Below are 288,358 nucleotides of genomic sequence, written 5' to 3'. Positions count from 1 at the left end.
GCAGGACAAGTACTGCAATTAAGCAGTGATACATACTTGTGCAAATGTTTTTCTTTTCTAAATGTTCGTTTTACTTCTGACATTATTCATTATTCTCTTTCCTAAAAGGTGTCCTAGCAATGCCACTAAAGGAGAGATTTGGCGCCAGGACTGTGGTGACAGTTTGTGGATTAGTTGCCGGTATCTCCATGATAACTGCGTCATTCCTATCTAGTTTATACGTCATCACCTTTATCTTAACTGTATTTACAGGTAAGTAAAATAATGGGGGATCACAAAGACTATTAGTTTCTTGAATAAGAATACAAACAAACCAATCCAACATGTAAACATTTGGCAAAGATCATCTTGTGTTTTGTTACTCATTATTTATGTTCGACACGGGGCATTGTAAATGAAGTTATGTTTGCAGGTTATATGTTAGTGTTGCCTGCACGCATAAATTTCTACTCTGACCGTTCAACTCATGGAGGACGGGCCAAGTATCAAAATATTCAACCGCGTGTCCACATTGAACAATCTGATGTACATTTTAAATACAAATAATAAAACAAAATAGTACAAATAGTTATACTGCCTACATTGCGTTATTAGTTTCCCTCCTCGTTCGAACCTTAATATATGTTGTATATATAGTCTCTTGCTCATTGGGCCAATACCATCCCTTTAATCTTTTTCAGCTCCCATTAGAGAGTATACAGCCCCGAGCTGCCGTGGCGCTCCGAAGGCTTTTCATTCACAATATCAACCTCTACCCTCGCATGTGCCCATTTTTACCCATGGGTGAAGTGAAGCAATTATAGTAAAGTATCTTGCTCAAGGACACAAGTGTCACGACCGGGATTCGAACCCACACTCCGGTGTTATATCACCCCTTAAAATATTCTACCGTTTCTTTGGTTTAGAGCGCGTCACATGCCCTAGACGGCGGCCGTGTGGTAGTGCATCGGTTTTCCGTGTGCTAGTCCGAAGACTATCACACGGCGTGCAGTACCCAGACGTCTATTTACCTACATCGAACCCAATTGGTTGTGTATATGTGTATATGATACGCGCGTACGAACGTTACGTGTACGAGAGTGATAAATAGTCTGTTGGGTCCGGTGTTATATCACACAAATGTACTGCTTTTACTCTTGCTTTGGTTAAAACTCTGATTTCCCGAACCGGTCCATTTTTCCCTCGGCTGCGCCTTGGGAAAATAGAACGCTCAGGGGATCACCGCGGGAGTGGTATATTTAACCATTATCACTCTAAGCAGTCAGTATTTGTATATTATATGGTTGTTTAAATTTGGGTGTTTTGCTTTTCAGGATCAGCTGTTGGCATCTCGTTTGTGATAACCAAGCAGCTAATTGGATGTTATTTTAATAAGTCTGTCACAACAGCTTACGGTTTTGCCGGTCTGGGTAACTCGATCGCGTTCGTGGCGTTTGTGCCCTTGATAAAGCTATTCCTAGATACCTACGGCTGGAGGGGAACAATGCTACTACTTGGGGTATTGTTACTTCATCTCGCTGTCATTGGAGCTCTGATGAAACCACCTGCAGCTAGTGGGAGTCAAGATGGTTATGAGGCAGCTCTCACAGACGAGGAGCAAGAGACCGGGGACGATGATGTAGTACCAAGCAACCGCTTTTGCTGTTCTTGTTTTACCAAAGTCTTCTCATTTGCTAGAGATATATTCCAGCTTGAATTGTTCTCATCTCTATCATTCTGGCTGGTTTTGTTTGTGTTCATTATGATGGATATTACACATTCTGCTTGGATAATATACTATGTTCAGTACACTACTGTGTCGAAAAGATTCACACTTGAAGACGCGTCACATTTTGTTGTCGCCTTTGGATTCGGGAGAACAATATCTTCCATTGTAATCGGTCCATTGTTTCAAGCTGTGCAGGTTGTCAGCGCTTACGTATGGCTTGCGGGAGCTTTACTTATGGCCGCCATGTATTACGGTGTCGATCCATGGTTGACGTCTTATTGGCCGATTATGGCGAGTACTTTCTTGTACGGAATCGCTACATCATCGGCTTCCATACTAATAGATGTTGTCAATAAGGAGATATTCGGTAAAGAACGGATGGGCCATGCGGTAGGATTGTTTGGACTGTTGTCAAGTGTGACGTCACTCCTTCTGTTATATTTTCCAGGTGAGTTTTTGTTCGCGTCTTCAGTGAAAACACTATCAGAATGCAACTTCAATAATTCAAAACAAGGGCGGAGAAATTTGGAAGTGTTAATACTACTTGTTATAGGCAGTGGACACTATTGGTAAATACTCAAAATATTTATTAGCCTAAAACCTTACTTGTTTACGAGACATTAATGGGGAGAGGTCGGTATTATAAAACATTGTAAGAAACGGCTCCCTCTGAAGTAATTTAGTCTTCGAGAAAGAAGTAATTTTCCATCAACTTGATTATCTCGAAATCAAGCATCTGATAGCACACCTCTTCGGGTGTCCATTATCGTTACAAGAAGATGCTTGTTCTTTTATTAACCTATGAATATTATAAGTTATCACACAAGCGCGAGTGGAATACGGAAAAATATAGCGCTTCTGTGTCCCATATCCATTGAGGTCGCAGGCCGAGTTGGATATGGGACGCAGACGCGCTATATTTTCCGTATTTCACTCGCGCGCGTGTGATAACGTATTTATCTTCAAGCAAACATGGCGCGTGACATAGAACACACAAGACGCATGGTAGTGATATTAGCCGTGCAATATTATACAAATATTGACTGCTTCGAGTGCTATGGTTAAAACTATGACTCCCGAGGTGATCCCCGGAGCGTTCTATTTTCCCAAGGCGAAGCCGGGGGAAAATAGAACGCTACGGGGATCACCGAGGGAGTCATAGTTTTTAACCATTGCACGCATAAAAGCAGTCAATATGTGTTTTATAACACCCCGAACATTTCTAATGACTGTACTGTTCTTATTACGTTACAGACCTGAATGCTACAATCCACGGACGACGCGAATACAGATTGCAAACACTTTTACTTACTGTGTTGCATTTAGTGTCGTGCAATCCGAAGTGGTTACAGACTATTAATTTATCATCCCAGTACACGCAACGGACGTCTTGGTATTGCACGCCATGTGCTAGTCTGTTGGACTAGCGCATGGCAAACCGACGCTCTACCACACGGCCGTCGTCTGGCAAAACTAAGACGTGTCATGTGACGCGCTCTAAACCAATGAGCAGGCAGAATACTTGCAAGGGGTGTTATAAAGGTTTTTATCACCACTCCATTCTGCCAATCTGATTGGAGGATTAGCGCATATTTGAAGATAATAACCGTTGGCATACAATGTTTGCATGATAACTTGTTAATAGAGGGCGCTTTACTGATGCTACAGCAACGTCTTTTGCAAACGACGCACAGTTAGTGTGAGACGCATCTTTGGAATGAATATCTTCGGTTCCTGTTAAACAACGAAAAAGCAGACCATTTAAACTTGTTGCAGACTGTTAAATGTTTTTGATAAATGAATTATGGTGACATTAGTTTTGGGTGACTAATTTCTCATGCTGACTTGACGTTTTACGTTGTGATTCTTTGTTTTGTGTTTACCCTCCAGGCTTGATATACGACTTAACTGGAGACTACACCGTGGTCTTCAGTCTAATGGCTGCTGTACAATCACTGACTGGTGTTGCGGCACTGGGTTTAGGCTGGAGACAGACACGCCACCCCTGTTCACCCCACTTAACCCAATAAAGCGTTTTGAGGCATTGCGGACGTGGTAGTGGAGCAATGTTTGGTTTGGGTGTACACGCACAAATCAGAGTCGTATACCATTGGACTGAGAGTTACACCAATTTGATATTCGGAGCCAAAAAACGCAAAGGCAAACTTGGGGACCAGACTAGTCTGCCCATTGGGTTGTGCAGCATTTGAAGAGTGGCGTCCAACAACCATGTGACAACAACAAAACTGGCCCTCCATGTCGCGACTCTCTCAAAACACAGCTCTGACACAAATTCACCCAAACCTTATAGTGTTGTAGCGTTGTGTCCGCAATATCTCAAAAAGGCTGAAAAGGATGATCTTTTCAACACCAGTATTATCAGAACCGGAGAATAAACAGTTCTCGCTTCTTTATTTGGGAGGCTCTATTAAATAAACAGTAATTCATAAATACCTCAGACAGCTTCGCTAGTCCTATTGGTGGAGAGCGCGTCACGAAGAGGGTGGGGGGGTAACGTTTAATATTGACCAGTGTTTATAACCGGTTGTGGGCGGATTCTCTGCGCTAGTCTTGGTGGAAGACGTTTCTTGTTACGGGCGATGCGGGAACTGTCGGTGAGCTGGCCGCGCTGTGTGTGAAAGGAAAACGAGAACGTTTGCACCAAAACTGTATGGCACGAACGGAACCTGAAACTGCCGGAAATAGGCGTCTCAGTCTTAACAATGCAACACGCGGACTTCGCACATGTACATACAGAGCTCAAGCACGTCGGAAACGGATAAGTTTTAAAGAGTTTCTAACTTTGATGCGCCTTTTAACCAAAAAGGCATTTATGAATGGGAATAAAAGAGTAGTAACTCGTTCTTTCACGGCCGATTAAAACCTTGCAGGGTCGTCGCCATGTGATAAATGCCCTCGCCTTCGGCTCGGGCCCTTATCACACAGCAACGACCCTGCCTGTTTTAAACGGCCGTGAAAGAACTCGTCGCTACACATTTATTCCCTTACTTATGAATATAATTTAAAACGCTATTTACTCGACAGCAAGTTATCAGGGTCCCTTGCTGAGTCTAGGCATGGTTGTACAATGCAACATTGTTTGACAAGATTTTCATGAGAACTTGACAGTAATGTTTGTTTTCCTTTTACACGAGGTACATTTCGAAAAATTATACAACCATGCTACAAAACAGTTGTGCCACATCACACGATATGCGCGACGCGCACAGCAATTCCTTATAAAGAGTTGATTACCCGATGGCCTAACCATTTTATAGGCGGAGGAGTGTTGTGTTGAAAGAAACCTTTGAACAATTATAACTGTTGCATTAATTTTACTTTTCGAACAAAAATGGTTGATGTTTTTGACCGAAAAGGTAAATATGGCTGGGAATGAAAGTATGTTGAATCGGTTTTCAACTACATGTAGTGGTTTGAACCCGCCGAGGCCTGGCTCTTGATAATTTTTACCTCGACTTCGTCTCGGTAAAATTATCAAGTCCAGGCCTCGGCGCGGGTTTAAACCACAAGTTGAAAACCTCTTCACCACACATTGATTCCCTTGTTCAAATCCCAAAACAATTTTTTTAGGGAACAAAACTATAATTGGAGGGGGAAAAAACTAAATATTTTGAAGGAACTAAATACTATTTCGAAAAGGAGAAAACACTATGACAACATATATTATCATATAGTCCTGGTTGTACAAAGTGTAGTTTCAAGGTATTGCTCGCTAGCCCAACGGACTCTTAAAGGCAGTGGACACTATTGGTAATTAATCAAAATAATTATTAGCGTGAAACCTTTTTTGGTGGCGAGTAATGGGAAGAGGTTGATGGTATAAAACATTGTGAGAAACGGCTCCCTCTGAAGTGCCATAGTTTTCGAGAAAAAGGTAATTTTCCACGAATTTGATTTCGAGACTTCAAGTTTAGAACTTGAGATCTCGAAATCAACTATCTAAACGCACACAACTTCGTGTGACAGGGTATTTTTTCTTTCACTATCATCTCGCAAGTTCGATAACCGATTGAGCTCAAATTTTCACAGGTTTGTTATTTTATGCATATGTTGAGATACACCAACTGTGAAAGCTATTCTTTGACAATTACCAATAGTGTCCACTTCCTTTAATTAAAAACTTAGATATGTTTTTCACATTATTATAGTTTATAACTTTTATATCGTCGTAAGTTTTATTGATTATGTTCGCTTACTTTTTAGTAATATGTTAATTTGTTTTTTTTTTTCTTAAAAAATTAATGCAGGGCCCAAATGGAAACCAATTATTTTCACAGATTTGGCTCACCCTATAGGTAAAGAGAGTAAATAAATAAACAACTTGTATCCACGTTATATAGGATAATTATTAGCCAATCATAATCAAACTTATCATGTCTTTTGTCAAATATCAATGTTTAACATAGCGGACCATGTTAGTTCACAACATTTCGAGGTACACTTGGGTGGATCATTGTTAAAAAGAAATGCCTGTATAACCAAAAGAGCGCCCAAATTTGAAAAGGCAGGGTTTCCCTTTAAAGACAGTGGACACTATTGGTAATTGTCAAAGACCAGTCTTCTCACTTGGTGTATCACAACGTACGCAGAAAATAACCAACCTGTGAAAATTTGAGCTCGATTGGTCGTCGGAGTTGCGAGATAATTATGAAAGAAAACCCTTGTAACACGAAGTTGTGTGCTTTCAGATGGTTGATTTAGAGACCTCAAATTCTAAACTTGAGGTCTCGAAATCAAATTCGTGGAAAATTACGTCACTTCAGAGGGAGCCGTTTCTCACAATGTTTTATACTATCAACCTCTCCCCATTACTCGTTATCAAGTGTGGTTTTATGCTAATAATTATTTTTAATAATTACCAATAGTGTCCACTGCCTTTAAATTCCCTGACGAAAACAGTGGCATGATTTATACCTGCGATATGAAAAAAAAAATAATAATCGGCTCGCAATGTATTTACAAAAATATCCTGAAAAGATCACTCAAATGCTTTTGGCCTATTTCAGATAATACTATTATTAACAAGTTTTTATATAGTGCTTGTCACAGTTGAAAGGTTGTCTGAACGCGCTTCCAACATTATTTCACTTGGCCTTCATTCATTCATTCCGTAAAGCAGTCTCAGCTCCCAGTGTGGATTATACAGATTTTGTCTACTCTTTCAAAAAGAGATAATAAATTCTTTAACGAAAACGATGGCAACATTTATACCTGCGATATTGTTTATAAGTAAAATTGCTCGATTTTATTTACACAATTAGAAAAAAAGTCTACTTGCACTTGTGTGTAGACAAATGCCCAGTCTGTAATCAAAGGATATACATAGTCTCGATGCTGAAGTTTTTAAATAGTGCTTTTCAGCATTTAAAACATTATTACCCCTGGGGTCGATTTCACGAAGCGCTACGAGGCGTCGTACCTCAAGTTACGATGTATACGCGTCGTAAACTTACGACGTGCTCCCCCATCGATTTCACGAAACTTACGATGCATTCTAGACGTCGCAAATACCTTGACAACGAGCTAAGGTACATCGTAACTTACGATCACCCAAAGGGTCGTCTTAACTCACGTTGCTCTAGTCTCAAAATGGCGTTAATGCTGCTTCTAGACATTACGCCGAGAAAGGTTGTTTCGTGACCGAAGATGCCCACTTGATACATTTACGAAATGGAATTGTTGGTTTATTGGGTTGAATTAGGGTTGAAAGGGTTGAATTAGAACACGACACAAAAGGTAAATTTAAATTAATAAGCATCGATAAAATGTTTAATTTGTTACTTATTACATGAACAATTTTAATTTATTTCTGTAAACTTACACAAGTACATGTACTCGACAAAACGCCAATGATTAAATATATAGAAGAGTTTGCGGTAACACCATGTAATAACAATCTCTAAATGCGTTGGGGTGGTTCTGAAAAGAACCGTTGGGTTAACTCGACGTTTCGATCAGTATGCTCTGATCGTCTTCTGGAGAATGCTGGACTCTGATGCTGCATGCTGCTTAAGTACTAGGCGGTGGATCAGCGGTGATGCACGAAGTCGGGAAATGATTAAAATCCCTTCAGCAGTAAAAGCAAACTGTCTAGCGCCACCATTCGTTTGCTCAAAAAACACGAAAAAACATAAACAAACATGGCGACGTTCACGCAGTGTCTTGTACATTTTGCGCGTCTGCGCCATTTCTTTCTCCTCTCTTCGTCTCTTGTTAAACGGCTGTTTCGTTATTACACCGCGTATTTGACATAAAACAGCCGTAGTGCGAAAAGGTCATCCTCGTTCTAAAACTTCGTTTTATATAAAGGGCATTTTCAATGCGTTGCGATGCGTCGTCGGTACGACGCGTTTCGTGAAATCGTTTATGCAGTACGTCGGAGCTACGATGCATCGCAGAGCCGCGATGCATCGTAAACCATACGATGCATCGGGCCTTAATTCATTCCGTAAAACCATCTCAACTTCCTGGGGAGTAAACAGTTTTTGTCGCCTGTTTCTAAAAACAGAAAATTATGTCATTATTCATGACGAAAAAGGTCATGAACGGTGGCAAGATTTACACCCACAATAATTATTGTTTATACAATGTATGATTTTATTTACATAATATTACAAGAAAACAAATCTGCTAGCACTTGTGTCAGGAAAAATGCTCTTGTCACTCAATCTGTTATCAGAAGTTGTACAGTCCTATAATGCTTTTGGCCTATTTCAGATAATAATAATACACTGTGGCGTGTCATGGCCGAGCGGTTAAGAGCACCGGATTCAAACTCAGGGCCAAATTTCATAGAGCTGCTTAAGCACAAAGTTTCGCTTAAGCGAAAAAATCCTTGCTTAGTAAAATCAGATTACCGGCCAAGACTCCGCTCAATTGTTATGCAAAGTAAACAACAGCTAAATACCAGTCACAGGGAATGTATGTGTCATGAAATTGTGGCCAGTAACATGTGTAAAACAGGCAAGCCATTTTCGTGCTTAAGCAAATATTTTGCTGAAGCAGCTCTATGAAATTGGCCCCTGGTGTTTGATCAGCAGAGTGTAGGTTCGAGTCCCGGTCGTGACACTTGCTACGTAAATTGGTGAGGTTGTTATTTCTGCTGTACCGGCCAGCCTTCGGACTGATGATACCCAAGCCTACATCCATATGGACTGTAAAAGGGATAACCCTGTTTCAGCACTAGGAGTAGGTGGCAACGGCCTCTGGAATAACAATAATTGTAGCCCACACATTGAAGTGGCCTTCCGGCTTTGTGGGTCTGGCGACTAGAAAACAGAAACAATACTTTTTTCGCACAAATCGCTTCCGAAAGCGCCTCCAGCATTATAACTACATGTCACTTAGACTGGGCCCCTGTCTTTATCCACAGTCAGATGTTCAGGCTACATGTCACCGGGCCTTAATAGAAGGCTTTGGAACACTAGGTGGCAGCAGACTTACCAGGTAAATTTCTATTGTTTATGTTGTTCTGAGAATGTGCAAACTACCAAGAACAATAGATTAGTTTACCCGGTATGTCTGCTACCACCAAGCGTCTCAGAAAGTCTCCTATTCATTCCTTAAAGCCAGTGTACACTATTGGTTGTTTAGTTAAATTGTTGCTTTCTCTTATATAAATTTGTTTATTTGTTTGTTTTGTAATACGCATTGAGAGTACTTGCAGTACTGAATTGCGCTATATAAGCATTTCTTCTTCTTCTTCTTCAATGTTTATACTATCAATCTCTCCCCGTTACTCGTAATCAAGAAAGGTTTTATGCTAATAATTATTTGGAGTAATTACCGATAGTGTCCACTGCCTTTAAACCATCTCAGCTCCCTGAGGAGTATAGATTTCATCAACTCGTTTAAAATAAAAAATGGCAACACATTCTATGTCTAAAACGTTGGCAATGCGAACATAGATCCCTAAGCCGATGAAAATGGCTAGTCAGACATGACGAGCAGCCTGAGATTTGAGTGTTGTTAGCGTCTCCAGTCTGGATTGCGAGCCTGCATAGTGAATAAATAGTAAAATAACAATGAAATCAGTAATATCCAAAAGCGCGTTTTCAATGCAGTGGGTATTTTGGCCGTGTACATCGTGCGTTTCCGATACTGTTGTGTAGTTTTGAAGTTTGTTTTGGCTGGTCAGGTGCTCGTTTACTATCATCAATCAAATTTTAGGAGGGCGGCCCGCGCCCTCAAAATGCGTGTTACAATTAAACAGACAACATCAGACACTTCATCGTTCATAGTGATTTTTTACAGCACTCGAAAATGCTATTTCAGCTTCGTATAGAGGGTTAATCTCGTTAATTATGCATTCAAGTATAAAAAAAAAAGAAAAAAAGGCAGCAACAATTAAGTTTTTATTTTATTTTATGTTATGCCTAATGTGTCATGCAGTGGAGGTAGCTTTTCACACATTATATCAGAACTGTAATTTTGTCTAGAGGTCAACCCTCTTAAGTATTATTCCACCTTCTTAGGTACTATTTTTGAGTAAGGTGGCCCTTGTTGTTGAAAGTTTGATCTTGCCGTATCAAGGTTTGTTGATGATCAAGCGTAATTGTTCAAAAAATGAAGCCCGGCTGCTTTGAACGCGTTATGCACTTTTCAATTGAGACTTTACAAGATGGTGGTCTTCATGGTTGGATTGCTGTGTTGGGTTTGTTTACATCCAAGATAACGTGGGGCGTTTTAGTCAAAGGGCCTGGGTAGTATGTTACTTACACTTCAAGGACAGTTCGCGGCAATTCAACCGTTAAGTGGCTGGTTTGTTATTTTATGCATATGTAGAGATATACCAACTGTCAGGGTTGTCTTTGACAATAACCAATTATAGTTGTCCACTGCCTTTAAATGACCAAACCATCTGAACTGTTATTAAGCGACGCCTTCGGGCTACTTCATTGAAGGCCATTCTATAACTACCGATGCATTAGTTTGTGTGTACAATTCGTTGTTAAACAAAACCACAAAAGCTAAGGGACCATGGATAAACTAAGAACGCGGCTGCCCGCGCGCAGACTCGTTCCAGAACGAGTCCGTCCCAAAATTGTCACGCGGCCGTCCCAAGACGGATTAAGCGCTCCAGTGATTTTTAAGGCCCCTCATTATCGAACTCTATTGTTGGTGCCTTTTGTTATTCAGTTTATGTGAACAAGGCGGCTCATAAGTAGCCAACAAAGGGGTGAAGGATTAGTGTTTGCCGTCTAGGAGGTCGTTCACACGCCGTACTAAAGTTGGTCTAAGTCCACTTAGACCGGTTCGGGTTCAACTTTTGTGCGTGTGAACGCAAATAAAGTTAGACCGGATCGGGTTTAAACCCCAAAACTTAAACCGTCCAGCGAGGCGGTCTAAGTCTAAACCGGTTCGGGTTTATCTTTTAACACTGCGTGTGGACAGAATGACATCCGGTTTTAACTCACAACGGACGACCCATTGTGTGGTTCAATGCACACGCCCGGGACCCGGAGTGCTTGAATACGGTTTCTGTTGCCTCTGATGCTGAAAAGCACCGAGTATTTATATTACTTTCTTGCCGCTTACCGAGTTGGCGAAACCCTCTCGATCGGTGTATGCAGTTTAACACAGGCCCACGCCAATGATTTATTAAATTCTGAAACAAAATTATATTTTCCAAGCTTTTTTTGTTGAGTGTCCTATAATAAATTGAAACTGTTTTCCATGCGTATACTACGAGCGCAGAGAAGAAGCATATTTTGTAATGCTTCTCACATGTACAGCGCTGCCATCCCATAGTGATCACTCTCTGATATCCCATAGTTACCATCACCGATCCCGTGGATGTGCCTTTCTATTGCCGTCACCGTTACTAGCGTGCTGTACTTTCAATCTAGGAGAATGAACTGCAGTGGGCGCGAGGCTGTGTGTAGGGGAAATTCCCTACGCCAGCAATATCACCACGTTGTTGGGAAGTTGGGAAAATACTGCAAAGTACATGTATTTACGTAACTTGCACGTGTGTAGTTGTGTTTATGAACGAATCGGAATAAAAATCGCGGCACCAGCTTTTGAGAGATCGCAACTTCCAATCGATTGAAGTACAAACTAATAGTATTTATTAAATTGGAAACAGTGGTATAAAACAAAACACAAAAATGAAACGTATTCTGTTTCATGGAATATGGACAATATTTGGGTGAGTTTTCTCGGCGGTTTGTATCAGTATTTTGTTTGTTTAAAAAAGTAATTTCGAGTCGTGTTCATGTTTGTTTTAAGTGCCCATATCCTCCCAACGGTAAAACTGTTACCGCGTTCGATTGAGCCATTTGTATCCAATAATTATGCCCTGTCTGATCATCCAGGGCATGGGGATCTCGGCATACTCGGTGCGTGAATCTGATGAATAAAACCGGATGTTAGAGCAACGGGGTCGCGTCTACTTTGACCTCTTAAAACCGAAGATAAACCGGATCGGGTTTAACTCTGTGCTGTCTGAACGCAATGGGTTTTTATTTTTACGACCACCCCCCGCTGCTCGTAAAAGTTAGACCGGTTCGGGTCTAAGTTAGTACGCTGTCTGAACATACCCTTACTCCGGTAGATACCAGACAACCGGGTTCGACAGATGAACATGTACGGCCAACCCTAGAGTTTTCCCAAAGCTATGCTAGTACCATGAAACATTAGTTGAACCGGCAGTATTTTTATCACATGTGCGGAGTTTGCATTCCCATCGTTGTATATCTGACGCATCAAAATCCCAGTAGTAAAATAATAATAGTCTACAGAACGAAGTCCGACTCGAGGAGTTACCGGCACAAATGAACAAGATCTTTGTTTTGCATGCTGTGGTAACAAGAAATAATACTTGTAGCAATAATAATAAGAACAGTGGGCTAGTTTGCTTAGGTCCGTCAGAAGAAAGAAAGATAAATCGGTAGCGGATAGGAATTATTTCAAGACATGTACACGAGAAGTTTACTTGTAACACCACATCTTTTTATTTTTACATTTCTTTTCTTTGTCACGGGAATTATTATAAAAACATGTACATTATTACAATTTCAGCTAATGTTTTGATCAAAGCCTACCAGTAGTTTTTAATATCGATAGTCTCACAAATACTTTAAATATTCTTCATTAACTTTACACAAAAAAAAATCCTTCAAATTTACAACTCTGTACACAACCAACTATATAATTTTGTATTGTAAAAAAATTAAAAATGTACAATAATATTTAATGTCTACGTCGGTTTATAATTTCCGACTACCATTAGGCTTGTTATGGTACCTAATTTACAGCAAGTAGGTTAATTCTAAACAAACAGATTACTATCTTTATACATTACTTCTTTACAAATGAACACTGGGCTGGTTTGTGGTAGCACCACATGTGTGAGTATTTATACATTATAATAGATTTTAAACTTGCATCGGGGATAAAGAATATTAATTTTGGTTTTTACCCATACACCGATGTGTGTTAGCACTGTATACTCAGTACTTTTCCCGAGTCCCGTGAAAAAATATCACAGGCTCACCCGAGTAACATGCCTGTGATATTTGTTCACGGGACTCGGGAAAGTACTGAGTATATAGTGCTAACACACATCGGTGTATGGGTAAAAACCAAAATTAATATTTATACATTACTATTTAAAAATTACAATTTTAATTCTTTTAAACTCAAGTGGGTGATGGCAATCAGCAGAGCCAAGGTTTTTTTTTCCTCCATGCACCATGTAGTGTGCAGTGAGCACTTCAAGAAGGGTGACTACATGTACTTATTACATGGCCATTCCGATAGGCCTAGTCTAAACTCTTTGCTCGATTAGCTCTTGTCAGGGGCTCACCCGAGTAGGCACCGCGGGCTCGACCCAGGGAAGCCAATCGATCGCACCCAGATATACGTAGTCAAATTCTACACCAACATTACATGCAAGTTCATACACGTGCATGCACCGTATACAATGATGAGTTCGATTAGCTTCCCTGGGTCAACCCCGGTCTGCCCCCGGAACGTTCGACAAGTTTGACGTCACTCCAGGGGGCTCACCTGGATCAGTCCCAAATGCCCCCTGCTTGTGGAGTGGGTCACTTGGGGCTGGCCCGAGGTAGGTGCATGACGTCATCACAAGAGGGCGAGTGTGATCGTTCCATTAGCTCTTGTCATGGGCACATCCGAGTGAGCACCGCAGGCTCGACGTACCCAGGAAAGCTATCGAACGCAAACACTACACACGTACGTGGACACAGCATGCAGACGACCGAAAGTAAGCTTTCCAAAAATGTGTTTTTAATGGTCGTCCGAGGTGACCTCAGACCAATCGAAACAAACCCAGCTACGGTAGCTTTAAGTCACAGCATTCATCCAATTAGTATCATTGTGCAGACCTTTCTTTTGCAAAGTTATAGCCCAAGTTTGTTGCCTAACCAGATTGGTCAATATGGAAAGCCATGGGTGCAAATCAAGAAAAGATCGCTAATTTTGGAAACAAGATAACAAAATTCACTGGAAAAAAAAAAATATCTTACTATGAGAGGTATTTTATTTAATAGGAGACTTTGGGACGCTTGGTGGCAGCAGACTTACCAGGTAAAATCCATTGTTCTCGGTAATGTGCGCAGTCTCAGAACTACGTAAACAATGGTAATTTACCTGGTAAGTCTGCTGCCACCTAGTGTTCCAAAGTCCCTTATTGAAAGTTTATAGAAAATGTGTAATTGTGGTAAAACAGCTGTTTGTACGATTGAGTGTTTGCTAACATTCGGCCGACCATGCCAACCAAGGCGGTCTGTTTGTCAATAAAAGTAAGGTATATCCTTGGGGATAACGACTGGAGCCTAGTCTACTCATTCCTATCGCATGCATTGGAATGGACAAGCCGATTATTTTTAGGCTTCGTCACAGTACCAAATACCGCTACCAAACAGTTAAGGGCACGGCAAATTGAATTGAATCAACTAGGTGCAATGAAAGGGAAAACGGGCTATTGTTACCCAATACCACATCACCACAAGGCCGAATGGGTCAATTCACAATGGTGAATAACGCTACGTAGTGATAATGGCAGAGGAAACCAAATTTCTTTGACCTCAGTTTGTGTTCATCCTGCAGCTTCCCTGTCATTGCAAATGATGCATAAAGCTGGCTTTTTAAGATGTCGTAAGGCAATTATAATAATAATACCAAAACTCCTATAGTGCTCTCTAATCATGTTGAAATGCTCTAGGGCGCTGAACATTTCAATATGGACAATCTAAAAAATAAAAATAAAATAAAAAACAGAATTATATTAACGGGAGTATACATTCTTGAAAACATTAAACCAGTTAGTAAACGAACTCAACAAATACAATTCCTGAAGTATTAAAAATACAATTTCTGTAATGGAAGTCAAGCCCACGCCATGCCCGCATCAATGAGACAAATAAAGTCCAGCAGAAGCATTGCGGGTCCTGGGTTGGGTTCAATTAATTCTGGCTGTGACATTTTTTTTTTCTTCTCATTTTAAGCTCGTGAAAGTATACGAGTGTACAGTGCTAAATAGTTGAATCCAACACTTGAATGAGTTTGTTGAGTGACTAGCACTTTGGAAATGTTTGATCCAGTCGTTTTATTTTTGCGTGTGTGTTAAATCTAGCATTTTAAATTTCTGATCCAACGCAAAAAGGGGTTAATTCATTAATTGAGGTGTTATTTCAACATTTCTAAAGAAAATCTTTTTAATTGTTGGATCAGCTTTTTAAACGTATAACTGGCACTTCTAAGCACACAACTTAAAATGCTGGATTCAACACTTTCAAGTGTAGTGACTAACCGATGTCAGAGAGATCAGAGAGAAGTTTGAGAGAGATCAGCCAACTAGGTCGCGAGAAAATAGTGAAGAAATAAAAAACGATTACACATAAATTATTGCATGACATTGATGACAAAAAAGGAAGAATAAAACGCCCACTGAGCGATAACTCTATAGTTATTTCTCATCAAATATGACATTTCAGAGACAAACATTTGAAGGGATGTTTTCAACTATCATCATCATTAGGCCGTGTAGTTTGATGTAAATCTGTGATCTTCACGATTTTGTTTCTTACCAATTCTGTAACATTCCTTAAATTATAACTGTTTGGTTAATATTTGGCTCACGAGCAAAACTGTGTCTGTATCTAAAGCGCATGTAATGCCACTTTAAAGGCAGTGGACACTATTGGTAGTATCTCAAAATAAATAAATATCAGCATAAAACCATAATTGGAAACAAGTAATGGGGAGCTGTTATATTACATTATGAGAAACGGCTCCACCTGAAGTAATGAAGGTTTCGATAAAGAAGTAATTTTCCACGAATTTGATTTCGAGACCTCAGATTTAGAATTAAAGGTCTCGATATCAACCATCTAAACGCACACAACTTCGTGTGACAGGTGTGTTTTTTCTTTCATTATTATCTCGCAACTGCGACGACCGATTGAGCTCAAACTTCCACATGTTTGTTAGTTATTCTATGCATATGTTGAGATACACCAAGTGAAAAGATTGGTTTTAGACAATTACCAATAGTGTCCAATGAATTCAATGTGTCATAGTTGCACGAGCTTTGAAAACGTTCATTGTAAAATTCAACGAACCAGTTAACAATTTCGTCGTATGATACAAGTACATGGCACTGTTGTCGTACAACGAAGTTTAATTGTTAACTAGGGATCAAGTTATTTGTTGACCATATGATGGGTTAGTAAACAATTTGTATTATATACCTGATACATAGATTATCAATGTCTGAAAAGCCTTGCGCACGGCAGTCGAACTATTCACTCCGAAAAAAGACCGCCGCTGTATAAAAACCCACCCGTATTCACTGTGCGTTACATCGCACGACACGATGCCCCCGTACACATGCGGTTAGTGGTACGAGTGCGGATGACTAAGTGTGCACAGTAGTCGTACGATGTGACAGTGTCTATACTGGTGGGTCATCCGGTGTGATTGCACGCACCACGCACAGGGTATACGGGTGGGTTTACAGCGGCGTCTTTTCGGAGCGAATATTGCGACTGCCTTGAGCAAGGCTAATGTCTGAATGGTTGAAAATGGAGTCATTGAAAGAGCCGGGGCCTCTTCTATACTAAGTGCTCCCATCCTCTTCCCGCCCAGAATTTTGCCACCAACGGTTGTCGTGGCCGAGCGGACAGGAGCACCGAACTCAAGCTCTGATGCTTCTGTTCAGCAGAGTGTGGGTTCGAATCCCGGTCGCGACACTTATGTCCCTGAGCAAAATACTTTACTATAATTGCTTCTCTCCAACCAGGGGTAAATGGGTACCTGTGAGGACAGAGATGGTTCATGTGGATGGTTTAGCTTAGTGTGATACATATTTGATGGCACAGGCTAAATACTCCCAAGGGAGCTGAGATGGTTTAAGGAATGGAATGGCCCAGTGATCAGGGTAATAATGTTTGAAGCGCTTGAAGGTACACGTTTGGTAATTACTCAAAACAATCGTAAACTTAAAACTGACTTGGTAATGAGCATTGGAGAGTTGTTGGTAGTATAAAACATTGTGAGAAACGGCTCCCTCTGAAGTAACATACATTTTAAGGAAAGGTAATTTCTCACTAAAATAATAAAAGACTTCTAGCCAGAAGTCTTTTAATCATATCTGAAAGCACACAAATTCAGAGGTGTTTTGGTTTCTCTCATAATTTTCTCGCAACTCCGGCGACCAATTTAGCTCAAATTTTCACAGGCTTGTTGTTTGCTGGGACACAACAAGTGACAAAACTGGTCTTTGACAATATTACCAAACGTGTACCCTCCCTTTAATACATAATGTTTAAGGCGCCATAGAAAAACCAAATAATATTGATATTATTACTATTATTATTATTTACACCTGCTCCCGATATGGTAATGCAGATAAACTTCTTCAAATGGATGAATCGGATGACCTTCGAGCGTGTTTCTGCCTCCAGTATAACCACAGTACAGCAACAACAGTCATTGATTGTACACCAGCCATTACACTGAAAGCCACGGTGTGGTCTCCAGTTAAGTCGTAAATCAATCCTGGAGGGTATACAAAACAGCAATTACCATTATATTAAAAACAATGCATAGATCACAGGCAAGTACAATAACATGTACACTGTAATCTAGGCCGTTTTCACACAAGTGCACTTTAGCAAGGGTCCCTTGCTAAATTGTAGCATGGTTGTAAACATGTTCCTCGAGTGAAATACCAACTTTTATTTAGTTTGAATAAATGTTGAATCGGGGATAACAAATATTAATTATGTTTTCCACCCTGTATTTTTGCACTGTATACTCAGTACTTAACCGAGTTCTTTGAAAAAGAATGCTTGTGTGTGATTGTTTTAAGAACTCGGGTAAAGACTGAGTAAACAGTGCTAACACACATCAGTGATGGGTAAACAACCAACATGAATGGACAACTGAAGTTGTTTCTAATGTCCGAGTTTTCTTGCAAAAAACTTCAGATTTGGATGTCGAGGTCTCAAAATCAAGCATCTGAAAGCACACAACTTCGTGTGACCGGGGTGTTTTTTCTTCCACTATTATCTCGCAACTACGACGACCAATTGATTTCAAATTGTCACATGTATGTTATTTTGGGCACCACGACAATTGGTGGTGCCTTGGGTTTATTTTCAGGCCTGCACAGCTCAACAAACAAACTATCAAATCACAATACGTTTTTAAAGGAACAGAAGCCCTTTATATAATCCTACATAGACTGACAAACCTGTTGAAGTTTGAGGACGATCAGCCATCCGGGTCATGAGAAAATAGTGAAAACACAATTATACATTTTTTTTTTTTTTTTTTTTTTTTTTTTTTTTTTTTTTTTTATAAGAAAGACATAAAGTCTAACTGCCCTATATATACCTCGCGGTATATGAAACGTTAAAAACACATACCGTTGAGAGAAAGAGTATCACTGTTCTTAGTGTGCATAGAATGAGTGTGACGACTAGTTATATGAGATCTAGACATTGTACATACTCGGCACGAAGGGAAGAAAAAATAAAAAATTAGTAAGATCTTGATAGGAGAGGTTGGGTCTTGATAGAAGAGGTTGGGTCTTGATAAAAGAGGGTGAAGACTGGTCCTTGACATTAACCAATTGTGTCCGATGTAATTGTCAAAGACCAGTCTTCTCACTTGGTGTATATCAACATATGCATAAAAAAAAAAAACATGTGACAATTTAAGCTCGATTGGTCGTCGGAGTTGCGAGATAACTATACGAAAGACACAAACACCATTGTCACATGAAGTTGTGTGCTTTTAGATGCTTGATTTCGAGACCTCAAATTCTAAACTTGAGGTCTCGAAATCAAATTCGTGAAAAATTACTTCTTTCTCGAAAATTATGTCACTTTAGAGGGAACCGTTTCTCGCAGTATTTTATACTATCAACCTCTCCCCATTACTTGTACCAAGTAAGGTTTTATGCTGATAATTATTTTGAGTAATTACCAATAGTGTCCACTGCCTTTAACTTGGCAAAATAATTGTACATGTTAGTGTTCTCGCTTTAGACATTGATTCAGAACTCACCTGGCAAATACAAGAGCAGAAGTGATGCCGAACCTGACACGACTCCCAACCATCCAAATACGTGGCCCATCTGTTCTTTATCGAATGTCTCTTTAACTACTACATCTGAAAGTGTAGAAACCGTTGATACGGCGTTCCCAAACACGAAAGCATTAACAATAATCGACAAATAAGACGTCAACCATGGATCGACAGCATAGTAAACTGCAACCAAAAGCAGAGCACCAGCAAGCCAAATGTGCGTGCTGACAACCTGCACAGATTGGACTAACGGACCAATCGCAAAGCAAGCTGTTAGTCTCCCGATTCCAAAAGCGAAAAGGAATTGTGATGCGTCTTCCAGCGTGAATTGTTTAGACATTGTGGTATACTGTACATAGTATATTACCCATCCAGAGTAAATCATATGCCAACCAGAATATAAGGCCACAACCAACCAGAATGATACGGAGGAGAATAAACCAATCTGGAATGTATCTCTAGCAAATGAGTACAGGGGGTTAAAACAAGAACAACCACATCGGTTTCTCGGTGCCAATTTGTCTTTTCCGGTCTCTTGCTCCTCGTCTGTGTGAGCTGCCTCATAACCATCTTGACTCCTACTAGCTGCAGGTGGTTTCATCAGAGCTCCAATGACAGTGAGATGTAATAATAATGCTCCAAGTAGTAGCATTGTTCCCCTCCAGCCGTAGGTATCTAGGAAGAGCTGTATCGATGGCACAACGGTCAGGAAGGCGACAGGGTCCCCTAGACCCGCCACGCCATAGGCTGTTGTGACAGATTTACTAAAATAGCTTCCAATCAGATGCTTCGTTACCACGAATGATATGCCTAACGCTGATCCTGAAAAGTAAAAAAAAAAAAAAAACATTTTAGCCACCACAAACGAGTGATACACGAGGTGAAAACACAGTCAAATCACCAATACGTATCAGTCAAAAATCAAACATGGCATTTTATTTTATTACATGAACGCATTTGGTGAGTTTATTCTTTGAGTTGTTTTTTGCCAAACAGCATGTACATGGGAAATGTTATTGTGATGGTAACGATAAGAGTTTCATTTACCTGTAAATACGGTAAGGATGAAGGTCATGACGTAAACACTGGATAGGAATGACGCAGTTATCATGGAGATACCAGCAACTAATCCACTCACTGTCACCACAGTCCTGGCGCCAAATCTCTCCTTAAGTGGCGTAGCTAGTATACCTGTTCGAAAGGAGCAAATGTTAAAGAAAGCAGGGTAAGGGTGAATGTGGTTGCATATAAACTGGATTGAAATGACGCAGTTATCATGGAGATACCAGCAACTAATCCACTCACTGTCAACACAGTCCTGGCGCCAAATCTCTCCTTAAGTGGCGTAGCTAGTATACCTGTTCGAAAGGAGCAAATGTTAAAGAAAGCAGGGTAAGGGTGAATGTGGTTGCATATAAACTGGATTGAAATGACGCAGTTATCATGGAGATACCAGCAACTAATCCACTCACTGTCAACACAGTCCTGGCGCCAAATCTCTCCTTAAGTGGCGTAGCTAGTATACCTGTTCGAAAGGAGCAAATGTTAAAGAAAGCAGGGTAAGGGTGAATGTGGTTGCATATAAACTGGATTGAAATGACGCAGTTATCATGGAGATACCAGCAACTAATCCACTCACTGTCAACACAGTCCTGGCGCCAAATCTCTCCTTAAGTGGCGTAGCTAGTATACCTGTTCGAAAGGAGCAAATGTTAAAGAAAGCAGGGTAAGGGTGAATGTGGTTGCATATAAACTGGATTGAAATGACGCAGTTATCATGGAGATACCAGCAACTAATCCACTCACTGTCAACACAGTCCTGGCGCCAAATCTCTCCTTAAGTGGCGTAGCTAGTATACCTGTTCGAAAGGAGCAAATGTTAAAGAAAGCAGGGTAAGGGTGAATGTGGTTGCATATAAACTGGATAGGAATGACGCCGTTATCATGGAGATACCAGCAACTAATCCACTCACTGTCACCACAGTCCTGGCGCCAAATCTCTCCTTAAGTGGCGTAGCTAGTATACCTGTTCGAAAGGAGCAAATGTTAAAGAAAGCAGGGTAAGGGTGAATGTGGTTGCATATAAACTGGATTGAAATGACGCAGTTATCATGGAGATACCAGCAACTAATCCACTCACTGTCAACACAGTCCTGGCGCCAAATCTCTCCTTAAGTGGCGTAGCTAGTATACCTGTTCGAAAGGAGCAAATGTTAAAGAAAGCAGGGTAAGGGTGAATGTGGTTGCATATAAACTGGATAGGAATGACGCAGTTATCATGGAGATACCAGCAACTAATCCACTCACTGTCACCACAGTCCTGGCGCCAAATCTCTCCTTTAGTGGCGTTGCTAGGATGCCTTTTGTTTAACAAGAACAAAAAGCGTCAATAATAAATAACTTAAATGGTCACGTTATAATACAAATAACAATGTCGAAATATTTTAAAGCGCACGTCTCTACCAAAAAATATACTCAAGGCGCTGAGTATATACAAGCTTTCAGAAATATAGGTTATTGCAGTGATGAATTCTGAGACCCAATTATTTAGCATCTAAGGGTTTTCAATGTGCTATCGGTGAGACCTGGACTCTGAGAGCCGATCTAGAGAAGAGAATACAGGCCACAGAAATGAGATGCTACAGGAAGATTCTTTGCATTTCCTACAAAGACCATACCACCAACGAGGAGGTACGGACCAGAATCAGGCAAGTCATTGGACCCTACGAAGATCTCCTGACCACTGTGAAAAAGCGTAAACTAAAGTGGTATGGGCACATTTCACGATCATCGGGACTTGCTAAGACTATCCTGCAAGGCACTGTGCCAGGAGGAAGAAAGAGAGGCAGACAGAGAAAAAAGTGGGAGGACAACATCATCGAGTGGACGGGTCTGACGCTGAATGACTCCCTGAGAAAGTCTGAAGATCGAAAAGGGTGGAGGAAACTAACTGACAAATCTTCAAGGGGTGCCCCCACGGTCAGAAGACTACGGGATAGATGAGATGATGAGATGATGATCGGCACATACAGCAGCCACAGCCATGAACATCGAGCGAACCCCTATTCTTTTCGATAGTGCACTGGGACGAAAGCCTTTGGTCCTCTGTGTTGTGTAACGCATGTAAAAGACACCAGTGCACTTTAATCGAAAATATAAGGAGCTCGTCCAGGTGTTCCTGGCTGTGGTTGTTGTATGCGCCTTAGCACCTTGTAAACCCTTGTAAGTTGCTACTTGGGTCTCAGAATCCATCACTTCCATAAAAACCTTTACAAAAGCCTCGGTCACAACCCACCGTGCGTGTATTTTGTCCGTACGTGTTTTGGGGAGGCCACGGCCGCCACGTTTTTCTGCAAACGTGGGGAGGGAGTGGCAAGAGCAGGGAGGAAGTACGTCAACGCACGTCACTGGCACGGTCTGCGCAAGGTGTAAGTACGTGGCCCGCACGCCACGCCATGGCCGTGAGCGGTTGCGTGCATCGTACGTTGCTCACGTGGTAAGTGAGTTGTACTTGCTTACAGCGTGCTTACAACGTACGCTCATCTTGCGATTGCCACGTTGTCGTACGGAGGCCGTACTTTTCACGTGCTGGTCACGTACGGTGTCCATACTCACTCGCATGTTGTAAGTGTGTGCAAGTGCGACGAACGTGAGTTTTTCGCCCGATAACAGGGTTTACAGAAGGTAGTGGTGAAAGACTTCTCTTGAAATATTATTCCATGAAATGCTTTACTTTTTGAGAAAACAGTAAAACAATATAAATTCTCGTTAGCGAGAATTACGGATTTATTAAACACATGTCATGACACGGCGAAACGCGCGGATACAAGGGTGGGTTTTCCCGTTATTTTCTCCCGACTCCGATGACCGATTGAGCCTAAATTTTCACAGGTTTGTTATTTGATATAGAAGTTGTGATACACGAAGTGTGGGCCCTGGACAATACTGTTTACCGAAAGGGTCCAATGGCTTTAAATAAAATAAACAAATACCTTCTATACATTCCTAGAAACATACCTTCCATTTTGCAAGTGATAATGTATGATACAAAGATATGAAAGCAACGGATGAATACGCGTCAAAACTTCAAAGTGGATTCACTCAGAATGCACTTTTTCCTGATTCGTCACTATGAGAAAAACGCGACGATATCTCGTACCGCACATGCCGTGTCCATAGATATAGAATAGAATAACTAGATCGGCTGCGTGTACATACGCGGGTTCTGGCCTGGGGGCTGCCATTGCCTATCTCCCGTGTACATTTTCTGTGCGTTGCCGTCAGCACGTGACTTGTTGCCGTCAGCACGTGACATTTAGCGCGTCAAAGGCCTATCTCCCGTGTTCATTTTCGCGCGTCACCTTATGAACGTGACATTTTTACCGCGTCCATGGAGAACATTTTTTTTTTCTACACAGGCAATGGCGGGTATGTACGCGCGGCCGATCTAGTTATTTTAATTCTATATCTATGGCCGTGTCTCGTGGGTGGGCTGGTGCAACCCCAGGCGCTATGAACTCTCAGCTTGCGGGTCTCGCCGTGAGCTTGGGAGGGGTCGGGAGATGATCAATGCTTGTCATCGCGGGTTTGTCTGTCGGTACACCTCGTGTCGATTCCATTTTTTCTTATGATCGCAACGTTCCAATATAATGTTCTGTTTTGTTTCATGGCTCCTAATTTCTTTTTGTTAGGAGTTTTCAGGTAATTAAAAAAGATTGATGATGTCAAAACTTAGGAATACCGCATTTTGTTACATTGACAGTGTTATTGTGTGAGTAGCTTTAAAAAAAAACGTTCCATACGCAGCTACATTTATGTTCCACAATACCCAGCACGCTTACGTTCCAAAATATGCTAACGTTCTAAAACAAATGGTTACGTTCCAAAAGATATGGTTTTCAATCCTGAGTCAAGTTAAGCTTACGTTCCATACGCAGCTACATTTACGTTCCACAATACCCAGCTACGCTTACGTTCCAAAATATGCTAACGTTCCAAAACAAATGGTTACGTTCCAGAAGATATGGCTTTCAGTCCTGAGTCAAGTTAAGCTTACGTTCCATACGCAGCTACATTTACGTTAAAATTTAATTTGAATTTGGCTGGTAATTAGTTTCTTCTATGCAATACTGTTTTGTGGTAAGCAATTGTTTGCACCACTATACAGGCATTATGAAATTGGGTCCTGCCACGTCGGGGGCACGTAACGCCACGATCGCAATCCAAACTGCCTCATAACTATGCGGTAGTAGTAGGCCTAGTTTATTGGGGCCAGGATTGCTTTATTGACATGTCACTGTCCCTTCATATTCTGGGTTAATTTATTTGTGTTCTTCGTGACGGTCTGTTGATGTACGTCGAAGCACGAAGGTCTACCTCCATCCATCGTCGAAGGATTTGCCTGCTCCGTATATGGTATATTTATGTTGGTTTTCCGTTTATAACACATGGATAGACTGGATCCTTATGCTGCGTCATAGTAAAACGTTGCTATAAACAAAGCACCAGTCTACTTGCAATATTGTGCGACAATGTCACGAAGGTTTGACAGTTGCAACGGCTGGAAACACGTATACGCTGGCCTTTTACCGCTTTGGTTTGTTTTGGTATTTTTCGCTAATTACGTGACATTTTGAAGATTTTTTTTACAGCAACCATCTATAAAAACATTATTTATGATTATACACCCCTAAATTACGTAAACGATGAGCCGGTGTGTCCCTTTAAAGGATTCGGGTACTTTTTCAAAATGTCCACAGATTTACATTTAACTTACAGGGTTTGAAGATAATGGTAGTGGAAAGCTTGTCTGTAAATATTACAAAATAAGGTTGTGTAGTTTTTGAGAAACGAGTAAAACAAGTCGCAAAATAGTTTCGGTCTCATGAGACCAAAATTATTTTAGCATGTAAAATCCCCTTAACCAGTTATGATATTATACCAAAACCATAGCTTAACTGGTTAATACGTTTTTACATGCTAAAACTGAGACGAAAATTATTACTTTTACTCATTTCTCAAAAACTACAGCACCTCAGTAAGTAAAATTTCAAGGGAAGCTTTCTACTATCATAATCTTTAAACTGTGTAAGTTTTATGTATGTCTGTTGACATTGCGTTTTTCGTTAGGAAAAAGTACATATACCCTTTACGTGCTAACGGTGGACTGTACTCACCAACATAAGAACATGAAGAACCAAAGAAATTAGTGTGTAACCCAAGAAGGACCAACCTCCATGCCGTAGCCCCAATATTAAACCCAACTTACCTAATATCTCAAAACCCGCGCTTACAAAAGCAACCATCCAGCCAATTAACCAAGTCGAAGTGTCGAACTGTTCTTGTAGTGTAGGTAACATCATACCCATACCTTTTACTAAGACAGCCCAGGCTATCTTGGCCGTAAATAAACCCAACACAGCAATCCAACCATGAAGACCGCCCTCTCGAAAAATAGCAATTGATGAGTTTAAAACTCGCTCTAAACATACACGAACCATCATAGAATGACCCAACAGTATAATATGATCGACTTATGGTTCAATATTGTGGACGACATCAACTCAGTTCCAATGTGTATTAAGTGCACCCACTGATAACAACCATAGGGGATAGTCACACCAGGCGTTTATTAACATACACATACTGCCGATGCCGAGCACAACAACACTTAACGGTGCATTGAACATCAAGCACGGTTGGGTTTCTGCAAATTTAACAAGTCTTTTTGTAATGACTGTGTAACTATGAAGCTTATTGAATGGGAGAGACAGGCACACTTGACTAGTGCCCTTTAGATTCGTCTGATTGCGGCCTTACCTCCCGTAATAAACGTTAAGTTGAAACCAACGGTTCTACTTCAGAACCACCCCGAATCTAAGAGATATGGTGTTTTTACGGTGTTCCATAATATGTGCATTTTTTTTTTCTTGGCGCATTATTTTTCCCGTCGCATTTTTTTCTGGCGCAATTTTTTTAATTGGAACACCATATTTTACCGCACACCTTTTCATATTGAAATAATTATATCGTTACCCGGGTGTGATCCCTGGCTACACGGCAGTTTGTGGTTTAATGGCTTCTGACAGGCACCCCCCGAACAAAGATATTGACAAAATTGGGAGACCACCAACATAGGGCTAGATAGCTCAGTTGGTAGAGCGCCGGCACGTTAAACCGGAGGTCGTTGGTTCAAATCCCGCTCTAGTCATTTTTTCTTTGTTCAATCCTAAATCATTTAAAAATGTACCCAGTCAGTTTCCCTTGTGGTTTATTATTTGATATCTGATATAAAAAGTCGCATCCCCTTAAGGTGATCCCCCGTCTGCCGCTTCCCAGGTTGTATCGTTACCCGGTGTGATCCCTGGCTACACGGCAGTTTGTGGTTTAATGGCTTCTGACAGGCACCCCCGAACAAAGATATTGACACAATTGGGAGACCACCAACATAGGGCTAGATAGCTCAGTTGGTAGAGCGCCGGCGCGTTAAACCGGAGGTCGTTGGTTCAAATCCCGCTCTCGTCAGTTTTTCTTTGTTCAATCCTAAATCATTTAAAAATGTACCCAGTCAGTTTCCCTTGTGGTTTATTATTTGATATATGAAATAATTATAGTTCGTTTGCGGCAACACCATGTATTGTAGAGTTGTTTTCTTACAGCACTGTCTCTTTATTCTTCTACCGCGGAGAAGATTTATCGGTTCGGGGGACTTCTAAACTCTGAAAAGAACTATACTGGTTTTTAAAGGCAGTGGACAAAAATGGTAACTACTCGAAATAATTATTATCATAAAACCTTACTTGATAAAGAGTAATAGTCATGAGAGGTTGATAGTATCAAGCATTGTGAGAAACGGCTCCCTCTGAAGCGACGTAGTATTCGAGAAAGAAGTAATTTTCCACGCATTATATTTTGATTTCGAGACCTCAGATTTATAATTTGAGGTCATGAAATCAAGCAACTGAAAGTACACAACTTCGTGTGACCAGGTAGGTTTTTCTTTCACTCGGGACCTTTAGGTTTGAGTGAACGTGGACCTCGTTCACGTCGACCACGGTTGTGTTTTTTTCCAAGTGATGTCATAACCATAGTTTTGGGGTCGCGACTCTATGGGGCGCCAAATGTAAAAAATATATCAAACGCAATTATTTACATATAATTCATTATATAACACATAATTCATTATTCATCCATTATTTTACCTTTATTTACAAATAATAAATTTCAAACCACACAATATTATACATAAGTTTCGCAAGAGTATGACACACACCGCAAACATAGAGAATCACACCGGATTCACCAACTCAACTTAGACAGTCCAACCCTTTAAACCAAACATAAACTCTGGTGTTGAATAGCTTACCATTACCCTCCATTTCACTATAGCTGGAAAATTTATTTTTTGTATATTTATTATCTGTAAATAAAGTGTATAGTTCGAAATTTGTTCGGTCAATAAGTGTTGTTTGTCTACATTTGCAGTGGTATGTTGTAACCGTTTTCTCTACAGCCGCCCACCCCCCTCCTCCTCCCAATACCTCTTTTGAAAACACCCTACCTTTGATCTTGTTGTTCTTTAAATTGTCCATTAGTTGCATCATGCAAATTGCTCTCTAATCCAACCCTTTCACGTTTCCCTGCATTGCTATACATACAATGCATTACACCCCACTTTTGTGGTCTAGTAATCCATTCTTTCATACGACCATCCTTTGTCCTCATACTCCTATTGGGGTTCGTAGCATTGTGCCTGCCCCTACTACAACCACGATCTTTGGTTCATAGCCAGCTGGGCCAAAGTTCATAGAGCTGCTCAGCACAAAAGTTTTACTTGGCAAAACAAGTCTTCCTTGATAAAAGAGGATTAGGCCTACCAACAAAATTTCCCCGTGGTTTTCAGTGTAGGCAAGCAACAGCTGACTACGTAACAAGCACTTAGCAACTGTGGCTGGTAAGCCTGTTTTTATCAAGGCGGAAATGTAATGATAAGCAAATTTTGTGCCTAGAAGCTCTATGAAATTGGGCCCAGTGGTTTTTCAAATAGAAATTTGTTTGGCTATAATGTTCCCGTTTTTATGGATCCTTCCCTTAATCCATTTCCTCCTTTGTCTATAAAAGGAAATGTATTTTTTTCGTACTTATTTATGCCTCTGAAGGTCCAGTTTAGATCGAAAGCTAAATATAAGGCCATCTACTCACTCATTGTTTTACGAAGCTTTTATATATAATTCTACACGCCATTTCATTTTTTTTTTTTTACAAACAATGATGATTTATTTTATATGTAAATTGTTATTTTTGCTCATGCAGTTATTTTGATATACATATTGGACAACTTTCATTATATAGGGTAACGAAAGCGTTCTTTCATTTATACACATATATTTGTGTGTTGTACCATTTAAATAGTGGGTGAAGTTATTTTTGGCGCCTCATACGACACTACGTGCAGACAACATGCAGCTTTAGATTTTGCATCCAAGACGTCGACTGACATGTGCCTACATCTTGCTGAGGCTTTGCGCATGCGTCAAGTCGTCACCAATGTTGTCTGCACGAGTTGAGGACCCCAAAACTATGGTTTGGACATACGTTCAGAAAAATCAAAGCCGTGCTCGACGTGAACGTAGCCTGTAGAAAGGCGCACGCGGCACCATTATGTCACTCATGCCACTCAAGTAAAGAGACCAGCGAGAGTACCGACGCAGCGAAGCGCCTTAAATAAAGGCTAACTATACAACGTGAACGAAGTCCGCGTTCACCCAAATCTAAAGGTCCCTAATATGTCTGAAATCAAACACAGTCTGCTTTGCTTTTGGAGGAATACACTATGAATAGTTTTCATTACACCACTCGCTAAAGTTCTGCATTGCTTTCATTTATCCCCCTCCCCCGATGGTTGTTTATAACTCCAATAATTATTGCGTCCTCGGCACAAATGACACAACCCTGGGGTGAGCCAGTGTTACAAAGTAAAAGGTCTGATAAAATTTGGTTGACTTTAACTTGTTGAACTCTTGCTCAGAGAAAGTTCCTTATCCAGATAATTAAAGATGGTTTTATACGTGTTTGAGTTTCTATAGTAACAAAGTTGGTTGTATCATGCTGGAAGCCGATGCGAAGTCAATAAACAGAGTCCTTGCATAGCACTGCTGTTTGTCCAAATGTTCGTATATTTCGTGTGTAAAATGGATGTCAAGTTTCTTCTAAATAGGCTGGATGAGGTTATGTAGAATAATCTTCTCCAAGCATTTCATCACCACAGATGTAATTGCTACAGGGCGGTAGTCGCTGTTTTCATTTCCAAGCACTTCCATGCTCCTTCCCTTTTGGGGTTATTGTTGCCAGTGATAACGTGTGTACCAATATTTCTATCTGCTGTTTTAAGTCCTCTATAGCCCTGGCATAGTCCTCCAGCCTCAACTCCTGTCAAGTTAACAGTTTGAAATATAAAATGTTAAAGCCATTGGACCCTTTCGGTAAACAGTGTTGTCCAAGGCCCTCACTTTGTGTACCACAACTTCTATCTCAAATAACAAACCTGTGAAAATTTAGGCTCAATCAGTCATCGGAGTCGGGAAAAAACAACGGGAAATCCACCCTTGTTTCCGCGCGTTTCGCCGTGTCATGACATGTGTTTATATGAATCCGTCATTCTCGTTAACGACAATTTATATTGTTTTGCTGTTTTCTCAAAAAGTAAAGCATTTCATGGAATAATATTTCAAGAGAAGTCTTTCATCATTGCCTTCTGTAAACCCTGTAAGTTATTTGTAAATCTGTGAATTTTTTTTTTTTTTTCTGAACCGAAAGGGTCCAATGGCTTTAAATACGACGTGGGAAAACAATCCAAGGGTACTGTTTGAGTATGTAAAAAAGGGGGTTTACGGTTAAACCATGTGGATTATTATTAAATATATATTTTTTAGCAGTGTTGGTTATAAAAAGAACCGGCGGTTAACGACTAAACACTTCGATCAATATACTCGTATCGTCTTCTGGAAAATTCTGGACTCTGTCATGTATGTTGTTGTTAAACTCATTGTGGCTGGATGATGCCTTAGCCCTGGCGGCCTTACACTTTCGTATTGTACTACAGAGAAAGAGTCCTATATAGGGCTAGATGATGCCTAAACACTTGGCTCAGCGGTGCGCAAAAGTGCACAACAATGATGAGGTATTAAAAGTATGTTTATATATATGCACACAATTTGTTTAAAGATGGTCATGGAGGAAAAACTTTTTTATCGAGAATCTGATTGTTAAAGGCAGTGGACACTATACAGTGGTAATTGTCAAATACTAGCCTTATCAGTTGGTGTATCTCAACATATGCATAAAATAACAAACCTGTAAAAAATTGAGCTCAATCGGTCATCGAAGTTGCGAGATAATAATGAAAGAAAAAAACACCCTTGTCACACGAAGTTGTGTTCGTTTAGATGGTTGATTTCGAGACCTCAAGTTCTAAATCTGAGGTCTCGATATCAACTTCGTGGAAAATTACTTCTTTGTCGAAAACTATGGCACTTCAGAGGGAGCCGTTTCTCACAATGTTTTATACCATCAACCTCTCCCCATTACTCGTCACCAAGAAAGGTTTTATGCTAATAATTATTTTGAGTAATTACCATTAGTGTCCACGGCCTTTAAAAACAGTGACATTTTTTCCCATCACAATGTTTGTGTATATCCGATGACCGGTCGCACTTAAAGCCATTGGACCTTTTCGGTAAACAGTATTGTCCAAGGCCCACACTTCGTGTATCACAACTTCTATATCAAAAAACAAACCTGTGAAAATTTAGGCTCAATCGGTCATCGGAGTCGGGAGAAAATAACGGGAAAACCCACCCTTGTATCCGCGCGTTTCGCCGTGTCATGACATGTGTTTAAAATAAATCCGTAATTCTCGCTATCGAGAATTTATATTGTTTTACTGTTTTCTCAAAAAGTAAAGCATTTCATTGAATAATATTTCAAGAGAAGTCTTTCACCACTACCTTCTGTAAACCCTGTAAGTTATTTGTAAATCTTTGAACTTTTTTTGTGTTTCCGTACCGAAAGGGTCCAATGGCTTTAAAGGCAGTATTACTCAAAACAATTGTTATCATTTAATATAATTAATAAATTGTTATCATAAAACACTTCTTTGGTAATGAGCAATGGAGAGATGTTGATAATTTAGACACATTGTGAGAAACGGCTCCCTCTGAAGTAACGTAGTTTTGGAGAAAAAATTAATTTCTCACTTACATTATTTTAATTGAATAAGATACATCATCTGAGGTCTCAAATTCAAGCACAACTTGTGCGTCAAGGGTGTTTTTTTTTCTTCCAGTATTATCTCGCAACTTCGACGACCAATATTGAGTTCAACTGTTCACAGGTTTGTTATTTATGCATATGTTGAGATACACCAAGTGGGAAGAGTGGTCTTTGACAATTACTAATAGTGTCTAGTGTCTTCAATCTTATTGCATCGAGCAAGGATAGCAAACAAATAATATGAATATAAATAGTTAAGGTATTTAAAGACAGTTGACACTATTGGTAATTACTCAAAATACTTATTAGCATAACACCTTACTTGGTGACGAGTAATGGGGAGCTGTTGATTATACAAAATTGTGAGAAGCGGCTCCCTCTGAATTAATTTTCCACGAGTTTGATTTCGAGACGTCAGAATTAGATTTTGAGGTCTAGAAATCAACATCTATAGAGCATACAATTTCGTGTAACAATGCTGTTTTTCCAGCATTATTATCTCGCAACTTCGACGACCATTTTGAGCTCAAAGTTTCACAGGTTTGTTATTTTGTGCGTAATGTTAAAGATACACAAAGTGAGAAGACTGGTCTATGACAATTACCAAGAAAGGTGTCCAGTGCCTGTATGTTACAGATTTGTTAATTAAAGTATATGCTGGGTTGCATAAAGTGCATGTATCCTTGTCTTTGACCATTATATGTCATACGGTGTGAATATAGGATGCATTGGAAATGAGTTTCGTTCCGACCCCCCCCCCCCCACCCCGCCCTGATATAAAAGAACTCTGCATTGTTGAACGAAGTAATTGCTGCAGATGACGATTCCGAATAAGTATTTTCGGAATTCCAACTGCGCATGTCTGTTACTGCTGACAACGCAATTTCTTGCTCTCTAGTGACCTTTTGACAATACCCACTGGTATTGTAAACTATTCACGGGAGAGCTACACATTGCGTTATCAGCAGTAACATACATGCGCAGCTGGAACTCCAAATAGGCTTACCACATGGGCAAGTTCGAAGTAGCGTTCTGATAGATCTCAACAAGTGTTACTTTTGCCGTATAACAATTTGGGAAGAATTTCGAAAAAAAAGGTCTGCTCACGAAATGTAGGCTCAGAATTTCATATGAAAAGGCTTTATCACGTTCGTTTCCGCACATTGTCGCAATGAATTATATATATCGAACTGCTTGATTAAAAACTGCAGAGTTATCTTAAAGCCTTTGCACACTACGAAAAGTATCCGTGTTTGGACACGAGTCCGACACATGGTAGCTAATGAACCCTTTTCACACTGCAACATTTCAACACGGCATTGAACCATGTAGAGCGCAATACCCCAATTAGAAACTAACCCTGCTCGCTAGTAGGGTTGAGAGTTCCCACTTCGTGTTCTGAAGTCTGACACCTTTCGAAAGCTTTAGTGTGAAACGCTTCTGGTTTAACTCCGATCCACGTTAAAGGAACAAGTTACCTTGGATCGGTCGAGTTGGTCTTTGAAAAGCGTTTGTTACCGTTTTTTATAAAATGCATATGGATAGAAAGATGTTGTAAAAGTAGGATACAATGATGCCTCGAAATTGCACGGTTTTCCTCTTACCTCATCGACTAACACGGTTGGCCATTTTTGGGAGCCAAATTTTTGACTCCCATAAATGGCCGACCGTGTTAGTTCGCACAGTAAAAAGAAAACCACGCAATTTCGAGGCAAACTTGTGTGGATCATTGTATTCTACTTTTAAAACATCTTTCCAACCATATGCACTTTATAAAAAACGGTTACAAACGCTTTTTATAGACCAACTCGTCCGATCCAAGGCAACGTGTTCCTTTAAGCTACTCGCTGGTACCACCGCAGTGCGTGCGCTGTAGTTGTTAAGCAACGAACAAACAAAATAAAGCTGGCAAAGCTTGGAATTAGGTGCATTGTGGTCTAGCTGGTGTCCAAATTTGATCCATATCTATTCCACAATGCACCTCATTCAACAGTCTGCGCTTGCGCAATGGTATTTGCGAAAAGGTGTTTAGTCAAATTGCGCGAAAGTGATGGCGCCCTCTATTGCTCATTCACGTTAAGGAAATGAGACGTTCAACTCCATGTTACCCGTGTAAGATCCAAACGTTTGTCGCGCTCAACACGGATTGAAACACTACACGTATTGCAAAAAGGCGGGTGTCGCGTTGTGTAGTGTAAACAGGGAAACGACTTTAAACCGTGTCGACAGGGAGTGGATCCGTGTTGGTTTCGACACGGATCAGACGTTCACGGTGTGAAAAAGCTAGATAGACCCACGGGGTCGGAGGGATGAGAAGGTACAGTTTAGCCGTATGGCCTATTTACTTACAGAGTCTAAAACACAGGGGGGGGGGGGGGGAGAAAAGCAAAAAGACTTGTGAACACACACCTCCACACATTTGTTTTCATATTCCTTCATGGCTGTTATAACCAGGTGTCTTGTGTTGATGTTAGATGTAACTCCACTTCTAATATCTGTGTCTGTACTTATCACCGGCTGTAATCAAAGAACGGGCACATCAATTCAATCAGTATCAAATAAAAAAGCTCAAAGTCTCAACATTGTTAATTCGGTGTAAAATCACAGTGACCAAACGCTCAATCTCACATGTTTACTTTATATTTCGGTTAACTACTCATGTAAGAAACGTATATTTTAAGTGTTCAAGAGTACAAGTTGTTTTAGAGGTTATGGGTTGTTAAACTTTTGATGTAACGTTTATAACTACCTTACCTCCGCTTAAAAAAAAATGACAGTTTTTACATTATAATTTAGACATTAAAATCTATTATTGTTGATTATGTTTTTACTGAAGATAAAAAAGAGGACACTTTGAATTATAAACAGGACATCCAGCCAACTAAACCTTTAGCTTTTGACACTTAATGCATGACATTTTTTTTCTTCAAAACTGCGGCCAAATAATGTATCAGTACAGAATGGGATCTCATGAGATTGGCGAATAGAGGAGAGATAGTTTGACATGGCAAGGCCAAAAGTTATCCATGGAAATAGTCTCCAACCCTTCTATGATGCACACAGACCAGCCTTTTCACTTGGTGTATCCCAATGTATGCATAAAAACACAAGTGAATTTAGTGAAAGTTTGGGCTCAATTGGTCATCGAATTTGCAAGATAATAATAAACACACCTGTGTCATTACTGTGTGTGCTTTCAGGTGCATAATACAAGTCTTTAGCTGAAGTAATTTGTTATTTTAATGAGATATTTGTTTTACTTCACAGGGAAGTCCGTTTTTCACAACATTTTGTACTATCAACATCTCTCCAACGCTCGTTACCAAGTAAGGTTTTATGCTAACAATTATTTTGAGTTGATACTCACTTTGAATTTGACCGTGGTACCACTTTGAACTTTATCAACAAACGATCGTGATGAGGCTCCAACACTAAACAGGCTACTTGCTCCTTTGTATGTCTTGCCAGATGGTGCTGTGGCTGCAGCAGTCTGGCCAAACAGACCTGTAGAGGGCGCTGCTCCAAACGCTGAAATAACAACAATCATAATAACAACCATCAACACTAATACATCACGTGGGCTACGAAGGGAATTAGAGGCAACATAGTCGATTGCCCCAATGCCACCTGGTCATTGCAAGCCTTGGTGCCCTTGAAATGCTCTAGTAGAAATATACAAATTCTTCATAGAGTGCCCTTTACCAAGGAGAACATGCCTTGGTGCCCTTGCCCTTGCCCTTTCACAAACGAAGCATACATGCCCGAATGATAATGAAGATGTGGTATGGTATGAAAATATTGACTGCTATGAGAGGCATAGTTAAGGCCCAAGGTGATGTCAAAACCATGACTATGTCCGAAGCGAAGCTGAGGGCATAGCGATGGTTTTGGCATCACTAAATGGCCTTTAATTTTAACTGGGCCCCAATTATTCAGCAGTCAATACTTATTTTATATTTTGAATAAAGATTCTTCTAATCATAAACAACACTGACTACGACGAAAGGTCGTCTGCGAAGAAAGGTCGCGTCGTGATACGGAACGCTAGTCGTATAGTTGCGTTATTTTCAGGGCGGGCATAATCAATTGACTGTGCCCCGGGCATAGTCGCTATGACGTCATCTTGATAGAAAAGGAGGCATAGCTATTTTCATGACTCCATTTTTGACCAATCAGATTAAAAGATTCTATAAAACATGAGGTATATATTAGTGTTTATATAACTCGCAAACATGGACAGCCTACAATAAAGAAAGAACAAGTATTAATAGATGTTTGCATACGAACCATTTTAGAGTGTCTGAACATTTAAGAAAAAAAACTAAAGTTACATGCACAGCCATTTTTGCCAAAGGAACATAAGACTTTTGCACTATTTCTACCCACTACTGTCAGACAACTCTCATATTAGAGCTTGTGCACATAGAGCCGTTTGAATGGCAAAATATCATTGATTAAACAACAACACATTTCAAGAGAGTCTCTCATCAATTTCATATTATTATAAAGGAGAAATAGAAGACAGCAAATTTTTAAAGGAAATAAATAATCCAAAATAACGCAAAGAATTAAAGGAACACGTTCCGTTGGATCGGTCGAGTTGGTCTTTGAAAAGCGTTTGTAACCGTTTGTTATAAAATGCATATGATTAGAAAGATATTTTAAAAGTAGAATATAATGATCCATGATCGAAATTGAGTGTTTTTCCTTTACCTCGACGACAAACACGGTCGGCCATTTACGGGAGTCAAAATTTTGACTCCCATAAATGGCCGACCGTGTTAGTTCGCAAAGTAAAAGGAAAACCACGCAATTTTGAGGCAAATGTGTGTGGATCATTGTATTCTACTTTTAAAATATCTGTCTAACCATATGCAAGTTTTAACAAACGGTTACAACAAACGCTTTTTAAAGACCAACTCGAGCGATCCAGGGCAACGTATTCCTTTAAGACAGGGTGTGATTACTTGTGATATCATGATCAATGAGTCAATCAAAAGGAATCTATTCCAACGAAGGTGTTGGCCATACAAATCTCTCACAAGCTCAGCTCTACTGCCCATGGGGCATCGGTCATGGACTAGTTCTTAGGAGTAAAAACGTGACGCTAGTCCTAAGTTTATAGGTTGAGTAACTCGTCCTTACTCGAGATACGGCTACATGTAGTCTTTACTCCGATTGTGAAATTCACAGGTTTGTTATTTTATGCATATGTTGAGATTCACTAACTGTGAAGGCTAGTCTTCGACAATTACCAATAGTGCCCTCTGCCTTCAAGCACAAATATTGCCTAACATTTTTTTCTGCTTAGCACAACTCTGCAGGATACCAAATACATTTTGTACTGGTAACCTTTTTTAATAAGGATAAATTTGTTGTCCTTAGCAGCTCGTGAAAGCATTAAGCAGCTCCATGAAATTGGGCCCAGTTTTGTACAAATAATTTGTATGTACATTGCTCATGCAATGGGAGACTTTTTGAAAGCTCTGCCACTAGAGGGCAGCAGACCTACCAGGTAAGGGTGCACAACTCCTATAGCAAACAATGGTAAATGCTAAAAATTCAAAAATACTCAAAAAATATTTAGAAGTCTCTCAGCCTCTTGAAAATTACATCAGGTACATTGTCATACAACTAAACTTCAGATTTCTTCTTAATTTTTGGTAGGTCAGCATTTTGGAATTTTTGCTAATTACCCTAGAAGAAACACTCCCCAAAACACATGCACACCGCTTGTTATCCTTGGGGAACTCGTGTTCCAGTACGTCCTGTTTCAGAACAGTTTGGTTTATGCTGGCATTGTGTTATAAAAACAAAATACAGTTTGGCTAAATCTAAATACAAAATCAAAAACACGCAAAACACAAGGTATTTGCTGTCAGTGACCGTCACTCATGCTTCTCCTATTCCTAAGTTGTTGACTTTACCTGGTAAAGAGCGCCCTCTCTTGGTGATTGGCAGATAGTCTAAAGTTTCCCATTGTATCAGGTGTTTTTGTGTATTTCTAATGATGTAATCAGTAGGGGTAAAGCAAACTAATTGCTGTGGTCCTTGAAATCAAAGTGCATTTCTTTTTTACATTTGAGTGTGTGCAACTTCTTGCCAATTTTACAAGATGTTTTGGTAGATGTCTGAGATTTTCAAGAAAATAATTTGCGATTATTTATACATGTGATTTTTTTGCCTCCATCCTGAAAATGTAAAACTCAGGAATGTCGATAATAATAATATGTTCTAGATTATAGGTAACATATATGTTACCTTTAATCTAGAACAAATAAGTTTTCATTATTGGGCAAAAGCGTCGGTTTTTGTATTTGTAGACCAAATGTCAAAATGATTATTCATTAAATATAAAACCTTCTTAACAGATCCCTCTTGCTGTGTGATTACATGCAGGTATTAAAAAAAAAAAAAAAAAAAAAAAAAAAACCTGTATCTGTCAAGTACAATACAGCTTTCACATCTGTTTTATACAATTATAATCAGTAATGCTAAAAACTGTATTGATCCTTAAAAGTGCAATTCTTCGATGCTAACTGCGTTTTATTGATAGTTTAGACTTTCCATTGACTACTTTTGTTTCTGAGTTGTATCATTGTATATTGTTTAAAACATGAATGATTTATTCTAGATTTATATTTTGAAGCAACAATAGGGTCATTCCGTGTCAATACAACACGCTTTTGGACCTGACCTTCACGGATTTAAATGAAATTCGGTGTGCTGATTGGACTCCCTGAGAAATGCCTAAATCCCAAATTTTATGTAATTCGGATCATTATTTTGGGAGATACGGGTTAACGAACTTTTGACTAATTAGCATGACCTGCTATGTTTGGACAATCATATCTCCAAAAGTAAAATACCTACAAAGATAATATTTATATCATTTTGAAGCTCTTGACATGGCCCACATTTGATAACATAAAATCAAAAAATTTCCACGCACCACCGAAAAAGTACGCAAAAATTTGACCTTTGACCTTGATTTGCAAAAATGCGTATTTTTCAAAATGCGCAATTTTTTTTTTAATGCAAGTTTAAGATGTAAGCAACATTATTCTGAAAAATTGTGATGGGCACTTGTACAATTTTTTTGTTATGATTTTTTGAACATTGGCTAACAAGGCCAAAACCATGAAAACGCATTGTACAACATACACAATGTACAGTGTACACAGTATTGTGTGGTAGTGTGTACAGAGTATTGTGTGGTAGTGTGTACACACACATTAAAAACCATGTCACCCTGGTAATAATATGGAGTCCAAAAGTATATTTCATGACATGACTTAATGAGCTAATTCATTTCATCCCCTTAATTTAATATAGGAGACACTGTGTATCCGACATACTGTATACATGTTATACAATGTACAGTGTACAGAGTATTCACATTTAGTGCTTTAAAAGCTTTATTTAGTCCTTTAAAAGTCAAGTCATGATCATAGACACTGTGACCCATTTAAATCACAAAGCAAGAAAAAAAGCAGGCTTAAGGCAGGTATCATTTAGGTTTATACTGGAGCATCCAAGTCTTTATTTCACTCGAGCATACAGCACCGGCTGTCGCAAGTAGATATCTCAACTGTCGCCTGAGAAAATACTCTCAACAACTGAAAGATTTAGCAGTGATCCAGAAGTTCAGGGACCATCAATGTCATCTGCACATCAGGATGTTTTTGTGCAGCCAAATACCGACATTAACATTATCAATGAGGCTATGACAATTATTGGTGTATCTCCAATCATAAGTAAGAAGAAAGCTCATGGAAGTTACATGGAAAACAAGGTTGAGAAACTAAAGACAACAATTTTAAAGCAGAAACTGGAAACTGCTACAGGAAAATAGTTCGGTGACGATGAAAGTGAGATGATAACTCAGTGAAAACGAAAGTTTCATTCCTTGACCAAGAAAAGTGAAAAAGTTCATGTCTTTGAGTGTCTTAGCAGTGAGTTGGAGGGTGAAAAGAATAGCAGATGAATTTGGAGCATCAAACTACATGCCAAGAAAATCAAAGAAACTGGTGAATTAGCAGGGAATGCTTTTCATTCCAAATCCTTTAGGCTGGAAAATTTCTTTCATTAAAAATGGTGCAAACTGTGAGAGACTTTTACTTGTTCAAGTCTGTCAGCAGACAAATGCCAGGGATGAAAGACTTTGTGTCGGTTACTGTTGATAATGAGAAGAAACATCTCCAGAAACATTTTGATCTTTGTATCTGAAAGAAGTGTTTGAACTTTTCAAGGAACATCCTCCTGAAACTTTTGCTGAAAATTTGCTGAACTTGGGCTGAAGCATTGCATCCTTGCCGGATCTAGTGAAATGCATTTAGTTTGTGTTTGTACTATACATCAAAATGTGAAACTCGAAAGTTGAATGATTATCTTTGAATTTCTAGTGTACATGTATCATGTACACATTACTACACATTACACTGTATACATGTATGTACATGTATGTATAATGTACATGTACAATGCGTTTTTATGGTTTTTGCCTTGTTGAAAAAATCATAACAAAAAAGCTGTAAGAGTGCCCATCACAATTTTTCAGAATATTGTTGCTTACATTTTAAACTTGCATTTAAAAAAAAAAATTCGCATTTTGAAAATTACGCATTTTCGCAGGTCAAGGTCAAAGGTCAAATTTTTGCGTATTTTTTCGGTGGTGCGTTGAAATTTTTTGATTTTATGTTATCAATAGTGGGCCATGTCAAGAGCTTCAAAATGATGTAAATATTATCTCTGTAGGTGTTTTACTTTTGGAGATATGATTGTCCAAACGTAGCAGGTCATGCTAATTAGTCAAAAGTTCGTTAAGCCGTATCTCCCAAAATAATGATCCGAATTACATAAAATTTGGGATTTGGGCATTTCTCAGGCAGTCCAATCAGCACACCGAATTTGATTTAAATCCGTGAAGGTCAGGTCCAAAAGCGTGTTGAATTGACACGGAATGACCCAATATCAGAAGTTACAAGCACAAATCTTCTTGTCTTCACTTGTGTTGCGTAAATTTACTTTTTTTTAACAGATTTATTGTTGAATGTATTTAAATCCAGGTACTGGTGCTGAGTTACACCAGACTTATTGCCCGGTACGCACACCACACTGGATTAAATTTACTCCCTGTCTCGGTGTCAAAATGTACACCCTAATTGGTGTTAAAGAATTAAAATCCAAAGTTGGTTCTGTTTAACATCAACATTATAGCCCGATGTAAATACCCTTTGGATTTAATTTAGTCCCTGTCCTGGTGTTGGAATTGGTGTTGAAAATGGAACATAGCCGCATTTTTATGACAGCAACGACAGGGTCATGATTGCTAAAGCCAGCAATGATCGCTGCCCCTTGAGCACCCCAATTACCTTTCCCTTTTGTACCAAACTCCATCTTCACCTCCCACTCCTTCAGTATTTCACCGATATCTGCATCAGTGACGACATCATGACCTTTGAACCTGACGAATGGCTTGCCACGCTGCACTGTTTGAAACCGAAGCTCTTTGAGGAATGTCAAGTTGTGCATAACCTTTGGCTTGAGGTCCAGCAGCTCAAAGTCATCAGCTTGCTGCATCAAGTCATTGACTGAAGCTACGATCTGCTCTGCACGGCTCACTTTATCGTGATTGCTGATCCGTTTGCGTTCAAATTCCTCACCCCTTCCTTTACTGATTTGAGTGACTCTTTCTTGAAGGAGGCGAGATGCTTTTCTGATTTTCTCGACTTCCTTTTCCTCCTTAGCCACAATATCTCGAAGAGCCTGGTCGACCATGACCTGAAATCTATGTTGTGAGTGTTTGATGGAGTCATCAACTTTTTTGAATTCCTTGCGACATTCATCAAACTTCATCAATGCTTCTTCAACAGCTTGACGATAAGATCGAATGGAGTCTTTGATTGCAGAGACATCGTGTTCTGACGCTCTGTGATCGAACACCGCACATTTAGGACACACGGGTGAATCACACGTGTCGCAATAAAAACACAGTTCCTGGTCAGTGTGTTTCCGGCATTTTGAAGACCCGGGTTTGTCCGTGACCCTGAGTCGCTCATTAGACGAACCTATGGCATTAACAATTTTATGGTGCCTATGATTTTTTAATTTGGCGTGGTTTTCTAGACATGTTTTGCAAAAGTTCGCATCACAGTCGACACACCGTGAAACGGCTTCAAGACCTTCGTCACATCCTTCACAAGATGAAATAGGAGGGTTAATGTCCTCCTCGGAACCATCCGGATTGATTACGTCATCAATAAGTGACCTCAAGAGAAAGCAGTTGAGAAGAGCCGATGGTCCCTCATCTGGGATTGAAGTTTCCTTGCTACACACTGGGCAAATGATGAAATCCGTCTTTGGATCCTGTTTGTCCACAAGTTCCTGAAGACATTTTAAGCAGAAGCTGTGCTGGCAGTCCAGGATTTTCGGATCGATGAACCGAGTCAGGCAGATTGGGCATTCGATGTGTACATGTCTAATATTGCAAGTGGTCTCACTGGGTAGTGCAGCTTTTGCCATCTTGGTGAGATTGGAATGTTCTAATAAAGTAAAACGACAGTTATACTCGTTAGTTCAAACAATCATTGACACTAGGTGGCAGCAGACTTATCGCATACTAGGTAGCAGCAGACTTACCGCATACAGAGCCGTTTGTTGAGAGAGTTGCGACAACTTGCGATTAGAAACGGTTCTTGGTAGGCCTACAATGCAAATAGCGATAACAAAGTGTGCTAGACCATTATTGCACGTTCGGTTGTTTTGCATTTGGGCCAACATATTATGCGTCGAGCAGGTAAATGAAAACTTGTCCCACCATGTATTTACTCTCTCCATCCAATCTCTCAAAAAAGATATATGGACTTACTAATTCTAGTACGAGAAATTGGCTATTTTGTTAGTCAAATATTATTGCCCCTTTGAATGGATTTGATACGTTTGGTAAATGAAAGTTATTGTTTGTTTCACTCCTATAGTTTGAAGGCGCTGGACACCTTTGTTAATTTTCAAATATCAGCCTTCTTACTTGGTGTATCTCAATACAACATAATGCAAAAATTCACAAACATGTGAAAGTTCTAACTCAATTGGTCGTCGAAGTTGCGAGATAATAGTGAAAGAACCAAAAACACCCTTGTCACATCGAAGTTGTGTGCTCTAGGATGCTTGATTTCAGGACCTATAAATCTAATTATGAGGTCCCGAAATCAAATTCAAATATTATTTCAGTAAAAAAATACTTCTTTCTCCCAAACTACGTTACTTCAGGGTGAACCGTTTTTCGTCATGTGTTATACTCTCAACAGCTCTCCATTAAATTGCTTGTTACAAGGTAAGTTGTTATGCTAACAATTACTTGGAGTAACAACCAATAGTGTCCACTGCCATTTAATAACACCATAAAACTAACATGTGAACATTTCATTTCGAATGATGGTATATCTGTACATATTTGAGTTTCCTAAAAGCAGCTCAAACTGATTCAAGACAAAATCTATAATTTTCATTTTCCCATAGCCCACATACAACTTGTCAGAACGGGTTTACCACTATATTCGTCATTACAAAAAAAAATTGGTTCGTAACACTGTCCCATCTGTCAATTAGGATATGAGAGACGATAGAAAAAAAAGTCTCACCTGAATCTGTAGATGTAATTTCACTTGACACACTTTGTGCAGTTGATCCTCTTTGCCGAACTCTATGATAACCGGCAAACAAGAGAGACAAATGACGTTAAAATGAAAAAGGCAGTTCCCGTCTCTAGCAAACCCTACTTCTACATATAAAGTACAGTGCATGTATCGGGTAAACGCCCATGCACAATGGTAGTTTCACACAACTGGAAAAACCCCAAATGCTAACCTTATTTGCATATGAAAGTACAGTACGTAGGCTAACACGTTTTGATAAACAAGCGCAACTGGAAAAACCAACTTTATTTATAGCGTTCAAGGGTACAAAGGTTAGGGGTAGTATATAATGTTCATGATAGTGTTTTCAATTGCAACCTTTGCTATCTATAGTATCGCGCTGTATGGTGATTTCCAGGATGTTAGTCATTAAAAGCTGATCTCAACATAACCCCCTACATGCAAAATGATGCAAATTGTAAACTAAACACAGTGTACGTCTGCATTTTATATTGAACAGTAGTATATAACGCGTATTTGAACCCGTTTTCTGAAGGAGGGTCATGACCCTCAGACATGAGGGTCATTGTGGGTCTTCGACGGTAAGGGGAAAGGGGGCGTTTACCCAAAGCGTATAGGTTGAAAAAAATGTAGGAGTCCACCGATGGTGTAGTATCGTCTGCAGCGTTTCAAGCGTGTCCAAACATGTTCAAGCGGGTCGGATATAGGATGAATCAACAATATAATCACAAACTGCGCATCCGTTGCGCTAAGACTACTGGTTGTTATTTAAATGACCAGAATTTCAGGGGGGAAAAAAATTAGTTGTCGTGATAAAATTAGCAAGAAGGCTATAGCATTATATGATTTGGTGTATTCTAACTTTTGTCGCGCCGTATTGGGTTTTGTTTATACACTGATTAGTGAGTTGATAATTCTTGAACGAAGTTTGTTAACATTGTTGTTCGTTTTATAGCCTATATGAAACAATTGATAATTATAACATGTTGGGGGTACAATATCTTGTTATTATTACTAAAAACATATATATGATACATTTTTTTTTATATAAGTAAGTTAATATTAATGTGTAAAAACAGTTACCCGTTGTATTGTTTCTTTCTTAAATAAGTTATTAGGGGGTCAAGTTTGAAGAAAAAAAAAAAAAAAAAAAAAAAACACAAGCAATTTGATGAGGTGGTAGAATTAATTAAGATAAGAATACATAATAGTAACAGGCCTACTGAGTATTCCGTACCATTTAATCGACTTAAAACAACGGGTGCTTCACGGCCGTACGGAAAAAAACATGTATAATGTCATGTGTTGTGATCTTCTCTGTACCATCAGCGTTGAAAAGAGGGTTCAAACGAAATAGTGCAAGCATGACCACCCCATTCAACAGCCCCTAACTGTAAACACAGAGTTTGATGGATGCACAGTAATGCAGTTTGTAAACACGACTTGGCTCGTTTGGATCGTTGTAAGTAGGAGGTTGCCTGATGGGGGTGTGACGAAGACTCCCCCTCCCCCCTCCCCACCCCCTCTTTTTGTTTTTATTTTTTTACCAGCACAGACAGCAAGCGGGTAGGTCAAAGTGTAAGACATCACAGTTAGACAATAAATTGTTGAGTATTAAGAACTATTTTTTAATTAAGATCATTATAATCGAATTATATATTTTCAGACCCAAAGAACTAGTGTAAATAACACCCCTCAGTAGTCAAAGTGTACAAGTCCAGTAGTTAGGTTGTCGTCTGCTGCGTTTTCTGATCATGTTCGAACTTGCTCTCAGTTTGCGGACCAGACACTACAAAGACCCCGAGCGGAAGGCCCAATAATACCATACGTAGAGTACGTTTCTGTACGGACTAATATACTTACGGTGCATATCCAGGATAAAGGTCTCTGCAAACGGTCATATTCCATCGTTCTCTACAAAGATTAAACGTTAAATAGAGCTATGGTGTCATAAAATAATCTAATAATTACTATCCTAATCTGTAATTGCCAGTGGCCTTCACTTCGTGTACAAACAAAAAGACCGGTGCATGGTTTACGTGAAAACCTCAATGACCCTTGATCACGGAGCCTTTTCTGGTAGTTAATAGATGACGTCACAACTGATTGGTCTACCAGCCAAACGTGTCAGTTCTTGTTCCCCATGTTTTCTATAACTCCAAGCCCACATCATGTACCACAATCACTCGGACACGGTATTATGTTTGTGTTTACCTTTCGTTTCATATTGTCGCTACGCGAAAAGCTCTTCCCACAAATCGGACACGAGACCTTTACCTGTACGGGTCTAAGCAAAGTGTTTAGACGCTTCGACTCCATTTTTATATCAGTGAGACGATCCAAGACGAATGATATAGGCTTCAAAGTGTACACCGACCACCAGAAAACTTTAAATAAGTCGAACCTGTGTGGGTCTTTCCAACCTAGATTAAAAGGTAGAATGGGGCCCAGGTCGTTGTCAAGCTGATTCACTGTACCAGATGTCCACAATTGGAACAATCGTCAAACGAACTTGACAACGACCTTGGCCCCATTCTACCTTATAATCTTAAGCAGTTCGCTCCGTCCCCTGAGTCGCCCCAATGCATCGCCATCAAAACGGATCCGTTGAAGAATTACAGTCTTTCTGTCGAGTATTTTTGTCAGAAGTTAGATCCAAATAAGTAAATAAATTACGCTAACGCATGTAGTGACAATTTGTTGTCATCTTTACTTGGAAAATGTAATGTGAGACTTTCGAGACGCTTGGTGGCAGCAGACTCACCAGGTAAATTCCATCGTTCTCGGTAATGTGCGCATGCTCAAAACTACGTAGACAATGGAAATTTACCTGCTAAGTCTGCTGCCACCTAGCACCTCAAAGTCTCACATTGATGAAAAAAAAGGGTTGTTTACTTTACCTGACTTTACTTCCCCAAAATGCAGCTTTAAGTTTTGTACTAAATGGATCCATTTTGATGTCAAGGCTTCGGGAGCAACTTGGTAGGACGAGCGAACTGCTTCTTCGTTGTGCCAATTAAGCATTTCCTTTTCGTGTGTGGCTTAAAGACACTGGACACTATTGGTAATTGTCAAAGGTCAGTCTTCTCACTCTGTGTATCTCAACATATATGCATAAAATAACATATCTGTGAACGTTTGAACTCAATTGGTCGTCGAAGTTGCAAGGTAATAGTGGAAGAAATAACATCATTGCCGCCCAAGTTGTGTGCTTTCAGTTGAGGTCTCGAATTCAATTCAATAGAGTGAGAAATTACTCCTTTATCAAAAACTACGTCTAAACTTCAGAGGGAGCCTTTTCTAACAGTTCCCAAGTAAGTTTGTTATACAAAGAATCATGTTAAGTAATTACGGTATAAAAAAAACCAATAGTGTCCAGTGCCTTTGAAGCTAATTCTTGAGTCAAACTTGAGTCAAAATAATTTTCGTCTCATGAGACGAACATTATTTTCATGACATTGTTTTACTCATTACCCAAAAACTACAGCACCTCAGCACGTAATCTTTTCAGTGAAGCTTTCTACTTTCATTATCTTCAAACTGCATGTGTAAGTTTAGTGTAAATCTGTGGACATTGTGTTTTTTTTGTCCTACAAAAATATGTACATACACCCTTTGTAGGCAGTGGACACTATTGGTAATTGTCAAAGACTAGCCTTCACAGTTGGTGTATCTCAACATATTCATAAAATAACTAACCTGTGAAAATTTGAGCTCAATCGGTCGTCAAAGTTGCGAGATAATAATGAAAGAAAAAAACACCCTTGTCACACGAAGTTGTGTGCGTTTAGATGGTCGATTTCGAGACCTCAAGTTCTTAATCTGAGGTCTCGAAATCAAATTCGTTGAAAATTACTTCTTTCTCGAAAACTATGGCGCTTCAGAGGGAGCCGTTTCTCACAATGTTTTATACCGTCAACCTCTCTCCATTGCTCGTCACCAAGAAAAGTGTTATGCTAATAACTATTTTGAGTAATTACCAATAGTGTCCACTGCCTTTAACTTACAAAACCCTAACGTTTCAGCAGTTGTAGAATGATCGACTCTTTGCAACTCACTGATACATTGGTAAAATTTAAGAACAAGGCCAATCACAAATCAATTTAAAGGGTCCAATAGTTAATCCAAGAAAATAAGATTAAAGATTACTAAAAACATGCCGTTAAAGAAGGCTTTCCAAATAAAGTATCCATGAATTATTTTCGGGGTATTTTTTACCTAAACAAGATTATGTTTCTTCTCGGTCAATGATATTACGGCTGAGGTTTCTGCAGGTCTTCCTGTCCCCAATGCATGTGGACACTTCCCCCGCTGTCTCAAATCCATTGTCCTTTTTTCAGCAGATCGACATAAGTCAGATGGCCTCGACCTCTTTGGGCTTGACTTTGCTTGGGCTCCCAGAGCACAAGCTTGCTGGCTGGAAGCTCAGGGTGGCGTTAGCAGTGCCCTGCAAACCTCAGTCTTCTAGCGCAGATTTAGGCGCTAAGCTTGGGGAACCCTAGATAGAGGTCTGTGTTTGATGTTCTTCGCTCCCGACACCAAGCACCTGGTGTAGCATTCTGGTGTAGCAGCCGTCAAGTTGTTTAGAACAGATGTTAATGTCCATGCTACGCACCCATAAAGTAGCACTGTTTCAACAGTGGCCACGAAGAGCTGTACTATCAGGTGTTTACTCATCTGTGTACACCATACATTTTTCATGCTGTGGAGTGCTTTCCAGGCCAGAGCTTTCCTAACTTTGATATCCCTGCTTGTGCTGTCAATCCATGACCCTAGATATTTGAAGTCAGCTTGTCTTACAAGTTTGGGGGCTGACTCCGCCTACCCCTTTTGTGACGTCAATCGAGGCAGACTTTGCCTGCAATGCGTATAGTAAAAACACGTGCAAAGTACATGTACGTCCAAGTCGTGAGTTGGTATATTTCAAAAAGTGTTTTTCTGCATTCAGCAGCAATACACCTGGTCGGCATTGCCCGATTTTTTTTTTTTTTTTTTTTTTTTTTAACGTACAAACTCACGACTTGGTCCGTACATCTACGTCACGAACAGCGCCCTCTCGGGTTGGGGTCTACTCTTAAATTTGTAAATAACATAAGAACTGATTTTGTAAAACCTTAGTTAACTGTTTATTCACATTCCACTCATCAAAACACATATATTAGTGACAAAAGCTTTATTTTGAAAAAATACCACTTCCAGGTGACTTTAACTGCAGACCCACTTGTTGACATTCAGTCTCCACCCTGTCAAGAAGCTCTTGTGCTTGACTGATTTGCTCTGTAAGTATAGGGCAATGATATCTGCAAAGTCCTGTCTATCTGTAAGTAAAGTAGGTCCTTACTCCCCTGCTCTGTCTGGGGTTGATTATAAATCCAAGATTCTACTTTGACTCAATTCGTATGGTTCGGAGTCAGAATAATTAGGGTTAAGGAGTCAGTTTTGTGTTTTGTTGGGGTTTTTGTAAGTTTGTTTATTGTTTTTTTTTTAGACTATAGCATGTTTATGTTTATAAAAGGAAAGTAGCTAGGGGTATGCTTGAAGGCATCGGACACTGTTGGTAATTACTAAATTAATTGTTAGCATAAATCTTACTTGGAAACGAGGAATGGGGAGCTGTTGATAGTATAAAACAGTGTGAGAAACGGCTCCCTCTGAAGTAACGTATTTTTTTTTTAAAGAAGTAATTTCTCACTAAAATATTTCAATTGAGTTTGAGACGTCAGTTTAGTCGAATTCGTTAATGTAAATGCACACAACTTGTGCGACAAGGGTGCTTTGTCTGACATTACTCTCTCGCAACTTGGACGACCAATTTTTTAGCTCAAATTTTCACTGGTTTGCTATTTTAGGATGTTGTGATACCCCGATTTTCAAAGGCGTCCACTGCTGCAAAGGCACTGTAAAAAGAAGAAAAGAGTTCACGCCAAAAGCTGGCTAACTGCCGCCAACTTGCCTGCAAACACAAGCGTAAGACGTCAATAATCATGCAAGTGTTAATGATTTTATTTAGTTCAAAGGTTCTTTTCCAAGTTCACAGCGTAATCTATGAAAAAAATGCCAGGTTAACGCATCCCCCAGTGAGATGTAATACGTTTTACTTTTCTAATTTACTTTTGAAAAACTTACTTTCATAAAAGGTATCTTAGCCACGCCACTAAAGGAGTGATTTGGCGCCAGGACTGTGGTGACAGTGAGTGGATTAGTTGCTGGTATCTCCATGATAACTGCGTCATTCCAATCCTGTTTATACGTCATTACCTTCATCCTTACCGTAATTACAGGTTAGTAAAGGAATGAGTGGTCACGAAAACAATTAGATATAGTAGCGAAGTTTGGAGAAATTTCTTAAATACGAATACAAACAAACCAATACCTGTAGACCTTTGGCAAAGTGCACCCTATGTTTGTTACGCATCTTCTTGGTTGACACGGTGTGGCGGTTTCAGTCTTCCGCCGTGTTCAGTCTTCCGGGTGACGTAGTCGGACATATCATCACGTTGTTCGAACGGTTTTAGCTTTCCGGCGTGTTCAGTTTTCCGGGTGACCTGTCAGATACCGCCGCGAGTACCCTGGCGAGTACTGTAGTTCTCTCAGCAGTGACCCCAAATTGTTTATATTACGATTCTTTTATGTGTAGTCACATAATCTCTTGCCCCACTCTTTACATATATTCATGGGTACAACTTTAGGCAGGTCACACTCTGTTTGCATATAAAACAACTCATACGATCACTCATACGATCCACGCGTTTGCCGCTAGTTGCACTCGACTCGTGGACGCCGCCATGACAGCTACCGGAGGGTAACGGACGACTCAATACGGCACTAAAAATGGACTACTTTCGCTTGCTGTGCGCAGGCATCGCATGACGTAATGCTACCGTATTTGGTCATTCGGAAAACTGGACACAGCGGAAAGTTGAAACCGCCACAACGGCACAATGTGTATGACGTCATCCACAATAGTATTGAAGTCTTATACAGCGCATGTACCAAGGTACGGCGCTGAGTTTTAATAAGGGAATCAATGTGTGTTGAATCGGTTTTCAATTAGTGGTTTAAACCCGCCGAAGCCTGATTCTTGATCATTTTTACCGAGACGACAGTCGAGGTAAATTATCAAGAACCAGGCCTCGGCGGGTTTAAACCACTAGTTGAAAACCGATTCAACACACTTTGATTCCCATTCATAAATACCTTTTCGGTCAAAAAATATCAACACTTTGTGGTCAAAAAGTAAACTAAATGCAAAAATTATAATTGTTAAATGATTTCTTTCAACACGACACCCCTCCAGCTATGAGATGGTAATGCCCTCGGGTAAACAACTCCTTATAAGGGAATGTTGTGCGCGTCGCGCGTATCGCGTGATGTGGCACAACTGTTTCAGCCGTCGCTCTCGACCAATATGAATGAAAAACTGTCTTATAAGCACAGGTGCAAGCTCGCGTGTCACGCCCATGTCAACACTTTTGACTGGTCATAAACAAAGGTTTATACACACCCATGTGACGCGCTGTCCACCAATGTACCGTTCCGGCTTTCCACTAAGCTCCGCCCACCGCACACGTGAGCAAGACACGTGTACGAACACTCCAAATGTCATTCTGCACGATTCTGCCGCGCGTGCCAAATATACGCGCACGCATGGCCGAGTTTGTCCGACCACAATAATTGCTGTTTGATTGATAGGCCGGATCGATCCATAGGAACAGCGCAACTGTCTGAGGTATTTATATATCAATCTTTCAATAGGTATTGAAGGTATACATTTTGAAACCCTAGAATGTAGTAACTTTTAAGGGTCTGCAAGGTGTTACGGCACATTCAGAACACCGGGGCGAACCCCTTCTCTGTTCAATAAGTTATTTTACATGCGTTACACCGCACATGGGACCAACGGCTTTACGGCCCATCCCAAGGACGCCACAAGTGTCACGACTGTGGGATTCGAACCCACACTCTGCTGATCAGAAACAGCGGAGTTTAAATTCGGTGCTCTTAACCGCTCGGCCACGACACTTCCACGATATATGGGGCATAATTGTCATCATCTTTATTTCTCTATTCAAATCACTAGTTGTTTGTTAAAAATTGTGTGCTCTACTTTTGCAGGATCAGCTGTTGGCATCTCCTACGTGATAACGAAGCATCTGATTGGAAGCTATTTTAATAAATCTATTACAACAGCCTACGCTATGTCTTCCAAGGGCAACTCCTTCGTATTCGTGGCTGTTGTGCCCTTGATACAGCTTTTCCTAGACATATACGGCTGGAGGGGAACAATGCTACTACTTGGAGCATTATTATTACATCTCGCTGTCGTTGGAGCTCTGGTGAAACCACCTGCAGCTAGTAGGAGTCAAGATGGTTATGAGGCAGCTCTCACAGACGAGGAGCAAGAGACCAGGGACGATGATGTAGTACCAAGCAACCGCTTTGGCTGTTCTTGTTTTACCAAAGTCTTCTCATTAACTAGAGAAACATTCCAGCTTGGATTATTCTCATCCATATCATTCTGGCTGGTTTTGTTTGTGTTAACTGTGTTTGAAATGACATATTCTGCATGGTTAATATACTATGTGCAGTACACTACCGTGTATAAAGGATTCACACTGGAAGACGCGTCACATTTTATTGTCGCCTTTGGAATAGGGAGATCAATAGCTTCCATTGTGATTGGTCCATTGTTTCAAGCTGTGCAGGTTGTCAGCGCATACGTGTGGCTTGCTGCATCTCTACTTTTATGCGCCATTTATTATGCTGTTGATCCATGGTTGACGTCTTATTGGCCGATTGTGGCGAACACTTTCTTTTATGGAAACGCTCTATCAATAGCTTTTATACTCATAGATGTTGTCAGTAAGAAGATATTCGGTAAAGAACGGTTGGGGCATGCTGTGGGGTTAATGGGACTTTCGTCAAGTGTGACGTCACTCCTTCTATTATTCTTTCCAGGTGAGTTTTTGATCCCGTCGGTAGCAAAAAACACTAACAGACTACAACCAAAATTCAAAATGAAGCACAGTTATGTTTAGACACCTCAATTACTATATCTCTCTAAAATGTAAAATATAGGAAAACCATTCGTTTTGTCCGCAATACCACTCTTGCAAAGAACTTTTTGAAGTGAAAGACGGGTACTTTCAACTCGAGTTAGAGTGAAGTTTGTTTCAAGTTCACCCATAAACAGTGCCACAGATTTATTTTCACCTCAACAGAACGAAACTGACACCACCCGGACCAGAGAGTGAAATATATTCAGTCTTTTACATTAAAAGATACATTTGATTCAGTTCTAGATCGTTGACCAAATACGAAGCATTCAAACCTGTAAAAGACAGTGGACACTATTGGTAATTGTCAAAGACCAGTCTTCTCACTTGGTGTATCTCAGCATATGCATAAAATAACAATTCTGTGAAAATTTGAGCTCAATTGGTCGTCGGAGTTGCGAGATAACTATGAAATAAAAAAACTTCCTTATCACACGAAGTTGTGTGCTCTCAGATGCTTGATTTCGAGACCTCAAATTTTAAACTTGAGGTCTCGAAATCAAATTCATGGAAAATTACTTATTTCTCGAAAACTACTCCACTTCAGAGGGAGCCGTTTCTCACAATGTTTAATAATAGTAATAATAATAATAATAATAATAATAATAATAATAATAATAATAATAATAATAATAATAATAATAATAATAATAATAATAATAATAATAATAATAATAATAATAATAATAATAATAATAATAATAATAATAATAATAATAATAATAATAATAATAATAATAATAATAATAATAATAATAATAATAATAATAATAATAATAATAATAATAATAATAATAATAATAATAATAATAATAATAATAATAATAATAATAATAATAATAATAATAATAATAATAATAATAATAATAATAATAATAATAATAATAATAATAATAATAATAATAATAATAATAATAATAATAATAATAATAATAATAATAATAATAATAATAATAATAATAATAATAATAATAATAATAATAATAATAATAATAATAATAATAATAATAATAATAATAATAATAATAATAATAATAATAATAATAGTAATAGTAATAGTAATAGTAATAGTAATAGTAATAGTAATAGTAATAGTAATAGTAATAGTAATAGTAATAGTAATAGTAATAGTAATAGTAATAGTAATAGTAATAGTAATAGTAATAGTAATAGTAATAGTAATAGTAATAGTAATAGTAATAGTAATAGTAATAGTAATAGTAATAGTAATAGTAATAGTAATAGTAATAGTAATAGTAATAGTAATAGTAATAGTAATAGTAATAGTAATAGTAATAGTAATAGTAATAGTAATAGTAATAGTAATAGTAATAGTAATAGTAATAGTAATAGTAATAGTAATAGTAATAGTAATAGTAATAGTAATAGTAATAGTAATAGTAATAGTAATAGTAATAGTAATAGTAATAGTAATAGTAATAGTAATAGTAATAGTAATAGTAATAGTAATAGTAATAGTAATAGTAATAGTAATAGTAATAGTAATAGTAATAGTAATAGTAATAGTAATAGTAATAGTAATAGTAATAGTAATAGTAATAGTAATAGTAATAGTAATAGTAATAATAATAATAAGGTTTAACAAAATCAGTTCTTAGGTTATTTACAAATTTAAGAGTAGACCCCGACCCGAGAGGGCGCTGTTCGTGACGTCAATCGAGGCAGACTTTGCCTGTTATGCGTAGAGTAAACACAATTGCAAAGTACATGTACGGACCAAGTCGTGAGTTTGTACGTTTCAACAACAACAAATAATGTTTTTTTCTGGCAATGCCGACCAGGTGTATTGCTGCTGAATGCAGAAAAACAATTTTTTAAATGTACCAACTCACGACTTGGACTTACATGTACTTTGCATGTGTGTGTTTACTATACGCATTGCAGGCAAAGTCTGCCTCGATTGACGTCACAAAAAGGGTAGGCGGAGTCAGCCCCCCAAACAACTTTATTTATTTGTTAAACATATAAATCGTGACAAACAATTACTAAAAAAATTGTTTTATTGTTCGTAAGCATATACTCTTATGTTTGAAAGAAAAACAATTTTATTTCCAGGTGACTTTAAATCACTCCTTAAACCATCTCAGCTCCCTGGTGGGGAGTATACAGCCTTGTGCAACATTAATATGCGCTACTCGGCTAAATCAATCACAAGAACCATATCTGCCCTCGCAGGTACCCATTTACCCCTGGGTGGAGAGAAGCAATTATAGTTAAGTGTCTTGCTCAGGGACACAAGTTTCACGACCGGGATTCGAACCCACACTCTGCTGAACAGAAGCACCAGAGCTTGAGTTCGGTGCTCTTATCCACTCGGCCACGACACCCTTCTATCAACCTTTCCCCATTACTCGTTACCAAGTGAGGTTTTATGCTGATAATTATGTTGAGTAATTACCAATAGTGTCCACCGTATTGTATGACATTGTTTTACTCATTTCTCAAATACTACAGCACCTCAGCAATTAATATTTTAAGTTAAGCTTTCTACCATCATTATCTTCAAACTGTATAATTTTGTTTAATGTAAAACCCAAATCCTATAAAGACATTGGACGAGATAACTGTGAAAGAACCTCTCCCCATTACTCGTTACCAAGTGAGGTTTTATGCTGATAATTATGTTGAGTAATTACCAATAGTGTCCACTGCATGCCTTTAAAGACATGTATCTGTTTTTGATGGCAGCACTATTCTTATAGTGATGCTAATCACAGTGCTTATCGTAACAGTCTTACAGAGTGTTCATGTTTTGTGTTATCAACCATATAATATACGTAAACAGACAAACCTGTAAAAGTTCGCGCTGAATTGGTCATCAAAGTCACGATAAAACAACGAAAAACCACCTTATTTGTTTTCTGTTTTTCAAACATCGAGTTTATTATCACGCCTGATAACAACTATTGTTTTACTCGTTTCTCAAAAACGACAGCAATTTAGGCGGAAATATTATATGTGAATCTTTGAACACTTGTGTTTTTCGATCATACGAAGGGTCTATGTGCGTTTTGTAGGACAAAGAACACCATGTCCACAGGTTTTCATTATACTTACAAAGTTTGAAGATAAATATAGTAGAAAGCTTCCCTGAAAATGTTACTTATATTTTAAGGTACGCTTTCTACCATCATTATCTTCAAACGGTGTAAGTTTAATGAAAATCTGTGGACATTGTGTTTTGTGTTACAGAAAGTACCCAAATCCTTTAACACATTCGCTTTGACCTTTTTTTTTTTTTTTTTTTTTTTTACTGCTAATTCACAATGAATTGTTTCAATTATTTAGTGTATTTTGTTTCTGTGTTTCTTACATTGTGATATTTTGTTTTGTGTATACCCTCCAGGATTGATTTATGACCTTACCGGAGACTACACCGTGGCTTTCAGTCTAATGGCTGGTGTACAATTACTGACTGTTGTTGCTGCACTTGGTTTGCGCTGGAGGCAGAAACACCAACCCAGTTCATCTGAATCATCCCAATAATGAACTATCGTTTCTAACACCTATATCAAACCATACATCGAGTTATCAAATCTGCTGCCTCTGAAATATTACACATTCCTAACAATAAATTGTTTCTTTCTTTTGTCTTTTTCTGTGTTTTAATTGCCTAGATTTCAGCCAAGAAGCTGAAATTAAATTGACCTTGAATGATGGTAAAAGACTTCTCTTGAAATATTATTCCATGAAATGCTTTACTTTTTGAGAAAACATTAAAACAATTATCAATTCTCGATAGCGAGAATTACGGATTTACTGTAAACACATGTCATGACACGGCGAAACGTGCGGAAACAAGGGTGGGTTTTCCCGTTATTTTCTCCCGACTCCGATGACCGATTGAGCCTAAATTTTCACAGGTTTGTTATTTTACATATAAATTGTGATACACGAAGTGTGGACCTTTGGAAAATACTGTTTACCGAAAGTGTCGAATGGCATTAATAATATGTTATACAGTGGAGGTAGCCTTGGACCTAGCCCTATATAGGACCCTTCCTCTACTGTGTTATGTTTAAAGGAACACGTTGCCTTGGATCGGACGAGTTGGTCTATAAAAAGCGTTTTGTAACCGTTTTCTATAAAATGCATATGGTTAGAAAGATGATGTAAAAGTAGAATACAATGATCCACACAAATTTGCCTCGAAATTGCGTGGTTTTCCTTTTACTGTGCGAACTAATACGGTCGGCCATTTATGGGAGTCATAAATTTGACTCCCATAAATGGCCGACCGTGTTAGTCGACGAGGTAAAAGGAAAACCATGCAATTTCGAGGCATGTTTGTGTGGATCATTGTATTCTACTTTTACAACATCTGTCTACCCATGTGCATTTTATAACAAACGCTTTTCAAAGACCAACTCGACCGATCCAAGGCAACGTGTTCCCTTAACGAGTGGACGAGAAAGTGTTGAATCGTGAATAGAGGGAACGAGCCGAAGGCGAGGTCATTGTATTCACGAATCTACACTTTTGAGTCAATTAATTGACTTCAACTATTTCCCTCATTGATGTGGTAATTTCAGTGAAACGGGTTCCCCAATAACGAGGAACGACACCCTCTCACTTCGTATGACGTTTGTAAACGACGGTTGGCCACCATTATAATTATTCTACAAAATATATAGGCATACTGTAGTGCTTGCAACATTGTCGAGTATAACGTCAGTTTGCTCGGCTAACAAAACAATGTGATGCTGAAGTGATTTAATTAAGCTGGAAATGTTATTATAAAAGGAAAGCTAAGCTATTTTCAGCTGTGTTTTGTTGCACTTCATGCTATTTTCTGGTTTGACAAGACGGTAATTTGAAGTTGAACTATATACATAATTTGGAAATGAATATACACTCAGCTAAAGATTGTGTAGATTTGTAGCGGAAGTGTAGATGCGTAAACATAATGTACACTTTCAACAATGGAGTGACGTCACAGAAATAGCTTAAGTAGGCCTAAGCGTTTCAATGAATTGTATCTATCAATACAAAACAGCACCAGTTGGCTATCTTAAGTGTAGGCCGCCATGGCTACATAAGACACTCCGTCCCCCACGAGCGGTACACTCGTCGGAGAGGTGGCTCGTTGGGGCCAGCGGCGCTCCGTCACCCACGAGAGTTACGTGAAGACCCGGTCCGTTATTAAAGTACGGCCGAGGAGGGCTGCGGGGCTCTCGCCCGGCTGCAGTGGGGGTACATTGGACAGAAATGTCATGTTAATAGTGCCCTTGGTTAAACGTATGTTATCTCAGTACAATACACAAACAGTGAGTTGTATTCTGCTGTATTCAGGATTTTTGATTACATGCATCAAGTCGTTTATAGAATCAACGGCCTTGGACACTATTGGTATTGTCAAAGACTAGCCTTCACAGTTGGTGTATCTCAACATATGCACAAAATTACAAACCTGTGAAAATTTGAGCTCACTCGGTCATCGAACTTCCGAGATAATAATGAAAGAAAAAATACCCTTGTCATACGAAGTTGTGTGCGTTTAGATGGTTGATTTCGAGACCTCAAGTTCTAAATCTGAGGTCTTGAAATCAAACTCGTGGAAAATTACTTCTCTCTCGAAAACTATGGCACTTCAGAGGGAGCAATTTCTCAAACCGTTTTATACCATCAACCTCTCCCCAGTACTGGTCACCAAGAAAAGTATTATGCTAATATTTATTTTGAGTGATTACCTATAGTGCCCAACGCCTTCAAAGGGTGTTCACAAATGAAGCCCGGCTACTTTAAACGCGTTTTGCCTTTTTAAATTGAAACTTTACAAGCTGGTGGTCTTCATGGTTGGATTTCTATGTTGGGTTGATTCTGATAGAGGAAGACATGCTCTATAAAGTGATTTTTAATTTGTTGATTTTTGAAATGATGCATTGTTTCAAACATTGGGTCAAAGGTCACGATAACAGATTAAAGATCACAGTGAATTGTACAAAAATAGTCATAAAGTTGTAAATTTTGAAGAGCCCAACTGTTTCTTAGTGGATCCTAATAGAGGACGACATGCTCTATCAAGTGATTTTTATTTCGTTGATATTTGGAATGATAAATTATTTCAAAAATTGGGTCAAAAGTAACGATAACATATTAAAGATTTCAGAAAATTTATTTGTGACAAAAGAATTTATTTGAGCATACAAAATAATACAAAATGTGCATATATATGTGATGAGAATTGACATGGTTATGACATATTTTTACCAAAAAGGTGAAATTTTACCCGAAAAATGTCGGATTTCAGTGGTTTCTGCCCTGATCACACGTAAGTCCGATCGGGCTAAAAATTGGTGTGCATTCATTGCTCATAAGGACCTACAAGCACAGCAATTTTTATCAATATCGGAAGACATGAGGTAAAAAAGTGTTTTGGTCTGACATGGAATGACCCATATTAAAGAAAACCATTGTGCTGCCTGCCTTCAAACTCGATAGCTTTAATGTTTTATGTTGCCTCCAGGTTAACCTCTGAGTCTTTAATAGTACATGTCAAGTGAATAAATAAAAAGAAATTGACTTATTTTAAAGGCAGTGGACACTATTGGTAATTACTCAAAATAATTATTAGCGTAAAACCTTACTTGGTAACAAGTAATGAAGAGCTGTTGATAGTATAAAACATTGTGAGAAACCGCTACCTCTGAGGTAACATAGTTCTTGAGAAAGAAATAATTTTTCATGCGTTTGATTTCACCTCAGATTTAGAATTGAGGTCTCGAAGTCAAGCACCTGAAAAAAAGCTTCTGTCACTAACAAATGTGTTTTGATGAGTGGAATATGAATAAACAATTACCTAAGGTTTTAGAAAATTAGTTTCCATGTTATTTACAAAATTTTGAAAATAAGCCCGACCCGAGAGGGCGCTGTTCGTGACGTCAATCGAGGCGCGATGAATCGCATGCAGTGTCAACACAAGATAGTGACGCTTGGCGCAAGCTAAAGTAATGCCCTCAAAGTTGAAACAATACTTGATTTTTGTTCGCGTTAGGCAAAAGCTCCTTTAGGTTCGTTACGTCTTTCAGGTACCTTATTCGACTTCCCTACTAGCTGGAAAAATTGTTGGGACGGCGTCATGTTTTAGAAAAGAACTTTTCTCTTCATGTCAAAATGTGTAGTGTATTCCGGATTCCCGAAGCACGACGGCTCGAAGTGTTTGCTGCACAGCGCTGGAAAAGACGTCGGACCGGACCATTTTGCAAACTGACCCCATCTTTAGTTGTTTTGCTGCATCCAGCAGCAATACACCTGGTCGAAATTGCCGGGGAAATGCAAGAACAAACTTTTTTGAAACGTAAAACTCACGACTAGGACTTGAATGTACTTGCACGTACGTGTGTTTGATGTTCGATCGAGGCAAAGTCTGCCTCGATTGACGTCACAAAAAAGGTAGGCGGAGTCACCCCCACAAAACTTCATTTTTTTTTTTTTTACATATAAGTCGTTAGAAACAATTACTCAAAAAAATAATGTTATTGTTCAGAAACATTTACTCTACTGTTTGAAGAAAAATAATTTATATTTCCAGGTGACTTTAAGAAAAAATACTTTGTATTAAAAAAAAAATGTGAAGTGTGAAAAAGTGTAGTTAATTTATGTGAACCTGTTTAAAGCATTTTTTATTTATTTTTTTGTTTTATTTTTATATTGCTTAAATTTCTGCCAGGCTGCCGTTGTTCAAATTAACCTTGAATCATGCATTGAAAAACTCAGCGAACACATCCGACGTATTGCATGCTTGCCTTTATCCCTTTGTAATGTGTCACAATAGTAACACAAAATAGTGACCTCTATAAAGCACCCAGGTTCCTCAGGCATGACACTGATGGCGACATTACATGTTGACTACCTAAGGTAGAGGTGCAGGTAGAGAGGTGCAGTGCACACAGTTCAATGGAAGTTGAAACAGAATTATGAAGCGAACAGATGGGTTTAGAGTAGTTGTTTGAAAGAACTAGCGGAGGAAGCTTGGCGACGAAGAAGAGGCAGATTGTTCTAGAGAGATCGGCCTGCGTGGGAAAAGCTGTGGTCACCCCAAGAGTAGTGCGATCGGGAAACCTGAAGAAGCACAGAAAATGATGACCGTAGTCTGCGATATGGTTGATACACTCTACAAACTAAAGAGTTGAATCACACACTAACTTGCATGAGTTCGGTGAGTGACTACACTTTGAAAAAGTTGGATCCAGTGTTTTAATGTTAAACGTTATGAAGATACTTCATTGAAAGCCGTTAATCTCAAAAAAGTAACTACCACCGATAACCTTTTTATGTAAGGTGGCCCATGGTGGACACTTTGTTGATCAAGCTAATGCTGTTGACGACACGACAACACACAAGCAAACTCACGTAAGGGGAGTTTTATGCGGACTATGCGCTTTGCCTCAAAGGTCATGTAGTGCATTCATAAAACGTTTAACTTAGTGTCAGACATACAAAGCAGAAATTCTGAGTTGGAGTTATATCTGCTTGCCGTTATGAAGGACTCAAGGACGATTATCAAGTCGTTTATAAATTTGAAGGTTGTTTAAAAATGAAGCCCGGCTGCTTTGAACGCGTTATGCACTTTTCAATTGATACGTTACAAGATGGTGGTCTTCATGGTTGGATTGCTGTGTTGGGTTTGTTTACATCCAAAGTAGTTTGGAATATTTTGGTAAAAGGCCTGGGTATGATGTTACCTACACTACAAGAACAGTTCCACACTTCAACTTGGTTGATTGGCTGGATGGTTGCTTTTGTCAACGCAGGAGGATGTTTCACAGGTAAGCACGACCGAGTTTGTTTTCGGAATACGACATTCAGCTCAAACTATCACGTTTACGTCGTTGATAATGGGTGCGTTCGTTTAGCTTCCCTTTGGTCGACCCTGGTCTGCCCCCGGTGCGTTCAAATAGCTTTGCCGTCGTTCTAGGGGCTCACCCGGACTAGCCCTCAGTGCCCTGCTTGTGGAGTGGGTCACTTGTGGGCCGGCCCCAGGTGCATGACGTCACTACGAGAGCGGTTAGTGGTCGGTCGTTTAGCTCTTGTCAAGGGCTCACCCGAGTGAGCACCGCAGGGTAGACCTAAGCCCGGTTCATACTTCCTGCGAATGCGAATGCGATACGAATGTTGACGTTACAAATTCGCAACGAGTAATTCGCAGCAGTTCAACTTTGTTCAACTCCCTTGCGAATAATCGCTGCGGTAGGAGGGTTGCGGTGACATCAAATTTACGTCAAAATCGCTTCGCATTCGCATTCGCATGAAGTATGAACCGGGCTTTAGTGAAGCTAAACGAACGCACCCTATGATTGGTGGGGTTTCACACTTGCGCAAGCCAATCGTGCGTAAGCCCCCCCCCCCCCCCCCCCAAAAAAAAAAAAAAAAAAAAAAAAGCAAGATTATTAAGTAAACAGAGTTTGCGCCGTAACAACATTACAATTTGCGCAAATTAAAAAAGGGCATCTTCAAAGATTGCACCCCATACATTACATGTATACACAACATGAAGTACTTAAAGGCAGTGGACACTATTGGTATAATTACTCAAAATAATTATTAGCATAAAACCTTACTTGGTAACTAGTAATGGGGAGAGGTTGGCAGTATCAAACATTGTGAGAAACAGCTCCCTCTGAAGTAATGCAGTTTTCGAGAAAGAAGTTTGATTTCGAGTCACATTTAGAATTTGAGGTCTCAAAATAAAACATCTGAAAGCACCCACTTTCGTGCGAAGGGTTTTTTCTTTTTTTTTCTTGCGTTATTATCTCGCAACTTTGGCGACCGATTGAGCTCAAATTTTCACAGTTCTGTTATTTTATGCATATGTTGAGATACATTACCTGTGAAGACTACTCTTTGACAATTACCAATAGTGTCCAGTGTCTTTAAACATCAATGCACGAAAGCAAGTCAGTTCAGAACGTGCTATCAGAATTTCCATTTTCACAAATGTTCACCCCCCCCCTTCCGATTGTTCTGGCTATACCGAATAATTATGTGGGTAAAAGTGTTCAGCTTCCTCTTACAGTCTGTTTTGCTTTTGATTTGTTTTTTTTATAAAAGGCATCCTAGCAACGCCACTAAAGGAGAGATTTGGAGCCAAGACTGTGTTGACAGTTAGTGGATTAGTTGTTGGTATCTCCATGATAACTGCGTTATTCCTATCAAGTTTATACGCAATCACCTTTATCTTTGCCCTGTTTTCTTCAACAAGTTTGCTCTTTTCAAACAGGTGTCTACGCCACTAAAGGAGAGATTTGGAGCCAACACTGTGTTGACAGTGAGTGGATTAGTTGCTGGTATCTCCATGATAACTGCGTCATTTCAATCCAGTTTATATGCAATCACATTCACCCTTACCCTGCTTTCTTTAACATTTGCTCCTTTCGAACAGGTATACTAGCTACGCCACTAAAGGAGAGATTTGGCGCCAGGACTGTGGTGACAGTGAGTGGATTAGTTGCTGGTATCTCCATGATAACGGCGTCATTCCTATCCAGTGTTTACGTCATGACCTTCATCCTTACCGTATTTGCAGGTTAGTATTACAAGACTCTGTTATTACGAAAACCTGTGTCCATATATTGAAGATTGGGGAAAGTTGTTAATTTCAAATAGAAAGCAACCAAACTTGACAAAAAACTACACATGACCCGTCCGGCGGATTGCCGATAATTCTGTGTACGACAAGGGGGCATGGTGTCCGACGCAAAAAAAAAAAATGGCAACGATGTATTGGATATCATATTCCACGAAATCACTACCACCAGAGGCACGTTGCCATCTACTGTTTAAAGGCAGTGGGGACACTATTGGTGATTGTCGAAGACTAGCCTTCACAGTTGGTGTATCTCAACATATGTATGAAACAACAAACTTGTGAAAATTTGAGCTCAATCGGTCATCGAAGTTGCGAGATAATGAAAGAAAAAACACCATTGTCACACGAAGTTGAGTGCGTTTAGATGGTTGATTTCGAGACCTCACGTTCTAAATCTGAGGTCTTGAAATCAAATTCGTGGAAAATTACTTTCTTTTTTTGAAAACTATGGCACTTCAGAGGGAGCCATTTCTCACAATGTTTTGTACCATCAACCTCTCACCCTTACTCGACACCAAGAAAAGTGTTATACTAATAATTATTTTGAGTAACTACTAATAGTGTCCACTGCCTTTAACCAACCCCTTCATGGTATCTACGGACGTTTTAAGCATTGGTACAAACCACTAGGGGCCAGACTGGTAGAGCAGAATGTAATACCTCTCCAACTTTTACGAAGCATTAATGGTTAATTGCTAAATAAAGGGCCACAAGTGGAATGACCGACACTTTGTAAGCCCCTATTTGCTGCTGACAACACCAGACCTTGGGTCAGGTAAATTAAACCGCTCAGCGACCAAGACCTTAAAGATGCTATGTCAGATTTTTGGCCCCAAACATTAAAAAATTGATTTTTTTGTTTGTAGTAAATGGTATTTAAAAGAGTATCATCCGCTTTAAAAAAAAAAAGGTTATCTTTTACTTTTAATGGTCAGGAAACATGACAAAAATATTTTTTTTTATAAAACACATTAGAATTGGTATATTTTCGGGATCCCGACAAAAACAAACTAATTTTAGCACTTTATTTCACTGCTACTAATAATTGGCGGACCTTTTCGAGCAATGGCTCAAATGAAAGCTTGTAACTTTCTCAACCCGCATCAAAATACCTAAGGAATGTTAAATCATAATTGTTGGGTCAAATCAGCCAAAAATCTGACATAACATCTTTAAGTAGGGTCTATTAATTAGATGTCCGTGTATAGTAAGTGTGAACACCTTTTGATTTGTTTCTTGGTTGTTGTTGTTGTTGTTTGTTGTTGTTTTTGGTTGTTGTTGTTGTTGTTGTCGCTGTCGCTGTCGCTGTCGCTGTCGCTGTCCTGTCGCTGTCGCTGTCGCTGTCGCTGTCGCTGTCGCTGTCGCTGTCGTGGTGGTGGTGGTGGTGGTGGTTGTCGTTGTCGTTGTCGTTGTCGTTGTCGTTGTCGTTGTCGTTGTCGTTGTCGTTGTCGTTGTCGTTGTCGTTGTCGTTGTCGTTGTCGTTGTCGTTGTCGTTGTCGTTGTCGTTGTCGTTGTCGTTGTCGTTGTCGTTGTCGTTGTCGTTGTCGTTGTCGTTGTCGTTGTCGTTGTCGTTGTTGTTGTTGTTGTTGTTGTTGTTGTTGTTGTTGTTGTTGTTCTTTATCTTCTTATTCCTGTTCACTGGAACTTATCTCCAGAGCGTAACTAAAGATTGAATTTGATAAGTTAACTTTGAGACTCATCGGACAATTGAACCGTATGATTAAATTGGCACAGTTTTCTTGACGTCGTGATGACTTAATCTCACTAGAGATACAAGGTTATACATTTTGAAAAATTCTAATTTTGTATTCGAGGCATTTCACTTAAATTGAAAGGTATGATGTTCACAGTTTATCTAAAAGTCAACACAGGGGCAACATTTGTAGACGTGATGCCAAAATTGTTTTAAGGTATTGAATAACAAAACAAAATTGAAGATTTGTAACAAATCAGAACTCAGCAATACATTTGTTGATTTGTACAATGTACCTGTTATAGGACTGATAGTTAACACACAAACTTTGATCCATTTGACTTTTACCTTCGGTTTAATTTTTATTTTTATTTTTTTATTTGTACGAAAGTCATATCTTAAAGGCAGTGCACACTATTGGTGTTTCAAATTAAATATAGCATAACACCTTACTTGGTGACGAGTAATGGGGGGGGGGGGGGTGGTAGTATACTAATTTTCCACGAATTTGATTTCGAGACCACAGATTCAGAATTTGGGGTATCGAAACCAAGCTTCTGAAAGCACACAACTTCGTGTGACATGACGAGGGTGTTTTTTTCTTTCATTATTATCTCGCAACTTCGATGACCGATTGAGCTCAAATTTTCACAGGTGTGTTATTTTATGCACAATTATGTTGAGATATAGCAAGTGAGAAGACTGGTCAAGTATCTTTAAAGGCACTGAACAAGTTTGAGCTTAATTTGAAAATTTTAGCTTAATTGGTCATCGAAGTTAAGAGAAAAGGATGACAGAAAAAACACCCTTGTTGGACGAATTTGTGTGCTTTCAGATAGGAATAAAAGACTTGAGAAATTACCTCTTTCTCAAAATCTATGCTACTTTAGAGGGAGCCCTTTCTCACAATGATTATACAATCAACAGCTCTCCAATGTTCGTTACCAAGTAAGTTTTTAAGTTCATATTTGTTTTGAGTAATTACCAAACGTGTACCTTCCCTTTAAACATAACTTATATTTCCAGCATGTGTGTTCTTTGTTGTAGGATCAGCTGTTGGCATATCATTCGTGATAACGAAGCATCTGATTGGAAGCTATTTTAATAAATCTGTCACAACAGCCTATGGCGTGGCGGGCCTAGGCAGCTCTGCTACCTTCCTGGCTGTAGTGCCCGCGATACAGCTTTTCCTGTACATCTACGGCTGGAGGGGAACAATGCTTCTACTTGGAGCATTATCATTACATCTCGCTCTCGTTGGAGCTCTGATGAAACCATCTGCAGATAGTGGGAGTCAAGATGTTTATGAGGCAGCTCTCACAGACGAGGAGCAATTAGACACAGAGGTAGACAAAGTGGCACCAAGCAACCGCTTTGGCTGTTCTTGTTTTGCCAAGGTCTTTTCATTAACTAAAGATACATTCCAGCTTGAATTGTTCTCATCCATATCATTCTGGCTGGTTTTATTTGTGTTCATCGTGATGGAACTGACATATTGTGCATGGTTAATTTACTATGTGCAGTACACTACTGTGTCGAAAGGATTCACACTGGAAGACGCGTCACATTTTGTTGTCGCATATGGAATAGGGAGAACAATAGCTTCCATTGTGATCGGTCCATTGTTTCAAGCTGTGCAGGTTGTCAGCGCATACGTGTGGCTTGCTGCATCTCTACTTTTATGCGCCATTTATTATGCTGTTGATCCATGGTTGACGTCTTATTGGCCGATTGTTGCGAACACTTTCTTTTATGGAAACGCTCTATCAATAGCTTTTATACTCGTAGATGTTGTCAGTAAGAAGATATTCGGTAGAGAACGGTTGGGGCATGCTGTGGGGTTAATGGGACTTTCGTCAAGTGTGGCGTCACTCCTTCTATTATATTTTCCAGGTGAGTTTTCGTGTGCAGCGACAACACCAACACCAACAGACTACAATAATTTTCAAAATGAAGCACAGTAATTCCTAAACATAACTTTCCAATGTCAAACTACAATAAATAGTACAATTTATTCAGTTCCCGTCAACCCTGGAAAGCGCCCACTATAGTTTGCGAACGTGGAATCGTTGCTGTGTGATTGCAGTCCCTTTGGGGTTTTCACATATTTATAATAATTGAGTTCAGAAATATGAAGAAAACAAAATGTTTTAATGCTTTTTCTCATTTCACATATGAGTATTATGCTTACGAACAGTAAAACAATTGTTTTAGTAATTGTTTGTCACGGTTTATATGTTTAAAAAATACATAAAGTTGTGTAGGGGGCTGACTCCGCCTACCCCTTTTGTGACGTCAATCGAGGCAGACTTTGCCTGCAATTCGTATAGTAAACACACGTGCAAAGTACATGTACGTCTAAGTCGTGAGTTGGTACATTTCAAAAAGTGATTTTCTGCATCCAGCAGCAATACACCTGGTCGGCATTGCCCGAAAAAAAGGGAGAAATAGAAATTCACGACTTGGTCCGTACATGTACTTTGCAATTGTGTTTACTCTACGCATGGCGGGCAAAGTCTGCCTCGATTGACGTCACGAACAGCGCCCTCTCGGGTCGAGGTCTACTCTTAAATTTGTATATAACATAAGAACTGATTTTTTAAAACCTTAGTTAACTGTTTATCCACATTCCACTCATCAAAACACTATTGACAAAAGCTTTATTTAAAAAAGTACCACTTCCAGGTGACTTTTTTTTTTATTTTGGGTGTTGAACAAAGAATTGACTAGAGTGGGATTCGAACCAACGACCTCCGAATTAACGTGCCGGGGGTCGTTGGTTCGAATCCCACTCTAGTCAATTCTTTGTTCAACCCCAAAAATCATTTCAAAAATTACCCAGTCAGTTTCCCTTGTGGTTTATATTGACTATTTAATTTTTGAAGATTTGCAATATCCAAAACAGGCACTGATGGACTAATCAGCTTTGTTTTTCCTAACCCCATGCTACACTGGGCGGTAAAGTCTGCGATTCTACTTTGAGGTGTTGACAGATGCCCAAGTACAGACTGACATGAAATAGCAGGTCCAATGGATTTTGTTTTTCCAAATGTGGCAGATGAAAAACCAATTAGTCAGGGAAAAGGTCAAACAAAGCAAAGTTTTGTTGATGATTGCAAAACACTAACAGACTACAACAAATTTCCCAAATGGAGCACGTATCTGATGAAACACGACTTTTGAAATTCAAACTATAGTCAATACAATCTCTTCGTTTCTTTTAAACCAAAGTCAAGCGAAGCATTCAAACTTGTCCACAGATTTACATTAAACTTACTCAGTTTGAAGATAATGATGGTAGAAAGCTTCCCTTAAAATATTATTTGCTGAGGTGCTGTGGTTTGTGTGAAATGAGTAAAACAATGTCAGTATGTCACGCGTAAAAACGTATTTACTGGTTAATAATAAAACGTTTTTTTTTTTTCATGCAAAATAGTTTTCGTCTCACTAAGAGTGAGACGGAAAATATGTTGGTGACTATTTGTTCTCATTTCTCAAAAACTACACCACCTCAGCAAGTTATAGTTTAAGGAAAAATGTCTGCCATCATTATCTTGTTAATCTGTGGACATGTTTTGTGTACCCGATTCCCTTAACACAGTTGCTTTTAAGTCGCGTCATGTAGTTAACAGTTGGTTAATTGGATGTCTGCCTACTATTTTAGTGTCTTTGTTTCTGTGTTTCTCACATTGTGATATTTTGTTTTGTGTATACTATCCAGGATTGATTTACGACTTAACTGGAGACTACACCGTGGCTTTCAGTCTAATGGCTGGTGCACAGTCACTGACTGTGTTTGCTGCACTTGGTTTGGGCTGGAGACAGAAAGACCATCCCAGTTCATCTGAGGCATCCCAATTAGGAACTACATAGTTTTTACACATATATCGTAACCGAAGGGCTGCAAAACAATGTGAGACTTTTTGAACGCTTGGTGGCAGCAGACTTACCAGGTAAAATCCACACGGGGAAGCTAATCGAATGCACCCGATATCACCGTAATAGTCACTACATCAATCACTTCAGCGGTAACAACGAGACAGGACTAATATATATTTAGCGGTAACACCATGTGTGTATCTACATGCCAGGTAGAGTTTGTTCTTTAGAGAACTGTCTTGCTTTATTCTACTACCGTGGAGTAGATTTATCGGATTGTTCGGGAGACTTCTCAGTTCTGAAAAAAAAAACTGTCCTGCTTTTTACATACTACCCGGGCGAAAGGTAGAGAGAATTGGCGGGAACTACTATGCTTAAAGCCATTGGACACTTTCGGTAAACAGTATAGTCCAAGACCCACACTTCGTGTATCACAACTTATAATAAATAACAAACCTGTGAAAATTTAGGCTCAATCGGTCATCGAAGTCGGGAGAAAATAACGAGAAAAACCCACCCTTGTTTCCACACGTTTCGCCGCGTCATGACACGTGTATTGCAATGTGAATCTGTAGACATTGTGTTTTTTGTTAGGAAAAAGTACAGAATAAATACCCTTTAAGATTGGTGGGTTTTATCACATGGTGGAGTGCAGGCTGTGAACCAGTGATAAGAGAAAACTGCAAACTTAAAATGTTGAAACAGACATTGTTAAAATAGCGATTTAATAAGTCATTTTGAGGGTGAAAGTATTATATCACTTGGTGCCGGTTGTGGATTTTTAAAAAAGCTAGCCTTGCTCTAGGCCACCAGTCGCATTATTCACTCAAAAAAGACGCCGTTGTAAACCCACCGTATACTGTGCGTATTATGTGTGATCGCACCGCGCGACCCATATACACTGTCGGATCGCCCAGCACCCGCCGTCCGTACGACTACTAACTGTGCACAAGTCACTCGCACACGTACCACTATATCCGTCAGCGGATACCACTTAGGCCGTACATGCGGATAGCGTATGGGGCGTCGTGTGGTGATAACATCGCATACTAACTGTGCACAAGTCATTCGCACACGTACCACTATATCCGTCAGCGGATACCACTTAGGCCTACGCATGCGGATAGCGTATGGGGCGTCGTGTGGTGATTACATCGCACAGTGATTGGTGGGTTTTTACAGCGGCGGTCTTTTTCGGAGTGAATTATTCGACTGCCTTGAGCAAGGCTATTAAAATGCTAAAACGTTAAGTACTTATAATAAATATACAATGAAATTGAGAATTGTTTACAAAGTGTTAAAATCTGATTGAGTATAAGGACATGTTGATCTGAATTGGCTCTTATAGAGCTATAAAAAGCGTCTGACAACGCTGGTTATGAAATGGATATTGTTAGAAAGGATGTTCTGAAAGTAGAAGGATTCACTCAAAACTCAACTTGAAATTGACTTTGTGAACTTATAATATAAGCCATGCTTCGACACGCGGTATCAAGTACTGTTATGTACCGTGCATGCAGTATAGTATTTATTATTGAGTTCTTGAATTCAGAGCGGGCCCGTGCTTGTGTAAACAACCTTTGTTAGCCATTTTGTAGAGTAGAACCAACTTTTTGACTCCACAAAATGGTGGACCGTGTTATTTCACGAAATGATATCTATACACAATTTCAAGATACAGATCTACAGTTGTGGATTTTAATATCATACGTAAATCAATATGAAACTGTAATCAACTAACTACCTCAAGGTATTGTTTTCTGACAGTAAGTATGTACTAACAATAATGTGAACTAAATTAAATTCAAGCTTTCCTTCATCGAATTATATACAAAAGCTCAGTACAAGTCTTGATGCAAGACGTTTCTCGTTTTCCTTTCACGCACAGCGCGGCCAACTCACCAACAGCGCCCGCATCGACCGTATATACTCACCAAAATAAGCCCACTCAGGCGTCACACTAGAATTACGCCATAAACCTGCCTCCAGACCGGTGTGTATTTTCACCTTTGACCTACATTCAATTTATATAGAGCTAAGCAGTCAAAGTATATTGCGGATTGACAGCAGTGTACTGTTTGGGCATCTATGTAAAGCTCATGTCACTGCACATTTATCGATGATATCACTGTACGAGCAGGGACCTATCTTTGTCAATGTGGATAAATACAGGGGCCCAGTCTAACTCACTACCTCCATGCACTCACCGCTCGCGTGGCGTTGAGTTCGCTCGTCCCCCAACAATTTGCTTTAACCAAAGGCGCTGGGATGGGCAAACGTTTAATAATGCGCAGTCCCATCATGCATCACACTCACACTGCACCATGGGTGCGTTCGTTTAGCTTCCCTGGGTCTACCCCGCGGTGCTCACTCGGGTGAGCTCCTGACAAGAGCTAATCCAACGATCACACTCGCCCTCTTGTGGTGACGGCATGCACATCAGGTCACCTCCAAGTGGCCCACTCCACAAGCAGGGCAGTGGGGCTGACCCGGGCGGGCCCCGTAAAAGCTATTCGAACGTACCGGGGCAGACCGGGTCGACCCAGGGAAGCTAAACGAACGCAGCCCATAACAAGAATCTGTGCAAGCGATTAGCCCATCCCGAGCGCGAAGGCGATGAAGGGGCTAAAGTCAGGTGGGTATTATACGGGCGGTCGATGCGGGCGGTATTGGTGAGTTGGCTGTGCTGTACGTGACTGGAAAACAAGAAACGTCTTGCACCAATACATGTTCGTCATTAAATAATTGTTTTAGATCTGTACATTTAAGAGTGGATCATAAATAAACAAAATTGTTATTTATGTAAACAAAAGATCTATGCTAATTTAGTTGACTATTAAACTCACTGAACACTTTTGTATTGGTAAATTGTCAAATACCAGTCTTTTCACCAGTCTTTGGTGTATCTCAACATAAGCATACAATACAAAGCCTGTGAACATATTGGCTAAATTGGTCATCAAAGTCGCGTGAAAATGATGAAAGAAGAAAACACCTCTGTTGGACGAATTTGTGTTCTTTCAGATAGGAATAAAAGACCTCTGGCTAGAAGTATTTTACTATTTTAGTGAGAAATTACCTCTTTCTAAAAAGTTATGCTACTTCAGAGGGAGCCGTTTCTCACAATGTTTTATACTATCAACAGCTCTACGATGCTCATTACCACGTCAGTTTGTGGGTTAATATTTGTTTTAAGTTATTACCAAACGTGTTCCTTCCCTTTAATTCTTCAGGTTCTTGATCTCCTCCTGGTTGAGGAGGCGATCAAAAACCATGAGATTGCTGTACGCAGCTGAACCACTGTATGTATCAGATTGGTACACCTTATCACATGTATTGGTCATACCCAAGTACAGCCTAGTGCAACCATCAACATTTCCATCACTAAACTTGGAGGTTTTAGCCTCTTCCTTAAATTCTCCATCAACGTAAAGCTTCAACATATTCACCACCCCCTGGTTCATTTCAATCGTTAAAGCCAAGTGAAACCAACTATTTAAAGGGATTTGGGTTTTGTGGTATTTGTTAACAGATGTAGAACTTACTGTGCCGACCATGTAATAGAAAAGGCTTCCCTTGCTTTTGTATAACAGAGCAATACCCCTAGCCTGACTGGTTTGTCCCCCAGAGCTGATGTAGTAACGGTTACCAGTGAAACCTGATGACGTATCTATCTTGAGCCATAAAGACCACGTCATAGATTTACAGAGACCCGGGTCAGAGATACAGGTTTTATTAAAGTCACCAATATCCAGGTATGAGCCTACCTGAGTATAGACAGCACATGCATGCCCAGCAGCTACGTCAGGACCAGGAACCATCTTCAAAAGATCAGGGTTCCCTCTGACGTCATACTCGGTGCTGCTGACCGTAGGAATGTTGCATTGTTCTGGGTTGCCGTCTTGGCGAAGCGATCGATTCAGAATTAAGTGCTTCTCGAGGACATCTGTGGGTTAATAATAATATTAATAATAATAATAATAATAATAATAATAATAATAATAATAATAATAATAATAATAATAATAATAATAATAATAATAATAATAATAATAATAGTAGTAGTAGTATTGGGTTGTTATTATTCCGCGCATATCCGTCTTTCGGTGACGCTAATGCCGCTTTAATGACAGCATTTTCCTGCAATGTATGTGGGACTATATTTCAATTATGAGACCTACACTTCTTTACCATAGTGCCATTCACAAGGCGCTGCGTGACGCAATTGTGCTGCAAATAAAACCAAGAACACACGGGCGAACCCATTCTCTTTTCGATAAGTGTATACTTGGTTATTTGACGTGCATTTCACAACACACGGGACTTTCGGCTCACGTCCTATCCGAAGGACGGAAATCAAAATTAATCACTTTAAATTTAAAGCCAACATACACCTGTCGTTTTAAAAACCGTTTGATTGTTTTCATCCTGTATAAATATCCATGTATTCGAAAAACCTAACACGTGAAAATTTAATTTAAAGCCATTGGACACTGTCGTAACAGAAAAGAAATTAAAAGTTCACAGATTTACAAATAACTTACAGGGTTTACAGAAGGTAATGGTGAACGACTTCTCTTAAAATATTATTCCATGAAATGCTTTACTTTTTGAGAAAACATTAAAGCAATATCAATTCTTGATATCGAGAATTACGGATTCTTTTAAAACACATGTCATGACACGGCGAAACGTGCGGAAACAAGGGTGGGTTTTCCCGTTATTTTCTCCCGACTCCGATGACCAATTGAGCCTAAATTTTCACAGGTTTATTATTTTATATATAAGTTGTGATACACGAAGTGTGTGCCTTGGACAACACAGCTATCAACAGCTCTTCATTGCTTGTTACCAAGTAAGTTGGTATGCTAATAATTATGTTTGAGTAATTACCAATATTGTCCAGTGCCTTTAATGTCTCTAAATTTTCTCACCGTAGGCCTACTTGTTTAATTATATAACGTTTGCTGTAATCCGATCAAGTTTCGTATCAACAACTTTTGAATTGTAAAAAAAATGCATTGCGGGACTCGACAACTAACCTGTACAATTGAGCCATTTTCGGATCTCTTCTGCGTTGTCGCTTTGCATGAAGTTGTCATAGTAGGTAACGTTGAAGTGTCTGCATGGTGTGCGAGTGTTCAGACCACCAACACGAAGCCTGGTGCACTTACAAGGGTCATCAACCGGAATGACCCAGCGGTATCTATTGCCTTCATTGGGGTCTCGCTCATGTCCAATCGAGCAATCGAAACCTGAAACAAAACAATATACAATGAACAAAGAAAACGTAAGTGAAGTTTGAAGTGTTATTTTGTCCAGCGGTTTGGGTACCCTTTTGGGTAGCAAAAGTCGATAGCAAAAGTCGAGAAAAAAATAAAGAAAGACATAAGAAACCGCAAACAAGTTGGGAAAGGCCCTCGCAGCTTCGCCACTCGCGTGTATGGTCTCCCGTTCCAGGCGCTTGAGACCGTGGCGTTCGAAGCTGTCCAAGCCACGAAGGCATTGACAAAAGGCTACCGTAACGGCAAACAATGGGTGCGTTCGTTTAACTTCCCTGGGTCAGCCCCGGTCTGCCCCGATGCATTCGAATAGCTTTTGACGTCATTCCAGGGGCTCACCCAGGTCAGCCCCAGTGCCCTGCTTGTGGAGTAGGTCACTCGGGGGCTGACCCAAGGTAAATGACGTCACTACATGTCAGGGGCTCACCCGAGTGAGCACCGCGGAGAAGACCTAAGGGTGGATTTCACAAAGGTAGTCCTAACTTAGGACTAGTCCTAGGCAATGCTAAGAGATAGGACTGGTCCTAATTTAAGATTAGTAACTCATCCTCACTTAGGACTGGTCCTTTCTCTTAGCATTGCCTAGGACTAGTCCTAAGTTAGGACTACCTTTGTGAAATCCACCCCAGGGAAGCTAAACGAACGCACCCATTGTACAAGTTTCTGTTGAAAGCGCCATGTTTTGAATAATCCTCTCCCAGCCCACGTTTATTTCCATTATGAGGGACAGAATCTCCGCTGGACAGATCTTACTGGGACACCGGCTTACAACCATTAAACTTTCCTCGGCAACTTAGATCAAATTAATGTGTGATTTTAGCGTTTTATGTATGACTTTTGATTGAGTGATTGATTAAAGGCAGTGGACACTTATTTTTATTGGTAATTACTCAAAAATAATTATTAACATAAAACCTTACTTGGTAACGAGTAATGGTGAGAAGTTGATGGTAAACAAAATTGTGAGAAACGGATCCTTCTGAAGTGCCATAGTTTTCGAGAAAGAAGTAGTTTTCCACGAATTTGATTTCGAGACCTCAGATTTAGAACTTGAGGTCTCGAAATCAACCATCTGAACGCACACAACTTCGTGTGACAAGGGTGTATTTTTCTTTCAATATTATCTCGCAACTTTGCTTACCGATTGAGCTCAAATTTTCACAAGTTAGTTATTTTATGCATACACCAACTGTGAAGACTAGTCTTTGACAATCTTTTTTTTTCTTTCATTATTATCTCGCAACTTCGATGACCGACTGAGCTCAGATTTTCACAGGTTAGTTATTTTATGCATATGTTGAGATACATCAACTGTGAAGGCTAGTCTTTGACAATTACCAATAGTGTCCACTGCCTTTAAGGTAATGGTATACAACACCTGTACGTTAAGCATTGACCTCTCTCTCTACCGGTAAAGCACACTACCGATAAAGTAAGGAACCACTACAGTTCCAATACCGTGTGTTGGCATACAAGCAACCACCTTAGACTGGTCCCATGTAAATACAGGCACTGGACCCGATTTCATGGAGCTGCTAAGCACAGAAATATGCTTAGCATGAAAGTTTTTCCTTAATTAAAACAGGATTACATGTTCATTTGTTGCATACTGCTTGTTACTGGTATCCGACCTTTGTTTGCTTCCGAATTCCTGAAAATCACGTGGAAAATTGGTTGGTCATCTTGATTTTATCGAGGAAAACATTTCATGCTAAGCAAATGTTTGTGCTTAGCAGCTCTAAGAAATTGGGCCCTGGTCTAACCGGACCAATGACATCGGTGGATATTTGCAACGACGTAGGCTTTTAGTATCCTTGGTTGGTCTGCTAGCTCCGTAGTGACGTTGTTTGTCGCTTTATTTCCGATCGTCTGCTGACGCATACTAATAATTATGCATAACGTTTGTTTGTATGTAATCAAGTGTAGTGTTTAATTTTACACGTGTAAATTGAAGCAAAAAGGAACAGTACATCTGACATCTGACAGGATCCCGCTAGGTAATCAAGTCTGGCATTATTCACAAGCCTCATAGTGTGACGTCAGAATTTCAGGCTACGGCCACCTACACTTCAAAGACCCCCCCCCCCCATGCCCAAGCTACGGAAGTGTAAAGAGGACATGGTAAAACAAAACAGCTGATTGTTAATTCGGCCGCGGGCCGGATTGCTATTTTGCATGGTATTCCGCCGCCCTCCCCACCCCCCCCCCCCCCCCACCCTCCGCGACAACCCCCATTCCATCAGGTGTGCACGTATTGGTAACTAGTTACTTAAAGACAGTGGACACTATTGGTAATAACTCAAAATAATTATTAGCATAAAACCTTTCTTGGGGACGAGTAATGGGGAGAGGTTGATGATATAAAACATTGTGAGAAACGGCTCCCTCTGAAGTGCCATAGTTTTTGAGAAAGAAGTAAATTTCTACGAATTTGATTTCGAAATCTCAGATTTTGAACTTGAGGTCTCGAAATCAACCATCTAAACGCACACAACTTCGTGTGACAAGGGTGTATTTATATTTCATTATTATCTCGCAACTTTGCTAACCGATTGAGCTCAAATTTTCACAGGTTTGTTATTGTATATGCGTATGTTGAGATACACCAACTGTGAAGGCTAGTCTTTGACAATTACCAGTAGTGTCCACTGCCTTTAATTGACAACCTCGGAATGGTTGGGGTTAATGCCCCCGCGACAGCGCCCTTTCCCCCCAGGTGTGCATAACTCATAATTAGTTACTTAACTGGTTAATTTCGAACACGAACTACTTATCAGGATCCTGATAATTAGTATATCCTTAGCAATAACTTATAAAGTGCAATTTGGTGTTGTGTGTTTTTGTGTTTCCTGTTGCATGCACAGTATCAAAAGCACTCTACATGTTTGGTAATTATCAAAGACCAGTGTTCTCACTTGGTGTATCTCAAGATAACCATAAAATAACAAGCGTGCGAAAATTTGGGCTCAATTGGTCATCAAAGTTGCGAGGTAATAATGAGAGAAAAAACGCCACTTGTCGCGCCAAGTTGTGCGCTTTCAGATGCTTGATTTCGAGACCCCAAATTCTAAAATTGCTTCTTTCTCGAAAACTACATTACTTCAGAGGGAGCCGTTTCTCACAATGTTTCATGCTATCATTCTCTCCCCATCATCCGTTACCAATAAAGGTTTTATGCTCATAATTATTTTAAGCGATTGCCAATAGTGTATATTGCCTTTAGCATTATTTACGTCAAATTTGTTTGAAGATAATTATAATCCCGTAGGGCCTAGTATATAACAATGCGCTCGTGGAGCACATTATAAATAGTGCGCCAGTGGCTTACTTTAGTACTTCCATTAAACATGTATACGCACCCTTGAAGGAACACGTTGCCTTGGATCGGTCGAGTTGGTCTTTGAAAAGCGTTTGTAACCGTTTGTTATAAAATGCATATGGTTGGAAAGATGTTTAAAAAGTAGAATACAACGATCCATGTTTGTGTAGATCATTGTATTCTATATTTACAAAACCTTTCTACCCATATATATTGTGCATTTTATAACAAACGGTTACAGAACGCTTTTTAAAGACCAACTCGTCCGATCCAAGGCAACGTGTTACTTAAAGGAACACGTTGCATTGGATCGGACGAGTTGGTCTATAAAAAGCGTTTGTAGCCGGTTTTTTTTTTAAATGCGTATGTTTGGAAAGATGTTTTAAAAGTAGAATACAATGATCCACACAAGTTTGCCTCGAAATTGCGTGGTTTTCCTTTTACTTTGCAAACTAACACGGTCGGCCATTTATGGGAGTCAGAAATTTGACTCCCATAAATGGCCGACCGTGTAAGTCGACGAGATAAAAGGAAAACCACGCAATTTCGAGGCATGTTTGTGTGGATCATTGTATTCTACTTTTACAGCATCTGTCTATCCATATGCATTTTATAACAAACGCTTTTCAAAGACCAACTCGACCGATCTAAGGCACGTGTTCCCTCAACCAACAGTACCATTGGCTTACCAATGCTTACGAAAATCGACGGCGAATTACCGTCTTCACAACATTCGCTGAAATTTAGGTAGCGCATCGTATCGCTATGGAGGACCAACAGTGGACAACGCAATAATTATCCAATTTGTTGATAGTAGACAATTTGAATTTACTTTCAAGTAAAACCATTTTCTCAAAATCTTCATTTTCTGCTAGCAGAAATTTGGAATTTACTTTTTGCCAGTGACTGGCGGTCGAAAAATAGACAACCCAAATTTTAAAATTTCTAAATATTTCTAAATTTCAACTAGCAGAAATGTGGATTTTACTTTTTGGATTTTACTTCGGTCTACACCTTTTCTCATTGTTTCTGCAAAATGTCTTGCCCAATTTATATTTCGCCATAACCACACAACAATGGTCACTCACAAAATGATGAGGCACGATGGTTAAGAGTCAGTTCAGGTAAATAGTTGACATACTTGCTCACGGTCAAAAAATGATTTTTTTTGTATACTTTGTGGGTGGAAGGGCCTTGGGGTTCAAGTAAACAAAATTGCATTTTCAATTCTATATATAGCCCGTTGCCATGGTTACGGCTCATTTTGTTTTTTGGCCATTTTAGGCCGATTTTGGGGTCTGAAAAACTGGTTTTTAGCTCATATTTACAACTCCACCCAACCAAAATGCAACATTATTTCAAAAAACCTTTTATATCACTACAAAGTATCATCCTTGGCCTTCCTTGAGAAAAAAACTTATTGCTTTAAATAATACCCTTGTGCTATTTTTGCATTATGCATTACAGTATGTTTTTAGAACTTGCAAAATCAACATTTTTTTTCCTATTTTTGGACCCCAAAATGTCAACTTGCCAGGGGTCTCCGAAAATTTCCCTTTCGGCTGTGATTAGGGCCAACAGTGGTCTTTCAATATCTGGTGTCAAAAACTTGGGCAATTGTATCCTGTTGTGACAGTACTGCCTCAAAACTAGACTTAATATCGAAATACGTGTCCACGGTAAAAAAAAAAAAAATAATAATATTTTTTCATTTTTGACGTAAATTATCAAAGACCAGTGTTCTCACTTGGTGTATCTTAACATAACCATAAAATAACAAGCGTGCGAAAATTTGGGCTCAATTGGTCATCAAAGTTGCGAGGTAATAATGAGAGAAAAACACCACTTGTCGCGCCAAGTTGTGCGCGTTCAGATGCTTGATTTCGAGACCCCAAATTCTAAAAATAATTGCTTCTTTCTCGAAAACTACATTACTTCAGAGGGAGCCGTTTCTCACAATGTTTCATGCTATCATTCTCTCCCCATTATCCGTTACCAATAAAGGTTTTATGCTCATAATTATTTTAAGCGATTGCCAATAGTGTATATTGCCTTTAGCATTATTTACGTCAAATTTGTTTGAAGATAATTATAATCCCGTAGGGCATATAGTATATAACAATGCGCTCGTGGAGCACATTATAAATAGTGCGCCAGTGGCTTACTATAGTACTTCCATTATACATGTATACGCACGCTTAAAGGAACACGTTGCCTTGGATCGGACGAGTTGGTCTATAAAAAGCGTTTGTAACCGTTTGTTATAAACTGCATAATATGGTTGGAAAGATGTTTAAAAAGTAGCACACAAGTTTGCGTCGAAATTGCATGGTTTTCCGTTTACTGTGCGAACTAACACGCTCGGCCATTTATGGGAGTCAGAAATTTGACTCCCATAAATGGCCGACCGTGTTAGTCTACGAGGTAAAAGGAAAACCACGCAATTTCGAGGCATGTTTGTGTGGATCTTTGTATTCTACTTTTACAGCATCTGTCTACCCATATGCATTTTATAACAAACGCTTTTCAAAGACCAACTCGACCGATCTAAGGCAACGTGTTCCTTTAACCAACAGTACCATTGGCTTACCAATGCTTACGAAAATCGACGGCGAATTACCGTCTTCACAACATTCGCTGAAATTTAGGTAGCGCATCGTATCGCTATGGAGGACCAACAGTGGACAACGCAATAATTATCCAATTTGTTGATAGTAGACAATTTGAATTTACTTTCAAGTAAAACCATTTTCTCAAAATCTTCATTTTCTGCTAGCAGAAATTTGGAATTTACTTTTTGCCAGTGACTGGCGGTCGAAAAGCAGACAACCCAAATTTCAAAATTTCTAAATATTTCCAAATTTCAACTAGCAGAAATGTGGATTTTACTTTTTGGATTTTACTTCGGTCTACACCTTTTCTCATTGTTTCTGCAAAATGTCTTGCCCAATTTATATTTCGCCATAATCACACAACAATGGTCACACACGAAATGATGAGGCACGATGGTTTAAAGTAACACGTTGCCTTGGATCGGACGAGTTGGTCTTTAAAAAGCGTTCTGTAACCGTTTGTTATAAAATGCATAATATATGGGTAGAAAGGTTTTGTAATTATAGAATACAATGATCTACACAAACATGCCTCGAAATTGCGTGTTTTTTTTTTTTACCTCTTCGACTAACACGGTTGGCCATTTATTGGAGTCAAATTTTTGACTCCCATAAATGGCCGACCGTACTGTTAGGTTGCACAGTAAAAGGAAAACCACGCAATTTCGAGGCAAACTTGTGTGGATCATTGTATTCTACTTTTAAAACATCTTTCCAACCATACGCATTTTAAACAAAACCGGCTACAAACGCTTTTTATAGACCAACTCGTCCGATCCAATGCAACGTGTTCCTTTAATTTCAAGATCACGATTATCTTATCTCCACCAGTCGCGTAGAACAACAACATAAAATTAGAACGCAACTTTTCCTATTTTGGCTTCATCAAACACAAACTTGTTATTTCTGCAGACATGCAGAAAACCATCACAGAACCACTGAACCACATTATACTGGGATGTATATATTACGTGAGACCACGGTGATAATCTTCTTTCTTAAAAACTACGTTACTTCAGAGGGAGCCGTTTTATCAACGGCTCTCCATTGCTCATCGCTACCAAGTAAATTGCCAACATTGTCCGGTGCCTTATGTTTAAATCATTAAAAAAAAAAAAAAAAACCGCCATGAATGTGTAAACGTACTACCTTACCTTTAGCGTTTTGCATCAGTAGAAACATACAGAAAAGGGAGATAACTCCAAATTCATCCATTTCGAATGAAGTTCCAGCAACAAGTGATAGCAGCCACGAGTCTATCCACTGAGTATCACTATTGTTATGCGTGAAGTTCATTTAAAGGCAGTGGACACTATTGGTAACTACTCAACATAATCATTAGCATAACACCTTTCTTGGTAACGAGTAATGGGGAGTTTGTTGATGGTATAAAACATTGTGAAAAACGGCCCCCTCTGAATCAATGTAGTTTTCGAGAAATAAGTAATTTTCCACAAATTGGATTTCGAGACCTCGGATTTAGAATTAGGTCTCGAAATCAAGCATCTGAAAGCACACAACTTCGTGTGACAAGGGTTTGTTTTCTGTCAGTATTTTCTTTCAACTTTGACGACCGATTGAGCTCAAATTTTCACAGGTTTGTTATTTTATGCATTATGTTAATTTACACCAAGTATGAAGACTAGTCTTTGACAATTATTACCAATAGTGTCCGGGTCTTTAAAGGCACCTGACACTAAGGGATACTTTTGGGACGCTTGGTGGCAGCAGACTTACCAGGTCAAATCCATTCTTCTCGGTAATGTGCGCATGCTCAGAACTAAATAAACGACTGAAATTTATCTGGTAAGTCTGCTGCCACCTAGCGTTCCAATGTCACCCATTTGTAATAACTCAAAAAATTTGTTTTCATCACTATAAAAACTTACCTCGCAACAATTAGCAATGGGGAGCTGTTGGTAGTAAAACAAACAAAAAAACATTGTGAGAAACGGCTCCTTCTGAAATAGCGTAGTTTTTGAGAAAAAAATCTACTTTCTCACTAAAATAATATTATTTGATTTTTATTCCGAGACCTCAAAATAAGATTTTGATAGGTCTCCAAATCAAGCATAAAAAAAATAATGTGTGTGACAACGATGAGTGTTTTTTCCTCCATTTTTATCTCGCAACTTCGACTTCTACTTCTACTTTACTACTAGGCAAAGTCCCATGATGGGATATCACGCCAATGTTAGACTACCACTTGGGTTTAAATTAGCACAGGTTTGTTATTTTGTGTGCATAATATTGAGATACACCTAGTGAGAAGACTGGTCTTGTACAAACCAAAGGTCTCCAGTGCGCATGGGTTACATAAACCATGGAGGTGTCTATATACCTCCATTCATAAACAGGCTGTGCTTTTAAAAGCAAAGTAGCTTACTGTCTCTATAGTCTAACTTTTGTAAGTTTCACCAGCACCAACACATATCTTTGGATCTACACCTTTTATTTTGCACATCCATTTAGTTTTTGTTTTCTATTGACACCTTCGAGTTCTTGCTGCACCGACAGATCGGTCACTCATCGGCAACCTCCCAGCTTAGCCTTCGAAGGCTAGTTCCTTATAGGAGCAACCCACACTGAGAACTGAAGCTATGGTGCGTTCGTTTAGCTTCCCTGGGTCGACCCCAGTGTGTGGCGTTTTATTTGTCCAGGACGAACGTGGGTAATTATCTGCACAGTTAGTTCTAGAAGAGAAAAACGCCACACAACGGGGTCGACCAGGGGAAGCTAATCGAACGCACCCAAAAGTGCTTTATTACTATTTTGGATGAACGTTTGAGGGCGCCATATCATCGGCCCAAAAGCGCGCGGCTCCCAGACGTTGACTCAAGAGAAGCTACGAATTGTTATGCTTGGGATCTGTCTATTTACAGTTCGCCATTCGACATGTGGAAAATGGCGCTCGTTTCTAATAAACTCGTCCCTTTTCTTGTAATTATTTCTTGTTTCTATGTGGCTGAGGGGCACAAACTCAATGTACCGAGGATAATGTTGCCCTACTTTGCTACTACACCGATCAATTTTACTCTAGAAGCTAGCGACGGCTGTTACCGGTGGTATGTATCAGTTGTTTTGTTGTCCCATTCCGTCTCCGTGCGTGTGATCATGGATGAAGTTTAGCCCAGGTTGGACTCCTCCGTTGCATGCAACGCGACGGAGTCCAGGGTATAAAGGTCCCGTACCATTGCGAAAAATTTTCAAAAATCTGTTAAAAATATTTCTACCTAAGTTGGGAGTCTGAACTTTTACTCACATGTTCCTTGTACTTGTAGTTGGAACTCCAAGCCCGCGTTATTTAAAATTGTTGAATTGTCTCCTTTGGTGTTAATATTTTGTGAAAAGAAAATTGAAATTTACGTTTTCCATTCCCACGTCGTCCACTAACTTCCATGTAAACACTTTCTTGCACTGATCACTGGCGGCGCCATCAACTTGCGTCAACCACTCACTAAGCAGATGGATAATACTATAGTCAGCGAGCAATTTACACAAAGCGCAGAACATAGTATACCGAGCATTGCCATTAGCCCACCTGGTTGAGCTGTTAATGGCTCCGCTTTTAACATCGGTCTCATCACTGTCACCATTACAGCCCACCTTCGATACATGTCTTAAACGCTAAGTTTTCAAAGGTCGCAAAATGCGAGGTAGTTTGATTGCAAATTTCTCCCACTTAAAAAAGTCCAATACTACTCCAACATACCTCATTTTATTCCTTACATTTGTGAAATTACTATGACACATAACAGGGCTTACTAAATGATGACTTTGTCTAGATGTGATGATTTGAAAATTGGTAAAAAAAAAACGTGTACACAAATTACATTTACCGTGACATACTCTTGGGCGCCGCCATGTTTTAATGATTCTCCTCTTGTTGGACGTGAGAAGTCAGGGCACCAGGCAAATCTTGCAAGTCATGAATATCCAAGAGGTCATGTCACGTGACGCGGTATGGCTACGCTGATTTATCAATTTGCGTGGTGTACAAAGTATAATATGAATATGAATATGTATGAGGTGACGTTGCGCGGTGGTAGTTTCCAGATACAGCGCAGCGCTACGTCACCTTATACATATTCAGTTTTTACTGTACACGCACATAAGCCTAGCGATCATGACGTCACCTTATGGATATTCATGACTTGCCAGATTTGCCGGGCGCCCACGTTATCCTCTAATTCTAATTTAACTCAATTTTTACTCATTGACATTGATTGAGTGAGATATCCCTTTTTGTAAAAATGAGTGAAATCCTATGCTATGTTAAATTGCATTGTTTTTAACCTAACCTAGTTAATAAACTATTTTGTTTAAAAAAATTAAACATCTCTTTTGTCCAGGCGTTCCTCACGGCCAGAAGTTGCCTCAGTCAAACCTATGGAAGGTCCGGACCATCAATGCTCCCATTCTGCCAAAGTGACTGCACTGTCCACACACCCAGTGCAGATGACCAGCGTTATATTCGCAGAGGAAGAAGGTAGGCCTACTGTGTACAAGTTGGTCATTGTTTGTAAACAATATGGTTGTAGCTAGGAAATTTTTAGTGGTGGGCAGCTGAATTTAAATTTGGTCAGAGATTGCGAGCAGTGCGCACGTACTCTGTTATAAGGATTGTTTTCAGGGCAAAATATTAAAGGGACACACCGGCTCACCGTTTACGCAATTTAGGGGTGTAGAATCATAAATAATGTTTTCATAGATGGTTGCTGTAAAAAAAAATCCTTGGAATGTCACGTATTTAGCGAAAAAAACCAAAGCGGCCATATAACAAGCTAATGTAAGATTCACACTCAAAGCGTCCGTTACACGGACCCTTTGAGTGTGAATCTTACGTTAGATTTTTCACCCTTGTTTACATTTTGTAGCGATAATTTGAATACATGATCTTTTTCGTCAATTATTCGTAAATATTTTGTAAAAAAAAGATTTAAATTTGGTTAAGTACGATACTTTTAGACGAGTGAAAGTAAAACTAGCCCGGAAGGTCACGTGATTGTTTGTACCCATTTTTGGTTAGAACAATCACGCGACCTGCGTTTTTGCCTTAAAATGCTCAAAAACGGCTAAATTTGATGATTTTTTTAGGACTGTTCTTCATTCCTAGAAGACCGTTGAAGTCATATCTTAGTCTATTTTGTAGCCCAAATAGCCCAATTCGGCCGGTGTGTCCCTTTAATATTAGAGCAAAATGTATATTATGTAAGATTCAAGAATAACAGTTTTAAAATATGGTACAACTATTACAAAAATGTACCAATACGAAATAATTGTGATGCATTTGTAAACAGACTGTGAAATAGAGCAGATAATAAATTCAGCACTAACTGAAGCTGTACCACCAGAGATACTGCTCTCATCTTCCAATCTTTTCCGTTTTCCAAAAAAATCGTCCAGCTTACGTTGTGAGGCCATCTTAAAATTTACACAGATAAATTTTAAACACAGCCTGCTGTCGGCATAAGCATGACAACAGGTGGACGAAGCGAACATGTTTACATGCCTACATGTACATCCGGGATACGCGAACTGGTACACTAGACTTTACACCATGGCTACAACGCTGGTTATGTTCAGGACTAGGATTGGACGATTAACAACAATAATAAAGACTGGTTATGTGCACATATCCACCCTGCCGAGTGTTTAGGGCGCAGTGAAACCAAAAACAAAACAAATGAAAAACAGAAGCAACAACGTTAGTCCTTGAAAACCTGTGACATAGGATAATAAGTTTTGAGAGGAGATTCAAAATTTGTGGTACAAAGACGAGATCTAAGATTAAGTGGTAGAGAGTTCCAGATGGGTGGTGCTGCTGAAGATAAAGTACTGTTCAACAAGTTGCGTCTCAATATCAGACCCTGTTGTTTTGAACTATGTTGTGCCACAGGGGTCAGTACTGGGCCCACAGTGGTTTAAGCTGTACACTTTAGCGGAATTGTGACATCATCCTGAAACTTAATCTGAATTACAATGTACACATAGACGACACTCAGCTATACATCACGTTTAAATCTTCTCAAGGAAACGCCAATGCATCTATTGCAAGACTTGAGAAAAGCAACCAAGAGATTCAACGTCGGACACATCAAAACTTCCTGAATTGATTACTTTGGACTCTTGACCACTTCCACTTACCATTGATGATTGATTATTCTTTTCTTTTCCCCAGCGAGTGGTCAGATCATTAGATGTGATGTCATCATTGATAAGATTGATCTGATCGACATCGTCACAACGACCAGGGTGCTTTACCTAGGGAATTACATTTGACTCTGGACCGCTCCCATTCACTGTTGAAACTATTATTATTTTTCTTTCCCCAGCGAGTGGTCAGATCATTAGATGTGATGTCATCGTTGATAAGATTGACCTGATCGACATAGTCACAATGACCAGGGTGCTTTAGGGAGCGTCTCAAAAGTCGAGCACGTTCCTAGCGCAAAAGAACGTTCCTGCGGGCATATGCCCGCAGGATCGCAACATCATGACAAAGTATCCGCGGAACATTCCAAAAGACCGGTCCTGTGGAACGGACAAAAGTGGCGGGGATACTCTTGCGATCCAAAAAGAACGTTCCTACCGTTCCGACTTTTGAGATGCTCCCTTACCTAGGGGATTACATTTGACTCTTGACCACTCCCATTCACTGTTGAAATTATTATTATTTTTCTTTCCCCAGCGAGTGGTCAGATCATTAGATGTGATGTCATCGTTGATAAGATTGACCTGATCGACATAGTCACAACGACCAGGGTGCTCTACCTAGGGGATTCACCGGAAGAGTTTGAAGTCAGGGCACTAGACGATGAGGGTAAGTTTGCAGGGCTGTACAGTATGCTTCATTTTTGAAAGGGCAAGGGAAACGAGGCATTTTCTTTTTGGTAAAGGGCACCCTATGATGAAATTGCAAATTTGTACTGTCGAGCATTTCAAGGGCACCAAGGCAATGACCAGGGGACACGGAGGCAATCACCTTCGTTGCCTCCGTGAAGTATCAGGCCTGTGTTTGTAGAACCCTAGCTTCAAGACAAGGTTTTAGTAAGGATTATAGTGTCTTTGTGATTTCAGCCCCATTCAACAGCACAAGCATCGATAACATTGTAAAATACAAAATCATTGACATTTTGTAGTTTCATCTTTTTGGGTGAGGTTAAAGTTACATGCCTGTATGAAAAGAAAACAAATAAGGTTATAACCAATTGCTCTGGGCATTCATATTTTCAAATATGTTTTCATAACTTTAACTTAAAAAGTATTTTTGATTTTATACAATAAGTAAACATTATAATTATCATTTAAGATGTTTTCTTGCTTTTCAATACACAATAGATTAAAGCCATTGGACCCTTTCAGTAAACAGTGTTGTCCAAGGCTCTCACTTTGTGTACCACAATTTCTATATCAATTAACAAACCTGTGAAAATTTAGGCTCAATCGGTCATCGGAGTCAGGAGAAAACAACGGAAAAACCCACCCTTGTTTCCGCGCGTTTCGCCGTGTCATGACATGTGTTTCAAATAAATCCATAATTCTCGTTAACGAGAATTTATATTGTTTTGCTGTTTTCTCAAAAAGTAAAGCATATTCATGGAATAATATTTTAAGAGAAGTCTTTCACCATTGCCTTCTGTAAACCCTGTAAGTTATTTGTTAATCTGTGGACTTTTTTTTTTTCTGAACCGAAAGAGTCCAATGGCTTTAAGACAGTCATTTGAGAGGAACTTGATTTTTTTTTTTTTACAGATAATACCTTCACTAGTCTACAGGGTTTGGAGTTTGAATGGTCCCTACTGTCTGATAATGACGCCGATACTGTCATTGATGCTAAAACCATCTTAAGGTGAGCCTTCTACAAACCAGTGTTACTCATGTCAGGCCTTAAAGACACTGGACACTATTGGTAGTTGTCAAAGACCAGTCTCCTCACTTGGTGTATCTCAACATATATGCATAAAATAACGAACCTGTGAAAAGTTGAGCTCAATTGGTCACAGGAGTTGCGAGATAACTTTGAAAGAAAGAAACACCCTTGTCACACGAAGTTGTGTGCTTTCAGATGCTTGATTTCGAGACCTCAAATTCTGAACTTGAGGTCTCAAAATGAAATTGGTGGAAAATTACTTTTTTTCTCGTAAACTACTTCACTTCAGAGGGAGCCGTTTCTCACAATGTTTTGTGCTGAATTTTATGCTGATAATTATTTGTAGTGATTACCAATAGTGTCCACTGCCTTTAAAGGAAGTGGACACTAATGGTATATGCTCAAAATAATTATTACAGTAAAACATTACTTGAAAACAAGTATTGGAGAGCTGTTGATAGTATTAAACATTGTGAGAAACAACTCCCTCTGAAGTAACGCAGTTTTTGGGAAAGAGGTAATTTCTCACTAAAATAATAAAAGACTTCTAGCTAGAAGTCTTTTATTCCTATCTGAAAGCACACAAAGTCGTCCAACAAGGGTGTTTTTTCTTTCATAGTTTTCTCGCTACTTTGATGACCGATTGAGCCCAAATTTTCACAGGCTTGTTATTTTATGCTTATGATGGGATACACTAAGTGAGAAGACTGGTCTTTGAAAATTCCCAAACGTGTACCCTCCCTTTAAATAACTTTTAATTTTAATGTGATGATCAAATTCATCCTTTCAGATTGGTGACCTATCATGAGATGCCCTATGACCCGCCCAAGTACATTGAGCGCATGGAGGAGCAGGGCAAGCAGGGCGACCGCATCTTAATTGAGGGCATCAGGGCAGGGTCAGCCAAGGTCGCTGTCCGCTTGACCTCTCCAGGATTCAAGGTAAAGTTATATGTAGTAAAAATTATAATTATAGTATTAATACATGTACTTGGTTCTGATATAATGTAGCGCCTACATAAAATATGACAACCGAAATACATCAAGCTGGAAGTAAACAACCACCGTGACACTATTGGGAATTGTTTTCTTCACTGAAACCCTATTTGGGGGCTTGAAAAGCTGTACAAAAATGGATGACGATCTGTTTACTTCTTATTTGGTGGGTTGCACCCTAGACATTCCAATGTTTCATTGCCATTCTAGTCATTTGTATTCTACATTAATAAATATCCCAGACAGTTTCGCTATTCCTATTGGTGGAGAGCGCTCCACGTGGGGGTGTTTAAACGGTTGATAATGACCAGCTGGAGCTGCTTACAACCGGTTGTTTCTGGATACGTTTGTCAGTTTGTGCGGGTGAGCCCACGATCTCGTTCGCAGGAGTGATCGATCTTGCCGCGCCATTTAAGCCCATAGATACGAAGTTGCATTACGCGCACGTGTACAGAGCAAGACCTTGGAGAAACAGAGTTTCCTACTTTATTATGTCTTTTTACCAAAATGGCATAATGGGAATAAAAGAGTGGTGGGTCATTCTTAAAGCCTTCGGACCCTTTCGGTACACAGTATTTTCCAAGGCCCACACTTCGTGTATCACAACTTATATATAAAATAACAAACCTGTGGAAATTTAGGCTCAATTGGTCATAGGAGTCGAAGAAAATAACGGGAAAACCCGTCCTTGTATCCGCATGTTTCGCCGTGTCATTACATGTGTTTAAAATCAATCCGTAATTCTCGCTATCGAGAATTTATATTGTTTTACCGTTTTCTCAAAAAGTAAAGCATTTCATGAACTAATATTTCAAGAGAAGTCTTTCACCACTACCTTCTGTAAACCCTGTACGTTATTTGTAAATCTGTGAACTTTTATTTTTGTTTCTGTACTGAAAGGGTCCAATGGCTTTAAGCAGCCAGTTAAAACCTTGCAGGATGGAGAAAGGCCTTGTTATTATGTTACTAGCCTTTTATTCCGATTAAATTTAAACTTAAATGGTTAAAATGTTGTTTCAAATGGTGGTCGCGTTACTAAGAAGTTTCTTTATGATGTGTTTGTTGTATCTTCACAATAATATTTGTTTTTAATAGATGTTAAATTTGCATCGGGGATAAAGAATATTAATTTTTGGTTTTTACCCATATACACCGATGTGTGTAGCACTGTATACTCCGTACTTTCCCCGAGTCCTGTGAAAATCTCAGGCAATCTCGGGTGGTCTAGTTGGTATGACACTGCTCTAGAATTGCAAAGGTCGTGGGTTCAAATCCCACCCGAGTAAAAATGCCTGTGATTTTTTTTCACACGACTCCGGAAAGTACTGAGTATACAGTGCTACACACATCGGTGTACATATGTATATGGGTAAAAACCAAAAATTAATAATATTTGTTTTCTTTGCCAAAAGGATGTGAAGATGAGTGTAACGAGGGTGATAGTGATCGATCACCTGATGCTGAATCCAGCCCATGATATCTACATCTTAGTCCACGCTCAGATCAAATACCAGGTCGAGAAACTCAAAGAGAGCAAGATTACTGGTGAGTCTTAGGGTACTGAGTAATCTGGGCCCAATTTCATGGCTCTGCTTACCGTAAGCACAGAATTGGCGCTTACGGAAGCAGGGAATTCTGTGCTTACAGCAAGCCTTTCACGGGTAAGCGACGAATTTGGGCTTCTGCGCGTGCGTACTAGGCATTCTAAGCTTACAAGGCTAGCGCAGAAATTCGGCGCTTGCACAAAAGCGAGGAATCGCGATCGTAAGCGCAGAATTTGGCGGTAAGCAGGGCCATGAAATTGGGCCATGGTAATTGGTAATCGGTCAGATTTACACGGCTGCCCCATAGCTGCAGCCAGTAGACCGTCAGGACACAAGGATACCCCGTTTGTTATTTTTATTTCACACTTTTTTGGGCAAAGCAACCTCCTTTTCAGACGGTTTTAAAACAACTAAAATACAATTATTATAGATTTTTTTAATGTAAATTTGTATTCAATATTTGTTTTTTACAAAACTACAAATATTATTTAAAAATTGTTGACGGTAATTTTTGTTATTGTTAATTGCGCATTTACATGTAAGTGTTGAACTGGTGCACTAAAGTTTCAAACCATGAGTATGACATGCAGACTTTAAATTTGCACATACAAATTTTTTCACCTGCCCACTTACAAGTAACTTGTGTCTTGAAATCATGTGCCCTCTTTGTCTAAGGTCGGGTTATCTTTCATCACTGCTAACGATTAAACAAGGCAATGTGAACTCCTCTCGACCAATCAGAATGGATAAACTGTTCCAGGATTGGAAATAATATGATTAGAAGTCACAAATATTTAAACTTTTTCTCCTGTGCTTTTTTTTCAGTCGTTCCTATGCCTTCAGCACAGTACAAACTTGAGATTCGCAATAGTGGCATAGCGAGTCTGGACACCAAGACGTCTACGGTTACCGGTGTATCACTGGGTACCACTGAGGTTGTGCTTAGAGACAAGAGTATCCTTTCAAAGTCAATATGATATAATATTTATATTTTTGTGTGTTTTCTAGCTTGATTTTTGAGCTTATCTTCCCCAGTTTTGTATACATGTACCAGCTTGTTTATATTGGTTTATATTGAACTTAACCCAAACATCCAGACATCAAAGATGCTGTGAGTCTCCCAAGCTCATCTATTCATGTCATCGAACCCAAGTATCTTGGTAAGTTCTTTTGAAAGTTCTAATCTGTGTTCCTTCAGTACGTGGAATTCTCAAACAGTTATCAGCCGAGCAAATTCAAAGATCGGGACAGCTCTTTTCATCACCAATAACATTCGCGGCTGGAGGGAGCAGAAACCGCGCAATAAGAGCCAACAGGGCCCAATTTGATGGCTCTGCTTACCGTAAGCACAGAATCGGCGCTTACGGAAGCAGGGAATTCTGTGCTTACGGCAAGCGTATTTCACGTGTTAGCAGCGAATTTTGGCTTCAGCGCGTGCGTACTCCACGTTACAAGGCATTCTACGCTTACAAGGCTAGCGCAGAAATTCGGCACTTGCACGTAAGCGGGGAATCATGAGTGTAAGCGCAGAATGGTAAGCAGAGCCATGAAATTGGGCCCCGGTCCATGGGGTGGGAGCCCATTGAGATAGGGTCAGGATTGTCTGAAATGTTTGGCTTCTTTTCTGTGCGTTACACAACACTCGGGACCATTGGCTGAACAGCGCATCATGGAATAAGGACACAAGTGTTACGACAGGGACTCGAACCCACACTCTGCTGATCAGAAACACCAGAGCTTGAGTATGGTGCTCTTAATCGCTAGGCCACAACACGCCATACGGGTCGATGTGGCTTGGTGCTAAAGGTGCCCTTAAAAATGTATCTGCAGCTCAAACACATTATACATGTAGCCCAATCCTTGGCAGATCAGCTTCTCAGCTTCAAAAATATTCACTTAAAAATTACAAGAAGTGCATGGACGATCAAGGGTGTCGTGGCCGAGCGGATAAGAGCACCAAACTCAAGAGCTGGTGCTTCTGGTCAGCAGAGTATGGGTTCGAATCCCGGTCGTGTCCCTGAGCAAGACACTTTTACTACAATTGTTCTCTCCACCCAGGGGTAAATGGGTACCTGTGAGGGCAGAGATGGTGAGTAACGCATTCAATGCACAAGGCTGTATACTCCCAGGGAGCTGAGATGGTTTAAGGAATTATTTAAGGCTCCGGTGGCCAGGGGTGACAATTTGAAGAACTTTGGGACACCCTTTGGGTGTGAAAAATCGCTATATAAAAACGTAATATTATTATGATTATTATTAATTTCAGGCTTTGTTGTTCTACCTGGCAAGAACTGGGTGCTGGAGACGGGCCGTCTGTATGAAATCATGATTGAAATATACGACAGAGACAGTCATAAGATGTTCCCTGCAGATATACCAGTAAGTCTTACTTTATAGGTGTACTCAATATGTGCAGTTCAGTTTGTTTGTTTGTTTGTTTGTTTGTTTGTTTGTTTTGTTTGTTCGTTCGTTTGCTTGTTTGTTTGTCTGTTTGTTTGTTTATTTGTTTATTTGTTTGCTTGTTTGTTTGTTTGTTTGTTTGGTTGTGTTTGTTTTTGTGTAAACATATAGTGTTTGTCTTGTTTTTCTATCATATACAAATTAAGTACATGTTTTTTAAAAGCAATTTTTTTTTTCTTTCTTTCTAGTATTTTAAATTTATTGCTGTTAATCTCTCTTACTATATATTGTAATATTTTTACTGGTCATTCTTTGATTTTTTTCATTTACTTTTTGTACCTTTATCATGTAATACATAGTTTAATGATTTTAAAGTTTTTGTGATGTATTTTGTAAGTTTTATTTTTTGTTATTTTTTATAATGAATCCAACCGTATGTGGTTGCAAATAAAATGAACCTTACCTTACCTAGTATGTGTTGTTCTGTAGTCAACATAGGCCTATAGTCAACATGTAAACTTAGTTGTGATAACACCATGTGTGTATCTACTTGCCAGGTAGAGTTTGTTCGTAGAGAACTGTCTAGCATTTATTCTACTGCCGCGGAGTAGATAATCGGTTTCGTGAGACTTCTCAGTTCTGAAAAGAGCTGTCCTGCTTTTTAACTATAACCAGGGCGGATGGTATAGAAAATAGACTTGGACTTTAGCTTATAGGATCGTATTAACTGTACTGCCGCGGAGTCAGTTCTGAATTGGTCTTAGTTGTAGTTAACATGTACATAATGTTTTTGTCTGGAGTCAACGTAGGTCTACATTAAACGTGTACCATGTATGTGTTCACCTGAAGTATGTGTTGACATAGGCTCAATTTCATAGATACATGTAGGCTTAAAGACAGTGGACACTATGTCAAAGACCGGTCTTCTCACTTGGTGTATCTCAACATACGCATAAAATAACAAACATGTGTAAATTTGAGACTGATTGGTTGTGAGAGTTGCGAGATAACTATGAGCAAGTTCGAGTGAGGCACTATAGTCGACTATAGTCGACCATTGGTTGATTTTGCCTGGTACCCAGGATGTATTGAAGGCATAGGTAACCATGGAACATTGACTAGTGGTTGACAAATGGTCGCCACCCGAACTTGTTCTATGAAAGAAATAAACACCCTTGGCACACAAAGTTGTGTGCTTGTAAATACTTGATTTCGAGACCTCAAATTCTAAACTTGAGGTCTCGAAAATCGAATTAGTGGAAAATTGAGCCGGTTTGGTCTCGACGTTTCGAACAGTATACTCTGCTCGTCTTCGTCTTCAGGACGAGCAGAGTATACTGTTAGAAACGTCGAGACCATGGAACCGGCTCTTATCAGAGCCACCACTCCTTCAAAAGTGTTTTTACCCATGGTTGTACCCGCAAGTTAAGTATTAATATTTATATTTATAGTTGCTCTTATAAATGTTGAAGATTTTCTCTCTGACGTCATTGTGGAACCGAAACATGAAGTTTCTATTTGTCTGTGTGCACGCTCGTTGACCTCGTATTGTAAAGGACAACATGTCGTGGCACAATATGCTGTCTAACAAATCAAGAATTGCGGGGTGAATGGCTTCTCTTTGCGATATTGCATTCTGTTTTTCTATGAGCATTACTCAACACATTGGACCAATAGCTTTACGTCCCATCCGAAGGACAAAGCACCATGGTCATGTATTTTGATTAAGGATACAGGTGTCATGACATTTGACTCAAGCCCACTCTCTGCAGCCTCGCTACCATGCAAGGCATGCTGGGACAAAATGGCGCGTTGAGATCGATCACCCCTGGGAACGAGGTTGCACTCTCTGCTGATCAGAAACACTAGAGCATGAGTCGAGTGCTGGAGCTTGAACCCCAAGACCACGACTCGCCATTAAAGGAACACGTTGCCTTGGATCGGTCGAGTTGGTCTCTAAAAAGCATTTGAAACCGTTTTGTTATGAAATGCATATATAATTTCATAACAAAACGGTTTCAAATGCTTTTTAGAGACCAACTCTACTATTAAAACATCTTTCTAACCATACGTATGGTTAGAAAGATGTTTTAATAGTAGAATATAATGATCCACACAAGTATCACTCAAAATTGCACGTTTTCTTTTTACGTCGTGAACTATCACGGTCGGCCATTTATGGGAGTAAAAATTTTGACTCCCATAAATGGCCGACCGTGTTATTGGACGAGGTAAAAAGAAAACCACGCAATTTCGAGGCATATTTGTGTAGATCATTGTATTCTACTTTTACATCATCTTTCTAACCATATGCATTTAATAAAAAACGGTCACAAAACGCTTTTCAAAGACCAACTCGACCGATCCAAGGCAACGTGTTCCTTTAATAAATGACAGATCCTAAGACAAAATCCAGATCCAAGCTGTGGTTACAAAAGAGCCATTTTTTCTTTGTTTAAGACACTGGATATTATTGGTAAATATGTCAAAGACCAGTCTGCTCACTTGGTGTATCTCAACACATGCATAAAATCACAAACCTGTGAAAATTTAAGCTGAACTTAAAGACTCTGGATACTAGTGGTAGTTGTCAAAGACCAGTCTTCTCACTTGGTGTATCTCAACATTAAGCTTACTCAACAAGCATAATGAAAGGAAAAAATACCCTTGTCACACGAAGTTGTGTGCTTTCAGATGCTTGATTGCGAGACCTCATATTAGTTCTAAATCTGAGGTCTCAAAATCAAATTCGTGGGAAACTATGTCTTTTTCAACACAACGTCACTTCAGAGGGAACCGTTTCTCAGCATCAAATCAAATTACTTTTATTTTAAAATAGAATCATGCATGTTTTTTCACATGTTTCGGTAGAGCTGAGTCAGCTGATAAAATGTGTCCCATATTTATCCATTTGTTTCACACAAGACTCTCATTCTTACCTTCAAAGCACTCCACAGCCTTGCCCCTTCGTACATACAGGACCTCGTTCATTGTCATCAACCCACACGCACCCTTCGTTCCGCATCCCTTAACCTCTTGCAACTACCCTCACCTCCTCGGACATCTACCTATGGTGGCAGAGCCTTCAGTATCGCTGCCCCCTTCCTATGGAATAAGCTTCCACCACATCTTAAGGACTCTTCATGTATTGACATTTTTAAGCATCATCTGAAGACTTCTGTACCTTTTTAGGCAATATTATTTTAGATAGTTGTTTTTGTAGAGTTGTTTCCACTTTTCACTGGCTGGTCCAGATTTGCTTTGAAGCATTTTTTGTAATTGTCTTTTTAAACCGTTTTCTTCAGTAACCCTCAGTATTGTAATGTTGTATTTTGTAAATTGTTTTTTACCATTGTATCTAGTGCTTTGAGGCCTTATTTGGCAATTTGCCTCTTTATAAATATCTTCCCAGGTAAAAATTCCAGTTGAACCTAGTTAACTGGTGTCAACTGGTTCAACTGGACAGTGACCAAACTCGTCCATTTTCCATATTAACCAACTTGTTTGCACTACATGTAGGTTTAACTGTGTTCAACTAGGTTGAAATTATAAACCAGCTGGTTTCTGTCAATTTTTCCATATTAAACCAACTGGGTTTAACTGTGTTTAACTAGTTTATCAACTGGTTTTCAACTAGTTCCAGTTAAACCCAGTTTAACCAGGTTCAACTGGACTTTTGACCTGGGTTATTATTATTATTATTTTTAATAATATTATATCTTGTAACAGAATATTCGAATAAAAGCTGATTTTGCTGGAGAGTACTTTGAGGTTCTTCACTCGACGGTAAACGGCACGTACCATCATGTCCGGGCGCTACAGAGTGGATTGACGGAGATTGAAGCCGCCCTTGTTTCTATTGTCAAACCGGTGAGTAGCTAAGCATATCATTCTCATGCGTACCAGATTAAAGGAACACGTTGCCTTGGATCGGTCGAGTTGGTCTTTGAAAAGCGTTTGTAACCGTTTTTTATAAAATGCATATGGGTAGAAAGATGTTGTAAAAGTAGAATACAATGATCCACACAAACATGCCTCGAAATTGCGTGGTTTTCCTTTTACCTCGTCGACTAACACGTCGGCCATTTATGGGGGTCAAAATTTTGACTCCCATAAATGGCCGACCATGTTAGTTCGCACAGTAGAAGGAAAACCACGCAATTTCGAGGCAAACTTGTGTGGATCATTGTATTCTACTTTTATAACATCTTTCAAACCATATGCATTTTATAAAAAACGGTTACAAACGCTTTTGTTTTGACCAACTCGTCCGATCCAAGGCAACGTGTTCCTTTAAAGTATTGTAACGGCGGTGCCGATGGACCGGTGGGGGGCGCCAGCACGACTCCCCTTCGGAGCAACGCTTGTGTGCTTTCAGATGCTTGATTGAGGTCTCGAAATCAAATTCGTGGAAAATTACTTCTTTATCGAGAACTGAGTTACTTCAGAGGGAGCCGTTTCTCACAAAGTTAAATACTATAAACAGCTCCCCATTACTCGTTTCCAAGAAAGGTTTTATTCTAATAACTATTTTGAGTAAGTACCAAAAGTGTTCACTGCCTTTAAGAATGTTTAGTCTTGATTTGTGCTTTCTCCTGTCAGGATGGAGAGATGGAAACCTTCAAGATACCCATCAGAGACGCTCAGGAAGTTGAAATCTTCGACCCCATCAAAGTGCAGCCGGAAACTGTTGTGTTTCCGTGGCAACCGAGGAAGCCGGCTGCATATCAGTACACACTTAAGGTCGGAATGCCATGATAGGTTGTCTTTTTTAGTACATTCCAAAATATTCATCGGGATTTGAAACAATGGGATCCCATTGAAAATTTGAATGGGATTCAATGGGAGACTTTTTGAAAACTCTGCCACTAGAGGGCAGCAGACCTACCAGGCAAGGGTCCACAACTCCTATAGCAAACAATGGTAAATGCTAAACATTCAAAAACACTCAAAAAATATTTAGAAGTCTCTCAGCCTCTTGAAAATTAAATCAGATACATTGTCATACAACTAAACTTCAGATTTCTTCTCATTTTTTGGTAGGTCAGCATTTGCTAATTACCCTAGAAGAAACACTCCCAAAACCTCATGCACACCGCTTGTTATCATAGGGGAACTGGTGTCCAGTACGTCCTGTTCCAGAACAGTTTGGTTTATGCTGGCATTGTGTATTGAGAAACAAAATACAGTTTGGCTAAATCTAAATACAAAATCAAAAACACGCAAAACACAAGGTATTTGCTGTCAGTGACCGTCACTCATGCTTCTCCTATTCCTAAGTTGTTGACATTACCTGGTGGAGGGCGCCCTCTTTTGGTGATTGGCAGTCTAAAGTTTCCCATTGGATTGGTGTGGAATTTGGGACATACATGTATTCAATGGGATCCAATAGAACCCCATTGAGTCCTATTTTAGATAAACATTCAATTTTTATGTTATAAAGTTTATAACACACATACATGCAGTGCATGGTACCCGGGCGTTGTGTACCGCGCGTTGTATGCTACATGTCGTATGTTACCAGCTAGCGATCATGTGGTAGGTGTCGGGGCTCGGCCTCTCAGGCTGCATGGATGAACAGACGCCTCGGTCAGTGAGCCATACTAATCTCGCTACGCGAATTTCTTAATGAGAAGATCAACTGACGGAAAAGTGCTTCCTTTTGAGACCCCTCGTTACATGCTATGCCGCCATGTAATGTCGTGACTGTCATTAGAATTTGACAGCTAAGGTCATGACCTTTTCATTAGTATCTCTTGGTGACGCTATGTAAGTTGCTATGCAAGTATCCGAGGCTTGCAAAATGGGTGATTACATGTACAATGAATGTTCGCTGTCCCATGGGAGTTATTTTAGAACATTTTTGTTATAATTACTTTTATAAAGTTTTTTAATAAAGTACGAGTCATGTTTCGATACACAGGCTACTGGTGGTACTGGCAGCTACATTTGGACATCAGGCAACCGTAATGTGGGAACCGTTAACGTCCATGGAACCATCACCACGGCAACAGAGACGGGAATGACCAATGTGACGGCTGCTGACAATCGCAATCCAGCTCACTTTGGTTTGAGTAAAGTAAGTTTTTTGTTTTAATTAGGGGTTAAAATAATATTTATTGGTGAGAATGAAAATATGTTTGTTTACATATTTACACTGATGGTATGAAGATGGTCATTGTGGAAAGCTTCACTTTAAGTAATTTTTGGTTAAATGCTTTGGTTTAAAAAAGAATGAGTGAAACAATTAGTGCTGGGCGAATAGTGAAATTTTGATATTCGGATACCGCTGGCCAACTATCCGAAATTAACCGGATATTCGAATAGTTTTTTTCGCCGCTAGAGGGTGCTATTAAAAAAAAAAAAAAAAATATTAGTTTTATTAGTTTTAGACAGTGTCACTCGGTTCATTCATAAAAATAACCGGATCTAATTTAAAGATGGCGATTTGACTCGTGATTGACTCTACCTGAAGGAAAACTTTCGTAATCTTTGAACAAATTACGTCAGAAATGTCATTGTTTTAACTCTTCACGGAGGTGAGCATAGTAATATACTTAATTTATGCTGTTTTATGCTGTCTTATTAGAAGTTTCATAAGGATTCAGACAAAACATTCCTATCAGTTGTCGCCCGACGTCTGCGGATATTCGGATATTAAAAGAATATCCGGTTACTTGGTTGTAATTACAGAACTATCCGGTTTATAAATAGGTATTCGCGCCCATTGCGGATATCCGGTTAAGAAAAAAAAGGCATTTGGGTTACGGATAGGAAAACCTATTCGCCATTAACCGGATATTCATAAAGAATTAGTTTTGATCTTGCGACACAGTGTCTTGACTTGGATTTGAAGCCACACTCTGAAGACTTGGATGAATATTTGATGAGTATGTCATAAGACTAAAAACACTATTCACGAAGTGCTCCTATGCGATTTGAACCGGGGTCTGAAAGTCGGAAGGCCAAGAAATACACCAACTCGTATTTGTTTAATGTGTACAAACAAGCTACTACATGTAGTAACTAATTACTGTGATTGATGACAGGTGTATGTACTCCCACCCAGTGATATTGCGTTCTTTGATACTACAGTAGAAGCTTTGGTGGGTTCGACCCTTGACCTCCCTCTAGCTGTATATGCCCTCCTGCCTGGTAGTAAGTACATTAACTTGTCAATTTCAATTCAAACTTATATGTAATTAATTTCCATACTTTATGAAAACAGTACAAACAATTTTGTTTCAATTACTCCAGCTTTGCAATCTCTCCATTGGCTTCCTATGCATTCTCGCATCATCTTCAAAATTCTCCTTCAAACATTTCAATGCAGTCTTGGAAGTGGACCAACTTACCTGAAAGATCTACTCACTCCATACACTCCTACTACCTCCGTTCTGCTAACAAAGACACCCTTGTTATTCCTACTGTTGCCACCAAAGCATATGGTCAACGTAGTTTTCAGTTTGCTGCACCTCACTTATGGAACAATCTCCCTCTACACATCAAACAAGCCACCACGATCTCAAGTTTCAAGACTCTTCTCAAAACACATCTATTCAAATTATCTTATACTTAATTATTCTTTTGGTTCCTCTGAGCGCTTAGAGACTTTCTTTTGGAGGTGTTAAGCTATAGAAATGCGGTTGTTATCACTATTATTAAGGAATAACCAATAAGCAAAGCTATTTAATGAGGGTGAGAAAATCATAAATCAAGTATGGAGGCATTATCTGGAAGCCGAGGCTTACGTGTTTGTAGGGATGCCTGGGAACAGACAATAAATAGGGACAAGCATGAACGGACAGACAATTAGAACAAAGACAGACACGATGAAGACAACAATGATGAGAATACTAATTGCACAATATTAATAATACCAATAAAAACAACAATAACAAGAAATCAAGTAATAATAAAAAAAACATTTGCTGACAACTAAGCAAACTTCACAAACTTCACGTCAATAATCAACAAAATTCACCATACCCACTGTATCAATTTTCAGATTTGTTTTGAGATATTATTATTGTGTTTTCCTGCTTCTTGTTTTCAGGTAAGAAACGTGTTGCAATAAGTGACTGCAGAACGCTGCCATTGACCATCACTCTATCAGACAATACAGTTTTCCAGAAAACTGAAGGTAAGAAGCATGCTTTCTTCTTAGCACACTAACCTAACGCAAGCACAGACTGGTCGACTTGAGTTTAATTTCATGACTATGCTTACCGTAACCGGGATGTGATTTCTTGGTTTTTAACCAGGAAGCTTTTTTTTTGTAAACACCCTTTTATTTTCCATTTCGATCAAATTCATAAAACATCAAGATAATGACCAAGATTGCGTATGGTTTTTAAAACCAAAGATAAATGTACATATACTTAATCAAGTAGGCTTCGTGTTCGGTCAAGCTTGGAGTTCACACAGGTTTGTTTTAAAGCAATCGCACAACATCGGTAAACAGTATTGTCCAATGGCCCACTCTCAGTGTTTCACAACTTAGATGTCAAATAACAAACCTGTGAAAATTTAGGCTCAATCGGTCATCAGAGTCGGGAGAAAATAAAGGGAAAACCCACCCTTGTTTCCGCACGTTTCGCCATGTCATGACCTGATGACATGTGTTTAAAACAAATCCGATATCGAGAATTGATAATTGTTTTAATGTTTTCACAAAAAGTAAAGCATTTCATGGAATAATATTTCAAGGGAAGTCTTTCACCATTACCTTCTGTAAACCCTGTAAGTTATTTGTAAATCTGTGAACTTTTAATTTTTGTTCTGTTCAGAAAGTGTCCAATGGCTTTAAACAGCCTATCACATCCCTGCCATAAGCAAAGAATCAACTCTCATGGAAGCAAGGAATTGCGCGCGTACGTCAAGCATATTTCACTGGTTAGCTTGGAGTTTTTGCTTTTGCGATGTGTACTCCCCTTTACTAGGCATTAAGTGCATCGTCAACGCAGGTTTTGGCAATAAGCAGAGCCATGAATTTGAGCCTAGTAATTCAAATACTTTCACTGTTCATCCATTGTTTGGATTTAATAATCCAAAGATAAGTCATCTTAGGATGTCGTCATCTTACGTTTATGTCGTCATCATTGTGCATCTCAGGATCTCAACATCAAATAATTATTAATGAAGACATTTGTGAAGCACTTAATGGGAAAAAAAGGCATAAAGAGAACAATAAATTAAACAATGAGAGGAAGATTAAATCACAAATAAGCAGATTACAAATAAGCTCCCACAAACAAATGAGTTTTTAGCAGAGACTTAAAACAAACACTAGCCTGTCAAATGCACATCAAAACTATTCCAAGGAAACGGTACAGCATAAAAAAAAGATCTGTGGGCATAAACAAAATGGAAGAAGCTCTAGTCTGCTAGTAGAGAAATCCTTAGAGGTTATCTTATGCTATTCCATCTCGTACTTAATTTTAGACTCACCCGATCACGTCGACGGCGCATGCACCATGATACCAGTGAGGGCGCTAAATTCAGGTCACACGCAGGTCACTGTCACGTACGAGTACGGATCGGTCAGACTACAAGCATCCGTCACTATCTCTGCTTATGTTCCTCTTCAGGTAAGACTGCATTTATAAGCATTACAGGAAAGCTTCATTACAATCATCATTTATGTCTAGCAACTCACACCTGTTATCTCCATGTAATTCCTTTTCCAAACAATGGACTTGGATCAGTTAAAAACTGTTTGTTATAAAAAACATAAGGTTTTCCTTATACATGTACGTCATGAACTAACATGACACGCCATTTTGTGGAGTCAAATTTTTGACTCCTCAAAATGGCCGATCGTGTTAGTTCGCTAAATAAAATGAAAACCACGCAATTTTGAGGCATATTTGTGTGGAGCATTATATTCTACTTTTAAAACATCTTTCCAACCATACGCATTTCAAAACAAATGGTTTCAAATACTTTTCATAGACCAACTCGCCCGATCTATAAGGCAACGAGTTCCTTTTATTTGATCATGCGTGACCAGTGGTATAGCTGAATGCACGACCCTTTGCAATTCTATCTAATGTACCATTAATGTACCAGCCGTCGATTTCACAAAGAGTTAGGACTCGTCTTGTCTCGAGTTAGGACGAGTAACTCTTCCTAACTTAGGATTAATCTTAAGGTCTGCATGCTACAGTGCGGGGTTGGGACTCGTCCTAAGTCCTAAGATTAGTCTTAAGTTAGGAAGAGTTTTGTGAAATCGACGGCAGCTGCTAAAACATAGGATTCGAACTGCCTCTACATACAGCTACCGGGCAATCTCGGTAGTCTAGTTGGTAAGACACTGCTCTAGAATTGCAAGGGCTGTGGGTTTGAATCCACCCTGAATAATATGCCTACGTGATATTATGTTTGCACAGGACTCAGGAAAGTACTGAGTATACAGTGTTACATGTAATAGGCCTACACATCTGTGATACGGTAAAAAAACGAAATATCGAAGTCTTGTATAGACATGATAGCCCAGGTATCTACCAAACAATGTACTCAAGTATATACAAACTTTCAGAAAGATAGGTTATTGCAGTGATGAATTCTGAGACCCAATTAGTTAGCACCTTGTAAGGGTTTACAAGGTGCTACGGCGCATTAAGCAGCCACAGCCAGAAACACTGGGGCGAACCCCTTCTCTTTTCGATAAGTGCACTGGGTTCTTTTACATGTGTTACACAACACATGGGACCAACTGCTTTACGTCCCATCCGAAGGACGAAGCAATGGTAAAGTGTCTTGCTTAAGGACACAAGTGTCGGGGCTGGGGATTCAAACCCACACTCTGCTGATCAAAAACACCAGAGTTTGAATTCGGTGCTCTTAACCGCTCGGCCACGACACTTCCAAAATTAATACACAGGACACTATCGAGGGTTGGAAGACCGAGATAAATGCTTGATAAATTTTCAACTTGTATGACTTTTATCCTTTGTCCAGGATGTCCGGATGTCTGTGTGCACACATGACTCCTGTGAGGTACATGTATTAAACAGGTTGAATGTTGGCAGAAAATTGTTGAGAGTTATTGAGAGTTGAATAATTTCAAATGCCCTTGTTTTGTTTGTGTTGATATTGGGAGTTTTTCTTTTTTTGTTTACATTTTTTTTGTTGAATTGTTTCTTATTTGGACAACTGTTCATCTGCTTATTAAAGACAGTGGACACTATTGGTATGTAGTTGTCAAAGACCAGTCTTTTCACTAGGTGTATCTCAACTATATACATAAAATAACAAGCCTGTGAAAAATTGAGCTCAATCGGTCGTCGAAGTTGCGAGATAATAATGAAAGAAAAAACACCCTTGTCACACGAAGTTGTGTGCTTTTAGATGGTTGATTTCGAGACCTCAAATTCTAAACTTGAGGTCTCGAAATCAAATTCGTGGAAAAATACTTCTTTCTCGAAAACTACGTCACTTCAGAGGGAGCCGTTTCTCACAATGTTTTATACCATCAACCTCTCCCCATTAATCATTACCAAGTAAAGTTTTATGCTAATATTTATTTTGAGTAATTACCAATAGTGTCCACTGCCTTTAAACTATGCATACTCGTCGAGAGGAGAAATAATCATGTTACAACAAAATAATTGTTGCACGCTGTGATTTGGGGTCCATGGTTTTTTTGCCATTTCCCCCTTGGGTGCACAAAACGTCATGGACCCCGTCACAGCGTGCAACAATTGTATACTGTATATCGCCCAAGCTTAATAAGGGAATCAATGTGTGGTAAGCTTGGGCGATATCGATTTATTTTATTCACGATATATCGCCGATAATATATCACGATATTCGATATAATCGTGATTAATTAAATTTGACATCATCAGTCTTTTACATGTAACTCCCATTGAAAGTTGTAGAAGAGACAGTCATAGCATAAGAGAGGTGTTCTAATGACCTATTCTTCTGGTTTTACTCCAAACCTATGGGGTGCAAGATGTCTCAGCTAAGAAATACATCGCGATTTTGCGATATTTAATCGATATCGTGATTTATTAGATATATCGCGATATATCGTGATATATCGATATTTCGATTAAAACCAAATCTATCCGATATCGAAATCATTTCCAAATTAGTATCGCGATATTCGATAATATCGTGATATCGCCCAAGCTTAATGTGTGGTGAAGAGGTTTTCAACTAGTGGTTTAATCCCAACGAGGCCTGGTTCTTGATAATTTTAATGAGACGAAGTCAAGGTAAATTATAAAGAACCAGGCCTCGGCGGGTTTAAACCACTAGTTGAAAAGCGATTCAACACACTTTGATTCCCATTCATAATTACCTTTTCGGTCAAAAACATCAACACTTTTTGGTCAAAAAGTAAAATAAATGCAAAATTATAATTCTTCAACGATTTCTTTCAACACAATACCCCTCCAGCTATGAAATGGTAAGGCCCTCAGGTAAACAACTCCTTGTAAGGGAATGCTATGCGCGTCGCGCGTATCGCGTGATGTGGCACAACTGTTTCAGCCGTTGATCTTGACCAATAGGAATGAAGAAACTGTCTTATAAGCAAGCTGGCATGTCATGCCTCATGTTTCAACACTTTTTACTGGTCATAAACAAAGGTTTATACACACCCACTTGACACGCTCTCCACCAATAGGAATAGCGAAACTGTCTGAGGTATTTATAAATGTTTGTTTTACAAACAGCAGAAATGTTCTATACTATTTTGTTACAGTTTGTGTTGATGGTGGAACACCTGCATTGTTTTTTTAAAGGATTTGGGTACTTTTTGTAACAAAAAACACAATGTCCACAGATGTACATTAAAAACTTACACCGTTTGAAGATACATGTAATGATAGTAGAAAGCTTCCCTGAAAATATTACTTGCTACGGTGCTGTAGTTTTTGAGAAATGAGTAAAACAATTGTGGGCTACAATTATTTTTTTTTCAGAGGACGTTGCCACCTACCCCTATGGCTGAAGCAGGGTTACCCCTTTTACAGTCCATACGGATGTACATGTAGGCTTGGGTATCATCAGTCTGAAGCCTGGCCGGTAGAGCAGAAAGCTCTACCCCCCCGCCCCCCCCCCCCCCCAATTTTACGTAGCAAGTGTCACGACCAGGATTCAAATCTACACTGTGCTGATCAAACATTAGAGCTTGAATCCGTTGCTCTTAACCGCTCAACTACAACACTGCATTTTAGTTTCTATTATCCATTTTGAGATATGGTGGACACAATACTATAACACTGTTAGGTTTAGATACATTTGTCTGTATACACCTAAGCCACACAGTGCACTCCTATAGTGGCCACCTGTATCTCAAAATCTGTGTGAAAGGAAAAGTTTTTGGCATATTTTTTTTAACTGTTTCCTCCGTTTGACCTTTTAACGTTCCATGCCTATTATTACATGTACCTCTTTGTTGCAGTTTCTAAAGATACCTCACAATTGAAACTAATTACTGTACTGTAGCTCAAAAGCTAAAGGTACATGTACATAACCCATAAGCAATGAAGCTAGGTATGTGAACTACAACCACCGGGGTTAATCCCTACCCCTCCCTAATAAAAATAATAATAATAATAACAGCATTTTTAAAGCGCACTTAATCTGTAAAACATTCAAAGGCGCTGGTCAAAAAAAACAAGAAGAACATTTCACTCAATATCTGCATAGGCTAATTTGAAGAGATGGGTTTTGAGAGAATGTTGGAATCGTGAGATGTCATGTGTGTCCTTGAGATGTTGAGGCAGAGAGTTCCAGAGGCGGGGTGAAATGTTACTGAATGCCCTGTCCCCATAGCTGGATAAACGGGTCAGAGGAACATGGAGCATTCTGCCAGATGACCTCAGACTCGGCAAGTGTTTTTTTGTCCATTGTAATTTCTAATATTCTATCATTATTCCTGTGTAGGTGCTTGATCCAGAAGGAGTGGCTGTAGTGACCCCTGCATCTTCCAAGACGTTTGTACTCTCAGGAGGTCCTCGGCCCTGGGTTCTTGAACCGTCTCGATACTATGAGACTCTGTCTGCTGAACATGAAGAATGGGTCGCTACTAAACATGTCAAACTCTATGGATCAAACAGTAAGTTAGACTGATTGTAGTTTCAAAATTATTGATTCGGCTTATGGCGAAATTCTTCGCTTACTGCTTACTGGGTCGATTTCACAAAGAGTTCGGACTAGTTTGAAATTTAAGTTTACTCCTAAGTTAAGGAGGACGAGTTACTTGTCCTAACTCGAGATACGAATAGTCTCAACTCTTTGTGAAATCCACCCATCGGCACGGTTTTACAGTAAAAGTAATTATAAAAATATTTGCTTCTTGTTTTATACTATCAACAGCACTCCTTTGATTGTTACAAAGTGCTAAAGAATATTTTGAGTAATTACCAATAGTGTCCAGTGGCTTTAAGACTGAATTAAACATATAATATATTTCAATTTCTTTACAACAGAGAACAACCACGTCTTTAATGTGGTGTGTCTGCAGCTTGGTGAGCAGACGTTTACGGTTACCGTGGGCAACAGTCCCACTGCTAAGAACAAGCAGCCAGCTGTCTCAAGGGCTACAATCAAGTGAGTTTTTTTTTTTTAGGGAAATATATCAAAAGTCTATTAAAAGGTTCTGGGCTCTTTTTTGTAACAAAAAACACAATATCCACAGTTATACATTAAAGGAACATGTTGCCTTGGATCGGTCGAGTTGGTCTTTGAAAAGCGTTTGTAACCGTTTGTCATTTGTTATAAAATGCATGGTTAGAAAGATGTTGTAAAAGTAGAATACAATAATCCACACAAACATGCCTCGAAATTGCACGGTTTTCCTTTTACCTCATCGACGAACACGGTCGGCCATTTATGGGAGTCAAAATTTTGACTCCCATATATGGCCGACTGTGTTAGTTCACACAGTAACATAAAAACCAGGCAATTTCGAAGCAAACTTGTGTGGATCATTGTATTCTACTTTTAAAACATCTTTCCAACCATATGCAATTTATAAAAAAACGGTAACAAACGCTTTTTATCAACCAACTCGTCCGATCCAAGGCAACGTGTTCCTTTAAAGACAGTGGACAATATTGGTAGTTGTCAAAGACCAGTCTTCTCACTTAGTGTATCTAAACATATGCATAAAATAACAAACCTGGTAAAATTTGAGCTCAGTTTGTCGTCGAAATACCCTTGTCACACGAAGTTGTGTGTTTTCTGATGCTTGACTTCGAGACCTTAAATTCTAAATTTGAGGTCTCAAAATCAAACTCATGGAAAATTACTTCTTTCTCGAAAACTACTTCACTTTAGATTGAGCCGTTTCTCACAATGTTTTATACTATCAACCTCTACCCATTACTCATTACCAAGTGAGGTTTTATGCTGATAATTATTTTGAGTAATTGCCAATAGTGTCCACTGCATTTAAACTCACACCAATTGAAGATAGTGATGGTAGAAAGCTGCCCTTGAAATCACTTACTCAGGTGCTGTCGTTTTTGAGAAGTGTTTAAAACAACCCACAAAATATAGTTTTGTCTCAGGAGACAACAATTATTTTAGCATGTACAACATATTTCCTTTACATTGTTTGTACTCATTTCGCAAAAACTACAGCACCTCAGCAAGTAGTATTTTTTAAAGCCATTATACACTTTCGGTACAGAAAAAAAAAAGTTCACCGATTTCCAAATAATTTACAGGGTTTACAGAAGGTAATGGTGAAAGACTTCTCTTGAAATATTGTTCCATGAAATACTTTCCTTTTTGAGAAAACATTAAAACAATATCAATTCTCGATCGCGAGAATTACAGATTTATTTAAACACATGTCATGACACGGCGAAACATGCAGAAACAAGGTAGGGTTTTCCCGTTATTTTCTCCCAACTCCGATGACCGATTGAGCCTAAATTTTCACAGGTTTGTTATTTTATATATAAGTTGTGATACATGAAGTGTGGGACTTGGACATTACTGTTTACCGAAAGTGTATAATGGCTTTAAGGGAAGCTTTCTACCATCATTATCTTCAAGCTGTGCAAGTTTAATGTAAACCTGTCGACATTGTGTTTTGTGCTACAAAAAGTACCCCAATTCAGTATTGGAAGGGGTGATGGGGTTGTTCAAACTGTTATGTTGTTACATTTGAAGGCTCGGGAGCATAACCATGTTGTATGTGTACATACACTTGGTTTGCAGTAACACCATGTGTGTATCTACATGTATATGTACATGTACTTGCTGGGTTGATAATTTTCTTATGAGAACTTGTCTTGCTTAAAATTCTACTTCTGCAGAGCAGATTTTTTTTGAATTCGGAAGAACTGTCAGTTTTGAAAAGAACTTTCCTGCTTCGTAATCATTACTTGGGTGGAAGGTAGGAAATCGACAGTGACTACTATGATTTGCTTTCGGTTTGAGGGGACTTCTCGTTATTGGTGTAGCTTCACTCCTGTACATTGTACGTTGCGTTATTCTACTGCCATGACTACCGCACAGTATACTTATCGGAATTTGGGAGATTTCTCAGCTCTGAAAACCAAAAAACTGTGCTACTTGTGTTAACTACATGTACTACACATGTACTTGTGTGGAAGGTACAGTACAAGTAGGAAATCTACAGGGGCTACTGTTTTCGCGTTAGTGGATTGAGCGGACTTTCTCGTCATTACATTGTAGCTTCACTAACTTGCATTATACTCTACCACCCTGGAGTAGATTTGTCCAAATTCTGGAGAATTCTCAGTTCTGAAAAGAACTGTCCTGCTTTTTAACTACTACCTGTGTGGTAAATCGACAGGGACTACTATTTTTTGCTTTAAAGTGAGTTACACATGTACATGTATAGTTGTTCTCAACGTTTGGACTAGCATGCTCTAGTCATTGTCAGGGGACTTTTATTATTATATTTTATTAACCTTGTTTAATGTTTGCCCCCCCCCCCCCATCATTCAGATTCCTGTGTGCTTCACCAGTGCGGTTACAGCTCATACCGGTCATTAACCAGCCTCAGCTTGAAGAACCTTGCCCAATCACTTTAGACTCCAACAATCAGGTAAGATCTACATGTACTTACATGTACAGCTGGTTTAAACCGGTTCAGTCTGGTTCTATCCACCTCAATCAGGTCCAGACCACCAGTAGGGTTACAGCTCATACCAACCTCAGCTTGAAGAACCTTGCCCAATCTCTCTACACTCCAACAATCAGGTTGACATACATGTAGCATCTTTAACAAACGGTTTTAAATGCTTTTAAATGTGCCCCTTTAAGCAAAAGACTAGTCCTCATTTCTTTGTCCTTGGATGGGATGTAAATTGATACAAATTCCCATGTGTTGTGTTTTGCACGCAAAAGAACCCAGTGCTCTTATCGAAAAGAGAAGGGGTTCACCCCGGTGTTCGATAGTTTGATCGGCTGCAAATTGCACCACACAATACCTTGTGAACCATTACATTGGAATACATGTACATGTAGGTCTCGTACTTAAAGAATGCATGAACATTTTTGTAAATCAGTTGAGAACATTTTAAAGGGTCTACATGTATGTAATTTTTCTAGGACAAAAAACACAATGTCCACAGATTTACACTTAACTTACACAATTTGAAGATAATGATAGTAGAAAGCTTCCCTGAAAATACTACGTGCTGAGGTGCTGTAGTTTTGGGGAAATTAGTAAAACAATGTCATGAAAATAATTTTCGTCTCATGAGACGAAACTTATTTTAATCATTTACAAACTTATTTCATGACATTGTTTTACTCATTTCTCAAAAACTACAGCACCCCAGTAAGTAAGATTTGAAGGAAAGCTTTCCACTATCATTATCTTCAAACCCTGAAAGTTTAATGTAAATCTACTTATGGACATTTTGAAAAAGTACCCAAACAGATTCTTTGAAGTGTGACTCTAACTTTTCGTCCCCACTTTCTTCTCCAATCAGCTCCCAGTTATGAACAACGCTAATCTAGACATCATGGTGCGTGCAGTGGACAGCCACGGAAACTTCTTCCATAACTTCTCCTCCGTCGTCGTCTCATGGACAAGCTCGGACAACTCCCTGGCCTCCTTCAAGACCCCTCTGACTCTTTACTCTGATGTTGATGGCGAGATAAGAGGATCCAAGATCCTTAAGGGTGAGTCCATTCACAGTGTGGGGTAGATCTGTAACAATCTATAGGTTATACAATTGTTGCACGCTGTGACGAGATCCATGGCGTTTTGCCACCGAGGGTGTACAAAACCCACGGACCCCAGTCACAGCGTGCAACAATTGTTTTGTTATACCTTGGTAACATTGTTATTCCTCTTCTCGAAGTTCTGTTGTCATCTTCAATAATGGTTTAATAAGCAGACGAACAGTTCAAATAAGAAACAATTCTTCACCTGTTCCCTCAAACCCGCGTGTTTCGTACAGCGCTGGAAATTTACCAACAGTGGGCATGTTGGGAACGATCAAGGTGATGTACACCGGTGTACATCACTTTTCATGTTACCCGGCGCGCTGTGCATTACGCGTAGCACGCATCTTTAGCCATGATACATGCGTATTTGTTGCACGGCACGTGATTGGTTCTCGACCAATCAAACTTCGCAATTTGTACAGAGGTATAACAATATATCTTGTGATTGGTTAAGAACACGAGAAAATAGAATTAGCTGTTGCAAACAACTTACTGTACCAATCAAATGGATTGATGGTATAAATGCAAAAAAATAGTTAATGGCCTGACGTTTCAACCCTAGCAGAGTCTTTCTTGAAGGCTAAAACATGTTACATGTTACATGTACATGGCATGTGTGGGTATTGTACGCAATACTTTTGAATTTTTTTAATTGCGTCCTCTAGCGGCGAAAAGAACTATTCGAATATCCGGTTAATTTCGGATAGTTGGCCAGCGGTATCTGAATATCAAAATTTCACTATTCGCCCAGCACTAGTAAATGGGTACATGTACCTGTGAGGGCAGATATGGTTCTTGTGACTGATTTAGCCGAGTAGCGCGTATTAATGTTGCACAGGCTGCATACTCCCCACCAGGGAGCTGAGATGGTTTAAGGCCCAGTGACAAGGGGTAATAATGTGAAGCGCTTTGGGACGCCCTCCTGGTGTGAAAAGCGCTTCATAAAAAAGGGTTATTATTATTACTATTAATGTTGCACAGGCTGCATACTCCCCATTAGGGAGCTGAGATGGTTTAAGGAGTGATTTAAGGCCCAGTGACCAGGGGTAATAATGTGAAGCTCTTGGGGACTCCCTTCGTGTGTGAAAAGCACTTTATAAAAACGGGTTATAATTATTATTGCGCGGCTCTCCTGAAAACATTTCTCTGTGTTTTTACTTTTTTTTTCTCAAAAACTTTATGACTAACAAAGCTGAAACTTATATAGGTAAATTTTAGAACATAATCTTCATTCACAGTGAGTAGGGATTCATATCATGTCCAAAACTTGATCTACAAAAGGTATCAAACCCTTTAAAGGCAGTGGACACTATTGGTAATTGTCAAAATCCAGTCTTCTCACTTGGTGTATCTCAACATGTACATAAAATAACAAACCTGTGAAAATTTTAGCTCGATTGGTCGTCGGAGTTGCGAGATAACTATGAAAGAAAAAAACACCCTTGACACACAAAGTTGTTTACTTTCAGATGCTTGATTTCGAGACCTCAAATTCTAAACTTGAGGTCTCGAAATCAAATTCTTGGAAAATTACTTCTTTCTTGAAAACTACATCACTTCAGAGAGAGCCGTTTCTCACATGGTTTTATACTATCAACCTCTTCCTATTACTAGTTACCAATTAAGGTTTTATTCTAATAATTATTTTGAGTAATTACCAATAGTGTCCACTGCCTTTAAGCCCAGACTAATTACAATTGTTTCAACTATACTTTGTTTTACAGCATGGGAGGTTTGTAAAATGCACGCGAAGCGAGGAATAGTCTCGGTCACTGCCTCGTCCTCTACCTACGATGCTGCACTCTTCAAGAAACACAAAATCCAATTGCCTGTAAGTTACCCACAGAAGTAGCTTTTATCCTTGTCAAAAAAATGTCAAAGTACTCAACCATTAAAGGAACATTAGAAAATTAATAAGACACAAAAAACGTGAAGATCACAGATTTAAGTAAAACTTACACGGTCTAATGATGATGATAGTAGAAAACATCCATTTACATATTTCAGTCTGAACATGCTGAAAGTTAGTATTTGATGAGAAATAAGTAATCTAATTTCGCTTTTGGGAGTTAAACGCTCAGTGAGCATTTTATTCATTTTTGTTTGGCCATCGATGCAATGCAAAACCTGTAATCAGTTTTACACTATTTTCTCGTGACCCAGATGGCCGATCAATCTCAAAAAACTTCTACAGGTTTGTCAGTTTATGATGGATTACACAAAGTGCTTACACTGCCAGCAACCTTTTTGCTAGCAAAACAAATTCTGTAATGTTCCTTTAACTGAAAGATTCAAACACATGTCTCATCACCCAAACCTATTGTGCGTTTGCTTGGGCACTATTCATGTCTCCCCAGTATCTATTCAATTCTCGCAGACTGTTACATTTACTCTTTTTTTTCTTTTGAGTGGAGCTCTAAGACTCCGTTTATTCATCACCAGTGAACACTGGGGAAAACAAAGTACAAACATCTTCAACGGAACATTAACACATACTGTTAGATCAATACATTAAGGATACAAGAGGCTAGTTAAAAGACAATGAACAAAGGTGATTTTACATATCAAACAACAAGAACATGAAAACATGATAAGAAGCAAATTTTTGCAAAATTTTGGAGTCTGGGGCCTATTTCACAAAGATCTCAAATTGATCGTAACTTCAAATCAATCGTAGTTGCTAAGTAAAGTGTGATGTCACAATACAAATCTCTATGGTGATACTGACAATTTGTCTTGCGATGAATTGTATTGCTTTGTGAAATCGGCCCCTGGTCTTCATTGAGGACACACAGAGATTTGTACAATTTGCTAAAACTACAATGTACTTGTTCAGAGCCTATTCCTCTCCCGTATTAGTAGAAATGATCTGAGGGCTTCTTTGTTGTATTTTCTAATATTAGAGAGCCATGAGCCAGTATTATTCTTATTTCTTGAATTCCTTTTCACATCCCGCTCTACTCAATGTTGTCTCTGTTAAAGGGTTTTAGTCCTTTTTGTGCTCGGGTACACTTACCATGTCTCCCCAGTATGTACCAAATTTTTTCGCAGATGTGACTGCATCTTCTTAAATTAGAGAGGCATGAGCCATTATTATTCTTATTTCTTGTTGTCGTTGACAGTTGAAGTTGTATTCCCTGAGTGCATCTCTGGAGTTGAGTTTAGTGAAGGAATTACCAATGTATATTGAAAGTAATATTTCGATTTGTTCGCAGATGTGACTGCATCTTCTTAAATTAGAGAGGCATGAGCCATTATTATTCATATTTCTTGTTGTCGTTGACAGTTGAAGTTGTATTCCCTGAGTGCATCTCTGGAGTTGAGTTTAGTGAAGGAATTACCAATGTATATTGAAAGTAATATTTCGATTTGTTCGCAGATGTGACTGCATCTTCTTAAATTAGAGAGGCATGAGCCATTATTATTCTTTTTTCTTGTTGTCGTTGACAGTTGAAGTTGTATTCCCTGAGTGCATATCTGGAGTTGAGTTTAGTGAAGGAATTACCAATGTATATTGAAAGTAATATTTCGATTTGTTCGCAGATGTGACTGCATTTTCTTAAATTAGAGAGGCATGAGCCATTATTATTCTTATTTCTTGTTGTCGTTGACAGTTGAAGTTGTATCCCCTGAGTGCATCTCTGGAGTTGAGTTTAGTGAAGGAAGCAACAGTTGAACCTGAGCAGATTGCCATCTTCAACCATCCATCTAATAGGGTGAGTTGACCTTCTTAAAGGAACACGTTGCCTTGGATCGGTCGAGTTGGTCTTTGAGAAGCGGTTGAAACCGTTTTTAATAAAATGCATATGGGTAGAAAGATGTTGTAGAAGTACATGTAGAATACAGTGATCCGCACAAACATGCCTCGAAATTGCACAATTTTCCTTTTACCTCGTCGACTAACACGGTCGGTCATTTGTGGGAGTCAAATTTTTGACTCCCATAAATGGGTGATCGGGTTGGTTCGCACAGTAAAAGGAAAACCGCGCAATTTCGAAGCACACTTGTGTGGATCATTGTATTCTACTTTTAAAACATCTTTCCAACCATAATATGCATTTTATAAAAAACGGTTACAAATGCTTTTCATAAACCAACTCGTCCGATCCAAGGCAACGTGTTCCTTTAAATGAAGCACTATCGTAGAGGTGTCATGGTCGGGTAGGTAATTCGCTCGGCTCCAGCGGCCAGGTCTATCCAGGACCGCTGGGATGAGCTGATAAGCTTGTTCAGATTCTTGTTCAGGAAGTACGTCATGCGTGCAGTGCAAAGCAGTGTGAGCGTGATGCATGATGGGACTGGGCATTTACCAATGAACATGCTTGATACGTTTGCCCATCCCAGCGCCTTTGCAAAGCAGTGTGAGCGTGATGCATGATGGGACTGGGCATTTACCAATGAACGTGCTTGATACGTTTGCCCATCCCAGCGCCTTTGCAAAGCAGTGTGAGCGTGATGCATGATGGAACTGGGCATTTACCAATGAACATGCTTGATACGTTTGCCCATCCCAGCGCCTTTGCAAAGCAGTGTGAGCGTGATGCATGATGGGACTGGGCATTTACCAATGAACATGCTTGATACGTTTGCCCATCCCAGCGCCTTTGCAAAGCAGTGTGAGCGTGATGCATGATGGGACTGGGCATTTACCAATGAACGTGCTTGATACGTTTGCCCATCCCAGCGCCTTTGCAAAGCAGTGTGAGCGTGATGCATGATGGAACTGGGCATTTACCAATGAACATGCTTGATACGTTTGCCCATCCCAGCGCCTTTGCAAAGCAGTGTGAGCGTGATGCATGATGGGACTGGGCATTTACCAATGAACATGCTTGATACGTTTGCCCATCCCAGCGCCTTTGCAAAGCAGTGTGAGCGTGATGCATGATGGAACTGGGCATTTACCAATGAACATGCTTGATACATGTACGTTTGCCCATCCCAGCGCCTTTGCAAAGCAGTGTGAGTGTGATGCATGATGGAACTGGGCATTTACCAATGAACATGCTTGATACGTTTGCCCATCCCAGCGCCTTTGCAAAGCAGTGTGAGCGTGATGCATGATGGGACTGGGCATTTACCAATGAACATGCTTGATACGTTTGCCCATCCCAGCGCCTTTGCAAAGCAGTGTGAGCGTGATGCATGATGGAACTGGGCATTTACCAATGAACATGCTTGATACGTTTGCCCATCCCAGCGCCTTTGGTTGAGGCAAGGCCTGGAGCCGAGCGGAAGTGGTAAAGAGCATTGAATTCAAGTTCTGGTGGTTAAGTCATTAGACTCGCTATATTTTTTCCGTGTTCCACGAACGCGCATGTCAAATTTACCGTCCAGCCTCATAAAAGTCAACCTCATAGTTTAAAAGTACAGATTGTTATTTTTAGCGTCCATGCGCAAAGTTTATAATGTAATTTGTGCACTGACCGTATGCGGAGCACGACGCATTGACACTCACAATACGCAGAGTGCAAATATAAAAACTGGGAGTAAGTTTATGGCTTATTATCAAACTCTGGTTTGAGCATCTGATTGGAGGATTAGTGTGGACAGGAAGATCTCTGATGCAACCATCCCGCTACTCCCTTCGCTCCTCTCAAGGCATCACACTGAACCACCCATCTCCCAAGATGCTACCCACACTTGGTGATAGAGCCTTCACTATTCAATTGCTGCTCCCAAACTGTGGAATAAACTACCAATATCTCTTCACGATCCACAATCTGTCAATATTTTCAAAAAAACTGCTCAAAAACTCACCTGTTCTGTTGACAATATACATGTACATTTAACTGTAAAGCCCATTTGAAGATGTACATGTACATGTATATGGAAAGTAATAACAATAATAATAACTAATTTGTATGTAGCGCGTTGCACACCTGAGGGGTGTCTCGAAGCACTTCCATCATTTTTACGCCTGGTCACTGGGCCTTCAGTCATTCCTTAAACCATCTCAGCTCCCTGGGGAGTATACAGCCTAGGCGCAATATATGCGCTACTCGTTTAAACCAATCACAAGAACCATCTCTGCGCTATAAAAGTACATGTAGATACATTATCATTATAATTACATTATTTTAGTTGTACCTTATACTTGAAATTATTTGACTTTGTGTTCCCCTTTCTTTTGAAGGTTCATTTTACACTACATGGAGGTTCTGGACACTTCCAGGTCAAGCCGAGTGTCCAAGGACTCGCAGAAATCAACTACGACGACAAGAGGAAGAAGATTGAGGTAAAAAAAAAAAAAGTTTTAATTTTGTTTTATTAGACTTTACGCTGGCATAAAAATATAAATACATGTATACAAATCGATACATATTAAGTTACAACAAATCAAAATAGCTTAAAATACCTAGCCAGTGAGTGGCGAGGAGGAACAGGTCGTCCTGCCACAAAAAAAATGAATAAAACGCTCATTGCAAACGGGAAATTAGTTTTATTTATTTCTCATCAAATATTAAATTTCATGCGGGATTTTAGTTTTATTTATTTCTCATCAAATATGAAATTTCAGACATAAATATACTAAGGGATGTTTTCTGCAACATCATCATTTAATTTTAAACTGTGTAAGTTTGTTCTTAATCTTTGATTTTAAACATTTTATTTTTTCTTACCAATTCTGTAACAAGGTTCCTTTAAAGCCATTATACACTTTTGGAACAGAAAAAAAAATGAAAGTTCACAGATTTACAAATAACTTACAGGGTTTACAGAAGGTAATGGTGAAAGACTTCTCTTGAAAATTAATTAAATGCTTTACTTGTTGAGAAAACTTTAAAACAATTATCAATTCTCGATAGCGAGAATTACGGATTGATTTTAAACACATGTCATGACACGGCGAAACATGCGGAAACAAGGGTGGGTTTTCCCGACTCCGATGACAGATTGAGCCTAAATTTTCACAGGTTTGTTATTTTATATATAAGTTGTGATACACGAAGTGTGGACTCTTGGACAATACTGTTTACCGAAAGTGTCCATTGGCTTTAGCATGTTTAAAGGTTAAAGGCCGTGGACACTATTGGTAATTGTCAAAGACTAGGCTTCACAGTTGGTGTATCTCAACATATGCACAAAATAATGAACCTGTGCAAATTTGAGCTCAATCGGTCATCGAACTTGCGAGATATGAATGAAAGAAAAAAACACCCTTGTCACACGAAGGTGTGTGCGTTTAGATGGTTGATTTCGAGACCTCAAGTTCTACATGTAAATCTGAGGTCTCGAAATCAAATTCGTGGAAAATTACTTCTTTCTCGAAAACTATGGCACTTCAGAGGGTGCCGTTTCTCACAATATTTTATACCATCAATCTCTCCCTATTACTCGTCACCAAGAAAGGTTTTATGCTAATAATTATTTTGAGTAATTACCAATAGTGTCCACTGCCTTTAAATGAGAAATGAACCATCCTGTAATCTTTGGGGGAATCTGGTGGCATAGCTCTGCGGTTTCAGACATTTCAGTATTAAAGCAATGACTCTCACCCATATGGCTAACATGTTATCATTGTATCTTTTATATTATGTATAGGTAGCACCGATGCATGATGGTATCTTGACCATGACAGCCTTTGACCTTTGCCTTACAACCTCCCAGCATGCATCATCCAAGATTCACATAGCAGGAGTGAACACCATCAAGTTGAAAGTTGTGGATAAGGTACATTTCCTTGTGTTGTCTGAATTTCTCAAAAGAATTTATCGTTTATCAAAAATAAGAAAACAAGTCAAACAAAGATTTATCTTTTGATATGAAATCTTTATCCTCGATGAAAATTTAACATTTTCTTCATACATTTTATTCATACAATTTTGGATAAAAATATCCATATAAAGTTTGTTATAATATAAATACAACTTTTGTAAACTTTCTTTTCAAATTAACATTGAAACAGAATGTTAACCTTGAAGCTCAATATGGGAAAGCTCCATTAAAGAGACAGGCCATAATAAAACATCCTCTTCCTCCGGCAACTCACACCTGTTATCTTTATGTAATTCCTTTACCCATCAGTAAATGATGCTCGGAATTATTCATCTCAAGTTTTCTGCCAGCACAATGTTTCCTGTTTTTCTTGTTGATGTCATGAGCCTATTTTCAAGGCACTGTCTACCAGAGCATCACACTACATGTGCATGTAGCATGGAACTGTCAATGTATACATTGTAAACACACCCAGTGAAAATTTGTTGTAATTACCAAACTCGGGAATGGAGCTTTCTTGTAATGTGTTGTCGGAAAATGTCCAATATCGACATTAATTTCACTCTATTAATATCGATTAACATGTCCTCCTTCTGTGAAACAGGTTCAAGTTGATCATGACATCACAGCAGCAGTGCAGGTACTAGACTCCACAGGCCAGCCTTTGTCTGTCTCCTACTTCCCATTGATGAACCTACAACCTAAACCAGGATCAGATATCATCACAATAAGGTAGGACAGTTTTACATTCTGTGTTTGTGTACTATTTTTGTTTTGTAATTTACCAAGCCTACCGAAGTATACATTGTAAGCTGCAGCAGCGGGAAATCTCAGAATTTTTTTTAAAGACACTGGACACTATTGGTAATTGTCAAAGACCAGTCTTCTCACTTGGCAGCTTGGTGTATCTCAACATATGCACAAAATAACAAACCTGTGAAAATTTGAGCTCAATTGGTTGTTGAAGTTACGAGATAATAATGACGGAAAAAATACCTTATCACACGAAGTTGTGTGCTTTTAGATGCTTGTTATTGGACCTCAAATTCTAATTCTGAGGTCTCAAAATCAAATTCGTGGAGAATTACTTCTGTCTCGAAAACTACGTTACTTTAAAGGGAGCCGTTTCTCACAGTGTTTTGTGCTATCAACACTCCCGCGACTCGTTACCAAGTGAGGTTTTATGATAATAATTATTTTGAGAAACTACCTATAGTGTCCAGTGCCTTTAAGTGGTCGGTGTATAAGCTGCCTGGACAACAAATCACATCAGAAAAACAAGTTTGTATTTTTCTGTTCAGAAGACAAGTTTTGAAACAGCAGTGGTTGAGGTAAAACCACAATCAAGTAGGCCGTTTTAAATTGTGTGTGTGTTAAATAAGAACATCGTAATTGATGGACTGCAAGCTACATAGCTGCCCAGAATTTACATAAGCCGCATCAGAAACTGCCCATCACGATCCATCAGCCGATTTCATGAAGCGCGAGGATTAATCCTACATGTATCTCTGGTTTCAATGTGTCCTAATGTCTTTAGAAAAGGAACTTAAATTAAAGGCAGTGGACACTATTGGTAATTACTCAAAATAATTATCATCATAAAACCTTTCTTGATTATGAGTAATGGGGAGAGGTTGATAGTATAAAACATTGTGAGAAACAGCTCCCTCTGAAGTGACATAGTTTTCGAGAAAGGAGTAGTTTTTTAGAATTTGATTTCGAGACCTCAAGTTTAGAATTTGAGGTCTCGAAATCAAGTATCAGAAAGCACACAACTTCGTGTGACAAGGGTGTTTTTTCTTTCATTATTATCTCGCAAATTCAACGACCGATTGAGCTCAAATTTTTACAGGTTTGTTATTTTATGCATATGTTGAGATACACCAACTGTGAAGGCTAGTCTTTGACAATTACCAATAGTGTCCACTGTCTTTAACTCGTCCAACGTCCTAAGATTAATTCTAAGTTTATTGGTGAAATCGACGGCTAGCCATCAATCTGAATATACTGCTGATGTTGCTCCAGCTAGTGACCAGCAACTTATATGCGCAGTGACGCACTCACTTGAACGACTCGTTTGGAAGACTAGTCAACCATCGGTACTACGGTTTTAAACACTCCATGCCTTCTGGGTTTTCGCTTTAATGCGCTGGTTCCCCTCTGTGCTTTACACATGTTAGAATGGAGTAGGCTATTGAGACCAGTGAATAAACCATGGTCATGAGGCTGGTTCCAAATGGTCACCCACAGTAGATAACCAATGGTTAACCAGCCTCGGTTCAAGTAAAAAAAGTCAACCTTTAGTTTTAACCATGGTGCACACTCCAACTTGCTCTTTAATGTACCAAAGACTGGTGTCCCCCCCCCCCAAAGGTTAAAGGCAGGCATTGGTCTTACATGTGCATGTACATGGCCAATGATTTCATTGGATACAATGATTTCGCTAGAAAATTGTGCTGTGACATACATGTACATTGTAATCTATAGGATTTGAGGCATTGCATGGTGGGGTATCAATATATATTTGGTTTGCGGTAACAAATCGTAATAACTGTACTGCTGCGGAGTCAGTTCGGAATTGGTCTCAACGTTTCGACTAGCTTGCTCTAGTCATCGTCAGGAGACTGCTATAAGCTAAAGTAGTAGTCCAGTCAAATTTCTATACCATCCGCCCTGGTAATAGTTATAAAGCAGGACAGTTCTTTTCAGAACTGAGAAGTCTCCCGAACCTCCGATTATCTACTCCACGGCAGTAGAATAAAGCAAGACAGTTCCCTAAGAACAACTCTACCTGGCAAGTAGATACACACATGGTGTTACCGCAAACCAAATATATATATACATTGTAATCTGTCAATATTTTTATTTTTTTTATTGGTCCGAGGTGAAGTAGTGTCTGCTTTTGAACGTCTGCATGCAGCGTACGTGTGCATAATGTTATGTATAATGTACATCATGTCTTGTTATTTTGTTCGAGTAGCGCTTATTTGTTGCACAAGGCAGGATACATGTACTCCCCATGGAGCTGAGATGGTTTAAGGAATGATTTAAGGCCTAGTAACTAAGCTTGGGCGATATCGATTTATTTTATTCACAATGTATCGCCGACAATATATTAATTAAATTTGACATACAGTCTTCAACATAATCGCATACAGTCTTCCCAGTGAAAGTTGTAGAAGAGACAGTCATAGCATAAGAGAGGTGTTCTAATGACCTGTTCTCCTGGTTTTACTCCAAAACCATGGGGTGCAAGATGTCTCAGCTAGGAAATACATCGCGATATTGCGATACTTAATCGATCATGATATATTGATATTTCGTTTAAAACCAAATTGATCCGATATCAAAATCGTTTCCAAATTAGTATCGCGATATTCAAATAATTTATATTATTGTTATTATTTATTCATTATGTGTTACAATTACATGTTTGTGGTGAGTTGACTGTGTTAAATGAGCCCGAGGTCAAAGGTATATTTGTACGGATCCGACATCCGCTCAAGGCTACATGTACTACCCGTATAATGTACATGTATCTGATGTTCAAAGCTTTGCATGGTGTAAAAAAAAGTAACTGTAACTCTTCTCCCAGGTAAACTATAGAGGGCGCCCTATTTTGTCACTCAAATTGGATCTACCATGCCCCATTTCAAGCACCAAATGAACATTTATCATGGTTCCTGAGACAGAGCCTGAAGTCATACATAAATACGCCTTCAGGAGTGTGGACAATATAAGCTTATAATTAAATCAGCGTCCTGTCAAAAGACAAGCGATGCCTCACACTGCTCTACCCACCTCTCTATTCTACCGACCTCCCCCCCCCCCTCCCCGGGGAATATAGAGCTCTGTACATGCTCCCTTCAACTTCCGTGTTATGTTTGTGGCATTGAATTTGCAGAACTGTCTAGCATTCATATCATCTAAATCAATACAATGTCTCTTAGCCTTGGAATTGGGAAGTGTGTGGCTCGGCTACAAAATAATCATGTTAATTTAATGGTTGTAAGGGCACCAGACATGATATTCTTTTGATTGGTTTTGCCCTAGGCAGTTCAGGAGAGTTGTGGTAAAAAAGCCTGAAATGTCTATTAAAGCCTATTTCGTCTGCTCGGAATAGACCGACCCAGTAGGCTGTCTTTATTAAGTTCTGTGGTGGTCGGGTTGGCATTGTGGTACCTTTCCTTGTCTTCCAACTCCAGGACCATGGTTCGAATCATGCCAGGGTCATTAGTATTGTATATGGACTGGGTTTTTAGTCCCTACCCGAGTACGTGGGTTTTCCCTGGAACAGTTCCGGGGGTTGTCCTCCCCCCATCTACAATCCCGGCCAAAATGCATGGGCCACCCATTCCTAACGTTATATAAAACCATTCCCTGTCCACTTCCAGTTGGCAATAAACATTGTCTCCCCCCCCCCCCCACGAATAAATGTGCACGGTTTTCGTTCGAAATTAAATCAGGAAACACCATTTTAAAAAAAAGGCTCTTGCTTTCTGTAACCATGTATCGAAATGCTTTGCTTCACTTATAAATTCTCTCTCCTCACAAAGATATTGCAGTATATCTGTGTGCACTGTGCAGTCAACTCCACTAAATAAAAATATAAAAACTTGCAGACAATCCCGCGCAAAATGCTTGGGCCACCCATTCCGAACGTTCTTGGCCTCGCAACCATTTTGAAATAAAATAAAATAAAATAAAACTTGTTTCTATACATGTTTTACTCCTGTTTTTGCTAGAAAAATTGTTTTGAAACGAAATGGCATTTAACGCTTTTAATGCCCATTGTTGCCTTTTGTAAAAATGCACCTAAAGAAACAAAACAGTTTATTTGTATGGCCTAATTATTGCAGGGATTGAGGAGAAAAATTGAATGTCAAAGTGAACTATGGACATTAATAGGTTCTGATTAGTTTGTATTATACTGCTGTTGGAAAAAATAATTAATTGAGTAATAAATCTTAAAATCATTTGTTGTTATTGTGAATTATCCACACACCGATGTTTGTTGGGACAGTACATTGTAGCGGCCGCAAGGAGATTAAATCTACTGCGACTCAAACCAGTAAAAAAAAATTGAAATTGTCCAATGTTTCCTGCATCAATACTAGGTATAATCTACACTTCTAAAGTAAGACCATGTATTTCTGTTTCTCAATATTCTTTTGGGGTCGAACAAAAACAAATTTGACTCGAGCGGAATTTAAACCAACGACCTTCAGGTTAACGTGTTAGTAGCTAGTCGTCTGTAAGTTTAAAGGCTCATCTACACTTCTAAAGTAAGACCATGTATTTCTGTTTCTCAATATTCTTTTGGGGTCGAACAAAAACAAATTTGACTCGAGCGGAATTTAAACCAACGACCTTCAGGTTAACGTGTTAGTAGCTAGTCGTCTGTAAGTTTAAAGGCTCAGTGTGCAGGGCCCTTTTTTATAGAGCTGCCTTTAAAGCCATTGGACCCTTTCGGTAAACAGTGTTGTCCGAGGCCCACACTTTGTGTACCACAACTTCTATATCAAATAACAAACCTGTGAAAATTTAGGCTCAATCAGTCATCGGAGTCGGGAGAAAACAACGGGAAAACCAACCCTTGTTTCCGAGCATTTCGCCGTGTCATGACATGTGTTTAAAATAAATCCGTAATTCTCGTTAACGAGAATTTATATTGTTTTGCTGTTTTCTCAAAAAGTAAAGCATTTCATGGAATAATATTTCAAGAGAAGTCTTTCACCATTGCCTTCTGTAAACCCTGTAATTTATTTGTAAATCTGTGAACTTTTTTTTTTTTTCTGAACCGAAAGGGTCCAATGGCTTTAAAGGCAGTGGACACTGTTGGTAATTACTCAAAAATTTTTTTTAGCATAAAACCTTGCTTGGTAACGAGTAAGGTTTTATGGGGAGCTGTTGATATAGTATTTAACACATTGTGAGATGTACACATGTAATGTAGTTTTTGAGAAAGAAGTTTTTTTCCACAAATTTGATTTTGAGACCTCAGATTTAGAATTTGAGGTCTCGAAATCAATCATCTGAAAGCACACAACTTCGTGTGACAAAGGTGTTTTTTCTTTCATTGTTATCTCGCAACAAAAAAAGTTTACAGATTTACAAATACCTTACAGGGTTTACAGAAGGTAGTGGTGAAATACTTCTCTTATTATTATTATTCCATGAAATGGTTTACTTTTTGAGAAAACAGTAAAACAATATCAATTCTCGTTAACGAGAATTACGCATTTATTTTAAACACATGTCATGACACGGCGAAATGCTCGGAAACAAGGGTTGGTTTTCCCGTTGTTTTCTCCCGACTCCGATGACCGATTGAGCCTAAATTTTCACAGGTTTGTTATTTGACATAGAAGTTGTGGTACACAAAGTGTGGGCCTTGGACAATACTGTTTACCGAAAGGGTCCAATGGCTTTAAGCAGAAACAATTTTACAATTTTCATTTCATAGCGCTGCTAACTGTAACAAATGAATTAGGCATGCTAACCTACCAGTGCTTACTGTACCCTGGTAAGATGTACATGTAACAAGGCAGCATTGTAAACGCGCAAATTGGTCACGTAATGTAATTTTCTTGCTAGCCTATGAAATATGCTTACTCAAACTTGTTTTGCTTTAGTTAGCAGAAAGATTCAGTACAGTTTTAAAAGCATGTTAAGCAGTGCTAAAAGAACTGGGCCCAGCTGTGTATGAAACTAATTGTCCCCAGGAGTAATTCGAATCAAATATTATTTACATGGATTTGAGGCATTGCATGGTGAGGTATCAATATATTTGGTTTGTGGTAACACCATGTGTGTATCTACTTGCCGGGTAGAGTTTGTAGAGAACTGTTTTGCTTTATTCTACTACCGCGGAGTAGATTGTTCGGGTGTTCGGGAGACCTCTCAGTTCTGAAAGGAATTGTCCTGCTTATTAACTATTACCTGGGTGGATAGGCTGGGACTACTACATTAGCTTATAGGATCGGAATTTACTGTACATGTACTATCGCGGAGTCAGTTCTTGAAATGGTCTCAACGTTTCGACTAACTCGCTCTAGTCATCGTCAAGTATCTACATGTAGCCTCCAAACTTTTAGTTGTCTGGTGTCGATGTGTATTAGCAGAGTTCTTGTTTTTTTTGCGCCAGGAGTGTCATCATTGACAGACATGGCGCACTAGAAATGTTCATTATTATTTATTATTATTATTATTTATGTATGTAAATAAAGCCGCGATTAAAATTGGTCAATTGCAGAAAGCAGGGTCAAATTCCATGCAGTTGTTGATCGAGGTTGGCCTTGTTCAATTGCCTGCTTCCTTCTGTTTGAGACTTACACACATACATTGTAGAGTACACTTCATGGAAATACTATTAGCGCTTGTCAATCTTCGAGTCTGTGTTAAACGGGCCGTGCATGGCTAATGAAACACGAACACAGTGCGTCCCATTGTATGGCCCCAGGGGGGTTAAGAAATCTTCCCTGGCTTATGATCATTGATCACTCTTGTGCCCAAGCCCCCCCCCCCCCCCCCCCCTCTCCAATCTATTTTCAATCCATCCATCCACGAACTCTCTGTACAAGTTTATGATCCGGTACGACTATTGCTTCAGACTTGCTGACTCTCGATCAAGCTCTTGAAAGCCAGTGTTTTACTTTTAAAGGCTAGATAAAATAATCACAACACTGAATGTTTTCTTGAGAGTGTCTTCACGGTCTTGGCCCAGTTTCACTAAGTTGTTTTCTGCGAAGCCGCAATTGTGTATGCACTAAATCAGACACATACATGTACAATGGTGCTTAACCCATATCTGTATAATTACGGGATTTCCAGTAGAACACACAAACACTGTATCAAGCGGTTTAGCAGGGATTTCTCGTAGAGCACACTGACGCTTTACTGCGTGATTTCCCATAGAACACAAACGCTGTAAGCGCCTTAATACTGAACTTTCACAAGTTAATGAACAAAAAAAATTACTTGTTAAATAGTATTGGAGAGCTGTACATGTACATGTACATTCAGCGCAGAACTTTTTTGTTTGTGGAGAGGGAAAAACGACTGCTCATTGAGTGGCTACCAATAAGGAGACATTTGAATGAATTTAGAGTGAATTGACGCTTTACTCGATACTACCATTCCCAAATCAATGTTTTAATTCCAGCAATAAATGGACTCGGAAATTATTAATACAGTAATAATAAAATGTACACTTAGATGTGCAAATACCATAGAAATAGAACCCGGAGAACGCTGAGCTCGACCACCCTCTGTGTCGTCTGTGGACGCGGCGTATCAATACCGCGCAATACGCGCGTATGGCAAAATTATCATCGTGTGACACGCGCGTATGGCAAAATGGCAAGATGTCAGCGCACATAGACCATTTCTAGTGTATTCATTGGTCAATGATGATGTCATTGTATGGCAAAATTGTATGGCAAAATATTTTGCCATACACGCGTTACGAAAATGGCGTGTGCGCGTCCATAAAAATGGTCTCACAACGAAACCGTACGCACAATGAGACACTCGGCGTTCTCCGGGTTCTATTTCTATGGCAAATACATGTACTTTGTGTACAGGTCTACATATTGATAAATGCTCAAGGTGTCCACAAGGAATCCAGACAATGAAAACAAATAACTTAAACAAAACTAATTAAAACCTACAATTTATGGCCATCAAATGTGTTTTTAGCTGTATCTTAAAGGGAAGGTACGTACACTATTGGTAATTGTCAAAGGCCAGTGTTCTCACTTGGTGTATCTCAACATATATGCATACAATAACAAACCTGTGAAAAATTGAGCTCAATTGGTCATCGGCGTTGGGAGAAAATGATGAAAGAAAAAACACCCTTGTTGGACGAATGTGTGTGCTTTCAGTTGGACTATGTAAAAGACTTCTAGCTAGAAGTCTTTTATTATTTTAGTGAGAAATTACCTCTATTTCAAAATCTATGCTACTTCAGAGGTAGCCGTTTCTCACAATGTTTTATACTATCAATAGCTCTCCAATGCTCATTACCAAGTCAGTTTTTAAGTTAATATTTGTTTCGAGTAATTACCAAACGTGAACCTTCCCTTTAAACACTGGTCATGCTGTGGAGCATAACCTCAATAACGATGGTAAGGAATTCAAAAGATGAGGGGCTGCTAACGCATGGCCCTATCACCCCATGATATATTAGTCCTTAAAGGCACTGCACACTATTGGTAATTACTCAAAAAAATTATTAGCATAAAACCATACTTAGTAACAAAAAATAGTTAATTAGCATAAAACCATAACCGTAACAAGTAATGGGGAGAGGTTGATAGTATAAAACATTGTGAGAAACAGCTCCCTCTGAAGTGATGTAGTTTTCAAGAAAGAAGTAATTTTCCACGAATTTGATTTAGAGACCTCAAGTTTAGAATTTGAGGTCTCGAAATCAACCATCTAAACGCACACAACGGTGCAACAAGGGTGTTTTTTCTTTCATTAATATCTCACGTGACTTCAACGACCGATTGAGCTCAAATTTTCCCAGGTTTGTTATTTTTTGCATATATATGTATGTTGAGATACACACCAAGTGAGAAGACTGGTCTTTGACAATTACCAAAGGTGTCTAGTGTCTTTAAGTCAAACATTTTCATATCCATTGATGATGGAAGGCAGACTTAAAAGTCTGTTTCCGTCATGATCTGTTGGGAAATACCAAGGCTACCCACGTTATGTACTTGTATTTGTACTTTTGATATTCCTTTGGACTTTAATTTCCTTATTCAAAAGGTTAAGAAACTATCCACATGGTATGGTACAAATGTAGTGCAAAAGTGTGAGGGTATTAGCTCATAATCTGCTTGTATGACCAACATACTTAAAGGCATTGGACACTATTGGTAATAGTCAAAGACCAGTCTTCTCACGTATAAAACAACAAACCTGTGAAACTTTGGACTCAATTGGTTTTCGAAGTTGTGAGAGAATATTGCTTGAATTCGAGACTTCAGCTGAGGTCTCAAATTCAATTCATATATTTTAGTGAGAAATTACTTTCTCAAAAACTGACATTACTTCAGAGGGAGCCGTTTCTCACAAAGTTTCATACTATCAACTAAGCTTGGGCGATATCGATTTATTTTATTCACGATATATCGCCGACAATATATTGCGATATTCGATATAATCGCGATTAATTAAATTTGACATCATCAGTCTTCAAACTGCCAGTGAAGAGACAGTCATAGCATAAGAGAGGTGTTCTACTGACCTATTCTTCTGGTTTTACTCCAAACCTATGGGGTGTAAGATGTCTCAGCTAGGAAATACATCGCGATATTGCGATACTTGATCGATATTGCGATATATCGTGATATATTGATATTTCGATTAAAACCAAATCGATCCGATATCGAAATCGTTTCCAAACTAATATCGCGATATTCGATAATATCGTGGTATCGCCCAAGCTTACTATCAACAGCTCTCTATTGCTTGTTACCAAGTAAGTTTTTATGCTAACAACTATTTTGAGTGAAGATGACATCAAGAAAAATGTAACAAATGTTAATAATTGTACATTTTTTTTCCTTTTTTTTTTCTTGCAACTTTGATGACTAATTGAGCCCGATTTTCCCAGGTTTGTTAAGATGTTTATGTTGGGGCACATGATATGAGAATGCTGAGATACCAATGCCTTCAATATTAAACAGACTGCCTATCAAAATCGGACACTTATTGAGGAATCGTCGTTTGAAACTACCATGAAACACTTTATGAGGCGTCTCGGATAATGATTTTTCTCCCCGTCCGTCCGTATAGTGAAACTTAAGAATCACAAATAAACATCCATGCCATAAAACCAAACATTTCAACATGAAACAGACCACCTATCAAAATAACACTCTTCAATCTCAAGCGCATTCATCGTTGTAATTTACCAACATGTTTATAAAATGTCATTTTGATTGCAGTTGCTCACTGGCCGAGTGAGAATTCCACAATTACATAATAATAAACACCCAATCTTAAAGATGCTATGTCAGATTTTTGGCCGATTTGACCCAAAAATTTTGATTTAAACTTCAATAGGTATTTTGATGGGGGTCGAGAAAGTTACAAGCTTTCATTTGAGCCATTGCACGAAAAAGTCCGCCAATTATTAGTAGCAGTGAAATAAAGTGCCCAAAATTAGTTTTTGTCGGGATCCCGACAATATATCACGTGACCAATTCTTATGTGTTTTATAAGAAACGTTTTAAAAAATTTTCATGGTTCCTGACCATTAAAAGTAAATTTAACCTTTTTTTCGTTAGAGTGGGTGATAAGCCTACTCTTTAAAATACCATTCACTCAAAAAATCTATTTTTTAATGTTTGGGGCCAAAAATCTGACATAGAATCTTTAATCAATTCCCCCCCCCTCCCCCCCCCCCCCGACATCTGCAGGCCTGATACATGTACATGTTCCTATGGAGACAACAAACAAAGGCAATTATGTTTAGTGCCCTCGAAATACTCCAGTAAGACAAACTGTTGTGGTTACCCTTGCCTTTTCAAAAAGCATACAGGCCAGCATCTGTGTAGAAAGTTTTGGGGTAATTTTTATAAGACAAAACACAAAGTCCACTAAAAATTTACATTCATTAATACCTCAGACAGCTTCGCTGTTCCTATTTGTGGAGAGCACATCACGTGGGGTGATTAAACGGTTAAAGGAACACGTTGCCTTGGATCGGTCGAGTTGGTCTTTGAAAAGCATTTGTAACCGTTTGTTATAAAATGCATATGGGTAGAAAGATGTTGTAAAAGTATAATACAATGATCCACACAAACATGCCTCGAAATTGCACGGTTTTCCTTTTACATGTACCTTCGTCGACTAACACGGTCAAATTTTTGACTCCCATAAATGGCCGACCGTGTTAGTTCAAGTAAAAGGAAAACCATGCAATTTCGAGGCAAATTTGTGTGGATCATTGTATTCTACTTTTAAAACATCTTTCCAACCATATGCATTTTATAAAAAAGGGTTACAAACGCTTTTTATAGACCAACTCGTCCGATCCAAGGCAAGGTGTTCCTTTAATAATGACCAGCTGGAGCTCTGTTTATAACTGGTTGTTTTTGGATACTATGCACTAGTCTTTTTCACACGGCAACGACCCTAGCCGGTTTTAAACGGTCGTTTAAGAACTTGCCGCTACCCTTTTATTCCCTTATTAAACTTACACCGTTTGAAGATAATGATACATGCTTACCTTCAAATATTACTAACTGATGTGCTTAGTTTTTGAGACATGAGTAAAGCAATGTCACGAAAATTTGTTTTTCGTGCTAAAATAATTTGTGTGACTTAAATAAGTTATTTTACTCATTTCTCAAAAACTGCACTCACCTCAGCAAGTAATATTTTAAGAGAAGCTTTCTACATGTACCATCATTATTTTCAAACTGTGTGAGTTTGATGTAAATCTGTGGTCATTGTGTTTTGTGTCCTACCGCAAAGTACCTACATCCGTAGACCTTTTAAAGCCATTGGACACTTTCGGTAAACAGTATTGTCCAAGGCCCACACTTCATGTATCACAACTTCTATATAAAAATAACAAACCTGTGAAAGTTTAGGCTCAATTGGTCATCAGAGTCAGGAGAAAATAACGGGAAAACCCGCCGTTGTTTCTGCACCTTTTTGCCTTGTCATGACATGTGTTTAAAATAAATCTGTAATTCTCGATATCGAGAATTGATATTGCTTTAATGTTTTTTCAAAAAGTAAAGCATTTCATGGAATAATATTTCAGGAGAAGTCTTTCACCATTACCTTCTGTAAACCCTGTAAGTTATTTGTAAATCTGTGAACTTTTTTTTTTCTGTTCCTGAAAAGTGTCCAATGGCTTTTAATACATGTAGGTCTTAGCACTGCTTGGAAAGAATTGTACTAGCGCCTGATTGCATCCATCCTGGATTCATTCTGCTCAGGTGAGCGTTAGTATTCTAAACTTGCCCGGAAAAAAGACTTACACGTAAAGGGCCCACTGTAGGCGATTTCATGAAACGTTAGGATTAATCCTAGTTCACTTAGGACGAGTAACTCTCATCCTAACTTAGAATCTTGATATGTTGTCTGCCCAAATCACCTCAGATGTGGCTGTTGACATGCAGTCCCACATGCATCGCTAAATTTTGCACTTTTCTGGGACATCTACATGTAGGGGTCTTTTTTGCTCTTGATCTTGATATTTAATCTATAGGGTGGGATCAATGCGACCTACATGTAATGTTTTTGGTTGGACTTTAACTCGTGTTAAGTCCTGAGATTATTCCTAAGTTAGGAATAGTTTGGTGAAATCGACGGCTGCCTTCATCGTAGGCCTGTACCAGGTATCCAGGTTTCCTGAAAACAGACGTCAATATCCAGTTCCATTTTAATCAGTTCCTTAAAGGCAGTGGACACTATTGGTAATTACTCAAAATAATTATTAGCATAAAACCTTTCTTAGTGACGAGTAATGGGGAGAGGTTGATGGTATAAAACATTGTGGGAAACGGCTCCCTCTGAAGTGATGTAGTTTTCGAGGATGAAGTAATTTTCCATGAATTTGACTTCGAGACCTCAAGTTTAGAACTTGAGGTCTCGCATCAAACCATCTAAACGCACACAACTTCGTGTGACAAGGGTGTTTTTTTCTTCCATTATTTATCTCGCAAGTTCGATAACTGAATGAGCTCAAATTTTCATGGGTTTGTTATTTTATGCATATGGTGAGATACACCAACTGTGAAGGCTAGTCTTTGACAATTACCAATAGTGTCCACTGCCTTTAACCCCAAACTTGGGGGTAAATGAGATCAACGTTCTTCTTGCATTTCTCCATAGTCCATGTTGATTTTTTTGTTTTTATGATTTAGTTTCCAGGGGAATTTAAGAGGGGAATCGATTGGATATCGGGGACCTAAAGGAAAATTACCCCCAAAAAGCACAGCCCTTCTCCCTTCCGATTTCAGAATTGTGTTTTTATTGCCAATTTAAAGAATGGCATGTGATTTATGTCTGAATTTGTTTTCCCTTACTATTTTGACTTTTTCACTGACCCTCCTTTGACATTAAGATTTCCATGAAAGAGGCAAACTCACTATCACCTACAATGTAGTCAGCGGAGGCTTCTGTTAGGATCAAACCTGTAGATTATATTAGAAGTGATGTCAGGAGTCCATTAACCTCTCAAATATAACAAGCTATATCTTCAGGGATTTTCATCGTCAGACCAGAAGGATCGTTTTCTATACACAATTTTCACGATTAATTTGTTTTCTCCGTCGTTCATCCCTGGATTTTTCTGTGCTTTCTGCCTGCGTTCTCTCTGTCGAGTGCTTGTTGTTGGCAAGCGCCAAATTTCTAAGCATAGAATGTCTAGTAAACTTGGAGAATAACACGCTTGAAGAGCGCTTGAAGATCACAAGTTAAAACTTGAGATGAGAGAACACATAAATGTGCAGTGTTCCCTCCTTCCGTGCCAGGCTGCCATCTGATTATTAATGCACTGGATGGGTGAATACACATTACCAAAGGATGAAGAAACTGTTTACCAACATGTAACAAAATTCTTCTAAATCTAAGAAATAACAAACTACAGGGTGCATGGGTGCAATAAAAACAGCTTAAATGACAACACAACAAACATGAACAGGTAACTAAGTGAATTATACATGTAAGCAGTGAAGTGGAAATACATGAATGGGGTTAGAAAGCATCAGTAAAAAGCAGGGGGTCAAGTAAAGAATTCTTTGCTAATGGTAAGCTTCCATAACATTAGGCATTGAGCTTGAGTTCGGTGCTCTTATCCGCTCGGCCATGACAGTACGACACGCTACCTTTAAATCTGCCTCATTACCTAGTTCCTTAACAAGCAACTGTGGCTGCAGCCCCGTGCAACACCACTTCATTTCGTAAAGTAGGCCATCCTTTTCTATCTTTTCAATGGAAAGCACTCAGAGACTGGTGTGAAATGAACTTCCACTTGATTAGAAAGTCAGGACAGATTTAGCTTCAGAATCACACACAATGGTCCGTTGACAGTAATAGGTTCTCACACCAAGCATGATAGTTTGTAGTACTTTTTTCTTTTTTTTTTTTTTATCAGAAAAGTGTTATTAAAGACATACCCTCGAACAACTTACTCAACATTGCTCCATGCTCAACCTGAAGGCAATTTCCATTCAATGTCAGCCTTTTTATCAGCCATCAGAAAACAAGAGTTTACCCCACCTTCGCCCTTCCCCTGTGACTCAATTTTTACAGGCCACCTTGAATATTATAAAGATTTTACGCGAGTGTCAGACCGTTTTGTCAGCGAAGAATCTCGCCCTCGAACCTGCTCAACCAGTAGACAGTTTCCCTTTAATGTCCGCCCTTTTGACAGCCATCAGAAAACGAGAGTGTCCCCCCCCCCCCCGCCCTTCCCTGTGACTCAATTTTTACAGAGCACCTTGTGTGTATAAATATTTTATAAGAGTTTCAGACCTTCTTGTCAGCGAAGAATCTCGCCCTCGAACCTGCTCAACCAGTAGACAGTTTCCCTTTAATGTCCGCCCTTTTGACAGCCATCAGAAAACGAGAGTGTCCCCCCCCCCCCGCCCTTCCCTGTGACTAAATTTTTACAGAGCACCTTGTGTGTATAAATATTTTATAAGAGTTTCAGACCTTTTTGTCAGCAAAGAATCTCGCCCTCAAACCTGCTCAACCAGAAGACAATTCCCCTTTAATGCAAACAGCATCTGACTGGGACTAACAGATGGTTAATCAGAGATGATCTCTGCTTTGGATAATTGTCTAATTGAGGGGATAGTCTCTTAAGGGGGGGGGGGGGAGGGTTGTAGTGTTGAGAGAGCGCATGATATTATGCCCGAGGGACCATATCACGATACTATGAGGGCAAGAGCCTTACTATTAAGGTTGGTTTTTGAAAATATTGAAATATTGTGACGAAGATGATATTCTTGATTTGTTTTATTAATAATAATTTTAATTGGCTTCTTAAATAGTACACATAAACGCACTTAGTGACGCTCACAGCGTTTCAACATTAAAGGCAGTGGACACTATTGGTAATTGTCAAAGACTAGCCTTCATAGTTGGTGTATCTCAACATATGCATAAAATAACAAACCTGTGAAAATTTCAGCTCAATCGGTCATCGAACTTGCGAGATATGAATGAAAGAAAAAAAACACCCTTGTCACACAAAGGTGTGTGCGTTTAGACGGTTGATTTCGAGACCTCAAGTTCTAAATTTGAGGTCTCAAAATCAAATTCGTGGAAAGTTACTTCTTAGTTACCCTGAAACTATGTCACTTCAGAGGGTACCGTTTCTCGCAATGTTTTATACCATCAACCTCTCCCCATTACTTGTCACCAAGAAAGGTTGTATGCTAACAATTATTTTGAGTAATTACCAATAGTGTCCACTGCCTTGAAGTGTTGGAGTACAAATGATAATAACAATAAATAATAATTTATAACATCATTTATAAAGCGCCATACATGTATATCCAATAAATTGCTCTACCTAAACAAGTTAAACAGTAAACATTAATAAAAGCAAAACCATTGGTGAAAGTATAATTTAATTATTTTGTTTTAATATTCAGACCACGCAACACTTTAAATAGTACTCTGTTCAGATAAACCCTTGTGCACTCTATGGGACTTTTGTAGGGGTTTTAAAACATATACATTATACATGTATGTAATGGGGATGTCGCACAGTTGGAACACAAGGATGTCCCTTATAGCCTAGTGGTCATCAGTTGCGCTTACTTCTGTGATACCTGCAAGTTCGAATCTCCGTGCGATATCAATATTTTAGGAACTTCACTGGCTACCCATTCGACAACGAACTCAATTCAAAATTCTACATGTACTTATTGCATTTAAATCTCAGTTCGGCTTGACTCCGTCTTATATTGCAAGTCTCCTTGTACCTTATGCCCCCTCTCGCACTCTTCGTTCTTCTGCTAAGTCCCTTTTAACTATTCCTAGAACTTCCTCATCGTATGGCGATCGTGCCTTTTCCGCTTGTGCTCCTAAACTTTGGAACGCTTTACCTAATAACATCAGGTGCTGTAGTTCTCTTCCATTGTTTAAAAACTTGCTTAAAACTCATTTATTTAAATCCTCTTACACTTAGCTTGTTACATGTCTTGACAGTAGATTATTCATTGTATAATTTTTTATTATGTTCTACATTTCTTTTTTGTTGTATGTATTGTTTTTTTTGTCCTGCGCCTCGGAAAAGGGTCTTGTACACTAGATAGATGGCGCATTATAAATGCATTATTATTATTATTATTGTTAATATTACAGTATCAGAACATGTTGTAGGAATGTAACAAAATTTAATGCATATTGTACAATAGCAGAATGTGATACTTGGACTGTTCCATTTCATGAGGTGTAGTCTTGCAAAATGGAGCAGTCAAGATTTCAACTTGTGATTATAAATATTCTGCTACCTTAAATTAATGCACTCTATATTTGTTTTATATACCTCACAGTCACACATAGGTTCTTGTTATTTATTGTTTTTCATAGAATTCATAATTTATTTTAACAATAATAAATACTAAAGTTTTGAACAAATCATTTCGTAAGAAGTTGTTATACGGCTGATAAATACATAATAATGTCTTGAAAGGCAGTGGACACTATTGGTAATTACTCAAAATAATTATCTTCATAAAACCTCACTTGGTAAACAAGTAATTGGGAGATGTTGATAGTATAAAACATTGTGAGAAACGGTTCCCTCTGAAGTGACGTACGTAGTTTTTGAAGAAGAAGTAATTTTTCCACGAATTTGATTTCATGACCTCAAGTTAAGACTTTGAGTTCTCAAAATCAAGCATCTGAAAGCACAAACCTTTGTGTGACAAGGGTGTTTTTTATTTCATAGTTATCTCACAATGAGCTAAATTTTTCACAGGTTTGTTGCTTTATGCATATGTTGAGATACACCAAGTGAGAAGACTGTTCTTTGACAATTACCAATAGTGTCCAGTGTCTTGTGCTACCACTACTTGTCTTAAGTGCCAAGTAATGTGGTTACACTTTATGTGAACACAAGTTTTTATGCCCCTAGATTTTAAAGGCAGTGTACACTATTGGTAATTACTCAAAATAAGTATTAGCATAAAACCTCACTTGGTAACGAGTAATGGGGAGATTATCTTCATAAAACCTCACTTGGTAACGAGTAATGGGGAGAGGTTGATGGTATAACACATTGTGAGAAACAGCTCCCTCTGAAGTGACATAGTTTTCGAGAAAGAAGTAATTTTTCACGAATTTGATATCGAGACCTCAAGTTTAGAATTTGAGGTCTCTAAATCAAGCATTAGAAAGCACACAACTTCGTGTGACAAGGGTGTTTTTTCTTTCATTATTATCTCGTAAACTCGACGACCGATTGAGCTCAAATTTTCACAGGTTTGTTATTTTATGTTGAGATACACCAAGTGAGAAGACTGGTCTTTGACAATTACCAATAGTGTCCACTGTCTTTAATCTGAGAAGCGTTGTGTATTGAAACTATGGGTTGTTCTTCCTCATGGACAAATACCTTCTGTATATATTTTTGGCAATATGACAAAAATATCATCACCTTTTGAAATGTTCACGTAATAGTTTTATTGTACAATGTAGATCTACAATTTTAGAAGAGATTAAAACTGTTGAACAGTTTGTTAAAGCCATTGGACCCTTTCGGTACAAAAAAAAAAAAAAAGTTCACAGATTTACAAATAATTTACAGGGTTTACAGAAGGTAATGGTGAAAGACTTCTCTTGAAATATTAGTCCATGAAATGCTTTACTTTTTGAGAAAACGGTAAAACAATATAAATTCTCGTTAACGAGAATTACGGAGTTATAAACACATGCCATGACACGGCGAAGCGCGCGAAAACAGGAGTGGGTTTTCCCGTTATTTTCTCCCGACTCCGGTGTCCGATTGAGCCTAAATTTCCACAGGATTGTTATTTTATATATAAGTTGTGATACACGAAGTGTGGGACTTGGACAATAGTGTTTACCAAAAGTGTATAATGGCTTTAAATAAAGGAAAAGGTACAATGTACATGTAGTGCCTACAGACCTAATACGTATACTTCACAGAGGCATTGAAGGCGATTGCCTCCATGCCCCTTGGTCATTGCCTTGGTGCCCTTAAAATGATCCAGTAGAAATTAACAATTTCCTCATATATATGTACGATGTAGTGTGCCCTTATTTACCAGCGAGAAAATGCCTTGTTGCCCTTGCCCTTCCAAAATGAAGTAAACATGTACAGGCCTGCCGTCAATTTTATCAAACTCTTTCTAACTTAGGATTAATCTTAGGACTTAGGACGAGTAACATGTAAGTTCCGTATCCATAGATGTTAGGACACATCCTAAGATATACTCATCCTAACTCGAGATATGATTTTTCCTAGCGTTACATGAAATCAGCTGCTGGGCCTATTCTTTTCCTTTGTGTTGTATTTTGGTATTTATTTGTTGGTACATTTACCTCAGACTGCGTTTGTACCAACTCTTAAATTATTCATTCTAATAATAGTGTAGCTATTGGTAGTCTGTGTTGTACTTCCTCGTCGTCTCCTCCAAAAGCACCGTCCGCAGCAGAAGGCGGTCACCACTGCGGTGCGGTAATCGGCGTTGGTGGCGCTATACACCACCGGGTTGACGCTAGAGTTAATCGTCAAAAGCATGAATATGGCCGAGTGTCCAATGTTCATCACGGTGGGGTCAACGTTGTTGAATCTACTGTAAAGGTTAAAGGTCGTCACAGCGATATGGAACGAGAAGAACACGGTTGTGTTGATGGTCAGCATCTGAACCATCCGTCTCTGATTGACCGATGATTCGGCCATCTGACCGAGACTTCTCAGCAGGCCTGAGATCATGCAGGTGTAGAGGACGATGTTCAACACTAGGAATGTGGGATTGATGCACAGGTGAACGATGTCCAGCGCATTTTGGTCGTCGTCGGACAAATTCACTCGAAGGATGTTATAACCAATACTTGCGAGGAGTGAGATAATCCAGACCACGACTGCCGCTTTAACGGCAAGGCTCTTGCTGAGGACTTCCCGTGCACGGAACGGGTAGTTAATCGCGAACGCTCGTCCCAACGCCACTACCGTTACAAAGAACATTGACGCCATATACGCGACGTAGTTCACTACAAGAGTTGCAAATGAGCTGTCTCCAGTCACAAAGCGGAATTCCATAAGAGCAAGGTACATGATGTCCGCGACGGCCAAGTTGGAGAGGTGGATGTTGGCCGTGGTGTGCATGGCTCGGACACGGAACACAACGAAGAGGAATATAACATTGAGGAGCAATCCTAGAGGTGCTATCCCTTTGAATGAGATGGAGTTGATGATATAAGGCCAGTAGTACGACCCGGATGGGTTGTCGTAGTAGTAGTAGTAGTAGAAACTCAAACTGGTGTAGTTGTAATATTGGTCCGGCATTTCCGTTGGCTCCATGGTGTACATTTGATCAGTTTATTTGTTTGTTGTTTTTGTATTTGGTTATCCAATCATACACACAATATACACTTCTGAAGTAAATAACTTTGTCCTAGACTGTGCCTTTCAGCTGCTTGTCCTGGATTAACATTAACAAGGTTCTTTTAGCCGAGACTTAACAGCTCGCAAAAACCACTCACAAGATCAGGTTTTAATCTTTGAATTCTTAAATTTGGTCATCCAATCATACACAACATAACATTTACACACTTCAAAAGTTAACAATCTTGTTCCACAGGGTTCATCTACTGTTTGTCCTGGACTAATGTTAACAAGATCTTTTAACTGGGGTTTCAACAGCTCACAAAAACCAGTTACATGCCTATGTAGACAAACAAGAACACTTGTTCTATTTGTTGCATCCATGTGGAGACATGTTTTGTTCTTTACTTACTTTTTTTTCAGGTGGTTAAAAACACAATTCCCTGCGGAGAGCCACAGTATTTAGAGACCTTTTGTGATCCTTTGTTCTGTTTTGTTCTCAGTCAGTTTGTGAATATTAAATCAGTCATTCAGTAAGCCTATGGCTGCTTGTCACTGAAAGCAGTGGGCAGTAATATCCGTTGATTCTAAACTTGACTCTAAACGAGACCGGAAAGTACGCTGTAGCAAGGCCCACTACATGTAATGTAGCCTAAAATGAACACTGATTGCGTGCCGTGCTGACTATGTCTTCATTATCTTGTCAGATGATTCGACTGGTATAGACTTTTATTGACCGACAGATCTGTCACTTTTCACAGAGAAGCCTACTCATGTAACTGAAACGGCCGTTCCTGTTGAAGTTACATGTGCACCTGATTATTGGGTGTCGTTTCACCACTGTTTGTGAATATTGAGGTGTATCATTGTCACTGGATGATAATTCTCACAGATATCCAGGAGGATCGAGTTTCCACCTTGCCCAGTTCCTGATTCTGCAAAATGACAAAATATAGAGTTTTAGGATTGCTATTCGATGGAAGTGAGATTCTGTATGGGTTGAATCAAATTTCAAGGATGTTTAAGATACATGTACATATACCTGGGGAGGGTTTCACAAAGAGTTAAGACTAGTCTTAGCTTGAGTTAGGACGAGTTACTGGTCCTACATGTATGTAAGTTGGGACTAGTCGTACATTTTTAATATCTCATACGACTAGTCCTAAAGTAGAATGGGTGCGTTCAGACACGATACTAAAGTTGGTTTAACTCATGGTTCAACTCGATCGAGTTCAACTCAGTGTGTCTGAGCGGATCTAAAGTTAGTCCGAATTGAGTTCAACCCACAAAAGATAAACCGTCCATGTAGGGGGTATATCTTTAGACCGCTTCAGGTTAATCTTTGAACACTGTGTGTGGACAGAATAAAAAAGACCACATCCGGTTTAACTCACAACAGGCGACCCATTGACCTCCGTAATCATTACGTAAACACACGGTGACCAATGAACAGGACAATAAACAGGATATTAGAGTAACAGGGTCCCGTTTTCTTTGACCTCTTAAAACCAAAGATAAACCGGATCGGGTTTGTCTGAGCGCAAAGGGGTTTTATTTTTACGATCACCCCCTGCTGCTCGTAAAAGTTAAACCGGTTCAGGTCTAACTTAGTACGCTGTCTGAACATACCCGATGAGTCCTAACTCTTTGTGAAATCGACCCCTGGTACTCTGTGTCAATAGAGGAGGGGGGGGGGGGGGGGCATCAGTCTCAAATTCAAGGCATCTGAAAACATACAACTTATTAAATGCGCCAATGGTGTTTTGTCTTCCATTATTAACAACAAATTGAGTCAAAATTTTCACAGGTTTGTTTATTTTATGCACGTTGTACACCAAGTGAGAAGACCGGTCTTTGGCAATCACTAAAACGTTTCCAGTGCCTTTAAACCTCCAATTGGAAACTTTTCATTACATCTAAGGTTTAATTTATTGCAACCTTGGCATTGTCAGCATACTTACACGTGTCATGTTTGTACAATGAGAGAATGAGAGGACACAAATAACTTCATTCTGGTAGGTTTTCAATAAGAGGCATGTTTATGGTCAGTTATGTGAAAATACTTTACATTTTAGCAACAAACAGGTGTACATTGTACATGCTATACAACAATGTACACCCTTTTGAAACAAACACAGTTATAAGCCATATTAAAGCCAGTGGACACTATTGGTAACTGTCAAAGACCAGTCTTCTCACTTGATGTGTCTCAACATATGCATAAAATAACAAACCTGTGAACATTTGAGCTCGATTGGTCGTCGGAGTTGCGAGATAACTATGAAAGAAAAAAACAACCTTGTCACACGAAGTTGTATGCTTTTAGATGCTTGATTTCGAGACCTCAAATTCTAAACTTGAGTTCTCGATATCAAATTTGTGGAAAATTACTTCTTTCTCAAAGACTATGTCACTTCAGAGGGAGCCGTTTCTCACAATGTTTTATACTACCAACCTCTCCCCATTACTCGTTACCAAGTAAGGTTTTATGCTAATAATTATTGTGACTAATTACCAATAGTGTCCAGTGCCTTTAAATGATCAACAAACAGGTGTACATTGTACATGATATACAGCAATGTACACCCTTTTGAAACAAACACAATAGGCCATATTAAACTGACTGGACAAACATTTGCTCAAAATATTTGTTTACTTTGTTCAGCTGAAATCCAAATGTAACACTCTGGTACAAGGTCAATAACTGGAAGTTCTTATCTGTTATCAACACAGGTCATCATGGCCTTAAACAAAACTTACGATTAATTTTGAGAACAAAATACAAAATCTTAATCAGCGAAGGAATTTTTCACTCAGAAACTAACTTTTTTTTTGTTAGCTAAATGCATTCTTTTTAAGACCACTCTTGATCAGCAAACTCTATTTACCAGTAGATCCAAACTATGCCAATTTTATAAAATTAAAATAAGTACAAATTGCACTAATGGACTGATACATATAGAAGAGTTTGCGGTAACACCATGTAATAACAATCTCTAAATGAGTTGGGGTGGTTCTGAAAACGTTCGCAGACTGATACATGTCTGCCGATGACCAGTTTTTGCTGAAAAGTCATCGTTTTAAAGTGTTTTGATACCTTTCGTAGATCAGGTTTTTGGCCACGACATGAATCCCTACTCACTGTGAACAAATATGTACATGACAGATAATTAACCTGTAGAAGTTTCAGCTTCATTAGTTGTAACTTTTTGAGAGAAAAAAAAATGAAAATCACAGAGCATTTTTTTCAGGAGAGTTGCATAAAACTGAAACAAAATTATCGTCTTACTGAGAGAAAATTATAGTTGGAAATTGTTTACTTGTTTCTCAAAAGCTACAGCACCTCAGCAAGTAATACTTTAGGGAAGCTACAATGTACCATCATTATCTTTTTAAACCGTGTAAGTTTACCATAAATCTGTGAAGGTTTGTGATTTTATGTCGTATAAAAAGTACCCAAACCCTTTAATAATTACTCAGTGACTTATTATTATTACAGGTGTGCAAAACCTAGCCAGTCTAAATATTTTGCTCAGGAAAATTGTCGGTTGCAATCGCTATATCTGTTGACTTTCTTTAATCTTTTCCGAAGCTATCGCACCTCGCCATCTGCAAATTGAGTTGTTTAAATATTGAGGTCTTTTACAGTCAAGGGAAGCTTTCACAGTCAAGAGAAGCGGTGGGTGTGAACAAGTGTTTGCAGTTGTAGAAATAAAATTGAAGCCTTGATTATGATGGAGTGATACAACAAAGTTAGCCTGTTAGAATCTGTACATTTTCCATTTACATGTACTGGTCTTAAAGCCATTGGACACTTTCGGTAAACAGTACTGTCCAAAAGCCCACCCTTCGTGTATTACAACTGATATAAAAAATAACAAACCTGTGAAAATTTAGGCTCAGTCGGTCATCGGAGTCGGGAGAAAATAACGTGGAAAACCCACATTGTTTACGCACGTTTCGCCGTGTCATGACATGTGTTTAAAATAAATCCTTAATTCTCAACAACGAGAATTGATAATTGTTTTAATGTTTTCTCGAAAAGTAATTAAAGCATTTCATGGACTAATATTTCAAGAGAAGTCTTACACCATTACCTTAGAACTGTAAACCCTGTAAGTTATTTGTAAATCTGTGAATTTTTTTTGTTTTTTGTTCCGAAAGTGTATAATGGCTTTAAGTCTTTAAAGACAGTGGACACTATTGGTAATTGTCAAAGACCAGTCTTCTCACTTGCTGTAGTTCAACATATGCATGAAATAACAAACCTGTGAAAATTTTAGCTCAATTGGTCGTCGAGTTTGCGAGATAATAATGAAAGAAAAAACACACTTGTCACACGAAGTTGTGTGCTTTCAGATGCTTGATTTTGAGACCTCAAATTCTAAATCTGAGGTCTGGAAATCAAATTTGTGGAAAATTACTTCTTTCTCGAAAACTACGTCACTTCAGAGGGAGCCGTTTCTCACAATGTTTTATACTATCAACCCCTCCCCATTACTCGTTACCAAGTAAGGTTTTATGCTGATAATTATTTTGAGTAATTACCAATAGTGTCCACTGCCTTTAACCCTAGACTTTTATTGTGTCTTTCTTTATAAGTTTGCCTATTAATTAGTGTTACAGTGACAAAGAAAACAATCTATGATTGATCCTACCTTTAACAGTCACATGTTACAAAGGAGTCCTTCCATGGGCTTAATTCAAGCTTAATTCCCGCTTAACAAAGTAGATTGTTCTCCGGTACAGCCTCTCCAGGGAACTTAAAACTTCAAACCCATGAAATTCTCCTCTCAGCTAACCAAGAATTCATCCACCCCGGAGCATAATGTTTTCCTGCCTCGAGTTACTTGTTGGTTTTGCAGAGGTGGTCCTGATTATGTTTACATTTCAGCGGAGCCTGGCTAGCCTCGCAATCGTGGCGACGGTCGTGAAATTGTTGAATCACAGAGGTTAGGAGATTGTTGTTGGCCTCAAAAACGTTTCAAAGTACAGCTGATTTATTTATTATTATTTTTTTTAGTCAGTGTTCAGGCCTTCATGCTTCACTTTTGAAAGGACAAGGGCAAAAGGACATTTCATGGGTACCAGTAATGACCAGGGGCATTGAGGCGATCCTGGCGACGGTCGTGAAATTGTCCAATCACAGAGATTAGGAGATTGGTGTTGGCCTCAGAAACATTTCAACGTACAGTTGATTAAGCTTTTTTGAGTTGGTATTTGTCTTTCTTTCTTTGTTCCTCTGTACGGTCACAGATACATGTACTATTATTACACTTATCTCTGCACGAAAACCTTAAATGCACCCATGTTTAAATCACTTGATAGTTTTGTAGTTATTTATCAACGTAAAACTTCTTAAGGTGTTGAGAATCTGTTAGTCTCTCCTCAACAGAGTTGAGAGTTAGTCCAATTCAAAACTTATAATCCGTTGACCTCAGAAACGTTACAAAGTACAGCGGATTGAGTTTTTGTTGAGTTGGTGTTTCAGACCCTTATATTTCGCTTTGTAAGGGCAAGGGCAACATGAGTATTTTCTCCTTGCTACTTGAACATTTTATGGGCACCAAAGTAATGAACAGGGGCATCGAGGCAGTCTCCTTTGGTGCCTCCGTGGAGTATGAGGCCGTGTGTTTGTTCTTCTTTCTTTGTTCCTCTGTACTGTCACAGAAATTATATCCACACAAAAACCTCAAAGGCAACGCACAGTCAAATGTATTCTAATAAATTTGTTGATAGTTTTGTAGCCCTTCAACTTAAAGCATTAGGTGTACTGTTGAAGATCTGTGAGTTTCACTTTAATGGAGTTAAGAGAAAATCAAAAGCTGTTGAACTCAAACTCTGGGAACACCTCCTGACTTAATTTTGTCAGTGAAAGCTTGTTAGTAGATTCGTTATTGACTTGTACCATCTCACTCTTTGAAGAAGTCTTCATAAAATAAGACATATCTTTGCACAATAACCTCAAAGGCACCAAAGTGGAAGTATGTTCTGATGAATCTCTTGACGGTTTTGTGGCTACATTCAGCTTGAAGCTACAATGTGTTGAAGATCTGTGAGTTTCACTTCGATGGAGTTTGAAGAAAGTCCAAGCTGTTCACCTTGAATTCTTTGATCCTCCTCTGACTTAATTTTGTCTTCCGACTTAAAATTCGTCATTGAAGCTTAGTGTGTGTTCTTTATTGGCTCAAACCATCTCATTGTTCATCATTCTATGAAGAAGTCCTCATATTTTGTCCTCGTAAAAAAAGTCCTTATGTTTCATCGAGGTAGAACAACGCAGCACATAGCCAGCATGAAGTAATCTGTTTCAATCAAGAATCAATGTTGTGATTGCTATTACAGTCCCCCGAGACCAACTCCAGGAATTGCCTGTCACAAGTGTCCAAGTTTGATGGATCAGAGCTTGTCCAAAGCCTCGTCAATTTTGTTGGTAGTTGATGTTCATCTTCTCGCCAATTAAGTGAAAGTGAACTACTCTTACAAAGGGTTTCGATGTGTAACTGACAGGTTTTCTCACTGTTACTATTTATATTCCACTCATGGTTGAGTATCCGTCTGCACCCTTGGTGGTACAACTCCTCAGTCCAACCTTCCGTTTTTCTGCCCGGAGAGAAGTTTCCTCAGCCGTTGTTTATGTTTTTTGTCAGAACTCACAACCTCGACGTCCTGGCAACATATGGTCTGACGTTCTGACCGGATGATCTGAAGATTCTGTGTATGTCAGGTTTAATTAGTCAAGCTGGTCTGTGCGCTGTGGTGCATGAAGATGAGGGGAGATCTGGGAGTGATGTACGCATGCCTGCGGTAAGGCTGGCATAAACGTTGGCAGGCCTTGATCTTAAAGGCTCTGGACACTATTGGTAACTGTCAAAGACTAGCCTTAACAGTTGGTGTATCTCAACATGTGCATAAAATAAAAAACCTGTGAAAATTTGAGCTCAATCGGTCATCGAACTTGGGAGATAATAATGAAAGAAAAAACACCCTTGTCACACGAAGCTGTATGTGTTTAGATGGTTGATTTCGAGACCTCAAGTTCTAAACCTGAGGTCTCAAAATCAAATTCGTGGAAAATTACTTTGTTCTCGAAAACTATGGCACATCAGAGGGAGCCGTTTCTCACAATGTTTTATGCCATCAACCTCTCCCCATTACTCGTCACCAAGAAAGGTTTTATGCTAATAAATATTTTGAGTAATTACCAATAGTGTCCACTGCCTTTAAAGGCACTGTACACTATTGGTCCAAGTCTGTGCGCTGTGGTGCATGAAGATGATGGCTTAGAAAAGTGTAAGCATGCCTGTGGTAAGGCTGGCAAGAACGTTGGCAGGCCTTGATCTTAAAGGCACTGGACACTATTGGTAATTACCAATGTTCTCAAACTAATTGTTAGCATAAAAGGGTGGGTTTTTTTTCTTTTTATTATTCTCTCCGAAGTTATGCAACCAGTTGTCTTTAAAAATGTGTCAGGGGGCCATGTACAAAAATAAATGGAAAGTCATTTGTTTTCTTCAAAAAGGCAGGACGCTAAACATATTATGTTTCATTTGGCCGTAGGCTGTCATGAACATTGGTCTTTAGCAGTAAGAGGATGCTCCGTAGACTCGTAGCGCTTGACTCCCCACCGTCATAGTCGGCTGATACTGATGAATGTCAGTGGCGGTTTGCTCAAGCCTCTCGCCTACATTTGAAAGAGTAATTATCACAGCTGCTCCAATACTGTTGTACTCCCAGGTGGTGTGCTTGTTTCAGCGCGCATCAATTATGCACAGAGTGTCTACATGTAGTTCTCCACAGGGCTTTCATGTGATACTCTCGGCCTATGATAGGGTAGACGTCTTTAACAGTCAACAGGTCCTGTTGGAGATGATAGACATACTGTGTACTTGGCTTAGGACTACTCACTGGTCCATGCTTGTTCAGGTGTTTAGTATAGTCTAGTCAATTGACGCCAAAATATGGCTTGACCTCGAGACAAAATTGCAACAGAAATGATTCTTTTGAAGAAAAGAAATTTTGTGAAAACATTTAATTCTTACTTTGAATTACTTTGTTCCCATCATGTTTAGAAAAACAATGCAGTGAACATTCCCATGACAAAAAAAAATTGTGACAAAAATAAAATATTTAGTTTGTAAAGGGTGTGCATACATATTTTAGGGGGAAAACGGTAATTTTTAATTTATGCAAATTATGCATGTTTCCCCTGCTTACTTTGTTCTACTTTTTGGATGTTGTTTTAGAGGGTTTCAGGAGACACTTGCAAAAAAAAAAACATTTCTGTTGTAATTTTGTCAAGGTCAAACCATAGATTGAACAGACTTAATATAACGCTGGGTCAGTAAACTCATAATTTGAGCAAGACTACATGTACGTAGTAGTATATTATTAATGTTGTCTTTATACTTTTGTACCTCATACTTTTGTTACAGAGGAACTAGGAATGTTTTTTTTACACTCATTACTTAAAGCCATTGGACCCTTTCGGTACAGAAAAAAAAAAAAAAGTTCACAGATTTACAAATAATTTACAGGGTTTACAGAAGGTAATGGTGAAAGACTTCTCTTGAAATATTAGTCCATGAAATTCTTTACTTTTTGAGAAAACGGTAAAACAATATAAATTCTCGTTAACGAGAATTACGGATTTGTTATAAACACATGTCATGACACGGCGAAACGCGCGAAAACAGGAGTGGGTTTTCCCGTTATTTTCTCCCGACTCCGATGTCCGATTGAGCCTAAATTTCCACAGGATTGTTATTTTATATATAAGTTGTGATACACGAAGTGTGGGACTTGGACAATACTGTTTACCGAAAGTGTATAATGGCTTTAAGGCTTACAAATGTATATGGGAATGTAATCTCAGTACTGATGTGTACATGGCAAACATTAGCAGTGAACATGTCACTAGCTCCCCCTGTTCGTAATCGTTATTTTTTTAAATACAAATCAGCAAAAACTTACTCCGTAACAAGGAAGAGCGGTTGATACATGTACATGTAGTTTAGAAAACTACAAAATATTGTAAGAAAAAGGGGGTAATTTGTAAGACATCGGGCCCCGAAGTCTTCCTCAGACTTCTGAAAGCACACATTGACATGTATTTATAATGCAAACAAGGATGCTCGTTCTTTTATTTATTTTTCCATGCAACTTCATATGAATGCATATTTGAATACACCAAGTGACAACTGTGCCTTTGAACCATGCAAGTTTAATTTAAATCTGTGGAAGTTTTTTTTTTTTTTTTTTTTTTTTTTTTTTTTTTTATATAAAAAGTATTTGTCTACAGTCTGGCGCTTTAACCAGTACTCTTGTAGTACAAGTTTAATGGGCAGCCTCGACACTGAACCTGTCACTAGATGACGTCTAAATCCTACCGTCCCCGGCTTGTAAAACACTTTCAACTTCATATGAATGCATATTTGAATACACCAAGTGACAACTGTGCCTTTGAACCATGCAAGTTTAATTTAAATCTGTGGAAGTTTTTTTTTTTTTTTTTTTTTTTTTTTTTTTTTTATATATAAAAAGTATTTGTCTACAGTCTGGCGCTTTAACCAGTACTCTTGTAGTACAAGTTTAATGGGCAGCCTCGACACTGAACCTGTCACTAGATGACGTCTAAATCCTACCATCTCCGGCTTGTAAAACACTTTCAACAGTCAGCCTACATGTATAGACCTGTAATGCCAGAAATGTTGTGCATTCTTGATTGATATCTTTAGCCCAGGCAAGAAGTGTAATTATAAATCAACATTCCACACGGGAGCTGTTCAGAATGCAAAGTAACAAAATACACTTTCGAAGATGCATGAAGATGAGCAGAGTATACTGTTCAAAACGTCGAGACCACACTGGCTCTTTTCAGAGCCAACACTTTCTCATCAAGACGAGTGTATTACGTGGTTGTGCCCGGTGAAATTACATATACATGTGCTACTGAGTATTGTAAGTTACTTCTTATTTTTCACACCATGCAAAGCTTCAAACGCCATTTGCTTTTGAAGATATTAGGTTTCAGGCCTGATGCTTCATGGAGGCAATTGCCTCCCTGCCCCCTGGTCATTGCCTTGGTGCCCTTGAAATATTCTCTCATAGAGAATATTGATAATTTTTTTCTCATAGGATGCCATTTCCCAAGGAGAAAATGCCTTGGTGCCCTTACCCTTTCAAAAACTTTTCAGGCCTTGTACTTTGCATACGCAACAAAAGCTATTGCCTCTGTTCCCCATGGTCGTTGCCTTGGTGCCCTTAAAATGTTCTCTCATAGAGAATATTGATAATTGTTTTCTCATAGGATGCCATTTCCCAAGGAGAAAATGCCTTGGTGCCCTTGCCCTTTCAAAACACTTTTCAGGCCTGGTACTTTGCATACGCAACAAAAGCTATTGCCTCTGTGCCCCATGGGTGTTGCCTTGGTGCCCTTAAAATGCTACAGTAGATGTTTTATATTTCCTCATTTAGGATGCCATTTCCCAAGGAGATAATAAGCCTTAATGAGATATGGCGGACACAATGCTACAATACAATTATATTGCGGTAAATTTTGTCTGTTGTTTACACCCAAACCTAACGGTGAACTCCTATAGTGGTCGCCATATCTCAAAAAGGATAATGCCTCGATCCCCTTGCCCTTTTAAAAAAACGAAGCACGACTGGTTTAATTTGGCTAATATAACTCAAACAATTATATGTAAATTTATTTGTTTAAGTAGCTATGGAGATCGCTTCTCTTCAGCTCAATTACTAGATTCTCTTCACTAGTTTCCTGTCAACAGGTCATTGAAAGAATCGTGTTCCAAATTTTCTATTTGTAAGAGTTACTCAAATATAATTGTGAATAGTAAACTTGCGGGTACATGAGTAAAATCTCTTTTGAAGAAGTATTTGTATATTTACAACGCTTTTAAGGGCAATCTTCCGAATCGCAGCTGATAACAAATTAAAGAAAAAAGCCCTGTGAAGAACCATGGTGAGTCTGTATCTTCACAGATCAAATGTAGTTTAAAGGCACTGTACACATTTGGTAATTGTCAAAGACCAGTCTTCTCACGTGGTGTATCCCAACATAACCATGTAATAACAAGCCTGCGAAAATTTGTGCTCAATTGGTCATTGAAGTTGCGAGAAAATGATGAAAGAAAAAACACCCTTGTTGGACGAATTTGTGTGCTTCAAGACTTCAAGTTAATATTTGTGTTGAGTAGTTACTAATTGTGTACCTTCCCTTTAAAGGCAGTGGACACTATTGGTAATTACTCAAAATAATTATTGGCATAAAACCTTACTTGGTGACGAGTAATGGGGAGAGGTTGATGGTATAAAACATCGTGAGAAACAGCTCCCTCTGAAGTGCCATAGTTTTTGAGAAAGAAGTAATTTTCCACAAATTTGATTTCGAGACCTCAAATTTAGAACTTGCGGTCTCGAAATCAACCATCTAAACGCACACAACTTCGTGTGACAAGGGTGTTTTTTTCTTTCATTATTATCTCACAACTTCGATGACCGATTGAGCTCAAATTTTCACAGGTTTGTTATTTTATGCATATATTGAGATACACCAGATGTGAAGACTAGTCTTTGACAATTACAAATGTACCAATAGTGTCCACTGCCTTTATATCCGATTTCCTAGAGCTGCTTTAACACAAGAAGTAGCTAAGCACATCATTGTACGCTTAATACCAGATGAAGGTTACCAACCAAGATTCATTGTCACACATTTAATTTGTATTCTACTAAAAATCGGTTGAGCATTAAAATTGGGCCCTAGTTAATTATATAATGTTACTCAGGCATGCAACTTTTCAGCTTGTTGGCTGATTTTCTCGGTTTAAAAACAGTGCCATAGAAAACTGAAAAACACTGCACAAAAGTTGAATGTGATCGACCATTCCTTTTTTTTTTCCAATTAGAAAGTTGCATGTCTGGTTGTTGTGATAACATTTTACCATGAAGATGAAATACATAAATGACAGTAACGTTAAGAAATCACAAAAGAAAAATTGTTGATCAGCCAAAATAGTTTGTGTTGCCCATTGAATGGCATAGCGTCACGCAATTGCGCATACATTGTACCTGCAGCCTGATACATGTACGTTGGCGTGTGTATGTGGACAACCCTCCAGTATTTGTACGAATTGAATTCTCTTTTTTTTGTGCACCTGTATTGTATGTACATGTAGTATCTCCGTGCAAAGTTCCTCCTCATATTCACCCACTGCATTATTTAAATGTCAATCAGAGTCTTATCTGTAAAATTATTTTCATCTTTGAGTCATTAACTTTCTATCAAACCGGCCTCACTGCACAAGGTTACCAGGATACTGCCTGAATGAGAAATGCCAGGCTTTTTTTCCGGATTCAATATTTCATCTGTCTGCATTATGAGGATTCGGGGGGGGGGGGGGGGGGGGGGGGGGTCGTCAGATAAGCAGGAATATGGCCCTTTTCTTTTATCCCAGTGAGTGAGGATACTGTTGTTGGTTATCCTTGAAATATGACTATTATAATATTACATACCATTTCAACAAACTAAATTAATGAAATAATTTAAAAACAGAAGTAAGGAACGTGTAGTTCGGATCCAAGACTTTGTTTGTTTGCATTGTTGGGATTTAAGGGGGGGGGGGGTGCGTCAAATATGAATATATAATGCTCAATAATCTTCTCAAGATACTGTCCTGGACTCTCCTTGATATATTGCAGGAGTAAGACAATTGCCATAAATAAGATAACTAAATAAAACAAGATTATAAATTAAATAATACATTTAATGGTTATTTCATTTTATTTGAAAAAAAAAAATAAAAAAGGTTCACACCATGCAACTCAATTTTACAAAGTTGTTTACAATGTTAAAAAAATTAGGTAAATAAGATTGAAAAAAATGTGTACATAAATAACGTAAATAAATACAATTAATAAGATAAAAACACAATATGTACATGTAAGTAGTAAAATAGACGGTGCATTTTGGGCCTCAGTAGGTTACTTACACATACAGTATGCATTTTCTCTTCATGTAACTTTTCCACATCTACATATTAGTGTATTAAAGACACATACACTATTGGTAAATGTACTTTCGGTACAGGGGAAAAAAAAAGTTCACAGATTTACAAATAATTTACAGGGTTTACATGTACAGAAGGTAATGGTGAAAGACTTCTCTTGAAATATTGTTCCATGAAATGCTTTACATTTTGAGAAAACATTAAAACAATATAAATTCTCGTTAGCGAGAATTACGGATTTATTTTAAACTCATGTCATGACACGGCAAAAGGCGCGGAAACAAGAATGGGTTTTCCCGTTATTTTCTCCCGCCTCCGATGACCGATTGAGCCTAAATTTTCACAGGTTTGTTATTTTTAGTTGTGTTACACGAGTGTCAGACTTGGACAATACTGTTTACCGAAAGTGTATAATGGCTTTAAGTCTACTCAGATCCACACAATTCTTTCATTCCAATTTTGCAACACGTTACCGGCTGATTTGTTATTAAGGCCTGCTTCTGTTGGAGCTGTTCGTGTTTCCCCATTGAAATAAATCTAATTATTAAATTCCAATTCCTGAAGCATGCGAATGCTATGAATATGTTTCTGTCACGTTCCATTGGATTATGCATTATTAAGAATGTCGCCTGATGACAAGGGTAATCTTGATTAACTAGTGGGCAAGAAGTACATCATCTCTGGGCCAGTGTTTATGGATTCATCAGACAAAGAATGGACTTCTGGTCTTTGAGGGTACTTAATTGCACATACACGTTGTAAAATCCAGTGTCATGGCCGATCGATGTACATGTAGAGCATCAAATTTAAGTTTTGGTGGTAAAGTCGTCAGGATGTCGGTTCGAATTATGTTTATAACCTTTTGATTATTTTTTTTCAAACGTACACGTATGTACACCTTTTTTACTTAGCGACATTTTAACTATTACATCACTGAAAACGCACAAAACTTCCTTGTACACTGACTTGAGCAGACAATGTGTCTCCTGTATTTACGTGTTTGCTAAGCGCGAGATGTGCACACACAGTTTATCCATTCCTGTGCATCACTTCCGACTTGCAAACGGAGCAATGTACAAGCTTATTGATTCTAAACCCATACTATAAATGTGACGCCTCAGGCCTGTTGCCACGTATTATTAATATGTATTGCGTTCTTTAATTCATATCACCTGCTCTAATCTTATTTTCTTACTGCTGTTGTCAATATCGCAGAAGTGCTCGTGCTCAAACTACTCTTGTACAACATTGACCTCGCAATATTCATTATTTTCATATTTTTTTTTTCAGAATAAGTGGGTGTGCAGAAAGAGAGGCTCAGATTTAACACTTGACCCTAGGCCCAAGGCAAGAGATTTTAGCCTCAAACCAGTAAAATTCAGAACTGGAAAAGGGCAGTGGTCTACTTGCATTTGTTAAAGGTGCGAGTTAATAAATGGGGGACAAAATCACACTGGTCACTTTCAGATGCTTGATTTCGGTACCTCAAAATCCAATTTTGAGGTCTCTCAGAAAGATACTCCTGTGCGATCTCTCCGATCTAATTCCAATATGCATGATTCAAGTTACTATACTAAGATTACATGTAGCAAGTCATGGGGCGATAGGTCATTTTCCCATGCTGGACCCCATTCTAGAATGACTTGCCTCTACAAATCCGCAATACTTCTAACATAAATACTTTTAAGGTTAAGTTGAAAACCACTTTGTTTAAGCTCGCCTACATGTAACTGGTCTATTTGTCATATTTTTAGCTGTGTGTGGTTCCCCCTCCTGTGCGCCTTGAGCACCTCATTTTGGTGGATTTTGGCGCCTTAATATTCTTTATTATTATTATTAGAGGTTATTGAAGTGATGAATTCTAAAACCCACATATGTACATGTAGCACCTTATAATGGTTTACAAGGTGCTACGGCGCATTCAGCAGCCACAGCCAGGAACGCCGGGGCAAACCCCTTCACTTAACGATAGGTGCACTGGGTTCTTTAATGCATTACACAACACATGGGACCAACTGCTTTACGTCCCATCCGAAGGGACGAAGCAATGGTTAAGTGTCTCACTTTAAAAGGACACATACATGTACGTCATGACAAGCCAAGCAAAACTGTTAAATGCATTCAACAGCTGTCTGCAATGAGATAGAAATAATGCTAGACTTTCCGTTTCATTGCTTGGAATGTTCCTGGCTGATAATGCCAACTATTACTTGTTTAACAGCCGTGAGTCAGCGCAGGTTGCAGACAAACCGTAAATAAGAATTACGTTAAGGAGAGTGTGACCCAGAGATATTTGTCTTTAGTTCTGTCTTTTTTTTCAAATGTATATATATATATATAATCTTTGCAACATGTAACTCCGTTTTTTTTTTTTACTTTTTGCAACAATATTAGAAGCAGCATAAATAAAGAAAGCCCACAAACAAAAACTGCAAATTACACATACAATATTAAAGGAACGTTACAGAACTGGTAAGTAACAAAAATCATAAAGATCACAGACTTACATCAAACTTACATGGTCTAATGATGATGATAGTAAAAAACATCACTTTAAATATTTCTGCGTGAAAGTTCTTATTATTTTGATGAGAAATAAATAATAATATTTCGCGTTTGGAGTTTATTTGGTGGACGTTTTATTCAGTTTTGTTTTGGCATCAATGCAATGCAAAATTTGTATCGGATTTTCACTATTGTCTTGTGACCCAGAAGGCCGATCGATCTCAAACTTCTACAGGTTTGTCAGTTTAATGTACATGTGGTGGATTACATAAAGTGCTTACACTGCCAGCAACTGTTTTGCTAGCAAAAACCAATTCTGTAATGCTCATTTAAGGGAGTCACAGGAAATAATATAGTTATAAATACGTAAATAAATACAGGGAATCTTATTCCATGGATATCTACAGCTCTATTATTATTATTTATTTGACCTCAACAAATAAAAGTACATCAAAAAGTACAGCAAAAGTTAAACAATAATATAACGAACCAATAAAAATAATAACAAATACAATACTTATTCAAGCAAAAAGCACACAGTAAATACAAAATATAAAAAAAACAGAGCAAAACATGACAGAAGGGCAACTAGATGAGCAAAAATAAAGAATGAATTGAAGAGGAGCATGCAGGCATGGGGATAAATCAACTGAGGGAAACAACTGAATTTGGTCATTTATTAATTTGTTTTCCGATACATAGTAATTTGACCTTCAATAAAAATAATAATAATAACTGTCTGCTCAGTCACTCATTGTGTCAGTTATGGTGCTCTGAGAGCAATTTCATAATTATTTTCCAATTATCAAAACGGCCATAAATCTAAGAAAAACCTTCTATCAAAACCTTCTAAAAAGTACAGCACCCTGATGAAATTCTTTTTTTTTTATCTTTGCCAAACAAATGAACAGAGGAAGATGTCTCACTCATACACTCAAATTAATTAGTCTCGTCACAGTATGCTCTTAGCAAATTTTGTTCAAAATTATTCAAGTTGTATGATGAACCTTTGTGCTATGATGAACTGACAGAGTGTACTTTTTGCTGCCGTTTGGAGGACGAGCAATTAAAGATGAATCTAGAGTCAGATTGGCACTTTAAAGAGGGAATCCGTGGTTGAATTCATTTCTATTAGATAAAGAGTGATTATGAAAGTGGGGGAAATTTTTTTTAAAAGTGTACCTGTAGCATATCATTATAAGCACGGGACACTAATTGGTATTTTCAAGAACTTCATGTTAGCATAAAAACATTCTTTGTAAAAAGCAATGTAGAGCTGCTGATAATAATAATATCGAAGTCTTATATAGCGCACGTATCTACCTAACAAGGTACTCAAGGCGCTGAGTATATACAAACTTTCAGAAAGATAGGTTATTGCAGTGATGAATTCTGAGACCCAATTATTTAGCACCTTATAAGGGTTTACAAGGTGCTACGGCGCATTAAGCAGCCACAACCAGGAACACCGGGGCGAACCCCTTCTCTTTTCGATAAGTGCACTGGGTTCTTTTACATGCGTTACACAATACATGGGACCAACGGCTTTACGTCCCATCCGAAGGACGAAGCAATGGTTAAGTGTCTTGCTCAAGGACACAAGTGTCATGGCTGGGGATTCGAACCCACACTCTGCTGATCAGAAACACCAGAGTTTGAAGTCGGTGCTCTTAACCGCTCGGCCACGACACTTCGACAATAGTATAGTATAAAACACTGTGAGAAATGGCTCCCTCTGAAGTAACATATTTTTTTGTAAAGAAGTAATTTCTCACTAAACTAAAACATTTGAGTTTGATTGCGACTCCTCAGAATTTGATATTGATGTATCAAAATCAAGCATAAGAAAGCACAGCTTGTGCAACAAGGGCGTTTTTTTCTTTTATTATTATCTTGACGACTTGCTCATTTTCGGAGCGCCAGGTTCCTTCAATTGTAGCAATTAATTGTACCAGTATTGATAAGTGGTAAATGGGAACCCGACAAAAAAGCCAAAGATTTGTATATTTCCCTCGTGTTTGGAGCGGTCTGCCAACAAATATCTGCAACTCCCTCACCCTCGATTCATACAATTGTTTTAAAAGATACCTGTGTCAGCACTTCCAGAACCTGTAGAGTTTTTCCAAACTGTTTTTAATTTATCTGTTGATAAAGATTAGCCCTTTTCTTAATTTCTATATTTTTATTTCCTCATTTGTACATTGTTTTTAGGTCAGCTTTTTTAAACTCAAATGTGCACTTCCAAATAATCTTGCTACATGTACATATAATATAGGTTTTTCTTAACATACACATATTTATTTTGTTCGTAATATTTATTATATTTTCCAAAGTTTATCTTTACTGTTTTTAAATGTTTGTTAAAGATTCTATTCCTATTTTAAGATTGGATTGATAGGCTTTCGAGTCACAGTAGTTAGGTTCACTTTTATTAATCCTGGCCATCTTAGAATGGGCTTGTCCTGTCTGTTTTTATAATTGTCTTGCTTGATTGCATGTGCTCTGTCTCATTCAATCATTGGTTTACAATTGTTCTAGGCTTCATAAGTTTACATTGGTTGTTTCTTATACTGTTATATTTCTTTAGTACGGTAATATTGTATCTTGTACTTTTTGTAGAAATCTTGGCCGAATAAATAATAATAATAATAATAATAATAATAGCATAATTGCTGAGGCCAAGGATACGGAGTAGATTGGACCAATTGATGGGGCTATCACCTGATACAAACAGCTTGGAACCTTGGTGTGTCACATTACAAGCATTGATGCATTGATTTACAGACACGGACTAAAATGTCCTAGTTCTGAAGTAATTTCTTTCAGAACAAGAAGTAATAATGACTTGTCCTCCAACTGACAGCAACCAATATAGGGAGGAGTGAATTAGTTGTATTTATGAGTCTCATCAAATGACATTTCATACGGGAATATTTGCAAGGGATGCTTACTACTATACAAGGGATCTTTGCTACTCATTAGACCGTGTCTGTTTAAAGGCAGTGGGGACACACTATTGGTAATTGTCAAACACTAGCCTTCACAGTTGGTGTATCTCAACATATAATGCATAAAATAACAAACCTGTGAAAATTTGAGCTCAATCGGTCGTTGAAGTTGCGAGATAATAATGAAAGAAAAAAACACCCCTGTCACACGAAGTTGTGTGTGTTTAGATGGTTGATTTCAAGACCTCAAGTTCTAAATCTGAGGTCTCGAAATCAAATTTGTGGTTATTACTTCTTTCTCGAAAACTACATGTATGTTACTTCAGAGGGAGCCGTTTCTCACAATGTTTTATACCATCAACCTCTCCCCATTACTCGTCACCAAGTACTGTAAGGTTTTATGCTAATAAATTTGTTGAGTAATTACCAATAGTGTTCACTGCCTTTAACGTAAATCTGTGATCTGCACAATGTTGTTGTCTTACTACAGGTAATTCTGTAATGTTCCTTTAAATTGCCTCCTGGCACAGTCTAGCCCCCCCCCCCCCAAGCACCTCCCCCCTTGTTTGCTCTTTGTCTGTCTTGGTTGTCAGGCAATGCTCTTACAGTGATATCCTACACCTGTGGATTGATTTCAAACACTGAGTGGCCTGCCATTAAGTTTTAAAGGGTCTGGGTACTGTTTATAGAACACAAAAAACAATATTGTTTAAGCAGATTGTTTAAGCAATATTTGTCTGCTTATAAGCAGTGTTTGTGGCCATGTTTTGAGTCCATTTTTAAGGACTATAAAGGTTGTTATTGATAGTGGTTCTCTGGTTTGTACGTACATGTATTACTTTCTGCTTAGTTTTGCTTAGCAGATTGTTTAAGCAATATTTGTCTGCTTATAAGCAGTGTTTGTGGCCTTGTTTTGAGTCCATTTTTAAGAACTACAAAGTGTGTTATTGATAGTGGTTCTCTGGTTTGTACGTACATGTATTACTTTCTGCTTAGTTTTGCCAAGCAGATTGTTTAAGCAATATTTGTCTGCTTAGCAGATTGTTTTAGCAATATTTGTCTGCTTATAAGCAGTGTTTGTGGCCTTGTTTTGAGTCCATCTTTAAGGAGTATGAAGTTTGTTTTTGATAGTGGTTCTCTGGTTTGTACGTACATGTATTACTTTCTGCTTAGTTTTGCCAAGCAGATTGTTTAAGCAATATTTGTCTGCTTAGCAGATTGTTTTAGCAATATTTGTCTGCTTATAAGCAGTGTTTGTAGCCTTGTTTTGAGTCCATCTTTAAGGAGTATGAAGTTTCTCAGTGATAGTGGTTGTCCGGTGTATTAGTTTCTGTTATTCGATCTCTGGGGATTACCGGTGATCTAGAAACATAGAAGAGGCTTCATTTCCGAGTCTCTTTTATCTGTCATCAACCAGGCAATCCGACTTGGGTTACTCCATGGAGAAAGTAGGCAAGGCTAGCCTGCTGCCTACATGGTGTTTGTGTTTTTATTTTTTTATATTTTGTTCTTTTCCTTTTTTTGTCTTAAGAGGTCTTAAAGATTCCTTCACATAACCTTTATAAATGTTCTTGTTTTGGGGCATGATATTTGTTCTACTAAAAGGCAGTGGACACTATTGGTAATTACTCAAAATAATTGTTAGCATACTTGTAAACTAACTTGGTAAATAGCAATAGAGAGCTGTGACAGTATAAAACATTGTGAGAAACGGCTCCCTCTGAAGTAACGTAGTTTTCGAGAAAGAAGTAATTTCCCATGAATTTGATTTCAAGACCTCAGATTTAGATTTTGAGGTCTCAAAATCAAGCACCTGGTGAAAGCACACAACTTTGTGTGACAACAGGACAAGGGTGTTTTTTCTTTCATTATTAAAGGCAGTGGACACTATTGGTAATTACTCAAAATAATTATTGGCATAAAATCTTTTTTGGTGACAAGTAATGGGGAGAGGTAGGTGGTATAAAACATTGTGAAAAACAGCTCCCTCTGAAGTGCCATAGTTTTTGAGAAAAAGGCAATTTTCCACGTTTTTGATTTCGAGACCTCAAATTTAGAACTTGAGGTCTCGAAATCAACCATTCAAACGCACACAACTTCGTATGACAAGGGTGTTTTTTTCTTTCATTATTATCTCGCAAGTTTGATGACCTATTGAGCTCAAACTTTCACAGGTCTGTTATTTTATGCATATGTTGAGATGCTTTAACTGTGAAGGCTAGTCTTTGACCATGTTGACAATTACCAATAGACTGTGCAAGTCTCGCATTTATTTTTACTTTTATATATGTTGTTAATTAGTATTACATTTTTAACAACATATGTCATTTTTATGGTCATAAACTATATTAAACTAAGGTAATGGACGAAACAAAATCTCCCCAACGTAAAACTCCATAAGGTTGGGACCACAATGGTCCCGGAAGTTCAAATCTGCGCGAGACTTGCACAGTCTATAGTGTCCACTGCCTTTAACTGGAAACTTTGATGACCGAATGAGCTAAAATTTTCACAGGTTTGTTATGTTATGCATAATTTTTATTATGTTGAGATACACCAAGTGAGAAGACTGGTCTATGACAATTACCAACAGTGTACGTACCAATAGTGTCCAATGTCTTTAAAGACACTCTTGATAAATTACTCCAGATAATTGTTTGCATGAAAGCTTTGTATCGAGTAATGGAGAGCTGCTGAGTATATAACAGTGTGAAAACGTTTTTTTTTTTTTTATATAAAGAAGTAATTTTTCACTAACTTATTTGAATTTAATTTGAGACCTCAGCTGGTTTTTTTTTTTCTTTCTTTTTTTCTTTTTCAGTTTTACTTTTAGTTATAAGTTATCACTGATTTGTGTCTCCGTTGCGCAAATAAAAAAAATATTTAGATTTTATTTTTATTTTATTTTTTTCCCAGTAATTTTTTTTTTTTAAAGTTTAACACTGATTTATTTCTCCAACATTGTTCATTGTGCGAATTCAACATTTTTGTTTTTTTCCGTTTTTTTGTTCTTCAATTTTACATTTCGATAACCTTACCACTGGTTTTTGTTTCTCCCCAGACCTGATACAAACAAGGTGCTGGACCAATTCACAGCTTACTACACAGTCAATGGAGGTGCATTGGGTTTTAGTAGTCTGGCCTTCACGGCTGCATCTAAGACTGGCCTTCCTGTATCCAGCAAAGTCAGAGACATTCAGGTAAAATAATAATGTTAAGAATTCAAGTTGTTTCTTATTCAAAAAATTGTTCATAGATTTACATTAAACTTACAGGGTTTGAAGATAATGATAGTGGAAAGCTTCCCTTCAAATATTACTAACTGGGGGTGCTGTAGTTTTTGAGAAATGAGTAAAACAATGTCATGAAAATACGTTTGTAAATGCTTAAAATAATTTTCATGACATTGGTTTACTCATTTCCCAAAACCTATAGCACCCCAGCACGTAATATTTTCAGGGAAGCTTTCTACTATCATTATCTTCAAACTGTGTAAGTTTAATGTAAATATGTGGACATTGTGTTTTTTGTCCTTCAAAAAGTATACACCCTTTAACAATTTGGGTTTATACAATAGTTGTTTATAAATGCAACCGTACCTAAGTCCCATCATGTTAACCGGTTAATTCTCGTCTTGATGACACATTGTACCCAACCGCAAAGGATTGGAATTCCACACGAAAGGACAGACAATACTCGGATCTCGGCAGATTCTAAGTTTTGGTTTCCAGAAAAGGGCGGGTGAGAACTTCAAACTGCCCGGCTAGCCCGGTGACCTGTAACATCTCCTGCTGACCGTACAGTGCCCCCCAGTTCTTTGAGAACCCATTGATGGAAACAAGAGCATTGGCAGGAGGAGGCTTAACATTCGTAGATCAGCTGAAGAAGGACGCAACGCAACAAGAAACAACTGAGAGCTTAGGACGCTGATGCTGATGCTGGACCGAGATGCCAAATCAGTAAACAAGAAATGGCCCTGCGATAAGAGCAAACAAATTAACAATGGGTGCGTTCGTTTAGCTTCCCTGGGTCGACCCCGGTGTGTGGCATTTTTTTTTTTTCAAGGACGAACGTGGGCAAATAATTACCCACATTCGTCCTGGAAAAAAAAAAATCGCCCCACACCAGGGTCGACCCAGGGAAGCTAAACGAACGCACCCATTGTGAACATACATGTAAAATCACATTACATGTACACCGTACAAAGTTACGATATAAAAGATAAACTAAGCTTCAATATGTAAGAATGTAAACGGAAAATTAAAAGCAATATACATGTACACAAAAAATGAAGAGTAAAATAAATTACTAGAGTAAATTTGAGAAACTGTCACAATGTAAGAGGAATAAAAAAAAATAATAATAATTCTTCGTGAAATACCCCTGCAATTTGAAGCCGCTCTATGATTTTTTACAAATATTTCATTTCCGATTGTGTGTTTGTAGGTTTTCCCGCCTCTGCAACTATCACCAAGAAACATCACCCTCTTGATTGGTGCTGAGTTCCAGGTGAGTTCCAGGTTCACTGTAGCAGACTGATTGCGCTTCAATAAGTTGCGCTTTTGACGCTAATCAGCTAGTTGCACTAGTCAAAACCATAGAGGGCGAAAGATGGTAAAATTCATGCTGAAATATGAAGTACGGACACCATTGCAGTAAGCAACTCTTTTGATGCAACAATGACAAGTGTAATAATAATAATAATAAAAGGTATTTATAATGCACTTTTCCAAAACTTGATCAAAGTGCATATTAAAGAAAAGGATAAACTAAAACTTGCAGGAAACAAATCATTAATCTACTATTAAAGCCATTATACACTTTCCGTTAACAGTATTGTCCAAGTCCCACACTTCGTGTATCACAACTTCTATATCAAATAACAAACCTGTGAGAATTTAGGCTCAATCGGTCTCGGAGTCGGGAGACAATAACGGGAAAACCCACTCTTGTTTCCGCGCGTTTCGCCGTGTCATGACATGTGTTTAAAATAAATCCGTAATTCTCGCTAACGAGAATTTATATTGTTTTACTGTTTTCTCAAAAAGTAAAGCATTTCATGGAATAATATTTCAAGAGAAGTCTTTTACCATTACCTTCTGTAAACCCTGTAAGTTATTTGTAAATCTGTGAACTTTTTTTTTTCTGTACCGAAAGGGTCCAATGGCTTTAAGGAAAGAGATACGTTTTAAGTTTTTTCTTAAAAGTAACAACACAAGAAGATTTACGGACATTAATTGGGAGAGTGCTCCAAAGTTCAGCAGCAGAGTGTGAGAGGGCGTGTTTGCCATAAGTTAATCTAGATTCATGAGTGTTAAAACATAGGGTCATGAGTGACTTCAACACAGAATCAAAGATTAGTGATCGCTACATTTGCAAGATGGTAAAATTCAGGTTGAAATGTGAAGTACACGTTGGAATATGCACCATCTGACCATGGTAATAAGAAACTCTTTTGATGCAACAATGTGTATCAGAGCAAGCATTGATAATATTAAACCTGAGCAATTAGTGTGAAATTCACTACCAGACTATTTGCGATGCAATAAGTCGTGACTGTGACACAAGTCATGACTTTTTTCAAGAGTAAGAAATATATTTAGGGAAGCTTTACCATAATTGGGTTTGTTCGTTTAGCTTCCCTGGGTCGACCACGGTGTGTGGCGTTTTTTTTTTTTTTTCAGGACGAACATGCAGATATTTACCTACGTTCGTCCCGGAAAAAAAACCCGCCACACACCGAGGTCGACCCAGGGAAGCTAAACGAATGCACCCATTATCTTCATGAAACCGTGTAAGACTAATGTAAATATCTGGCGATGTGTTTGTATGTTTAGATGATCTTCCCGTCAAGGGAATTCAGCAAACTCCCACAAGGGGATATAAACACCAAGCTAGCAACAACCAATCTCTCTCAAAACAAACATTGGTTTAACGTCTATGATTATGTATTTCACAAATCAAGAAATTGTGGTTCAGTAACTAGACAACACACTGCTAAAAATGGTTTTCTTGAAATAAGAAAAATATCTTATTTTGAGAAAATATCTCTTGTGTCACTCCCTAGGGAGTGACACGAGAAGTATATTCTCAAAATAAGATGTTTTTCTTGTTTCAAGAATGCCATTTTTAGCAGTGCAGTATTTATTTTAGTCATTGTGAAATCAGTGGTTAGCTGGGGATTTGAACCCACAACCTTGTGATTGCAAGTCCTAACCCTAACCCTAACCCTAACCCTAACCCTAACCCTAACCCTAACCCTAACCCTAACCCTAACCCTAACCGTAACCCTAACCCTAACCCTAACCCTAACCCTAACCCTAACCCTAACCCTAACCCTAACCACTTGTGTGTCCTACAAAAAGTACCTAGACCCTTTGAAGCTAAAATAGAAAAGTGAATGATTGTTACAGGTTGTGACCCAAAACTTAAAGGCAGTGGACACTATTGGTAATTACTCAATCAGAAACAGCTTGTGAGAAACGGCTCCCTCTGAAGTGATTTAGTTTTTGAGAATTTTCCGCGAATTTGATTTCGAGACCTCAATCAAGCATAGCACACAACTTTGTGTGACAAGGGTTTTTTTTTTTTTTTTTCATAGTTACAATGTATCTCGCAACTCCAACGACCAATCAAGCTCAAATTTTCATAGGTTTGTTTTTAATTATGCATACATGTATGTTGAAATACACCAAGTGAGAAGACTGGTCTTTGACCATTACCAATAATGTCCAAAGTCTTAAATGATAAATGTCGCCACACCTGAGCATTCGCAAACTTTTTATTGTAAATTATTTGATCACTTTATTTGACATGTCGTCTTCTTTTTATCTGCCAAGGTGCGGAGTACCGGTGGTCCCCAGCCACAGTCCCAGATTGAGTACAGTATCGGTGACTATGAGATAGCCAGCGTTGCGACCAGTGGAGTACTCAAGGCATTGGCACTGGGTCATAGCCGGGTGACTGGTAAAGCCATCGGGTATGATCAAGAGACTGGGTCACCCGTTGTCTACTCACAGGTAAGGCATCAGCTTCGCATTAATAATAATAATAATAATGATGACAATTTATATTGCGCATGTATCCACCTAATAAGATGCTCAAAGCGCATGAAACGAAGAAAACAGAAACAAATCAAAAGAAGGAAGAGGGAACATCGGGAAAACAAGAGAAATGAACTACTCAATCAATCAATCAATAAAACATTTATTTCCACATTCACATTACACGGAGGCATCATCCTAAAAGCCGAGGCTTGTGGCAGATGTGCCTGTTACAAGATTACAGAACAAAACAGGAATACAGCACTAAATAGACGAATAAATAAATACATACCACTACGGTAGATAACTACACAAAGGTTTAACCATGGTTAAACAATGTAAATATATCATGAAGCAGAACATGAAAGTGAAGTAAACAAAGGGACAGCAATTAAACAAACAATACAAATTAGAAAACATAGACGAGTAAGTAAGTAGGTAGGTAAGTAACGGCTAAGCCAACTACATGTACCAGTATAAAAAAGGAAATCGATCAATTATGTTGGGAATTTAGTAAAAACGTTTTTAGTCGGTATTTAAACGAGCTAATTGAGAAAAACAAGCTCATTGAGAAACTACTGAAAAGCTGTTTGAAACAAATAAAACTTCAATTTGTCTTTAAAATCTTATCCAGAGGCCGTTGCCACCTACCCTCCTAGGGCTGAAACAGGGTTAGCCTTTTCACAGTCCATACAGATGTAGGCTTGGGTACCATCAGTCCGAAGCCTGGCCGGTAGAGCAGAAAGCACTACATGTCCCAGGTCAAAATTCTAGTTGGGGTCAACTGGTTCAACTGGAACGTGACCAAACTCGTCCATTTTCCATATTAACCAATTGATTTAGACGGAGGTTTAACTGTGTTCAACTAGGTTTAAATTATACACCAGTTGGTTTCCGTCCATTTGCCATATTAAACCAACTGATTTTAACAGTAACTGTGTATAACTAGTTTATCAACTGGTTTTCAACTAGTTCCAGTTAAACCCAGTTTAGCTAGGTTCAACTAGAATTTTGACCTGGGGTACACCTAACTAACCCCCAATTTTTTTTAAATACCAAACGTGTACCATCCCTTTTTCTAATAAATAAATAAACAAGTTATGTGACTTTCTCCACAGGATATCATTGATGTATACGTCATCCGTCTTCACGGAATCAAGATCCACGCCCCTCTCCTTCGCTTACAGTCCAACACCGAGATGCCGGTATACGCCATGGGTACCAATGAACACGTCACACCGTTCACTATCGGCAATGTAGTACCAGGACTGGAGTTTCACTGGACAGTTACCAACCCGGATGTGGTCAGTGTTGAACCGGTGTTCCAACGGGTGAGTGAAGTCACATATTATCTTTAATATATTTGTTTTGTCTTAAGGCATTCCGTTTATAAGCTTCGGCTTCTTGTGTAATGCCAGGGACTCAAACCCACACTACATGTATGTATGTGCTCTAAAGGTGCTGTGGAACAGAAGAAAAAAAAGTCATTGATGGTAGGCCCCCTGAAACAAGTGGGCTATCAGAAGTGCCTTGAATGTGTTGAACATGTTGAATGATGTTGTGTCCCTGATGTGATTGGGAAGTTTATTCCAGAGATTTTTAGGTCCATATATCGAGAAGGCTATATCAGATATGGCATGTTCTTGGCACAACAGGGCCCAATTTCATGGCTCTGCTTACCGTAAGCACAGAATCGGCGCTTACGGAAGCAGGGAATTATGTGCTTACGGCAAGCGTATTTCACGGGTTAGCGGCGAATTTTGGCTTCTGCGCGTGCGTACTCCCCGTTACTAGGCACTCTAGGCTTACAAGGCTAGCGCAGAAATTCGGCGCTTGCACGTAAGCGGGGAATCGTAGTCGTAAGCGCAGAATTCGGCGGTAAGCAGAGCCATGAAATTGGGCCCAGATGGTGAACATGAGCACTGTTTGAGACTTTTTGTCAGCTCTACCAACCTGTATATTACATGTACCTGGTACATACATTGTAGCGTGCGTTCAATAAGCTTCCCTGTGTCGACCCTGGTCTGCCCCCGAATTGTTTGAATAGCTTTGACGTCATTCCAGGGACTCACCCGGGTCAGCACCCAATGCCCTACTTGTGGAGTAGGTCACTTGGGGCTGGCCCAAGGTGCATGACGTCACCACAAGAGGGTGAGTGATCGTTTGATTAACTCTCATCAGGGGCTCACCCAAGTGAGCACCGCGAGGTCGACACAGGGAAGCTAAACAAACACACCCTAAGTTTGTATTAATTTATGTGTTTTATAGCAAGGTGTGTCCAGCCATCCGGAGCATAATGTAGCCATGCGGATCCACACGCTGAACCCTGGAGAGGCTTCCTTGAAGCTGAGAGCCACGTTTCACCCCGCTACCCCAACACAGGCCATAACCACTAACTTGCTGATAGACGAGATCCAACTTCAGGTACCCTATTCAGTTCCCTGTGTAGTATTGTTAAGAGTCACTACTCTTTCATTCACATTTATAAATGCCCTTTTGTTACAAAGCAAGCAAGATTACAATAATAGACAATCTGCTTCATAGCCAAATATTGAATTTTTAACCTTTTTTTTTTTCAATCCTTGTTCACACTATTTTTGGTGCGTGTTGGGTTGTGTGAGCGTGCGTGTATAACTATATTACGCACTGTTACCATGGTTACTAAATACGTTCCGCGTAAATTGCCAGTGTCTTTTTTAGCCATTTAAACACCACCACGTAGCGTGCTCACCACCAATAGGAATAGCGAAACTGTTTTGGGCATTGCGAATATTTATTATTAATCATTTTTCTGAACAGGTGTTTGAAAAGCTCCAGCTATCCAACTCCTGCCACCAGGAGCTTTTGATGACCCCTGACACCATCGCCTACATCAAGACCAACCGCGACGGCTCGGCACGGATGTCCTTCGTCGTCTTGACCTCAGACTACGAGCCCCTGGTGAAAGTAAATCGCCAGGGATTAGTGTCTGCCGGTGCCAGGACTGGCCAGGCATCGGTGCAGGTCACTGCGTATGAAAGCTTCGGAGTCAACCAGACGCTAGTCTTGTTGGTCAAGGTGGGTTATTGTGTAAGGTCATGGGGGCCAAATTCACCGACATATTCAATTAATTTTCAAGAAATTGTGTTACTCATTCTCAAAAACTACAGCGAGAAATATTTCAAGGGAAACTTCCTGCTTTTATTATCTTTAAACCGGTTAAGCTGAATGTACATTTTTGTTTTGTGTTGTGCAAAAAGTACCCAAACCCTTAAAGAATGAAATGTCATGGCCTAGTGGTTAAGAGCTCCGAATTCAAACACTGGTGTTTCTGATCAGCAGAGTGTAGGTTCGAAAGTCGAGACACCTGCGTCCTTAAGCAAGACACTTACAAAATGCCTTGTCTTTCGGATGGGACGTAAAGTCCTTGGTCCCGTTTGTTGTTTACCGGTAATTCTCGTTAAAGAACCCAGTTCAGTTATCAAAAAGATAAAGGGGTTCACCCCTCCCAGGTCAAAATTCCAGTTGAACCAAGTTAACTGGGGTCAACTGGTTCAACTGGATAGTGACCAAACTCGTCCATTTTCCATATTAACAAACTGGTTTGGACTAGGTTTAACTGTGTTCAACTAGGTTGAAATTATAAACCAGTTGGTCTCTGTCCATTTTCCATATTAAACCAACTGGTTTTAACTGTGTTTAACTAGTTTGTCAACTGGTTTCAACTAGTTCCAGTTAAACCCAGTTCAAGTAGGTTCAACTGGAATTTCGACCTGGGCTGTGTTCTGAATTTGATTGGCAGCATATTGCACCGCAACACCATTACGCGGTACTACATCAGGGGTCGAAATTGCCACTAGCCCGCTAGCCCGGGACTACCAGATTTACAGCTGGGCTACTGATTTTTCCAGTTTGATAGCCCGACGGGCTAGTGGAAAAATAATGCCAAAATCATCATCACAAACAATAAATAACTGTGCTATGGTGTAATGTAAAGTTTGTGCCGTGACTCGAGACATAATATGTTGTTTGGGCTACCAAAATCCCATCAGGGCTACTAAAAAAGCTTGGTTACTAGCCCTGCTGACTACCATGAAAATACACTTAATTTCGACCCCTGTACATTTGCATGTATTTAGAAGGAGTATTACATGTACATGTAGGTCGTTGAGTGATGAATATGCGCGCTACATGTATATAAGAAGCCACTATTATATTATTAGTAGTATTTCCTTATACCTGTAGGTGAAGCCTGTGGCGTACATGGCTATCTATTCTGCCACCAATCTACTCACAACTAGAGCCGAGAAGCTGAGAGTATTCCCAGTTGGCATGACGCTGTCCTTTGCAGTAGCTTTCTATGACAACTTCGGGGATAGATTTGAAGCAACGAACACAGTACTACAACACAGAATCAGCAGGTTTGTATACACCACATTCATGCAAGATTGTCACGTACTCACAGATACGTGTGCTAGTCATTTGATTTGAACACATTACCTTACATTCTTTCTTGTGTAATATCTCATGTATCTACACACTGCCGCGATGCTCCCAAACTTAATTTATACGTGTACATGTACAGTACAATGTATGTCTGACTCACAGATTCCTGTCTTTTGATTGGTTGAACACGCATCATGTGTCATCCTTTATTTTGCCATGTGCTCCAACATTTAAAGGGTCTACATGTATGTAACTTTTGTAGGACAAAAAACACAATGTCTACAGATTTACATTAAACTTACACAGTTTGAAGATAATGATAGTAGAAAGCTTCCCTGAAAATATTTTGTGCTGAGGTGCTATTGTTTTTGGGAAATGAGTAAAACAATGTCATGAAAATAATTTTCGTCTCATGAGACGAAAACTATTTTAATCATTTACAAACAGATTTTCATGACATTGTTTTACTCATTTCTCAAAAACTACAGCACCTCAGTAAGTAAGATTTGAAGGGAAGCTTTCCACTATCATTATCTTCAAACCCTGTAAGTTTAATGTAAATCTATGGACATTTTGAAAAAAGTACCCAAATCCTTTAATATAGTAGTCCTATATGGATAATTATGTGACCCTTCGCAGTGTCATTTCAGATGGTAGTGTTGGCGGAGTGGTTGGTTCGCCTTCCACTTCAAGGACCCCCCGTTCAAATCACACCAGGGCGCTACATGGTTTGGATTTTCAGTCCCTACTTGACTCAGGCATGCAACTCTTCCACGTTTCCGCGTTTTTTCTTTTTTTTTTTTTTTACGTGATTTTTTTATTATTTTCTTTTACCCTAATATATGCCTGGCATTAACAGTGTACACCTACAATCATGTAAAATAAGCCTAGTACATATACATGATAATAAACAACTTCTATATCAAATAACAAACCTGTGAAAATTTGGGCTTAATCGGTCATCGGAGTCTGGAGAAAACAACGGGAAAACCCACCCTTGTATCCGCTCATTTCGCCGTGTCGAGACATGTGTTTAAAATAAATCCGGAATTCTCGTTAACGAGAATTGATAATGTTTTACTGTTTTCTCAAAAAGTTAAGCATTTCATGGAATAATATTTCAAGAGAAGTTAGTTACCACTACTGTCTGTAAACCCTGTAAGTTATTTGATCTGTGAAATTTTTTCTTTTTTTCTGTACCGAAAGGGTCCAATGGCTTTAATCCCCTTCCACCATCCCCTCACTTGTTCCCCGCTTATTTAATAGATTTGACATGTTGCGACTTCAGGCGGGACCAGACAATGGAACCTTTGTTGCCAGGGCAACCCACTCAGGGAGCACGATCTTCAAGGTAAGCTTTATTCATGACTGTTGCATGTATGTAACTTGTAAGCAAAACTCTGAAAATGTTTGGGTAAAATCCAAAATTGATATTCTTTATCCCCGATACAAATTTAACATCTATTATATCTTTGCAATATCCGCTGCCAAAACATAGGATTCGAACTGCCTCTAGCTGCCGGGCAACCTCGGTAGTCTAGTTGGTAAGACACTGCTCTAGAATTGCAAGGGTCGTGGGTTCGAATCCCACCTGAGTAATATGCCTGTGACTTGTTTGAAACAGCGCTAACACACATCGGTGTAAATGGTAAAAAAAAAAAATAATAATAATAATAATATTAATAATAATAATAATAATAATCTGAAATATGTACCCCCTTGCATAAAGACCTGTCATACATGTATGTTGAGTGTTGTGCTTAGTGCGTAAACACTTGCTCGTTTGCGAGCTCTTAAGATTACAAAACTATTAAATTTGTCTTTGTTGGCCCCCTATTTATTTCAGATTTACCCAGTCAATTTGTGCTACAATAATAATAATAATAATAATAATAATAATAATAATAATAATAATAATAATAATAATAATAATAATAATAATAATAATAATAATAATAATAATAATAATAATAATAATAATAATAATAATAATAATAATAATAATAATAATAATAATAATAATAATAATAATAATAATAATAATAATAATAATAATAATAATAATAATAATAATAATAATAATAATAATAATAATAATAATAATAATAATAATAATAATAATAATAATAATAATAATAATAATAATAATAATAATAATAATAATAATAATAATAATAATAATAATAATAATAATAATAATAATAATAATAATAATTTGTTTTACCTCAAACAACAACCTCAAACTTCTTTACTCCTTTACTGGGTTTGAACCAGCGACCCTCAATAAACATATTGGCGGTCTCCTTAAAGGAACACGTTGCCTTGGATCGGTCGAGTTGGTCTTTGAAAAGCGTTTGTAACCATTTGTTATAACATGAAAAGCTTTTGTAACCATTTGTTATAACATGCATATGATTAGAAAGATATTTTAAAAGTAGAATATAATGATCCACACAAATCACCTGAAATTGCATGGTTTTCCTTTTACCTCGTCGACTAACACCGTCGGCCATTTATGGGTTGACTCCCATAAATGGCCGACCGTGTTAGTTCGCAAAGTAAAAGGAAAACCACACAATTTCGAAGCATGTTTGTGTTGATCATTGTATTCTACTTTTAAAACATCTTTCTAACCATATGCATTTTATAACAAACGGTTACAAACGCTTTTCAAAGACCAACTCGACCGTTCCAAGGCAACGTGTTCCTGTAACGTGTTTTACCATGTTTTTGGAACTATTATTGTCACCTATTCTGAGGCTTTGATTATGTATTATTGGTTTAGGTTTGGGATAAGAACAGCCCCTGGATTGAGGACTACGTGAACATCCCCGTTGGCAGCGTGGTAGAGCCCAGTAAAGGCTTCACGGTTGGTGATGTGATATGCTTCAGGTCGCCACTATTAACAGGAGAGGGTAGGTCATTTCTGTAGAAAGTCAGCAGAGAAGTAATGTACATGTATGTATCAGTTATACATGTATAGTATGTCCACAAAATCCAACAACCTTTGAAAATATGACCAAGTGGTTGTAAGGGCAAGAGACTAAAATTCTGGTGTTTCTGATCAGCAGAATGTAAGTTCAGTGCCCTAGCGCTGCTTAAAGCCATTATATTTATACACATTTGGAACAGAAAAAGAAATTAAAGTTCACAGATTTACAAATAACTTTCAGGGTTTACATAAGGTAATGGTAAAAGACTTCTCCATGAAATGAAATGCTTTACCATGTTTACTGTTTGAGAAAACATTAGAACAATTATCAATTCTAGACAACAAGAATTGTCATGACACGGCGGAAAGTGCGGAAACAAGGACGGGTTTTCCCGCTATTTTCTCCCGACTCCTATGATCGATTGAGCCTAAATTTTCACAGGTTTGTTATTTGATATTTAAAATGGCTTTAACGGTAACAACGTTTTTGTGCTTACTGAAGCAGAACGGTAAAGTGCAAGCGTATTTCACAGGTTATAGTGCAGTAAGCACCGGAAGGTTAGCGTGCCTTTTCGTGCGTGAACGGAAAGCTGTGCTATGAAATGGAAATCGCACAGGAAGCACAAAATCGGCCGCTAATCAGCTCTATAAGAAATTGGGCCCAGGTCTTGACACTTGGGTCTTTAAGATTTAAGCACAAACAAAAGTTGTTCAAGTTTTGAAGCTGTTACAAGTCGTGACATGTCAGAGATTTTGGAAGTTTTTACCAGAATGGGCAAAATATGAAGTTGCATGTAAGGAGTTGGTTATCCCTGATGTGGTGTTTCATTAACCAATCACAATTGCTCTTTCATACAGGTCAGAGGGGATCCTGGAGGACAGCTGCAGACTCTGTGCTGCAATTGGACAGTGCCAGCGGTGTTGCCATAGCAGCTAAACCAGGGCTTACTACGCTGAATCATGACATTGCTAATAATCTTGCCACTCATTCTGAGGTGAGCATCAAAGAAGAAATCTGTGGTTCTCAGATCGCTGTGGTTTATTTGACCATTGAACTACAAAGATTGCTGTGTTGTCCTTAATAAGTGATGAACAGGGCAACATGGTTGAAATTTTCAACAACAACAACATTTGGAGATTTAATTGGCAAAATATATCTCATTTTATAATATTGGCAACATTTTTTCATATAAGTGTAATTTAAAAAGGGTTGAAATTTCCATTGCAAGAAAAAGTGCCATTGTAATTTCAATAAACAACTTGACTTTAACGGCATTGGACACTATTGGTAATTACTCAAAGAAATTATTGGCATAAAACCTTACTTGGTAACGAGTAATGGGGAGAGGTTGATAGTATAAAACATTGAGAATCGGCTCCCTCTGAAGTGACAAAGTTTTCGAGAAAGAAGTAAATTTTCACAAATTTGTTTTCGAGACCTCAGACTTAGAATTTGAGGTCTCGAAATCAACCATCTAAACGCACACAACTTTGTGTGACAGGGGTGTTTTTTCGTTCATTATTATCTCGCAACTTCGACAACAAATTGAGATCGAATGTTCACGGGTCTGTTATTTTATGCATATGTTGAGATACACCAAGTGAAAAGACTGGTCTTTGACAATTACATGTACCAATAGTGTCCAGTGTCTTTAAACTCCTTTTGTCTCAGTTTTATTCTCTTACGTATCTTGTTTCTTCTTCAAACTTTGAGCAAAAGTTATTTTATCTTGTTGCTCTCATTATCCTCTTATCTCAGGTGTACGTGCTGCCAATCAATAAGATCAAACTTGAGAAAGAGGCTGTTTCCTTCTTCACCACAGTCCCCCGGGAAGGAGGTTATCAGATACCCATTTTGCTCAACTCAGAGTCTAGTGTGAAAGGTACGTACTGACCCAATTTTCTCTGGGCTCGATTTCATGGAGCTGTTTAAGCACAATTAGTAGCTAAGCGTAATAACAACATGCTTATCAGAACAAGGTTTCCAGCTAAAATTGCATTCCACATGTACCATTTATGACTGGTATCCTGCTTTGTTTTGCTTAGCGGAAATGTCCTACATATCGTCGCCTCAAACAAAAAGTACCTTGCATGAAAATACTTTGTATCTTGCCTTGTGCGAAAGGTACGTACTGACCCAATTTACTCTGGGCTCAATTTCATGGAGCTGTATAAAGACACTGGACACTATTGGTGATTGTAAAAGACCAGGGTTCTCACTTAGTGTATCTCAACATATTCAAAAAATAAACCTGTGAAAATTTGAGCTCGATTGTTCGTCATAGATGCAACATAATAATGAAAGAAAAAACACCCTTGTCACAAGAAGTTGCGTGCTTTCAGATGCTTGATTTCAGGACCTCAAAATCTAATGCTGAGGTTTCGAAATCGAATTTGTGAAAAATTACTTCTTTCTGGAAAACTGTGTTACCTCCGAGGGAGCCGTTTCTCACAATGTTTTTTACAATCAACCTCTCCCCATTACTCATTACCAAAGAAGAATTTATGCTAATATGTATTTAGAGTGATTACCCAATAGTTTCAACTGCCTTTAATACAGAGCTTCTCTCCCCATATCAGGGCACAACTGCAGTAGTCTTCTGTCAAGCCTGCAGATGGAACTCCCATCACCTCCCATGGTGTGCCAGCTCGGCTTCAAGGATCGGGGGGTGAAGGTACAGGCTGGCGAGCTTTTCCATGTCTTCTCAGGATTCAATGCAGAAACCGGTAAGTTACAACTAGTGGGCATGGATTGTTTTCTTTTAGAGGGCAAGGCAAGTTTCATCTTGCAAAGGGCATTTACATTTCTTCTATTCCGAGGGGTGTCCATGGTCAATGATGTTGCTGCTCAGTTGTCCCCAGATCTCCCTGTCCCTTTAGATATGTCTCCAGCTGTTGCAAACCCAGTGTCCCTTCTTAGCAGATGAACATGGGTCAAGTGACCTTGACCTCTTTGAGCGTGACCTCCTATAGGCTCCCACCGGACAAGATTGCTGACTGGATTTAAATGTATCCTCAACTCAAGTAAAGAAAAACAAAATTGAAAGGTATTTTAACTGTTTGGTGTTTCTCTCTGACACCCATCTTCTTAAAATTTTGTTTTCAAGGTGGTTATTTCTGCGGCATTTCCCAGCTTGAGTCTCGGCATACCCCCAGCTACCTAGCGACCCTAAAGGCCGACCTTACCCTCTCAGTGGTCACTCGCAACATCCAGGGTCAACCAGAGGTCAGATCAGAGGTCGTGACCTTTGCCTTCCACCCACCTGCTCATATACACCCCTTACACCTATCCCTAAGCCTGGCCCAGAAGGATGCGACCATTATTGTGGAAGGGGTGGATGCAACGCTGAAAGCAATGAGGGTAAGTTGTATCAACAAAATGTTTTAAGGGATTGTGTCGTCATGATCAAAGCAGACCTTTGGCATCATATCTTGTGTTCTGCCAACTGTCCCAAATTCTGCAGAAAACTTGTTAAAATTTGTTTTGAGAACGCTTTATTAAAGGAACACGTTGCCTTGGATCGGACGATTTGGTCTATGAAAAGAGTTTTGTAACCGTTTGTTATGAAATGCATATGGTTAGAAAGATGTTTTAAAAGTAGAATATAATGATCCACACAAGTATCACTCAAAATTGCAACAAAATGTTTTTAGGGATTGTGTTGTCAAAGCAGACCTGTGACTGAACATGCACACCCTCCTTTCGCATCATATCTTGTGCTGCCAACTGTCCCAAATTCTGCAGAAAACTTGTTGAAATTTGTTATGAGATCAGACGAGTTGGTCTATGAAAAGCGTTTGAAACCGTTTGTTATGAAATGCATATGGTTAGAAAGATGTTTTAAAAGTAGAACATAATGATCCACACAAGTATCACTGAAAATTGCACAGTTTTCATTTTACGTCGCTAACTAACACGGTCGGCCATTTATGGCATGTATGGGGGTTAAAGTTTTGACTCCCATAAATGGCTGATCGTGTTTGTCGACGAGGTAAAACGAAAACCACGCAATTTCGAGGCATATTTGTGTAGATCATTGTATTCTACTTTTACAACATCTTTCTAACCATACCGATTTTATAACAAACAGTTACAGGACGCTTTTCACAGACCAACTCGGCTATAATAAAACATCCATTTCTTTTAGCAAGTCACACCTGTTATCTCAATGAAATTCATTTTAAAAATAGTAGACTTAATTGGATCATGAACGACCCAGAAAGGCTGTGACTGCCTCAAGAAGATTAACTGCTCCATTAAGTTTACTGACAATTTTGAGGCATATTTGTGTAGATCATTGTAATCTACTTTTACAACATCTTTCTAACCATATCGATTTTATAACAAACGGTTACAAACGCTTTTCAAAGACCAACTCGATCGATCCAAGGCAACGTGTTCCTTTAAAGAAAGAGGCTATAATAAAACATCCATTTCTTTTAGCAAGTCACACCTGTTATCTCAATGAAATTCATTTTAAAAATAGTAGACTTAATTGGATCATGAACGACCCAGAAAGGCTGTGACTGCCTCAAGAAGATTAACTGCTCCATTAGGTTTACTGACAATTTCGAGGCATATTTGTGTAGATCATTGTATTCTACTTTTACAACATCTTTCTAACCATATCGATTTTATAACAAACGGTTACAAACGCTTTTCAAAGACCAACTCGATCGATCCAAGGCAACGTGTTCCTTTAAAGAAAGAGGCTATAATAAAACATCCATTTCTTTTAGCAAGTCACACCTGTTATCTCAATGAAATTCATTTTAAAAATAGTAGACTTAATTGGATCATGAACGACCCAGAAAGGCTGTGACTGCCTCAAGAAGATTAACTGCTCCATTAAGTTTACTGACAATTTCGAGGCATATTTGTGTAGATCATTGTATTCTACTTTTACAACATCTTTCTAACCATATCGATTTTATAACAAACGGTTACAAACGCTTTTCAAAGACCAACTCGATCGATCCAAGGCAACGTGTTCCTTTAAAGAAAGAGGCTATAATAAAACATCCATTTCTTTTAGCAAGTCACACCTGTTATCTCAATGAAATTCATTTTAAAAATAGTAGACTTAATTGGATCATGAACGACCCAGAAAGGCTGTGACTGCCTCAAGAAGATTAACTGCTCCATTAGGTTTACTGACAATTTCGAGGCATATTTGTGTAGATCATTGTATTCTACTTTTACAACATCTTTCTAACCATATCGATTTTATAACAAACGGTTACAAACGCTTTTCAAAGACCAACTCGATCGATCCAAGGCAACGTGTTCCTTTAAAGAAAGAGGCTATAATAAAACATCCATTTCTTTTAGCAAGTCACACCTGTTATCTCAATGAAATTCATTTTAAAAATAGTAGACTTAATTGGATCATGAACGACCCAGAAAGGCTGTGACTGCCTCAAGAAGATTAACTGCTCCATTAAGTTTACTGACCCAAGTGATTAAATGTAAACACACCGACTCAACGGAAAATGATTACATGTATACTTTAGTGGTTTTGTTGCCAAAACGAGAATGTACATGTATGTCCTCCTTTATGTTTATATAATAAGGCGAAATAAAAAATATACAAAGTATACAGCGTCCCTGCCCTCTTCCTTTATAGCATGTATAGGGGGCACCTCCTTTTTGTTTCTTCTTTTCTTTTGTAACTGAAAAAAGGATACATTGAAACGATCTCAGATGAACAAAAAGTAATTTTGAAGAAAGAAAAAAAAAGGATGTCTTAAAAAAACACCTCCTTTTAAAAAAAAATAAACAAGTAATTTTTCAATTTTTTAATCTCTGTATATTTTCCTGTACTTCGACCTCCGGTCACTATGGGAATTATTTTATTTTTTAAGTATAAACCAAAAATTAATGAATGGATGGATGAATGAATGAACAATCCCTCCTTCCTTTTTCAAAAAGGCAGGACCGCTAAGTATATTTTTGTTTTTGTTTGTCATTTTCCATGTGTGTGTGCTTCCTGCTTGAAAACATTGAGAAGTGCAAACAAGATAAAACTTCACAAGCACATTCACAAGAGGGCGCTATTAAACAAAATTTGTACACTTGCCGTATGGTTGCATGCATCCGTTCATAGCATAGGCCTACTGTGCAAAGTGCCAATATTAATTATTTTATTTTGTTAAGTATAAACCAAAAATTAATAAATGGATGGATGAATGAATGAACAATCCCTCCTTCCTTTTTCGAAAAGCAGGACCTCTAAGTATATTTTTGTTTTTGTTTGTCATTTTCCATGTGTGTGTGCTTCCTGCGTTCAGGTGTCAGTGGCTGATGGCTCTCTGGTAGAAGTGGCCAAACACTACAGCATCAACGCCAACACCCTTCACTTTCCTATCAGACTCACAGACTCAGCAGCCCGACAGTACGGCTCGGTCGTACTGACGACCGAGATTGAGTTCTACGACAGCTTGACCAGTCAGAAACAAGTGATTCCTGTAGGGGTCAACATGGTTCCGCTGATGGAGCAAGCAAAATCACAAGGTAAATAAGTAAACAGATGCTCTGAAAATAATAATAATAATATTCACATCAAAGTCTTATATAGCGAACGTACCTACCAATGGGTGCGTTCGTTTAGCTTCCCTGGGTCATCCCCGGTCTGCCCCGGTGCGTTCGAATGGCTTAGACGTCATTCCAGGGGCTCACGCTAGCCCCCAGTGCCCTGCTTGTGGAGTGGGTCACTTGGGGGCTGGCTCCAGGTAAACGACGTCACTACGAGAGCGGTGAGTGGTCGTTCGTTGAACTCTTGTCAGGGCTCACCCGAGTGAGCACCGCGGGGTAGACCCAGGGAAGCTAAACGAACACACCCAATAAGGGGCTCAAGGCGCTTAGTATATATACATGTACATTGACACAGAAAGAAAGTTATGAATTCTGAGAACCCAATTATGTAATAGCACGTTGTGCGGTTAACAAGGTGCTACGGCGCATTCAGCAGCCACAGCCAGGAACACCAGGGCGAACCCCTTCTCTTTTTGATAAGTGCACTGGGTTCTTTTACATGTGTGACACATCACATGGGACCAACGGCTTTACGTCCCATCCTAAGGACGAAGCAATGCTTAAGGACACAAGGGTCACGGCTGGGGATTCGAACCCACACTCTGCTGATCAGAAACACCAGAGTTTGAATTTGGTGCTCTTAATAATCATTAGCAAGCTCTGGTGTTTTCTGCCCAGCAGAGTGGTAGTTTGAGTCCCAGTTGTGACACTTGTGTCCTTTAGCAAGGCACTTAACCATTATTGTTGCATCCTTCTGATTGGATGTAAAGCCTATGGTCATGTGTGTTGTGTTATAAACCCGGACTGGATAAACCCGGACTGGATAAAACAGTCCGGGTTTATATTCTGTCCTTTTGAATCTCAGAGTCAGACCGTCCATAGTTCCCATCATCTGCAGCTTTCTCAATGGTCGCACACACAATACTAAACTCATGGGTCATTTTTCATCCACCAAATCAGTCTCTTGTGGTGTTCCTCAAGGAACTAAATTGGGGCCAATACTTTTCCTTGTTCTTGTCAACGATGCTTCAATAGATTGCTATAGACGATGGAAATATGTGGATGATCTGATCTGATCTGTGGATGATCTTACATAATATATATATATATATATTACATGTACATGTGTATGTACGTAAAAGAGCCCAGTGCACTTATCGTAGAGAGAAGGGGGCAAGTTTTTGCTTAGTTAAGAGATGGTGAATACCCATACATGATTCGGAATGGACATGTGTATGGCACAATGGTACCAGGGTTTGCTCATCTGGAGGGTGCTAAGCAAAAGCTTTTCCCGACCCATTTGACATAGCAACTGTCTCTATAGTCTGAGGAATTCAAATGTAAGCGTTACATTGTGACTAAGCAAGTCATTGTAACAGACATTATTCAAATCTACATGTAACTCTCATATGACTTATTAGAGTCGAGGATTAAAGCCTGCTTGAAGATAAATTGTCTATAATCTTGTGGAAGTGTCTTGGCCGAGCGGTTAAGAGCACTGAGTTCAAACCTTGGTGTTTCTGATCAGCATGCAGAGTGTGGGTCCAGTGCACTTATCAAATAAGAAGGATTTCGCACGGTGTTCCTGGCTTGTGGCTGCTAAATGCGTTGTAGCACGTTTTAAACCATTATAAGGTGCTACATACATGTAGTTGGGTCTCAGAATTCATACCTTTCAATTTTACCTCTCTTTATGTATAAAATGTATAAACTAAGCGCCTTGAGTACCTTGTTGGTTGATACGTGCGCTATCACTTCGATATTATTATCATTATTATTACCTGTGCTTTTGTGACGATATATAAAATTTATGCATTTAAAAAAAAAAAATGGTTTCAAATGCTTATTAGAGTCGAGGATTGCTTGTAGAAAAATGTTCTACTTTGCTTGTGTGATAACTAAAATGTTTCACCACGCGTCACCGAGCTCCATTTCCCGCCTCTATTTCCCGCCTTCGTGCATCACCAAGCTAAATCCACCTCCACAGTACTTAAGCAGCATGCAGCATCACAGTCCAGCCTTCTCCAGAAGACGATCAGAGCATACTGTTCAGAGCATACTGATCGCATACTGTCGAGTTGAAACCACCGGTTCTTTTCAGAACCACCCCAACTCATCAGAGATAGTCATTACATGGTGTTACCGCAAACCTTTCTTTATCGTATTTCCACCATGCAAAGTTTCAAATCCTACTTAACTAAAATGTTAATTTTGTTGGTTTTACAGAGCCGCAGCTGACAGGATGGGCTCGTGTTCTTCAGGTTCTCTTCAGCAGTTATCCCTACTGGATACTTCTCCTTATAGTCATTTTAGCCATCGCTGGTATCGTTCTTATATGTAAGTAATCATTCACCAGGCATCACTCATTAAAGGCACAGGACACTATTGGTAATTACCCAAAATAATTGTTAGCATGAAAAGGTGTTCAATGCCTTTAAAGACACTGGACACTATTGGTAGTTGTCAAAGACCAGTCTTCTCACTTGGTTTATCTCAACATATGCAGAAAAAAACAAACCTGTGAAAATTTGAGCTCAATCGGTCGTCGAAGTTGCAAGATAATAATGAATGAAAAAGCACCCGTGTCACACAAAGTTGTGTGCTGTCATATGGTTGATTTCGAGACCACATTCTAAATCTGAGGTCTTAAAATCTAATTCGTGGAAAATTACTTCTTTCTCTAAAACTACATTACTTCAGAGGGAACCGTTTCTCACAATGTTTTATTCTATCAACCTCTCCCCATTACTCGTCACCAAGTAAGGTTTTACGCTAATAATCATTTTGAGTAATTACCAATAGTGTCCACTGCCTTTAAGCAGAAGAAAGTGCTTACCATTTTCCTGCTGAGCAAAAATGAGCAGGATATCAGTCACAGATGGTGCTTGTGAAATATAATTTTGTCTGGTTACCTTATTTTGCTCGGCATAATTGTGCTTCGACATGTAGGTACTTTTTGTGCTTAAAGGCAGTGGACACTGTTGGTAATTTCTCAAAATAATTATTAGCATTAAACCTTACTTGGTGACGAGTAATGGGGAAAGGTTAATAGTATAAAACATTGTGAGAAACAGCTCCCTCTGAAGTGCCATAGTTTTCGAGAAAGAAGTAATTTTCCACGAATTTGATTTCGAGACCTAAAATTTTGAACTTGAGGTCTTGAAATCAACCATCTAGTTGCACATAACTTCGTGTGACAAGGGTGTTTTTTCTTTCATTATTTAGCAACTTCGATGACCGATTGAGCTCAAATTTTCACAGGTTTGTTATTTTATGCATATGTTTAGATACACCAAGTGAGAAGACTCGTCTTTGACAATTACCAATAGTGTCCACTGCCTTTAAAAAGCAGCTGTTTGCAATTGGGCACTGAGTTGCAGTATGTATACCCCAAATGGGATAGTTATCATTCATTAAGCACATTTGAAAAAGATTTTCCCGACCAGGGTCACAGTATCCACACACATGTATACCCCAAATGGGATAGGGTTGTTAAGGTTCTCTTTTGTCACTGTAGTTATCCTTACTGGATACTGCTCCTTATACATGTAGTTATTCTAGCCATCTTTGGTATCGTTCGTATGTAAGTTATCACTCATTAAGCACATTGGGAGAAGACTACCCAAAACAGGGTCACAGTATTTATGTAGACCGCAAATGGGGTAGTTATCAAATGGTAGTCGTGGCCGAGCAGGTAAGAGCACCAAACTCAAGCTCTGGTGCATTTGTTCAGCAGAATTTGGGTTCCAATCCCAGTCATGACCTTTGTGTCCCTGAGCAAGATACCTAACTATAATTGCTTTTCTCCACCCATGGGGTAAATGGTCACCTGTGAGGGTATAGGTGGTCCTCTATCCTGGGCTTTGTTTGTATTCTCTGTTCTTTCATGTAGCCCATGCAGTTCTTTTTTCCATTTTTTATGGTTCAAATAATCAGTAAAGTCATTCCGATTAAAGGAACGTTACAGAATTAGTAAGAAACAAAAATTGTGAAAATCACAGATTTACATAAAACTTACACACTTAGTCTAATGATGATGATAATAGAAAACATGTCTTGAAATATTCCTATCTGAAATTTCATATTTTATGAGAAATAAATAATCTAATTTCGCAATTTGAGTTTATCGCTCAGTGAGCGTTTTATTCGTTTTTGTTTTGGAATCGATGCAATGCAAATGTTGTAATCAGTTTTTACTATTCTCTCGTGGCCGATCCATCTCAAACTTCTACAGGTTTGTCAGTTTATGTACATTTATATTGTGGATTACATAGAGTGCTTACACTGCCAGCAACTTTTTTGCTAGCAAAACCAATTCTGTAATGTATTTTAACAGACGTTTTTCTCTTCTTGTCTTTCACCAGGTTACCACATGTTCTTAGCTCCTCGATATTACCAAGTATCCACTAACTCTGGTGTCTTTCTACGTACCCCGCCCTCCGGTGCTCCGCCCCCATACTTATCCCAGTCTCCAGGTAAGTACACACTGCTTTAATTACATGTACTTGCCGTCGATTTCACCAAACTCTTCCATAGCCGAGTTAAAGGCAGTGGACACTATTGGTAATTGTCAAAGACCAGTCTTCTCAGTTGGCATATCTGAAAACAATTATTAGCATAAAACCTTTCTTGGTGACAAGTAATGGGGAGAGGTTGGTGGTTTACAACATTGTGAGAAACAGCTCCCTCTGAGGTGCCATAGTTTTGGAGAAAGAAGTGATTTTCCACGAATTTGATTTTGAGACCTTAAGTTTAGAACTTGAGGTCTCAAAATCAACCATCTAAACGCACACAACTTCGTGTGACAAGGGTGTTTTCTTCTTTCATTATTATCTCGCCAGTTTGATGACCGATTGAGCTCAAATTTTCACAGGTTTGTTATTTTATGCATGTGTTGAGATACACCAACTGTGTGAAGGCTAGTCTTTGACAATTACTTGGGATTAATCTTAGGACTTAGTACGAGTCAAGTTCCATTTCCATAGATGTTAGGTAAACTGAACCAATCCTAAGTTAGGATGAGTTATTGTCCTAACTGGGTAAAGGATTTATCCTAGCGTTTTGTGAAATCAACTGCAGGGCCCTATTTTGTTAAACCTGTAAACATAACAACTTGATAAGGCCATAGAAATGTTGCTTAACAGAAACTGGTTGTCAGCCCAAATTCCATGGGGTTTTATAACTGGTATCCCACTCGTTTTTGATTGGAAAAGAAATTTGTTGAGCAGTATTTACTGCTTTTCAGCTTTATGAAATTTGGCATACACCAGTGTTACAGTAGACCACAGCAGTTTCATACCAACTAGACCACCGAGATTGTCCAGTGAAACCTACGTTTAGCAGCGCATACTGCAATGATTTTATAGATGCTAAGTTTGCATCGAGGATAAAGAATAACAATGTTTATTATTTTTTTCAACAGCATATCAGCAGAGTCCATACCAGTCGTCATTTGATACATCCTTACGCCATCGTCCACAACAACAGCAGCCGCAGCGATCACCAACCAAGCTATGGAGTACCGCCTACAGTCCACAACCAGGCTCTAGTCCTCAGTATTAGTCAACTACTAAACTCTGATTAGTTTGCATCTTTCAATTTTTTGTTTGGCACTGCATCACTATAGACGATGTGACCTCTGACGCCACTCAAAAACCATAACATGATGCGGCGCATACCGCCGGGCAAAACCTTTGTGTTTTGGCAGCCAGCTAGAAAGTATGCAATCTTACCAAGAATACGTGTCTTTTTGTCCGGCGAAACATGACGGATACAGTGTTTTGTCAACAGAGGGCGGTTTGAATGTAAACATAGGTCACATCGTCTATAGAAAATGCACTCATCGTGAGTTAGCCTACCTAAATTAACATTGCAAGACTTTTTTGCGCTGTCTAGTTTCCTAGTTGGCCTACAGGGGCCAATTTCATAGAGCTGCTTAAGCAAAAAATGTGCTTAAGCACGAAAATAGCTCGCTTATTTTACACATGTTACTGGCCAAAATTTCATGCCATATACATTGCTTATGACTAGTATTTAGCTGTTGTTTGCTTAGCATAACAATTGAGTTGAGTCTTGGCCGGTAATCTGATTTTACTAAGCAATGAATTTTTTGCTTAAGCAAAATTTTGTGCTTAAGCAGCTCTATGAAATTGGGCCCAGTCCACACCCAGGCTCCAGCCCTCAGTTATAGTCAAGTACTCAACTCTGATTAAGTTGCCTGTTCCATTAAAGGAACACGTTGCCTTGGATCGGTCGAGTTGGTCTTTGAAAAGCGTTTGTAACCGTTTTTTATAAAATGCATATGGGTAGAAAGATGTTGTAAAAGTAGAATACAATGATCCACACAAACAGGCCTCGAAATTGCGTGGTTTTCCTTTTACCTCGTCGACTAACACGTCGGCCATTTATGGGGGTCAAAATTTTGACTCCCATAAATGACCGACCGTGTTAGTTCGCACTGTAGAAGGAAAACCACGCAATTTCGAGGCAAACTTGTGTGGATCATTGTATTCTACTTTTAAAACATCTTTCCAACCATATGCATTATATACAAAACGGTTACAAACGCTTTTGCTTTGACCAACTCGTCCGATCCAAGGCAAGGTGTTCCTTTAAGCATTTTTTGTTTGGCACTGCAACACCATAGAAAATGCGCTCACTGTGTGTTAGCCTACAATGCAAGACTGTTTTGCGCCATCTAGTTTGCTTAGTTGGCATACAGTTCACAACCAGGCGCGGCCCTCAGTTAGCTACTCAACTGTGATGAGTATACTCTTACAGTACATGTGGTTAATTGTAGACTGTTATGGTTCATATTTATGACCAGTATTCTTGTGTTAGAATTGCCTTCAGTACCATGAATTAAAGATGGTGAAAAGGCCAAGTCCCCAATATGAGTTTCCATTTTTTTTGTTTTTTTCCAATGCCCCATTTCAGAGAACTGTAGTGCTTAAGCACAAAAAGAAGCTAAGCACAACAAAGTTATGCTTAGCAGAATAAGGTTACCAGCCAAACCACCATGTCGCATGTACAATTTGTGACTGGTATTCTTTTTATTTCTGCTTAGTAACTTAAGCAGCTCTATGAAGTTGGACCCTACCTGTTTTTCTAATTGTTGAACTATGCAATCAATATTCAGGGAAAACAAATTTGTAAGTCTGTTTATTATCTGTCCGTTACATAATTTGATTTGAGTATTGACTACCTCGGCCCATTTTTTGTAATCTCAAAAAAGGGAACGATTTCGTCCATCAATTTTGCATTAAAAGAAATTTAGACTGAAATTACTGTGTGCCTAAGTAATGTTGAGTAGCAAATGTTTTTTTTTTTTTGTTTTTTATATTTAAGACGCTGGACACTATTGGTGTTTGTCAAAGATCAGTCTTCTCACTTGTTGTATGTCAACATATACATAAAATAACAAACCTGTGGAAATTTGAGCTTGATCGGTCGTCGGAGTTGCGAGATAACTATGAAAGAAATAAACACCCTTGTCACATGAAGTTGTGTGCGATCAGATGCTTGATTTCGAGACCTCAAATTCTAAGATTGAGGTCTCAAAATCAAATTCATGGAAAATTACTTCTTTCTCGAAAACTATATGTCACTTCAGAGGGAGCAAATTCTCACAAAGTTTTATACTATCAACCTCTCCCCATTACTCATTACCATGTGAGGTTTTATGCTAATAATTATTTCGAGAATTTCAATAGTGTCCACTGCCTTTAAATGTTATTAGGGTAAGGTGGATACAGTTTGAGGTTTAGGGTGAAGGTTAGTGTTAGGGTTAAGGTTATGGTTGTTTTTTGTTTTTGTTTTCTAAATCCGACGAGATTCATAGAATCGTTTTGTAAGTCAAATGGACTGTTGTTTTTGTGTCAAGCTTTTTTTTTCAACACTGTAGAATAGATTAAACTGTTAGCATATGTTGCTTGTAAATACATGTACTTGATTGTGCACAGTACACATCATGCTGTAGTTAAAGATGCTATGCGAGATTTTTTGCCCCAAACATTAAAAAATTGATTTTTTTTTTTTAGTGAATGGTATGTCAAAGAGTATCACCCGCTCTAACGAAAAAAAAATTAACTTTTACTTTTAATGGTCAGGAACCATGACAAAAATTTAAAACATTTCTTATAAAACACATTTAGAATTGGTCACGTGATATATTGTGGGGATCCCGCCAAAAACTAATTTTGAGCACTTTATTTCAGTGCTACTAATAATTGGCGGACTTTTTTGAGCTATGGCTCAAATGAAAGCTTGTAGCTTTCTCGACCCCCATCAAAATACCTATTGAATTTTTAAATCAAAATTTTGGGGTCAAATCGGCAAAAAATCTGACATAGCATCTTTAACCTTTGCACGATTTACAGCATGCTTACTAAAAAGATGTCATTTAGAATGATTTTGGTCTGTACATGTATATAGTTTGTATTTGAGCATGGCCATTATTGTGTCAGTCGGCACGCTGTATTGACCAATCAGATTAAATGTTCTGTAAATAGTTTGTATTGCAGCAAGCCCATTGGTCAGTAAGCATGCCGTAATGACCAATCAGATTCATTGCTCTGTAAATAGTTTGTATTGCAGCATTCCAATTTGTCAGTAAGTGTCAGAAAAGAAAAGTTCTAACTTGCTCATCATATAGGCCTACAAATTTATTATTATTATTTTTTTTCTTTTTTTCTTTTTTAGCTTCAAGAATAAAAAATAAAAACATAAATTGTGGTCTTAAAAAAAGCTTCCCAAATGCAAAACAACACTCTAAGCTTAATCTTAATTGTTATGTCAAAGGTTACAGTTCAGAGGTCAAGAAAACAAGTACATATCTTCTTCAATTCAATTTGGCTTGGCATTATTGATCAGCTGGTATTAGAACTTCTATACTTCTTTGCCTTTGTTCCGCAATCGACTTAATGAATTAAAGGCAGTGTACACTATTGGTAATTGTCAAAGACTAGCCTTCACAGTTGGTGTATCTCAGCATAAGCATAAAATAACCAACCTGTGGAAATTTGAGCTCAATCAGTCATCGAACTTGCGAGATAATAATGAAAGAAAAAACACCCCTGTCACACGAAGTTGTGTGCCTTTAGATGGTTGATTTTGAGACCTCAAGTTCAAAATCTGAGGTCTCGAAATCAAATTCGTGGAAAATTACTTCTTTCTCGAGAACTATGTCACTTCAGAGGGAGCAGTTTCTCACAATGTTTTATACCATCAACCTCTCCCCATTACTCGTCACCAAAAAAAGGTTTTATGCCAATAATTGTTTTGAGTAATAACCAATAGTGTCCACTGCCTTTAAAGGGGGCTATGCAAACTATCATAGGCCAACAGTTGTCAAAATTAAATTTGCAGTTTCTGAAACTGTGTTTCTGAAAAATATTGTTTACATTGTTTTGGCTGGGCAACTGCATATAAAAAATATTGAGAAAGAGATTTAGCTAGCGTCAAAACGTCAGACCAATAGTTATGTTTTGCATCTAATTGTGTACATTTTTTCAATTAGTAAGCAGCGTGAAACAGCTAATTTTATTTTCTTACAAACAGTATTACAAAATAATTATGCAATGGGAATAATTGTTTTGGTTTGAAAGTTTTCCTTCGATTTGAGTGTTGTGTGCGATTTTTTGTCTATGATAACACTTGTCTTATTGTATAGAATTTCCTTTTGAAACTACCAAAGATGTATTGTCTTTGAAAAGACCAAACAAATATTTTGTCTGAAATTTGTTTCTAAATTTACTGGGTTCTTGAAGAGATGCTGAGATTATTTACTGCAGGAAGATGTCATCCTTAAAGGCAGTGGACACTATTGGTAATAATAACTCAAAAAAACTATAAAACTTTACTTGGTAACGAGGTCGGTAATGTAAAACATTGTGAGAAACGGCTCCTTCGGAAGTAAAGTAGTTTTCGAGAAGGACATAATTTTCTATTAACTGGATTTTGAGACCTCAGAATCAGATTTTGAGGTCTCAAAATCAAGCATCTGAGACAGCACAACTTCTTGTGACAAAGTTCTTTTATTCTGTCATTATTATCTCGCATTTAATACAACCAATTGAGCCCAAATTTTGTACAGGTTTGCCTTGCAAATACATGTATGTTGAGATACACCAAGTGAGAACCTGGTCTCTCACAATTACCAATAGTGTCCAGTATCTTTAAATTAACCCAGCATTTCAAGTTGGTTGGCACTTCCAGATAGGATTGGTTTTGTACGCAAGGTTTGTTTCTTTTTGCAAAATGGTGACTATTTCACTTTAATGGTGATTTAAAATTAAAAAAAATTTACCATTACCGGCTTTTGTGAATACCCGAATTGTTACAGTGTCTTTCATTTGGCTTGTTGTTTTTTTGTCTCATTTTATTCCGCCCTTTCAAAGAAATATTTTGGACCTCTCTGTTGGAGTATTAACACTTCAGACCATTTGGTAGCCTTGATCAAGGCGCTACAGCCAGCCGCGATCTGCAAAATCCCAGTCCCCATCACTGAATTCCACCAGTGCACCCCCATACATAACAGTGCATATAATACGTATACAGCGTATGTACACACATCGTACTGTACATGTACATGTACCATCTGTATACGGTACACTTACGGTACATGGGTACTTCCTAAGTAGCCACGTGTGCGAGGTTGAAAGTAGAAAGACACGACCGTACTCACGACTCACGCTATACTGTTCTCGCTGTACAATGTATGGTAATGTACATTTGTGTATGCACTGCGTGCGTGTGCAGCGAACCGGGCCGGGGAACAGTACGTCAACAGCCTTGATCAAGGCTAACCATTTGGTTGCATTGGTAGCAATGTAAAGGTTGCACCGTTTTGTGGGGGGGGGGGGGGGGGATTCACTTCTTTCCAGTTAAAGCTGAAGTTTCCAAGGCGTCCCTTAAATGTCAACATTATTCATTTTACATATTTCACCTAACTCCAGAAGTCGCAGGAGTTAAATTTCATGTCTTCAGCCAGCCCCCCCCCCCCCCCATGAGCTTGAAAAAGTGTACACATAATGGTTTCGTTTGACTCACGAAATGCATCCGCCCCCTCCTAGATTTTGATTCAAGTCTGAAACACACGGTTATTTCTTTGCATCAGCAACGCATATTTCCCCGCAGATTTGCTTTCACACGCTTACTCGCAAGCTCAGGAGGCCAATGAAAGAGGGCGCTATTTCAGGCAATAATGTGTTAAAAAAGCGACTATCATAGACCCAGTAATTATGGGGCGTTGTACTCCTAGCTCAGCGCATCAGTTACTGGGTATAACGAGAATGTCAACATTTCGAGAAAAAAAAGATCAGAAGTACAGCACATCAGTTACTGGGTCTACCACTATCACACAGACTTGGAACCAAGTCTAACCCCCCCCCCCCCCCAACCTTTTTCCCCATATCAATTACACTAGTCACTATCCTCCCAGATTGTTGCCAATCTATAATATCCTGTGTGAATTTTTCCTCTGTCCTCTCCCTCCCACCCCCCCCCCCCCCCCCCCCCATAACAATAGTCTGGTTGTGCTACTGGTGTCTGTACCAGCCCCCCCCCCCTCCACCACCACAATCACCGTCACGCCCCACTAACAATACACAACCCCCCCCCCCCCCTCCCAACTGAATGTAATGCTGGACTAAACCGCCCCCCCCCCCCCCCAGAGACACCCCTTTTGGGGGAATTCCTGGAAGCGAAGAGCGAATGGTGACAGCCGCACCATAAAATGCGCAAGCCTAATTGAGATCTATGAGTCGAGCATATTGACCGCGCAAATCTACAACTCGCAGGCACCCTACCTCATTTCTGCGCTTTTAAGAAAGAATGCCTAGATACTTTGGCGCGCAATAGTACGGGCTGTGTTTCGTGTTTTGTTTAGATCCTGTCGTCATCAGCACAACATCAAAACATACGAAGGTGACGCAATGAATAGTCACGGTAGGTATGGTAAATTTGTAGCCATTAATTAACATTATTTGGAAGTGTTAAGTCTTGACTTCTGTCATTAAAGTCACGGGAAACTATTGGTAATTGTTCAAAGAAATTGTTAGCGTAAAATAGAAATAAAAACTTGGGGCCTACTTACTAAATGTAACGAGCATTTTTTGAGAGCTGTCACTCTGACTCAGTAGTCAGTGATACCGCATTTACCGGTCTTCTTTCCTTGTTGACAATTTTACATTAATGCTAGTCGTGAAGTAGTTGCGATAATCGTAACCCTCCTCCTGGGCGGCCGTCGGGAGGAGGGTTACGATTATCGCAACTAGTCGTGAGGATGGTGTTGGTCATTAGTACTTGAATAAAGCCCAATCTGCCTAGAAGTAGGGGGTTGACAGAATGATACATGACAGGCACCACAAACAAGTGTCAAGAGTCATAATAAGCAAGTTCTTCTTCTTTTATTGAAAAAAGTGAACTGCTTCAGAAATGTTGATTGAAAATTACCGCACTGTGTTTTTGGGTAGCCCCACTTGTGTGGCCAAGGGTAGTTTTTGGGTGGATAGGCCTGATATTGTTATGAGTTCAAGAGTTTGAAACGCAGGAGCACTCTGCTCGCTGCATGCTCGCCATGCCCATGTGATGTATCCATTTATAATTTGTTGTATTTAACTTTGGTTGGGCTTCATTGTGCGCGCATAGACCTTATCGCGATTTCCACCTGGCTGATTTTTGTCAGGGATTACAATGCCCCTTTTTCATATCTCACACAGGTCGTAGTTGCGATAACGTAACCCTCCGGCGGACGGCATAGCCGGCTACACCGTCCACAGGAGGGTTACGTTGTTACGCAGTCGACAGGAGGGTTAAGTTATCGCAACTAATTCTCACGATGCCTTTTGACAATGGAGAAAAAAACCGCCAAGGGTGAATCGCGATATTACATTAGGTCTATATAGAGAACCTCAAAGTTCTAGGAGCAGTAGACAAGCTACTTTGGCTCCTGAAGATTTTTTTTTATTGGAAGTAAACTTGGTAAAGTCTGAAATTCATATTAAATAATTTTATCTTCAAAAACAGTCGCTATACTTATGTTCAGTTGCCATTTTGTATTTTTATTTTTTTTTTCAGGAGAGAATCAAGCTGCTTTGATGCCAGACAAAAGTGGCCCTGCCCCAGGCAGCCAAGAGCGATATAGTCAATACCCGGGCCCTCCACCTGCATACACTTATCCTCAGCAGTACCAACCTGCCCCAATGATGTACCCACAAGGGCAACCGCAAGGGCAACCACAACAGGGCATACCACCACAGGGCCACATGGTAAGAAGACACAAAAAAAACACTTAGTCCTGCAGTCGATTTTACAAAACGCTAGGATTAATTCTTTCTCGATTTGGGACGAGTAACTGTCCTAACTTAGGATGGGTTAAATGCGTCCGAACATCTTAACTTAATTAAGGATATGGAACTTAATTCAGCCTAAGTCCTAAGATTAGTCCTTAGTTAGATGAAATCGATGGTTGGGCAACTTTACTATACTCAACTAGTCGCGCCTCATTTAGTTGTGACTTTGACACTATAGTTGCTAACTTATTTGTTAATTCCCAAGATGCATTGAGGCGTAACGAAAACCTTGTCCAGATTTGTGCCCAGCGCTACAGGTCTGTAACAGACTTTGTACTGCAGTACAGTAGACATAACGTTTTAAAAACCGAAACATAGGCCACAAATTGTACATGGTAACAATAGGGTGCGTGCGATTAGCTTCCCTGGGTCGACCTTTGTCTTCCCTTGTACGTTTGAATAGCTTTGACGTCATTCCAGGGGCTCCCCCGTGTTAGCCCCAAGTGGCCTGCTTGTGGAGTGGGTCACTTAGGGCTCTCCCCAGATAAATGACATCACCACCAGAGGGTGAGTTTTAGTTCGGTTAGCTCTTGTCAGCTGGGGCTCACCCGAGTGAGCACCTCGGGGTCGACACGCGGATGCTAATCCAACACACCCAATGTGTTTTCTGCCCTCATTTTCAAGATGTTTTTGTTTTCAGCCCTTGAAGATGCTATGTCGGGTTTTTGGTCGATTTGACCCAAAAATTTTGATTTAAAATTCGATAGGTATTTTGATTGGGGTCGAGAAAGTTACAAGCTTTCATTTGAGCCATTGCTTCAAAAAGTCCGCCAATTATTAGTAGCAGTGAAATAAAGTGCTCAAAATTAGTTTTTGTCGGGATCTCGACAATATATCACGTGACCAATTTTTATGTGTTTTATAAAAAACGTTTTAAATTTTTGACATGGTTCCTGACCATTAATCGCGATTTATGTTTCTTAGGCCCCTACCATTTCTGTAACGTTCTTTTAAAGGGTTTGGGTACTTTTTGTTACACAAAACACATTGTTCACAGATTTACATTAAACTTACACCGTTTGAAGATAATGATAGTAGAAAGCTTCCCTGAGAATATTACTTGCTGAGGTGCTGTAGTTTTTTATAATTGAGTAAAACGATGTCATTTAAATACGTTTTTTACATGCGGAAATAGTTTTCCGTCTCATGATCACTTAGACGAAAATTATTTTCATTACAAACTGTGCAAGTTTAGTGTAAATCTGTGGGCATTGTGGTTTTTGTCCTACAAAAAGTACATAGACCCTTTAAAGGCAGTGGACACTATTGGTAATTACTCAAAATAATTATTAGCATAAAACCTTCTTTTGGTGACGAGTAATGGGGAGAGCGTGGTGGTGTAAAACATTGTGAGAAACGGCTCCCTCTGAGGTGCCATAGTTTTTGAGAAAGAAGTAATTTTCCACGAATTTGATTTCGAGACCTCAGATTTAGAACTTGAGGTCTCGAAATCAACCATCTAAACGCACACAACTTTGTGTTACAAGGGTGTGTTTTTTTCTTTCATTATTATCTCGCAACTTCGATGACCGATTGAGCTCATATTTTCACAGGTTAGTTATTTTATGCATGTGTTGAGATACACCAATTGTGAAGGCTAGTCTTTGACAATTACCAATAGTGTCCACTGCCAACAAAAATTGAAATTTGGAAATAATTTGACAAATCTCATCCCTGCGTTTGTGTCATACTTAATTGAAGGTGGCGCCACAGGTACAGTACATCATTCAAAACCCTCAGCCTCTGGCCAATCCTCCAGCCGATTACTTCATCCACGCTGTCCTGGTCACTGTCTTTTGTTTCTGGCCGACTGGTATCATCGCAATCATCAAGGCACTGAACGTGAGTAGACTTACAATATAATATTGGTTTTCCCGGTCAAATTCGGCAAATGAGCAGTCAATTTCATTTTCATGCGTTCGGATTAAAGCTGTTTTGCCTCTCCAGTTGTTACTGCGTTTCAAATTCAGAATTCGGCCGTTCAATTTCGTTTTGAGTCGAGTCATATTCCCTTAGCACTATGTTCAATTTAGCGTATCGTCATTCTTTTTCACAAGGGAAACTGACTGGGTAAATTTTGAAATGATTTTGGGGGTTGGACAAAGAATTGGCTAGAGTGGGATTCGAACCAACAACCTCCGGATTAACGTGCCAGCGCTCTACCAACTCAGCTATCTAGCCCTATCTTCTTCTTCTTAATAACTATAATAACTATAATAACTATAATAACTATAGTAACTATAATAACTATAATAACTATAATAACTATAATAACAATAATAACAATAATAACAATAATAACAATAATAACAATAATAACAATAATAATAATAATAATAATAATAATATTATTATTTCGGGGGGCTAATCATCTATACTCAGCTAAGAGCTGCTACAACGTGTTCGAGAAGCAGGCATGCAAAGGTGCCTTTGGCTGCCAGCCACATCAACCCGAATTCTGTTTAGCAGAGTATGGGTTCGAATCCAGGTCGTGACACTTGTGTCCCTGAGCAAGATACCTATCTATAATTGCTTCTCTCCACCCAGTGGTAAATGGGTACCTGTGAGGGCAGAGATGGTTCTTGTGATTAATTTAGCCGAGAAGCGCATTTGTTGCACAATGCTGTATATCGGTACTCCCGAGGGAGCTGAGATGGTGTAAGGAATGATTTGAGGCCCAGTGACCAGGGGTAATAATTTGAAGCGCTTTGGTGAGGCCCTTCGGGTGTGAAAAAAAAACGCTATTTAAAAACTGAATATTATTATCTTTGTTTTATTTATTCACTATGCAGGCTCGCCGTGCAATTCAGACTGGAGACGCTAACAATGCTCAATTGTCATCACAAGATGCTCGTAACATGTATCATATCAGCCTTTTCATTGGCCTAGGGGTTTATGTTCTCCTTGCCATCGTTCTCGCCATAGAATTTGTCGTCATTTTTTCTTTTTAGAAAGAGTCACAAGCTGTTGTATCTTATCAGCCTTTTCATTGGCCTAGCGGTTTATGTTCTCCTTGCCATCGTTCTCGCCATAGAATTTGTTGTCATTTTCACTTTTTAGTAAGAATCAACGAAGTCTGTATACTCCCCAAGTAGCTGTGATGGTTTAAGAAATGAATCAGAGACTTTTGGGACGCTTGGTGGCAGCGGACAATTACCAGGTTAAATCCATTGCTCTCGGTTATGTGCCCATAATCAGAACTGCGTAAACAATGCAAATTAACCTGGTAAGTCTGCTGCCACCTAGCGTTCCAAAATCTTTGATTACAGATTGAGTGACCTTGTTCATAGCATTTCTTTAAACACAAGTAGATTTTTTTTTTTTTTTTTTGTAAATAAAATCATACGCTTTATAAACAATGTTCAGTATAAATCTTGCCACCGTTTTCGTCATAGAATTGATTGTCATTTTCTCTTTTTTGAAAGAGTGGGTGAAACATGAAGTAGACCAACAAACATAAGACCATGAAACAATCACAATTACAGGCAGAATTTTATTTTAATTCTGTAAATAAAATCATACACTTTATAAACAATATTGCAGTATGATTATTAAATAGGTAATTCTATTGCATGTATAAAGAATTTGTACAGTATAAAGCAGTTCCGCGAAAATACCTATTGCGTTTTGTATGGGAAAGAGCAAGTCTGTGAAGGCATTGTGTACGTTACAAACTAAATAATTTGCGTTTTATTGTTAAGACCAATTCTTACCACTTCGGTTTACTAAGTTCTGAAATAGAACTATTAAAGGGAAACCATGCATTTTAAAGACAGTGGACACTATTGGTAAATGTCAAAGACCAGTTTTCTTACTTGCTGTATCTCAACATGCATAAAATATAAAACAAACCTGTCAAAATTTTAGCTCAATTCGTCATCGAAGTTGCAAGATAATAATGAAAGAAAAAACACCCTTGTCACACGAAGTTGTGTGCTTTTAGATGGTTGATTTCGAAACCTCAAGTTTTAAACCTGAGGTCTCAAAATCAAATTAGTGGAAAATTAATTCTTTCTCGAAAATTACTCCACTTCAGATGGAGCCGTTTCTCATAATGTGTTATACTACCAACCTCTCCCCATTACTCGTTACCAAGTAAGGTTTTATGCTAACAGATATAATATTAATTTGAGTAATTACCAATAGTGTCCACTGCCTTTAGATGTGGGCGCGTTTGGGGCCATATAGCGTTTCTCTTGAAATGAGTGTGTAGAAAGCTCTTTAAAAATTTAGAGTAATGATCCACTTAAACGTACCTCAAATGTTTATGAACTAACATGGTCCGCCATGTTTAGTCAAGAATGTTATTTGTCAAAAGATATAATATTGTATTCAGATTAGTATTATGAATGTGATTGGCTATTAAACCATTCTCTTGAAGTGAATGTGTTGAAAGCTCTTTAAAAATTTAGAATAATGATCCACTTAAACGTACCTCAAATGTTTATGAATGTGATTGGCTGTTAACCCATTCTAAGATGGGTACACCATAACATTAATGGGAAATTTAACGTTTTAACGTTAATTTTAAGTTTTTAATTTAAAAAATCCATGTTTACGAAGTCTGGTTAGCTGTGCACATGCGTTGTGGCTAGCGAGCAATACATTTTAACAATTTTTTGTATAGCCAGGACATAATTATTGTTTTCATCAAATTAATTTTTCTTCCCTGTCGAAATAGTATTTCGTTCCATCAAAAATAAGTTGTGTTCCCTCAAAATACAGTTTTGTTCCCTCACAGTTTGGTTCCCTCAAAATATAGTTTTGTTCCTACAAAATTTAGTTTTGATCCCTCGAGGTGGGATTTCTTATTGATTTTGAGCACACCAAATAATTTCTGATTATTTTTGGTTTTACCCATACACCGATGTGAGTTAGCTATGTATAATCAGTACTTTCCCGAGTCCTGTGAAAAAAAAAAAACATATCACAGGCATGTTACTCGGCCGGGATTCGAGCCCACGACCCTTGCACTAATTTCTTGTTAGCATTAACATTATTTCCATCAGTAAATACATATGATTTTGAGAACTGCTTCTATATTTTCGAGCGTTCAAATCTTTCAATTTCGATCGCTATTAATATGTATACCCACAACAAAATAATTTCGAAACAACAGTCGTTTTTTGTTTGGCGCACATTTTTTTTTTTTTCTTTTAGCGCACAAGATAACTTATCTTAATAATAATAACATAAAATTTATAAGGCGCGCAGTATCTGGAATAGAACCATTCAAAGGCGCCGGAAGCTGGTCAGCTGACAAACTAAACAGATGAGACTTGAGGTTGTGTTTGAAAGTAGAAAGATCAGGTGTGGCCCTCAGTTCGTCTGGCAAGGAATTCCAGAGACGCGGTGTGCAGCTGGAAAAGGCACGGTCTCCGTAACTTGCCAGACGAGTTTTGGGAACATATATCTTGGTTACTCGAAAATAAGTTGAAGCTCTCTCGGAGGTTCAAACTATCCCATGACTAATGTTGATGGACATTTGGAAGGATCGAAACAATGGTTCGAGGGAGCAAACTCACATTATCCGTTTCAGATACATGTATTTCATGTCAACATCAATCAATACAGTGTGATAAACATTGTTCAGAAAACATATAATAACCTGTACTAAGGAAAACTTAATCCAGTTAATGAACAACAAATAGAAATAGTTTGACGTTAACATGTAGGAAAAAGAAGAAGCAAAAGCTTGTTTTCCCTCTTCCCTAAAGACAAGGACAATTTACACAAAAACGAACATTAACATACAAAAGGGACATGGACATTATGCATGAGTGAGACTGGGCAGTACAGATAAATAATTACTAAAAAATGTTTTGTATTAAAATAAAAGAGATATATAATTAATAAGTAGTGTATAAATCAATCAAAATCTTCTTAAGCTTTTTACGAAAAGAAAAAACACTGACTGACTCTTTAAGATCTGCATTAAGGCTATTCCAGTAAAGGAAACACACTCTTAAAAAAAAAAAAAATCAGTTCTTCTTTTGTTTCACAAAAAAGATTCCCTTTGGCTAAACAACGGGTCTGATGAGTGTGAACTGAAGCACTAGCTAAAACGAAGCCTTGAAATTTGCTGCAACAAATTACGAGAGTGTTTAAACATAAAATTTGCTGCTCAAAATCAAATTCTGACAGCCTATGTAATACTGTTTACCTCCAGTTTACGCCAGTTCTCAAAAAGTATCTTTTCAAAATGTATCGATGCACATGTTTTCAGCAATATGGTGCAACCATGGATCGACAGCATAAAACATGACGACTACGAGTGAGATCCAGCATCCATACGTATACACTGACAACCTGCACAGCTTGAAACAATGGACCGATTACAATGGAAGCTATTGTTCCCCCTATTACCAATACAACAACAAAATGTGATGCGTCTTCCAGTGTGAATCATTTCGAGACAGTGTATTATGTAATATTTCCATCGCAATGAACACAAACAAGACAAGCAAGAATGATATGGATTAAACAATCCCAGCTGGAATGTATCTCTGTGAGTAGACTTTGGCAAAACAATAACAGCCAGCCACAGCGGTTGCTTGGTACTACATCATCGTCCCTGGTCTCTTGCTCCTCGTCTGTGAGAGCTGCCTCATAACCATCTTGACTCCCACTAGCTTCATGTGGTTTCATCAGAGCTCCACAAAGAGCGATATGTAATGATAATCCCCCAATTAGTAGCATTGTTCCCCTCCAGCCGTAGATGTCTAGGAAAAGCTGTATCAAGGGCACAAACGCCACGAAGACGAAGGAGTTGCCAATGGAAGACACAGCGTAGGCTGTTGTGATGGATTTATTAAAATAGCTTCCAATCAGATGCTTCGTTATCACGTAGGAGATGCCAATGGCTGACCCTGCAAATGTAGAGGACACAATTTTTAACAAACAACTTATGATTTGAATAGAGAAATAAAGATGATTACAATTATGCCCCATATATCGTGGAAGTGTCGTGGCCGAGCGGATACGAGCACCGAATTTGAACTCCGGTGTTTCTGATCAGCATAGTGTGGGTTCGAATCCCAAAGTCGTGACACTTGTGGCGTCCTTGGGATGGGCCGTAAAACCCTTGGTCCCATGTGCGGTGTAACGCATGTAAAAGAACTTATTGATCGGAGAAGGGGTTCGCCCCGGTGTTCTGAATGTGCCGTAGCACCTTGCAGACCCTTAAAAGTTACTACATTCTAGGGTTTCAAAATGTATACCATAAAAACCTATTGAAAGATTGATATATAAATACCTCGGACAGTTTCGCTGTTCCTATGGACCGATCCGGCCTATCAATCAAACTGTGCGCGTTCACCCATTTGACCAATCACAGCAATGATTGTGGTCGGACAAACTCGGTCATGCGTGCGCGTATATTTGGCAGAATCGTGCAGAATGTCACTGGGAGTTTTCGTACACGTGTTTTGCTCGAGTTTGCGGTGGGCGGAGCTTAGTGGAAAGTCGGAACGGTCCATTGGTGCACAGCGCGTCACGTGGGTGTGTATAAACCTTTGTTTATGACCAGTCAAAAGTGTTGATATGGGCGTGACACGCTAGCTTGCACCTGTGCTTATAAGATAGTTTGTTCATTCATATTGGTCGAGAGCGACGGCTGAAATAGTTGTGCCACATCACGCGATACGCGCGACGCGCACAGCATTCCCTTATAAGGAGTTGTTTATCCGCTAGGGCCTTACCATTTCATAGCTGGAGGGGTGTTGTGTTGAAATAAATCATTGAACAATTATAATTGTTGCATTTAGTTTACTTTTTGACCAAAAAGTGTTGATATTTTTTGACCGAAAAGGTATTTATGAACGGGAATCAAAGTGTGTTGAATCGGTTTTCAAATTCAAAACACACTGATTCCCTTATTACACTCAGCGCCGTATCTTGGTACGTGCGCTGTATAAGACTTCAAAATTATTGTAGCCGATGACGTCATACACATTGTCCCGTGTCAAACATAAAGATGCGTAACAAACATAGGGTGCACTTTGCCGAAGGTCTAGAGGTATTGTTTGTATTCGTATTTAAGAAATTTCTCCAAACTTCGCTACTATATCTAATTGTTTTCGTGATCACTCATTCCTTTACTAACCTGTAATTACGGTAAGGATGAAGGTTATGACGTATAAACTGGATAGGAATGACGCAGTTATCATGGAGATACCAGCAACTAATCCACTCACTGTCACCACAGTCCTGGCGCCAAATCTCTCCTTTAGAGGCGTAGCTAAGACACCTGTTCAGAAGGAGCAAACTTGTTAAAGAAAACATGGTGAGGATGAAGGTGATTGCATATAAACAGGATTGGAATGACGCAGTTATCAAGGAGATACCAGCTTCCAATCCACTCACTGTCACCACAGTCCTAGCGCCAAATCTCTCCTTTAGTGGCGTGGCTAGGATACATTTTATGAAAGTAAGTTTTTCAAAAGTAAATTAGAAAAGTAAAACGTATTACATCTCACTGGGATGCGTTAACCTGGCATTTTTTTAATAGATTACGCTGTGAACTTGGAAAAGAACCTTTGAAATAAATAAAAACATTAACAAGGATGAACACTTGCATGATTATTGAGTTCTTACGCTTGTGTTTGCAGGCAAAGTGGCGGCCGTTAGCAAGCTTTTGGCGTGAACTCTTTCGCAATTTTTTCCTTCCCTTTCAGTGCCTTCAGCAGTGGACGCCTTTGAAAATCGGGGTATCACAACATCCTAAAATAGCAAACCAGTGAAAATTTGAGCTAAAAAATTGGTCGTCCAAGTTGCGAGAGAGTAATGGCACACAAAGCACCCTTGTAGCACAAGTTGTGTGCTTTCACATTATCGAATTCGACTTAACTGACGCCTCGAACTCAATTGAAATATTTTAGTGAGAAATTACTTCTTAAAACAAAATTCGTTACTTCAGAGGGAGCCGTTTTTTCTCACAGTCAACAGCTTCCCATTCCTCATTTCCAAGATAAGATTTATGCTAACAATTATTTTTAGAAATTACCAACAGTGTCCGATGCCTTCAAGCAAACCCCTAGCTACTTTCCTTCTAGAAAACATAAACATGCTTTAGTCTTTAAAAAAAAGAAAAGTTACATAAACCCCAACAAAACACAAAACTGACTCCTTTACCCAAATACGAATTGAGTCAAAGTAGAATCTTTGCTTTATAATCAACCCCAGACAGAGTAGGAGAGTTTGGACCTACTTTACCTACAGACAAACAGGACTTTGCAGATGACATTGCCCTACTTACAGAGCAAATCAGTCAAGCAAAAGAGCTTCTTGACAGGGTGGAGACTGAATGACAAAAAGTGGGTCTGCAGTTAAAGTCACCTGCAAGTGGTATTTTTTTCAAAATAAAACTTTTGTCACTAATAATTTTTATATGTGTTTTGATGAGTGGAATGTGAATAAACAGTTAACTAAGGTTTTAAAAAATCAATTCTTATGTTATTTACAAATTTAACAGTAGACCCCAACCCGAGAGGGCGCTGTTCGTGACGTAATGTACGGACCAAGTCGTGAGTTTGTACGTTTCAAAAAGATTTTTTTTTTTTTTTTTTCCGGCAATGCCGACCAGGTGTATTGCTGCTGAATGCAGAAAAACACTTTTTGAAATGTACCAACTCACGACTTGGACGTACATGTACTTTGCACGTGTTTTTACTATACGCATTGCAGGCAAAGTCCGCCTCGATTGACGTCACAAAAGGGGTAGGCGGAGTCAGCCCCCCAAACAACTTTTTATATGTTTTAAACATATAAATCGTGGCAAACAATTACTAAAAAAAATGTTTTATTGTTCGTAAACTATACTCTTATGTTTTAAAGAAAAAAAATATTTCCAGGTGACTTTGAACACCAAGAAGACAAAGTACATGGCATACAATACGGAAGACGAGGGTACATGCCTCAAAGCAATTAATGGGGACAAACTTGTAAGACAAGCTGACTTCAAATATCTCGGGTCATGGATTGACAACACAAGCAGGGATATCAAAGTTAGGAAAGCTCTGGCCTGGAAAGCACTCCACAGCATGAAAAATGTATGGTGTACAAAGATGAGTAAACACCTGAAAGTACAGCTCTTCGTGGCCACTGTTGAATCAGTGCTACTTTATGGGTGCGTAGCATGGACATTAACATCTGTTCTAGATAAACAACTTGACGGTTGCTACACCAGAATGCTACACCATGTGCTTGGTATCGGGAGCGAAGAACATCAAACACAGACCTTTATCTCGGGTTCCCCAAGCTTAGCGCCCAAATCTGCGCTAGAAGACTGAGGTTTGCAGGGCACTGCTAACGCCACCCTGAGCTTCCAGCCAGCAAGCTTGTACTCTGGGAGCCCAAGCAAAGTCAAGCTCAAAGAGGTCGAGGCCATCTGACCTATGTCGATCTGCTGAAAAAAAAGGACAATGGATTTGAGACAGCGGGGGAAGTGTCCACATGCATCCTGGAGAAACCTCCGCCGTAATATCATTGACCGAGGACAACACTCGAAATACAAGAAACATAATCTTGTTTAGGTAAAAAATACTGGAATAGTGGAATGGTTTAAATGATTCTTTTAAATCTTCACCGTCTTTATCTATGTTTGTTAAAAACCTAAGATCTCAGTTCCTTGACTCTTATTCATAGTCTCAAAAGGTGTAACTTGTAAGTTGTGTTGGCCTTGTCTCGTTGTCATGTCTGTTTCCTTTGTCCTTTGTCCTGTCACGGTTCCGTGGTTTTATGTTTGTTTGTCCATAGGTTATGGTACAAAAGCGTTCTGCTTCACCTTGCTCCTAAATGTTGTCATTCTCCCGGTTATTATTAATACATTGTGCACCAATTATTTGTATTATCTCAAGTTACTGTGTTACTTGGGTAATTTCAACTTATTGTGCTTTTTTGTAATATAATTGCAGTATTGAAATAAAAATTACTGAACTGAACGAAATACCCCGAAAAGAATTCATGGATACTTTATTTGGAAAGCCTTCTTTATCGGCATGTTTTTAGTAATCTTTAATCTTATTTTCTTGGATTAACTATTGAACCCTTTAAATTGATTTGTGATTGACCTTGTTCTTAAATTGTACCATTGTATCAGTGAGTTGCAAAGAGTCGATCATTCTACAACTGCTGAAACGTTAGGGTTTTGTAAGTTAAAGGCAGTGGACACTATTGGTAATTACTCGAAATAATTATTAGCATAAAACCTTTCTCGGTGACGAGCAATGGGGAGAGGTTGACGGTATAAAACATTGTGAGAAACGGCTCCCTCTGAAGCGCCATAGTTTTCGAGAAAGAAGTAATTTTCAACGAATTTGATTTCGACACCTCAGATTTAGAACTTGAGGTCTCGAAATCAACCATCTAAACGCACACAACTTTGTGTGACAAGGGTGTTTTTTCCTTTCATTATTATCTCGCAACTTTGACGACCAATTGAGCTCAAATTTTCACAGGTTAGTTATTTTATGAATATGTTGAGATACACCAACTGTGAAGGCTAGTCTTTGACAATTACCAATAGTGTCCACTGCCTTTAAAGGGTGTATGTACATTTTGTAGGACAAAAAACACAATGTCCACAGATTTACACTAAACTTACACATGCAGTTGAAGATAATGATAGTAGAAAGCTTCCCTGAAAATATTACGTGTTGAGACGCTGTAGTTTTGGGGTAATGAGTAAAACAATGTCATGAAAATAATTTTCGTCTCATGATCGATACGAAAATTATTTTAAGCATTTACAAACGTATTTTCATTACATTGTTTTACTCATTTCTCAAAAAATACAGCACCTCAGTAAGTAATTTTTGCAGGGAAGCTTTCCACTATCATTATCTTCAAACCCTGTAAGTTTAATATAAATCTATGGACATTTTGAAAAAGTACCCAAATCCTTTAATAATGACCTTTCAACAGCTGCTGCTTTAGTAATTTGTGTTCCTACCAAACAATTCAAAATAATAATAGGTACACAAGTAGCAAGCATCCTGAGAAACTAGTTCGTCCCCTTTGGAATCCTACCAACACAAATAACAACTTTGTGTTTGGGGCTGAATGCCGTAACCCACAATAAACTCAATCTCTGCTTACCTGCGAAATATCCTCCAGCGTTGACAAAAGCAACCATCCAGCCAATTAACCAAGTTGATGTGACGAACTGTTCTTGTAGTGTAGGTAACATCATACCTAGACCTTTTACCAAATTACACCAAGCTACTTTGGTTGTTAACACACCCAACACAGCAATCCAACCATGAAGACCACCATCTTTAAAAGTCTCAATTGCAAAGTGCAAAACGCGTACAAAACAGCCGGGCTTCATTTTGAAACAATTATTTGCTATTATACAAATCACATAATATTTAGCATCCCGGCTAAAAAGACCAAACTCAATCTACGTGCTAGTATTTTGTATAATCTGAAATAACACATGTTTGATTGATACAACTTCAATAGACACTCCTGGCAGAGACCTTGTAATATGCACATATATCCTGTCTGCAAACAACTAGCAATGCTAACACTATTTGCTTCTGCTGTTACAAAGGTCATGACAACAGGTCGCCATAACAAGCACTGCAACTTGTTGTGTGATACAAAGGTTATTGTTAACAAAATAACTTTATCGGCTCAGCAACTTTTCAAAGCTATGCTCAGCATCAGGCAAGGATGGCTTTTATCAATAGTGATGTTAATCTGCACGTTACGCGAGCACAAACGTGAACGTGAACGTCAGAAAAGCTCACGTTTTAAAGGCAGTGGACACTATTGGTAATTACTCAAAATAATTATTAACTTAAACACTTACTTGGTAGCAAGTAATGGGGAGAGGTTGATAGTATAAAACATTGTGAGAAACGGCTCTCTCTGAAGTGCCATAGTTTTCGAGAAAGAAGTAATTTACCACGAATTTGATTTCGAGTCTTCAAGTTTAGAGTTTGAGATCTCGAAATCAAGCATCTTAAGGCACACAACTTCGTGTGACAAGGGATTTTTTTTTGTCGTCATTATCTCGCAATTTCGACGACCAATTGTGCTCAAATTTTCACAGGTTGGCTATTTTATGCAATATTATGTTGATAACATCACTTGGTGTATATTATACACCAAGTGAGAAGACTGGTCTTTGACAATATTACCAATAGTGTCCAGTGTCTTTAAGGAAACGCACGAAGAGGAAATGCCTAATTGGCATAACGAAGGAGCAGTTCGCTCCGTCCTTCCGATTCGCCCCAATGCCTCGACATCAAAATGGGGCCATTATTCCAAAACTTAAAGCTGCATTTTTGGGAAGTAAAGTCAGGTATAGTAACCAACAGTACAAACAAAAATATCGCCAAGGAAAATTGAATTGATTGCAGAAAAAAAAAACAGATAAAAGGGGTAAATTGGGAAAACGCATGCAAAAATGTACTCGGATATTTTGTAAGTTTGACTCAAGAATTAGCTTCAAAGGCATTGTACACTATTGGTATTTTATACCGTAATTACTTAACATGATTCTTTGTATTACAAACTTACTTGGGAACTGTTAGAAAAGGCTCCCTCTGAAGTTTTAACTTCGTCTTAAAAGACGTAGTTTTTGATATAGGAGTAATTTATCACTCTATTGAATTGAATCCGAGACCTCAACTGAAAGCACACAACTTGGGCGGCAATGGTGTTATTTCGTCCTTTATTCTCTCGCAACTTCGACGACCAATTGAGTCCCGTTCACAGATTTGTTATTTTATGCATATGTTGAGATACACAGAGTGGGAAGAGTGACCTTTGACAATTACCAATAGTGTCCAGTGTCTTTAAGCCACACACGAAAAGGAAATGCTTAATTGGCACAACGAAGAAGCAGTTCGCTCGTCCTACCAAGTTGCTCCCGAAGCCTCGACATCAAAATGGATCTATTTAGTACACAACTTAAAGCTGCATTTTTGGGGAAGTAAAGTCAGGTAAAGTAAGCAACACTTGTTTTTGTTTTCATCAATGTGAGACTTTGAGGTGCTAGGTGGCAGCAGACTTAGCAGGTAAATTTCCATTGTCTACGTACATTACCGAGAACAATGGAATTTACCTGGTGAGTCTGCTGCCACCAAGCGTCTCGAAAGTCTCCCTTTACCTTTTCAATTTAAGATGAAAACAATTGTCATTACATGCGTTAGAGTAATTTATTTACTTATTTGACAAAAATACTCGACATAAAGACTAAGTCTCCAACGAGAAGCGTCAAATTAACACCATGTCGAAGTCAATTAAAACCTTAAAAACATGAAGCAAACTGTTAAATGAAACATGAATTGTTTAATTTGCACTACCCAGGTGGACAGGTTGACTCAATTAGTAGCTTTAAACAAAATCATCGAATGGAAACTGCCCAGTTATTTTTCTATACCGACATAAACAAACAACGATTCAAAATAGTAAGGTTTCAAAATTGATTCAACCTTGATTATTTTCTGCCAGGGTTTGCGTGGGTTTGAAGCGATGAATCTTAGTTTGACGCAACCAATCTTCCCTGCGTGGTATTAATTAGTGTACGCTTGCTGGTAATGCGTGCATTAGGGACAAAAAACACGAAGACCGTGACACGGCGGACAAAAGCACCAAATTTTCACGAAAGTATCAGTTTGACCCGTAGATTTCAAAAAAGTCATGCTCCAAAAAATCTGAGCATGGGATGACTTGAATTACGTCATTATGACGTCATTACGTCTTTTATAATGTAGTAAAGCAAACGCAAATACAATGGTTGGATTTCTACATGCCAAAATTATGTTTCTGAGGCCAAGGAATTTAATGACGGTGGTATTAGTTTGTAACAAATTAATATCCTTTATGGTGACTATGTTGATGCTCAAAAAATTGCAATGACCTTGACCTTATTATAACGTAATATATTGAAAATGGCAGTCATTTCCTTAAAACAGCATAACTTTAGCTATGTAATGCCGATACAACTTATTTCAGTTGCGAATTATATGTATCAGAGGCCAGGGAATCGAATGGCGACGTTCTTGTTTCGCTGAAACAAACAGTTTTATGATTGTGTATTAAATTTGTATTTTTTTAGCATATAATGGTATAAAATACGTCATCATCACTGTGAGGACAAATCAGTGGTTTGTATGAAAACATTTTATTATGTTTAATTTTCAGCTTATGGTTCTGATGGCTAGCAAACCAACGTTAGTAACATTTGAAATTCAAATTTGATTTTGGATTGAAATTGTTTTGGTCAGTTTGAGACAATGTAATTACCATATACAACTTTGTAAACTGTTTTGGGGCCGACTGGTGTCGAAAATGTCCTACGATGACCAAACGACGGATTTGTTTTGGAGATAAAAAACACACAAGTATAAACATCTTGCATCTGGATTGCGTCTGGTGGTGTTAAATGAATGGTATCAGGATTTGTATCACTCACTGATTTAGGTTTTAAACCGGAACATGTTCAAGCTAACTGGTCGGAACCTAAGGACAAATTGTACAACGATCTAAGTTCCATTATCAGAGAAGTCCCAGAGCAAGATCCAATCTTCATCCTCGAAGATCTCAACGCCAGAGTTGGTGCCGATCAAAATCCTGGTCTTCCTCACATCGGAAAGTTATGAATGTAAACGGTCAACGTCTGCTGCACAACAATCTCTGCACCAAACACTTTCTTCAACACAAAACCCCAACACAAGGTATCCTGGAGACACCCTAAAGAGCAAAGCATTGACACCAACTTGATCTCATGCTCACGAGAGGTAACCCGCAGCTCCCAAATGCAGACTGTGATACAGACCACTCCCTTGAGTGCAGCAAAGTAAAGCTTCAACCAAGGAGAGTTTATAGATCCAAGAAGGCAGGGCAGCCTCGCATTGACACGAACAAGACTCACAACCTTGAGATAGTGGAAGCGTTTGTCCAGGTCCATAAAGATGTCTTGCCAAGAGTACCCAATTTCGATGTCAGCGGAAGATGGGAACACCTCTGGGATGCTGTCTACAATGCCATTGGTTCGGCAAGAGGCTAATCAAGTTACCCGTTTGGTTCGAGGCTCATGCTGAGGAGATATCAACTCGCATAGAAAATAAGAGACGCGCTCTCTCTGCATACAAACACTCACCTTCTGTGAGAAACTTGCATGCACCACGGACCACGTGAAACCGAGTCAAGCAAACCGCAAGGCGATGCGCCATTGACTACTGTGCCCAACTCTGCTCTCAGATCCAGACCTCTGCTGCCACAGGAAATGTTAGAGGTATGTACGAGGGAATAAAGTAGGCCACCCGAAGATGACCGCTCCTCTAAAGTCAGTTACCGGTAAGGTCCTAAAGAACCCTGTGAAGCAGATGGATCGATTGGTGGAGCACTACTCAGAGCTGTACTCCGGAGAGAACAATGTCAACACAGAAGTTCTGAACAACAAAGATTGCCCGTCCACTCTCCCCCGGAAAAGCTTCAGGAAAATATGGCATCCCCGAAGTCCTCAAGTGCGTAAAACGAATCCACATCAAGGATCTGCATGATATATTTTGCCAGTGCTGCAGAGAAGGTACAGTGGCACAAGACATGAGAGGCGCCAACATTGTCACTCTCTTCAAAAACAAGGTGACGGGAGTGATTGCAACAACTATCGCATCATCTCTCTTCTTAGCATTGTGGGGAAACTCTTTGCTTGAGTTGTCCTAAAGAGACTTTGAATTCTTTGTGAAGAGTCTACCAAGAGTCTCAGTGTGGTTTCAAGCCAAACTGTCGACCATTGGCATGATATTATCCATCAGACATTTGCAAGAAAAAGGTAGGGAGTAGGGAAAGTCACCCTACATCGCCGTATAGACATCACCAAGGACTATTCTCCAAGATTGGTTGCCCTCCTGCTCTGCTTCGCATCGTAAAATCTTCTTTCAGGAGAACTTTACGGGGTTCATAGTCTCAGTGGCTCAACATCTGAACCCTTCGACCTCTGCAACAGTGTAAAGTAGGGCTGTGTCTGGCTCCAACCCTTTTGGCATTTTCTTCTCTGTTCTACCCAAGCATGCTCTTAGATCAGCCACAGAGGGCAGCTACCTTCGTACGAGGTCGGATGGAATCCTCTTGACCCCTCACATTTCGGAGCAATGTCCAGAGTTCGAACGAGATGCCTTAGAGATTTCCTGTTTGCAGACGACACAGCCATCTCTACACACACACACACACACACACACCAGATGACCAACAGCAGCTCATGGATCGATGTTATGCGGCTTGCAAAGACTTTGGACTTACCATCAGTCTTACAAAAACGCAGGTAAGGGGCCAGGATGTTGATGAACCACTGTCTACCAGCATCACCAACCATGAGCTTGAGGCTGTCCATGAGTTTGTGTATCATGTCTCAACCATCTCCGACAATCTCTCGCTCGTATAAGTAGAACTCAACAGGCGTCTAAGGTATAGGAAAGACTACCACAACACTCTCCACGCTTACAAAGAGAGTAATGATGTAACAAAAAGCTTTCAGAGCATACCAAAGTCCAGCCTTAGAAGGTTCGTTTGGTGAAAACGCTCCTCTATACGGCAGTGAACCCCGAACCCATAGGCCCCGTCAAGAGCATAGACTCGACGCCTCCCACATGCAACGCCTGAAGCGCATCCTCTGCATCTCCTGAAGAGACCACATACCAATAACATTGCTTGATAGAGCAGCAAGTCTCCATGTTTACCCTCCTCGAGTATAATGCCTTGGCTGGGACATGTCACCAAGTGGAGGACGGACGTATCCCAAAAGACCTCCTGTATGGAGAGCTGGCATCAGGGAACGAAGAGGCCGTTCGTTAGACCCAAGCTGCGCTACAAAGACACTTCCAAGTGTGACCCCAAGTCACTTGCAACCAATACAACCACCTGTGAAGCAGTCACTGCAGACCGATGCGCCCGGAAGCAGGAGGTGCAGAGAGGTATTTCTCAGTTCGAGGAATACCTGTCGCAACGGGCAGATGAGGAATGACTCCAGAGGAAGGCCCAGCCTCAAGCAGTTAGGACAGCTTCATCTTTCACCTGCAGTTACTGCGGCAGAGACTGTCATTCCCGCATTGGACTCTACAGCCACACCATACGCTATTCCCTAACCAACATCCAATTCAAACAGCACAACTCCGTGGTTCTCAAAGATTGACGGATGCCTACTACTATTAATACAAAAAGTTTCATTTTTGACTCTCCGTGAGACTTTTTTGCAACATTTCCTTTGAAGTTTCCCATATGCGCTATTCAACATAATAATACACCCTATAACCTATATCAGGTAAGAGTCATTGTGTTTCATTGTGTTAATGTGTTTTGTTTTGGTTGATAGTATATTGTTTACGATATCATAATGACATCACGGTGTCTTATAGATCAGTGTCACGGTAATTATACCATATGAACTCAAACAGATTAGCATTTTGACGAAGCCACACGACATTAATTTTACTTTCAAACTTTGCGTTATTTGTGTAGTGTTGATGATGATGACGTCATAATTACATCACTATACTCACCATAAAATATATTATTTATTTTTTTCAAACTAATACTACCCTAATTGAATTCCTTGACCTTTAGAAACATAATTTTGGCAAGTAGAAATCCCATCGAATGGCATTTTCCTAGGCTTTATTACATAAAAAAAGGTTATGACGTCATAATGACGTAATTCAAGGTGATGCCATTCTTAGATTTTTTAGAGCATGACTTTTTTGAAATCTGTGGGTAAATCTGATACTTTGGTGAAAAATGGTGCTTCTGTCCGCCCTGTCACGATCTTTTCCTTAATCCACCTTACTATATGGGCCATCCAGGCAGTCAAAACAAAAACTGATTGTTTTGTATATTCTCTTTTTCACGAAGCACTTATCTGCACCATTGAACGTGATCCAGAGTCTGGTTTTCGTTACCGTTGGGTAATTCCTGAACCTGATCCATGCCAGTGCGCTACGATACGTGTTGGTGGTCTGAATACCCGTACACCTTACAGACCCTTCGTGGTTACATACATGGATACATTCATCCACAGTGATGACTAACAGGAGATTCAAACATGGCTCAACTGCACGAGGAAGGTTGAAGGTAAACATCTTCAGTTGTTTCAATATAGCCCCCCTTTGAGAATTGTTGATTGCACTTGGTTTAAAACCCTGAACCCTTGTTGACTTTTACTCCCAGTCTTACATAGACGATGTGACCTATGTTTACATTCAAACCGCCCTCTGTTGACAAAACACTATATACGTCATGTTTCGCCGGGCACTGAGATGCGTAGTCAAAGTGAGATTGCGTACACTTTCTAGCTGGCTGCCAAAACACAAAGGTTTTGCCCGGCGGTATGCGCGCGAATCATGTTGTGGTTTTCGTGTGACGTCAGAGGTCACATCGTCTATACATTCCACACTTGTATTTTACATGTTTTTATCAATGAATATTAATCTTTCACTGCAAAAAAAAACTCAGTTTGAGCCAAAAATATCGGCTCCTCTGTTCACAATAATGGCCCAAAACTTTTGACAAAAAGACATTGAGCCACTGGCCCAGTTTTGACTGGGAGCCATTCATGGCTAAATGTGAGTTAAACAATAATCATGGCTCATTTTGGTTTTTGTTGTTGTTGACAATTTTTTTTTTATATTAGCCATTGCATTTGTGAACAGTAGATACACGGACAGAGTCGGCGTTGAACAAAGTTTTGGCTCCAAACCAGAAAGAAAATATTTCCTTCATGCTCCATCAGTACCACCATGAACGAACTGAGGCATTCTTCTTCCCAGTGTTTTGTCCTGTACATTCTTATGTAAACAGTTATTAATAATATTCAAGAGTTAAGAATTTCAGAAATGACATGGTCCACATTTGTCACTGTATCGTTTAAACTTGTTCACAGTCGCCGACTGACTCAGCATGAGTTCGGTGAGTTCAGTCAGTATCATAACAAACTTTTCACATGCATACAACTTTAACGTACAAGATCCTGGGTGGAAGGTTAAACGATTTTATATCACTACCTGAATGGCAGAACATTGTTTCCCTGCTGATCTGCTCAAAACTAAAGAAGAATCTCTGTTTTTACTCGATACAAAACGATGGATTTTGTTCGTGTGCGCGAGTAGTCGGGACGTCGCATCCTACATGTGTAGTCTACGGTGTAGTCCACACCGTAGTCTGGTATTATAGTCTGGTCCCGCGCGTTTGTTTTGGACACAAAATAGCTTCTAATCGCAAGTTGTCGCAACTCTCCCAATATACGGCTCTGTGCAGGACAGTGAAACAGCGCCCTCAAGAGTCCGGAGGAGACGGCGAAGGCGACGGCGACGCGAAGTGTCGTCTTTGGAACACCATACAGAACATCAACACCGGCTGTTGGAACCCTTAATTGATAGTACTCCAAACATGAATAGTTCAGACTCTTTGGGGTTTCCCTACTATCCGGGTTGCCTACCATATTTTAAAGGCAGTAGACACTATTGGTAATTTCTCAAATTAATTATTAGCATAAAACCTTACCTGGTGACGAGTAATGGGGAGAGGTTGATATTATAGAACATTGTGAGAAACGGCTCCCCAGAAATGACATAGTTTTCGAGAAAGAAGTCATTTTCCACGAATTTTATTTCGATACTTCAGATTTAGAATTTAAGGTCTCGAAATCAACCATCTAAAGGCACACAACATCGTGTGACAAGGGTGTTTTTTCTTTCATTATTATTTCGCAGGTTCGACGACCAATTGAGCTTAAATTTTAAAAGGTTTGTGATTTTATGCATATGCTGAGATAAACCAGGTGAGAACACTTGTCTTGGACAATTACCAATAGTGTCCAGTGTGGACACTACGCTTGTCGGAACGATCTTTAAACAAGATGTCAGTCTCCTCTGACGATAAAAAGAGCAAGCTAGTCGAAACGTTGAGACCAGTTCAGAACTGACTCCGCGGCAGTACAGTTAATACGATCCTATAAGCTAAAGTCCAGGTCTATTTTCTATACCATCCGCCCTGGTGATAGATAAAAAGCAGGACAGCTCTTTTCAGAACTGAGAAGTCTCACGAAACCGATTATCTACTCCGCGGCAGTAGAATAAATGCAAGACAGGTCTCTAAGAACAAACTCTACCTGGCAAGTATGATACACACGTACATGGTGTTACCGTAAACCAAATATGTCAGAAAACGTAAGGAATGTTAAAAGAAATAGGTTTGCTCTTGGCCCATAATATCGTATAGCAACTTGTTTTAACAGAAACAGCATTTTTTTCACATCCAGGGGAAGCGTCCGATGAGCTTCAAGAAAGAAACAAGGTTGCAACTCGACGACACGTGGTGCAGGAGGTATATTTTTGTTCACCTATAAACTATAAGCCTAGAATTCGCGTGACCTGACATCTAATGATGTCATGATGAAAACAACGAACGAAAACTATAATAATGTCTCCGTTCTACAAACTGGAGTTAAATCAAACTTCATCTTGCACTGCTGTTCAACATAATTAGCCAATTTAATGCAAGTACTGATTTGTACTTTTTAGGTTGATATTCTTGTTGTTTTCTCTTGACAAACTTGACCGACGCCTTTGAATGTTTCTCTTTTTCAGTAATTGAAAGTGCGCCTTGGTTGTAGTTTATTATTTATTGTATATGCTTGCGAAGATAGCAATGTTTTTTGTTGGCTTTTACATTTATGAAAACAGATGTGGAAAGCTAACGTTGTTTGTAAAGTCAAAAGTTGCACTAATAGTTGCTAGCTCATAAATGACAATAACACAACATCCACACCGGCTGTTGGAACCCTTAATTGATAATACTCCAAACATGAATAATTCACCAATACAAACTAAAGTGCAAATTTTAGTATGTGAACTTTTAGTGCACCCCAGTTTAAACCTAGGAACGATGGCTTGAATCGTGTGGATTGATTGTTCAGACCCTATACGTCATTGTTTGGGGTTTTCTATATAATAGTTGCCTATACCAAATCTAAAACTGACATTTCTTAACCACTACACGAGTATCTTCAGGTATATTATGGTTCTTTCGGAAAAACAAAAAACATTATAAAGAACATTTTTACATGTAGTGGTTGTATTTTACAAACAGTAATTGTTCGGTGTATAGACACATCAAATTTATTATAGAAACTTAACCCCTTTAATCCCAACCCAATGTGTTTTATAAAATGGGTGGGATTCGAACCTACAAGGTTTGCAATGCTGTGCAGATCTCTCATCACTGCTAGAGCAGATCTCTTGCCATTAGACCACTGAACTCATGTGTCTTTGTTGTGCTCACCATACGAATATACTAACAAAGCCTCCTGCCAAATTAGGTCTTGTGGACTTTCTGGTCAATGAACCGTCGGCTGATCAATGGAGCGGAACAGCCAAATACAATGCTTTGTGCAATATACAAAAAACTTGGGTCTGTTTATTAGTAGTTTTTAATTGTTATCAAAATGGGTATAAAATGGGTATCTCTATAAGCAAACATTTGAGAAGGATTACAGATCTACACACTGATGTGAAAATGTTGACGAAATGATTGGTAGTTATTGAGATATGATTTTCTAATTTATTCAACTTCCGGGTTGAACCAATAATCGGGGTCAAATGGGGTCACATTTTTGTAACAAATTCGTTGAGGCGTTTTAAGTTATTTTGAAATATTAAACTTTGAATTAGTGTATACAATGACGTCGTCATAACATTACTAAGTTTCAATTTCATATGAGCTTCGGAAGAGGCTTTTGTCAGGGGACAATGGACGCTGAGAAGAAGATTTGTTAAGCAAACAAACATAACACTACACTAGACTTAACAAAAACAAGGTGTTCAGAATGTCGTTAAATTGTTGGTCGTAACACATCCCAGGTGAATACATGTAAGCTTCATTTAACCTTTGTGAAGTACGTAAAGCCCTTTCATATGATGTATAGATTGTAAAAAAAAATAGCTTATTTTGTTGAATAATATGAACTTATGAAATATTGACGACTGTGGAAGAGACTAATTAGCCGAAAGGGAAAGGTATGTTGAAAACGCCTCGAACACAGACTATACATGTACATACAACTACATTAAGAAGGATTAACACATACCTTGGACGGTTTTAAGTCTCTGATTGGTCAAAACCCGGTCACGTGTGAGAGTGTTAACGGTGGTATAAAGACCGGCTGTGCCGCACCATAATGTAGCCCGAGCCCTAAATGTAGCCCGGACCTAAATGTAGCCCTAAACATGTACCTAAATGTAGCCCGGACCTAAATGTAGCCCCAAACATGTACCTAGATGTAGCCCGGACCTAAATGTAGTCCCAAACATGTACCTTAATGTAGCCCGGACCTAAATGTAGTCCCAAACATGTACCTTATTTACCTAGATGTAGCCCAAACATGTACCTTAATGTAGCCCGGACCTAAATGTAGTCCCAAACATGTACCTTATTTACCTAAATGTAGTCCCAAACATGTACCTTATTTACCTAGATGTAGCCCAAACATGTACCTTAATGTAGCCCGGACCTAAATGTAGCCCCAAACATGTACCTTATTTACCTAGATGTAGCCCGGACCTAAATGAACTTAGCCAGATGACACTACTGCTTATGGTGTTCTAAAAAAGACACTTCGCGTCGCCGTCGCCGTCGCAGTCGCCTTCGCCATCGACATCGCCATCGCCGTCGCCGTCGCAGGTGTCGTCGCCGTCGCCGTCGCCGTCGCCGTCGCCGTCGCCGTCGCCTCCGACTCTTTAGGGCGCTGTTTCACTATCATGCACAGAGCTGATGTTTAAAGATGTAAGGGGGCAGAGGGCTGCGACGGCGACGGCGACGCATAAGTCGTCTTTGGAACACCATAACAGCTAGATATCCGTCTGTGGATGTTCAATCTATGGTCGTCTGGGGACAAGTCCATTGCGTTCTTTCCATTGTCCGACACCGCTCCCCCCCATACAAACACACACACCCTATCAAACACCACAAACATTCCGGATGCTGCGGTCTCAGGACTCGTTTCGGTTTAGGTAGTAAGGCAGATGACTCCTGGTGTCAAGTGTATTCAGCGGGAGTTTGTTCAGTCCCAAACTGCACTATCAACTCTGAAATAATTATGGTGAGTTAATATGTATTAGTCGTTGCTCTTTTGTCTATAATTATATTCAAATGTTAAGACTTGCGAGTTAGGTATTGCCTTAAAATCCTTTTCGTTTTGTCATTTTCTGTTGTCCCGTTTTTTTTTTTTTTTTTTTAACTATTATTACTTTTTTTATTACGAGACCCCACATAAACCCGCCATGTAAACAGCTGTTGCTTTTATCTGCACTGCGAATAGTTTTTATTTAAACACTTTAATAGACCGATTGCATTACCAATGTTTTCATGTGATCACGTGACCTATAGTGGGTATTGAAAAACACAGCTACACAGTAAAGACATGGGAAGACTCGTACCGATAGACCATAATTGGCTGTATTTTCGCTAAATAACCCTAAACTTAAAACGAAGCCCTTTTTGTAAATTTAAATGCTGTGATATTGATTTAAATCACATTTGCTGTTTGATATTTCCAGTAATCTACTACAAAATGCTCACGCGCCGTTTGCGTTGTGCACAGCGTCAAGTCGGGCTGCCATAAGGGAGATTACGAAGTTGATCCGACTCATAGTTGACAGCTACCCCTTCCAATCAAATAGTTTGCGGGTGAAAAATAAGGGATTTGCAGCTCCTTAATTACATATTTATGAAAATATTGACAGCAAAATCATTACAATTATGGCAATGTAAAACCCCACTTTCCGTTCACAATCACATGACATCGTGTGAACATTCTCGTAGAATTTCTCGTATTTGGTGTAACTGTGTTTACCCATTACTGGCATTGTTCAGTCACCGGTAAGGTTTCATGTTACAAATCCCGGAAACTCTCCAGTGATTTCGAGAATGGAGTCTTATTGAACAACAAATTGCAACAGCAATCAAGTCTTTTTAACGCACGTTTTATGTCATGTTTGTTTACATAATAATAATAATAATAATACCCACAACAGGTCACGTGACGCACTGAGCGCAATCGGTCTATTGAGTCCAGTTTATTATGCATGTTTTTCATTTGAAACGAGTCAAACAACTCGCCCTTACACTCATTGTAGCAATCATAGTGTATAAGGGGAGAAGCGAATCATACATAACTAATAGCTGTGTATCCGACCATCAGATGAGACAAGTGTGATTTTTTTTGTATATTATTAGATAAGTGCATCTTTATGCAGAGTTTTACTATAGATGGGCATGCGCCGTTTGTATGATGGTGCGGGTAGGAAACGAAAATGGGTAGAGAATGCAGAGGTTGATGAGGAAAACGCATGTTTTTGGTGTGGTCCCTGGTAGTAAACAATCCCTTGGTTGCTTGGACGTTGCTTTTGGAGCTGTCAATACGGTGGTTAAAACTGCACTTACTATCTTTGATGTTTTTATATATCTCCACGGAAGAAAGGGAGTGTGGGTTTATTAGAGATCGATCATTGGTGGTGGTTTGCAATCTTTTAAACACACGACAACTGACAGACCATTCAACAACATGGTGTGTGTAGGGACGTGTAGCCCTTGTGCAATCAGACTATAAAGACGAGACTGTAGTGTGACAAGAAAAACACAATTTTTTAGAATAATAAGCATCGTAAAGAGTGTTTGTAGGAGGACACGCACAAACAAAAATAAAGTAATACCGGAACGCACTGAAACTATTTCCCTTGTTGATGGAGAATCATGTAGATTAAAGCTTTAAAGAACGTATGAGGCATGTTATCGGTATGGTCTCTGGTAGTAAACGTTTTCAAGGACTGTTAATTGATGTTTTTGGGTGGGAGACAGATGTCTCTGTGTTCAAACACTGAGTCAATGATTACAGCAGAACTAATTTATGATGTGTTTATGAAACTCTATGAAGACAAGGGAGGTACAAAGGGAGGAGGGGCGGTAAAAGGAAGGGGTTTCTGGGGAAAGGGTAGTTGGAACATATAGGTCGGGGAGAGACATTGAGGGTGGGGGTGTTTATAGTAGCGGTATTGAACAATAAAAAACAACCCAATGGGCTTGTGCCCAAGAAACGGTTGAAGTACAAATTCCACATAATTCCTATACGACGAATATCTAGCAGTAGGTTTAATTGTGTTTAAGAAAAACATCTATATGAAAAAAAGCGTTTATATCCGAAACGAGAACATACAAGGTTCATTCGGTGTTTGTGAACAAAGCTGTTCCGTGGTCTTTTGCTAGATTATGTGCTAAAATTACCAATGAGTCTTTAACTGAAAAAAAGGTTTGACAAATGTGGAAAGTGTCTTGAGTTATGGTTCCATTTCAGGTTGACCAGGGAGTAGAGGTCAACTTGAGGTCACGGTTTTTCAAAATTTGTCTCCAACCCCCCCCCCCAAGAGACCAAACTACAAACAGTTTAAAAATCGGCCGTGTAGTTCTTGAGAAATGATGCTGTGATGCTGCAAAGATTTCCTAATTTGATATGCAAATGAGGATCACGTGGTTAATTATCAACAAAAATTAAATAAAAATACGATAGGAACAAGCTTACGTCCTAAGTTTCCACTTGATATTGTTATACGTGTTTAAAAACACATCATTTTGTAGGATACTTCTTTCCTACTCCTGCCGACAAGAGGCGTTCTAATGAGACATTTCAATTGCACGATTTCTGTACCATAGGTGTCTGTATCTCTATCTGTATTAGTATGTGCACGTCGCAGAGACTAAACTGGCATTAAATGTCAAGAAATAACTTCCCCTCATATTCTTTTTCATTCAGTAAATTTCGCCATGCTTGGCCTGTGGTTTTAGTCAAAGAGAGACCGGTTTTTAGCTGGACTTTCTTGGCTAAATGCCGCAGGCTTTGCCTTGTCGAGGTTTTCATCTTGGTTTTTGTTTGCATTTCCTTTTTTTGATTTTGTTAAATGGTATTTACATTATTATATAGGCCTCCTATAGAACGGGGCCCAGTTTTAATGCCAATATGCTTCAACCAAACTCTGCCCACAAAACCACCATGTTCCGCTTATTGTGCAAGCACTGAAAAATCTTTGCAAGCTTCGAATCAAATATAACATACGATGAGTTTCCCCGCAAACCAGCAAAAATCTCCCTGCTAAGCTGTGAAATATGCTTTATGTAAGCGCATAATATCTGCACTTTTAAAGTGTCATTTATTTACCTACGCAGTGAAGCAGAGTAATTTTTTAACTTTTACTTGTTTGAAGTGTAGGCCTTACCAAACCTACTTACAGAGCAACATTTCATGGTTTTAAAAACCACATAACTCAGCGCTTACGATCACCATCTTCCGCTTTAAGTGAAAGCGCGGAAAATGATGTCCGAGCTTGGAAGCACACATTTCGCTTGACTTAAGCGCATTATTCACCACAGCTGTCAAGCACTGAATATTTGCTTCCAGAGCAGAGCATGACATTGGGCCCTTTCGCACAAGAATTTTCATGAAGCAAGTTCCCATCATGATAGACCTGGGTAACTAGTGAAATTTACGACACTTGCCGAGATAAATTTTGGATCCTCAAGATTTTTTGCCGCAATGTGCCGCAAGCGCAATATTAACTAGACATTTAGTGTTTGTGAACAAACATGAAAGTGTTCCGTGTTGTTTTGCTGGGATTATGTGCTTCATTGCCCAAGGACTCAATAACTGGAAAAAGGTTAAACCGTTAATAGAGGTAAACCTGGGGTCACGCCTTTTAAAGTTTAATTTTAATGCCAAAAAAGTCTACAAATGAAAAAATAAATGAAAATCTGTTGTATATATCTTGAGATATGGTCCTACTTCCGGTTTGTAGAGGTCAACGTGAGGTCACGGTTTTTCACAATATGTTATGCCAAAGGAATTTATAATTGAAAAGAGTTTGAAAATCTGTTGTAAATTTCTGGATATATGGTCCCACTTCCGGTTGACCCGGAAGTAGAGGTCAACTTGAGGTCACGGTTTTTCACAAACTAATATGTTATGCCTAAGGAGTTTATAATTGAAAAGTGTTTGAAAACTATTGTATAGTTCTTGAGATTTGTTTCCACTTCCGGTTGACCCGGAAGTAGAGGTCAACTTGAGGTCACGGTTTTTCACAAGTTAATATGTTATGCCTAAGGAGTTTACAACTGAAAAGTGTTTGAAAACATGTTGTATAGTTCTTGAGATATGGTCCCACTTCCGGTTGACCGGGAAGTAGAGGACAACTTGAGGTCACGGTTTTTCACAAGTAAGTAGGTTATGCCTAAGGAGCTTATAATTGAAAAGAGTTTGTAAATCTGTTGTATAGTTCTTGAGATATGGTCCAACTTCCGGTTGACCCGGAAATATGGGTCAACTTGAGGTCACTGTTTTTCAAAATTAACTTCCATCCCCCAAGGAGTCTGTAACTACAAACAGTCTAAAAATCGGCCTTATACTTGAGATATGGTGCTGCAAAGATTGTCTAAAGATCGGCTAATTAAATATTCATGTCGTTCCGGGCTACATTTAGGTACATGTTTGGGGCTACATTTAGGTCCGGGCTACATTTAGGTACATGGTTGGGGCTACATTTAGGTCCGGGCTACATTTAGGTACATGTTTGAGGCTACATTTAGGTCCTGGCTACATTGAGGTACATTTTTGGGGCTACATTTTGGTCCGGGCTACATTTAGGTACATGGTTGGGGCTACATTTAGGTCCGGGCTACATTTAGGTACATGTTTGAGGCTACATTTAGGTCCTGGCTACATGTAGGTACATTTTTGGGGCTACATTTTGGTCCGGGCTCACTTAGGTACATGGTTGGGGCTACATTTAGGTCCGGGCTACATTTAGGTACATGGTTGGGGCTACTTTTAGGTCCGGGCTACATTTAGGTACATGTTTGGGGCTACATTTAGGTCCGGGCTACATTTAGGGCATGTTTGGGCCTACATTTAGGTCCGGGCTACATTTAGGGCTCGGGCTACATTATGGTGCCGCACAACCGGCTTTGGAAAATAGCGAATAAGTGGCCCCTAACTCAGCATACATTGTATAAACCTTGCGCGTTGCACTGTATCGCATGCTTATTTATATCCATGTTAGTTTCGTTGCAACTTCGCGCACTTGCGCGTACGCGCGCTGAAAATGTATACATGTTGAGTGCGCGCGTGTAACAGGTGCGCGCGTATAAACTGACGCTGAGCTCATGCGCGCGTTTTAATGGACAATTTGGACAATTTTAGCCGTTTAATTTAGCCGGTTGGTGGCTGGCGGTGTTAACGGTATCCCTCGCCTCCGGCTCGGTCCGTTAACAGCGCCAGCCACCAACCCGGTCATTACCACGAAGTGAAGACAGGGTTTTTGCATTGTTATACCCTAAATAGCTACCTACACCCTGTTGTGGAGCGTGACTCGTCACCGCAGCACTAGCCCTGGCGGCCTTACACTTTCGTTCTGTACTACAGTGACGTCCAAGACATCAGGGTACATTTCTGGGGCGGAAATTTTTTACAGCTTCATAACTCAAATCTTACCTGCAAGAAAGCACCAATTTCAACAGATTCACATTCCATGGCAGCATATGTTTTTCTGCGGTGGGTTTTGATCGTCATATATTCTTCACAAATCCGTCATTTTCATGAAATAATGCAGCTCCCAACGTTAACGAATTCCCATTTTTGTTCGAACTCTCACAGTCTGCCGTGTGTACGCAAGACGCACGACGCGCAAATTTTGAATTGTGTTGTTAACGCTGTGCAGTCAAGCTACGGTGACCAAAAATTTATGCGTCTAAGCTTGCATAGTGCGTCTTGCACGCGAATGTATACGCGTACGCACGACAACAGACAACACTGTGAGAAAACGATCGAAACGGGATTTTTTTTTACGTTGGAAGCTGCATTATTTCACGAAAATGACAGATTTGTTAGGAAAATATGAGGACCAAAACCCACCGCAGAAAAATGTATGCCGCCATGGAATGTGAATCTGTTGAAATTAGTGGCTTGTTGCAGGTAAGATTTAAGTTATGAAGCTGTGAAATTTTTCCGGCCCAGAAACGGGCCTCATTAGTTAGGACTCTGTTCCAGTGTACAGAAAAAGAGTCCTATATAGGGCTACCGCAGCACTACGTGTTGCACGTGTAAACTCGTTATGCACGACCAATGTGGAAGGTACGTTGTTCTCTAAACATGATTTTTTTTTAATTTTCAACTATCGATTTGAACCGGAAGACGAAGTCAAAATGGAGTCATGTCTGTGAGAAGTTTACGGAGTTTTTAACAACCTTTCTGATGATGATATACGAATTGTAGTCAAAAGGTATGGACGTAGATAAGCCCAAAAATGAACTGTTGAAGAAGAAATACAATTGCAAACTTTGACTTTCCAGTACGAACAAAAGGGGTCATACGATTTTAACGGTTACTTTTCAAATGTAGCACCAATCTTGATCTATCAGATGTCCGAACATGAATATAAAAGCTGTAAAATTCAAAGACTTTATACATCAACTAGCAAATGGTCACGTTTTCAACGTAAAACCCCAGTTGATGACTAAAAGGGTTTCCTCTTCTAATGAAAATCTCACTATGTGTGAAGTTTCAAGTTCATACGAGCTTGGGAAAGGTGCTTTTGCTAGCGGACGAAGAGAATAACTAAACTTAAGTTTGTGTCGTAACAAAAACTAGGTGTTCGTATAGTCGATACATTTCTGGTCGTAACACATCCCAGTTCAGTTTGAATACATGTAAGCTTCATTTCACCTTGACCAAGCCTAAATTGTAATACTTAGTATATACATCATGAACCTGCACCTTTATGGTGACGTCATGAGACGCTTGATGACGTCATCGTAACAAAAACAAGGTGTTCGAAATGTCGATAAGTTTCTGGTCGTAACACATCCCAGTTTTAATACATGTAAGCTTCACTTCACCTTGACCAAGCCTGAATTGTATTACTTAGCATATAGATCATATAGATCATGAATCATCAAGGTGACGTCATTAACCCTTGATGACGTCATCGTGGTGTGAACAATTTTTTTTCGGAAGTAACAAATCCCAGCTTGGATATATGCACAGCTTGATTACCAATGTTGCATTTTATAAGCAACTCCGATTAAGACATGTCAAAAGTTCAAGAAAAGGTCACCAACATATCCATTTGTGAAGTTAAGCTCTTTCATATTATGATGTATAAATTGTCAAAATATTAGTATTTTTTTTTAAAGATGAAATTGATAGATATTGACATGAAATAAATGTCTCTTAAAATGCCCCCCCCCCCTCCCCACACACACACACATATGTTCGACTGTAGAAGAGACTTACAAACCGAAAGGGAAATGTATGTCGAGAACGCCTTGATCACAGACAATACGAAGCCACATGTAAGTACTGACCGGGCCCGACTTTGCTTAACCTCAGTTATCGGACCAGAACCGGTACCTTCAACGTAGTATGGTCGTAGTTCTTGATAAATTTCAACTTCCGATTTTAACCGGAAAGAAGAAGCGTGTGAAAGACGTATTATACCAAGATAGAAAATCAGGGAAATACGTCTTACCAAAATAGAATATCAGGGAAACACGTTTTCCCAGAATAAGATATCGGAGAAAGACGTCTGACCAGGATAGTATCAGGAAATAAGTCTTACCAAGAAAGAATATCAGGGGAAAACGTTTTCCCGCGAGTTCGATGTTCGATCGAGGCAAAGTCTGCCTCGATTGACGTCACAAAAAGGGTAGGCGGAGTCACCCCCACACAACTTTATTTGTTTGTTTAAACATATAAATCGTTAAAAACAACCACTCCAAAAAATATTTTATTGTTCAAAAACATAATCATACTCTTATGTTTGAAAAGAAAATATATTTCCAGGTGGCTTTAAGGTTCATGCTAAATACCATAAACAGCGGGGGGGGGGGGGGGGAGGGGAAACAAAGTTATGAAATTAAATCAGAGTGGGAAGCGGCACTTATGGTAACAGAAAGTAGCCCTTTAACACAGTTTGCTAAAATGTCCGACCACTGGTTCCAAATAAAAAGCGCTCTGACGTCATTTTGTTTTTGATCAATCACGCTGAGAATCCGAAAGGACGGTGATGTCTTTTGGGCGTGGTCTGAGCCAGTACTGTACAAACTTTTGCGGCGTAATTGTTATAAAAGGTGTACACGTACCACTAAAATCATCAAATTCAGCATTTATCTCGGAGAGCAAGACAGCTTACACAAGGTAAGTTATTATTATAGGCATATGAAACACTGGTTGAATGATTGAACAGTTTAAAGTAGGCCATCATAAATATAGGTTTTCTCGGTCAAATTCGGCAAATGAGCAGCCAATTTCATTTTCAGGCGCTCGAATTAAAGCTATTTTGCCTCACCGGTTTTTACTGCGCTTCAAATTCAGAATTCGGTCATTCAATTTCGTTTTGAGGCATTCACGTTCCTAGCACTCATTCTTTTTCATGACACACAATCATCATTCAATTTAGCAAAGCTGGTTCGACTAGAGATTTTGCTGATTTAATCATTTTCAATTTCGTAAAGAGGCAATCAATTTCGCTCACCGAGAATTCAAACAAGTACGACTAAAGAAATACGAATAAATAGATAAACTGTATAAGGCAAACCGTTTCGTACCATCACATGTTCAAGATGGAATGCTTCCTTCAAAAAGGCGAAGTCGAGCTGAAGAATCGATCTTTCAATAAATGAAAATTTGTTTCCAGTAGACTTTACATTGGGCCCAATAAGGGTTGTTTTATTTTTTTATTTCTTTATCTTTGGGGGAGACCTTCAATGGTTAACTGACCAAGACCTGACATTTGAATGTGTTTGAATGTTGTTTTTTGTTTTTGTTTTTTAATGTGTTTCCAGTTGTTGTTTTTTGTAAATATTCACCAACTATCTGTTGGCGTGCCAAACATCTTGGCATTTATGTTCAGGAGTGCCAAAACATTAACCGCATGCCTTTAACATTCGTATAAGGAAACAAAAAGTTAACCAAGCGTTTTTAAGACTGCACAACTATCAGAATTTACTGCCTCAAACTGAAATTGAATGACTAAACACACGCCTCAAAAACACTCCTGCTAATTTGAATGCAGCTTCGGTGAGTTGTTAAATTGAATGATTAATTTGTTAAATCGACGGACGTAAAAGTAGATTTGACTTGTTTTAAAATGAAATAGAATGACCCTTTTTTAGTAACATTCGATTTCGTGCGAAATAGAATAGGCTGGTGGTTAAATTGGCTGCTCATTTTCCGAAATTTACCGAGAACACCTATACAAAAGACTTTTAATCAAAGACTCAGGCCGGTGTTTACTGTACCTGCACCCCCAATAAATACGTTAGGGTTTGGGTACTTTTTGTACAACACAAACACAAACATCCACAGAGATTTACATTCAACTTACGCTTTATAAAACTGATGGCAGAACGTTTCCCTTGTTTAGGTGTTCCCGGCCAATTTCAGCAAAAAGTCATGCAATTTCATTGACATGCATTCAAATTCACGAAGTTTCCCGTAATCCTCTCAAACTAGGGTTTCTTTTTAGCTCTTAATGCATTCAATTTCGTTTTCGTGCACACATGATCTGCAATTTTCTCGTTCAGATTCGCTTCAGTGATTCTATTTCATTTTTTTAGGTATTCAAGACTACACTTTGACCATAATTAAGTTGAATTTCTACCACCTATTTACAATTGATGCATTCGAACTAAGACTCACCGAAGCAAACATGATTTTGCTGCTAGTTTGAGTTTTCTTTTTTATTTATGTGCAACGAATTTCAGAGAGAATGAGCAGGGCTGGGGTAAGGACATGAAAAAGTAACAGGGACTATGACGAAATGGGATATGGGAAACTGAACTGGGAAAAATCAAACCGTAAAAACAGGGATAGAGCCACTATAAGTGGGACCCGCGCAAAACTGGAAAACATGAGTTATGGGCAAACACTGACATGCAAAGAACAATGCCAACGCACCGGACCGCGGGGAAGGGAGGCAGGAGGCGCGGGATTATGGAACGGGGAAAGGGAAGGAACACACGATGGAACAGGGAGTGGAGGAAGGGCAAAATAATTTATGGGAAAATAAACGGGCTGGGAATATATATAGGGAAAGGGAAAACAAAGGGACTTGAAAACGGTACAGGACCGGAAAATAATAAACTGCTCGGGAACAATAGGAATCAAACGGTTCGTCGTTACTCAGAGTGTCCCTCCACTTACCCCTCCCCCTTTTCACCACGCTACTTGCAGAATTAAATACGCAATGATGTCTAGCGGTTGTCGCAACGGGGTATAACGGGACAAGTGGCAAGGGAAGCACAATGCAAACACACGGGATTGCGGGGGAACGAAGGCAAACGGAAGCGCGGGTTATATGGCCTGGGACGGGAGAAGGAAGGGGCTCAAGGGGACAGGGGACGGTGGAAGGGGCCGGGATACAATAGGCCTACGGGAAAGGGAAAAAAAGACTTATAAACAATACGGGATATGAAAGTAATAAACTGAACGTGAAAAAAAAAAAAAAATCCGAAACGGGACTGGGAAAGAACCACTAGCAGGACCTGCGCGGCTGGATGGGAGGTCAACAAATAAGGAGAAACGGCAAAAATAAAAAAAAAGTCAGCAAGTGTCCCGTGCACAACGCTACATTTGCGGCATTTTTAACATTATTGATTCAGAAATTCAAAATAGTTATCTAATAAACGAAAAGCCAAACAAATAACAACAACAAGGAATCAGCTGTAATCTTGCGCTTGGTTCATTGTGAACCAGTAACAATGTAGTAACTTAACTTCATAGTAATAATGTTACTCTCAATTTAAGTTATTACAATAACAATCGACTTTTTTTACGAAATTGATTGAGCGAAATGTTTCAGAATAAAAACAACAAGTTTGAACACAAATTCAGAAATTCATAAAATATAAAGTCTTCCGTCTGAACTACTAAATGAGTTGAACATAAATAACGGGTTATTCCATGTCAGACCAACGCACTTTTTTACCTCAATAGAAATTGTTTGTAGTTCCTAGTGAGCAATTATGCACACAATTTTTTGCCCGATCCGACTTTCCATGTTGTCAGGGCATAAACTGCTAAAATGTATAGATTTTAAAGTAAAGTAAAGTATTTTTGGTAAACATTGTGTCATAACATGTTAATTTTCATCACATAATATCTCCAAATTTAAAATCAAAGTAACGAGAATTGCATCACCAAACCAAATCTTTTATGATTTTTGTTTTCGTTGAAAGTCGATAACCGTGACCTTAAATATGTTATCGTAACCTTTGACCTAATGTTTTTGTATTCAAAAATAAAAAAAATTACTTCAAAATGTACAACTTCATGAATATTTCTGTACAGTTCGTAGGTTAAAAAATAGTCAATATATAAACTACCATTCTTAAATACCTCAGACAGTTTCGCTATTCCTATTGGTGGAGAGCACGTCACTTGGGTGTGTATAAACCTTTGTTTTTGACCAGTAAAAAAGTGTTGAAACATGGGCCTCACACGCGAGCTTGCACCTGTGCTTATAAGACAGTTTCTTCATTCATATTGGTCGAGAGCATTGATCTCCATTATACTGACTGGATAGGACATCGCGTCTAAACGCAGGCCGCGCGCGTATTTTTTCAAACGGGTGAAGACCGTTCGTCACACGAAATGCGCTGTACACTTTTAAACGGAGTTGCTGCAAGCAGAGAGAAGTTTTCGGCCTTTGAATTGCCATTTGGGGATAAATACAATTGGAATCGGATCAAACAAACTAAAAATGCTGATGGTGAAGTCGTGCGCGGCTGTCAATCACTGGAGGAGGGAAAACTGAGTCGGCAAAGGGATTGTCTTTCCATAAGTAGGTAGGCCTTTTCATTTTTTTAGCGATTCATATTATTATTATTATATCTAACGTTACAAATTTAAGCCGGAAATTTAAACTATCTTTCATAAAATAATTATTATAGGCCAAGTATTTGTTATTTTTACCGAGCAATACTATTTTTGTTTTCGCTCCGTTACAGATGGTTGTCTGGAATCGACGAGGACGGGAAGCCCGGATTTCAACAGATGTTTGTCGTAAAAAGTTTCAATTTGTTAATGGAGTCAACTCTCAATTATCACATTGTATTTTGTTTTCACCTTTCTTGTTCTTTTCCCTCGATTTTAGCAAGTAAGTAGTTCTCACTATTGTGCCTACTCGAATTGTTTATTGTAGAAGCGACTCTTGTATTGTCTTTATATGGTTTATTGCCATTTTCTCAATGAACTGAAAGAATAAAAAAAACATGTACCTGAATCCCAATACAGTTTCTCGGCCGAGTGTTTGTTTAGAAATTTAAATATCATTATCATAATACTAATAGGGCATTTGATAGAAACAAATGTAAAGTTAGTTTGCTTTATTGCATTTCAATCAGAAACTTTTTCATACTTCAAACTATCGATCGTCATGTTTTCCCCACATTTCTATTCTCAATTTACAACTTCAACTGACAGACTCAAACCCGACCAAGTGCACATTAATTTACCCGTTTGAAGGAATTGCGCCGCCAATGTTGGGCCGCGTGTTTATGCACGCAGCATAGCGCAATGTCCTATCCAGTCAGTGTAATGGAGATCAATGTTGAAGACCGTTCGTCACACGAAATGCGCTGTACACTTTTAAACGGAGTTGCTGCAAGCAGAGAGAAGTTTTCATTCTTTTAATTGTCATTTGGGGATAAATACAATTGGAGTCGGATCAAACAAACTAAAAATGCTGATGGTGAAGTCGTGTGCGGCTGTCAATCACTGGAGGAGGGAAAACTGAGTCGGCAAAGGGATTGTCTTTCCATAAGTAGGTAGGCCTTTGCATTTTTTTTAGCGATTCATATTATTATTATTATATCTAACGTTCAAATTATAAGCCGGAAATTTAAACTATCTTTCATAAAATAATTATTATAGGCCAAGTATTTGTTATTTTTACCGAGCAATACTATTTTTGTTTTCGCTCCGTTACAGATGGTTGTCTGGAATCGACGAGGACGGGAAGCCCGGATTTCAACAGATGTTTGTCATAGCATCAATAATTAAAAGGTTCGGGAAAGCGACAAGTATATGCGAATTATGTACAGACGATACAAGTTCGTTGAGAGGATCAGTCATCTCGGAAATAGCCGACTTCGTTATTTGTGACCAAAATAAAAATATTTATTTCTGGTGGAACAGTAAACGGTTATGGGAGTTTTGCTGTTGGGATTGTTTTTCAATTAACATGATGAATAGAAGCTTCACAATAAAAAGTTTAAATTTGTTAATGGAGTCAACTCTCACTTATCACATTGTATTTTGTTTTCATCTTTCTTGTTCTTTTCCCTCGATTTTAGCGAGTATGTAGTTCTCACTTTAGTGCCTACTCGAATTGTTTATTGTAGGAGCGACTCTTGTTTTGTCTTTATATGGTTTATTGCCATTTTCTCAATGAACTGAAAGAATAAAAAAAAAACATGTACCTGAATCCCAATACAGTTTCTCGGCCGAGTGTTTGTTCAGAAATTTAAATATCATTATCATAATACTAATAGGGCATTTGATAGAAACAAATGTAAAGTTAGTTTGCTTTATTGCATTTCACTCAGAAACTTTTTCATACTTCAAACTATCGATCGTCATGTTTTCCCCACATTTCTATTCTCAATTTACAACTTCAACTGACAGACTCAAACCCGACCAAGTGCACACTAATTTACCCGTTTGAAGGAATTGCGCCGCCATTGTTGGGCCGCGTGTTTATGCACGCAGCATAGCGCAATGTCCTATCCAGTCAGTGTAATGGAGATCAATGTTGAAGACCGTTCGTCACACGAAATGCGCTGTACACTTTTAAACGGAGTTGCTGCAAGCAGAGAGAAGTTTTCGTCCTTTTAATTGTCATTTGGGGATAAATACAATTGGAGTCGGATCAAACAAACTAAAAATGCTGATGGTGAAGTCGTGCGCGGCTGTCAATCACTGGAGGAGGGAAAACTGAGTCGGCAAAGGGATTGTCTTTCCATAAGTAGGTAGGCCTTTGCATTTTTTTAGCGATTCATATTATTATTATTATATATAACGTTACAAATATAAGCCGGAAATTTAAACTATCTTTCTTAAAATAATTATTATAGGCCAAGTATTTGTTATTTTTACCGAGCAATACTATTTTTGTTTTCGCTCCGTTACAGATGGTTGTCTGGAATCGACGAGGACGGGAAGCCCGGATTTCAACAGATGTTCGTCATAGCATCAATAATTAAAAGGTTCGGGAAAGCGACAAGTATATGCGAATTATGTACAGACGATACAAGTTCGTTGAGAGGATCAGTCATCTCGGAAATAGCCGACTTCGTTATTTGTGACCAAAATAAAAATATTTATTTCTGGTGGAACAGTAAACGGTTATGGGAGTTTTGCTGTTGGGATTGTTTTTCAATTAACATGATGAATAGAAGCTTCACAATAAAAAGTTTAAATTTGTTAATGGAGTCAACTCTCACTTATCACATAGTATTTTGTTTTCATCTTTCTTGTTCTTTTCCCTCGATTTTAGCGAGTATGTAGTTCTCACTTTAGTGCCTACTCGAATTGTTTATTGTAGGAGCGACTCTTGTTTTGTCTTTATATGGTTTATTGCCATTTTCTCAATGAACTGAAAGAATAAAAAAAAAACATGTACCTGAATCCCAATACAGTTTCTCGGCCGAGTGTTTGTTTAGAAATTTAAATATCATTATCATAATACTAATAGGGCATTTGATAGAAACAAATGTAAAGTTAGTTTGCTTTATTGCATTTCACTCAGAAACTTTTTCATACTTCAAACTATCGATCGGCATGTTTTCCCCACATTTCTATTCTCAATTTACAACTTCAACTGACAGACTCAAACCCGACCAAGTGCACATTAATTTACCCGTTTGAAGGAATTGCGCCGCCATTGTTGGGCCGCGTGTTTATGCACGCAGCATAGCGCAATGTCCTATCCAGTCAGTATAATGGAGATCAATGGTCGAGAGCGACAGCTGGAACAGTTGTTCCATATCACGCGATACGCGCGACGCGCACAGCATTCCCTTATAAGGAGTTGTTTACCCGAGGGCCTTACCATTTCATACCTGGAGGGGTGTTGTGTTGAAAGAAATCATTGAACATTATTATAATTCTTGCATTATTTTACTTTTTGACCAAAAAGTGTTGATTTTTTTTGACCGAAAAGGTAATTATGAATGGGAATCAACGTGTGTTAAATCGGTTTTCAACTACAGTGGTTTACACCCGCCGAGGCCTGGTTCTTGATAATTTACCTCGACTTCGTCTCGGTAAAGTTATCAAGAACCAGGCCTCGTTGGGTTTAAACCACTAGTTGAAAACCTATTCACCACACATTGATCCCCTTATTTTAAATCCACAAGCAAAACCCACTATTCTGTTTTTAATATGACTGAAACTGTTCACGATTGTTTTTTTTCCATGTTGAGGGCTAATGTGGTCCACCGAATCATTCTTTAAATTATCAGCAGTGACGTACCCAGTGTTGTTTTTTCGTTGTAACGTGAGCTCGGCGATTTGTCTTGTTTTTACCACGTGGATATAACCCAAGTATTGAACGTACGTTACACCTGCCTCATTTGTCTTTTGTTTATAACTTAAAGCCATGGACACTTTCGGTAAACAGTGTTGTTCAAAGGCCCACACTTCGTGTATCACAACTTATATAAAAAAATTGCAAACCTGTGAAAATTACGGCTCAATCGGTCATCGAAGTCGGGAGAAAATAACGGGAAAACCCACCCTTGTTTCCGCACGTTTCGCCGTGTCATGACACGTGTTTAAAATAAATCTGTAAATTACCTTTTTAGTCAGGTGGCTTAGTGAAATTACCGTTACACGGCGGACAAAAGCACCATTTTTGGCACAGGGCTTCCTAAAGGGTCTATTAAATAAATTAGCCGAGGAGCCCTCCAGAATTTTTGTTATTTTTTATGTAAATCGCTAAATTTCAAAACGGCCGCCAAAATGACAAAATATCATTTTTATTGAGTCCTGGGGGTCATACAAACCTCAAGGTGGTTGCTAAGTGACTTACAGGTAATTTGACAATATAGGAGTACAACATCTTTTTTTTTTTGCTTTTTAAACATCGCAAATACTCAACTAGGGGGCGGATCTAAATATTCTGAAGACAGGGGGTTTCTGGCTACAAAGTTATCTTTCTCTGCCTGTATCCGAGCCCACAAGGTGCGCGATTCGGTTACAATTGATTCATCTATGCACATACGACCTGAAAACTAATCCAAGGAGAATTGCCCATTCATCTGATTGCATTTGAGAGGCTGACAATCTGTGGCTGGAAGATCTCCTTTGTTGGGAGGCCCTGATCATTCTGCTGGAAGTTCTCCAGGATATCTCTCACATTTTCGAGAAGTCATTCTTCTTGAAGTTGCTTCAGCAGGAAGTATCTGGTCCCGAGAGCATCCATAACTAATAAAAACAACAGGTTTTCTTTGAGCCAAAAAGCTCCACCTGAATCTTTCACACTGTTCTTATGCTCATGAGCTTGATTATAGCGATCACATAGAACTAACTGAAAGGACCAAGTGCACACAAAACTTCCCCAACTCATCATTAACAGGGCAAGGAGCTCATCACTGATGCGGACAGCAGGCATCCTCCATGAGTAGTTTACACGGTTCATGACAAAGAACAGCAGTGTAAGTTCCTGCAAGACAATCAACATACAGAAAGAGGGGAGGATTCTCTCTGTGAGCCCGTGAAGATGAGAATGAGGTTTTTTGTCTAATGGGTCCAAGTATATGAAAGTAGGATTTCTCATCTGTTTCTTTTCTTCAAGCTGTGGCAGACTCTTTATCTTTGGGGCCCTCAATGAGCATGACACCCTAACTCATGGAGATGTGCAGAGACAAGAGAGTGATCTTGTCGGCTTGCCTATCGAGTTTCTGTGTGGGATGCCTTCAGATACATGTCAGCCACACAAGATAATGCTTCCTCTTAGAAAAATGTCGTCCGGTCCGGCCAGAAACTTCAAGCAGAGACATCCCCAAGCTTATTCCAGAGTGCCTTTTGTGTTAGCATACCACCTACATGTAGCACATGCTTACTCTCGCAGTGAGAATCTGGTCATTTCTTCTGTACCGACTTTGCCAGGGTGAACACAGGTTGGTCGAAGTAATGTCTGGGATTATTCATTGACTAAGACATTTTACAGTGTCTCTCAACATCCATTGCATGCTTGATTATAGCAGGAGTGGGGACTTCTCAAAGAATAGGAGAGTTTGTTGTTAATGTTAATGCTCTACCGATCTAAGCACCTCTCGACTAAAACATAACACGTATACAATCTGGCATTACTTTAAAGCCATAACACTTTCGGAACAGAAACAAAAGTTCACAGATTTACAAATACCTTACAGGGCTTACAAAGGGTAATGGTAAAAGACTTCTCTTGAAATATTATTCCATGAAATGTTTTACTTTTTGAGAAAACATTAAAACAATTATCAATTCTCGACTACGAAAATTACGGATTTACAGTAAACAAATGTCATGACACGGCGAAACGTGCGAAAAAAAGGTAGGGTTTTCCCGTTTTTTTCTCTCGACTACGATGACCGATTAAGCCTAATTTTTTACAGGTTTGTTATTTTACATATAAGTTGTGATACATGAAGGGTGGGCCTTTGACAACACTGTTTACCGAAAGTGTCCAATGGCTTTAAAGAAATGGCTGGTATATAATAGGCTTAGTAGCTGTCGGGAAAGAGTGTGCTTTTCCTTTCCTGTGTACACCGATTGTTTTTTATAAGCGTAACAATCCCCTATATATACTTCGAAAAAAATGAGAACTCATTGAAAGTGTCTTTTACACTGGTCTAAAGTAGTTATACAAAAAAGGAAGAAAAAAAGTGATATTCTGTTATGTAGGCCGCCATTTTGAATTTTTGCGATTTACATAAAAAGAAATTACAAATTCTGGAGGGCTCCTCGACTAGTATTGATTAATATACCCTTAGGAAGCCCTGTGGGAAAAAAGTGTGCTTTTGTCCGCCGTGTAATGGTAACCTTTATATTTTACGCTTAGCAACCTGACTATATGTAAACCCTGTAAGTTATTGGCAAATCTCTGAACTTATTTTTTTTTTCTCTGTTCCGACGTACGATATCCAACAGTTTGTATGATGCATTTCATTTTGAAGATCAAACTGATTTATTTCCAATAAGAGGTAATTTAATCCATACTTTACAAACTGTTTCTGTGTGTGGGTTTGGTCCTTAGCAAGTGGAAGGTTTCTGTTGGTGTCAGTACAACTTAAACTTATATGAAAATAAGAGATTCATTGTATTTTCAATTCTTTGTTTTTATTCCTTTAACAATATAGTAAAATGGCCGAGCTTTCTTACTCAGTGCTCGTCGTATGCATGCTTGGTTTGGTGCAGATCATTGCAAGTACTGATCAAGAAACATGTGACAAGGAGCTTCCCGAGTCGTAAGTTTTTCAATATTTTCTCAAGCAGTAGACCGATTGCGCTGTCAATACTAACATGTGATCATGTGATTGGTATATAAAAACACAGCTACACCAGTACAGACATAATATATGAGCAGGCGCGTACTGATGGACCATAATTGGTTGTATTTCCATAATAAAACACATTTTACTAAAAACGAAGCCCTTTCAATAAAAGTAAAAATGTTGTGACATTGATTTAAATCAGATGTTGTGTTTGATAAATCCAGAATTCTACTACTTAAGAGGTGTCTTTTGAGAGTATGGTTAGATTATACGTAACTAAATTGCCGAGGTTTGAGCGAGCTCATGCGCCGTGGTTAGTGCGGTATGCACGGCGTGAAGTCGGGCTATGCCGAAAGAGACCTCAAAGTTGTCCGACTCTTGCTGACAGCTACCCCTTCTTATTAAATAAGTTAAGGTTGACAATAAAAGAATGCGCAGCTTTTCAAGGAGATTTGTTTTTGCTTTATATCGGCAGTAAAATCATTACAACAAAACCACACTTTCCGTGCACAAACACAATTATGACTTCGTGTGAGCATTCTTGTAGAATTTCCTCGGTTTCTTTTTTTCAGCAACCGCTTAAGTCCCAAGGTACAAACTCAAGACTATTCTTCAGTGATTTCGAGAATAAAAGCCTCTATTAAAACAAACAAACAAACGCAACAATAATCATAAGTCTTTTTAATGCACGTTGATATGCAGATGCCGTGTTTGTTGATGTGTAATACCCATCTCAGGTCACGTGACGTTCGCAGCACAATCGGTCTAAAAGACCTGCTTGAACGAAAATGTCAAGTCGTGAACTTTGCTGAATTCCACTTAAAATGTTTTCGATGAATAAGGAAATCGAGTCATATGATTATAAATAGGTTTCAATTGTGTAAAAAAAAACAATCATTTTGTATGCCCTTATCCAGAGCTTTTCTGCGAGATTTGCGAAAAGCCCCGTTACGTAATCACTCTCAAAACGTCATAAGTAGATAAAGCCGCTTTGTTGCAGCGTGGATGTATAACAAAGCAAACTCCCACAAATGACGTCAGCGGCATTGTCCTTTGACGCCTGCTCTCAACGGCAGAAGTGTTTTTAGTTTAAAAAAAACCTTTAGGTAGGGGCCTAATTTTTTAATCGATGATACAAAAAGTTCAGAAGTGTACACATATCAAAATTACATTAAAATTGTGAACAAGTGCATTATAAACAGGTAAAAATACCATTTCTGTTGAAAACATTTCGCTCAGGTAGCTGTTTCTGGACACTATCAGTAATTGTCAAAGACCAGGCTTCTCACTTGATTTAACACAATATATGCAGACAAACGAACCTGTACAAATTTAAGCTCAATTGGTCGTCGAACGTGCGAGATGATAATGAACAAACAAAAACACCCTTGTCACTCGAAGTTGTGTTCTCTCAGACGCTTGATTTTGAGACATCAAAATCTAATTTCTGAGGTCTCGAAATAAAATAATACTCGTGACCAAGTAAGGTTCTATGCTAATGATTATTTTGAGTGTAATTATCAATGGCGTCGACTGCCTTTAAAGGGCCTTTTGAGCTTTGTTAGGCATTTTGTTACTCCGGCTCTAAAAACAAAATTCCCTCATTTGACCATCCATTGATTTGTAATGACATAGCTAGCAGGGTTTAATAATGCAACAGACTAGGTTGGATTGTTTTTCTCATCCTCTGGTTATCTCGAATATCAGGAACAACTAGATCCAAACATTATAATCTGTTCCTTGATGTGTTATATTTTACCTTCTCCACAGTTGTTGTGCTGGAAAGGAAGTTCCTACAGCATCCCCACCTGAGTGGCCATCGAGCCAGAGTCCAGCAGGTGGATCTGAAGCAAACATTAATGCTACGCTCTGTGTCCTCTACAGACAAGTCAATTGTTTGGTGTGTAACCACCCGTATCAGTAAGTTTTGATATCCGTCTTTGACTGACGCACGTGATACGCAATAGTTATCAAAAGTAAAAAATTCATTTTCTTTTTGTAAAACTTATAGGCCTACATGAGCATGTTTTGAGTTATTAATAACACAATGCAATTTATTTGTCATAACTGATACGTGTGTATGACGTGTAATATATTTTATGTTTAAATACCGATCTTTACTGTTATCATTACTAATTCGGCCTTTCCTTGGCTTCATTGAATTATGAACATTGCACAAATTAATATACAAAATATTGTTCACTCCAATGTTGGTCCAAATATGCACGATTTGTGCCCCAAATCACATAACACCAACGTTAACAAATATTTACTCAGACATTGACGTACAAAAAAAATCATATACACTAGCGCTGGCTATGGGCTGGGTCATGAGTCTGGGCTGAATAATAATGTGTGAAAACTTGATGAGTAAATGTGTTGGGAACGCAAGTTGAGTACCTTCTTACGCAATGTTGGGCTACGTGGCGATTTGGCTAGTACCCTCGAGAGTTGTGTCAGAAATGTTACGCATAGTTGGGTAACTGTTTAACACAGAAATTTAGTAAATTGCGACGCAACCCCTACTGCGTAAACCCTCCAAACGACTACATGTGATCACGTGACCAATAGTGGGTATAGAAAAACACAGCTACACACAGTCATGGTCAAATAAAGTGATCAACAAGGGAGTGCAGTTTTGGTCAAAATTATTCGTCAGAAATGATTTGATCAAGTATTGGTTTTGTCGTTCTATCTTACTGAATAAAATTCCCATCCAACATTTGCAGTGAAATATGTGTTCCACAGAATTAAAAAGCAAATGCACCACTTTATAACTTGAGCAACTATACACCATCGTGGAATCGCTCAGGAATCAAACCAGATCGCTCAGTGTTTGAGTGTATAAAACATCCCCTTTCGATACGATATTTGTTTATAAATTCATGCAACTCGAGAACATAGGGCCTTTTTGGATTGAAGAACTGCTTAAAACGCTCAAAAGTGTAATTAATACTTATGGAGGTCAACTCAGTTTTCCCGGGGTTTGCTCACTAAATTGAACAGCACCGCCGTTCCATTCATCTTACACAACTGGATCGCATGTCTAAATAAACTAAATAAAATGCTTTTTGCAGTGATGTAATAATAATTTTGATTGGTCTTGAGGAATATAGGGCCTTTTTCGATCCAATTTTTGAACTCCTTTCATATCTGAAGACGTGACCCGTAATGGGTATGTAGTAGTTAGTAAAGTCTGGCTCCATTGGTTTCCCGTATGCAGGCAACGAACACACTTGTTGTACTGGGCACTAGCCCAATACACTCATGCTTCCGTCCACGTGAAAGACGAAGCGAGTGACTCAATATACTGCTTCAATCTCAGATTTGTGTACAAGTAAAGGGTTTTTATATTTAATCACTGCCATAAGTTAAATCTGTCTAAATATCCAGCAATTAAGTGTAAGAATTAACATCCTCGCGATGGATCACCTCGTTATTTTTGAGAGGGGTAAACTGTGTGTGATGATGTATGTTTGCATTATCGACTGTATGATCCCGATTCCAATGAAGTACTAGATCTGGAGATGGATTGGAAGAACGGTTAACAGGTTCACAATTAACAATTATTTTTTATTTTTGCTTTTTTCGGTAATATATAGCAAATTTTCTTGAAGATGTTTTCAAAGTGTTGAAATTATGCTGTTTTTTTTTCTATAAAATATTTTTGGGAGAACAAAGTCAGTATCGGGTGCACAAAATTAGCAAGAAAAGGGAGGGCTAGATTGGTTTATCCTTTGTTGCTCAATGTCACAACCAACGCATCGGGGTTGTTGTTGCAACCGAGGAAGAACCAAACACTGCAGATATAAATTTGCACTCAAGCCAATCAAGATTATATTTACTTAATATTACCAATTTATTTACAACACAATTCTGCTCTCTGAGTTCCTTTCTGTGGCCACCGCTTAAACAACGAAATTCACGCCTCAAACTACAATAAATCCAACCCTCAAAATTCACTACTTCCAATCCACGAAGTCAGTCACCTCAACTCTTAGCTTTTGGAGTTACAGACTCCGAGTAATCTTAACTAGTTTCTCAGCTTCCTTCTTCTCGCTAAATTCAACAATATTATATATCAAGTACTTTGCAAATTCTCAATGCTTCAACAATCTATCTCCAGTACTTTGCAAATTCTCCATAATTCGACAACATATCACAGAACTTTTCAATAATTCGACCCCAATATGTCACAGTACTTGGTAACCTCTCAATAATCCAACAAGTGTTCAACAACTGTCTATTCTAAGGGTTAACCTCACTCCTTAGGCTCGTCAACTCTCTCGTTGAATCTACACTATCATAGTTCATCAATGTTCGTACAAGTGTTCATTGGATGTTCATCTTGGCATTCTTTCCCAGTTCCAGATTATCCAGTTCAATTGATGCAAAGGTTTCGCCTCTCCGGCTTTCTCATTCACCACCATAGCTCAGTGTATGTTGGCCGACATTCCCATGTGCTTTCTCATGTTACAGAAGCGTCAAATCCTCCACTCTCGGAAATTACTAGCCGGGTGGATAAGGGATATCTATAATAACTAAAAATGAACCAAAACTGTACAAGAACAAGGTCGCTAACATTATGGGATGGTATCGGCACGCTTTCCAATAAAACAATGACAAATTATCAAACTTGCAATTCTCCGCTTTTGGACCAACAATTCCTTTCAACAAAAATGATGTTACAACACAGTTAGCTGTAGCCGCTGCACAGTAGCCAGTAGCGCTTGCCCCAGTAGTTGCACAGTAGCAGCTCGCGTTAGCACTATTTACAACAGCAAATCATGGCCCTATATTTTAGTGTACCACAAAATATACAAAACAACTATTTGCAACTGCTTCCATTAGTCAATCTGTGACACTCAAATCGTTATCGTTATCGTTATCGTTATCGTTATCGTTACCGTTATCGTTATCGTTATAGTTATCGTTATCGTCATCGTTGTCGTTATCGTTATCGTTATCGTTATCGTTATCGTTATCGTTTTCGTTATCGCTATCGTTATCGTTATCGCTATCGTTATCGTTATCGTTATTGTTATTGTCATTGTTATTGTTCAGTCTACTACAACAAGCATGACAATTATAACACTCTTTATTGTTTTCAGTTTGGAAATAATTATCAGGCTACATGCACTGTATTCATGGCTGTATGCGAGAACATTATCCGCTCTAGTTTTATTTACCCCCTTTATCTGGAATGGCTGTGACCGCACTGCATATTCATGAATATGTGTGTTTGTGCACACAAGTGTTGTGAGAAAGAGCAGGGGCTTATTTTCTGTCCGAAATGGGATAGATTATTAACATTAAAAATGGTTTCAGACACGTGATGATTTTTTTTATCGTGATGTTTCTGAAGAAAAACAAATCCGTCACAGCTGTACTTGAAGCAAAAAATGTATTAGTTATGGCTGCATGAATGTGTCAACAGGAACTGAAAAGAAAAATAGATCGAACATTAATTTTTGTTTGTCGAAACAAAACAATTTACGATAGGTTGGATTGGTGGAATTTCTCCCGATTGTTTCTCTAGGCCGAGCCCGGTCATCTGTACCGAGCATAAACATTATGAAATCTTCCACGGAACAAATAATCTTCTCTGTAAATCACGAACAAGTAAGAGGTCAAGCTGTCATGTTGGCGTCTTGTAACACTTCAAGCAATTGCTCAAAAACGCAATCAAAAAGTTGTTGTTGTATGAATTCGGCCCAATGATCTTGCCCGTATCGTAAAAATTTGATATATATAATTCACGATTTGTAACCCAAGTCGCAAACCTTGACAAAATATTGGTTTGCTAAAAATGATTTTCACAAGCTTACCATGGCATGAAAAGCTTATGACAGCAATACCTTTTATAATCCTTTTTTTTTTTTTTTTTGAAGGCCTAAGGCATCGAAATGTTGTATCACCGCTACCGACGAGACGAATGACACGATGATCGGTGGGCCCTTACCCTTCAACGAGTACCTCATTGGGAAATACAGAGCCCTTGATAGAGGCACAAATGGCTTTTACCTCTATCCCAAGCACGAGGAACAATCTAGCTATTACGACGACAGAACACCAACGGCAAACGGAAGGTATCAATTATTGATGTGCAACATAACTGATTTCTTATACGTATAAATAGTGCGGCCGTCGATTTCACCAACCCCTTCTTAACTTAGGATTAAACTTTTGGACTTCAGTATCCATAAACGTTAGGACGCATTGAACATACCATAAGTTAGAACAAGTTACTTGTCCTAACTCAAAACAGAATTAATCCCTAGCGTTTCGTGAAATCGGTTGGTCCTCTAAAACGCAACGCAACATTTTAAAAGTGTTTACAATAATTGAATGAAATGTTTCGCTCAGTGAATCAGAGTTCGAGTTAGACTTTTTGAAATTCAATCAGTCTTTGAAACTAAACCAATTCAAAATTAAAAATAAGAAGTAGTTTTATATCAAGTTATAAACCAAACGGAAACTTACTGGGTAAATGTTAACTAGTTTTGTATTCCAACCCAAAATGTATTGAGATGTAGGCATAATAATGGGGCTGGTTTTAAAATACATTTGTTCACTAGATCGTTCATTATAAAGTCCCTAAATCAGGAGACTTTCCCGTCAGGTATTGATAAAGAACATGTTTATTACGCTCCTTTATCACAACATTTATATTCAATATTTCGGACAAAGATTAATAATTGGCCAATATACTTATCCCTCTTGGTGATTATGAAAATTGACAAACTCAATGGTGGTAACTAGACATTAGGTGTTTGTGAACAAACACAAAGCTGTTTCGTGTTCTTTTGCTTTGATTAAGTGCTACAATGATCAAGGAGTCTGTAACTGAAAACAAGTTTGAAAATTGGTTGTGTAATTCTTGAGATATGGTCCCACTTCCGGTTGACCCGGAAGAAGAGGTCAACTTGGGGTCACGGCTTTTCAAAGTTTATTTTAAATGCCTAAGAAGTCTATAAGAGTAACAAGATTGAAAATCGGTTGTGTAGTTCTTAAGATATGGTCCCACTTCCGGTTGAGCTGGAAATAGAACGAAGCGCCCCCTTCGACGAATAATGGCCAGGCCGCACAGTGCGCCCTCTTCGTTCTATATATTTTTGTTTCGTTCTATATATTTCTGATTCGATCTATATATTTATGTTTCGTCCCATATATTTATGTTTTGTTCTATATTATTTTTATATTATTATTTCGTTATATATCAATTATTATTTCGTTATATAGATATATATTTCATTCTATATATATTTTATTTCGTTCTATATATTTTGGTTACGTTCTATATATTTTTCTTTTCGTTAGAAAGGAAACTTTTCGGTCAATCCGGTATATTTGTTATTATTAAATACTCTTTTTGTATATGGTATGTATTATTGCAAAGCTGAACTCTTCCTCTTTAAAATGATACAACAATTGCAATGATTACATGTTGCTGGACTTGACCACGTTAATGAGAATGAGACAAAGTCACAAATCAAATGTGCCAAAATTAGCAATATTGTTGTGTTACTGTATGAATTGACACTGTAATTCAAACAAGCAAGACAACTTACTGATCTTAATCCACTTGATTGAGACTAGAAATTGGGTATAGAGCAAGACAACTTACTGATCTTATTACACTTTATTGATACAAAAAGTTCAGTAACGAGTGGATGATCCGAAGGCGTTGATAACAGCATGGCACCTTCTTCTCATGCTGCACACAAGTCTTGTGATGCGCTGATGATGAGGAATTGGCGTTCCATTCTTCATTAAGGAACCTAGTTAGGTCAGCCACAGTTGATGTGTTGGTGGTTCTGGCGCGGACAGCGAGGCCAAGCTGGTCCCACAGATGTTCCATAGGATCCAGGTCTGGACTGTAAGCGGGCCAATCCATCCGGTTCACCCCAACATTTTTCAGGTAGTCAATCACCAGTCGGGCTCGAGGGGGGCGAGCGTTGTCATCTTGAAAGATGGCGTTTGGTCCAAAGTCTGCAAGTATGGGACTGCATCCGGCTGTAGAATATCTTCTTGCAAATACCCATCAAACAAGGTGTTTTTCATGAGATGAGGGTAAATCGTGTCCGATGAGCTCACTGGTGAAAATCACTGTGTAATAGTTCTGAAAAGCTTGATCGGTTTGATTAATGAGCATTACCTATTGACCATTCACAGACAACGGTAATTTTGGCACATTTGATTTGTGACTTTGCCTCATTGTTATTCATGTAGACAAGTCCAGCAACATGTAATCATTGCAAATGTGGCATCATTTTAAAGAGGAACAGTTCAGCTTTGCATTGATATATACCATATACAAAGAGAGTATTAAGAGTCAGTTCAGGTAAATAATTGACATAGTTGCTCACGGTCAAAAAATGAATTTTTTTATACTGTGTGGGTGGGAGGGCCTTGGGGTGCAAGTAAACAAAATTGCATTTTTAATTCCATATATAGCCCGTTGCCATGGTTACAGCTCATTTTTTTTTTTTTTTTGCCATTTTAGGCCGATTTTGAGGTCTGAAAAACTGGATTTTAGCTCATATTTACAACTCCACCCCACCAAAATGCAAAATTTTTTCAAAAAACCTTTTATATCACTACAAAGTATCATCCTTGGCCTTCCTTGAGAAAAAAATTATTGCTTTAAATATCACCCTTGTGCTATTTTTGCATCATGCATTACAGTATGTTTTTAGAACTTGCAAAATCGACATTTTTACCCTATTTTTGGACCCCAAAATGTCAACTTGCCAGGGGTCTCAGAAAATTATCCTTTCGGCTGTTATTAGGGCAAACATTGGTCTTTCCATATCTGGTGTCGAAAACTTGGGCAATTGTATCATGTTGTGACAGTACTGCCTCAAAACTAGACTACTTTTTTCCCAAAAACGTGAAAAATGCCTTTTTAAGGGTCTTTTCACATAGTATCGATAAACGTGTCCACGGTAAAAAATAAGGAACATTTTTGTTATACTTTGTGGATGGTAGGGACCTGGGGTCCAAATAAACAGCGTTTACATTTCAAATAATAATATAACACGTTGCCATGGTAACAGTTTATTTGTTTTTAGGCCACTTTAGGCCGATTTGGGGGTCTGAAAAACTGTGTTTTAGTTAATATTTACAACTCCACCCACCCCACCAAAAAACAAGCATATTTATGAAACCTTTTCCATCACTATAAATTATCATCCTTGGCTTTACTTGAGACAAAAAAACTATTGCTATAAATTTCACCCTTGTGGTGTTTTAAGATCGTGCATTATAGTATGTTTTTAGAACTTGCAAAATCAACATTTTTACCATATTTTTTGCACTCAAAATTTCATTTTTGCAGGGGTCTCAGAATATTTTCCTTTCGGTTTTGATCAGGGCCAAAACTTTTCTTTTTATTTCTGTTAAGAAAAACCCGGGCAATTGCATCCTGATGCAACAGAACTGTTTCAAAAATAAACCCTTTTCCCCGAAAACATAGAGAAATGCATTTTGAAATATTTACTTCATTTTGAATTTATAACATTAAGAAGTTAGTAATAATTCCATCAATCTGGCAGCTTTTCATAAGCACTCTGTAGGCTTAGTGCATTACCAAACATTGATCAGGACTTGTTAATGACCTAAATCTTAGAATTTGCCCCGGCCCCACCCCGGCCCCGGCCCAATCATATTTCTTGACATTGCATAACAAAATAAAAAAGTTTTGTGAACAGCGCCTCTTTTTTGAAAGTCACATTTTTTAATTTCCCTTGCACATCAAGAAAGTTTGTACTGTCTTAATTTATTATTGGTCCTCAGAATATTTCCCCTTTGGTTGTGATTGGGCTATCATTATGGTTTGCATGTCTGCTGGGGAGAAACACTTTGGTTTAATGTATTCTATTGTTACACTTCTGCCTCAAACATGGTAATTTTTCCAAAAACAATAAAAATGCATTTTGAAGTTATCCCTTAGTTTGAATTGATAAAAAACAAAAACGAGCATGCTTGTTAAAAAAATATGGCACTGTTTCCATGTTCTTTAAGTAACATATAAAAAGTTTATAACCATGCTTTGCCACTGAGAGTTCTTGTTTTGTCATGACTACTTTACCTAGTTGTACATGTATGATTCACATTGCAAGAAGAGAAGTAGTACGATGAGCATTCTTTACTATTCTTGTGTATACATTTAACAGTCTTCTTGGTCCCCTGCTCGCTACCAAACTAAACATTTTCATCCCTATCAGAACAAAGAGGCTCTAAAAGTGAGCAAGTACTGTGTCCAAACTAAAATGGCCCCCCAAAAAAATGAGCCGTAACCATGGCAACGGGCTATATATGGAATTGAAAATGCAATTTTGTTTACTTGCACCCCAAGGCCCTTCCACCCACAAAGTATAAAAAAAAAAATCATTTTTTGACCGTGAGCAACTATGTCAATTATTTACCTGAACTGACTCTTAAATAATAACAAATATACTGGATTGAAAAAAGTTTCCTTACTTTTTGTGAGCAGTTTATATATGTTGGTTCCATTCTATATATATTGGTTCCATTCTATATATATTGGTTCCATTCTATATATATTGGTTCCATTCTATATATATTGGTTCCATTCTATATATATTGGTTCCATTCTATATATATTGGTTCCATTCTATATATATTGGTTCCATTCTATATATATTGGTTCCTTTCTATATATATTGGTTCCATTCTATATATATTGGTTTCGTAGTAAAGTCATAAACGGCGCCCCATAGACTTATGATTATTTGATTTGGTTGGTTTCTTGAGTTCATGACAGTATTTTAAGAGTCCATTGTCATGTGACAAACTACTCAAGGATAAAAATCCTTGTATTTGGTTGGTGGTTTGATGTTTGGTCTAGCACGAGTGGATTTTACTGAACTCGTAACCACCACACTCTGCACCTACGATCACGATTTTCCGCTTAATGTGCGAGCGCGGATTATAATGTGCGAGCTTGGAAGCACACAAACAAAATAAATCCCTGCTAAGCAGTGTATATCGCTTGAAGTAAGCGCATAATGCACTGCTTCTGCTAAGCACTGAATCTTTGCTTCCAGAGCAGAGAATGACATGGGCCCATTCGCACAAGATTTTTCATTAAGCAAGTTCCCATCATGATAGGCCTGGTGGGCGACTAAATTACTACTCGACTAGTCGCACCTCAAGCCCAACTATGACACTTGTCGAGATAAATTACGGATTCTCAAGACTTTTGCCGCAATGTGTTGCAAGCGCAACATTATATATGTTGTTGTGAATAGTAAGAAGCAACACAACTGTTTTACCAGAGAGGTATTCGGGAAAATTTTTGTAGTCAACATTTGAGCACGATTATAACGGAGTAGAGAAAAATAGTAGTCGCGACTCAAATAATAATTTTGTAGTTGCGACTTTAACACTAAAGCACACTAGTCGCCCCTGCCTACTTTTGCACAAGTAAAGCACGGGTATTCTCATGGGAATGCAAATCAAATTTTTAAGTCACTGTTGTTTTCGCAGTGAAAGTTTCGCAGGAGTTGAGCACGTAAGCGCTGCGATTCTTTCCTTTAAAAGCCATTCGCCCAGGACCAACTTTTTAAACACAAAAAGCAGCTAAACACAACAAATACATGTACAAGTTGTGAATCAAGGTATTCTGCTCATCTGCAATGTGTACGGAAGCCGGTTAGAAAGTAATGGTTCCTGAACAGTGGTAGTAAAACAGAATGAGTAGACTCCTCTCAAGAAGTCACAACTCATGATATGTACATACTGCATAGCATAATAACAACAACAACAACAACAACAACAACAACAACAACAACAACAACAACAACAACAACAACAACAACAACAACAACAACAACAACAACAACAACAACAACAACAACAACAACAACAACAACAACAACAACAACAACAACAACAACAACAACAACAACAACAACAACAACAACAACAACAACAACAACAACAGCAACAGCAACAGCAACAGCAACAGCAACAGCAACAGCAACAGCAACAGCAACAGCAACAGCAACAGCAACAGCAACAGCAACAGCAACATATGACTTAAAACATGACGTATAACGTAGCCTGCACTGAAAGTGCCAATTGATTCAGTAAATAGTGAGAAGCCGATTACATCATGTTTATCGTAAGTTCCATACTCTACTGATGTCCTTCTTATCTGGAATTGACACAATATCAAGTTCTGTGTTCCATGCAGAGGGGAGCAGGTTCTCCCATTTTCGTTTGTTTCCCTAACATTTTCCCAAAACTAATTCTACAATGTAAATACTTTTTGTAAAACCTATGTTATACAATATACAAAAGTAAAATGAAACTTCAAAGTGGTAGATACGTTGACAACATACTTTACTTGTTCAGTAGTGTTAAATAAATGTAATAGTTTTTGGTCGTTTGTTGCGAAACTATTGCTTTTATACGCAAACAATAATTATGTCTACATTACTTAACAATTCAAGCAAGGGGCAAATTTTCTTCATAAGCCAAGTTTAAAAGATTTTACCACCTTCAAGTTTGGTTTAAGAGTTCACACATTTTAAATCACTTTTGTTTCTCAGATATACCTAAATGTCAATGAATGCTAGTTGAAGTTACATTCTGCCTAATTGTTAAGTTGACAATGTGCGCCTGGCAGATTGCGAGCATTTCTACTTCCCATGGTTATACGTCATATTATAGGTTAAAGAATATTAATTTCGTTTTGTACCCATACACCGATGTGTATACTCAGTACTTCCCGAGTCCTGTGAAAAAACATCACAGGCATGTTACTCGGGTGGGATTCGAACCCACGACCCTTGCAATTCTAGAGCAGTGTCTTACCAACTAGACTACCGAGGTTGCCCGGCAGCTAGAGGCAGTTCGAATCCTATGTTTTGGCAGCGGGTACCGCAACAATCAGCATTGTTTGTTTTGAGTCTAAATGCAGAGTGTTGTAACCCTGAGACAACATACGAGTAGACCTTAATGTAGCCATCCACACTGTTAGAGTGTTGGGCATCATGCAGGAAATTCCTATCGTTAGCCCATTATGGGCTATGCACTTTCTGTAGGACAAAAAACACAATGTCCACAGATTAGCATTAAACTTTTACAGTTTGAAGATAATGATGGTAGAAAGCTTCCCTCAAAATATTACTTGCTGATGATGTGCTAAATTGTTTGAGAAATGAGTAAAACAACATGTCATGAACATAATTTTCGTCTCAGTGATCATGAGACGAAATCTATTTTAGCATGTTACACGTATTTTCATTACATTGTTTTACTCATTTCTCAAAACCGTCAGCACCCCAGCAACTAAAATGTTAAGGCCGGCTACGCTTTATACTAGCAATGTCTTAAAACGGTGTAAATTAAATGTAAATCTGTGGTCATTGTGTTTTGTGTCACAAAAAATACCCAAATTATTTTATAAAGATAAATGCCTGATCATTTCATCAACCCCTAGGTTGGTTCAAATGAAATTGAATGATCATTGTGATAGTTATAATAATAATAATATTTATTCGGGCAATCACATTTACAAGCACATATACATACATTAAAAAATATTTAAGAAAACAAAGTAAAACAACAGTGGGGTGCCCAGGAGAGCATAAAAGTATAAAAAAATAACTGTCGCCAAAAGGCGTATGTCTCCTAAAACCCTAAAAATACATTGAGGCAAGAGGAGGCATATAAAAAAGCAGAAGATAATACAAAACACAAAACAATTTATAAAAAGGCAAACAAGCAAAGACAAACACAGAAAAACACACCAAAAATGATATACGTAAAAAAGGCAAGTCTATACATCAAAACGGTTTAAGAGCAATACAACAAAATTCCGATGAGGGGACACAAATTAAATGACATTGTGAATTGAATCATAGAATGATTTTCTTCTTTAGATCGGTCTCTATACACGATGTGACCTTTACATTCAAAATCGCCCTCTGTTGACAAAACACTGTACACGTCATATTTCGCCGGGCAAAAAGACGTGTACAGTCTACCCGCAACCCATGCGTTAATAGGCCTATTTGCCCGGTTTTATATGCAGTGTTGATTGTGGTTTTTCATGCGTGACCTCGGTTTGAATGAATAATTAGGACAAAGGGCTTCTGAAATTCAGTCTTTTTTGGCCTTATCTGAAAAGTATTGACAAAAATAATGTAGCAGCACATTCAAATGGAGATTATATCTGTCGTTCTGTATGAAAACAAATCAGTGCAACTTAAAACAAAAAAATGCTTCAAAAAGAAAGAAAATAAGTCACAAAAACACGGCAAACTTTCCCGTTATGATTGTCGGCAACAGTCCCCATTTGGTATATATGGATAGAATATTTCATATTCTTCCCGGAAATGTTAAAAGCGAGAACACGTCGTAGCTAGTCCAGTCAGGATACAACGAAAAAACAGCATGATGCCATATCAGTCGATGATGTCATCATCAGCCAATCACCGTGCAGGAAAACCATGCTGTCTAATAGTTGATTTTTTGTGTAAAGGGAGTTTTGGATTAACGGTGGAAATCGTTGTATCCTGACTGGACGAGCTACGATCCGGTCTCGTTTTTGACATTTTCGGGAAGAATATGAAATACTCTATCCATAAATACTACTTGGGGAATGTTGCTGACATTCATAAAGGGAAAATTTGCTGTGTTTTTGTGACTTGTTTTCTGTCTTTTTGAAGCAATTTTTTTTACGTACAACGTGAAATTTGAGTTGCATCGATTTTTTCATACATAACGACAGATATGGCCTTCGTTTCAATTTTTACGTCTACTTTAGCTGGCTGTCAAAACAAAAGGTCTTGCCCGGCGGTATTTTCGCGAATCGTGTACTTTCTAGGTGGCTGCCAAAACAAAAAGGTTTTGCCCGGTGGTATACGCGCGAATCATGGTTTCGAGTGACGTCAAAGGCCACATCGTCTGAAGGGGCCGGCTCCGTATGTGTGTCGTCACTGACTGAAAACGAATAAACCAAAAGTATCAACTTTATTAGATAAAAATATGTCACTTGTCAATTTATTGACCATTGCTCATTTTCAGTATATGATAATGTATCCAGGTGATTTAACAATAGCATGGCGTCACAGGTGTTGGGTTAAAAGTAAATAATATCGACATCATTTTGGCCATTCACTTAATACGTAGTTATTGACACATTAATTGAATAAATATCAGAACATAAAACGGAGGGTGCACTTTATTATGTTACGTTTTTGTTTGCTTGATAGGTCGGGTTTGGCTCTCCAAGCTGGTAAAAGACTTGATGGATGTGAAGCTGCATCGTTTAATGATGATAAAGACTGCTGGACACAAACCGTTAACGTCATTGCACTTGGTCATGTGCTATATGAAAAACATCCTTACGCTGGTTTCCTGTATGTTGTAGGTCACAAGTTCCCGGCAGGTAAATAATGTATACTGGTGTATGGGTAACATTTTAATAGTGGTATTTAAATATAGTTGGAGAATAATTCATTTTATCACTCACAGAATACATTATTCAGTGGACCCACACAACTGTTGTGGTGCCACCTTGGCTAGTTCAGTAATGCTATGTGGGCTTGCTAAGCCCAGTACAGTTGGTCTTTTCATGACCTTGCACATTTTTCCAGGGTTTTCCCGAGACGTCTTTTTGCAATGGGCGGAGCTCAACAGGTCGCCCTATGCTGCTTATGTGCGGGAACTTCACTTCGGTTCAACTTCCAACCAAGTCAACACCAAAATGTTGTACTTGTACTTCGAAAATTTGTAGGAGGGGTGATGTAAATTGATGCAGCCCCGTAAATTACACCGAAATAGCTCATCCCAACCTAAGACAGATGAATGCCATCAAAACGAAATAGAGTGAGATTAGACCAAATAAATTGTGGGTGCTGCAGAACAGCTGTCCCAATGCGGCGACTAAATGAAGTGGCATACCTACTAATGGAACGCCGTTTCATTTCCATCTTCTTTGGGTTAAATGCTCCAAAATATCTGGCTCGAGGATAATCTGTACAATTGTACAAGACTATGCTTTATGTTGTTGTGTGTTGTTCACCCAGCCTGCTGGGGAAATCCAGTTATTTCACCTTTGTAAAGGTCAATCCAGGACCTACTTAGAAATTGACAAAATTGTTCTTGTTCTTAAAATAATTGCTCCCATCAATACATTGCCCTGTAAACTCATTTTCGGGTCATGTCACGAAGGGCAATAATTGTACATGCAGCCAATATAAGACAACTTTCACGAAGGAACAAACATTGACTTGTCAATTTCCGTAAAATAGAGTTGCAAGAAAATCTTTTTTTTTTGCTGCTGAGGTGTTCCTTCCTGTTGTATTATGTAGTGCATATGGTTGCCTCCAAATTTACATTTGTAACTAATGTACAAGATAACGTAGTTTTTAAGAAAGAGGTAATTTCTCACTTAAATATTTGAATTGAGTCCAAGACCTAAGCTGAGGTCCCAAATTTAAGCATCTGAAAACACACACTATGCGAAAACGGTGTTTTATCTTCGATTCATAAATACCTCAGACAATTTCGCTATTCATATTGGTGGAGAGCGCGTCACGTGGGTGTGTATAAACCTTTGTGTATGGCCGGTAAAAAGTGTTAATTTATGGGCGTTACACGCGACCTTGCACCTGTTCTTATAAGACAGTTTCTTCATTCATATCGGTCGAGAGCAACGGCTGAAACAGTTGTGTCACATCACGCGATACGCGCGAGGCGCATAACATTCCCTTATAAGGAGTTGTTTACCAGAGGGCGGTGGAGGGCTTTATCATTTTATAGCTGGAGGGGTGTTGTGATGAAATAAATCATTTAACAATTAACATTTTTGCATTTAATTTACTTTTTGACCAAAAAGTGATGATGTTTTAGGCCGAAAAGGTATTTATGAATAAGGGAATCAATGTGTGGTGGATAGGTTTCAACTAGTGGTTTTATCCCAACGAGGCCTGGTTCTTGATCATTTTATACCGAGACGAAGTCGAGGTAAATTAAAAAGAACCAGGCCTCGGGAGGTTTAAACCACTAGTTGAAAACCGATTCAACACACTTTAGTTCCCATTCAAATACCTTTTCGGTCAAAAATATCATCACTTTTTGGTCAAAAAGTAAAATAAATAAAAACAAAAAATTTAAACCTCATGGGCCCGATCAAGGAATTACCACCATCCATCCTCTTTAAATTCAATGTAGTTGTGCCAGGCCCATGTTGTCTGAATTTGTAGATTAGACCCTTCAAAATTTGGTTAAAAAAAATATGTAAAACTGTCCATATTTGTGAGCAGTAAAGTACGGATTTTGTTTGTTAAATTTATTGACTTTTCAAAAAATCTTTAAAAAGTAAAACCTCATGGGCCGGGTGTGTTCCTTAAATTTGACCCTCCCACGGCTGTTTCACTCGCAATAAAAGGCGCCCTCTCGTGGTTGAAGTTAGTCAGCTGGCAAAACGCTATTGATGACGTCACGCGTGCAGTTAATTATATGCGACCTTCGCGAGTCAACGGGTATGCAAAGTAGCTTTGAAAAAAACCAATCAGATGATTGGTTGATAGAAAGTTTTACATATGTAAACATGTAAATTTATTTAAAAATGTGTAACCTTCCGCCCACTTCAAAGCATAAGTATGTGGGGTCACGGAGTAAAGCGGGAGAAAGACACACGTGACGCATCCAGCTCGCATTGTGTTTGCTCCGCTGAACATGTCAACGCACTATCGTTGGATAATTCGTCTCATTTCTCATAACCAAAAGTTCCGAAGGACCCCAAAAGCATGTCATCATTTAACAAGATGATGTACTTGAGGATAACTTAACAAGTAAGTGTAGGACATTTGTTTTTCTTCGATTTAAAGCTACGAAAATGTTGGTATTTTTTTGTGAACATTTCAACCAAATTTATTAAATGTATGGTTTCGCCCCATTACAACTTCGCCCCGCATTTCCTGTTGCAAAATGACATGCCGCGGGGCGAGATTTAAGGGGCGAACTGTATATGTAACAAAATTGAGATTTGTTGGCACACGTGTACATCAGTCTGTAACACTAATTGAATTTAGGCCTTATGATCTTATTTATATAACTTTTCTTGTCGTTAGTATAGCTTCTGCCACACCATGGGTGGTACTATAGCCCCACTTGTGTGGCCAAAGCTAGCTGAATCCTTAGCCACACGTCCACGCCATTTCCTCATGCACTGGTTGACTGAATAGTGATCATGGTGATGGCCATGCAGCTAAGAAATAACCATAATTAAAAAATTCTGGCGCCTCCCCTACGAGCCACCGGGCAGTGTACACCGGCTGAATGTGTTCACCTAACTTGGCTTGCTCTGTGTGCATTGAAAAGTGAAACAAATAAAAAACAATTAATTAAAGACATTTTTAATAATATTAATGATAACTTTGCTGCCTTTCTCCTACTCTAATTTCCTCAATTCCTACTTGGCACAGCCATCTTGGAATATGCGAATCAGCTTGATGTCATCGGCCTGCCGAGCTGTTGGCCCGTGAGGGCGCGAATAAATATCAACGGCTATTTTATGTTTATTAAGCTTGGGTATTTTTCAGGAAATACGTAGCACGTGGGCCTAAAAAGTACACAAGCTTAACTCACATGCTCAATTCACATAAAATAGCCGTTGATTTGTATTCGCGCCCTCACGGACCCATAGCTAGCTCGGCAGGCGGTTGACGTCATGCTGATTCGCATATTCCAGATGGTTGCGCCGTGTACAAATCAAAGAAATTTGAGTCAGTGCAAGGTAGCAAAGTTATCGTAAAAAATTTCTCTTTAAAATGTAATTTGTTTCACTGTTTAATGCACACAAAGCAAGCTAAGAGTTATGTGAACACATTCAGCCGGTTAATACTGCCGGGTGGCTCGCAGGGGAGGCGCCAGAATATTTTTTGATTTTGGTTATTTCTTAGCTGCATAATGAAATGGTGTGGACGTCTGGCTAAGGATTCAGCTAGCCTTGGCCACACAAGTGGGGCTAGGGTGGTACTGGTAGTATTTTTTATAAATTGACCCTGACAAAAAAAAAAGAGAAATAATAGTAAAAGGAATAATATTTATAAAATTTGAGGGAAAGATTGAGGAAGGAAAATATACACATGATCTGCGTGGTCATACATCATAAAATAATAAATAAAATGGACTTTGATTACTATGCATTGTTTAGTATGCATGTAATTTCGAGTAGGTGATTGTAATTGTAACTGTTAATTTTCATGTTTCCTCCAAGGCTTGACAATATTGGCTCGGACTTCGGGTGCTGTGCTGGTGTGGTGGCGTTTCATTATTGAGATCAGCCTCTGCAGATCGTTCCGCATTCCCTGGACTACTCGGCCCGTCCGATTGAATTCGGTGTGGATCAGCTCTCCACCTTGCTCATTCAAGAGCCCAAATCCCACCTTAAACTTCATCAGCTGTTTTACCGCATGATCCTCAAGGAGATGGAGCTTGGGTGTCACATTATGGGAAGGAAACATAGTGCGGTATGTTTGCATAAACTCCTTAATACAGAGATCTGAAAGTGAGACAAGCAATGACAACATTTTAAAAACCCAGATATTATGAAATATGAAAAAAAAACATCAACGTCTCATACTAACAGCTGAACAATTTTATACTACGTACCTATGCGATGGATGTCTGCGGTGTCAAGGGAATTGGAATGGTTGATACCATGATGTACATCAGCAAACATCAAGAATATTTGCCTGAAGTTGCTTCCCGTTGTGGCTGCTTGGCGAAGGAGCTGATCATGTGCAGATAATGGGATGTCATCGCTCAGGTTTTCTTCAACCTTTTGTCTTGGGACAGCTGTCAATGCCTCAATGACATCAGGCTCTAAATGAAATCAAGTTATATTATCAAAATATATGTACCTGTACATATGTACATGTATTGTTTTATCGCTACTTTTAAAGGGAAATAAGGAACTCCAACTAAATAATAATATGTACCTTGCAACATTTATGGACGTGGTTGCCCACAAAAGATTTGCCGTGATAAGCTTGACGCTGCACCTTGAATTTCTGAAGCACTTTGTCAAGGGCACTGGTGACAGGTCCTGAAGCATAGCTTAACCGAACATCAGTTTCGGTTTCCTGTAAAACATTGGTAGGAAATTCAAGTGAAAAATAATTGAAAACAATTGATTAGTGGATAAGCGCGTACTCGAAGATAAATAAGTATAAATTTTTGTGTAACTATTACATTAAAATTATAAAAATAAGAACCTTTTCTTGGATTTCCGCTCTTAGTCTGAATTGCTCATGTGCCATCTGGATGAACTGCTCATCCACTTTGTTTGTTTCATGTTGCAGTATATAAAGCGGCAGATCTTCCTCCAGTTGTTCAAGTTGATTTTGTTTTTCTGTTAGTTGGATTTTTTTGTCGATCTGGTGCTTAATTTCTGCATCGATTTGGGTCTCAAAATTTGACCGCGCAGCATCCGTGTCCACTTCATCATGTTCATACCTCAGTTTGAATAGCTTCAAGTCTAGCTCATGACATGCACTTTCATACAAGTCAAAAAGCTTCTTGAATACTCCTAAGGATATATGGAGGCTTGGGAGTACAACCTATTAAAAAAAAAACATTCAAACTTCAAAGACTGTTCCAAACACTCACACACTACATGTAGCAGTAGTAAATTGACAAATTAACTGAACAAGTGTGTATAAGAACAAACAGTGAATGGAGACATTGTACATGAAGTTACTTTTGTTTAGTACATGCACATATACCCATGATGTTATACGTATATGGTGGCTCTTTCATTGTTGTGTACTGACCATGTGATTTGTTTACATGTACACTATGTACATTAAATGTAAAGGTATTGTGTTAAACCATAGAGTAGCTGTCCTTACTCTATGGTTAAACTTACATGATCAGGTTCTATTGGCATCATTGGTTCTCGAACAACACTGAAAGAGACATCTTTAGAGCGAGATCTCTTGCTACCATCCTCTGTGAACAGTTCAAATTGTGCTCTAATGGAATCCAGAGTCCTTAGCTGGGAGCAAGATCTCTCTGTGAAAGGTGTCTGCATTTGCTCCTTGCTTAAAGTGCAGTAAATGCAGCAGTACCTGGCTGAAATTAAAAAATTGATCACATTTCCAGAAAATATTAAACAACAGTTAAATAGTGATACATTATACACATACACATGTTCATTGTATTGTACACAATTAAACTTACCATTACAGCCATTGATTCCATAAAGCTTGTTCAACAGCTCATAATCGCCAAAGCACAGAAGACGAAATGATCTTTCACTGAAATGGAAAAAATAAAATTGTGATACTGACAATTTAAAGGGCATCTAAAAATTGTCTCCAATAAACTAAAAGGTAAACATAATGTCAATATTTACCGCCATTTTTTCGTCGACAGAAGGGCAATTTGTTCCATCATGGCAGGCATTGTGCGCTGAAGGTTCACAAGGGAATCGGTTCCTTCATAGCAAGCAAAGACGACAGTGTTCTCCAAGGAATTTGGCTTGTTTACGTTGACGATTTGGAAACACATTTTAAATGAGTTACCACCCTTATCGCCTCCTACTTTCAGCCAAATTTCATTGTCGGGAATAAGACCATCATACCATGTGAGCAGTCTTTGGCTGTGTGAAGAAAAAGCAAAGTAAATGAAATATTTGTTGTGAAAACAAATTATGTTTTTTTACTAAGTCTAAGGATTGATGAAGGGAAATAAAAATGTAAAAAATACCTGTCAAGGCGATCAAGATAGTCTAAGATCATGCTGCTTAAGTTGTTCACATAAACAAAAGGGACATCTTTGGTTTCTAGACCATTCATCCCTTCTGCTGCAGAGCTGTTGATTAAAACTTGAACAAGCTCCCCACGAATGTTGTCCTGAAGAAGGCTGTCTCGTTTTTTTCTTAGCTGCCTCTCTGAACACAGCTTTACATTGCTTGAAGCTCCAATGTATCTATAAGAAAGGATTAAAGACAATTAATTTTTGCAAAGTTAGTGTAATTAAAGTATATTTATTAAATGTATTTATTGTCACAAATCGATGACACTGATAAAATCCATGTATTTAAATATATTTATTTATAATCTATTTATTTCATATGTGTGGTCGTTTTATTTAATAATCTGCTGTATATTTAATTTAAAATGAATCAATTTTTTTAAACAAATATTAATCTTATTACACAAGTACCTATAAATGAGCATACCTTCTAAGTTTCCGCAACTGCTCCCAAGCAAGATGGCAATCCCTCATCATGCTGAGGGCCATTTCTGTGGTCATTGAAGCACACTTGGCATACTGAAGAATTTTGGATGTCTCTTCATCTGTCAGTGCTTGTACCTCATCAGCTTGTTGTGTTTGAGTTGACCCCTTGCTAACTGTTTCTCTGAACGTAGAAATCACAGCTGTACGTTGGCGTTTGTATGATTTGCATACACTGTCACTTGACTTTGACGGAATGGTGACTTTCTGGATATGAGCTGGCTGTAAAAAAACATTTAAAACAGTAACTTAGTATCAGACATAACGTTTGGGAGTTTCAAAAACTTTGCAGGAGAAAAGTTTAATTGTGATGTTCTTAGAAGTGTAAATTTACTACACAATAAATATTCAATAAATATGTAAATAATTTATTCTGTAAATATTTTAAATTAATTATACATTTTGTACATAGTATTATGCACTTTACTATTTGAAATTTGCTAAAGTGAGAAGAAATTCCAAAATTGTCAATATAAAGCTAATGTAAATTGTATTGGTTTGTTCAACTTACCCGACCAGCTGTTTTAATTTTTGCTGTTCCAGTCTTTGCATAGTGAAGTTTAAGCCACACCCATTTGTCAGTAGCCTCTTCAATCTCTTGTGGTAAAGGGCTACCCACTTGATGCTTACTGGCTAGCTCTTTCAGCAACTTGGCAGCAGAAGATGGATTTAAGTTGCCTTGTTGACTGTCGTTGTTGTGTTCTGTGTTAGGTTGTTTTGATGTACATTTATTGATGGTGGAGTGGGCCTTACATTCGTGTTTTATAAATTTTGAAATTTGCCCAATACCACCACACCGTGTACACACAACATCAAGATTTTGTAGTTGTACTTTTAGTACTCTTGGGATAAGTGTTATTTCACTGTAGTTTGCTGGTTGTGAACACACTGGGCAGCTTAAGGTTGCAGATCCGCCGTATTTAAAACATAACGACAAGCATTTGGCACAGTAGTTGTGTTGGCAGTGGGTCTGCAACGAGGGTGTACCAAGTATTGACAAACAAATTGGACAAGTAAACAAAGACTCTTCCCATTTGTGTCCAATTATGTCCAGAGTGTTGGGAATATCGACGGTCTCTTGTCCATCCACCAGATGATTAAAAATGTTCTCTTGATCGCAAGAAAATGGAAGAATTGTTAGTTCAGTTTCAGCCTGTTTAGGTCTACCACAGTTTTTTCTTGAGTGTGTTGATGATCCTCCCTTGCTTTGTTGTGTGATTAGATTGCAAATAAAACAATTGCCAGTCCTGATGTGTACTGGCCACTCTTTCTGAATATGCTGTGTTTGTGTCAAAGTTGTTTCAGAATAATTTCGTGTACCATCCCTCTGATGTCGTAGCTTTCTCGCACACTTTTCACATAGTTTAGATGGATGCTGATCTGCAGTGTCCTGCCAAGTGCTTATTCCATAAATTTGGAAAATTTCCTTTACGTACTCACTTGCGTTTTTGGCTTTTGCTCTAGAACTCTGTAGACTTACTTTAATTCGACATGAACAAATCCGGCAAAGTTTAGATAAACCTTCTTGATGAAATTTAAAGCTCATTGTCATCAATTACTTCTGAGAGAAACCATTTTGCTGAACTGATATTAAAAATTATATCGAAAAAATAATTGATTCCATCTTACAGCGACGTGTGTACAGAGGAAAAGTAATGATTACCCTTATTGATTCATTTTTTACATTGCTCGCTGGTACTCGCACTTCCCGCACCCGATGTCAACGCACGTATAATATCTGTAAACCAGTGTATGAGTGCAAACGGAGCAGAGTAGAAAACTTTATCTACAGCTATTTTTACGATGTGTTGTATTAAGGCAACAATCGTTTGGAAAAAATGTCCTACAAAAACTAAATGGTTTCATGTGAAGAAATATAATTATATTTAATTATAATGGGTTAGATTTTTTTCTAAGTAGTCGTGAAATTACATTGGGGCTGATTTTCCCGCTTCCAGTATTTTTAACGTCGTCTGTTTCGTAACATTAAAAACCTTGGGAAAAACGTCTTTTTCTCCCTTTCATATTTTAATCGTTCAGTTTTGCACTCCAATTCTACTAAAGATTTATATTTTGTATCTAAAAGTTTGTTTTTAAATACTGTGCTCTTTGTTTAAAGAGAGATAATCGGCAGAGTTATTTCGCGTCGCTGCGGCGCAATTTCGGCTCCTATGGGGAGCGCCATCTTGGCTACGTGACGTCATTCAAACTATGAATAATGCATGAGATAACAGCGCGATAACTTTATTTACGCACGGCGTATGTGAGCGGGACAGCCGTGGTATAACTACTCTCTAAAGCCCTTTTCACACTACAGGTATTTCCCGGGAAATTCCCGGGAAATGTTAGTCGATCTGTTCACACTACAAAACATTTCCCGGGAAATAACATTTTCCCGGGAAATAATTTACCCAGTTAAGGGGTAGGGTTAAAGGAGTTAAAAACGTTTTTTCCCGGGAAAAGCAGCTAGTGAGAACAAAATCGGGTTTAACTTACCCCACCTTTTGCTTCCACTGTGTTGAGACGTCATTTATCTCGAAAGGTCACAGACGTCAAAAAATAGCGCGCCAAATAATTCGCGTGGTAACAATAGCCCTTTTTTGTTTTCTCCTTCTGAAAGTGTTTACGTTTAGGTACGAAAATAAAAGTGAATTACATCAGTAATTTACAAATAAATATATGAATTAAACAAATTGACCACGTGAATGGAATAGGAATAGAATAAAAATAGTTAGCGTGAACAAGATTCCTACTCGTACACACGCCATGTGTGTATGGTATTTCTTATTCACATGTACTTGGCCGTTGGTGGACTTTTGTTGTCCAGAGTCAGATTGGAGTTCTTCGATCGACATTGCTGTCTACCACCTGACAGTAAATATTTTAGTTCAATTTGTTGCTCAATTTCTTACGATGGTAGAAGTGACCGATGGAATGATGATGAAATTATGAAACTATTTGCATTTTTGGCCGACGATGCAGTCCAAAAACAGCTAGATGGGCATATATGATATAGGCCTACAAGAAACGGGAAAGTTTTCTCCAAACTGACTGACTGCCTGCGTGGTGCTGGATATGAACGGACCCCTGCCCATAGCAGAAAAAACTGAAAACCTTGGGAAAAAAGACTATAGGTCGTTGGAAAAGAGTTTTGTTTTTCAAGGCCTAAATATTTTCTATTGCATAAGTGTTCTCCTGCAAAAACTTTTTTTATGAAGCCATGAAAAAATGCTAGCGAATAAAGGGTTAAAGCCTATTCCGTGTTCTTTCTTTGCACAATACGGAAAACAGCACTGCTGATGTTGGAAGGGAAGATTACTTCTTTTTCTTTCTACTGCTATTGTCAGATTGTGCAAAGTCGACCATGCGGTATTTTTCTATAAAACCTTTAATTACCTTGGCCCTAACATCATGGACATTATTATGCAATCCTCCGAAAATGCCATTCAGAAAATTTCTAGGCCTTACCCCAGGGTTGATTCCCTTAACCCTGCCCCTGAGCAGGGTTAATTATTTCCTGGGAAAACGTCATTTCCCGGGAAATTCCCGGGAGTATTTTTGTAGTGTGAACAGATCAACCAAAAGTTCCCGGGAATTTCCCGGGAAATAACTATAGTGTGAACAGGCAAAAATTGAGATGAACGCCAACACAAAACCTCTGGGTAAAACACGGACACAAAAGTCCATTCAATTACAGTTCTCAAAAGAAAAAAAAGCTGTCGCAGAGTAGAAAGCTCCCTTTCGCTTTTTTTAATAGCAACTTGCTCCCGCCAGTGACCGCTCTTCATGGTAGACCAGATTGACCTTTGACCAATACTTCCAGCAAGTGCCATAAAACCCGTCAATCGCACGACAAATTCCATCCGTTTGTTATACCGCATGTCTTTAAAACACTGTCACAGCAATCGTCTTCTCCTGACAAGACGTCAGCGACGTCTTCCCCGATTTGCAAGACTTCTTCTCCGCCGTAATCACACAATATATTGGTATAACAACACGCAAATACACAATTAATGTGCAGCCATTTTGGGTCGCATGTGGCAAGGATTTTGCAGCCGGCCGCGTGGCATTGTGGGAACGGACTTCCGTCCACAAACATTTGTAACTTCCGCATGGGCTGACCTGTTTACCACAATTCCTGGGGTTTGATCGTAAGTGTGAAACGACCGTGCATATTCCTAGGAAATAGTACTCCCGGGAGTTACTAAATTGGGATAGTGAGAACGGTTGCTGGGGTGGCGGTGGGGTTAAAAACTCCCGGGATTTTCCCGGAAGTCGATTTCCCGGGAAATGGCTCTGTAGTGTGAAAAGGGCTTATGTGTAAAAGATTGAAACACACCACTCTTTACATTTCGAGCTCTCCGTCATATGGCTCTTGAAAAAGAGTGGTGGTTATTTCACTCTTTTGGAGGGGTTTCACTCCAGGACAGAGTGAAAAATCACTCAAAAAGATGCAAACTTCAATCTTAAAGAGTGGAAGACCACTCGAAAAAGAGTTGTCCTTAGTCATATGGCTCTTAAAAGAGTGCTTTTTCACTCTTTTACTTTAAGAGAGTAATGTATAGGAAAATACAAATCATGATTTGACTTCTTTTTTGTGACGAATAAATGTATTTGTTCTTTCAATCTATTAAATGTGAACTAATTGCCATAATTGTTTTCATAGTTCAATGATTTTAAAGGTGGTGTAGGCGCGCTACATACGATCTTTGGTACAAACCAATGTTGTACGGCAATGGGAGACTTTCCAACGCTAGGGGCCACAGTAACACTTATGGGGGTGCTGACACACGTATTTTGCATGACTGTGTAAAAACGAGTGACCTTTTTGGTGAAACTTTCTGGAGGCACTATGACGAGCGCACTATAATATCGAAGTCTTATATAGCGCACGTGTCTACCAAACAAGTAGCCCTGGCGGCTTTACACTTTCGTTTTGTACTACAGTGACGTCCTGGACATCAGGGTACATTTCTGGGGCGGAAGATTTTCACAGCTTCATAACTCAAATCTTACCTGCAAGAAAGCACCAATTTCAACAGATTCACATTCCATGGCAGCATATGTTTTTCTGCGGTGGGTTTTGATCGTCATTATATTCTTTACAAATCCGTCATTTTCATGAAATAATGCAGCTCCCAACGTTAAGGAATTCCCATTTTTGTTCGTACTCTCACAGTCTACCGTGTGTACGCAAGACGCACGACGCGCAAATTTTGAATTGTGTTGTTAACGCTGTGCATTCAAGATACGGTGACCAAGAATTCATGCGTCTAAGCTTGCATCATGCGTCTTGCACGCGAATGTATACGCGTACGCACGACAACAGAAAACACTGTGAGAAAACGATCGAAACGAGAATTTGTTAACGTTGGAAGCTGCATTGTTTCACGAATATGACGGATTTGTGAGGAAAATATGAGGACCAAAACCCACCGCAGAAAAATGTATGCCGCCATGGAATGTGAATCTGTTGAAATTAGTGGCTTGTTGCAGGTAAGATTTAAGATATGAAGCTGTGAAATGTTTCCGCCCCAGAAACGGGCCTCAATAGTTAGGACTCTGTTCCTGTGTACAGAATAATAGTCCTATATAGGGCTAATGTTGAGATACATTAACTGTGAAGAATAGTCTTGACAATTACCAATATTGTCCACTGTCTCTAATGGGTGTTTGCGAAAAGGTATATTTGTTATGTGATCAACTTTAGGGCTATGTTATGAAATGTTTGAATGTTATGATATGTACATGACCCAAGCTTTCTGTATATACTAAGACCTTCCAAACATGATGAGGGATAAACACCTCTGGCGTGACGTTGCGACCGCTACATGACGATGATGAAAACACAAATATTCTTGATTCTCCTTTATTTTCTCCCCATACAGATCTCCTTGGGAAGCACTTAATTCTCCACCGATCGCTTCGCCAAGACGGTAACCCTGGACAATGCGACGCTGCTACGGTCAGCAGCACAGAGTATGACGTCAGAGGGAACCCTGACCTCGTGAAGATGGTTCCTGGTCCTGACGTAGCTGATCACGCATGCGCAGTGTATGCTGGGGCAGGCTCGTACCTGGATCTTGGTGACTTCAATAACACCTGTATCTCTGACCCGGGTCTCTGTAAATCTATGACGTGGTCTGTATGGCTCAAGATAGATACGTCATCAGGTTTCACTGGCGAGCGTTACTACATCAGCTCTGGGGGACAAAGCTGGTCTAGGGGTGTCGCTCTGTTATACATAAACGACTTAAGCCTTTTCTACTTCGTAGTTGGCACAGTAAGTTCTAGATCTTTTAACACATACCACAAAACCCAAATCCCTTTAAATAGTTGGTTTCACTTGGCTTTAACGATTGAAATGAACCAGGGGGTGGTGAATATGTTGAAGCTTTACGTTGATGGAGAATTTAAGGAAGAGGCTAAAACCTCCAAGTTTAGTGATGGAAATGTTGATGGTTGCACTAGGCTGTACTTGGGTATGGCCAACGTATGTAGTAAGGTGTACCTATCTGATACGTACGGTGGTTCTGCTGCGTACAGCAATCTCATGGTTTTTGATCGCCTCCTCAACCAGGAGGAGATCAAGAACCTGAAGAATTAAAGGGAAGGAACACGTTTGGTAATAACTCAAAACAAGTATTAACCTACAAACTGACGTGGTAATGATCATTGTAGAGCTGTTGATAGTATAAAACATTGTGAGAAACGGCTCCCTCTGAAGTAGCATACATTTTGAGAAAGAGGTAATTTCCCACTAAAATTTTTAGCCAGAGGTCTTTTATTTATATCTGAAAGCACACAAAATTCGTCCAACAGAGGTGTTTTCTTCTTTCAACATTTTCACGCGACTTCGATGTCCAGTTGAGCCAATATTATGTTCATGGGCTTTTATTTCATGCTTAGGTTGAGATACACGAAGTGAAAAGACTGGTCTTTGACAATTACCAAAAGTGTTCAGTGAGTTTAATAGTCAACTAAATTAGCATAGATCTTTTGTTTACATAAATAACAAATTTGTTTGTTTATGATTCACTCTTAGATGAACAGATCTAAAACAATTATTTAATGACGAACAGGTATTGAGCTAGTCTTGGTGCAAGACGTTTCTTGTTTTCCTTTCACGTACAGTACAGCCAACTCACCAACACTGCCCGCATCGACCGCACGTACAATACCCACCTGACGTTAGCCCATTCAACGCCTTCGCTCGTCCCCAGCGGCCAGTCTATCCAGGACCGCTGGGATGGGCTAACTGCTTGCACAGATTCTTGTTCAGGAAGTACGTCATGCGTACAGTGCATAGAAATATGGGGTGCGTTCGTTTAGCTTCCCTGGGTCGACCCGGTCTGCCCCGGTACGTTCGAATAGCTTAGACGAGGCTCACCCGGGTGAGCCCCAAGTGCCCTGCTTGTGGAGTGGGCCACTTGGGGGTGACCTGAGGTGCATGCCGTCACCACAAGAGGGCGAGTGTGATCGTTGGATTAGCTCTTGTCAGGAGCTCACCCGAGTGAGCGCCGCGGGGTAGACCCAGGGAAGCTAAACGAACGCACTCATGGTGCAGTTTGAGTGTGATGCATGATGGGACTGCGCATTATTAAACCAACGACAGTGCGTGATACGTTTGCCCATCCCAGCGCCTTTGGTTAAAGCAAGGCGCTGGGGGACGAGCGAACTCAACGCCACGCGAGCGGTGAGTGCATGGAGGTAGTGAGTTAGACTGGGCCCCTGTATTTATCCGCAATGACAAAGATAGGTCCCTGCTCTTCGGATCCAATGATTCCATTGGATACAGTGATATCATCGATAAACGTGCAGTGACATGAGCTTTCAATAGATGCCCAAACAGTACACTGCTGTCAATCCGCAATATGCTTTGACTGCGTATCTCTCTGTAAAATGATTGTAGGTCAAAGGTGAAAATACACGCCGGTCTGGAGGCAGGTCTATGGCGTTATTCTAGTTTGACGCCTGAGTGGGCTTATTTTGGTGAGTGTATACGGCCGGACGATGCGGGCGCTGTTGGTGAGTTGGCCGCGCTGTGCGTGAAAGGAAAAAGAGAAACGTCTTGAATCAAGACTAGTACTGAGCTTTTGTACATAATGCGATGAAGAAAAGCTTGAATTTAATTTAGCGCACATTTTATTGTTAGTACATACTTATTGTCAGAAAACAATACCTTGAGGTAATTAGTTGATTACAGTTTCTAATTGATTTACGTATGATATTAAAATCCACAACTGTAGACCTGTATCTTGAAATTGCGTATAGATATCATTTCGTGAAATAACACGGTCCACCATTTTGTGGAGTCAAAAAGTTGGTTCTACTCTACAAAATGGCTAACAAAGGTTGTTTACGCAAGCACGGGCCCGCTCTGAATTCAAGAACTCAATAATAGATACTATACTGCATGCACGGTACATAACAGTACTTGATACCGCGTGTCGAAGCATGGCTTATATTATAAGTTCACAAAGTCAATTGCAAGTCGAGTTTTGAGTGGATCCTTCTACTTTTAGAACATCCTTTCTAACAATATCCATTTCATAACCAGCGTTGTCAGACGCTTCTTATAGCTCTATAAGAGCCAATTCAGATCAACATGTCCTTATACTCAATCAGATTTTAACACTTTGTAAACAATTCTCAATTTCATTGTATATTTATTATAAGTACTTAACGTTTTAGCATTTTAATAGCCTTGCTCAAGGCAGTCGAATAATTCACTCCGAAAAAGACCGCCGCTGTAAAAACCCACCAATCACTGTGCGATGTAATCACCACAGGACGCCCCATACACTATCCGCATGCGTCGGCCTAAGCGGTATCCGCTGACGGATATAGTGGTACGTGTGCGAATGACTTGTGCACAGTTAGTAGTCGTACGGACGGCGGGTGCTGGGCGATCCGACAGTGTATACGGGTGGGTCGCGCGGTGCGATCACACATAATACGCACAGTATACGGTGGGTTTACAATGCGTCTTTTTTGGAGTGAATAATGCGACTGGTGGCCTAGAGCTAGGCTAACATTTTAAAAATCCACAACCGGCACCAAGTGATATAATACTTTCACCCTCAAAATGACTTAATAAATCGATATTTTAACAATGTCTGTTTCAACATTTTAAGTTTGCAGTTTTACTCTTATCATTGGTTCACAGCCTGCACTACACCATGTGATAAAACCAACCAATCTTAAAGGGTATTGTACTTTTTCCCTAACAAAAAACACGATGTCCACAGATTTACATTAAAATTACACAGTTTAAAGATTATGATAGTAGAAAGCTTCCCTTGAAATTTTACTTACTAAGGTGCTGTACTTTTTGAGAAATGAGTAAAAGTAATAATTTTCGTCTCAGTTTTAGCATGTAAAAACGTATATGCTATGGTTTTGGTATAATATCATAACTGGTTAAGGGGATTTTACATGTTAAAATAATTTGTGTCACTTTTTTGTATTATTCATTTCTCAAAAACTACTCAACCTTAGTTAGTAATATTCAATTTAGTGTATCGTCATTCTTTTTCGAGACACACGCCTCCAGAAGCGACTGCGAATTTGAATGCTGCTTTGATGAATTGTTAAATTAAATGATTATGTTGTTAAATCGAATAATGCAACATTACATTTGACTAATCATAAAACGAAATCGAATGACCCTTTTCAGTAGCATTTGATTTCGCGCGAAATAGAACAGCTTGATGGTAAACTGGCTGCTCTTTTTACCGAAATTGGCCGAGAAAACCTATATTTCTATAGAATTAAACCCCACCTGACTGCATAGTACAAATCAAAGTTCCAAATCCTACCTAATGTTTTCCGTTAATAGTTCTATAGTTACACGTACAACTGCATGAGTTCAGTCTCCTGACGAGGACTAGAGCAAGCTAGTCGAAACGTTGACACCAATTCAAGTACTTACTCCGCGGTAGTACAGTTATTTACGATCTTTTAAAGCCATTGGACACTTTCGGTAGAGAAGAAAATTTAAAAGTTCACAGACTTACAAATAACTTACAGGGTTTACAGAAGGTAATGGTGAAAGACTTCTCAAAAATAGTATTACATGAAATGCTTTACTTTTTGAGAAAACATTAAAACAGTATCAATCCTCGATATCGAGAATTACGGATCTATTTTAAACACAAGTCATGACACAGGGAAACGTGCGAAAACAAGGGTGAGTTTTTCCGTTATTTTCTCCCGACTCCAATGACTAATTGAGCCTAAACTTTCACAGGTTTGTTATTTTATTAAGTTGTGATACACGAAGTGTGGGCCTTGGACAATACTGTTTACCGAATAGTAGTTCCCGAACAATCCGATAAATCTACTACACGGTAGTAGACAAAAAAAGACACTTCTCTAAAGAACAAACTCTACCTGGCATGTAGATACACACATGGTGTTACCGCTAAACATATATTAGTCCTGTCTCGTTGTTACCGCTGAAGTGATTGATGTAGTGACTATTACGGTGATATCGGGTGCGTTCGATTAGCTTCCCCGTGTGGACCCCGCTGGGCTCACCGGGGTGAGCCCCTGACAAGGGCTAATCGAACGATCACACTCGCCCTCTCGTGGTGAAGTCATGCACCTTGGGCCGGCCCTAAGTGACCCATTGCCGCAAACCAAATACTAAAACATGTTGATACCTCTCCATGCAATGACCCAAATTCTTTATGCATGAGTTCTGATGGACATTTCCCTTGGTTGGATACGATTTGACTGCAGGGAATCATGTTCTGTATTAAACACAGGTGAAAACCTTTCTTTTAACTTAATGAGACACTTTGGGACCTTTATAGGTTATAGACTTACCAGGTAAATGTCCATTGTTTACGTAGTTCTGAGTGTGCGCACATGACCGAGAACAATGGATTGTACCTGGTAAGTCTGCTGCCACCAAGCGTTCCAAAAGTCTCACATTGTTTTGCAGCCCTTTGGTTATGATATTATGTGTAAAAACTATGTAGTTCCTTACTGGGAATACCTCAGATGAACTGAGATAGTGTTTCTGCCTCCAGTATAACCACAGTACAGCAACAACAGTCATTGATTGTACACCAGCCATTAGACTGAAAGCCACGGTGTGGTCTCTAGTTAAGTCGTAAGTCAATCCTGGAGGGTATACAAAAAACAGCAGATTACAATTAAGACAGGAACATAGACACTATAATATTTTAAACAATTCATAGTCAAGGTAGCAGTAAAAAGCAGACATCCAATTTGTTTAGGAATAACTGTGCTTCACTTTGAAAATTGTTGTAGTCTGTTGGTGTTGGTGTTGTCGCTGCACACTGAAACAAAAACTCACCTGGAAAATATAATAGAAAGAGTGACGTCACACTTGACGAAAGTCCCATTAACCCCATAGCATGCGTCAACCGTTCTCTACCGAATATCTTCTTAGTGACAACATCTATGAGTATAAAAGCTATTGATAGAGCGTTTCCATAAAAGAAAGTATTCGCAACAATCGGCCAGTATGACGTCAACCATGGATCGACAGCTTAATACATGGCGCATATAAGTAAAGATCCACTAAGCCATACGTGTGCGCTGACAACCTGCACAGCTTGAAACAATGGACCGATCACAATGGAAGATACTGTTATCCCTATTCCATATGCGATAACAAAATGTGATGCGTCTTCCAGTGTGAATCCTTTCGACACAGTAGTGTACTGCACCTAGTATATTATCTAAGCAGAATATGTTATATCCATCATAATGAACACAAATAAGACCAGCCAGAATGATAGGGATGGGAATAAACCAAGCTGGAATGTATCTCTAGTTAATGAGTAGACTGTGGAAAAACAAGAACAGCCAAAGCGGTTGCTCGGTGCCACTTTGTCTTCACTGGTCTCTTGCTCCTCGTCTGTGAGAGCTGCCTCATAACCATACTGACTCCTACTAGCTGCAGGTGGTTTCATCAGAGCTCCAACGAGAGCGAGATGTAATGATAATGCTCCAAGTAGAAGCATTGTTCCCTTTCAGCCGTAGATGTACAGGAAAAGCTGTATCAAGGGCACTACAGCCAGGATGTAGCAGAGCTGCCTAGGCCCGCCACGCAATAGGCTGTTGTGACAGATTTATTAAAATAGCTTCCAATCAGATGCTTCGTTATCACGAATGATATGCCAACAGCCGCTCCTACAACGCAGAACACAAATGCAAAGACCAGTCTTCTCACTTGCTATATAATTATGCATAAAATAACACACCTGTGAAAATTTGAGCTCAATCGGTCATCGAAGTTGCGAGATAATAATGAAAGAAAAAACACCCTCGTCATGTCACACGAAGTTGTGTGCTTTCAGAAGCTTGGTTTCGAGACCTCAAATTCTAAATCTGAGGTCTCGAAATCAAATTCGTGGAAAATTAATTATTTCTCGAAAACTACGTTACTTGAGAGGGTTTTCCTTTTACCTCGACGACTAACACGGTCGGCCATTTATGGGATTCAAATTTTTGACTCCCATAAATGGCCGTTCGTGTTAGTTCGCACAGTAAAAGTAAAACCACGCAATTTCGAGGCAAACTTGTGTTGATCATTGTATTCTACTTTTAAAACCTCTTTCCAACCATATGCGTTTTATTACAAAAACCGGTTACAAACGCTTTTTATAGACCAACTCGTCCGATCCAAGGCAACGTGTTTCTTTAATACGCCTCTGGTTTTAGTTGATTTTGTGGAATACATCGTTGCCATTTGCGTCGGACACCGTGCCCCGTGTCGTACACAAAATTATCGGCAATCTACCGGACGGGTCATGTGTAGTTTTTGTCGAGTTTGGTTGTTTTTTTTTAATTTGAAATTAAGAACTTTCCCCAATCTTCAATATATGGACACAGGTTTTCGTAATAACAGAGTCTTGTAATACTAACCTGCAAATACGGTAAGGATGAAGGTGATTGTGTATAAACCGGACAGGAATGACGCAGTTATCATGGAGATACCAGCAACTAATCCACTCACTGTCACCACAGTCCAGGCGCCAAATCTCTCCTTTAGTGGCGTTGCTAGGATACCTGTTCGGAAAGAGCAATGTTAAAGAAAACATGGTGAGGATTAAGGTGATTGTGTATAAACTGGATAGGAATGACGCAGTTATCATGGAGATACCAGCAACTAATCCACTCACTGTCACCACAGTCCAGGCGCCAAATCTCTCCTTTAGTGGCGTTGCTAGGATACCTGTTCGGAAAGAGCAATGTTAAAGAAAACATGGTGAGGATGAAGGTGATTGTGTATAAACTGGATAGGAATGACGCAGTTATCATGGAGATACTAGCAACTAATCCACTCACTGTCAACACAGTCTTGGATCCAAATCTCTCCTTTAGTGGCGTAGACACCTGTTTGGAAAGAGCAAACTTGTTAAAGAAAACAGGGTAAGGATGAAGGTGATTGTGTATAAACTGGATAGGAATGACGCAGTTATCATGGAGATACCAGCAACTAATCCACTCACTGTCAACACAGTCTTGGATCCAAATCTCTCCTTTAGTGGCGTTGCTAGGATGCCTTTTATAAAAACAATTCTAAAGCAAAACAGACTTTAAGAGGACGCTGATCACTTTTACCCACATAATTATTCGGTATAGCCAGAACAATCGGAAGGGGCTTTGAACATTTGTGAAAATAAAATGGACATTCTGATAGACACGTTCTGAACTGACTTGCTTGTTAACACTTTTCGTGCATTGATGTTTAAGTACACTGGACACTATTGGTAATTGTCAAAGAGCCCCTGGAATGACGCCAAAGCTATTCGAACGCACCGGGGGCAGTCCAGGGTCGACCAAGGGAAGCTAAACGAACGCACCCATTATCAACGACGTAAACGTGGTAGTTTGAGCTGAATGTCGTATTCCCAAAACAAACTCAATCGTGCTTACCTGCGAAATACCCTCCTGCGTTGACAAAAGCAACCATCCAGCCAATTAACCAAGTTGAAGTGACGAACTGTTCTTGTAGTGTAGGTAGCATCATACCAAAATACCTTTTACCAAAATATTCCAAGCTACTTTGGTTGTAAACAAACCCAACACAGCAATCCAACCATGAAGACCACCATCTTGTAACGTATCAATTGAAAAGTGCAAAACGCGTTTAAAGCAGCCGGGCTTCATTTTAAACAACCTTCAATTCTATAAACGACTTGAAAATCAACAGTCCTTGATAACGGCAAGCAGATATAACTCCAACTCAGAGTTTCTGATTTGTATGTCTGACACTAAGTTAACAAACGTTTTATGAATGCACTACACGACCTTTGAGGCAAAGCGCAGAGTCCGCATAGAACTCCCCTTACGTGAGTTTGCTTGGTGGTGGCGTGTCGTCAGCAGCATTAGCTTGATCAACAAAGTGTTCACCATGGGCCACCTTACATAAAAAGGTTATCGGTGGTAGTTACTTTTATTGAGATTAACGGCTTTCATTGAAGTACCTTCATAGCGTTTAACATTAAAACACTGGATCCAACTTTTTCAAAGTGTAGTCACTCACCGAACTCATGCAAGTTAGTGTTTGATTCAACTCTTTAGTTTTTAGAGTATATCAACTATCTCGCAGACTATACGGTCACCATACTCTGTGCTTCTTCAGGTTTCCCGATCGCACTACTCTTGGGGTGACCACAGCTTTTCCCACACAGGCCGATCTCTCTAAAACAGACTGCCTCTTCTTCGTCGCCAAGCTTCCTCCGCTAGGTCTTTCAAACAACTACTCTAAACCCATCTGTTCGCTTCATAATTCTGTTTCAACTTCCATTGAACTGTGTGCACTGCACCTTTACCTTAGTTAGTCAATATGTAATGTCAATTGGGGAGCGCCATAAGCGTTATGCTTGACGAACCTGGGTGCTTTATAAATGTCACTGTTTTGTGTTATTATTGTGGCACATTACAAAGGGATTAAGGGATAATAAGTGTTTGACAAGCATGCAATACGTCGCCTGTATTCGCAGAGTTTTTCAATGTATGATTCAAGGTTAATTTGAACAACGGCAGTCTGCCAGAAAATTAAGCAATATAAAAAAAATGAAAAAAAAAAAAAAAATGCTTTAAACAGGTTCACATTAATTAACTACACTTTTTCCACTTCACATTTTCTTTTAACACAAAGCATTTTCTCTTAAAGTCATCTGGAAATATAAATTATCTTTCTTCAAACAGTAGAGTATATGTTTCTGAACAATAATATTATTTGTTTGAGTAAATGTTTCTAACGACTTATATGTAAAAAAAAAAATGAAGTTGTGTGGGGGTGACTCCGCCTACCCCTTTTGTGACGTCAATCGAGGCAGACTTTGCCTCGATCGAACATCAAACACACGTACGTGCAAGTACATTCAAGTCCTAGTCGTGAGTTTTACGTTTCGAAAAAGTTTATTCTTGCATTTTCCCGGCAATTTCGACCAGGTGTATTGCTGCTGGATGCAGCAAAACAACTAAAGATGGGGTCAGTTTGCAAAATGGTCCGGTCCGACGTCTTTTTCAGCGCTGTGCAGCAAACACTTCGAGCCGTCGTGCTTCGGGAATCCGGAATACACTACACATTTTGACATGAAGAGAAAAGTTCTTTTCTAAAACATGACGCCATTCCAACAATTTTTCCAGCTAGTAGGGAAGTCGAAGAAGGTACCTGAAAGATATAACGAACCTAAAGGAGCATTTGCCTAACGTGAACAAAAATCAAGTATTGTTTCAACTTTGAGGGCATGTCTTTAGCTTGCGCCAAGCGTCACTATCTTGTGTTGACACTGCATGCGATTTATCGCGCCTCGATTGACGTCACGAACAGCGCCCTCTCGGGTCGGGCTTATTTTCAAATTTGTAAATAACATGAAAACTAATTTTCTAAAACCTTAGTTAATTGTTTATTCATATCCCACTCATCAAAACACATATGTTAGTGACAGAAGCTTTACTTCAGGTGCTTGACTTCGAGACCTCAAATTCTAAATCTGAGGTCTTGAAATCAAACGCATGAAAAATTATTTCTTTCTCAAGAGCTATGTTACCTCAGAGGGAGCCGTTTCTCACAATGTTTTATACTATCAACAGCTCTCTATTACTTGTTACCAAGTAAGGTTTTACGCTAATAATTATTTTGAGTAATTACCAATAGTGTCCACTGCCTTTAATGATAAGTCAATTTCTTTTTATTTATTCACTTGACATGTTCTATTAAAGACTCAGAGGTTAACCTGGAGGCAACATAAAACATTAAAGCTATCGAGTTGGAAGGCAGGCAGCACAATGTTTTTCTTAATTATGGGTCATTCCATGTCAGACCAAAACACTTTTTACCTCATGTCTTCCGATTTTGATAAAAATTGCTGTGATTGTAGGTCCTTATGAGCAATGAATGCACACCAATTTTCAGCCCGATCGGACTTACGTGTGATCAAGGCAGAAACCACTGAAATACGAAATTTTTCGGGTAAAATTTCACCTTTTTGGTAAAAATATGTCATAACCATGTCAATTCTCATCACATACATGCACATTTTGTATCAAAATGATGATAATTGTATGCTCAAATAAATTTATCACGATCATCGGAGCCTAAAATAATGTACGTCTTGCTCTTCTCGTTTCTGGTTCTGAATTGCCGGTTAATCAGCTTTATTCTTCAAAAGACGGGGGTTTAACAGGCAGTGGAATATTACGTAATCAACTAATTTAAATAACAAATAAGTATAGGGTTGGGTGTTGCTGCTGACCGTAACATAACTTCCCTCCTCCCTTCAGTTCTCATTGGCCAAACATTAAATGAGCAGCCAAAATATAAATGAGGACTTCAGAAATACGGTCAGTCTTCAATTAACACTGAAACAACATTAATTGTTTCCCTAAATTTAACTTCACCAGATTATCTTCAGTACAATCACTTGTGGAAATCACCATAGTAATTTCGGTTTGTTAGAGGAGATTCTGTATAAAACGTCAAAGTTTGCATACTATAACAAATCTTCTATTATTAGTCAAGTAACTGTAATAACCAATTACCAATAAATACTGTTACTTAATCATTTTGCTTTATCAACTAGTTTGCTTAATCACTTAATCTGCTTAATCAACTAGTCTGCTTACAAAATCACTGTTAGCATTGGCCTTGCCACTTCGGTGTTCAACAGTAAACTGGTATTGCTGTAACAGCATAGACCATCGCATGAGTCTACAATTTTGGTTTTTCATGGTTTGTAACCAAGCTAGAGGCTTATGGTCTGACTGGATGACAAAGTGTCTGCCGTAAATGTAATAACGAAACTGTTCAATGCCAAATACAATCGCATAGAGTTCTCGTTCTATGGTCGACCACCGCTGTTGTGTGTCTGAGAGCTTTTTGGAGCGGAAAGCAATAGGGTGCTCCTTGCCTTCATGTTTCTGAGTAAGTACTACTCCAACAGCTTTGTCGGACGCATCAGCTTGGACGAAGAATGGTAGTGAGTGATCAGCGATGCGTAGTATAGGAGCAACAGTGAGAACTTTCTTTAGGGACTTGAACGCCTTCTCACAATCCTCATCCCATAGAATTTTCGCTGGCTTAGACTTTTTGAGTAGATCCGTGAGTGGTGACGCCTTCTTTGAGAGATTTTCGATGTGATCTTTATAATAGTTCACCATGCCAAGGAACCTTCTGATCTGTGTCTTAGTTTGCGGTCTTGGGAATCTGTTGATAGCCTCAACTTTTTCAGTAAGAGGACTAACTTCACCGTCTCCTACCATTTTTCCAAGGTATTCTGTCTGGGTCATGCAAAAACTACATTTCTTTGGATTGGCCTTCAGACCAGCATTCTGAAGTCTCTTGAGGACATCTGCCAACTTTCTAAGATGGTCATCCCAGGTCTCAGAATAAATAACAACATCATCCAAAAAGGCTTGTACGTGATCGATTCCACCCAACAACGTATCCATCATGCGCTGATAACAAGCAGGGGCATTTTTAAAACCAAATGCCATTCTTGTGAACTGAAACTGACCAAACGGAGTAACGAACGCACTTTTAGCTCGAGCAGATTCGCTTATAGGGATCTGGTAGTAACCCTTGGTGAGATCGATTGTTGATATGAGCGTAGAGTGTCCGATACCGTCAATAATTTCATCGACCAGTGGCATGGGATATGCATCGAATTCGGTTACACTGTTTAACTTCCGGTAGTCTTGAACTAGACGCAACTGTCCTCCCTTCTTAGGAACAAACATGGTTGGACTGGCCCATGGGCTATTAGCTCGTTCTATAATGCCAAGGTTCAGCAGTGAATCAAGTTCTTCTTTCATCGCTTGCCGTTGTGTGTGCGGGATGGAATATGCACGTTGTGTGATTGGTGTCTCATCTGTGATTTTGATTTGGAACTCTGCCAAACTGGTCAATCCTGGGTGAGACGAAAAGACGCCGCTGAATGATTGGAGTAGCTTTTCGCACTCATGGTACTTCTCGTCATCAAGCTGATGATTGATGGAGACCTTTTTCCACTCCATCTCTACATTATCGGCATTGCTGTTATCAACATCAGGAAAGACTAGGTTGATCTGAGGATTATCCATCTGCTCACGAGTCAACCATTTTCTCAGCAAGTTGACATGGTAAGTTCGGTACCGTTTTCGGGCTCGGCCAGTGTCTACAAGGTAAGTCACACTTCCTAAACGTTTAGCGATTTTGTACGGTCCTTGCCAACCTGCAAGTAACTTATTAGCGGATGTAGGTAGAAGTACGAGAACATCTTCACCAGTTTCATACTGTCTATCACGAGCCTTCTTGTCATACCACTGTTTCACTTTCCCCTTGCTGAGTTCATCTTCTTGTTGTTTGATGTCCAACACTTTGCGAAGTTTATCAGCAAGAGCTAATACAAAGTCAACAACACTGTTCTTGTCCTCTGAACGATCTGTCATGTTATCGTACACTAAGGTAAGTGGACCCCTCACCTCTCTGCCGTACAGCAACTCAAATGGGCTGAACCCCAACTGTTCATGTGGTGAATCTCGGTACGCAAAGCACACGTATGGAATGTAGTCGTCCCAGTCTTTGGCGTCTGTATCTGCACATAAGCGACGAAGCACTGCCTTTAAGGTTCCATTAAACCGTTCAACAATGGCGTTGGTTTGTGGGTGGTAAACTGACGTGACAATGTGCTTTACATCAAGTAACCGATACACCTGATTCATTAATTCGCTCATGAAGTTGGTCCCTTGGTCAGTCAGGATCTCTCGCGGGATACCCACTTTACAAAAATACTCTACCATCGCTGTGGAAACAGTCGTTGCCCTCATGTCAGGTATGGGAATGGCTTCTGGGAAGCGAGTACAATGGTCAACGATGACTAACACAAATCGGTTACGTCTATTACTCAGGTTGAGTGGACCCACAATATCCATACCAACTCTGTGGAATGGCTCACCGACTGAAGGAGTCTTTATCAGTTTAGCTCGGTCCGATGTTAATTTACGAGCTGACTTCTGACAATTTGTGCATGTCTGACACCATCGCCTTATGTCTCTGAGGATGTTCGGCCAGTAATACAGTCTCAGGAGCTTTGCCTTGGTTTTTGCTACTCTTAGATGACCAGAAAGAGGCACTTCATGGGCGAGTCTCAGTATATCGTCACGAAACTTCATTGGTACAACTATTTGGTGCTGTATCAGTTCTGGTCTATTGTTTGGTTGCCACTTTCTGTACAAAAGGTCATTCTTTGTGTAAAAACAATAGTCTTTCTCTAGGATATCTGTGTGTGGAACAGCTTTAGTCCAAGCATCCTTGAGAGACGAATCAAGCTTCTGCTCAATTTTCAGTTTATCAACATCCAGTTCAAACAGATCAACTTGTTGCATCACTTTAGTTACATCTTTTCTTGATCTCATATGCATTTCTTGTGGGGTAGTCCACTCTGGTGCATTAGGATTCAACTTAGACGTAGAAATTGATACTGGTTTAGAATCAATGGCTTTGTCACTTGCTATCAATGTCGACTTAGGCTGGAGTGAAGCTTGCTCTGTCTGGGAGCGAGCTTGGGCACGAGTGATGACAGATGCACATAAATGTTCTAAATTGTTACCCAACAGAACATCACAGGGACAGTCCATTACTAGCACGTTGGATTCAATCTGTTTCCCACCGAGCTCTATTTTCACCCTAGCAACAGGAATTTCTTCGACTACACCATTAGCGAATCTCACTTTCTCTACATCACCTAACAGCTGTTCATCACGAACATGGCTTGGATTTACAACAGTCACTGTTGCACCAGTGTCTCTATACAGTACTGCCGGCTTACCATCAACAGCTCCGTTGTACATGTATTTGCGTGGATACATCGATGTGGATACATCAACAAGGTTTACTCCCTTGTTTGGGCATGATCTGGCTAAGTGTTGATCACTTCCGCACTTGTAGCATCGCTTTCTCAGAGGTGGCCTACTGGAGTACGATGATGGAGTAAAAGAGGTTCTCATGTGAGTAGAACCTGTGGCGGTCGTATTGGATGTAGGAGGTTCCATCTGGTTATTATCAGTTTTGCCTTCAACACGGAGGCAGTTGTGAGCTCGACTATATCTGTCTGCTGCTTTAGCCATTTCCTTCAAACTTTTGAACTCTCTTTCTCTCACCCACGTTGCAAGGTGAGCATTAGCGTTACGAAGGAACTGCTCTTCAATGATGAGATCCACCAATTCTTCACGGGTTTTTATAGCTCGGGACTTGAACCATCTTTCAGTTTCCAACTCCATGCGTAGCACCCATTCTGTGTAGGATTCTGTATCAGTCTTACGTGAAGCTCTAAACTTCCTGCGATACTCTTCTGGCAGCAGATTGTACCTGTCAAGAACAGCAGCTTTGATTTTATCATAACTTTTTGTGTCATCAGCCTTTAGCCGCATTAGAGCTTCTTTCGCTTTACCAGTGAGTAACGTGTGAATGTAAACAGGCCAGTCTACCTTAGAGATGGATTGGGTTACTGCCCATCTTTCAAACTGTTCAAGGTAAATATCGATCCTTTCACCATCTTTTAGTGGCTGCATTTTAGTGAGTAATGACTGCATAAGTCTTTTCTTTTCACTCTCACGCTTACTTGCCAAAGTTTCTTCATGTTGCTTTTGCTTTTGTTTCAAAATATCTTCTTGATTTTTCTTTTCTATCTCAAGTTTTAACTTTTCTACCTCCAACTTTTCCTTTTCAAGTTGTAACTGTTTCTCTTCAAGTTCTCTCTTTTTGGCATTTTCACCTTGATCTATGGCCTTTTGTTCCTTCATAAATTCAATGTACATTTTAGACTGTTCCAAACTCTCAAATGATTTTAGGGAAGGATACTGATACTGAGGGCTCTTTCCTCCGCCCTCACTTTCATCAAAACTAAGCCAAATTTTCAGACCTGGTTTCTTACTAACAACTTCATGTTCGTACAGATCAATGATCATCTCATCCTTACTTTTGCCATCAGAATCAATACCTCTAGTTGATAACTCATCTTTTAACTCTACAACTGTCATCTTATGAAAGGGTTTTGATTCTGCAGTAGCCATGTTTTAGGTAGCTAGCTACGCCTGCAATTTTCTTGCCAAAAGCACATAGAACTCAAAACCCCAAACCAAAACTGTCAACAATTAATTAATTAAATAACACTTATTAAATAAACAGTTAAACTTATTTCTAGGAACAAATAATTCTTATTAACAGAACAGTAAATATATATTTCATGAGTCCATACAAAAACTGTTCATGATTGACTTGTGTCACACTTTGTGTGCGTGACGATCGTTAGCATGTTTTACTAGAGTTCACATGCACTCCACAACAGCACTTTGTACGCAACGTTCTTCCTCAAAACAGCGTTCTATTTCAACAGTGACGTTAAATGTTCGTCCATTAATTATTTAAACTCACAGTTTTGAGAATAATGTCACCGGAAAGCTCGGTAAAGTCAGCTTATTTCTCCAGCAATCTACCTCAGTTATCACCCGCAGCACGGAAGTCACGTTGTTCTGTTGTGGGGGCTCAGTCTTTTCAAACGATGTGTACAATTTGGCTTTTAGTAGTCAGGAAACCAGATGTCATCTGAGCGCCGGTAGAAGCACGCCCTCTAGCGGCGAAGATGGTGCGTTGCAGCGGCCCCTAAAGCTAGCGTTGGGCGTGGCTGAGGTGTTGAAATGCGTTTTTCAATGAATGTACTCGCCTAGTTCATTCCAACGGCAAACTAAACTAAGTTTTCTTCATTTAGTGCCAGTTTTCACTTCACAGCAGGACTTGCTCAAGTGCTTACAGTTCAAGGTTGGTTGAATCCCCAGGTCGCGATCCCAGTGATTCTATTTCTGCACTCCTGCCCAGTCAAAAATAAATTTGACAAAAATAAATTTTCTGAAATGTAGGTCACTGTAATCTTTAATATGTTATCGTGACCTTTGACCCAGTTGCTATTTGGAAATGAGTGTACATTCATTTCCAAATAGCACTACAGTATGCCTATATATTTTGTAGAATAATTATAATGGTGGCCAACCGTCGTTTGAAAACGTATACGAAGTGAGATGGTGTCGTTCCTCGTTATTGGGAAACCCGTTTCACTGAAATTACCACATCAATGAGGGAAATAGTTGAAGTCAATTAATTGACTCAAAAGTGTAGATTCGTGAATACAATGACCTCGCCTTCGGCTCGTTCCCTCTTTTCACGATTCAACACTTTCTCGTCCACTCTCGTTAAACAACACAGTAGAGGAAGAGTCCTATATAGGGCTAGGTCCAAGGCTACCTCCACTGTATGACATATTATTAAAGCCATTCGACACTTTCGGTAAACAGTATTTTCCAAAGGCCCACACTTCGTGTATCACAATTTATATGTAAAATAACAAACCTGTGAAAATTTAGGCTCAATCGGTCATCGGAGTCGGGAGAAAATAACGGGAAAACCCACCCTTGTTTCCGCACGTTTCGCCGTGTCATGACATGTGTTTACAGTAAATCCGTAATTCTCGCTATCGAGAATTGATAATTGTTGTAATGTTTTCTCAAAAAGTAAAGCAGTTCATGGAATAGTATTTCAAGAGAAGTCTTTCATCATTACCTTCTGTAAGCCCTGTAAGTTTTATATTTGTAAATCTGTGAACTTTTATTTTTGTTTTCTGTTCCGAAAGTGTATAATGGCTTTAAGTAAAAGGATAATACTTCTTGTGTGGGGTGGAATGATTGCGTCTTCTGTGTTCGCAAAGTTTGTCAATGAATCATTCAAGGTAAATTTAATTACAGCTTCTTGGCTGAAATTAAATAGGCAATTAAATTACATAAAAAGACAAAAGAAAGGAACAATTTATTGTGAGGAACGTGTAATATTTCCGGGGCAGCAGATTTGATAACACGACGTATAGTTTGATATAGGTGTTAGAAACGATAGTTCCTTATTGGGATGACTCAGATGAACTGGGATGGTGTTTCTGCCTCCAGCGCAAACCCAGTGCAGCAACAACAGTCAGTAATTGTACACCAGCCATTAGACTGAAGGCCACGGTGTAGTCTCCAGTTAAGTCGTTAATCAATCCTGGAGGGTATGCACAAAACAAAATATCACAATGTAAGAAACACAGAAACAAACTACACTAAAATAATTGAAACAATTCATTGTGAAATAGCAGTAAAAAAAAAAACAGTCAAAGCGAATGTGTTAAAGGATTTGGGTACTTTCTGTAACACAACACACAATGTCCACAGATTTTCATTAAACTTACACCGTTTGAAGATAATTATGGTAGAAAGCGTACCTTTAAATATAAGTAAAATTTTCAGGGAAGCTTTCTACTATATTCATCTTCAAACTGTGTAAGTTTAATGTAAACCTGTGGACATGGTGTTCTTTGTCCTACAAAATGTACATAGACCCTTCGTATGATCGAAAAACACAAGTGTTCAAAGATTCACATATAACTAAATAATAATTAAAGTAAGTAATGGTGAAAGGGTTCCTTTCAATATTTCCGCCTAAATTGCTGTCGTTATTGAGAAACGAGTAAAACAATAGTTATTATCAGGCGTGATAATAAACTCGATGTTTGAAAAACAGAAAACAAATAAGGTGTATTTTCATTATTTTATCGTGACTTTGATGACCAATTCAGCGCGAACTTTTACAGGTTTGTCTGTTTACGTATATTATATGGTTGATCACACAAAACATGAACACTCTGTAAGACTGTTACGATAAGCACTGTGATTAGCATCACTATAGGAATATTGCTGCCATCAAAAACAGATACATGTCTTTAAAGGCATACAGTGGACACTATTGGTAATTACTCAAAATAATTATCAGCATAAAACCTCACTTGGTAACGAGTAATGGGGAGAGGTTGATAGTATAAAACATTGTGAGAAACGGCTCCCTCTGAAGTGGAGTAGTTTTCGAGAAATAAGTAATTTTCCATGAATTTGATTTCGAGACCTGAAGTTTAGAATTTGAGGTCTCGAAATCAAGCATCTGAAAGCACACAACTTCGTGTGACAAGGAAGTTTTTTTCTTTCATAGTTATCTCGCAACTCCGACGATCAATTGAGCTCAAATGTTCACAGATTTGTTATTTTAAGAATATGCTGAGATACACCAAGTGAGAAGACTGGTCTTTGACAATTACCAATAGTGTCCACTGTCTTTTACAAGTTTGAATGCTTCGTATTTGGTCAACGATCTGGAACTGAATCAATATTGTATCTTTTTATGTAAAAGACTGAATATTTCACTCTCTGGTCCGAGTGGTGTCAGTTTCGTTCTGTTGAGAGTGAAAATAAATCTGTGGCACTGTTTATGGGTGAACTTGAAACAAACTTCACTCTAACTCGAGTTGAAAATACCCGTCTTTCACCTCAAAAAGTTCTTTGCAAGAGTGGTATTGCGGACAAAACGAATGGTTTTTCTATATTTTACATTTTAGAGAGATATAGTAATTGAGGTGTCTGAACATAACTGTGCTTCATTTTGAACTTTGGTTGTAGTCTGTTAGTGTTTTTGCTACCGACGGGATCAAAACTCACCTGGAAAATATAATAGAAGGAGTGACGTCACACTTGACTGCGATTAACCCCACAGCATGCCCCAACCGTTCTTTACCGAATATTTTCTTACTGACAACATCTACGAGTATAAAAGCTATTGATAGAGCGTTTCCATAAAATAAAGTGTTCGCCACAATCGGCCAAAAAGACGTCAACCATGGATCAACAGCATAATAAATGGCGCATAAAAGTAGAGATGCAGCAAGCCACACGTATGCGCTGACAACCTGCACAGCTTGAAACAATGGACCGATCACAATGGAAGCTATTGTTCTCCCTATTCCAAAGGCGACAACAAAATGTGACGCGTCTTCCAGTGTGAATCCTTTATACACGGTAGTGTACTGCACATAGTATATTAACCATGCAGAATATGTCATTTCAAACACAGTTAACACAAATAAAACCAGCCAGAATGATATGGATGAGAACAATTCAAGCTGCAATGTATCTCTAGTTAATGAGAAGACTGTGGAAAAACAAGAACAGCCAAAGCGGTTGCTTGGTGCCACTTTGTCTTCCATGATCTCTTGCTCCTCGTCTGTGAGAGCTGCCGCATAACCATCTTGACTCCCACTAGCTGCAGGTGGTTTCATCAGAGCTCCAACGACAGCGAGATGAAATAATAATCCTCCAAGTAGTAGCATTGGTCCCCTCCAGCCGTAGGTATCTAGGAAAGTCTGTATCAAGGGCACAACAGCAATGAAGACGAAGGAGTTGCCCAGGGAAGACAGCGTAGGCTGTTGTGATGGATTTATAAAAATAGCTTCCAATCAGATGCTTCGTTATCACATAGGAGATGCCAATGGCTGATCCTGCAAAAGTAGAGCACACAATTTCTATCAAACAACTAGTGAATTGAATCGAGAAATAAAGATGATGACAATTATGCCCCATATGTCGTGGAAGTGTCGTGGCCGAGCACCGAATTTAAATTCCGGTGTTTCTGATCAGCAGAGTGTGGGTTCGTATCCCACAGTGGTGACACTTGTATCGTCCTTGGGATGGGACGTAAAACAGTTGGTCCCATGTGCTGTGTAACGCATGTAAAAGAACCCATTGCACTAATTGAACAAAGAAGGGGTTCGCCCCGGTGTTCTGAATGTGCCGTAGCACCTTACAAACCCTTAATTGTAGGGTCTCAAAATAATTTAGAGAGGTTTCGCAGAGTCGCGGATACGAGTACGCATACAGATATCGAACCGTACGCGTTCGCATCAAGTGAGCTGTGTAGTTTTGATTCGCAAAATTCTAACGAGTACCCTCATCCTGAGTTTCAAGCGGGCGCTATTAACCAAATGGCTGCACCCATGGACTTTTTAGTCCATTTGTCTTTTTCTGAAGCATGGTGGTTAACAAATGTCCAACACATCCATGTATGATACCTCTAATACACATGGTGAAAACCTGGTGCTCTAAAAAATAACAATCCGCCACAAAAACATGAACAAAATATACTCGTTGTTTACTTACGTGTAAGGCGACAGATTCCGTTTTGAGCGACTATTCTAACTTGTGTACAACGGTTATACGTCACATGGACCTCAAAAAGTGATGATGTATTATGACGTATCCGTTCACGTAAGAGTATCGGTGACTCTGCGAAAGCTCTCTTTTATAACTTCAATAACCTACTGAAATATTGATTACACTCAGCGCCGTACCTTGGTACGTGCGCTGTATAAGACTTCAATTTTATTATTGTGGCCGATGACGTCATACACATTGTCCCGTGTCAACCAAGAAGATGCGTAGCAAACATAGGGTGCACTTTGCCAAAGGTCTACATGAAATGGTTTGTTTGTATTCGTATTTAAGAAATTTCTCCAAACTTCGTTACTATATTTAATTGTTTTCGTGATCACTCATTCCTTTACTTACCTGTAATTACGGTAAGGATGAATGTGATTGCGTATAAACTAGATAGGAATGACGCAGTTATCATAGAGATACCAGCCACTAATCCACTCACTGTCACCACAGTCCTAGCGCCAAATCTCTTCTTCAGAGGCGTAGCTAAGACACCTGTTCAGAAGGAGCAAACTTGTTAAAGAAAACATGGTGAAGATGAAGGTGATTGCATATAAACATGATTGGAATGACGCAGTTATCATGGAGATACCAGCAACTAATCCACTCACTGTCACCACAGTCCTGGCGCCAAATCACTCCTTTAGTGGCGTGGCTAGGATACCTTTTAAGAAAGTAAGTTTTTTCAAAAGTAAAGCGTATTACCTCTCACTGGGATGTGTTAGCCTGGCATTTTTTTCACAGATTACGCTGTGAACTTGGAAAAGAACCTTTGAAATAAATGAAAACATTAACAAGGATGAACACCTGCATGATTATTGACGTCTTACGCTCGTGTTTGCAGGCAAAGTGGCGGCCGTCAGCAAGCTTTTGGCGTGAACTCTTTCGCCATTTTTTCCTTCTTTTTTCAGTGTCTTACAGCAGTGGACGCTTTTGAAAATCGGGGTATCACAACATCCTAAAATAGCAAACCAGTGTTGCGAGAGAGTAATGTCAGACAAAGCACCCTTGTAGCACAAGTTGTGTGCTTTCACATTATCGAATTCGACTAAACTGACGCCTCGAACTCAATGGAAATATTTTAGTGAGAAATTACTTCTTAAAAAAAAAATACGTTACTTCAGAGGGAGCCGTTTCTCACACTGTTTTATACTATCAACAGCTCCCCATTCCTCGTTTCCAAGTAAGATTTATGCTAACAATTATTTTAGTAATTACCAACAGTGTCCGATGCCTTCAAGCAAACCCCTAGCTACTTTCCTTTGATAAACATAAACATGCTATAGTCTAAAAAAACAATAAACAAACTTACAAAAAAACCAACAAAACACAAAACTGACTCCTTTACCCAAATTATTCTGACTCCAAACCATACGAATTGAGTCAAAGTAGAATCTTGGATTTATAATCAACCCCAGACAGAGCAGAAGAGTAGGACCTACTTTACTCACAGACAGACAGGACTTTGCAGATGACATTGCCCTACTTACAGAGCAAATCAGTCAAGCACAAAAGCTTCTTGACAGGGTGGAGACTGAATGTCAAAAAGTGGGTCTGCAGTTAAAGTCACCTGGAAGTGGTGTTTTTTCAAAATAAAGCTTTTGGCACTAATATATGTGTTTTGATGAGTGGAATGTGAAAAAACAGTTAACTAAGGTTTAAAAAAATCAGTTCTTATGTTATTTACAAATTTAAGAGTAGACCCCGACCCGAGAGGGCGCTGTTCGTGACGTCAACCGAGGCAGACTTTGCCTGTAATGCGTAGAGTAAACACAATTGCAAAGTAGATGCTTTTTTGTTTTTTTCCGGCAACTCCGACCAGGTGTATTGCTGTTGAATGCAGAAAAACACTTTTTGAAATGTACCAACTCACGACTTGAACGTACATGTACTTTGCACGTGTTTTTACTATACGCATTGCAGGCAAAGTCTGTCTCGATTGACGTCACAAAAGGGGTAGGCGGAGTCAGCCCCCAAACAACTTTATATATTTTTAAAACATATAAATCGTGACAAACAATTACTAAAAAAAATGTTGTATTGTTAGTAAGCATAAATTATACTCTTATGTTTGAAAGAAAAGAAGAACAGAATATTTCCAGGTGACTTTAAACATCAAGAAGACAAAGTACATGGCATACAGTACGGAAGACGAGGGTACATGCCTCAAAGCAATCAATGGGGACAAACTAGTAAGACAGGCCGACTTCAAATATCTAGGGTCATGGATTGACAACAAAAGCAGATATATCAAAGTTAGGAAAGCTCTGGCCTGGAAAGCACTCCACAGCATGAAAAATGTATTGTGTACAAAGATGAGTAAACACCTGAAGTTACAGCTCTTCCTGGCCACTGTTGAATCAGTGCTACTTTATGGGTGCGAAGCATGGACATTTACATCTGTTCTAGATAAACAACTTGACGGTTGCTACACCAGAATGCTACGCCAGGTGCTTGGTGTCGGGAGCGAAGAACATCAAACACAGAGACCTCTATCTCGGGTTCCCCAAGCTTAGCGCCAAAATCTGCGCTAGAAGACTGAGGTTTGCAGGGCACTGCTATCGCCACCCTGAGCTTCCAGCCAGCAAGCTTGTGCTCTGGGAGCCCAAGCAAGGTCAAGCCCAAAGAGGTCGAGGCAATCTGACCTATGTCGATCTGCTGAAAAAGGACACTGGGTTTGTGACAGCTGGGGAAGTGTCCACATGCATTGGGGACAGGAAGACCTGCAGAAACCTCAGCCGTAATATCATTGACCGAGGACACCACTCGAAATAGAAGAAACAAAGTCTTGTTTAGGTAAAAAATACCCCGAAAAGAATTCATGGATACTTTATTTGGAAAGCCTTCTTTAACGGCATGTTTTTAAGTAATTTTTAATCTTATTTTCTTGGATTAACTATTGGACCCTTTAAATTGATTTGTGATTGGCCTTGTTCTTAAATTTTACCAATGTATCAGTGAGTTGCAAAGAGTCGATCATTCTACAACTGCTGAAACGTTAGGGTTTTGTAAGTTAAAGGCAGTGGACACTATTGGTAATTACTCAAAATAATTATTAGCATAAAACCTTTCTTGGTGACGAGCAATAGGGAGAGGTTGACGGTATAAAACATTGTGAGAAACGGCTCCCTCTGAAGCACCATAGTTTTCGAGAAAGAAGTAATTTTCAACGAATTTGATTTCGAGACCTCAGATTTAGAACTTGAGGTCTCGAAATCAACCATCTAAACGCACACAACTTCGTGTGACAAGGGTGTTTTTTCTTTCATTATTATCTCGCAACTTTGACGACCGATTGAGCTCAAATTTTCACAGGTTAGTTATTTTATGAATATGTTGAGATACACCAACCGTGAAGGCTAGTCTTTGACAATTACCAATAGTGTCCACTGACTTTAAAGGGTGTTTGCACATTTTGTAGGACAAAAAACACAATATCCACAGATTTACAAAAAACTTACACAGTTTGAAGATAATGATAGTAGAAAGCTACCCTAAAAAGATTACGTGCTGAGGTGCTGTAGTTTTTGGGTAATAAGTAAAACAATGTCATGAAATTAATTTTCGTTTCATGAGACGAAAATTATTTTAATCATTTACAAACGTATTTTCATTACATTGTTTTACTCATTTCTCAAAAACTACAGCACCTCAGTAAGTAATATTTGAAGGGAAGCGCTCCACTATTATTATCTTCAAACCCTGTAAGTTTAATGTAAATCTATGGACATTTTGAAAAGTACCCAAATCCTTTAATAATGACCTTTCAGCAACTGCTGCTTTAGTAATTTGTGTTCATACCAAACAATACAAAATAATAATAAGTACAAAAAGAGCAAGCATCTTGCGAAATTAGTTCGTGCCCGTTGGAATCTAACCAATACAAATAACAATTTTGTGTTTGGGGCTGAATGCCGTAACCCACAATAAACTCAATCTCTGCTCACCTGCGAAATATCCTCCAGCGTTGACAAAAACAACCGGCCAGCCAATTAACCAAGTCGAAGTGTCGAACTGTTCTTGTAGTGTAGGTAACATCATACCTAGACCCTTTACTAACACGGCCCAAGCTGTCTCGGATGTAAATAAACCCAACACGGCAATCCAACCATGAAGACCACCATCTTGAAAAGTCTCAATTGAAAAGTGCATAACGCGTACAAAACAGCCGGGCTTCATTTTGAAACAATTATTTGTTATTATACAAATCCCATAATATTTAGCATCCCGGCTAAAAAGACCAAACTTATTTGTGATTGTTAACGCAATATAAAACTCAATCTACGTGCTAGTATTATGTATAATCTAAAATGGACACATGTTTGATTGATACAACTTCAATAGACACTCCTGGAAGAGACCGTGTAATATGCAAACCTATACTGTCTGCAAACAACTAGCAATGCTAACAATATTTGCTTCTGCTGTTACAAAGGTCATGGCAACAGGTCACCATAACAAAGCATTGCAATTTGTTGTGTGACACAAAAGTTGTTGTTAACAAAAGAACTTTATCGGCTCAGCAACTTTTCAAAGCTATGCTCAGCATCAGGCAAGGCTGGCTTTTATCAATAGTGATGTTTATCTGCACGTTACGCGAGCACAAACGTGAACGTGAACGTCAGAAAAGTTTGTTGAAAAAAGCTCACGTTTTAAAGGCAGTGGACACTATTGGTAATTACTCAAAATAATTATTAACTTAAACACTTACTTGGTAGCAAGTAATGGGGAGAGGTTGATAGTATAAAACATTGTGAGAAACGGCTCTCTCTGAAGTGCCATAGTTTTCGAGAAAGAAGTAATTTACCACGAATTTGATTTCGAGTCCTCAAGTTTAGAATTTGAGGTCTCGAAATCAAGCATCTTAAGGCACACAACTTCGTGTGACAAGGAAGTTTTTTTTTTGTCGTCATTATCTCGCAATTTCGAAGACCAATTGTGCTCAAATTTTCACAGGTTGGCTATTTTATGCAATATTATGTTGATAACATCACTTGGTGTATATTATACACCAAGTGAGAGGACTGGTCTTTGACAATATTACCAATAGTGTCCATTGTCTTTAAGGAAAGGCACGAAAAGGAAATGCCTAATTGGCATAACTAAGTATCAGTTCGCTCCGTCCTTCCGAGTCGCCCCAATGCCTCGACATCAAAATGGGGCCATTATTCCAAAACT

At 39.0% G+C, this 288,358-nt stretch overlaps 13 protein-coding genes and 2 pseudogenes across 16 annotated transcripts in view; 6 read left to right on the top strand and 9 right to left on the bottom strand.

Moving 5' to 3' along the window:
* LOC139943062 (monocarboxylate transporter 6-like) overlaps positions 1–4,668 on the top strand; it is a 5,080-nt gene extending 412 nt beyond the window's left edge. The window contains exons 2-4 of the mRNA XM_071939872.1: positions 109–252; positions 1,314–2,156; positions 3,599–4,668. Of these exons, the coding sequence (XP_071795973.1) occupies positions 109–252; positions 1,314–2,156; positions 3,599–3,738 (1,127 nt within the window). The 3' untranslated portion in view covers positions 3,739–4,668. The remainder of the gene's footprint in view (positions 1–108; positions 253–1,313; positions 2,157–3,598) is intronic.
* Positions 4,669–16,284: 11,616 nt separating this feature from the next.
* On the bottom strand, positions 16,285–25,909 carry LOC139943009 (monocarboxylate transporter 2-like). Its single transcript, XM_071939823.1, has 4 exons — positions 25,560–25,909; positions 20,339–20,482; positions 19,271–20,113; positions 16,285–17,755 (listed from the first exon to the last, which is right to left on the bottom strand). Exons 1-4 carry the CDS (start codon positions 25,792–25,794, stop codon positions 17,616–17,618), a joined length of 1,362 nt encoding a protein of 453 aa, XP_071795924.1. The 5' UTR covers positions 25,795–25,909; the 3' UTR covers positions 16,285–17,615.
* Positions 25,910–28,597: 2,688 nt separating this feature from the next.
* Positions 28,598–45,215, bottom strand: LOC139943008 (E3 ubiquitin-protein ligase TRIM71-like). 2 transcript variants are annotated; one of them, XM_071939821.1, is made up of 6 exons: positions 45,082–45,215; positions 43,204–43,265; positions 40,936–42,105; positions 34,929–35,089; positions 33,971–34,078; positions 28,598–29,719 (listed from the first exon to the last, which is right to left on the bottom strand). In XM_071939821.1, exons 1-6 carry the CDS (start codon positions 45,117–45,119, stop codon positions 29,591–29,593), a joined length of 1,668 nt encoding a protein of 555 aa, XP_071795922.1. In that variant the 5' UTR covers positions 45,120–45,215; the 3' UTR covers positions 28,598–29,590. The 2 variants fall into 2 exon arrangements, with proteins under 2 accessions (XP_071795922.1, XP_071795923.1); XM_071939822.1 differs by lacking the exon at positions 45,082–45,215 and adding an exon at positions 43,576–43,661.
* A 6,288-nt stretch (positions 45,216–51,503) lies between these two features.
* LOC139942774 (uncharacterized) lies at positions 51,504–55,781 on the top strand. The gene is made up of 2 exons (XM_071939561.1): positions 51,504–52,176; positions 55,642–55,781. Exons 1-2 carry the CDS (start codon positions 51,504–51,506, stop codon positions 55,779–55,781), a joined length of 813 nt encoding a protein of 270 aa, XP_071795662.1.
* Positions 55,782–60,713: 4,932 nt separating this feature from the next.
* LOC139942975 (monocarboxylate transporter 12-like) lies at positions 60,714–71,328 on the top strand. Its single transcript, XM_071939794.1, has 4 exons — positions 60,714–61,063; positions 62,677–62,820; positions 65,624–66,469; positions 68,298–71,328. Exons 1-4 carry the CDS (start codon positions 60,832–60,834, stop codon positions 68,447–68,449), a joined length of 1,374 nt encoding a protein of 457 aa, XP_071795895.1. The 5' UTR covers positions 60,714–60,831; the 3' UTR covers positions 68,450–71,328.
* Positions 71,329–71,671: 343 nt separating this feature from the next.
* On the bottom strand, positions 71,672–80,927 carry LOC139943202 (uncharacterized). Its single transcript, XM_071940019.1, has 3 exons — positions 80,823–80,927; positions 73,498–73,710; positions 71,672–72,401 (listed from the first exon to the last, which is right to left on the bottom strand). The coding sequence occupies exons 1-3, from the start codon at positions 80,881–80,883 to the stop codon at positions 71,677–71,679; spliced, it is 999 nt and encodes a 332-aa protein (XP_071796120.1). The 5' UTR covers positions 80,884–80,927; the 3' UTR covers positions 71,672–71,676.
* A 1,636-nt stretch (positions 80,928–82,563) lies between these two features.
* Positions 82,564–188,691, top strand: LOC139942819 (nuclear pore membrane glycoprotein 210-like). 2 transcript variants are annotated; one of them, XM_071939595.1, is made up of 42 exons: positions 82,564–82,733; positions 84,021–84,157; positions 86,360–86,491; positions 87,424–87,520; positions 88,332–88,482; positions 89,949–90,081; positions 90,906–91,034; positions 91,178–91,240; positions 92,347–92,459; positions 96,210–96,350; positions 97,083–97,223; positions 98,404–98,559; positions 99,530–99,638; positions 100,537–100,623; positions 101,925–102,070; positions 103,443–103,481; positions 106,386–106,557; positions 106,931–107,051; positions 109,428–109,527; positions 110,420–110,612; positions 112,385–112,491; positions 114,275–114,376; positions 116,797–116,898; positions 118,206–118,334; positions 118,984–119,111; positions 160,491–160,629; positions 161,876–161,938; positions 164,269–164,448; positions 165,591–165,803; positions 166,741–166,896; positions 167,272–167,529; positions 168,697–168,872; positions 170,164–170,248; positions 171,683–171,812; positions 172,688–172,824; positions 173,589–173,712; positions 174,410–174,556; positions 174,937–175,190; positions 178,121–178,343; positions 180,591–180,701; positions 182,729–182,839; positions 183,787–188,691. In XM_071939595.1, exons 1-42 carry the CDS (start codon positions 82,564–82,566, stop codon positions 183,924–183,926), a joined length of 5,745 nt encoding a protein of 1,914 aa, XP_071795696.1. In that variant the 3' UTR covers positions 183,927–188,691. The 2 variants fall into 2 exon arrangements, with proteins under 2 accessions (XP_071795696.1, XP_071795697.1); XM_071939596.1 differs by lacking the exon at positions 103,443–103,481.
* On the bottom strand, positions 137,537–138,939 carry LOC139943396 (nociceptin receptor-like; the record flags this gene model as incomplete). Its single annotated transcript, XM_071940207.1, has 1 exon — positions 137,537–138,939. A coding segment is annotated over one exon (999 nt), but the record flags the coding sequence as incomplete, so codon positions are not given.
* Positions 188,692–190,239: 1,548 nt separating the features above from the next.
* LOC139943211 (uncharacterized) lies at positions 190,240–195,045 on the top strand. The gene is made up of 4 exons (XM_071940026.1): positions 190,240–190,310; positions 191,442–191,632; positions 193,418–193,558; positions 194,509–195,045. The coding sequence occupies exons 1-4, from the start codon at positions 190,298–190,300 to the stop codon at positions 194,665–194,667; spliced, it is 504 nt and encodes a 167-aa protein (XP_071796127.1). The 5' UTR covers positions 190,240–190,297; the 3' UTR covers positions 194,668–195,045.
* A 148-nt stretch (positions 195,046–195,193) lies between these two features.
* LOC139943210 (monocarboxylate transporter 4-like) lies at positions 195,194–200,206 on the bottom strand. Its single transcript, XM_071940025.1, has 2 exons — positions 199,821–200,206; positions 195,194–198,585 (listed from the first exon to the last, which is right to left on the bottom strand). Exons 1-2 carry the CDS (start codon positions 199,882–199,884, stop codon positions 198,140–198,142), a joined length of 510 nt encoding a protein of 169 aa, XP_071796126.1. The 5' UTR covers positions 199,885–200,206; the 3' UTR covers positions 195,194–198,139.
* A 23,730-nt stretch (positions 200,207–223,936) lies between these two features.
* On the top strand, positions 223,937–264,057 carry LOC139943052 (uncharacterized). Its single transcript, XM_071939863.1, has 6 exons — positions 223,937–223,955; positions 234,164–234,271; positions 236,069–236,218; positions 240,190–240,387; positions 249,550–249,725; positions 262,477–264,057. The coding sequence occupies exons 2-6, from the start codon at positions 234,168–234,170 to the stop codon at positions 263,193–263,195; spliced, it is 1,347 nt and encodes a 448-aa protein (XP_071795964.1). The 5' UTR covers positions 223,937–223,955; positions 234,164–234,167; the 3' UTR covers positions 263,196–264,057.
* LOC139943051 (uncharacterized) lies at positions 253,253–257,903 on the bottom strand. 2 transcript variants are annotated; one of them, XM_071939862.1, is made up of 9 exons: positions 257,100–257,903; positions 256,533–256,810; positions 256,058–256,279; positions 255,705–255,950; positions 255,530–255,606; positions 255,216–255,421; positions 254,287–254,430; positions 253,958–254,168; positions 253,253–253,847 (listed from the first exon to the last, which is right to left on the bottom strand). In XM_071939862.1, the coding sequence occupies exons 2-9, from the start codon at positions 256,604–256,606 to the stop codon at positions 253,540–253,542; spliced, it is 1,488 nt and encodes a 495-aa protein (XP_071795963.1). In that variant the 5' UTR covers positions 256,607–256,810; positions 257,100–257,903; the 3' UTR covers positions 253,253–253,539. The 2 variants fall into 2 exon arrangements, with proteins under 2 accessions (XP_071795963.1, XP_071795962.1); XM_071939861.1 differs by having other exon boundaries at positions 253,254–253,847; positions 255,216–255,606.
* A 1,052-nt stretch (positions 264,058–265,109) lies between the features above and the next one.
* Positions 265,110–270,742, bottom strand: LOC139942772 (monocarboxylate transporter 12-like; annotated as a pseudogene).
* Positions 270,743–273,688: 2,946 nt separating this feature from the next.
* Positions 273,689–278,134, bottom strand: LOC139942771 (uncharacterized). Its single transcript, XM_071939560.1, has one exon. It carries the CDS (start codon positions 278,132–278,134, stop codon positions 273,689–273,691), a length of 4,446 nt encoding a protein of 1,481 aa, XP_071795661.1.
* A 1,871-nt stretch (positions 278,135–280,005) lies between these two features.
* Positions 280,006–287,359, bottom strand: LOC139942770 (monocarboxylate transporter 12-like; annotated as a pseudogene).
* Between the last annotated feature and the right edge of the window lie 999 nt (positions 287,360–288,358).

This window comes from Asterias amurensis, chromosome 10 (assembly GCF_032118995.1).
Source record: "Asterias amurensis chromosome 10, ASM3211899v1".
Lineage (NCBI taxonomy): Eukaryota > Metazoa > Echinodermata > Asteroidea > Forcipulatida > Asteriidae > Asterias > Asterias amurensis.
This window is presented reverse-complemented; position numbering and strand designations above follow the sequence as displayed.

Excerpts from the sequence above, each read along its gene's own strand:
- LOC139943008 (XM_071939821.1), bottom strand. The coding sequence starts at position 45,119 with ATGACCGTTTGCAGAGACCTTTATCCTGGATATGCACC. Across the intron at positions 43,266-45,081 it reads CTTTATCCTGGATATGCACC|AGTTCGGCAAAGAGGATCAA; the intron begins GTAAGTATATTA and ends CGGTTATCATAG. Across the intron at positions 35,090-40,935 it reads GTTTGGTACAAAAGGGAAAG|CGTTTGGAGCAGCGCCCTCT; the intron begins GTAATTGGGGTG and ends TTGTTATTTCAG.
- LOC139943211 (XM_071940026.1), top strand. Across the intron at positions 191,633-193,417 it reads TACCACCACAGGGCCACATG|GTGGCGCCACAGGTACAGTA; the intron begins GTAAGAAGACAC and ends ACTTAATTGAAG. Across the intron at positions 193,559-194,508 it reads CAATCATCAAGGCACTGAAC|GCTCGCCGTGCAATTCAGAC; the intron begins GTGAGTAGACTT and ends TTCACTATGCAG.
- LOC139942774 (XM_071939561.1), top strand. The coding sequence starts at position 51,504 with ATGCTACTACTTGGAGCATTATTATTACATCTCGCTGTCGTTGGAGCT. Across the intron at positions 52,177-55,641 it reads CCTTCTATTATTCTTTCCAG|GATTGATTTATGACCTTACC; the intron begins GTGAGTTTTTGA and ends TATACCCTCCAG.
- LOC139943009 (XM_071939823.1), bottom strand. The coding sequence starts at position 25,794 with ATGATGGTTCGTGTATGTTTAGAGCGAGTTTTAAACTCATCAATTGCT. Across the intron at positions 20,114-20,338 it reads CATCCTTACCGTATTTACAG|GATCAGCGTTAGGCATATCA; the intron begins GTAAATGAAACT and ends TTTACTTTTCAG. Across the intron at positions 17,756-19,270 it reads TCTGCTCTTGTATTTGCCAG|GATTGATTTACGACTTAACT; the intron begins GTGAGTTCTGAA and ends TATACCCTCCAG.
- LOC139943051 (XM_071939861.1), bottom strand. The coding sequence starts at position 256,606 with ATGACCACAGAAATGGCCCTCAGCATGATGAGGGATTGCCATCTTGCT. Across the intron at positions 255,951-256,057 it reads TATCTTGATCGCCTTGACAG|CCAAAGACTGCTCACATGGT; the intron begins GTATTTTTTACA and ends TTCTTCACACAG. Across the intron at positions 255,607-255,704 it reads CTGTCGACGAAAAAATGGCG|TGAAAGATCATTTCGTCTTC; the intron begins GTAAATATTGAC and ends TTTCCATTTCAG.
- LOC139942975 (XM_071939794.1), top strand. The coding sequence starts at position 60,832 with ATGAAGCCCGGCTGCTTTGAACGCGTTATGCACTTTTCAATTGATACG. Across the intron at positions 61,064-62,676 it reads CGCAGGAGGATGTTTCACAG|GTATACTAGCTACGCCACTA; the intron begins GTAAGCACGACC and ends CCTTTCGAACAG. Across the intron at positions 66,470-68,297 it reads CCTTCTATTATATTTTCCAG|GATTGATTTACGACTTAACT; the intron begins GTGAGTTTTCGT and ends TATACTATCCAG.
- LOC139942771 (XM_071939560.1), bottom strand. The coding sequence starts at position 278,134 with ATGGCTACTGCAGAATCAAAACCCTTTCATAAGATGACAGTTGTAGAG.
- LOC139943210 (XM_071940025.1), bottom strand. The coding sequence starts at position 199,884 with ATGATAACTGCGTCATTCCTATCCAGTTTATACGTCATAACCTTCATC. Across the intron at positions 198,586-199,820 it reads CATCCTTACCGTAATTACAG|GGTCAGCCATTGGCATCTCC; the intron begins GTTAGTAAAGGA and ends CTACATTTGCAG.
- LOC139943202 (XM_071940019.1), bottom strand. The coding sequence starts at position 80,883 with ATGGATGAATTTGGAGTTATCTCCCTTTTCTGTATGTTTCTACTGATG. Across the intron at positions 73,711-80,822 it reads ACTGATGCAAAACGCTAAAG|GTTTCGATTGCTCGATTGGA; the intron begins GTAAGGTAGTAC and ends GTTTTGTTTCAG. Across the intron at positions 72,402-73,497 it reads AAAATGGCTCAATTGTACAG|ATGTCCTCGAGAAGCACTTA; the intron begins GTTAGTTGTCGA and ends ATTAACCCACAG.
- LOC139943052 (XM_071939863.1), top strand. The coding sequence starts at position 234,168 with ATGGCCGAGCTTTCTTACTCAGTGCTCGTCGTATGCATGCTTGGTTTG. Across the intron at positions 234,272-236,068 it reads GACAAGGAGCTTCCCGAGTC|TTGTTGTGCTGGAAAGGAAG; the intron begins GTAAGTTTTTCA and ends CCTTCTCCACAG. Across the intron at positions 249,726-262,476 it reads AGGTCACAAGTTCCCGGCAG|ATCTCCTTGGGAAGCACTTA; the intron begins GTAAATAATGTA and ends CTCCCCATACAG.
- LOC139942819 (XM_071939595.1), top strand. The coding sequence starts at position 82,564 with ATGTGGAAAATGGCGCTCGTTTCTAATAAACTCGTCCCTTTTCTTGTA. Across the intron at positions 119,112-160,490 it reads TCAGATATCATCACAATAAG|ACCTGATACAAACAAGGTGC; the intron begins GTAGGACAGTTT and ends GTTTCTCCCCAG. Across the intron at positions 178,344-180,590 it reads GGAGCAAGCAAAATCACAAG|AGCCGCAGCTGACAGGATGG; the intron begins GTAAATAAGTAA and ends TTGGTTTTACAG.